Here is a 218,022-nt window from a genome sequence, read left to right as displayed (position 1 = left end):
CATATTTTCAAGTTTTGAAACAAGTAATAGTAGCTGAGAAAAATAACGTTTCCAATCAAATCATACGGTCAAAAAAAATCAGATAATATCATTTTTCGGTTAATAAAATGAAAGAGACAAACTTTTATTTGTTTGACTGTTGTTAGAATAAATTCTAAATTTTCTCATCAGCCTTATCAGAGCGACAGTTTTGTACTAGATTAAAAATATCATGTAACCTGTTTATTTAAAAAATGTTAATAAAAAAGAAACCACTAAACCTACAGTTTTGATTTTTTTTTTATTGGATTGAAATTATTATTACAACTTACAAAAAAAAATAATATTTTTATAGTTCTAATCAATAGTGATGAATTTATGAAACTTTTCCTGAAATCCTTCCATTATGGTTTTTATAGTGCTTTCTGTCACTTTGTTCGACCAGGTAGTCATTTCCGTTTAAAATCTACCACACTTTAGGACACCTTTTTTGTGCTCTTTAATTATCTTTTAACAAGAGCCCAATATCTCTTAGCTGGCTTTAGCTCCAAGCAGTTTGGAGGATTTGCCTCTCTTGGTACAAATACCACATTATGATTCTTGTCCCACTTTAGAACCTGCTTACCATAGTGGACACATTAAGAAGTCTTATGAATGGAAGCATCCACTTTTGTAAACATTCCTTAATGTAAATTTTGGTATTTATAGAGCCCTTTGTAACAAATGTTTGGCTTATTTTGCCGCAACTGTATATTACTTGTCACACCAAGAACTTTTTTGGAAAATTTTCTGCTTTTGGGTCCTAAACTTTTCTACAATATTCTCTCGGGCATCAGCAACATACAAATAATGACCATGAAGCTGCGAAAAATTTCCAGAACATACGTTTCCATTATACAGCAGGTGTATTTTTGTATAAAATTTTAATTCAATTTCCGTGGTCTGAGTTTGGCCTCCTGTCAGAAACTTTTTGAGCCTTGTATGTTTTAAAATCAGCATTGGCTTTAACTTTTCCTACCAAATAATCCGAGTACTGAGCTAACCGGACTGCTTTCCTACCGGATGTGTTGGGAGCTATTTTGAAAATGCTTTCTATTTATTGGCTTTAGAAACATCATGTGGACCATTCCTTCTACATGAACCAGGTTTTCTATCAACGGAAAAGTTGTCCCGACACTGTTTAAAAACATTGGAATCAGTTTGAGTTTTGTTGTAAATATTTAACAACAAATGAACATAATTGACATTAAACATAATAACTGAAATACTTTTCAAAGGATTAAATGTATTATACCTCCACATGTACCTTTATTTAAAACGTTTTTTCTCTGCCATTAATTTCCAGTTGAAAAGATGCATCATTTAAAGCAGCGAGATAGAATTCTACATACTACATTTCTTGGTGCAAATCACCACAGGTATTTCATCTTAGCATTTTGCATATTTTCGTTACCACCAACTAATTTATCGAAAAACCATATTGGAAAACAAAAAATTGGTTTTATTTTTTAAATTTATATTCAATTTTCCGTACGTTCGTCTTAAAACTCGCATTAGAATTTACTAACAATTATTTTCAAACTAAATTGACAAATAATTTTAAATTAAATAAAAAAATTTTGGTAAATTTTGAATAGTATATGCTAAAGAACGTATGTATATTATTTACTTTGCTGGATGTGTTAATATTTAATATTCATAATACAATCTTCGTTAAGAAATTAATAAAAAAAATAAGTTATACTACTGAATATTCCCCCTAAAAGTATGCTTTAACTTTCTAATATCATGCAGATTCAATTGAAACTCATTTAAATGCAGAGAAAACAATGTAATTAAAACATTCCTTAAATTTTTCATTTTCTTATTCGACTTTTACAGAAATATATCTTCAATATGCATAAGTAAATAAATTCAATAGGTATTGAATAAATTTTAGCTTCATTATCATCCTATTGGTTGTAACTCTCAATTACAGTCAGTAAATCACAAAGTCGCACAGAGTCCATACATACAGCTGTGGTCAAAATAATAGCGCCACGATATTAATATTGATACAAAGGAATATTATGTAAAAACTGTTAAATGGATTCAGAGCCAAAAACTGCTCATTTTTTGAGGCCAAGAACGAATATAGCCAACATCGGTTTCTCTGTTCCAAAGTTAAACGCATCCCAGAGAGAGCGTTCTGCATCGATCGAAACAAATAGTAGTCGGACGGGGCACGGTCTGAACTATAAAGCTGGTGAGGCAAAACTTTCCAACGACCTCATTCTAAATACATTTTAACATGTATTGCAAAATGAGGCCAGAGCGTTGTCATAATGGAATATTACGATTCCATGTCTGGCCGCATATTTTGAGCGTTTTTCGGCCAATGCTTGCTTCAAACACAGAAAAAACTATTTCTTAAACCGTTTCAATTCAAATATTTGTCACATATTGAACTGGCTTCAATTATTTCATAATTAAATCAAGTATTCATTTGCTCAAAAACAAAATTTCTTGATATTTTCTATCAAAGTATAACAAGTAGTCCAACTCTTTGACAACAGTACCTAACTCTATACATGTGTTAGTAAAAAAGTACCTAACTCTCTACATGTGTGAGTAACAAAATTACACATGTGTTGGTAACTTTTAAATTTTCTACTTTTAAATTTTTCTAAATATGAATTTGTATGAATTTTCAATACCAAAAATTGTAACTCTGTCCTATAGTTTAAATTCTACAATAACAAAAAATTACATGTCAAAATTTCCAAAAATATTTTTTTCTTGATTTGTGTAAAATAGAAACTTTTTAACAATGAAAGTGTGCTAAAAGTGTTTAAAAAAAATATAAAATTATATGTGTTAAAGTAATAATGTGTAATAGAACGTTATTTTGTCAAAAATTAAAAGTTAAAATTTCAAGACATTTCATTTGTTTACATTTCTCTGAGCTCACACGTTACCCGTATATGTGAGAGAGTAATTTGAAAAAATTGAGAGTTGGACTACTTGGTATACTTTGTTTTCTATTGTATATTCAATTGTCAAAATAATCAAATTCAAAACTCAAAATTCAATAGAAAATATCAAAAAATTTGGGATAAATGTTTGAATTGAAATATAATTTTTTCTGTGAACGAATGATTTGTTCAGTTTATATTGACTTCATGGATATTTGGCTTTAGTATCGATTCGGCTGTTTGGCCGGTTTTCACATACGATCTCTTACGCTTCGGGTTATCGTAATGGATCCATTTTTCATTGCAAGTAATGATATGGTTCAAAAATGATCTTCTTTTATAGCGTTCATGTATAACTTCGATCATGCAAAATCGTCATTTAAGGTCTATCGGCCTCAATTCGTATGGTACCCAATTTCCCTGCTTTTGGATGAATCCTGCTGCTTGTAAACCTTTTGAAGTTGCTGATTGAGTAGCTCCCAATGATTTTGCAAGCTCTTGTTGAGTTTGACAACAATCTTCATGGAGTAATGCCTCCAATTGTTGACATTCTAACGTTTTTGGCTGGCCTGGGCGATCTTTGTCTTCCGTGTCAAAATCCCCACTTCTTAACCGAACAAACCATCTCTTGCACGTTGAAACCGATGGAACACATTCACCATATCCTTTGGTGACCAATCGCTACTCTTTTTTATTCAAATTAAAGAAGTAAAGCAAAACTTCCCGCATATCAATATTCGTTGGTACAAAATTCGACATTTTCAAAGCAAACTAACTTTGTTGTTTACACTTAATCAGATAAGTGCCCTTCAAAAACCGCATTCTATTGTAAATCGCGCATTTTTAAGTCATATCCAAAATAAATGAAATGGAAATCAAAAACCAATTTAACATTATATTTAGTTAAAATTACTATAGAAATAAAAATGTATCTCATGTTAATTTGTTTAAGGTTCTGAGGTGCTATTAGTTTGACCGGCATTGTCGATACTTGTCTATATTTTATATAAGTATGTTCGTCTACTTATGGACTTAAGTCACTTTCATCTTTACGTTTTTTTTATGCATTGCTTTTGATACATATTTGTCTTTGTTATTTTTATTATTTCAATATAAATAATAATGAAATTTTAATTGATTTTAGTTTAAAAAAAAAGAAATAATGTAGAAAAAATTATAGCACATTTTTTTAATTTATAGAGGAAGTGAGTAAGGGGGCTTGGTTTCAGGTAAAATTATATACATACCATATATTCATATGTATATAATTATAGACCACTCTTCCAATAAAGATTTTTTTAAGCTTGAACAAATAAATGAATTACTTGAACGCCATCATCATCATTCTCATCATCGTTTTCATCTTGTTTAAGCTCAAGTATCTCACGTGTAATTATTCGAATATATGGGGCGTACATGGGTGAGACGTTGTTTTGCTACTGTATGCTTGTATATGCCAGAGTATGTCACTTATTTGTATCAATTAATGTTAATTGAATTGGATTTACAAATAAAATGACCTTCATATTATGCCAATTGTTTGTATTTTACTTTTTTTACTCAGTTTTACGTTCAATTGAAAGGGTAGAGAAAATTTAAACTAAAGAGAAATTGATTAGATACATTGTTTATCTGTTGCTTTTTGTTTATTTTATTATTATTATTTATTTTTCATTTTATTTAATGTTGTTTTTTATTTAGAAAGTAGTAAATTGTCGATAATCAAAGTGTGGGAGATTACATAGTTTAATCAATAATTTCTGGAATGGTGATATAGAAAACATGAACAACTAAAGAACATTTGAAGACAAAAAATTCCATTGATTCATTGTTAAAGAATGTCGCGACATGTCGGTGTTAGGGGTCTGTTAACAAGTTTATTTATGTTAAAGCTATTATATTGTAAAGGGTCTTTCATTAAGTGCTTCCTATTTTTAAATATCATTGAAATGTTCAATGCGTTTGAAAGGCCTATCGATGCCATTATGTGTGGAATAAAACAACGGCTTGCTGAGTCTCTCTGAAGTGTCCAATTTTCCATGACTCTGGCTCAAAAAGTTTCTGACAGGAACTCTGCTAAAAATTTAGAGGCTAAAGACGGAGAACGGAAATTGAAGTCAAATTTTATATAAAAAAATGCATAATGGATGACGGAAAAGTCTGGAAAATTTTTCGCAGCTTCCGAGTCAATATTTTTATGTTGCTGATGCTGGTGGAGGGAATGTTGTAGAAAAGTTTAGAACCAAAAAGTTCTTGGTATGGCAAGCAATATGCAGTTGCGGCCAAAGAAGCTAAACATTTGTTACAAAGGGCTCTATAAATACCGAAATTTAAATCAATAAATGTTTTCAAAAGAGGATGTTTGCATTCATAAGACATTGGGATAAAGATACATTCTCTGTTTAAACCTAAAGTTACAATTTACAAAAAAATTAAAGTATTGGCATATTTTTATGAAAAATTTTGAGGAATGCACATGGGATTTGATTGAAAAGCATGACAGTGCCAACAAAATTGAGAGTTCGTAATCCATTAGTGAGAAACACATTAATAAATTACTCCCATAACAAAATCATATAAAACTTTTAACGACATCTAATCAATTTCTTAAAATTCTCCAACACATCTGCTTTATTTTTAATAAATATAAATATGTTGACTTTATTTCTGTATTAAATATTGAAATATTAATGAAATGTTTTTGCTTTACTAAAGCCATAACATTTAGTAATTTTAAATCAAATATTGAAATATTAATGTTGTTTCACATTCAAAATAAAACCCATAAAATAATCCTTTAAAATATTTATGAGCTCAACTAATAATAAAACTCTTTCATAAAGCCATTAAAAATGTTCTCTAAAAACAATTAATTATATTTTGTAAATCAACCATGAATGGATTTATGATTAAACTTTGAAAAAACATTAAAAATTTAATTTGGATCCGTCCTTCTAACTAACTTTGGGAAATAATTGACTAATAGTCCATTGAACATGTATGTGACATAAAAAAAAAAAATCTAGAAATTTTTCAACTTCAAAGATTTTGACGCAAGACATGCACGCATGAGCGGCAGATGTACTAACTAGAATGTAGGGGATGGGAAGCAAAAACATTAAATTCTTAGCACATACTAAAAATTGTAATGATATGAAATTTAGTTCCCATACGAGGAGTATTAAAGAAACAAAGTGGGGAGTTTAGTACTCGTATAATAATGATCACTTTCCAAGTAACTAAAATAAGTGTGACAGTTTTTATCTCTCTCTCTCTCTCCCTTTCCATAACGGCAAGATGTTTCATTTTATTTTACTTGTTTATTAAGGATCTTTTCATTCATAACACGTTTCTGTTGTCTATGAGGGACTTGTATGTCTGGAATTTTAAACATGTTTAAGAAATTTAGTTTTCTTTGAGTTCTGTCTCTTTGACCTTTTCCGTTTCCTTGTAATGTTTGTTTTAGAAAAGATTTTGTTGATTTTGTAATTTAAATCTGATTTCATGTTCAAGTGTTTCCTTTTTCTTGATAATAAAATACTCACTTTAGTAGTACTTCAGTCCTTTTGTGTTAAATATTCTTTTCCCCCACTTTGGCTTACAAGTGTTTATTGATCTTGAGTTTGAGGGTGTTCTTTATTTTTCTGTTTTTATCATAAAGATCAGTATTCAAAACATGTTGTTTATATTTACAAATGTTGTTGTTTGTTTTTGGGAAAATAACTAAATGAATATGTTTTCCAAATGACTCTTATTTCCTTTCATATGATTTCAATTGAATTGAAATTTCATATGATTTCAATCAAAACCATATAAATTTTGATTTGTAGCTTTTCTGGTTCTTTATCTGTTTTGTGGTTTTGGTTCATTAGTTTTGAAAATAAATCAATTTTATTTACTTATCTAGAGTCTGGTATATTAATTGATCTAGGGGGATTTGCTAAATTTAAAGTATCTAATAGTTTTGAATCTTGACTGACAAGTGTATAAATCAAAGTTGATTTAAACAATTTCTAAATGTTGTTTATTTTAATGATGCAGAAACCATAAAGAATTCATCATGATTTTAAAGTAAATAAATAAATTTGGTTTGGAAACTTATTTTCTTTAAAATATCTTTATTGTAACAGAATACATATTTTGAAGGAGTGAGTCAAGAAAAACTTTGACTAAAATTAAATAAATAAGACCTTATAAATACATAAAAACCACCTCTCTATTGATATTTATGCATCATAGATCCATATTCCGTGAAGATATTTCAATGGGACCTAGGACAAATCATGAACCGATTCAGACCATTTTGAACACAAATTGTTCTTTTATAATTGGTATATCGTGTGCAATTTCGATACATCATCTTCAGACGGACAGACATATCTAGATCGTCTTAGAATTTTATAAGAACCCAGAATATATACTTTTGTGGGTCTGCGATGAATATTTCGATGTGTTGCAAACAGAATAGCATCTTTTCGTTGAAATGCTGTCATGTTATTGTCCAGGAATACCTGTGTTTGATATCGTAGTTACAACATAACTAGACATTGTGAAAATGGGGGTAAATGCATTGGGTGTCTGACTTCAAAATGCGGTATTTAAAATAGACAATTTACATAGTTATTGAACATTAAAGTGAAAACAACAATGTTTTCTTTTTGATTCGAAAATGCCGAATTGTATGCCATTTGAATTGTATGAAGTTTTGCTTTAATTCTTTAATTGGAAAAAAATTCCGCTGGAGCATACAGATTGCTTGCCGAAGCTTATGGTGAATGTGTTTCATAGGTTTCCACGTACAAGAGATGGTTTGAGCGGTTCAGAAGTTGTGATTTTGACACGGAAGACAAAGTTCGCCCAGGCCAGCCAAGAAATTTTGAAGAACAAGAATTGGAGGCATTACTCCATGATGATTGTTTTCAAACTTAACAAGAGCTTGCAAAATCATTGGAAGCAATTCATTCCGCAATTCAAAATGTTTTCAAGCAGCAGGATTCAAGTAGGGAAATTGAAGCTGTGATATAAGAAAATCAGTACTTGTGATGAAAATTTGGTCCATTATGATAACCCTAAGCGTAAGAGATTGTACGAGAAGCCCAGCCAACCAGCCGAATCGATAAATAGCCATGGCGATAAGGTAATGCTCTGTGTTTGGTGTGACGAAAAGTGTCCTATCAATTATGAGCTGCTGAAATCTGGCTAGATCATCACATAGAACCGAACGCAACTGATTCGTTTGAAGCGAGCACTGAACAGTGGGGGATTTGAAAAAAAAAGTGGAAATAAATCTGGAACTTCTAAACGAATAGCCCGATTTTAATAAAATTTCCCATGGCTATAGAGATGTTGATAAGTTTTAATTTTGAATTTGGGCTTATAACACCAAGGGGGGCCGAGCCACAATGCCCCAAAGTGGGGGACCTTGGGTATATCAAAAATTAAAAATGATGCCAAATTTTTGTTTGCTTATCTTATCAACACCTCCTCTATAGCCATTTTACAGATTTACAGTTCCAGATATATTTCCACATTTTTTTCTGATCCCCCACTGTGCATTGGCCGAAAAACGCCAAGAAAATGCGGCCAGATATGAAACAGTAATATTACATCATGACAACGCTAGGCCACATATTGCAATACCTGTTAAAAACTATTAAGAAGTGGTTGGGAAATTTTGCCTCACCCGCCTTATAGTCCAGACCTAACCCCTTCCGATACTCTTCACGTCAGAACAGAGTAAACGAAATTGGCTTGATTCGTTTTTGGCCTCAAAAGGTGAGCAGTTCTTTTGGCTCGGAATCCATATGTTACCAATACTATAAATAATTTTATATTGTACAAATGTTTCAAAATAAAAGCTAAAAATGTGAAAAAATACCGCATTTTTAAGTCATACACACAATAAAATACAGCGAAATTACTGGGAGTAATATGGATGTGACTAAAAATTTGTTATTTAACATATCGACAAATTTTGAACGTAGGTAGACTAAATAGGTAATTGATAAAAATTTAAAAAGTAATATTGAAAATAATCCCATAATCCTAAAATGTGAATTTTAGGATTTATGCCTATTCGTACTATATTCTCCACGAGGCTGGTAAAAGCTGTATATGGGATATTCAAAACATATCTGGATACATAAAACAAATAGGAATTATCCAAAATTTCGGCATAAAAAGGGTTAAAATTGGAAGGACCCCTATTAAAAGTTGGACACATTTTATATGTTGGAACAATATCTTATATATTTTGTTTAGCATTTTCTAAACAATAGATTTAATTCAATTAAATTAAAATCTTTGAAGTTGGACGATCAACAAATAATTCGAAAGCGTTTAAAAGTTCTGCATTTCATTTGAGAATGAAGGTTCTTTCTGGTGCTTCATAAACAAATAAACTCGAATATTTCTCTACTACACAAATTCGAAATTTCATGTCAATTGGATCAGACAGTTAGGAATTACAGATTTATTTCCAAAATATTTTGATTTTGCCCCACTGTGAGATCTGTGAGACATTTCCTTTATATTGTCACTCACTATATTAAAACACTTTAGAATTATGAAAATTTAATACGAATCTAATATTGCATTTACAACGTTTTAATTGCTAATAACGTGTGTTAAACTTTCTAATTTTTCAAAAATATTATGAGATTATTTCACAGCATTAAAACACCATTAAAACATCAAGCTAATGTAAAGGAAATTCAACACTTTTGAAATTCAAACGCCGAATAGCAAACCTCTTTCAAAGGAAACCCAAGAAATACAAAATAAAAATTCGGTTAAACATTTTGTTATTTAAATACTATTGAAACTTTAAGATTTGAATTCAATTCAAATACAAAGCCGAATTTAATATAAACAACCGAATCCATTCAATCTGGTGGCTGTGTTAAAAACGATTGCATGTATTAAAAAAAATGTTATAAAAAATTTAGATATTTGATGTCTACAAAAACTCACTAGTAATCGTACTTAATAATAATAAAAATGTAACAGGAAGTCTGCATAAATTGTGTTGCAAATAACAAGTATAGCTGAGTATTTAATACTTGTAGAAAATCTGATAAACAAAAAAAACAAATCACTAAACATGTAATAAATTAATTATGAAGATTATAAAATTAATATGTACAAACAAAACAAAATAAAGAAACTGGAAACTGCTGAGATTTGAGTAGTAAAATAAACTCGTACAGAGATCAATTATAAAATAACCAAGACTAAGTCAAATTTATAGATAGTAGTTGTTAAAAAATAAGATTATAGTTGATAATTTTAAATGATATGGGGTAAACATATTGGTTTTAAATAAAATGCATTCAATTTTGTTTAACATGGTGGTGTAGTATGTAAAAATTTTTATGAGTACGTGACCTTTGCCACTTCCTTTAAATATCAATCCAGTTAGTTAAATTTTTATTTTATGTTTCAACATAACACTAGACATCTAGTGAAATCACTTAAATCTCCAAAAAGATAGATAAATACAAAGATACTCTTATAAGTCCATAGTTTAGTTTAATTTTCTTCTACAAATCTTTTCATTCTTTGAGTCCATAGTGCAGAATAGCGAAATGACCACATGCACTCTGCAACACTTCCCAGAATAAAATGGCATTAAATACATTTTTTACAATAGTTTTTCTTTTGCTAAATTTATTTTATAAAACTGGTCTCCCACTACCATTTATGAGGCGCTTAAAATAATTTATGTTAGAATTTTTTCCAACAACAACAAACACATTTATAAATATTACAACTATATCCCTCTTTAATATCCCTTAAGTACAGTTAAGTGCGAAAAAAGAAGAGAGAGGGAACAAAAGTACTAAATAAAACTACTCCCGCATCTATATAAACAACAACATCAACAACAACAAAAATACTGTTTATTTTTTGTTGTTTTTTAAGAAGTAAAATAAACAATGAAATAAAAATGATGATCATGTTTGTTGATGATGATAACGTTAATGGTGATGAAGAAATTAGTCTTTTAGCGAGTTTTAGACTCTCCTGCTGTTTCAATACAATAACAATTGAAGTAAGTACGTATGTATGTAATGTTGGTAATGTATGTAAGTACGTGTAAGAGTACTATTTTTTTTAAACAATAAGTACACATGACGGGGACAATAATTTGAAGAATGTAACTTTTTGGTTCATAAATGTATCAAAATTTTGTTATCGAATTCCATTCCGATTGAAAGCAGATTATATACAATATTTTATTGGGTGTATGACTTAAAAATGTGGATTTTTTTCAAAGTTTTAGCTTTTATTTTGAATCATTTGTACAATATAAATTTAATCAAAGTATTGGCCATTGTTAGCTATGACCTTTTCCCATATTTCTGGCAACATATGGTTTCCTAGCCAAAAGAACAGCTCATCTTTTGAGGCCAAGAACGAATCAAGACAATTTCGGATACAATGTTCTGAAGTGAAGCGTATCCCAGAGAAAACGTTCTACAACGATCGAAACAAATAGTAGTGGACGGGGCAAGGTCTGGACTATAAGGCGGGTGAGGCAAAACTTCCCAACCATTTTTCGGCCAATGCTCGCTTCAAACGAATCTGTTGCGTTCGGTACAGGTTTCCTGTGATGGTCTGGCCAAATCTCAGTAGCTTATAGTAGATAGGACCCTTTTGGTCCCATCAAATACAGAGCATTACCATAGCCCCATGAATATTTGGCTTTGGTGTCGATTAGGCTGGTTGGCTGTGCATCACATACGATCTCTTCCGGTTATCATAATGGATCCATTTTTCATCGCAAGTTATAATTCGGTGCAAAATATATTTTCTTTTATAGCGTTCAAACGGACATGCCAAATCGAATTTCAAGGTCTCTTCGTATGGTACGAAATTTCCCAGCTTTTGGATGTATCCTACTGCTCGCAAACCTTTTGAAATTGCTGCTTAAGTAGCTCCCAATGATTTTGCAAGCTCTTGTTCTTCATGAAGTAATGCCTCCAATTCTAGGTATCCAAACTTTTTCGTTTGGCCTGAAGAATTCCCGACATATTGATGTATGAATCATGTATGTAAGTTATTTAGGGGCTACGGAAAGTTGATTTCAACATACAGACGGACAAGGCTATATCGACTTCGCTATCTATAACGATCCAGAATATACAGTGGTTGACAAAACAATGGAAACTTTACCAAATATTCCATATGTAGCCCAAAATTTTTTTTTTTGTATTTTACTTCTATAGTTTTATTTATTTAAATTAACTGAAAAACAGACAACATAAATAATTATATTCTGAAAAAAGGGAACAAAATTAAAAATATTCACTATTTCGCTACTGACAAAACAATAGAAACTTTTAAACTTCTGCAAGAAAGAAGTGTAAAACGAAAATAACATTTAAAAGAACGATGTAAAAAGCATCCTGTTTACAGTTATTTTATTTTATTTTTAAATTTTGGTAATTTTTCAGAATTTCTTTTTCTAAGTTTTTCGAATAATTGCTTTTTTTTCAAAGTTAACGAAAATGGCTAAAGTTAAGATTTGTGAAGACTTAAAAAATAAAATAATTCACGATTTTAAAGCTGGTTTAAAACAAAAAAGTATATGTTACAAATATTCAATAAATAAATAAATCAGCAGTTTCAAAAATTATAAAGAAATTTCGTGAGACCGGTTCTGTAAAAACTCAACATTTAGGAGGAAGACCTCGTAAGACTACTCCTAGACAAGATAATTTAATAGCGAGAGAGTTCAAGAAATTCCCAAAAATAACTCCTCGAGAGGTTGTTAATAGCCTAAAATTATAAATAAGTACCCGAACAGTTAGGGCAAGGTATGGGCCCAATTCATATTATAAAAGATACCATGACAGGTATAGGATACAGATCCATATTAAACGATGTTATGTATTCATACGCTGAGGAAAATATGCCTCTAGTTTGCAGATTCCAACACGACAACGACCCGAAACACATCCAACGAGGTACGTGTTTGAAGTGGCCTGCCCAATCGCCAGATCTCAATCCCATAGAAAATCTATGGGAAATTGTAGATCGTAAAATAAGGACCCAAAATTACACCAGGAAGGAAGATTTATCGGAGACGGGTATAAGGGAATGGCAAAATATTTCAAAGGAGACCATTGACTCTTTAATTGGTTCAATGCATCGTCGATGTGTAGCAGTTATAAAAAACAAGTAAGAGTGCTATATTCGGCTGTGCCGAATCTTATATACCCTTCACCAAATTATACTTAAAAATATTTTTTTTTTAAATAATTTTATTTAAACAAAATCAAAATTTTTTCAAAGAAGTTAAAAATTTTTTTTTAAACTTCTTTAACTAATTTTTTTGGAAAAAGAATTTATGATAAAAAAAAAATTTTTGATGAAAAAAAAATTCGGGTTAAAAAATATTTTTTTCCGATTTTGACCCATTGTATGTCCAACTACAATGGTCTTATATACGTCGTTGCAAAGGTCTTTGAAATATCTCTCATTAGATATACATATTGTCTATATTAATGACTTAGTAATCCAGATATAGGTCAAAAATGGGTCAAAAATCGAGGTTGTCCTAGTTTTTTCCTTATATCTCAGCCATTTGTGGACCGATTTTCTCGAGCCGAAGAATTTCGGAGATATTGATGTACGAATCGTGTATGTAAGTTATTTGGTGGCTTCGGAAAGTTGATTTCAACACACAGACGGGCATGGCTATATCGATTCCGCTATCTATAACGATCCACTTTATGGGGTCGCAAATGAAAAATGTGGAAATTACAAACGGAATGACAAACTTATATATACCCTTGCCACTCAAGGTGAAGGGTATAATAAGGGATACCCAACAAAATATTGAGTTATTGCAAAGTTTAGACCATATTTGTTAAAATAATACCTAAGTTTCCATTGTTTTGTCAATGCCGTAATAAAGAAATTTTTTAATTTTGTTTTCTCATTTTTAGAATTTAATTCCTTTGTTTTTTGTTAAATTATGTTAATAAAAAAGTATACAAATAAAATACTACAAAAATGTTAAAATTGTTTAAAAAATTATTTCAGATTTTAGGCCACTAATGAAATATTTGGAAAAGTTTCCATTGTTTTGTCAACCACTGTTTATACTTTGTGGGGTCGCAAATGAAAAATGTGACGATGGGTATAAAAAAAGAAAAGGGAAAAACTCCCGGGGAATTTTTATTCATAATTGGGCTGAATTTAATTACATCGTTAACTTTATTTTAGGGTTCGGTGTGACTGAAATTATTAGAATAAATAACCGGCCTTTTATGGTAGTTAGCGGTAATAGTACTGTATTTTGGAGTTGACGGTAGTCGAGCTCAAAAAGGATATTTTAGAGATAATACAGTCTACGATAAATCCCATTACTGGATCCTTTTCCTTTCCCTTTTTTATTAAAACCATGATAGTGTACAAATATACCATCAAATGCAGAAAGTATGCAATTTTCTCCCATTTTTTGTCGTCATAACAACTACTACAACTACAAGTTCCCACCTACATAAGTGTAGTTTGTAATAAAGTCATTGGAAAACTAAACACATCTGAAAATAAAGTAAATCCCAAGAAGTAGAAAGAGTCAACAGAGGTGTCAAATTTTATGTATTTTTATATGTTCCTTCCGTGGTTTGAATACTTATTAGTTGCTTAAATCATGTAGTACTTACATTCGGATACGTATGTAAGTATTTGTTGGTGTTTGTTTGTTTGTTGATTCAAAAATATGTTGAATGTGCGTCGGTCTCATAAACTTGTATCTTCATTATCAGGTTTAGTACATTTCAAAGGCGCCCTCGCTCGCAGTAGGTGTCTAATTTTCACTTGCATTTTTTCAAGTATCTTCTTTAGAAATTCATTGTTTTTTCTTTTTTTTTTTGTTCTTTTGGTGTCTTGCGTTGTGCATATGATTTTATGGCGTTTGTCTTTTCTCTGTGTATCTACTTATTATAAAGTCATATTTGATATTTGGCCCAGGGTGAGTGAGTTTAGGTTGTTTTTTTTTTGTTGCAGCCTTTTTAGTTTTGTTAAATGAATATTTAACGAGTTATTATGTTGTAACTTAATAGGTTCACATTTGTTGTTCTTAAATAGAGGGAGTTAGGGAGTTTTCTAGAAAATAAAATAAAATTGTTGTATGAGTTAGATTAGAAAAAAACGAATTGGCCGTTGGTTCATGCAAGCTGTTAATGATGGCGTTATAGTGTGTATTTTAATGAGTTGCCTTAATTGCGCTGAAGAGACATTAATTAATATTTATTAATTAATTTGTTTTGGCTTCTTGTTGCGTTGCAGACAAAGTTAATTAAGTTTTTTCTAATATTGAGCATATGTACATTATATATCAAAGATCATTCAATAAAGTGTCAACTTTAATTGTTTATGATACAGCGCAATTTATCTTAAAATAGTATAGCCCAAAAATAGATGTGAAATTTTCGGACATAAGGAACTTTTTTATAATTTTGAAGATCATCAAAAAGAGAATTGAGTGATCTAAGACATTTCAGTTTATTAAGGGTCTTCCAATAGGGAGTAACGAACTTTAACAGTTGTTAGCGGCCATATTGTTGAAGTTACATCTGTCGAATGGGCTGTCATTTATACAAGTAGTTTTGGCAAATCACCATGGCCGTATATAGCATTCAACAATACGTTCCAATGATACAATTGTTCTATAACAAGTAAGAATCAAATTTTATTAGTGAATAAAATATAGTTGAAAAAAACTTGTGTTTAAAAAATTTTTTGTTAAAAAAATCGGATTAAAAAATTGTAAGTCCGAATTACTATGGCATTATATATGTCAATGGAAAGGTCTTTGAAATATATATAATTAGAAATCCATATTGTCTATATTAATGACTTAGTAATCCAGATATAGATAAAAAAAATGGTATAAAATCGAGGTAGTCGTGGGTTTTGTTTATATCCCATTCATTTGTGGGCCAATTTTCTCGATTTTAAATAGCAACCGAACCGGGAATATAGCGGATATATTGATATATGTATGTATGTAAGTTACTTGAGAGCTATGAAAAGTTGATTTCAGCATACAGACGGATGGACGGACATGGTTATATCGACATCTATAACAACAAGTAAGAGAGCTATATTCAGCTGTGCCGAATCTTATATACCCTTCACCAAATTATACTTTAAAATAATTTTCTTTTATATTTTTAGGTAAATTTTTTTTTCGAAATTGTTTTTTAAAATTTTCTTAATGTTGGACCGATTTTGTCGATTTTAAATAGTAACCGAGACGGACAAATTCCCGATATATTGATGTATGAATCATATATGTAAGTTATTTGGGGGCTTCGGAAATTTGATTGATTGCGCCCACGACTATATCAACTCCACTATCTATAACTATCCCGAAGATATGTATTTTAAGGGGTCGCTAATGAAAAATGTAGAAAATACAAACCCTTGCCACTCATGGTGAAGGGTATAAAAATCAACTTCAGCGATGAGCCCCAACGACATGTAGTTTCGACAGGACGGTGCTACATGCCACACTGCTCATGTCACATCTCATGTGGAGTTGATTTCTCGCCATTATTATTTTTGAGACATTTTCTTAAGTCACATTAAGTATATGCGAATAAGCCAAACAATTAAAAAAATTTTCGAGTGGTCCAAATAAATATTTAAATAAAAATAATTCAGTAGAAAATAAAACAAAAAGTGCAAAGATATTTTTAACAGATGTCATATACATATAAACATTTTCTACTTGAGATTAAGAAGAAATTTACAAGAAAATTTAATGCATGTATGCATGAATGATTTTAAAAATAATTAAAACAATATGTTTTCATAAACCAAACAAATCTTGTTTAAGTAAATTGATTTATTAGTATAAGAATATTTAAGTAAATAAAACCTAAAAGTATGCTAGATGTGTGTATGAAATTCAACACCCTAAAAGTAGACATTAAGTATTGCTCTGTCAGCTGTAATTAAAATGTAAATAAAGTCTTCTTTGTTTACTGAAAATTTAATTAAATCGGTTAGATATCAAGCTGCTTTTAGGCTATTAAACAATTAAAATGACATTTTATAGCCAGACTTTGTGTCATCAAAATATCTTCAAATAAGAAAAGAAGTATTAAATAGAAAATTAAACTTGTATTTGAAATAAAAAAATATGAAATATAATATAAAAAGTACTTGCATGAATCTCCTAAACCATAATGGAATTCATGTGTCATTAGCTCACTGTATTTGTAACACGAATGTGGTGTATGACAATGATTGATAATCGTCTAACCCTCAAATTAATACGAATATGTATATTTAAATAAATTCCAAACAAAACTGGGTGTGCTAATTAAATGACTGCTGGCTGTGTGGTAATGAATTGAATTACCATGTATGTTCAATTCAATTTTTCTAAATAATACTCGAGATAAACATTTAACTTGTCTTTTGGTATTTGTTAGAAAATATAAAAACAAAAAGATGCATAAATTAGATATTGGTGTTGACACAATGGCAAATAGTACCTTAGGTCACGAAATAAGTTTAAACACTAAAAAAAATTATACATACACACAGTCTCAAAAGTTATTAAACACCAAAATTATTTGATTTTTTTTTTAATAAAGAAAATTCTAAAATCTATCCAGCGATAGAAAATGACTTTCATGATCTTATTTAACATAAATAACATAAATGTTTTTAATAACCACTTTTATAAAAAAATTAAAAACTTTCCGTTACTTACATTGTTATAATTGATAAATAATTTGTATTAGAAATTCGCTTACCTAAAAAAAGATAGAAAATAAAAACCATTAGTATAAAAATCATAAGAAAAATTACAAATTTATATATTTGTTTTGTTTTTTACATTTTGAATACCGATCTCTCTTAAGTTTAATCATAATCATTAGAATGAGGATTTTCACAAATTTTTAATTTTGAATCCATGCCAAAAAGAAACAATACAACAAGATGTATTTTCCAGCAATGAGTCTTTCGCACAACGTAGTCGTGGGTTTTTATTTCAGCAATTTATGATCCGATTTTCAATACTTGATCTCATTGTCAGGGTGAAACGGAAACCTATTTCAACCAACTAATATGTGAGTGAAGTTAACTACGCCAAGTTAAATATGTTTCGACGTAATTCGTTACGTCATTCATCATATTTGAGACATCATCATATTTGAGACATATTTAGCAAATATGTCTGCATTTGGGACGCACATGAAATTTTTTACCGGATTTTTTTATGTTGTGGCCCTACCAGAAAAGATTCCGGGACGTTACATAAATTTAAGGTAATTGAACCTGCTACCTGAATATTTAAACCTTATTTTGAAAATGTAAACTTTTCGATTTTTACAGATTTTTTGAAGTCACATACATATTGACATTTTTAATTTGTGGCCCTACCAGAAAAGAGTCCGAGATAAGACATACCTCAAAATAAAGGTAATTGAACCTGCTACCGGAATCATTAAAACTTATTTTGAAAATGTAATTTTTTCGATTTTTAATGATTTTTCGAAAAGTCACATATTGAAATTTTTTAATTTGTAGCCCTAACAGAAAAGAGTATGAGACGTGACATACCTCAAAATAAAGGTAATTGAACCTGCTACCGGAACATTTAAAACTTATTTCGAAAATGTAAATTTTTCGATTTTTTATGATTTTTCGAAAAGTCACATATTGAAATTTTTATTGAATTTTTTTTAATTTTTAGTCCTTCCCAAAAAGAGATCGAGACGGGACATACCTCAAATTAAAGGTAATTGAACCTGCTACCTGAATCTTTAAAACTTATTTTGAAAATGTAAATTTTTCGATTTTTTATGATTTTTCGAAAAGTCACATATTGAAATTTTTATTGAATTTTTTTTAATTTTTAGTCCTTCCCAAAAAGAGATCGAGACGGGACATACCTCAAATTAAAGGTAATTGAACCTGCTACCTGAATATTTAAAACTTATTTTGAAAATGTAAATTTTTCGATTTTTAATGATTTTTCGAAAAGTCACATATTGTCACTTTTACTGAACTTTTTAATTTGTAGACCTACCAGAAAAGAGTCCCCGACGGGACATACCTCAAACTAAAGGTAATTTAACCTGCAACTGGAGTCTTTAAAACTTATTTCGAAAATGTAAATTTTTCGATTTTTAATGATTTTTCGAAAAGTCACATATTGACATTTTTACTGAACATTTTAATTTGTAGCCCCCAGAAAAGTGTGCGAGATGGCACATACCTCAAATTAAAGATAACTGAACCTGCTACCGGAATATTTAAAACTTATTTCGAAAATGTAAATTTTTCGATTTTTCACATATTGACATTTTTACAGAATTCGAAAAATTTACAGGTTAAATTACCTGAGATTTTTATAGCTATTGGTAAAACTTTGGCTAAGAGAACTGTTTATATACTAGTGCTAATTTTTTTTTGGAATTTCTGCAAGTTCAAAATCCAGCTCATGCTTTTAAAGAAAGAATATAGGAGCTCTATTTTTCGGAAAATGATAGTACATAAAATACGGTATTCCAGAAATTTCGTTTTTATTAGTATTTTAATCCATTCAAATAAATTTAAACAACTTGCACGCTATTTAATTAATTTTATATTAAAATTGAACAAAATTTACAAAACTATTTTATTGCAAAAAAACCATGTTTTAAAACTTAGACCACATAGAAATGTTTATGATATTTAAAATATTTTTAAATTAGTTTAGTTTAAGAACAACTTTTTTTTTTAAATAAATTGCAATGCCACATACGAAAAACACATTAAAAGGACGCACTGCAGCACCATATTAAAACAAGTAAGAAAGTATGGTCGGTCAAGCCCGACCATATAATACCCTACACCAAGTAAATGAGTAAAAATATTTTTCTTTTAAAATATCAATAATTTATATTTTTGATTGATTTTTGGAAGTGGGCCTTATATGGGAGCTATGACCAATTATGGACCGATCACCATAAAATTAGGTCGTGTGATTTATGTCTATATTAAAGTTAACTATGTTGAATTTTGTGTGTATACCAACATTTTTAAGCGATTTATGCACGTTAAAGTGATTTTCGGAAGCGGGTCTTATATGGGAGGTATGACTAATTATGCACCGATCGTAATAAAATTTGGTGACATGAATTTCGTATGTATAAAAGTTATTTGGAGCGAAATTTGTGTAGATACATATATAAATAAACATTTATGACCGATAAAGTCCAATTTCGGGAGGACATTTGTATGGGGGCTATATGAAATAATGGACCGATTTCAGCCAGTTTCAATAGGGTTCGTCCTTGGGCCGAAAAAATTATATGTACCAAATTTTATCGAAATATATTCAAAATTGCGACCTGTACTTTGCGCACAAGGTTTACATGGACAGCCAGCCAGCCAACCAGACGGACGGACGGACGGACGGACGGACGGACATCGTTTAATCGACTCAGAAAGTGATTCTAAGTCGATCGGTATACTTTAAGGTGGGTGCTAGACTAATATTTTTGTACGTTACAAACATCTGCACAAACGCATAATACCCTCCCCACTATGGTGGTGTAGGGTATAAATAGTAATAACAACGAAAAAAAAAAGCAAAAATATTAATTGCGTAAATCATTCACTCCCTTCCAGCAGTCATAAATAATCATTACAATGCATTTACATTACATTACATTGCAGTGCAGTGCAGTGCAGAGCATTTGCACTTTTGTGTTGCATTGTGCGGTTTATTCGATCAAGGAGAAGTAATGACCTCCTACATGTAAATACTTTGGAGTCCTCAACAGCCCCATAAACTAAGAATATAATGATGATTAAACAGACTATTTGTACAAACAACAAAAACTAAGTACAAAGTACCTACAGCAAGAAGGCCAAGAAGGAGAGAGAAAAAAAAGGTACTTAAAGCCAGACAAATATAAACTCATCAATGTAAAAAACAAAATAAATAAACATTAAACAATACTCAACGTGGCTTTTTTTGTTTATTTTATTTATGTTTCTTTTTTAGCTCTTTTAGATTCAATTGTAAATTGAACAATATTTAGCTGATGTTTGGAGTAGTCCCCAGTTTAAAGTAGCTGGCTGGCAGCATTTAAAGGCACCACATAGTAGATAAAATATTTTGCTAAAAAAAAGCAAGAAAAACGCATGAAGAATAAGAAACAATTGCCATGAGAGTCCAGCCATGTGATGTTTCAAAGGTTTGTTTGCTACTCACATACGAGTAGAATTTTTTTTGTTAAATTAATGAAAATAAAGATGAAAAACTTTCAAATATTTAAAGAGGGCGGTGTCTGATGTTTGCTTTTACTAGTGCTGGTGCTGTAATAATGATAATAATTTACAAAACCGTAATGTAGCCGTTGGTCTGCGTCAATCTGATATTTAAGTAGAGTTCTGTATACACAATACGGTTTCAGTGTTTATTGTATTATATTTAAAAATGTAGAAGAGTGTAATCTTGTACTTGTAATAGAACTAAGGACTGAGATCGAAAAAACTTTAACACATGTTTTTCATTAAAATTTTTAACTCAAGTTTATTTGATTTTTTTTTTATTTTTTGCACGTGTTAAAATAACTAATCACGTAGCTAGTTATGTAACTCGCTGATAGGTAAAATCACTAGTTCGGGACAGTGTCCTAGAACTGCTAGGTATTGACTATATCACGTGTGGTCTTTGTGGGCCACCATACCGGATTTTCAGTTTCATTCCTGAATTTCTGAATTATTTTGCCGACATTTGTGCAGTATTACCAATCAAAAAATGAGTATGACAGCTGACAGTTTACAATGTTTTTTCAAAATTTTTTTAAAAAAAATTAAAATTTTTTTTTTATAATTTTTTTTTTTAAAAAAAATATAATTTGACAAAAAAATTGTTTGATGAAAAAAAATTCCGGTTAAAAAATATTTTTCCCGATTTTGACCCATTGTAGGTCCAACTTACTATAGCCTTATCTACATCGTTGCAATGGACTTTGAAATATCTATCATTAGATATCCATATTGTCTATATTAATGACTTAGTAATCCATATATAGATTAAAAATAGGTCAAAAATCCCGGTCCCGGTTTTTTGCTCGTATCTCCGTTATTTATGGACCGATTTTGCTGATTTTAAATAGCAAACTTCTCGAAAGCATGTCTGACAGAATTATTGAAGATTTGGATCCCAAAGATATCTGGGGTCTGCAGAAAATTGATTTCAACATACAGACGGACAGGCGGACATGACTTAATCGACTCCGCTATCTATAAGGATCCAGAATATATATACTTTATAGGGTCGGAAATGAAAATATAGAAGTTACAAACGGAATAACAAACTTATATATACATGAAGGTGAAGGGTATAAAAATGGAGCATTACAGGAGAGAAAACAATCACCCCTATCGCGAATAAATATTTCATCATGAAATATGTTCCCTTTTCCCATTTTTCGTTCATCAACTTTGTTCACGTGAAAAATTCCCCATATTTTGAAATTTTTAGATGGAATTTTGTAAACGATAAACAGCTGTTACTAACAAAAGCAACTATTGTGAATGAAAAGTTCATGTGAATATCACGATAGTAATTTTCCCTTCGAGGGAAATGGATATTTCATGGGAACAAAAATTTCACATGTTATTGCCGATAGGTGTGAATATTTCAAAAAAAAAAATAATAATAATAATGAAAGTTTGGAAGCCACAGTTCGAGCAAAATCATCCTAAGCGATAAAGTACATTTTCACATTGATTGCTTTGTTAATTGTCGAAATTATAGCATTTGGGATCCAGAGAAACCACAAGTGATTGTGGGATGCATCATTGGACCATAATTCTTCGTAAATAAGACTGTTTAAAGGAGACTCTTGTTCGATATCGCAACATCATAAAAAATCGCGTACTATCTCAATGCGGAGATCAGAATTACCCCCCTCAAACCGCCTCGTGGTTATCAGAAGTCAAAGGTTATTTCAAAAACCCAACAACCAGTTGTGCATAATATCATTTGGTTTCAACAAGACGGAGCCACTTCCCATACAGCCCGAGAAGTTGACCAAATTACTACATGAGACATATTATCCTGGTCGTGTTCTTTCTCGTTGCGGTGACCAGAATTGGTCGCCTTTTTAACTCCCCTCAGTGTTATTAGAAGTCAAAGGTGATGTCAAATTCAAATCCGATAATTACTGAATGAAATCTTTTAAATAACTGATATACATAGATTTAATGAACTGTAATGTAAGAGCAATCATTGCTCTACTAGTGAAATTACACGCAAAAAAAATAAAAGTCTAAGGTCTGTTTTTATCTTATTTTGATGAGTTCGTACGAGAAAATGAGCTAAAATGTTTCCTGATATCGTTAGCATTCTGAAAATCGTAGAACAGTAAAGGGATTAGGGCGAATTTTAAAACAGAATAAAACGTAAACAATTTTGTCAAATTCAAACTTGATAAATGAGCTGAATCATGCAGTTCTGAAGTATCAAATAATATAAAATTGTTAGAACATTAAAGTAATTTCGGATTAGCGCTATTAGATCCTATTTCATTTGCACAATATTATTTCTGTTTCTAGTTAATTTTTCTCCAAGTGTAAAATGTAAAAGTATTAACAATCATGACTTGCTGCTTATGTTGAATTCCTATGTCTGTGTGTCTCTAGCTGTGTGTGTTTGTACGTCTGTAGTTGTAAACACTTCCCATATTTCCTGCGTCAATTTTGCACTTTGTTCTCGGTTGTTTAGTGGGAGAGCTGTTTAGTCCCAGCAAAAAATGACAGCGCATACACAATAGCAAACCTCATGTAATCGAGTACATAGCAGTACATAGTTCCCTTGTCATTTTGTTGTTTTAAATTTTGCCTCTACTGTTTACTTCTGTGCAAATGGGGGGTATAAAAGTGTTCATATAAAGCATCCCTAAAGAACCCCCCAGCTCCCCTCTAATGTTTTGTTATTGTTGGCACAAGTCCCTGCGATATGCACAGAATGTTGGGAAACGACAGACTGGTAATTCTTTTCGTTTTTTTTTCGCCTTGAATAACTGAGTGACGCTAACATGATTGCGGCATCTATGCGTTTATTTTTTTTTTCTTTTTGTCTTCTATGGGGTTTCTCTTTAGTTAAGTTTATTTTATTATTATTATTTTTTCTCGTATTTTGTTCGTTTTCAATTTCGATTTGAAATAAGTTTTATTTTTTCTATTTGTTTGGTTTTGGTTTCTTACTGCTTTATCTACTGACCAGACTGTTGTATTGCTTTGGTATATTTTTTTATATATCTTTTGTATTAAGTTCGTGTATATATAAGCAAATGGAAATTGTAAAAGGCAAGTTATCTAATCAGGCAAGGGTCACGTTTGTTTAGTATAATTTACTTTTCATTTTTTTTATTTTATATTATTTTCCTTAATACTTATTTATTTTGGTATTAAAAATGAATAAAATTATAAAAATTTCATAAATGTAACTTAAACTATGCAATAGTTTTCTATTTTAAATTTATCCCTAAAATATGCATTGCTTTTTTGTGGGTATTTATTAAAAAGTTTTCAAGTTATATCTATCCTTAAGGTATGCAATATTTCTTTCTTATTAGCATATTGTTCATGGTATGTTTTTTATGTATAGAAATAAACAACAACAAAGCAAAGTAATTGCTTGAACTTTTTACCAGACACTCCCTTTCTTATTGTTATTCATACATTCTAAGCTGCTTAGTTTTGGTATGACTTAAAGAACGTTACATTAAATAAATAGATATATAGTCCGACGAAAACAGATTTTTCATGCTGAAGACAAACCGAGCCGATTTCAGTATTCAGGATGTCACCAGCAATAACGACTTCACGACATACAATTGAAGTTCTAATTAATCTTCATAAAGACCTACAATTGAGGCTTACCTTAAACCTCACATAGATTTCATAAAGACCTACGACTGAAGTTTGACTTAGGTAAAAATACTTATATTTGAAGCTAATTTTGTTGTTGTTGATGTAACTAGCAGCAGTGTTTGCTGAGTTGACAGCCCTTGGCCGAGTGAACTCGGGTCATTCCGGTGCGTAGAACCGGCTGTCGTGGGAATGAGCTAATTTTGTACTACCCTGCAGTTAAACCTCAACTTAGAATTCATAGTTATCTGCAAAACAAAATTAAGTTAGAATATGTAACGACCTATTATTTCAGCTTATCTTAGGCTTCATCAAACCTACAATGGAAGTTTAACGTGGACTACAAAAAAATAAAAACATTTGAAGTTTAACTTAGATAGAAAGACCTATTAGACTTAATACTTAAAGATCCTTGACTAAAGCTTAACACAGCCTATGTAACGACAAACGATTGCGGCACGATTTATACTTAATAAAGAACCACGATTAAAGCTTGACTCAGACTATGTAACGACCTCAGATTGCAGGACGATGTAGGCTTAATATAGACCCATGACTCAAGCGTAACTCAGACAATGTAACGACCTACGACAGCAGCACGATGTAGACTTAATAAAGACCCACGATTTAAGCTTTACTCAGCCTATGCAGTGACATAAGATTGCAGCCCAATTAAAACTTAATAAAGACCCATGATTTAAGCTTAACCCAGACCAGACCTATGATTGCAGCTCAATTAAGGCTTCATTAAGCCATACGATTGAAACTCAACTAGGACTTCATAAAGACCCGCGACTGAAGCCAAACTTTGACTATGTAATGAGTTAAGATAATTCTCAGCTAAGACGTCATAAAGACCTTTGATTAATTCGGCCTAATTTTGCTCAACTATTCGAATTAGGCCAATTTTTGGACTAATCCGCAATCAAAATCGAATATTCGGTCGGACTCCAACAAAATCTAATAAAATTAGCATGGTTAGTTTGTAAAGCAAAGCAAATGGAATTGGTATTTAAAAAAAAACAAATTTGAATTTAAGATCCAGCTACATTTTAAGAATACTTTATTGTAAATATCCAATCTAACATTCAATTATGAATAAATAAAATTAAATTTAATATTCTTTGTTATTTGATTCTCTGTAAATCGTAATACATAAACTTACACGACCACTGAATGGCGACTCTTATTGATTGTTAGTTTCTATAGAATAGAAATTTAATCTTTATTGGTTTCTATGGTTCAAAATCACACAAAAAATATTTAGTTGGCAAAAAAACTATAAACAAATGAAATGCTATTTAAAGACACTACAATCAAATTGAATTATGTTTAGTTGTTGGTAACATTCGCAACATATAATCGGAAAATAACTACTTTCTAAAGCGCAGTACATACAAAATTGTAAGTGACTACACTCTAGATTATTTAGACTCATTAAAGTGACAATTGACTTCATGCTAGGTTACCTAGGATATATAAAGGAGCCAATTGACTTCTCTTTGCATCACAAAAATATTTAAAATGGAGTCAGTCAAGTAATTAGACTCATTATTAACAATATTAAAAACAATATCGGGAGCGTGTATTTTAAATTCATATTGTATTTTCAAAAAATATTTACCTGATATCATTGGCATTTGTTCAATATGTGTGTTTATTCGACTATTTCTATTTGTTTTAAACTACTCATGTTATAAATACACTTTTGTTATTTTTATGAGCATTTCTTTTTTCATCAACATTTTTTAGATTATGTCACTTTTGCTTTTTTATAATTCTATTATACAATTAGTGCTGGTATATAGCGCTAATGAGCTAATAGAAAATTTTTGAGACATTTTAAAATAAAATAACACAAACATTGTTATAACAAAAAATAAACTTACCTAAACATTACTATAGTAATGTTTAGGTAAGTTTATTTTAAAAGCCACATAATGTGCCAGCAATTTCGCTTAGTTTGTTTGACAAAATTAGCTTAACTACTATATATTTTCATCTAACAATGAAGCAATCATCCTATAATATGGTATTTTTTATTTTTTGAAGGAATACATTCATAGGATGTCTCAAAATTCACGTAAGATTTGAATCTACCGCCATTCGTGCAGTAAAGTGTTGCCAACCAAAGCAAGAAAGTTTGAGGTCCCAAATGAAAAATATGGAAATTACAAACGGAATGACATACTTATATATACCACTCATGGTGTAGGGTATAAACAAATTTCGGATGATTTTTATACCCTTCGTTATGAGTGGCAAGGGTATATATAAGTTTGTCATTCCGTTTGTAATTTCTACATTTTTCATTTGCGACCCCACAAAGTATATATATTCTGGATCGTTATAGATAGCGATGTCGATATAGCCATGTCCGTCTGTCCGTCTGTATGTTGAAATTAACTTTCCGTAGCCCCTAAATAACTTACATACATGATTCATACATCAATATGTCGGGAATTCTTCTGGCTCGGTTGCTATTTAAAAATCGGTCCACTAATGGCTGAGATATAAGGATAAAACCGGGAAAACCTCGATTTTTGGCCTATTTTTGATCTATATCTGGATTACTAAGTCATTAATATAGACAATATGGATATCTAATGATAGATATTTTAAAGTCCATTGCAACGATGTATATAAAGCTATAGTAAGTTGGACCTACAATGGGTCAAAATCGGGAAAAATATTTTTTAACCCGAATTTTTTTTTTTCACCAACAATTTTTTTTGTCATAAATTATTTTTCCAAAAAAAAAAAATTAAACAAAATTTAAAAAAAAATTAAACAACATTTAAAAAAAACAATTTGGAAAAAACTTTTTGATAAAAAAAATTAGAAAACAATTTGGAAAAAAAATTTAAAAAAAATTAAATTTTGTTTACCTAAAAATAATGGTCGCAGGGTGTTCTGAATGTACAAGGCCGTGTCAATATGTCCGTCTCCTTATGAATGAACACACAGGTTTTGGATAAAAAATCATTTAATTTCTAAACATAGTCTCCTCCGTGCTCTATACAGTTTGTCCAACATTTCTCTAATTTGTTTATCCCTTGCAAAGAAATAAGATTTGTAGAGGTCATCTAAATAGGTGTTTATTTGTGAGAGAGGTTTGGAAACAAGAAATAGTCACTCGGCGCTAAATACGAAAACTGCACATATGTGTATCCTTGCACTATCCTGGTGGAAAATATATTTCTTTTTTTAAATCCTCAATAAATCGACCCAATAAGTTGGAATAATATTGGCTGACAAACCCACTTTGGACTTCTTTGGAGCCGATTCACTCCACAGTTCTGACTACTGGTTGGTCTCTGGTGTGTTGTGGTGGATCCACGTTAAGAAACGGCTCAAAAACATGTCGATATTGCAGTTGAACATACGCCAATCACTCCTGCGAAGATCTCACATGATTGCATTTGTTGTCTATTGTGAGCAAATGCTGCTTCCACAATCTCCGATCGGCCAACACCATATCGTAAATTTTTTCAATTATTTCGGGTATAAAGACCTCAACTGGGCGTCCAGAACAATGGGCATCTTCCATGCTAGTATGGTCATAACGAAATTCAGTAAATCACATTTTTACCATTAAAATTGATGGTGCAGAGTTCTAATGGTATTTATCAAGCTTAGCCTTGGTTTGAGTAATGGTTTTTTAAAAAAATAATGCTTAATGAGTACTTGAAATTCACTTTTTTTCTCCTCAAGTCACGAGGTAGTCTGCAATCAATGGCTGTCAAACACAAAATAAATGACGCAGCTTAAGTTTTGTCAGGAGTCAACTGATGCAATTTTCAGAACATTAAATTGTTAATTATTCCCAATAAGCACCAAGGCCCCAAAAATTCAAGCACTTGACTTGAATTAGTTTTAAACTTGAAAAATATTTAAAAAAAATTAAATATTTTTCAAACATATGGCTTGAATTTGTGTTGCCTTTTTACTGGAGAATGGCATTGAATTAAAGTGTAATTCAATTGTTTGACTGTAATTCAAGGCTTGAATTACACTTGCTTTCAACTTGCATTCCAGTAAAAATGTAATTCAAACCTTGAATTATAGTCAAGCAATTAAAACACACTTTATTTCAATAGCATTCTCCAGTAAAAAGGAAACATATGTTTTTTGTTTCAAAAATATTTAATTTTTCAAATATTTTTCAAGTTTAACACTACTTCAAGTCAACTGCTTGTATTTTTGGGGCTTTGGTGCTTATTGGGGAAGTTTAAAACATAATTACATTTGCATTCAAGTAAAATACCAACAAAATGTTCAAGTGCTTGAATTTTTTGGGGCTTTGGTGCTTATTGGGTTGGGTTCGTTTTTGAAAATCAATCGATTTACAGAACAGGAACCATAATTTATTTACATATTTAAAAAACTTTTCAATTCCTGCTATTATTTAATAATTTTACATATAAAGTGAAAGTACAAGTTCCTAATTAAATTGAAATCTATTAAATGTTCAATTTAAATACCATCATACACCACCAAAAAAACTAGCTGATTTATTACCAAATAATTTATTTCATTCATTATTTTCTGCATAAACTTCAAAATTGTGTAAATTTTTTGTCTAATTTCGACTCTATCATAAAGTATGTACAAAACAGGAGTCTATTTATCATGTGCTTTAACTGGCCACTTAACCACTTATCCATTCATTCATCCATCCATCGATCGATCTATTCAATCTATGTTTTTTGGTAAATCTGTTAACTACTCCTTAAAGCAATTTTAACACATGTTGGAATAAAAAAATAAAAAAAAAGTGTTTAAACCATAAAACCAACAACTTTAAACATATTCGCTTAGCGCGTACTTCCTAAATCAACAACTTAACTTTACTGACCGTAAATAGAGAGACAAAAATGCAAGTGGGAAAAAACCGCAGACGCATTATTGAAACATTTAACTAGAGATTTGTGCATTTTGCTTTAATGAAAATTTAATTGCATTTCTGCGTCTATTACGCATTATGCTGGTTTGTTGGTTGGTCCCTGAGTCTGGTGGTTGTGAGTTTTTCACTACCTGCACTGCTTGCATAGCAATGTTGCGGTTAATGTAAAAGAAAAACTAGTTGACTGTCAAATACTGCAGACTAGGTGAATTTCAATTTGTGCAAAAAACCGGAGCTGTCCAACGTATGTTGTAAATTTCAATATCAATATTTGCTTAATCTCATCTTAATTACTTTAAAGTCAAAATTTCCTGTCTAAGGAAATGATTTTCCATTAGTTTTAATATGTTAAAATCATTAGAGAATAGCATTGAAGGTTTTTAAGTAAATATTTTTAATCAATATTTCCCATTTCTCGTTCATCAACTTTGTTCACGTGAAAAATTCCCCATGTTGTGAAATTTTTAGATGGAATTTAGTAAACAATAAACAGCTGTTACGAACAAAATCTACTATTGTGAATGAAGAATTCATGGGAATATCCCGATAACAATTTCCATTTCGAGGGCGCATAAATTTCACATGTTATTGCTAACGCTTCAAATACAACAATTATGATCTCTTTCTGCAGTTTTGGCCCCCTTAATTTTTCCAAATTGCACAATTCTCCACCTTATTGCCAATTTGTCTTAAAATGTTTTGTCATTTAACAAACACTAAAACCGAGGAGGCGAACGAAAACCCGTCAACAGTCATAGCAGCAGCAAGTGCGTGTGTCCCAAAGACTACCATGCGTAAATTGTTAAATAATGTTTTATTTCATTTCATTACTTTTCCTCTTTACGATTTATTTTTCTATTATTTTTTGTCTTTTGGCAACAAAATAAACTTTAATACTTTACACCACTGAAGTTAAACGGAGTTTTAAATCAAATACCCTGTTTTCGAATATAAATGTTTTAAAGTTGGATGTGAACATGTAATAAATTATGTTGTTGTTTAATTTGATTATGGCCAATTTTTTTTTTATTTTTAACGAAGATACGGAAATTTTGACATGGCCAAGTTAAATTAACGAAAATGTTATCAAATATTAAATGCTTTAATTATTATGTAATTTTGAGAGGTAGAAAATTGCAACAAAAAAAAATTAATAATAAAATAAATAATTTACTTCCAGTTTTGAATTTAAGCTGACAAAGTTGTGTGCTTAATTGAAAGCATTTTAAAAATGCTTTAAAATACCAGTTGCAGCTGTCAAATTGTCATTTTTCATTATAAATTGACAGACGCATTGGTTTACAGCTCTTATTGTTTATGTAAGCGATAAAGCAAATTTGTTTAAACATAATATAGCGGAGGTGTCCTTAATATTGATAAAACTAAAATAAAACATCGTTTCAATACCCTGGCAAGTATGAACACTTCCTGCAAGTCATCTGACAAAGCACCCTTGGTGGTTCGACTATTAAGATGTACAGAACACAAATGTGGACGAAACACAAGAATTGAAGGTATTTATCCATGAAGATTGATGTCAAACTCAATAAGAGCTTGCAAAATCATTGGGAGCTACTCAATCAGCAATTTCAAAACGTTTACAAGCAGCAGGATTCAGCCAAAAGCAAGTAAATTGGGACCATACGCATTGAAACCGAGAGACCTTGAAAGACGATTTTCCATGTCCGAAATTATACTTGAACGCAATAAAAGAAAACCATATTTGCACCGAATCATTATTTGCGATGAAAAATGGATCCATTACGACAATCCGAAACGCAAGAGATCGTATGTGAGATCCGGACAGGCGCGGATCCAGGTCAGCCAATTGGCGGGTAGGGGAAATTAAAATATGTTCTGCATTATTGTTTTTTTTTTTTCTTTTTCGTATGAAAAGATTTCAGTTTTGGGGGGGGGGTAATTCCTATTTCACCCTCTCTGGATCCGCGCCTGAGCTAAGGTAATGCTCTGTATTTAGTGGGAGCAAAAGGATCCTATCTATTATGAGCTGCCGAATTTGACCAGACCATCACATGGAACCTGTACCGAATGCAACTGGTTCGGTTAAAGTGTACATTGATGGAAAAATGCCCTTAATATTGACAACGCTCGGCCACATGTTGCAATCTGTTTAAATGTATTTAGAATGAAGTGGTTGGGAGTTTTTGCCTCACCCGCCTTATAGTCCAGATCTTGCCCCGTCCACCAACTTGTCCGTTGATAGAAAACCTGGTTCTGGTAGAAGGAATGTTCCACATGATGTTTCTAAAGCAAATAAATAGAATACATTTTCAAAAGAGCTCCCAACACTTCCTGTAAGAAAGCAGTCCCGCTTATCTTAGTACTCGAACTATTTGGTACGAAAAGTTAAAGCCAATGCAGGTTTAAAAACATACAAGGCTCAAAAAGTTCCTGAGAGGAACTCTGCTAAAAATTTAAAGGCTAAAGAAACAGCACGGAAATTGAAGTCAAATTTTATAAAAAAAAATATATGCCTGCTGCATAATGGATGACGAAATGTAGGTATGGAGTTGCTGATGCTCGAGGGAATGTTGTTGAAAAGTTGTGGACCCAAAAGCAGAAAATTTTTCCAAAAAGTTCTTGGTATTGCGAGCAATATGAAGTTGCGGCAAAAAACCACAATGGAAGGGTTTCCGAAAAAGGTTCAAAATTTCACCGCTAGTGATTAGAACTATAATTTTTTAAATTTTAATAATAATTTCAATCAAATAAAAAAACTGTAAATTTATTGGTTTCATGTTTATTAACATATATGGACAATTCCATATCATCGTACGTGACATTTGTATGACTATGGAGTGGAATAGATTTTGCAAAAATAAGAGTATCTGAAAAATAATTTGGTCTTTATGTTCCATTCAGAGGGTACTATATTTTAAAATAATAAAAAGTTCTTTGGAAACATTGTTGTCCAAAATATTGAGCGAAATAAGGGTATATCGTACGTGACATAAAACGGAAGTAATTTTGAGGTACATGCAGAAATATACGAAAATTTTCGAGCGTGAGAGGCGTTATGTTTTCTTTTAATTTCTTAAAATCCGTCGTATTTAAAAAAACAAATCTTTGGATGATTTTATAATAAATAAAATTTAATATCATACGTGACATACCGTACGTGACAGATTTTTCTCTTATAATAAAACAATATATATGTATTCTGTAAATATATGTATACAAAAACTAAAAGAATTAATAGAAACTATACATTCGGTTTCAATAAACAATTTTATAATAGCAAATAAACAATCAGAGTCAAATTCATTTCACACTATATGTCGTGGCCCATATGTATGTTAAGAATTTTTCGATCTCAGTCCTTATTAGAAAAGCTATTCTTTCTGGTTTAAAATTACATTTTAATGATTTTGAACTAATACTTTTGGTTGTAATAACCGAATTTATTGCTAAAGGATTCAGTCTAAATGATCGAATTTTTCAGTTATGGCTGGAAAATTTCAGTTGGTATTACAAAAATTCGGTTATTTTAAGCGTAATTCTTCTGTGTCAGCATATTTTTTGCTGCTAGTATCTAACTATGGATATAATCGAATTATTCGATTGGCAACAAAACACAACGAATTTGTAACTATAAGAAAATAAATTTTCCGGGAATTCCAGACAAAATATTCCCGATTAAAAACTCAAGATGTTAGTTAGAGTTTCAACAAAAGTACTTATCTTTATGTGTTTTTATTCAATTAGTCCTCATAGTATTAAACCATTCTGTTGTTATTACATACATATAACGACAAACAAAACAATTTGTCATTATTAATTATTGATTTAAGATTTCAAAAGCCAATAAAACTAATTAAATAATCGTCTAAACAAAGCAGTCGAACAAAGTTTTTAATTTCAAAGCAATATTTACTTTGGCTTATCAAATAAATCATCGAAATCTTTTCTTACAAAATTTTTCATTTCATACTTCATACGTGCGTGCTTACCAACATTTTCAATATTCGAATTGTTTTCTTAAAAACAACTATAAATCATCTTTCGTTTTAGTTGCGCGTGCTGAAGGAGTCTTTGAAAAAGAAAACAACTTTTTTATTTTGGTAAGAAAAACAGAAAAGAAATATGCAGCATATTCCAGTTCTAACCAGAACTAATTATTTCAAAACTTGTAAATACAATCTGACGGACATGTCATGTTTAAATGCTTTGATGTTGTTTGTTTTGTTGTATGTTCTCTATTTGTATTTGAATAGTTGTTGCGTTTTCAGTTTGTTATTTGACACATTGAAATAAGAATTGAATAACAAACACACAGCCACACACATCCACCCATACAGCATCATTCTAATGCTGTCACATCTTGTCATTGTCATAAAGAACAACAACAAAAATAATATTTAAATAACAAAGTCAAGACAAGAACAAAATAAAAGTACCCACAAACAACACCAGTGTTGCCAAATATAGGAGAAATTTGTAATTTTGTAGGGATTTTTTGTATAAATTTTAAGTATAGGGAAAATGACCATGCCCTCAAATCGTATTGTAACCAAATGTCGTTTGTGTCCATATCATCCAAAAGAATTCAGTAATTATCGACCTATTTATTACTGAAGAATATGTACCGCCAGCCCAAAAACCACACCTAACAATGACTTTTTCGGAATGCAATGGACTCTCTTGGATCTCATGTTGATTGGTATCGTCCCAAATACATGACAGTTAATTCGACAGATGTAGCTTCTTCAGTGTGACCGCTATCAACTGTCAAAGTTAGGAAGTCCCTATTGGAAGGCATTTTATATTAAGGAAGAAAATACTATAAATAACATTAAAATTGGAACAAAAAATTTCAAATAAACAGCGTTATATCTGTTTTTATATAAAATTCATTTGTTAGGGAACTATAGTTGTAGTGAGGCAACCTTCAAATATAGTTTCATAACATATCGAGCCCTTAGCGCCAATACATTTTCTAATTTTTTTTATTACAGAAATTAAAATTTTATTGTTTTAGCGTTCTCAGAATATCAAAATTGTTAATAACTTCAAAATTATAGGGGGTAAGATTTTATCGAAAGTCAATGTTTACATTAGTTTACTGTAAGTAAACTAATTTTATCGTAAACGACACACAGTGGTATAGAAACAAAAGAGGGAAATAAATCTGTAACTTCTAAATGGTTAAATTGGTTTGAATGAAATTTCACAAAGAATAAGTGTCGAATTTAAGTTTTGAACGTGGACCTCATGGGCCCACCAGTGGCGCGACCAAGGGTCCTCAAAGTAGGACACCTCAGGTATGTTACATTTTTAAAATGACCCTATTTCTTTATTTGTGTACAAAAAAACCTCGTCGTAACTATCAATTGTCTCTTATAGCTTAGGAGATATTCGCATTTTTATTTAAATTTTCAAAATTTTTACCCACCCTACTCCAGTTTTTTGATAACAGCGTATCCGAATATTTCCCGATTTTCTCCAGTTTTCCTTTATTGGACTAACAACATATGTATGTATCAAATAGAAAAAGAATTGTTTAAAAATAAAAGTTAAAATCCAAAGTTATATGCATTTCAATTTAAAAAAGTTTTAAAAAGGCAATTTTTCGCTAATTTTTTTTGTGAAAAAATAACTTTTTTCTTTTTAAGTTATCGGAAAAAATTTCTAAGAGGATGTATAAGAAATTTATACTTTCTGAAAGCTAAGTTTTCGTAAAATATTGTAAATGAAAAAAATTGTAAAATTGTTGTTACCGAGGGGACCAGGTCCATTCAAAAACGCCTACTTTTTATGTAAAATTAAACTTTAGGGCATAACAAATTTGGCGCTAAGTGCTCGATATGCTGGTCACAAACACCCTGTGGAATCGATCGGAAGAAAAGTGGTAACAGATTTGTCTGTTCTAAACTACTGAACTACTTTTAAAGTTAAAATTCAAAATCTAAACTTAATTATACCTTTGTGAAGGGACATTTTTCATTTGCGTGGGGGAAAAAAGGGATTTTATTTAATCAGTGTAGGGAATTTTCAAACAAGTCTTCTGGCAACACTCACCCCCGCACACACCCAGCCAGCAACTTGTGACAGTGAGTACCGAAAGTGTAGGAGATTTAATACAATGAATTTGATTGGATGACTGGTTAGTTTCCTGAGTAGTTGGTTGGGTGTAAGGGATTTTTGTGTATTCAAAAAAAAACCTTGAAAAGACATTGCTGTCTTTTAGAATAGAATATGACTTTTACACATTTTGGACCTTAAAAAAGTGTGTAAATGTCAAATAAATATTATCTGATTCTTCGTTTTCCTTTGTGCCTATTGAAATGAAAACAATTTCTGTATTTTATTTTACTGACATTCTATGAAATGCATGGTGATTATTAATTTTTATTCGTACATATTTTTAATAAATTTTGTATTTATTTTAAATAAAAACATTTTTGTTTAAATGTTAACTAAATTGAAATTAATTTCAATGACTCTGCGCCTCTAGCCAAGCCTTTAATTATTGCAATCCCTGGATTGATAAAATAGTATATAACCGGTTTCCGATGACTTTTGTATGTCCGACGTTAAACCATAGAAATCTTCTATAGTTGAAGCCTCAATCTTATCCACCATGTCATCGTCGAACAGCAACCACAGGCCATGACTCTTAACAATGCTGATGTAGTGGCCACGATTTGGACCCGAACCACAGTGTATGACTACAGCCATTAGATCGTATAGACGATCGGGATTGACCGCATCGTCGGAGGTGTTAAAAAGTCTTAGCTCCAGCGGGAATACAACACGGTGAGACACTTTAATGTGACGATTAAATTGTTCCATGTATTTGAAACGTTTGAGATGCAGAGCCAAAATCATGGGTAACTTTTTGACGCGCATACGTTTTTGAGCCTCTTGATAACTGCAGCAATTGTCGCATTTGAATTTGTTGTCTGAGCATAAAGTTTCGGTGTTGCTAAAGCAGCGCAAGCAATGGGTGATGGAAGTATTCTGATCCACATCGACTTGTAAATCAAAGAAATGTTCATCTTTACTGCTGACCGTTTCGCAATTTAAACATCTGGTCTCTGAAGTCAAAGTGCCCTGGAATATCTCATGCACCCAGGTGGGTTCGGTGTTGGCGCTGTTGGTTTGTGTGGGCGTGGAGGCATCGGTTATGCCTATACCAATGCCATTGATGGAGCCTGTAGACTGGGAACATGTACCGTTGGTAGAGGAATTTGAAGCAGTGGTTGATGTTGAAGTTGTGGAGGTTGATTTAATAGCTGCCGTTCCTGCAGCAGAGCCATTTTTATTAGCATTTCTTTCGGCCAATATAATTTCATTGATATGATTGATGAGAAAATTCAAAAACTCATGAGCATCCTGTTGCATATAATTGTCAAACTCTTCCTTTTCCTTGCGCAAACGCGCTATAAACTTTTTGGGCGCTATAGAGCCCACTTTCTTCTTCTGTGTGGCTATATTGTAGAAAAGATCGGCCAAGCAGGACAGCAGAGTCTCCTTGGGTCTTTTGTTTTTGGCCTTGTATTCCAGCACCTTATCACGGAAAGGTTTACAAAAGTATAAAGCCTGTAGCACCGAGTTACTATAGCAGGTGTTGCCAAAATTCACCAAACCAAAGTAATGTTCATTGGGTGGAAATAAATCCGAGCCAATTTCCTTTTCCAATTGTGAGACATTTGCTCCCATAGTATAGCTTTTTGCTTTAACAATTAAATTTATTTGAGATTTGAGAGATTCTTTATTAACAACACCAAACACCACCACCAAATATTTTTATGTTAGTTTTCAAATTGTTTTAAAACATGTTCTTAAAATTTTCTTTAAATTTTTGTAGTAAGGGTCTGAAAATATATAAGAAAAAAAGTTGAAGAGGGGATATCAGTTCAAAAGAAGAAATTTCTTTTAAAATTTTTTTATAGCAAAAAAAAAACAAAAAAAAACTTGATAAAATATTTTATTTTTTATGGAAAAATAAATATTTTATTATTTGAAAATTAAAAAAAAAAACATAAAAATTATTAAATGTTAAACACATACACACTTTATTATCCCCTCTCCAAACAATTTCTTTTCGTATATTTTGCAGAAAATAACAAAAAAAAAGAAAAGAAAATTTCAAAAATCATTATAAAAATTTCATTATATTGCACAAAAATAATCTTTTTTACTATAATTTTTATTTATGTATTTACTTTTGAATAAATTAAATAAATTTCTTTAAAATACAAGAGTTTGAATAAATTTGAAATATAAACACATTTAATTGACACAAAATAAGGAGAAGGAAGAATAAAATTTTTTTCGTTTTTACAAAAATATTTTAATTAGTACACAAAATATTTATTAGTTTAAACAATAACAATTATTGTAATACATACAAACTTAGACTAATTTTAGTAAATATTATTTATAAACAAATAAGAGAGCTATATCTAGAGAAAAAATATAGTTGTACATATTTACGGTAACCATTTCAACATTTTTACAAGTTTTTATTAACAATATTATAGTCACAGTAATTATTTATATGATTGTGGTAATCATAATATGTTTAAATTTATCATTCACATGATTATCGCAATCATAATTGTGATTGTTTTATAAAATATATGTTTATGGATTATGATGCACTTGGATTATGATATCCATAAGCCGAGAACAGCATAATATTTTAAATCCTTCATTATAAAAATGGTTGTCACAAACATATACTTATTTACTGCACCATATATAGATTGCTAAAAACATGTGAATCGTAATTTTACCATATTATGGTTACCAAATAAATAAAGTGACAATAATATTGCTTAAAAACATGTAAAAATGTCGAAATGGTTACTGTTAACATGTACAACTATATTTTTTCTCAGCGTGTATATTTGACTGTATCCAATCTTAAAACATGTCCTTGGTCCAACAAATTATTATTTTTTTTAATCACATTAGCTTTCAAATATATGTCAGATATTGTATTATCTAAATCATTCTTTATTTAGGTCACCGCAAAAAAGTACGTGAAAAAATAATTAAAACTTTTCAAAAATCGTAAAAATAGAAAACAATTTTAAGGTTCACCGTCACCAGTATAAGATAGACATAAACATTGAAAGAAAATCTGGACCAGGAAGGAAAAATGGTCTAACAGAAAACATTTTTTTAAACAAATGTTCTGCTGTACTAGGGTTTTTATCCCGGGAATTCCCGGTACAAATTTCCCGGGAATTTTGCCATTTTTTCACTACCCGATTCCCGGGATTTTTAGTCGGGAATCCCGGGAATTAAAAACTGACGAAAATACATAGAAATCAAGTTAGAACTCTATTTTTCACCTAAAAACAGTGAAAAGTTTTTTGCTTATATCTTGTCATTAATAGACCGCTTATTATTACTATTTATTTGGGGTTTTTAGTATGAAAATTTAAAAAGAGAATTCATAATTTATAGAATTTATTTCTTCTTCAAATCCATAACAAAATAGCTTCAAAAATTTATTAAATTATTAAATTTTTCTTCAATTAAAATCTAGTACAAAAAGATTTAAGACAATTTTTCAATTAATTTTGTAAATGATTTGATTTAACAAAAATTTAATCATTCATAGTTTGAATAAATTTTGTTATTAATTAACTTTAAAATTAATTCAGGCTTTGGAATGAATCTAAAAAATTAAATATTAGGAAAGGATTTATGGAATGAAATGCTGACATTTTTTAATTACGGATTAAGATTTTAGTGAATTAAACTGAAATTTTATTAATTAATTGGAAGCTCTGATATTTAATAATTATAACACTAAGTTTTTATTTGAAATTTGGCTATAATATTCCTAATTTACAGTATCATTATATATTTCGGGAATAGCCGGGTACCAGGGAATGTAGAAAAAATTTACCGATTCCCGGGAATCAAAAAAGGTCGAGAAATTAAAAACCCTATGCTGTACACATAATAAAGAGTGAGTCAGAAAAAACCTGGATCATGAAGTAAAAAGTCAAACAGATATTGGTAAGGACAAGCAGTAGAACAACTCTTTCGAGAACCGAACACTTCTATAAGAAAAGCAGCTCGTAAAGTTAAATGCTCTGATTCTTTTGTGAGCAGATCCAAAGCTAATGCTGGCTTGAAGTCGTATAAAGTTCAGAAAGCTCCAGATCGCAATTCGTTGAAGAACTTTTAAGCAAAAGAACGAGCGGAAAAATTTAGGTCATATTTTTATTAAAAAAAATACAGCTTTTGTGTGATGGATGATGAAATTTATGTACTGGCAGACTTTTCACAACTTCCGAGTCAAGGTTTTTAATATTCAAGAATATTATGCTGGACAAAAAAAACGAAACGAAGAAGCCCTTGAGTGGTATTCAATCAATAATGCCAATTTTGTACCACGGGAGGCAAATTCACCCAATTGTCCAGAACATCGACCTGTAGAAAGGTATTGGGACTCTTGTAAAAAAAAGAATTAAAGAACACAGACAAGGTATCCCAGGACATGTATCATTTTAAGAGTAAGTGGACCACCTCGTTCAAAAAGTTTACGGAATATATTGTCAACCGATTATTATGTCAACCGATTAATATGTCAATATTTGAATGTTTAATAAATTTTTACAGGGTTGAACGGTTAAAGTTTTATTTAACTTAATACAAGTATAAGTTTTTTCTGGCATACGCTTTATTATTAATGACTTAGTAATCTATATCAAAAATCGAGGTAATGGGTCGATTTTCTCAAGACTACAGTGGATATATTTATGTATGAATCATGAATGTAAGTTTTTTGGTTATATCGACCCCGCTATCTATAAGGGAAACAAGGTTTACATAGAATGCCACCCAGTCAGTCAGCCAGACGGACGGACGGACTGACATCGTTTATTCGACTCAGAAATTCTCAGTCGATAAATTTTTGGGCGTTACAAATATCAACAGAAACGCATTATACCCACTATACCCTCCCCATTATGATGATGTAGGAAATAACAAACAAGTTATCCAATTTCGAAATTCAAGCCTAACATTCTAACACATAAACAACTAGAACTAAATTGACCCAGTAATTCAATACTAAAATAATTATGAGTTGAAGAGGAGTTTTTTGACGAACATAAAACACAATAATAATATGAACATCTTCTTAAAGGGTAGCCCAACTACAACAAATTTCGCACACTCCAAGATGTTAAACAAAAAAAATAATAAAAATTATGAACTTGTATTTCTGGATTAGATTAAATGTTTAAAATCATGAAATTTAGACAAAGTTGTTAAAAAGCCAATCAGTTGAATTTTAGAACAAGAATAGAAACAGTTAAAATGTATAAAGAATTAAAAGTAAATTTTAAATTAAAAAATTAAAGAAATTTGTGTTTTACTAATAGTTTTTAAATTTACAGTTGTTTTTATTCCTGTCAATTTTCTTTGTGGAATTTATATGGGTGTCTGCAGATACCCAAAAGTTGGCAAGAATAGGGTAAATGATTAATTTTATTTTATATAGTTTTAACAGAACTTTAAATTCATTTTATCATTATTTTTTCATTTCTTCAATTTAAGCATTCGCCTGGAAGATTCTGAACGCCATGCAGTCATATCATTGGATAATGATCAACAGCTGTTGGTTGATGGTTCATTTGTGCAACATTATGAAATAGCCAATGATCCCAAGAATAGATTAACTCTAACAGTGATTTATGTAGCTGACAAAGATGGCTATAAAGCCAAGTATGTTTTAGTGAAGAAGGAATTTCAAAGACCGGCCTATTTAAATCCCTCCACTTTAAAGTCCTCAGCTGGTTAAAAACAAACAAAAAATAATTGATTTAATATTGTAACATAGTTTCAAGATAACAATTTTATATGCAAACAACTTAATAATTAAAGAAATATTTTGATCTTGGAAAAACTCTGGAATTGAAAAAAAGAACATTTCAATATTTGTTTTTTAATTGCATCATTAAAAATTAATCTCTTATTTTTTTGGAGAAATTTGCAGATTTAACTTTATTACGAATTTTTAACATTGATTGTGTTTTAATGGTGAGAAGAGACAAGTGCTGTAAAAATAATGTCAATTATTCAAAATCATCAGAATTGAATTTAAATTGAGGTACATGTGAGCAGGCAGTTTCCAAACAGGTCACAAACATGTTTAAAATCTAGATATGCCGAGTTAAATCTGGGCGAATGTTGATCTCAGATCTCAAATTCACTAAAATCTTAATTCAGAATTAAAGAAGTAGACATTTATGTATCATAGAGCCATATTGTCTTGTGGACCAGGGACAAATGTTGCAGTATAATTTTTGAGTACCTACAACTATTTGTGCAAAATTTCATCAGGATTGTCGAATAATGAACATATTTGCGACTGTTCAAACATTATTCCGAGGGCACTTATCAACAGATAGTATTTGTGGAAAATTTCAGCCAGCTAGCTTTTTTCGTTGGGCCCTATCCTGTTTTAAACAGACAGTCGGACGGACAGACATAAATCGTCTTAGAATCTTATGAGGACTCCGAATGGTTTTGCGACAAATATTTTTTTGTGTTACAATCGGAATGACAATATCCAAATGGTGGGTATAAAAATATCAGGAGTTTATTCCATAAACCCATTCCCAACAAAACGAATTATTTAACATAATTTTAAGACTTTTATTTATTTTTATTTAAATAGAATTCATTCATTGTTCAATTAAATCCACACTGGAATTAATTCAAAACTGAATTCATTCATCATTTGAATGATTAAATTTGTTTAATTCAAATTAAAAGAAATAATTTTTTCTTCATTCAGTTTTGTTTTAATTTTGATCGTTTACAAAATGTATAGAATAATATTGTCTCAAGCCTTTTTGTAATAGATTTGAATTGAAGAGAAATTTAATCATTCAATAAATTCTATAAAGCTATTTTGTAATGGATTTGATTTAAAAAAAACTGGAATTATTTAATAAAGAATTAATTCTCAAAGGAATAAATTTAATACGATTGAAGTACTAAGGAATTGAGCCTATGAATTAATTCACAATGGAATAGTTAAGCAATAAAATTAAATTTGATGTTGAAAATTGAATTGGGAAATATTTAATTCTTTCGAGACTTTGGGGTTTATAATTCCAAAATGTGCCAGATATGAACGGAAAAGTTTTTAAATATAATATTGGGTGTATAACCTAAAAACTCAACAAGAGCTTGCAAAATCACCAGGATTCATTCAAAAGCAGGAAAATTGGGTACCATACGAATTGAAGAGGAGAGACCTTGAAAGACAAGCTGCTGAAATATGGCAAATGCAGATGAACCTTGCCGAATGCAGATGATTTGTTTGAATATGTTAAAATTTATTTAGAAAGATGTGTTATAGTGCAGGCCTTGCCCCGTTCGACTACTATTTGTTTCGATCGATGTAGAACGCTCTCTCTGGGATACGCTTCCCTTTGGAATAGAGTATCCGATACTGGCTTGATTAGTTCCTGGCCTCAAAAGATGAGCAGTTCTTTTGGCTGGGATTCCATATGTTGCCAGAAAGATGCGAAAAGGTCCAAGCTAACAATTGAATAAATTTATATTTAAAGAATTGTTTCAAAATAAATGCTAAACATTTGAAAAAATCCCACATTTTTAATTTATAAACCCTATATATTTTTTGAGAAACGAAACACAGATCTTGCAATTCAAAAAAAACACACTACCCTAAATTCGGAATCAGGAACCACGACCCAAACTGACATAAATACGTGAACTCAACGTGCATATTGTTTTAAAATTGATTCCTTCAACTTTGAAAATTGGAATAAATTGTGTAAAATATATTCAAACCCAATAAGCCTTTTTACTGGAATTCAAGTGGAAAGCAAGTGTAAATCAAGCCTTTAATTATAGTCAAGCAATTGAATTACACTTGCATTACACTTTATTTCAATAGCATTATCCAGAAAAAATTAAATATTTTTCAAACAAAAACATGTGGCTTGAATTTATAAACATAATTCAAGCCACATGTTTTTTGTTTGAAAAATATTTAATTTTTTCAAATATTTTTCAAGTTCAAATTCCAGCAATATGTTCAAGTGCTTGAATTTTTTATGCTTAAGTGCTTATTGGAAAATATTTGTGTATTTTGTAAACCCAATAAGCATCAAAGCCCTAAAAATTCAAGCACTTGAACATTTTGTTGAAATTTGACTTGAATGCAAATATAATTATGTTTTAAACTTGAAAAATATTTGAAAAAAAAATTAAATATTTTTCAAACAAAAAACATATCCCAATAAGCATTTTTACTGGAATTCAAGTTGAAAGCAACTGTAATTAAAGCCTTGAATTATAGTCAAGCAATTGAATTACAGTTGTATTACACTTTATTTCAATAGCATTCTCCAGTAAAAATGAAACATAAATTCAAGCCATATGTCTTTTGTTTGAAAAATAAATAAATTTTCAAATATAAAATGATAAAGTGCTTGAATTTTTGGGGCTTTGGTGCTTACTGGGATATCTTGAATTTGTGTTTCCTTTTCACTGGAGAATGCTATTGATATAAAGTGTAATACAACTATAATTTAATTGTTTGACTATAATTCAAGGCTTGAATTACACTTGCTTTAAACTTGAATTTCAGTAAAAATGCTTAATGGGAAAATTTTAACTCAGTGTTGTAATTTTGTATTTACAGTGTTGCAGTGGTATACTCAATTTGCTAAGAGCTATAATTGCTGACGAGGGTATCAATTTTTAACAACGCACTCCTTACTTTCAAAAATTTCAAAGTATAAAGAAATTTCATTAACTAATAATGACAACATGCATTTTTATAATGATTCTCTTGAATAACTTTTAATTAACGAGTTTCAAAACCGCAATTAAACCATAGATTTATAAACATACATAAATACCAGTATTTTTGCAGTATTTCTAGATATTTCAATAAAAAAAAACAATTCAAAGAATTTTTTGGGAAATTAACAAATCTAAACATCTTGCAAAATCAGTTATAAAAAAGAAGATCTAACAAAATGTTTAAACTAAATAAGGTAGATAAGCAAATATTCTCTCTATAAGATTTTTATTCATTAATAATAAAATTAATAATTTTATTGAAATATTTCATAGATAAAATTCATAATTTTAACATTAATCATCTTTGTTAATTTGGCTGAAGCTGAGGTTAAAATTTTACGAAAGTTTAGGTAAGTTATTTTATATGTACAACATTTCAAAATAATTTAATATAATTTCCAAATTTATAGCCTTTCTTGGAAGAATTTTTTACGCGATGAAACAATATCTTTAGACAATGAAAGCAATTTACTTGTGGAAGGCTACATTGTACAAAAATTTTACATTCCCAATGATCCCAATCATGTGCAAAAAGTAATTATTGAATTTATTGCTGACAAGGAGGGCTATAAACCGAAATATTCATTGGTGAAGGAAGATTATGCAGATACGCATCGTTTATCGGTTTCTACTTTAAAATCTGTTGCGGGTTAGATAAGGATTTATTGTAAATGAATTGTTGTTATCTCTGGTTTATTTTTAATATAATACATTTTCTTTAGTGAAAATATTTTTTTTTAATTTTTAACTTTCTTTATTTATTTTTGGTTTATAGGTTTAAGCCATAGAGAATAGACATAGAGCGGAAACTCTCCTGTCAAAGACCTAACTCAGTTGTAAAAAAACCTAAGTGGTGGGAATGTATTAGTAGAAAAATCTATGTGAAAACAAAAACAACAATCGTATGTATGATTATTTTGAGTAATTTTTTTGTTTGATTTATTTTCTAGTTTCCGCTCTTGTTTGTCTATGGTTTAAGCTGAGAACTTTTAAAATTTCATAAGCTATTTTACAAAATCTAGGTTTAAAACCTAATTAATTTAAGCCTAACTTACAAACTGTGGCCCTTTTGTAGTTTTATATTTAAGAGATTTGTTGTTTAGACAAACTACAACCAAAAGCACTCCGTTAATTGAATAAAACTGGCAAAATTGTTTAAGTTTGATTCATCAAAAATCCCAAACAAAAAAAAAACATCACCTTCCAGACTAGAAATTCAAGTTTTTTTTCGAGTGTTAGTTTCTTTGTTCTCTTTCAAATTAATAGAAACCTCAATGACCCAACAAGAATTTACTAATAACTTTCAACATAAAAATAGTTAACACACAAAAAAACCACAAAAAATTATTAACAAATTAGTAACTGTTAGTCAATAGAAGTTAAAACATCAAGCATCAAATATGAAAATCTGGGTAAGAATTTCTTGTATTCAGAAAATATAAAAATAATATTAAAATAAATAAAATTTTAGCCAATTTTGTCAATTGTATTAGCTGTATTAAGCCAAACCCAAGCCGATATCAAACTCTTACGTGAGGTCAAGTAAGTACTTGTGAAGTATTTTTATTAAACAATTTTTAAAAATATTGCAAATATTTAATTATAATTGTAGCATAATGGGTGATGACTCCTATCGCCATGAAACTTTCTCTTTGAAAAATGAAAACACTGCCGAAGAAGAGCTAGTTATAGAGGGTACCCATACACAAAACATACATCCGAAAGATAATAAGGCTTCTTCTGTATATCGCTTCGAAACCATTTATGTGGCCGATAAGGATGGTTATCGGGTGAAATACAAATTAGTGCGTCAACCTAATGTGCAGCTTTTCTTGAGTCCATCAACATTAAAATCTGTAACGGGTTAAAAGGGAACTATCTTTTAAATACCCGCCTACATTTCAAGAATAAACATCAGTTTCTCTGTTGCTGGAATAGTGGAAAATCTCGCCAGCATTATTTTATAAATAATTTTAAATTAACAAACTAAAGAATTTTTGTTCTCAGTAAGTGTTTTTAAATAAAAATCTACAATAATTAAAATTCTATATTAAGGAGTGAGATCGAAAAAACCTTAACACACGTTTTTCCTTAAAAGTTTTAACCCAAGTATGTATAATTTAATTTTTTTATTGATCAAGTTACCTTTGTAAAGCATGTCAGTTATTATGTTTAACCCTCTAACCGGCAAGTCTGCTTTTAGGCGGGGTATGTTAAATGTATGTAATGCTGCTTTATTTGCTTATTTTTCCAGTTATGTGTGTAAAGAGACAAATAATTTACTTATTTTGATAAACAAGAACGTGTACTTGTCCTTTGTTTTTTTTTAATTCCAACGTATTTTTTTTCAAACAATAATAGGGTTAATGTCAATTATGTTCATATGTTGTTAATCTGATCAAAATGAGAGACGAGAAAATACGTACTAAAATTATAAAATATTTTCAACAAAACCCAACTTGGTCCTTCAAAAAGTTGACCAAACAATCAAAGGTCTGCCGTCAAACTGATTCCAATGTCATTAAACAGTATCGGAAGAACTTGTCCGTTGATAGAAAAACTGTTTCAGATAGAAGGAATGGTCCACATGATTTTTCTAAAGCCAATAAATAGAAAGCATTTTCAAAAGATCTCTCAACAAATCCGGTAGGAAAGCAGTCCGGTTAACTCAGTACTCGGACTATTTGCTACGAAAAGTTAAAAAAATTTAGAGGCCAAAGACAGAACACGGAAATTGAAGACAAGTTATATAAAAAAATCGACGACGAAACGTATGTTCTGGAAATTTTTCGCATCTTCCAAATCAATATTTTTATGTTGCTGATGCTAGAGGGAATGTTGTAGAAAAGTTTTCTCCCAAAAAGTTATTGCCATGGCAAGCAATAAGCAGTTGTGGCAAAAGAAGCCAAACATTTGTTACAAAGGCTCTATAAATACCGAAATTTACATCAAGGAATGTTAACAAAAAATGATGCTTTTATTCATAAGACTTATTTTTGGCATGATTTGGCATCATGTCATTATGGTAAGCAAGGTCTTGAGTGGTACAAGAACAATAATGAGGTATTTGTACCAGGAGTGCCAAATCCTCCAAACTGCCTGGAACTAAGGCCAGCTGAGAGATATTGGGATCTTGTTAAAAGAGAATTAAATAGCACAGAAAAGTTGTCCAACAGTGTGGTAAATTTTAAACAGAGATAAACTACATGTTCGAACAAAGTGATCAGTTATATTCAATAATTAAACTATTAGTTTTTGTGACGATCAGTTCCAAATGAGATACATACATAGATATCAGCGCACAAAATTTCGCCTCTATAGCTATAGCTTATAGCTCCTATATAAGGTTCAAATCGCGCATAAATATCAACATTAATACAAAATTTAACATTGTTCCAACATTATCTATCTATATATATAAAAATGAAATGATCCATGTATGTAATGTCATCACGTGAGAACGGCTGGAGTGATTTGGCTGATTTTTATACCCTACACCACCATAGTGGGGAGGGTATTATGCGTTTGTGCAGATGTTTGTAACGCCCAAAAATATTAGTCCAACACCCACCTTAAAGTATACCGATCGACTTAGAATCATTTTATGAGTCGATTAAGCGATGTCCGTCCGTCCGTCTGGTCGGTTGGCTGGCTGTCCGTGTAAACCTTGTGCGCAGAGTACAGGTCGCAATTTTGAAGATATTTCGATGAAATTTGGTACATATTATTTTTTTTGGCTCAAGGACCAATCCTATTGAAACTGGCTGAAATCGGTCCATTATTTCACCTAGCCCTAGGACATTTGTATGGCCTCCCGAAATTGGACTTTATCGGTCATAAATGTTTAATTTATATATGTATCTCCACAAATTCCGCTCCAAATAAGTTTTATGTACACAAAATTCATGTCACCAAATTTTGTTACGATCGGTCCATAATTAGTCATAGCTTCCATATATACCCGCTTCCGAAAATCACTTTAACGTGCATAAATCGCTTAAAAATGTTGGTAAACTCACAAAATTCAACATAGTTAACTTTAATATAGACATAAATCACACGACCTAATTTCATGGTGATCGGTCCATAATTGGTCATAGCCCCCATATAAGGCCCACTTCCGAAAATCACTCAAAAATTTTTTTTTGCACTTTTACTTAGTGTAGGATATTATACTTTCTTACTTGTTTTTTATTCGATTCGAAATTTTCAGAAGATGGTTTGTAAAGAAAAAAATTCAAAAATTACGGCTAAAATCGGCTTTTTTGAGTCCAGTCAACTGTAATAAAAAATCCCTTAAAGTATGCAGTACAAATTTAGATATTTTATTTGAAAATAAATAAGAACAGGCAGGGTTGGAGAAACTTGCCGAACTAACATTAGTAAATGCTACCGGGCGAAGCCGGGCAGTCAACTAGTATATACATAATTATATATACACATCTGCTCAAAATAATAGATACACCAAAATTTATTTTTTAAAAACGAAAAAAATAATGGTATATTGTAAAATTATAAAAAAAATTCAGTCGATTTTTATTTATAGTTAAAAGGAGAGTAAAAAACAAAAACAAAATATTTCATAATTAATAATAAATATTATAAAGTAAATTAAATTTCTTAAATTTCGAAAAATTTGGTGCTCATAATAATAGATACATTTTTAAAAATTCTTATTAAACAAAAGCTAATAAATTTTATCTTAAAAAAATTAGTTTATTATTAAAGTAAAGCTAGTATCCAGTATATCCACCTTTGTTTTGTAAAACTTTCTCCACTCTTCTGGGCATACTGGATATCAAGTTCTGACACTTCTCCAATGGAATCTCGTACCATATTTTTTGCGTTTTCTCCCATAAATCGTCTTTATTTTTGAAAACTTCCTTCGAAAGCCTTATCTTTAATTCACTCCACAAGTTTTCTATTGGGTTTAAATCAGGGGATTGGCTGGGCCAGCTTAAAACAGGTACGTTATTCTCCAAGAACCAGTTTTTAACTAATCTTGAACTATGTTTTGGGTCGTTGTCCTGCTGGAATGTCCATATTAATGGCATATTTTCCGATGCATATGGAAGCATTACGTTTTCCAATATGTCTCTATACCCACTAGCATTCATGGTATCTTCTATTCGGAATATCGGACCAACACCATTCCATGAAAAGCAACCCCAAACCATTATGTTTCCCCCGCCATGTTTTACCGTCTTTTTTGTAAATTTAACGTGGAATTCTTTTCCTTTTGGTCGGCGTACATTTCTTTGGCAGTCGTTTCCAAACAAATTTATTTTTGTTTCGTCGCTCCATAAAATATTTCTCCATTTTTTTTCGCCTTCACACCCGGACCATTGTAAGTGCTCTTTAGCAAATTCTAATCTTGTCTTGATATTTTTTTGGCGCATTAGTGGCACTTTTCTGGCAATTCTTCCCGGCAATTTAGCTTGTAAAAGACGACGACGAACTGTTTGTGGACTGATTTCGTTACATAGCTCCGCAGAAATAGCTTTCGATGATATGAAAGGGTCTTTTTTAACCATAAGGACGATCCGCCTATCTGTTTCTGGACTGGTTTTCTTTGGTCTACCGCGAGTTTCTCTTTTTTGTTTTTTAGATAAAGCATTTTGGACAAAATGTAAAGATCTTCCTATGCTCTTTGCTATTTCCCGTAATGATTTTCCTTGATTTCTCATCGTTTGAACAATTTTTTTCTCATCTTCGGTACAATGATGATTTCGTCCCATTTTCTTCAAAAGAGTCCTATTTTTTATAAAATTGTTGCTAAAATTTAAATTATACTTACTGTTTCACGTAAATAGGAACAAAAAATTGCACAAAAAAAAAATTGTATATAAACAAATTACAAATTACTGATGTGTATCTATTTTTATGAGCAAATAATTTTTTGTAATTCAAATAAATTCGTTTTTAAAAATCAACATGAAAGCAAATAGTTGCCAGATTTTTGACTGACATGACATTGCCAGATAGAAATTTTAATAATATGATGTATTCTTAACGCTTGCGAGGAAATTTTCAATGTTACCGCCATTTAAATTTTTTCCAATTAGGTGTATCTATTATTTTGAGCAGATGTGTATATGTAACTCCTACATAAGGCCCACATCCGGAAAATACGTTATCGGTGCCAGTATTATATTGGTGGTAAGTAAATATATAAGATATTTTTGGTAAGTACGAGTATATATGGAATTATTTTTTTAATTAAGTGTTGTATTATGGGTTTTTCAATGTTGTGGTGGTACACAATTTCTGAAAGTGGCTTACTTTTGAATTTATTTGTTGTAGTGGTACACAATAATAGAAAAGTGTTTTGCTAACATCCGGAGCATTTCAAGATTTTGTTAAGTATAAACAAATTTCTTTAACTAATAATGACAACATGCATTTTTATAACGTTTCTCTTGAGTAACATTTAATTAACATGTTTCAAATCCGCACTTAAGTCATAGATTTACCATGCATAAACATTAAAACAGTATTTTTAAAATACCAGTATTTTAGCATTATTTCTAAAAAAAAAACATTCTAATAAATTTTTAGCAAAATTAACAAATTAAACATCATGCAGAATCAGTTATTAAAAAGAAGTTCTAACAAAATGTTTAAACTAAATAAGGTAGATAAGCAAATATTCTCTCATTAAGATTTTTATTCTTTAATAATAAAATTAATAATTTTATTGAAATATTTCATAGATAAAATTAATAATTTTAATATTCATCATCTTGGGCAATTTGGCTGCAGCTGAGGTTAAAATTTTACGAAAGTTTAGGTAAGTTATTTTATATATACAAAATTTGTAATTAACTTAATATAAATTCCAAATTTATAGCCTCTCTTGGAAGAATTTTTTACGCGATGAAACAATTTCATTAGACAATGAAGGCAATTTACTTGTGGAAGGCTACATTGTACAAAAATTCTCCATACCCAATGATTGCAAAAAATAATTATTGAATTTATTGCTGACAAGGAGGGCTATAAGCAGAAATATTTGTTGGTACAGGAAGACATTATAGATACAGATCGTTTATCGCCCTCTACATTAAAGTCAACAGCGGGTTAAATAATTTGAAAACAAATGATTAAATTCGTTGCAAAAAGTTAATAACAAACTATAACGAATCGAATGGGCTAAGCATTTTATAATTTTATAGGTTGTATATTTTTTCCTTCAGTATTTTTTGTATCATTTATTTATTTGACTTTGGTTTACAGATTTTAAATGTTAACTTTTTAATATAAATAATATTATTAATTATTAACAATTATTTCAAGCTTAACTTTTTGTAATAAAAACTCAACAAATAGTAGTTCCGTTTTTAGTTTTATATTTGAGAGATTTTCTTAACAAGTAAGAGTGTTATATTCGGCTGTGCCGAATCTTATATACCCACCACCAATATAATAATGACGTCGATTTTTTTATATTTTTAATTTCTTTCAGATTTTTTCTTATTTTCAATACCAAATTTTATAGATACCAGTATTATATAGACATTTATGTATCATAGAGCCATATTCCAGGCAGATCTTGGACCAATTCCTACCATTTGTTATTTTATAATAGAAATAATGTTTCAATGTATGCAGAAAACGTTTTGAAAAATATTAAATTTTTTTAAGGTTGTCCTACATTTTGGTTCATAACTCTAGTTTTACTTGATCGATTTTGTCCATTTATAATACCAAACATTTCTGAACAACAAAGAATATTTGGGGTAAATTTCATATCCCTAAGTTCTTCCTTGTAGGCCCTTTCGTGCCTTCAACAGATAGACAGAAGAACGGACATAGCTAGATCGTCTTAGAATTTCATTAGGACCCAGAATATATATATACTTTTGCGGTCTGTGATGTATTATGTGGATGTGTTACAAACGCAATGATAAAACCAATATACCCCCATATTTTTAGTGATGGGTATAAAAACAAAATTTGCATAAAAAAATGCAAAATTGTGTAAGTTTTTCTTACATCATTCAATATGTTTTTCTTTGTCAAATTCAAATTCAACCTCAATGATCGTCCAAGAATTTTTAATAATAACTTACAACCATAAAAATCTGTTAACACGCCTTCAAAAAATAATGACAAATTAGTAACTGTTGGACAAGCGAAGATAAAACATCAAAAATGAAAACCTGGGTAATAAATAAAATTAAATAGAAAATCAAATTAAATCTAAATTTTTGTTCACACTATTTAGCTATATCTAGCATTTGTATTAAACCTATTGAGCAACATACAAGGTGACACTAAAGTTATACGTGAGGTCAAGTAAGTATTTTAATAAAAAGTTGCTGAAAAATAGATATTAAATTTTACTTTCAGCATTTTGTTTGATGATACCTTTCGCCAAGAAACTTTCTCTTTGAAAAACGAAGAAGAATTGATTATAGCGGGTACACTTATGCAGAAAATATATCCCAAAGATAATATAGAGTTTGTATATCGCTTTGAAACAATTTATGTGGCCGATAAAAATGGTTATCGGGTGAAATTTAAATTAATACGTGAACCCAACGTACAAGTTGTTTTACAATTGAATCCTTCAACATTGAAATCAGCAGCGGGTTAAGTTGAATAAAAATATTTGAAATATTTGTGTAATAATATGTAAATAAAGTTGATTATAATAATTTCATTCATTCAGGGTTGTCAATTTAATACTAATATTATTTCATAATTTTTTTTATTATTCAATTAATAAATTAATTTTTAAAATTTCCTTCGTTATTCGAATGAATAACGGGTAATGTTATTCGAATAATTTCATAAAATATGTTTAAAATTAGACAATTTCTAACAATTTGTTTGTTAACAATGAATAGAAATACAAAAATTACACAGAGAAAACAGATTCGTAGTAAAGCCTTGTGACTACTAAAGACCTAGGAACTCTTTAAATAATGGTATTTTATATAATTAAATTGCTCAATAATTATTTACATCTACAGTAGCCCAAGGAAGTCTACATACAGGAAAAATTATTATGTTACTTTAATTTAAAGCAGTTTTTTTAGTTTTTTTTATGAGATATATAATAATACATGTCTTATGTCGATTTTAGAAAAAAAAATTCAAATAACGCCCAAAAGTTCACCGTTATTAGAGTTATTGATTCTGAGTAAAATAACGAAAAATTTATTTTCCCCCCGCCTACTTTTGGGTGGGCGGGGCTATTAAGTTTCATAATATTTTGAACATTAAAGCCCAAAAAAAAGTTTGTTATTTGACTCCGAATCAAAAAGTCTAATAAAGGAGAAATTTTGGACGTGATAGGAAATGTTGCTAAATCCGACTTAAGTGATGTTGTTTTAATTTTTTTTAGTGTGAATTTATTTTTTTAACAAATATATTTCATTAATTTTAACTTACAAATACTGCTTTCAACGAAAGAAATTTAATTTGAATTCCTGTATGTAGACTTTATTGGGCTACTGTATATATTATTACACTAAGAAATCAGATTCGTTGCAACAACCGAATTTGTTGTCAATCGAATGTTTCGTTAGCACACATATAATTTTTCGGTTCTATCAACAGAAAGTCAGTTCAACTTTGGTTACCCCATCTAAAATTTTGTAGCGACATCAATAAATTTCGGTCACTAAGGTAGAATCATTCGATTGACAATAAATTCGGTTGCTGCAACGAAATTTACAAAAAAAAATCAATATCTCAATTAGATTCAAAAATATGCCACTTTAAAACTCAGTACTTCAAAAATATTGCACTTTTTCATATCAAAAAATTTTGCATAAATTTTGTTAATGTTGTTGTATAAAATATTAAGAAAATTTATAAAAAAATTTAGTATGAAAAAGTGCAGTATTTTTAAAGGACGGAGTTGAACTTTATTTGATTAATCGCCAATTACACTATGCAACAAATGGAGACTTTTGGAAAAACACAAGATCATGACAGTATAGGTTCGACTCTACTACCAAAGGGTAGTACAACCCTATACTCAGTTTGCCCATTTTGGTGACCGATTTTTTTTTATGGGCCCCCAAAGTTTCTGAAAATCAGTGGGGCCTCTAAAAAAGGTGTCATCAGGTTTTGGTTAACAGCTAATTCAGACTTTGTGCTACGGCTTAACTTTATATGGCAATAATATAGCTAAGAGTCCGTCAAATAAATTTTGTTAAAATTTGTTTCCAAAAAATAGCTTTTTCGTGCACTTTTGTTGAAAAAATATAGGAAGAAAATTTTTTTTTTTTACTTTTTTTAGAATAACTTCCAGGGACTCCTAATTTTTCAATAACAATATCTCGCAAAGTTGTAGCTACGGTAAATTTGAATAACTCTTGTGAACATATCAATGCATTCTGAATGTGTCTAGTCACTCTACATAGCACATAAAGATCACTTTGTACCTTAACAATTTTCGTTTTTCCTATTTTTTGACGCTAAAACAAAGATTTTTTTGTAAAAATAGTATTATCAAGTCCACACTTCTATGTTGTGCTGTATTATTTACTCGGCTGAGGTGTTCGGAATGGGGATCAGTGGGTGGACCTTCAATGTCACACATTTATAAAAAAATTACCAAAAAGTCATTTATGATCCGAATGAGCTGCAATTTCAAATATAGATAGACCTTGAGAAGGTCTACAAAAAATATGATTTTATCTGTAGTTATCTCTTTTAGTTCAAGAGATATTTGGGTTTAATATTTTTTTAAATTTTACCCAATCTTTTTTTCGTATTTTAAATTTGATGGGCCTACGAAAGGTCGAAATTTGTTTTTTTATATATGACGTATATTTGCGATAAAATTCTAAAGAAAATAAAACAAATCTGATAACAATTATTTCGTCCCTATAAAAAGTTACACGCATCCAAAGTTGAAGCATCTTTTTATATATTTCAACTTTGTATGCCTGTGTTTTTTAAGTTTTTTCCCAAAAAAGTCCCCATATTTTTTCTTTTATAAAAAACTAATTTTCTTCGGGACTATATAAATTTTTTTATGATCTGGAAAGAGAACTTAATGCAAAAACATATAAGGTAAAATTTGACTAACTTAAGCGGACATTGTACCCCCCAGCCCTATCCAAACTTGGGCAATTTTGAAAAAAAAAAATTAGGTTTGAGTAAAAAATTCTAAAAACGCAAAACACCGACCCTCAAAAGCTCATCACATTTGTATAGCCCCATATGTTGTTTATATACATACAGAACGTTTTTACTATCATGCTGTAAATAACGTCAAAGTGGGCTATTTTCTAAAAAAAACTTAGTTTTTGGAACAAATTTTCGCCGTTTCAGGAATTTCGGTGTTTAAAAACAAAGAATGGCAACATTAGTGATGCCATTGACTTACGAATATTTAGGTCTATATTACTTCCAAATTTTATTGTGATGTCTGTAACTGTTCAAATTTTACATTAATTCAAAGTTTTTATTTTTCTTGATGGAAAATCACCATTTTAAAATATTATTAGTTTTTAAGGTAAATGACGTCACAAAATTATTCATTTCACTAAAATGTCAATCTTTAAGTCATAAGGTTTCCACCGATATCAAAAACTTATATAAAAAGCTTATATTTACACTTCAGAAGTTCCACAAACCTTGCCCACTTTCAAAAATTTTAAAGTTTTTTCATATCTTGCATCAAGCCGGTCTTGCATGATCAAGATTGGATAAAGTTATGCGCCCGGATCATACCGATAATGATTTGCCCATTCTTCGTTATTCCAGCACAATAGAGAATATACACTCGAACATACATTTTTAACAAAAAAATTATTGTTTTAGAGTCAAAAATTAGTAAAAAACTACATATTTTAAGCTACAAAGTGATTTTTGACAGCTATTTAGAATACCTAGGTATGTTCGGATTGCATTGATATGTTCACGAGAGTTATTCAAATTTACCGTAGCTACAACTTTGCGGGATATTGTTATTGAAAAATTAGGAGTCCCTGGAAGTTATTCTAAAAAAAGTAAAAAAAAAAAATTTTCTTCCTATATTTTTTCAACAAAAGTGCACGAAAAAGCTATTTTTTGGAAACAAATTTTAACAAAATTTATTTGGCGGACTCTTAGCTATATTATTGCCATATAAAGTTAAGCCGTAGCACAAAGTCTGAATTAGCTGTTAACCAAAACCTGATGACACCTTTTTTAGAGGCCCCACTGATTTTCAGAAACTTTGGGGGCCCATAAAAAAAAATCGGTCACCAAAATGGGCAAACTGAGTATAGGGTTTTACTACACTTTGGTAGTAGAGTCGAATCTATACTGTCATGATCGTGTGTTTTTTTCACTGTTGCACTGTGTTATTGATCGAATAATTTTTTATTCGAAATTGAAAAATTTCTATCTTTTATTCAAATAATGTTTATTTACATGACAACATATAATTATAATTAATAGTTAGCAGAAGATTTAAATAAAATATGTATAATAGTTAGTTAAAAAATAGTTAATTGATGGCAAAATAAAATTGTAGCCATTTATGACTGTCTGAAACAGCGATCGGTAGGAGATAATAAGTTTTTATAACAAGACACACCCATTTTACACAAAGTATTAACCTGTGGTTGACACCACAACCCGGCGGGAAAATACAGAGAATTGTTTTAAACCCACTTGTCTTGTGACTTATCAATTAAATTGGCAAATTGTGGTAAATAGGAGACAATTTAACTATACATTTAAAAAAATTTAATATTTAGTTCAACTGTGTGACCCTCTCTTGGGCCATTTTCCGGAGACAACCCTAAAAGTACCGGTCCCATAACTAGTTAGCAAGTTGTCTTGTCTCACACATATGGGTTAATTAAATAAAAATGTAATTTCATTAAAAATTTCAAAAATGTGTAATTTTTCATACGAAATCATTAACATTCAGACTACACCATTTCCAATTGTACTACATTGTAAAAATTTTCTGATTATATTTCGAAAAATTCCGTATTTAATTACATTTAAGAAATTTATAACTTATTTCAGAATTTTCTATTTGTAGTTCTGAATTTTCCAAATGTATTTCAGAAATTTCTTATAGAGAAATACGCATGAAAACAGAGCTTCGAATTAATTATGTAATTCACTGAAATCTTAATTTAGAATTAATAATTTCAACAAATCATTTTATAAAATCATTCCCAACATAAAAAATTCGTAAGCTGCATTCAAAGGTATTTGTATACACTTCACTATGTCCGTCTGTATGTTGAAATCAACTTTCCGTAGCCCCCAAATAACTTACAAACATGATTGGAACATCAATATATACAGTCCAATTATGCATAAAAAATTCCCCGGGAGTTTGTTCCCTGGGAGTTTTTTCCTGTTGAATTTGAATAGGAAAACTGAGAAAAGGGAAAAAAGGGAAAAAACTCCTGGGGAGTTTTTATTCATAATTGGGTTGATCGTGAATTCTTCCGACTCGGTTGCTATTTAAAATCGACAAAATCGACCCACAAATGGCTGAGATATAAGGAAAAATACCGGGACAACCTCGATTTTTGGCCTATTTTTTATCTATATCTGGATGACTAAGTAATTAATATAGACAATATGGATATCTAATGATAGATATTTCAAAGTCCATTGCAACGATGTATATAAGACTATATATGTACACACAGCGCCAGAAGTGAGTATACACCAGTGTTTTTTTTGATTTTTTAAGATCATACAAATCATTATATTCCGACTTAAATCTTTTTTTTTGGAGAACCGAATATATTATTAAACTCAATCTCCAACAAACCGAAACTTTTAAATTTGAATCGATGGATAGATCTTAGGATTTTCATTATCTTAAAAAAAATCAAATAATTTTTGTTGTTTACTCACTTTTGAGGCTCACTGTATGTATAGTAAGTTGGGTCAAAATCGGGAAAAATATTTTTTAACCCGAATTTTTTTTTTTTATAAAAAATTTTTTTGTCATAAATTGTTTTTCATAATAAATTTAAAAAAAAATTTGGGAAAAAAATTTAAAAAAAACAATTTCGAAAAAAAATTTGGATTTTTTTTTTAATTTTCTAAAACAATTTTGTAATTCTTTTTTTTTAATTTTGTATTTTAAAGTATAATTTGGTGAAGGGTATATAAGATTCAATTCTTTAATGGAATGATTAAGAGAAACATTTTAATTGATTTTGAAAATTGATTATTTCGAACCTTTGAATACAAATGCAAACATCTGTGATATATAATTAAAAATTTATGAAATACAATTGGAAATGTTGTAGAAATTCAAGTTTTATATGAAAAATTAGTTGTTTTCATCTTTAAATCCATAGATATATCAGTGAACGTCTAAGAATTTCTTAATGAAGAACAATTACTAAACGCGCATATAAAAAGGTTAAACAATGTTTTTTGCAAATTAGTAACTGCTGGACAATTAATGATAAAACTTTGAAGATGAAAACCAGTGTAATTATTAAATGTAAAATAATTTTATTAAGGAAATATTAAAATATAAACTTTTTTTTATAAAATTTAGCTATTTTTGGCCTTTCTATTATTAGCCGTTGTAAGCTACACTCTTGGTGATACCAAACTTCTACGCGAGGTCAAGTAAGTATTTTAATTAAAATTTTTGTAGAGTGACATTTTCTTTTCAAGTGAGAATTAGTTGTTACAGTATTTGGTTTAGAAAGCTAAAACTTCCTGAGAACTCTTAAATTTGCAATGCGATCCGATAAAGAATATATATTGTGAATCGTTATAGATAGCGAATTCCGTATATCCTTTTGTCCGTCTGTCCGTCTGTCCGTTGAAATCAACTTACTGTAGCACCTAAATAACATACATGATTCATACATCAATATATCGCCTACAGTTCCGGTTCAGTTGCTATTTTAAATCGAGAAAATCTGTCCACAAATGACTGAAATATAAGCAAAAAAAAAACACACGACTTCCTGGATTTTTGATGTAATGGTGTTTCGGCAATGCCTTGAGAATTATCATGACTCCAAATGCAGCAATTCTGTTTACTTAGCCAAATGAAATTGTGGGTCAATAGCGCTAGACGTGGCTACCACATGCCCGAAATCATATTTAGACAGTAATGCCATCAAAATACACAGTGCAACACGAAAAAAAAATAACCATACACGGACCCCACTACGTCATATAAGACCAAAAAAAAAGACCCAAAGTCATGCACTTTTTTTATGGGCCCCCAAAGATTTGGCGCCACGGTGTCATTTTTGCAAAAAAGTGATAATTTTCTCAGGCTCATATCTTGCAAACCGTTCGGAATTTTGATTTAATCTCTGAAGCAAAGTTGTGGCCCTTGTCATAAAGAACAAAAATTGTGAACATGTAAAATCAAAAAAACTTCATTTTCAAGATAAAAAACCGCCAAAAAAAAAATTAAAAACCGAGACCCCAAATCTTTGGGGCCCCATAAAAAAAGAGCATGACTTTGGGCAAAACTGGGAGACACTGGTCTTTTTTTTGGTGTTTTATCATGTAGTTGTGTCCGTATGTGGTTATATTTCCATGACTCAAAAAATTACACATAGTGTTATCTAATTAATAAAGCCAATAAGCCTGTACTATTTTAATTTAAAATTCTCCGCCTCTATAAACCTTTTATCTAAATATAATTTTTGTTTTTTTTACATTTTTTTTAATACTAAAATCTACTTTCAGCATTGAAGATTTTTACTACAAACTCCAAGAAACTATCTCTTTGAAAAATGATGACGAATTAGTTATAGCGGGTACACTTACACAAGATATATATCCCGGACTTAGGGGTAATCAATATCATATTGAAACGATTTATGTGGCCGATAATGATGGTTATCGGGTAATATATAAATTACATAGTAATCTGGTAATTAATTCAGCATCTGCTTCAACTTTAAAAACTCTCGCGGGTTAGGGATGAATAAAAAAATATTTTAAACATTTGTGTAATATATTCAAATATATACTTATATGTTAATAAAGTTGTATTATATATTAAACTAGATGATCGTATTTAAATATGAATTATTTTTAAGTTCTATTTAAATACGAAAATGAGTTTCTCAGTGCTTTTTTAAATGATACTTAAATGGCCAATGTTGGCCATTTAAATTCTATTTAAGTTTCATAAAGTACCATATGTTTTTGACAGCTGACTTTTGTTGTTTGGTTTTTTTTTCACTCTATTGTAGTGAAAAAAACCAAACAACAGCGTCTTGCAAAAACTACAATTCCGATGCGGGGCAATTGGAGCTTCTTTAATGCATTTTCCTACCAATAATTTTATTGTTTAATAAACTTTTATTTCTTATTAGGCAAAATGTATAAATTTTTGTTTTGGTTGAACAGCTGTTTTAAGCAAAACTATCGATAAATTTTTGATATTAGTAATGCTACCATACTTTTATCTTATTTAAATAAGAAAAATTATATAGCACTGAAAAACTCAAACTATATTTAAATACCACTTAAATTTAAGTAAAAATTAACTAAATACGTATTTAAATACGAAGTCAAAAACTGGGCATTAGATCGTCAAGTTTCTCCACCCCTACCTGTTCTTATTTATTTGCAAATAAAATATTTAAATTTGTACTGCATACTTTAGGGATTTTTTTATTACAGTTGACTGGACTCAAAATAGCCGGTTTTAGCCGTAAGTTTTCGGAGCAATGATAAATTAAGGACCGATCGCCATGAAATTGAGTGATTTATGTCTGTCTACATGAACTTATTTCTGTTGAATTATTTGTGGATAACAAAATATTTAAACGATTTATGCTCATTAAAGTGATTTTCGGAAGTTGGACTTATATCGGAGCTATGACTAATTATGGACCGATCCGTATATATAATGCAACCGATCTTTAGTTGCATTGCCAGAGTGAAGTTCGGTTGTCATCCATAATGGACCCATAATTTAGAGCGAAATTTGTGTAGATGCCTATATAAATTAAACATTTATGGTCAATAAAGTCCTATGTGAAAAATAATGGTCTGATTTCAGCAAGATTCAATAGGCTTGGGCCGAAAAATTTGGATGTGCCAAATTTGATAGAAATATCTTCAACATTGGGACACTTACTTTGTACACATGGGCAGTCAGCCAGCCAGACGCATACACAGATATCGTTTAATCAACCCAGAAAGTGATTCTGAGTCGATCGGTATTCTATACAAACATTAGCACAAACTCATAATACGCTCACCACTATGGAGTTGTAGGGTATACTATAATTTGATTAAAACCACAAAGTTGTGTAAGATTTCCATAACATAGAGATTAGCAATATTCCGACTAGATATTCAAGTTTTGTTTGAGCTTTAGTTTTTTTTCTCTTCTTCAAAGTCATAGAAATCTCAACTCAATGAACGCCAAAGAACTTAATAAAAAAATAAATAAATTGCAACAACCTTTTAAGAAATATTAGTAAATTACATAGTAACTGTTAGGCAATAGAAGATTAAACAACGAATATGAAAACCTGGGTAATACAATAAATTATAAATTAAAATTAAAATCTAAACTTTTTCATATAATTTAGCTATTTTTGGCATTTATATTAGCCTTTCTAAGCTACGCCCAAGCTGATACCAAAATCTTACATAAGATCAAGTAAGTATTTTAACAAAACGTTAGTAACTGTTTATTCTAATAACCTATTATAAATTATAAAAACCACTTTCAGCATATTGGGTGATAATTCCAATCGCCAAGAAACATTCTCTTTGAAAAATGAAAACACTGCCGAAGAGGAATTGATTATAGAAGGCATACATACCCTGCAAATATATCCCAAAGATAATTTGAATTTTGTTTATCGCATAGAAACTATTTATGTGGCCGATAAGGATGGTTATAGGGTAAAATATAAATTAATGCGTGAACCCACACGAATTGTTTTAAAATTGAGTCCTTCAACTTTGAAAACTGCAACGGGTTAAGTTGGAATAAAAAGTGTAAAATTTATATTTTTAAATATTTGTGTAATACATATGTATGTAAATAAAGTTGTCTATCAAATTGATTGTAAAAATTAACAAAAACTAATGATTAATTTTTATATCTCCATCATCAAGGTTCTAAAAATTACCAGGAATGACCCGTTTTTCTAGCATATATTTAGGATAGTATTTGAGAATAAGTTCTATGTCGTAAGCTGAAAACTTAGCTGACACCCGGCTATGTGTATATCGATGGCTTAATATAAAAAAGGCCTAACTCGATTTTTTGTTACTTTATAGGAGAAATAAAAAAAAAACTTAATAAAATCCATCAAATTTTAGACACAAAAAAAGTTTAAATGCAATTTTTAATGAATGTTACGAATTAGTTACGCCTTTTTTATATTAAGCCATCGATATACACCTCGAGTATCCTCGTCGAGCACTACAAAAAACCTCGTCGTAGCTATCAATTATCTCATATAGCTTAGAAGAAATTCGCCTTTGAAAATTAACATTTTCAACATTTTTACCCACCTTACCACCTCAGCTGATAAAAGCGGGTTGAAGTAATTCGCGATTTTCTCCATTTGTCCTTTATTCAACTAACAACAAATAAATGTGTCAAATAAAAAAAGAATTGTTTAAAAATAATGACTGAGTCCAAAGTTTTTATATTTATTTGATTTTTCGATTTCTCACCAGTTTTTGGGAAAAAGTATATTTTTGATTTTTGAATAAAATGTATTTTTTGTCATATTTTTCAAAAAAGTATTCCATGAATTTTTTTAATTGTCAAAAGCTATATACATTTTTGAAAAATAGATAAAATCCCCTATCCATTATGTATAACATAATGTTTATGTTTTTTACGAGGCAAATTAATTAGGGAAAACTTAACATCTTCAAAGTCAATTCTTGTAGCTTTGTCAGGGAAGTTTTTGCTTCTAAGGAAGTAGTCTGCTATCAATGGCTGTCAAACACAAACTGAATGACGCAGCTTGTTGAAATTTTGACAGGAGTCAACTGACAGATGCCTGTTGCCAGGAGCAGTGTTGCCCTTTCAGTTGAGAGCCGGGAAATCCAAAAGGTCGCGGACTTATTGACCCACAGTAGATATAATCGAATCATTCATCAAATCAGCCATCAAATAATAACGAATCGATTTCATCTGTGTAACTTTAAAATTGTAACTTTAAAAAGAAAACTTATAAAGACAATCTGGAAATGTTCCCGGAATACTAGCGAAAATTTACCCGATTGGAAACCCTACTGTTGATATATTAATGGAATTCAAAACTTAAAGTCTTAGGTAAAGCTTTAAGGAAAAATATATTGTGCATTGAATTTTGTAAAAACATAGAAAGAATTTCGAAAAGGCAGTTGCTTAAATATCTGACCACGTTAAGTTGTCCACCTCCTTTTAAAACATGTTTAAACATGATATTTATGTTTGGAGCACAAATCACGAGGGACAAATTTGTATTACATTAAATTAACAATGAGCAACAATAAAGCAACATGGTTTATCAAATATTTATAAAAAATAAAGTAAAAGATAAATGGATGCGTCTTGGAAGTGCTGTTGCTGTTGTGCTAAACAAGGATAATGAAAATGTGCCTTTCAGTCAAATTTTATTGTGTACAAAAAAGACTGGGAAAGACCCAATGAAAACAATATTATTTAAGGACGGTATGTAACAGTATTAATGTCCAACTCGTAAGTAGTAAAAATGTATAGAATGAAAAAACAAATTATTTAGCTGTACAGTGCGTCCTAGCTTTGTGCAACCCTCAATTCCATACATACTACTTTTGGAAATATACATTAAAAAAATGAATGACTTGGATATCAATTGTATTATATTAGTTACACAAAGCGAGGTAACACTGTATAGGTCTAATGAAAACATGTTGGTAGATACAAACATACTCGTACATAATAAAATTATGGCGGAAAATTAAAATGATGGCTAAAATATAATGTACCAAAATGTACTTAAATACGAGAACACAAAAAAATTCGTTATTTTAATGTCAGAAACGTGAAATGCCAAGACATTAGTAAAATATAAAGTAATTACTGTAATGGTCAAAAGAATTGCAACGTTTTCCTTCTTTTTTTTAAAGAAAATATTTAAATCTGTTCAGCAATTTTCTTAAATAATCTTAAAATACATAATAACAAATACTAAAAAAAAACAAATTCAACTTACCGTGTTCAAAATAATTCCTTTTTATCCGTAAATCAAAATAAAAAATTTTATTTTTTCACTTCAAAAGAAAACAACTCCAAAATTTGTAGACGTCAAAACTAATGAATTTCTATAATTTCTTTTTTTCATTTCATTTGCATGAAGGTGTTACGAAAATTCTATTTTTTTTCTGCTCAAAATGATGACAATACGTTGAACGTAAATTTTTGTTTCAAAAATTCATCAAAAGAAAAAATTAAAGAATATTTTGAAAATATTTTTTTGCTTATAGAAATCTTAGTTTATGGTTTCTTATTATTCGTTTACAAATTGGTTGAGGAAAATTGTATTTGCCTGAAAAGATACAAGAGTGGAAGGAGAGACGTTAAAAAACAAAATTAATTACAGTGTAATGTGTGGAGAGATTAAGTGTGTATATAGTAAATTGTGTGTAAATAATGGAAACCTTGAAATAAAATTAGAAATTTTATTTAAGAAAAACTAGGTTAAAACCTGTAAATTATTTACATATTAATAAGTATGTTTTTAGTGATGTCTTAATAAATTATGACAAGAATATAGATGATTTAAGGAAATGTTTTAGTCATATAAAATACTAGTCAAATAATGAATTAAGAAAAACTTTGTAAAATTATAATTGACAAATCGAAGTAAAATATCAAACGTCCATTAAATTTTATCTTGAAATACCGAAAAATATCACGAACTTAACGCCATCTACATTTTGAATAAGTATTTTGTACTGTTCTAAATCCTACAGAAGAAAACTTTAAAAACTAAAGCATAGAGAAACATGGAGCGGAAACTAGAAAAAAACTTAAACAAAAAAATTACTCAAAATAATCACACATACGAGTGTTGTTTTTGTTTTCACATATTTTTTTCTACTAATACATTCTTACCACATAGGTTTCTGATAACTGAGTTAGGTCTTTGACAGGAGAGTTTCCGCTCTATGTCTATTCTCTATGAACTGAAGTCAGTTCACTAGTTAACATTTTGAAGAAGAAATTCGTTTCCAAATCAAATTTTAGGTTAGATCGTTCTTGTGATTTAACGCCGCTGGAATTCTTTCTTTAGTGTCTAAACTATTTGAAAAGAGCCGAAGTCTGCCGATGTGCAGACTTCCATAATTCTACTTTATATTGCTATCAATAAAACTGAATTTGTAAAAACGGAAGATAAATATCGTCCAGCTCAGAATGAAGATCATGAATTGGAGTCATTAATCCATGAAGATTGTTGTCTAACTCAACAAAAGCTTGCAAAATCATTGGTAACTATTAAATCAGCAATTTCAAAATGTTTACAAGCAACTGGATTCTAATGAACGACGATTTTGTATATCTGAAATGCTACTTGAACGTTATAAAAGAAATCATTTTTGCTCCGAATTATTACTTGCGATGAAAAATGGAATGGAACGATTGGCGGAAGCAAAAGGGTCCTACCTATTATGATCAGACGAAATCTGGCCGGACCATCACCTCAACCGAACGCAACTGATTCGTTTGAAGCGAGCATTGACCGAAAAACGCCCAGACATGAAACCGCAATAATCCATCATGACAACAGTCGGCAACATTTTGCAATACCTGTTAAAAAGTATTAAGAAAGAAGTGGTTGGGAAGTTTTACCTGGATTCAGGCCCCCTCCCACTAGTATTTGTTTCGACCGATGCAGAACGCTCCCTCTGGGATACGCTTCCCCTTGGAATAGAGTATCCGATAGTGGCTTGACTCGTTCTTGGCCTCAAAAGATGAGCAGTTCTTTTGACTCGGAATCCAAATGTTGCCATAAAGATGGGAAATGTCGTAGCTTACAATGACCAATACTTTGAATAAATTTATATTGTACAAATGTTTCCAAATAAAAGCTAAACATTTGAAAAATCTTGCATTTTTAACCCCTTGTGGACCAAGGCTTTAAATCGTTGAAAATGTTAAATTTTTTTTATTAAATATTGAAAATAAGGACTATTTACAAAATTTTAACTTTGTGGAGGACCTGCAAGGATGCGAAAGGGACCTGCAAGGATCCGGAAGGGACGTGGTACCGTTACGTCAGCATCAGTCAAAAGATAAAAAAATTTTATTAATATATTCATTAGTTTTGTAAATTTTATAACATTTTCTATTAAAAGTCGATTTTATGGTATTTTACGAAACAGTATTTTATACCATTACAACATAAATGAACATCACAATGAGAACATGAAATAATTCACCGTTATTCTGGGTAAGCGAGTTTGCCAATATGCAAAAAAAAATATATTATTCCAAAGATGATAGTCAAAATATGTTTTGTTTTCATTTTGTAAGCTTATTATTATGGTACTTATAAGTACCGTCGGTCGACAAAGGGTTAAGTATACACCCAATTCCCGTTAAACTTATTTTCGGAAGTGGCACTTATATGGGAGCTGTGACTAATTATGAAGCGACCGTCATAAAATTTGATGCCATAATTTGTGTATATATTGTTACGAAATTGTACTTGAATTCAAATATAACGATTTTAACGGCTGATTTAAAGTTGCATAATGCTTTCAAATAGCAGTGCCCAAACTTTAACATATCTGTGGGCATTATTAACATTGAATAAAAGCTTTCAGTTGACCATTGATCGTAAGTTGGCAACGCTGTTTGCTGCGACCGTATATTCGAATTCGAATATTCAGTTAAAGAACATTGTAGAAAGTACACCACAGATAGCGTATGTATAGGTAAGATCTAGAATATTCGAGCTTTGACAGTTAAAGAGCAATCTAGAGTGCAGATGGCAGTGTTATAAATAGTGGCAGAGGTTGTAGTCGTTAGGGAGTTTATCAGAGACGCTTTTCGAAGAAAGATCAACTGAGTGCTGTGTTTTTCAAGTGAATTCGTGTACATTATCAAGTGTGTCTGTATTTCTGAGAATTTATAAACGTGTATAAAATAAAACATTGAGTGACTATTTAATTCTGTTGTTGTACATTTTAAATAAATAAAGAGTTGTTACAATTTGTAAACTACTAAACGGCTTTTATTTGCAATCAAAAGTATCCGGTTTATTTAAAGGAAATAAACAAACGTTTTGAAAAGGTTAAACCGTTATTCTTATTTCAGAGAATAAAATTTTTGAGATTGGTCATTATAAGGGAGCAATGCTAAATTATGGACCAATCGGTACTATTGTTTCGATTTCTATATAATTCAGATTTTTATTAGAGCTATACTATTTTCAAATATGGCAGTTGTATGGGGGCTAGGAGAAATATTGCACTGATTCTTACCAAATTCTTTGGGAAAATAAGAAAGCTTTTGTAAAATTTTGTCGAATTATCTTTGAAATTGCGAAAGTGATCCTGAGCAGATTGGTATACATTAAGGTGGGTGTTGTCAGGCCACTAAAAAGTAAATATTCAATTTATTTTTGGGAATTTTTGGGAACAAAAACCAGTTGTGCTACTTACTTCAGCAATGCTATTTTGTTTAAATATGTTTGTTATTAAACTGAACATGTATTTATTATTCATCATGTCCGTGTAAACATCTCTCGCAGCTTTTAATTGTTTAAATTAAATTAAATGAAATCATTTTGAGCATACAAATTAACCGAAACCAAAAAAACTAATATAAAATGTAAAGAACAATTGAATACTCTATACTCTACTACACACTATGTGATGATAAGTCGGTCGAGTAAAATATAGAATTGAAAAGTATAAATTAAAATTAGAATTTAGTCTTATTTTAAAACGGCAGCGATAAACATCGAAAACTGAAAACGGCGGAAAACAAAAATAAATAATACGATTATAAAAATAAAAAGAAATGATAACAATTTTCCAAATACTACTACTCTTAGGAGTATGTGGTATAATTTGTGAAGCCATACCAGTGACACAAAATTATACTCAAGATTTGTTGAGATTAGCCAAGTCTTCGGAAATTAAGGCCTATTTGAATGAGGAGAAGCCACCATGTGAAAATTTCTATAAATTTGCCTGTGGCAAATGGTCCAGACTGCATCCAGCTCCACCCAAAGGCAAGAGCAGTAATCTGGGTCAATTGAAAAATCTGTACTGGCGTAAATGTGCCGATATGTTGGCCAGTGATGGCAGAATCGATTCGGGTTTGGATATAAAACTGAAAAACTTTTATGAATCTTGTTTGGAAACGGCCAAAATCGATCGCATGGGTTTGGAGCACATAATGAATGAAGTTGATTTAAAGGGAGGCTGGCCGAAAGTGTTAAATGCCAAATGGTATGAGTCCGATTATGATTGGTTGAAGGTGGTGGCCAAGATGAGACGAAATTTGGGAGTGGACATAATGATTGGTCTTAAGGTGGTGCCCGACTTTAAGGAGAAGGATATGCATCGCATTATGGTGGGAGCTCCTGATTTGTATTTGTCTCAGCAGGCCTATTTATTAGAGGACGAAGACAATGAACGTTTGAGAACTGCCTACACCATGAGCATACAAATCCAATTACAGCGTTATTTCCCTGATATGTCCGAACAATGGTCTAATGAGGTGGCCCAACAAGTGGTTCAGGTGGAAAGACGTTTAGCCGCCGGTTTTGCTAGACCTGATTTGACGGTACAACAAAAATCTCGCCTAAGATATACGGCCGATTTAAAAGCAGCCTATGGCAGTTATGTGGATATTAATCGTTATTTAAATTTAATATTCAATTCTACCTTCTATGCCCAAGTTTACGAAAGTCCCATTGATTATTTCTCAAATTTAATGGATGTTATCAAGGAGACCCCGAAACTTACAATAGCCAATTATACAATGTGGAAGGTGTTGAATAAATTCGATTTGGAAAGAGCCCACTATGCCAAGAGTAGCAACTTTTGCGTCAACAAGGTCATGGAATATTTCCCCGAAGCTTTGGAGAATATGTTCGCTCGCAACTATCACACCATGCAAATGTCCAACGAGTTGCAGTCAGTTTGGTCTGATATTAAGAAAACTTTCCGTGAGGAATTACACTCTTCTCCCAAATTATCTTGGGTAGGCTCGGACACGAAACAGAAAATCGCCGAGAAATTAGATGCTATGGATTTTGAATTGTCCTCGGCAAATACAGCCTATGCTGAGCAAATGCAAAAGGTGTTGGTGAGAAAAACAAATTACTACCAAAATCTCATAAGCATTTGGCAATGGCAGAGCGCTCACAATTTGGCCAAACTCAATGAAAGACCTTCGGAGCCAGAGGAGAAAATCGATTTACCCCACTATTCCTATGAAAATAATAAAATATTAATTCCCATTACCTTCCTGCAATCACGTTTCCTATGGGATCCCTCCTATCCTCATGCTTTGCTGTACAGCACTATGGGTTATCTACTGGCCCAACAAATGTTCAAAGCCTTCGATTCTCAGGGACGTAAATACGATAAACATGGCAATCAAAATGCTTGGATGGACACCATAACCGAGTACAGTTTCGACGACAAGGCCAAGTGCTATGTGGAACAATACACCAATTATAAATTTCCCAATTGGGTGCGCAGAGATGAAAAGAAGCTGACCAACACCTATGTTTCGGACAATGCAGCTTTGAGTATTGCCTACAAAGCCTACACCCAATGGTGGGAGAATGTGGCCAACAATATATCAGCCGAACAAGAGTCCTTGCCGCTACTCGACAAATACTCCCGCACACAATTGTTTTTCATTGGTTTTGCTCAACTCTGGTGTGCCGACTATTCGCCCGATATTGAGGAGTTCGAAGAACTGCCCGAACGTTGGCGTGTTATTGGTGCTTTGGCCAATTTGAATGAATTTGCCCGGGTATATGAATGCGATTTGGGCAATAAAATGAATCCAGAACAAAAGTGTGTTTTGTATTAATCTCTAGTTATTATGTAAAGTAAATTCTTGTAAATTTTTGTAATACTCAATAAAAAATGTATTGAATTTCTTTAAACAAACAAAAAACTGTATTTAATTAAAAGTCTGTTCTACTTTAATTTAGTTGAAAACAACAAAAGCGAAAGCCTAGTTTTACAAATAGTGGAATTAGACGATAACCTTTGCTGACCGCTTGTGTATTTTTATAATTTCATTCAAAAATATTTAGTTAAAAAAAAAATACACATAATTATCAGTTTAGAATTAGTGCTGTTTATAAATAAGATCCGTTGGATGAGTAAGAAACGTGAGAGAGAGAAAACATTGTTGCCATGTAAAACAAGACAGTGCCACATCCGGCCAAACAATTCAGTTGTTCCATGACAAAGTTCCCGATGGTGTAATTTCTCGATGTCTCGCTCTTTAACACCGATTTATACAGAACATCTGAGAGATGAAATTCCCCGGTCCATTGGTCTACTTTCTCTGGAGCCATTTAAAGACTCGGTTTACGTAAAGAAACTACAAACAAGTGAAGCTCTGTAAGATGAAATTCGTCGCTGCATTGACAAGATAAGCGAAGCGTTTTCATAAAATGTGATTAAAAATTTTGTGAAAAGAGCGGACGTATGCCGACGTACTAGAGTAGGACATTTCCCCGACATCGAATTCCATTATTATTTCCCATATTTCTACTTTGCAATGGTATCAACAAAACTGAATTTGTCAAAAAAAAAAAAATAGTTTTTAAGAAAATTTAATTCCTAGCCCCAAATTAGCTCAACCTGTACTAAACAAGATCAATTGGACGACTCATTCTTGTGATTTAACGCCGCTGATCTATTTTCTCTGGGCCATTTGAAAGACCCGGTTTACGTAAAGAAACCGCAAACAACTGAAGCTCTGAAAGATGCAATTCAAAGCTGCGAATTTCTGTAAAATGTGATTCAGAAAAAAGTGCGTACTAAAATTCTTAAATATTTTCAACAATCATAGGTCTGCCGTCAAACTGATTCCAATGTTATTAAACAGAAACGGGAGAACTTGTCCGTTGATAGAAAACCTGATTCAGGTAGAAGGAATGGTCCACATGGTGTTTCTAAAGCCAAAAAAGCTGCTTTCCAAAACATAGGAAAACAGCCCGGTTAGCTCAGTGCTCGGAATATTTGGTACGAAAAGTTAAAGCTAATGCAGCTATAAAAACATACAAGGCTCTAAAAGTTCCTGAAAGCTAAAAATTTAGAGGCCAAAAACAGAAATTGAAGTTAAGTTTTATAAAATAATATTCCTGCTGCATAATGGATGACAAAACGTGCAGAGTTCTGGCAGAATTTTCGCAGCTTCCGGGTCAAAATGTTTATGTTCGAGGGAATGTTGAAGAAAAGTTTAGGACCCAAAAGCAGCCAAAATTTCCCAAAAAGTTCTTTGTATGGCAAGCAATATGCAGTTGCTGCAAAAACAGCCAAACATTTGTTAAAAGGGCTCTATAAATACCGAAATGTACATCAAGGAATATTTACAAAAGAAGATGCTTACATTCATAAGACTTCTTAATGTGTCACTTATTTTTGGCCTGATTTGGCATCTTGTCACTATGGCAAGCAAGGTCTTGAGTGGTACAAGAACAATAATGTGTTATTTTTACCAAGAGAGGCAAATCCTCCAAACTGTCTGGAGCTAAGGCCAGTGGAGAGATATTGGGCTCTTGCTAAAGAGAATTGAAAAGCACAAAAATGGTGTCCAAAAGTGTAGTAGATTTTAAACGGAAATGGACGGAAATGGTTCGAACAAAGTGAAAGAAAGCAATATTAAAACCATAATGGAAGGGTTTCCGAAAAAGGTTCAAAATTTCATCACTGTTGATTAAAAATAATTTTTTTTTTTGTAAATGGTAATAATAATTTCAATCAAATAAAAAAAATCAAAACTGTAAGTTTAGTGGTTTTATTTTTATTAACATATGTCTATGTTAAGAATTTTTCGATCTCAGTCCTTATTATTTAAAGAGTCCACTTTACAAATGACTCATTATTAAGGAAATGTTATGTTATGTTGGCATTGAGCCATCCACAATTAATAATTTAATTTATTTCAAGGTTGTCTGCCGATTCGAAACGATTTAAAGGTAACGGATATGTTCATATGCTAATTGCAGTTTCGGATTTTCAAATGATATTGAAAAGTTTGAATATTTTTTAGACGCTTGTAGTTGACCGCCCCGCCCCGGCTTCGGCCGGTAGCTATTTACTAATGTTAGTTCTTCAAGTTTCACCAACCCACATACACCAGCCTGTTCTTATTTATTTGCAAATAAAATATCTAAATTTGTACTGCATACTTTGGGGGGCTTTTTTTATTACAGTTGACTGGAATCAAAAAAAATAAATTCCGAGTTTTACCCGGAATTTTTTATTTTTTTTTTTTTCTTTGCAAACCATCTCCTGAAAATTTCGAATCGAATAAAAAAAATCAGCCAAATCGTTGCAGCCGTTCTCACGTGATGCCATTACATACATGGACCATTTCATTTTTATATATATAGATTAGATGAACACACTGACCGAAACAACTGAGCTACTTAACTCAGCAAGGCTATATTCTTTAAATATGTTTGTTATTAATGTACGTGTAAAAATTTCTCGCAACTTTTAATTGTTTAAATTAAATTTATTAAATCATTTTGAGCAATACACCAAAAGTAAATCCTTGTACTAGAATACATAGCTGTGGACTTTTAAAAGCTTTGTATAATTCTTTGAGACAAATAATTAAATTATTCAAGGACAAATAATAAAATAATTATTGATCAACAATTTTTATGCTCTCCTGAAAAATTTGAAAATTTCACTTAAGTTGTTTTGTCAAAAGTCCAGAGATATTTTGGTTTTCAAATAAAAAAAAATATATTTAGAAAAGAACCTAACACAAGGAAATTATAATTCCCCATTTACTGATTAACAATTCTTTTTTACTACAAACCCTTCTGGCAACTCTAGACATTTCCAATAAGAGATACTCTCAAATATTTAAGAGAATGTATACACAATCAATAAGTCAATTGAAAGACGTAAACAATAATAATATCTCTCTTTTTGTAACCAGCTTAATCTACATACAAAGCACCAGTTTAGTTCATAAGCTTTGATTGAATGAAGAAAATGCTTAGGAAAGCAATATTACTAAACCCCATCATAGTCATCCTGTTAATATGGCCGTATTCAAGGACTTTAGCACAAACTACCATATTTCCAATATTTAAACAAGATGAAGCCATACGTAATGCTAGAACCAGAGAAATACTTAATTACATGAAACTCTCCACAGATCCCTGTGTGGATTTCTATCAGTATGCCTGTGGAAATTGGCACAAATTCCATACGCCTGCCAACAAACAAGAAATTGAAACACCAAAATCTCTGCTGGATTCCAAAGTCAATAAGGATTTGCACAAACTATTGGATGAGAATGTAACCATAGACGATACTATGACGGCCAAGAAAGTGAAAACATTTTATAAATCTTGTTTGGAAGCCAAAAAGAATGAGTTGCAGCAACAGGTTTTCCTCAATGAATTTATCAAGAACAATGGAGGATTTCCAGCCATACCGGGCTCAAATTGGTTGATACATCATCACAACTATGATTGGCAGCATATAGTGGCGGGTTTGCGTTACAACTACGGCATGGATATTTTGATTGGCATGGAAATTGACATCAATTATCAGAGCATGCATGAGAATAGTATTTACTTAGGTGAGCCCTCTACAATTATACCCAAGCATTTGTGTAGTTATCGGGGCACTCAACGTATAGAGTTAACAGATGGGGAATATGTGCCCATAGAAACAGAGGTGTCAGACAATTTGCGCTTGTGGCTGTCGCTAAATAAGGAAGAAGCCTGGAAATTGGCTGCCGATATTTTGACATTTGAATATGATTTATGCACAGCCATGTATATTAATGAAGCTGAGGAGCAAGACTTCGTTGGCAGTGGTAGTCCCGAGGTGATGCATAAGAAATATGCTCGTAAAACTTTAATAGATTTTACACACCAGCTGCAGAATAAAATCGATTTGAATAGCATAGTAACGGAAAGTTTTGGTGTTCCGGTCTATAAGCCAGTCTTCATGAAAAGTCCCCAATATTTTGAACAACTTGTAAGAGTAATGGATGAGAATAATAGCACAACAGTGGCTAATTATATAATGTACAGAGCAATGTCTTACATTAGTCTGCCCATAAATGACACCCTTCCAACACGACCTTCCTATTGCCTGAAAATTGTCAAGAAATATTTTCCCAAAATCTTGGGCGACATGTATCATCGTAAATATGCCAATGTGGTGGATCAGGAGCAAGTAGACACCATATTTGAAAAGCTTAAAGATATGTTCGCTGCCAGCTTCCAGAAAGATTGGATAGAAAGTAGTACGGCAAGACTGGGTAAAAACAAGCTGGCTGAAATGAATTTATATTTTCCCACATACGATAAAACAGCTTTGAATTTGCAGTTTTCGCGCAGTGATTACTGGACTAATCTTAAGCTGATAATGGGTGAAGTAAGGGATCATGAGTTGAGTCGTGTATTTGCCACTGGTTTGCCCAGGCCAAAAGATGAGGTTGAGGCCTACGAAACTAGAATTGTTTACAGGCCTTATCACAAACGTATCGATATGGGTTGGGGCTTATTGCAAACTCCCTACTACCAGCCACAAATGCCCAATTCAATGCGTTTCGCTATTATGGGCCAAAAAGTAGCAGAAACTTTAGCCAGAGCTTTTGATGATTACGGTTGGACTACGGACATTACCGGTCACAATAATTGGGATCCCATTACAGCCGTAGAGTTCTACAAACGTGCCAATTGTCTACGTCAACAAGTTGGCAACTATTTAAACAATGATCCGGATAGTTTTCGCAATGCCACTAAAACAAGAGAACTTATAGCTAAAAGTGCTGCCCTAAATATTGCCTTCAATGCCTATCTAGACTGGTTGAACTATCAAAATCCCAACAATGATCATGGTGTTTTATCACGTGAAACCTTGCCTGAGCTCAACTTCACCAATACTCAATTATTTTTCATAGCATTTGCTCAAATGCACTGTGAGGCCAAGAAGAAACGATCGCAAAAGTCCAAAAGACCCTTGATTATTCTCAGCCCTTTGGATGAGCACACAATGACAAGGTACGAAGTCAATGGCCCATTGGGAAATTTTCAGGAATTTGCCCGTGAGTTTGGATGTGCAATTGGTTCGGAAATGAATGTAGCTGATAAGTGCATAATTTATTAATATGTTGACATGAGATTTTTTATAATTTTTTTCTTTAATAAAAACAAATAAATTATTAAGCAATGTTTTATTTTTGTATTTTCTATATTGATGACAAGGCCGTTTTTGAGTCTGAGTTATTTGATAAGAATTGAGCAAGATTGTTTATGAAGAGGAAATGAAAGAGTGCGAACGATGATGAATGAGAGTAACTAAATTTATAAGAACAATAAACAGAAATGTAACAATCAGGGATGGAAATTGAAATTTGTAATTATTTTCAAATACTGTTATACACAAAAGTTTCTATGAAATATTCGGTAAAAACCCGTTTTTGTAGAAACTGTTATACGCAGAGTTTTCTATTGAAAATACTGTTATTCTCACTGTTTTCTATAGAAGAAAACTGTTATACACAGTATTTTCCATTGAAAAAACTGTTATACACACTGTTTTCTGTAGTAAAACCTATATACACTGTTAGAAAAAACTGTTATACACGCTGTTTTCTATAGAGAAAACTGTTATACACAGGGTTTTCCATTGAAAAAACTGTTATACACACTGTTTTCTGTAGTAAAACCCATAATAAAAACGGTTATACACAAAACTTTCTATAGAATAAAATGGATATACACGAAATTTTCCATAGCTCAAACTGTTATACGCAAAATGTTCTTAGAAAAAACTGTTCTACACACTGTTTTATATAGAAAAAAAAACTTTTATACACTCAGTTTTCTATATAAAAAACAGTTTTCTATAGCAAACAGTAATACAGAACATTTTATACCGAAAATACTGTTATACACAAAATGTTCTGTAGAAAATACTGACTTTTTGAATTTCCTGACTCTGAACTGGAACAACACTGCTCCTGTCTGTTGACTGTAAAAATTTTAACAAGCTCCGTCATTTAGTTTGTGTTTGACAGCCATTGATAGCAGACTACCTCGTGACTAGAGGAGAAATTGGAAAAAATTAATTTCGTCTGATTATTAAGCATTATATTTTGCGGAAAAAACCATCACTCAAATAAGGGGCTCAGCTGGATAAATATTTTGGGAACTCTGCACCATCAATTTCAATGGGAAAAAAGTGCTATACTGAATTTCGTTTTAGCCGTAAAAGCACGGAAGATGCCGAACGTTCTGGACGCCCAATGGTGTTGGCCGATCGGAGATTGAAATTGTGAGAGATTGTGGATGCCATAGGCATCTCATTTCAATTTCAAAAATCCATAAATTAGGCAACGAAATTCCGCCATATTCCCCGAGTGACTATTTCTTGTTTCCAAACCAGAAGAAATGTCTCGGCGGAAAGAGATTTGACTCCACCGATTCAATCATCTCACAAAAAATACCTACTATTTTGATGACCTCGAAAAATTTAATTTTTTGTAAGTTATAAAAAAAGTTGGAGAAACGTTGGACAAAGGAGATTATGTTGGAAAATAAGATAATTTTTTACTCAAAGACCTGTGTTTCACTCAAAAAGGCACGTACTTTTTGACGCTCCTACTGAAAATTATTGGAAAGTATCAAATGAGTCACGAAAGTATCAAAGTAATGAGTATTACCGAAGTATGAGTTACCGAAAATAATACCCCTTTTCACATTGGTGGCACAAAACTTGAGGAGGTAGAATCCTTTTGCTACCTTGGAAGCATAATTGACAGGCTGGGCGGCTCCAGCGGAGATATCTCAGCACGGGTAAAGAAGGCAAGGCAAGCATTTGGAATGTTGACCAACGTTTGGAGATCGTCCAATATTTCTCAAGGAACGAAGCTCAAAATCTTTAACTCCAACGTGAAGTCAGTTCTACTATATGGGTGTGAAACATGGAATGCCGCCAGCTCCAATGTTCAATCTATGTAAATTTTTACCAACAACTGTCTTCGCAGACTTCTTAAAATATACTTCCAAAATACAATCTCCAACTCTCGTCTTTGGGAACGAAGCTCAAAATCTTTAACTCCAACGTGAAGTCAGTTCTACTATATGGGTGTGAAACATGGAATGCCGCCAGCTCCAATGTTCAATCTATGTAAATTTTTACCAACAACTGTCTTCGCAGACTTCTTAAAATATACTTCCAAAATACAATCTCCAACTCTCGTCTTTGGGAAACAACTCAACAAATTCCAATATAAACGGAAATATGTAAACGAAAATGGAAGTGGATAGGGCACACACTTCGTAAAGATGATAACGATATTGCCAAGCAGGCAATCGAATGGAATCCCCAGGAAAGCAGATGTAGAGGACGACCTGCTCATACATGGAAGCGGCAGATTGAGGAGGAATTGCCGAGAGTTCGTAAAGGCTGGAGGGAAATTGAAACCAGATCCGAATGGAATGAACTAGTTACGGCCCTATGCTCCATATAGGAACAACAGGAATTAATATATATATAAATGAGTCACGGGCGTGCTGCGGTACTTTTGAATATGAAAAAGTATCAAACTAAAATTCAATCAACTTTTCCATCCCTGATAACAATAAACTTAGAAATTTTAGTGATTCATTTAATCCATAGTAAAGAATTTATTTTTTGAAACTTTACATTCTTCGAACTCTGAACGATCTTGTCAGATATGTTAAGAGAAATGCTCTCTCGCTCAAATATATATTTGTAGTTATGAGGAAGATGCAGGCTTCCAAAGTAATTCAAATCGTAATCACAACAATCATCATATTATTCATTTTAAACTTGAACTAATTATTGAATTATCATGAGTGTTTTTATTTCTATTTTCCATTCTTATCGCTTTCATATAAACAAATTTGAAAACAAAACAAAAATTGCACGAGACGTCTCAATTCGCCAAAAGAGAGCAAAAGTTTGCTTTTATTAGTTCTATATTATTTAAAGCATAGTTAGTAGCAATTCTAAACTCTAACAGTAAAAATGTTACAAAATCGCAAAATTAAATTACTCTTAATATGTGTAATAATCGCCATCAATCACAGCGAACAAGGCCACCAAGGTCAAAGTCAAATACAAGTCCGTAAAAATCTCCCACCACAAAATCTCCAACAACAGCAACAGCATCAACAACCACAAATTAGACAACTAGACCAGAGAATTATTCAAGAACGAACGCATAAAGCCAGAGAAATGTTGAAATTTATGAATTTGGAAGGAGATGTCTGTAAAGATTTCTATGATTTTGCCTGCGGCAAATGGTTGCAGGAACAAAACACTGATAAGGCCCGTGAGGGTGATCTGATAAGTGTCCAAAGCGAAATGGAACAATTTGCCAATAAACAATTGCAGGTCATACTCAATGAACCAATTGCCTCACAAGAAGATATCAGTGTAAAAGTGGTAAAAGATTTCTATAGATCTTGTTTAAGAGTGCCAGCCACCTCACCGGCTCAAAAGAAATTTATGCAAAATATTGTTTTAAATCATGGCGGCTTGCCCGACATCAAACGTATCGGCTGGCAACCCAACTACAATTGGATACATGTTATAGCCGATTTGCGCAGAAAGTATGGCCTTGATATTTTAATAGGCCTCACAATTGAGCGAACTAATCCCAATCACAAAGCCATCTACATCGAGGAACCCCGAACTACTTTGCTGCCAGTGGAACTGTGCAGTTCTTTAGCAGCTCGTCAAATAGACGAAAAGGATCAAGTATTTGATAGAATACAGAATGAAATTAAAGATAATTTACGTAATATCTTTGAGTTGACCGAATCGAATGCTTTGCGTATAGCTGGATCTATATTGCGTTTCGAATTTGACTTGTGTAAGTATATGCGGATAGATCAAATGGCAACAACACCACTTGATGAGACCGGGAATGAGGCGTTAAATACCAACAGAAGAGGCCACCCAGCACGGATTGTGGAAAATAAAATGCATGGAGTTCGTCAAAGCACCTCCAATAACTTAAGAAGCTTGCGAAGCCTTTCAGATAATTATCAAATAGATTTTAAGGATTTCATTGAACGCAGTTTGGATACGACTACAGTATCTCAGGTTTATTTCCGTTCGGAAGAGTATTTTCAGCAATTAAGTAGTATAGCCAGGAAAGGTATACACGCTTCATTTGCCCACTACATCATGTATCGCGCACTATCGGAAATAAGTTTTCCTCTTAATGAGCGCAATGACCAAAGACCATTTAATTGTGCCAACCAGGTCATGCATTACTTGCCTCAGGTGTTGGGCAAACTTTACGCGGACAAATTCAATCATGAGCAATCGAGACAGGATATGAAAGATATGTTTAGTATTATCAAACAGTCTTTTAGTAAATACCTGCTAAGAGATGTCAACTGGATGGCCGACAATACAAAGAGAGCCATTAACCAAAAAGTAGCCACTTTGAAAATCACTTTTCCCACGTATCCTCCAAATGGGGATGTCTTAAGAGGCTTGCCGTTGCATGACGACCAAGATTATTGGCACAAATTGGAAACGATAATGATGTATAATGCCAATCAGACCATTCAGCAAGTCAGACTGACCAATGATCATTCCAATTTCATAGAGGCACCGGCTGTCACCATTCAACAAAAACCTTTAGCTTATGAATTAGTGGCCGGTTATGGCCTCTTACAAAAGCCGTTCTATTCCCCGGTCTATGCCAACTCTCTTAAATACTCCTCCATTGGAGTGGCCATGGCTAGAGAAATTATAAAAATTTTCGACTACCAAGGTCTACAGCAAAATCCCATGAACACTTTTCCCTGGGATCCGGCCACCATGGAAAGCTTTCCGCTCATTAGCGAATGCTTTCGTGCCCAAATAAGCAATTATTTTCACAATAATCCCAATGTTTATCGAAATGCCAGCAAATTACGTGATATTATGGTGGAGACAAGTGCCCTAAATATTGCCTTCAATGCCTACATACATTGGTTAGAACTACCGCATAGACAAAGAAGCGAATTGCAAATGGAGACTTTGCCCGATATGAATTTCACAAACACTCAATTATTTTTCATTAATTTTGCACAAACTCACTGTGCAGCCCACCACAAGGCTGAAATAGTGCCGGAATTTTTACCTTTATATCGTCGTACAATGGAACAGTATGATATCAATGGGCCTGTGAGTAATAATGTGGAGTTTAGCAGAGATTTTAGTTGTGAAGTTGGTGCGGATATGAATTTGGATGATAAGTGTTTGTTGTATTAGAGATTTGGGTGAACTTAATGTTAATGAAATTAAAAAAAAATAAAATGAGAGAATAATAAATATAATTGTGGACATTTATGGAGTTTTCTTTTCTAGCATAAATGTGGTCTTTAGTCTGCCTTTTCCCTTCTTTGTGTTCTTTTCTGAAAAAATGTGGTTTGGTAATCGTATAACAGTGTTCTTTTCAAATAATGTTGCCCTAAAACCCCGATAATATGCTACGTGGTTCATCCTCAATTTTATCAAAGGGTTATGGGTCGATTATGGATGGCAACCGAACTTCAGTTGCGTTGTCAATTACAGATGCAACTGGTTTTTTTCTGTTGCCAAATGGTAACCAATTTGTGGTTGCACTCTGGTTACGCAACTGAATTCGGTGGCCATCCATAATCGAAACATTAGAAAGACACCACTTTTAAACAGTTTTTCTTGTCATTGTTTTTGAAGTTCGTTTATGTTAATGAAATAGTTTTTGTGTTTTTTTGATTGAAAGTATTAAAATGGAATCAAAAAAGAAAATTACATAGATGACAATGATTTTTGTTCTATTTTGATCGCTAAAAATGTAAAACATTATGTAAATCATTCAATAAATTGTACAAAATATGTTGACAACATTTTGTGAACATATAAAAACAAAAAAACTTCATCTTCAAGATCAAAATCGCAAAAAAAAATTAAAAATTCGATTTTTTACTTTTATCCCCTGTTCAGATCCATAGGTAGCAAACCGTTCAAAATTCAAGGAAACAATCGACTACAAAAATGTACCTAAGATCTCAATAAACAACTTTCTAGAACATATGAACTTCCTAGGAATGATTCTTAACATCGTTTAAGTAGGTCAAAATTTAGTATGAAAAAACTAAAGGAATTGAAGTGTTTTGGGCCATAAACTATTAAATTATTATAAACTAAAGCATACTTTTAGGCAGCTTTAAACAAATTTATTTCGAATTTTTTTAAGTTTTTTTGCTATTTTGATATTGAAAATTAAGTTTTTTTGATTTTATATGTTCACAATTGTTGTTCTTTACGAATAGGTCTACAACTTTGCCTCACAGAGTAAATCAAAATTCCGAACTGTTTGCAAGATATGTAAATATGAGCCTGAGCAAATGATCACTTTTTTGCAAAAATTACACCGCGGCCCCAAATCTTTGGGGGCCCATACAAAAAGTGCATGACTGGCCAAAGTGGTGTCCGTACATGGTTATATTTCCATGACTCAAAAAATTACACACAGTGTAATTATATTACTTTCTTTAGAAAGGGTATAGGTTTTAGAAGGAAAGGTGGTGAAAAGAGTAGAAAAGCTTTCAGTTTGACAACTTTGTAATTGCGCATTATGTTTGTTATTAGTACAGGTTGCAGAGGCGGACCAGAGGCGCTATTTTATAGCCATTATTTATTTATTTCAATGCTATAATAACGTCTAAAACTCTTAATTGTTTGAATATGGATTGTAACCAAATTTCAAGTTTAGATTTCCTGTTTTCCATTTTAAATAAATTAAATTTTTAATCATTTTACAAATACAAGGCTAAAATCACTTATTTTTATTCAAATTTAAGAAAGTGTTTAATAAGTTTCCATAAATTTCAGTGTTTTGTTTCAAAAGTATTTAGATTCGATAACATACTGTTTCGAATGACTTACATACATACATTACATACTATTAAATACAACACTGCCATCACATCTAATATTTTAAATATTTTCAAAATAATTGCCTACTTTTAGGTCAAGTATAAATGTAAACAATACAAGTAAGTGTACATATGTAGAAACAAAAAATAAAATACGCTTTTTCGCTTTAAGATAATATCACAACAACATTGGTGGTGTAGTGTTGCAGATATTGTTGAAATATAAAAAACTAAAAACAAATATTTAAAGATTTGACTAAAACACGCAACGTTTAGTACTAAAAAGAATGTGTATATACAAGTATAACCATTATTTTCATTGTATATAACTTATTTGTATTTAAGTATGATTTTAGTATATTGTTTGGATTTTATGACTTGTTATTTCAACACTCTCTCGCTACTCTCTCATTCTCTAGCAATTCACTTCACAACAGTTTATGTTCAAACCATATAAAGTAGATTCCATATTCCCAAGTGTCAATGCAGAACAGTACGGAATCCAATATACAGTCTTGGTCTTCAGTCTAAACTCAAGGTTATGGTTATAAAAGAAAATTGGAAAAGCAAGAACGCAAAATTATATAAACTTTAATAATCGTTTATATAATAATTTAGATACATGTGCAAGTATGTATGTATGTATGTACAAATATGGTACTTGATAGAAGGTACTAAAAACCATAAGTAACAACATACCATGACTAGAAGTACTTACGTACGTACTCTTTGCCAGTGCTAATGTGTATTTGTTACATGATATTGTATAGCTACAAAACTATATTATACAAAAATATATATTACAGCCATAGTGGCGTTTATTTCAAGTATGGTTCTATGAGTAGACATTTAAAGAATGCAAGTGCTTTTGAATGTTTTTTGAAATGTGTGCAGAATTTTTTAAAACTAAAAATTTCTAATAGTGTAGAGAGAAAAACAAGTATTGAACTTTATCAAAGTCCATATACAATAAGGAAACATTTTACAGAAATAATTTCAACAAATTTATTTAAATCGTAAGAAATGTATATTTACTAATAATAAATTGAATTGTAATTGAGCAACTTGCCTTTTGAAACTAAACAAAGTTTAAGAATAACAAGTAAGAGAGCTATGTATTAGGGTGTGCCAAATCGTATATACACTTTACCGATGTAACAATTTGGGTGAACGAATTTTTTTATGAAAAAATAAAAATTTTGGTGAAATCAAGTTTTTCCAGATTTTTACCCATAGTCTGTCCGATTTCTAAGGCGTTATATACGTCTTTGGAAAGGTCTTTGAAATGTTTAACATATTACTCATTAATTCAGATATGTATACAGTGACTGACAGCTTATTTCATGCAGGTAAAATTATTTTAGAAAATCGAAAATTATTCAATGTTCATTCAATTTATCAAACAAATTTTATATAAAATGTAATGATATATGTCCTGTTATAATGCTGAGGAAGAAGAAATAACAAATATCAATCTAATTGAAGAAATATTAATGAAAAAAAGAATTTTCTCATTAAAATAAGCTCACAACTTATATGATGCAGTGTATTTTATACTTTCTCTGATAGTGATGTAGGGCATTTTTTCTCTTTAGGCGCTAAGCTACGGTCATTTTTAAAGAATTTTTATAAAACTAAGTTGAAAAGATATTAAATTTTAAAATGGGAAAACAAACTTCAGTTGAGAAAAGAAAAGACGCTATTCGTCATTTTAAACAGTGCAAAATCCAACGATAAATTTTTGAAATTGATGTAATTAGTTCCTAACTGTCCAGCACATTAAAGAAAAGTTTCGCCACGAAAATAGAATAGAAGATAAGGGTAGATCTGCGCCAAATAAAATATTTAATAATACAGATAAGAGATGGATTGTCCGTAAAGTTAAAGAAAAACCCAAGTTGAGTGCTCCAAAGTTGAAGAATGAAGTTGAAAAATATTTAGGTTTGACAGTTTCTGTGCGAGGCAAATTTTGATGGAAGGACTGTCAGAAATAAGCCGTTGATAAATACTGTTAATAGAAGACGAAGAATCGAGTTTTGTGACAACATTTGAACAAAGACATTTCATTGAGTAAGCTATAGCCCATGTTAGGCTGCTATTTAAAATCAAGAAAATCAATTGTTTAAAAGTCTATTTTAAAATAAAGTCGACTTTAACAAAAAAAATTAACTTTAAAATTTCTTTCATAGTTAGGGTGAATAATTTTAAATATTTTTAGGTAAACAAAATTATTTCTTTTTTCAAAACTGTTTTTCAAAATTTTTTTCAAAATTTTAAAATTGGTTTCTTATTAATTAAAACATGTAAGAGAGCTATATTCGGCTATGCCGAATATTATATACCCTTCACCAACTTATATTTAAAAATTATTTTTTTTTAAATATTTTTATTTAAACAAAATTAAATTTTTCTGTTTTTAAATTTTTAAAAAAAAAAACTTTTTTTTTAAATGTTTTCTTAATTTTTTTTAAAAAAGTTTAATTTTTAAAATATTTTTTTTAAATATTTTTATTTAAACAAAATTAAAATATTCTGTTTTTAAATTTAAAAAAAAAACGTTTTTTTTTCAAATTTTTTCTTAATTTTTTTTAAAAAGTTTTTTGAAATTTTTTTTTATTTAAAAAAAAAAATTTATTTATAAAAAACAAATTTTTTTGATGAAAAAAAAAAATCGGGTTAAAAATGTTTTTTCCCGATTTTGACCCATTGTAGGTCCATTTAAATGCTGCAATTGCTCAAAAAGAAGGACATACCACATATTAAATGCAATACATTTTAATATTGGGGTTCCTTGGATAACTGTACGGAGACTTTTTTGGTGATACTTTAGTTTGAATTATTGAATTTATGTAAATTTTTATGTTTTTAATAAAAATGTTTGTATTTTGTTATGTTTATTTCTAGTTTATAAAATTTGTTTATAAAATTAATTAAAAAAAATTTTAAAGTTTAAAGTATTTCTGTACGGAGACTTAATTGATTCAGTGTATATTCTGGATCGTTATAGATAGCGAAGTCGATATAGCCATGCCCGCCTGTCCGTCTGTATGTTGAAATCAACTTTCCGTAGTCCCCAAATAACTTACATGATTCATACATCAATATATCGAGAATTCTTCCGGCTCGGTTGCTATTTAAAATCGACAAAATCGGCCCACAAATGGCTGAGATATAAGGAAAAAACCTGGACAACCTCGACTTTAGGCCTATTTTTGACCTATATCAGGATTACTAAGTCATTAATACAGACAATATGGATGGGTATCTAATGATAGAAATTTCAAAGTTCATTGCAACGAATACAAATAGAAAATTCTCAAATACAAATGAAAAATTTTTTAAAAATTTTAAAAATTCTGAAATACAATATAATTCGAAATTTCTGAAATACGATTGGAAATGGTTCGTCATAGAATTTTATAAGGACCCAGGGTGTATAACCCTGTGTAATTATATAATTTAAAATTTATTGCCTGTTTATTACATTATTAGTTACATACAGATTAAATTAAATTATTAGCACACTCACGCATTTCCGGCAATCAATTTTATAAACAAAAAATTATGCCCTCCTCATGGTTTCAGTCAAACATTAATATCCAACACTCTCAGTAACAATAAATAAATCACTGGATTAAATTACCTGTAAAGAGAAAAAATAATAATTTATTATAAAAAAAATTCAGATTCAAATTCAAAACAAAGATTTATCATTAAAGCTCTTTCTTTAAATTAAAAAAAAAATATCTAAACTAGTAAACAAAAACAACTCAAGGTTATTGCAAAAAAAAACAATTACTTAATGTGGGATTTTAATATAAAAATATCGGGAGAATTATAAAATATGAAGTAAACAAAACAAATCTAATAATTTTTTAACTAATGATATGATTGACAAACAATTTCAATTTTATAATAAAATTGTTAACCTTTTCATTCATAAATAAATATGACAGACAGTTAGTTGTTAAAAATTTCGTTATAAAACTGTTTGGCTAACGAATTTTATTAAATTAATTACGAGTTTGGTTTATTTTGTTTGTATATATAATGTATTTTTGCGGATAAATAATTGGAATAACAGCTAATTTATTATTCTAAACGCATTATTCAATAATTTGTCATAATACTTTTTGTCACTGTTTCTCCTGCTATTTTTAGTGCTAACTAGTAGAACAAAAAGCGAGCGTGAATATTTAATTTGCATGACAATAATAAGCAAATTGTGACATTTCATAATTAACTGACAATGAGCTACAAATTTGGTTAAAAATTATTCGTATTGTGTTTTGTTTTTGTAATAAGGTACACCAAGAATTTACATCCAGAAGTGTTAGAGAATTTATTCGTTTCTATACCCTTCATTAAGCATTATTTTTGAGGAAAAATCTTGGGAAATCTGCACCATCGATTTCAATGGTGAAAAAGAGATTTTCGGAAGTTCGTTGTGGCCGTACAAGCACGGAAGATGCCGAACGTTCTGGACGTCCAGTTGAGATCTCTACACCCGAAATTGTGGAAGCCATAGGCATCTCACATGGCTCTGTGGTTTCAATTTTGAATGATCACTTGGATATGAAAAAACTTTCCGCAATATAGAAGCCGCGTTTGCTCACAATCGTTTGCACACCTGTGCAAAAATCCACACAAAAATCCATGAATTAGGCTACCAAATGCACCCTCTTCCGCCATATTCTCCGGATTGAGCCCCGAGTGACTATTTCTAATATTTTCATGTGTTTTTCTTCCAGTGTAAAAATATCACATGATTGCATTATAAGAAAAACCCAGTAGCATCAAGTTTCTTTTGTAACTTAATTTTATTTCTTAAAACGAAACAATGCCATCTTTGGTCAATGTTAAATACAATAGAAATAATACTAACAAGATGTAGGCGTAAGATATTTAACCTTAAAAATATAAAGTGCATATAACAATAACAATAATAAACAAATAATGAAAATAGATTATCTGTATTCAGAGAATTTGAAGCTATTTAAAGGATTAAATCGAATAATATATATTTTTATAACCACCTACAAAAAAAAACTTTTATCTTTCCGTTTGTAACACATCTAAATCGCTATACTTGAGCCTTTAGCGCCAAATTATCGTAAGCGACAAAACACAAATTTTACAGGAGGATGTTTTTTCGATTATTTTGAAATTTATAATATTTAAAATTTAAAATTGTTATTTATGAATAGTTTTTAATGAAATTTCACAGTTATGTAAAATTTTCTATTTAAAATGGAAAAATAAAAACGAATTTTGAAATTTATTATCAGCAATTCCCAAAAAAGTGTTGAAAAATTCCAAAAATGATAATTTTTAGTTTTTGTCGCTATAATATCCATACCAGGGTCGGAGTTATTGGAATCCTTTACAAAATAATTAAAAGCATATTGGGCCATCTAAAACGGGTTATTATATTTTGATATGTAATATGCGATTTGAGAATTTTTGCCCTAAAGTTTTATTTTACATAAAAAATAGGTGTTTTTTGAAAGGACCTGGTCCCCTCGGTAACAACAATTTTGAAATTTGTTTTGTTTGTTTCCTTTAAAATATTTTATGAAAACCTAGCTTTCAGAAAGTAGAAATTCCTTATACATCCTCTTAGAAATTTTTTTGCGATAACTTAAAAGGAAAAATAGTTATTTTTTCCCAAAAATTTGTAAAAAGTCACATTTTTAAATTTTTTTTTAATTCAAATGCATATAACTTTGGACTTAGTCAGTATTTTTAAACAGTTCATTTTCTATTTACTACATACATATGTTGTTAGTCCAATAAAGGAAAACTGGAGAAAATCGGGAAATATTTGGATACGCTGTTATCAAAAAACTGGAGTAGGGTTTGTAAAAATGTTGACAATTTAGTTTTCAAATGCGAATATCTCCTAAGCCATAATAGATAATTGATAGCTGCGAGGTTTTTTGTAGTGCTGGATGAGAAGATTATATATGTATAATTTTTTTGAAATCGGAATTAAAACCAAGAAATAATATCGTTTTAAAAATGTAACATACCCGAGGTGTTCTACTTTGAGGGCCCTTGGTCGCGCCCCTGGTGGGCCCATGAGGTCAATGTTCAAAACTTAAACTCGACAACACTTCTGCTTTGCGCATGTGAAATTTCATTCAAACCAATCTAACCATTTAGAAGTTACAGATTTATTTCCCTCTTTTTTTTCTATACCACTGTGTGTCGCTTACGATAAAATTTGTTTACTGTAAAATATAATAAACATTGACGTACGATAAAATTTTACCCCCTATATTTTTTATGTTATTAACAATTTTGATATTCTGAGAACGCTAAAACATCAGTCGGTCCATAAAATTTTAATTTCTGCAATAAAACAAAAATTTAAAAAATGTCGCTTACGATAATTTGGCGCTAAGGGCTCGATATATCGTCATCTAAAATGCAAAATAACTTATCATTTAATAAATTTTTAAAGTGATTGACAAAAAACCATTACAGCAAGAAAAGTTTCTGTGATTTAAACTCTCCGATTAACAAACACATTTCCGAATTATGAATTTTCTTTATTTTACTATTTTGGTAAGTATGTTATTATTCTGTAATAGCAAGACATTACCAAGTGTTTGCTGGATATAAGAATGAAATCAGTTAATTTTGGCGTTATTAAAAAATTACCTTATTTCGAAATTAAAGAATATTAATAATAAAATGTAGCCACTACGTGTGATCAAAATTTATAAATGTGTTATAACAGTGGCATAATAACCAAACAAAACTATTAATTAAAACCAAAAAAAAAGTATTAATATCCAATCAACAAATTTCAATTTAATCGTTAGATTTATTTAAAAAAAACACAATTTCAATTTCCAAAAACTTTACATATTAAACAAAACATACATATGTAATAATTAAATATTCAGTTTCCCATAAAAAGAAAAAGCAACCAGAACTAATTCTTTGGTTATAATTTGTTGACAACGCCTACATTTAGAACGTCACATTAATACCAGCATCATAAGAAGAAAGAAAAATAGAAAGACCTAAAGGCATCGTCGTTTTCAAAAACACACAAAAATAAGTTCCAGAAGAAAACAAGATGATGATAATGAAGATGATTCGCTGTAAATTTAAATATTATTACAAGAATAAATGAAGATGATCAACACACTTCAGTATTTTGTGGCGTAGGGTGTGGTCCTGTACAAAAAAATAAATAAAAAACTCTCTAAATAATGGGCAGACAGACAAACTGACTTAAATGTTTATGTTGGGGTATTATGTAGGGAATTATTGTAAAATGATGTGATATTGTTGCAACAGATGATCCTTTTCTTTGTGGACGTTACTTATTTTTTTTTTTTTGGTATGTAATTCTTAAGAATGACATGAAATTTACATAAATTGTTTAAATAATAAATTAGAATTTGAACAAGTTGTCAAAAAAAAATATCATTCATTACTTTGGGATAAATCTGACTAGAATAATACGTTTATAATTTGTTATTTATTGTCTTAATGATGAATGCTTTGTTTTTAAGAATCATGTACATTAATTTATGCTAAAATTTATATACAATACATTTCACAATAAAGTTATTAGTTGTCATTTTATTTATTTAAATTCATTTTAGAAAGTAAGCTTGTTAATTTCAATGTCTAAAGCCATCCAAAAATATGAATTTTATGGTCATCTTTGGAAAACAATGACCAAAAAATTAAATGCATTTTATAAATTCATTATTTATTGGTTGTCATAATTTTTGGAGTTGTTGCATTGTTAATGAAAACGAAATATTCAACTGCTAAATACAGTGAGAGAAAAGTATTTAATAATTCTTTAATTTAAATAAAAACAAGTAAGAGAGCTATATTCGGCTGTGTAGAATATTATACACCCTTCACCAAACCATACTTTAAAATGGTTTAAATTTGTTTAAATATTTTTAGTTAAACAAAATAACTTTTTTTTCGAAATTATTTTTTTAATTTTTTAAAAAAAAAAAGTTTTTTCCACATTTTTTTTTAATTTTAAAAAAACATTTTTTTTAGAAAAAGAATTTATGACAAAACAATTTTCTGATGAAAAAAAAACTTCGGGTTAAACAATTTTTTTCAAGATTTTGATCCATTGTAGGTCCAACTTACTATATATCGAGCCCTTAGTCCCAAATTATCGTAAACGACAAAATACAAATTTTACAGGAGATGGTTTTTTGGATTATTTTGAAATTTATACATAAAATTAAAAATGTTATGATGCGATGTAATATAATTTCGTTCAAGCTATTTGCCTATTTTTCAAAAATGTTTTTTATTGAATTTTTGCATAGATACAAATTTTTCGAATTGAAATAAAATTGTTATTTATGAATAGTTTTTAATGAAATTTCACAGTTATGTAAAATTTTCTATTTAATATGGAAAAATAAAAACGAATTTTGAAATTTATTATCATCAATCCCGCAATTCCCAAAAAAAATTTAAAAATCCCAAAAATGGAAATTTTTAGTTTTTTGGCAGTAATATCCATACCAGGATCGGAGTTATCGGAACCCTTTACAAAATAATTAAAAGCATATTGTTCCATCTAAAATCGGTTACTATATTTTGATATCGAATATGCGATTTGATAATTTTTGCCCTAAATTTTAATTTTACATAAAAAAATGGGTGTTTTTTGAATGGACCTGGTCCCCTCGGTAAGAAAAACTTTTAATTTTTTTTTTAATTAAAATATTTTATGAAAACTTAGCTTTCAGAAAGTATAAATTCCTTATACATCCTTTTAAAAAATTTTTGCGATAACTGAAAAAGTTCCTTTTTCCCAAAAAATTTGCGAAAAATCGAAACACAAACGAAGAAATAGGATCGTTTTAAAAATGTAACAAACCCGAGGTGTCCTACATTGAGGACCCTTGACCGCGCCCCTGGTGGGCAAATGAGGTCCACGTCCAGAACTTAAACTCGACAACACTTCTTCTTTGCGTATGTGAAATTTCATTCAAACCAATCTAACCATTAAGAAGTTACAGATTTATTTTCCTCTTTTTTTTCTATACCACTATGTGTCGCTTACGATAAAATTCGTTTACTGTAAAAGGTAAAAATTGACTTACGATAAAATCTTACCCCCTATAACTTTGAAGTTATTAACAATTTTGATATTCTGAGAACGCTAAAACATCAGTCAGTCCATAAAATTTTAATTTTTGCAATAAAAAAAATTTAGAAAATGTCGCTTACGATAATTTGGCGCTAAGGGCTCGATATAGTCTTATATACATCGTTGCAAATGAATTTGAAATATCTATTATTAGATATCCATCCATATTGTCTATATTAATGACTTAGTAATCCAGATATAGATCAAAAATAGGCCAAAAATCGAGGTTGTCCCGATTTTAGCCTTATATAGTCATTTGAGGGCCGATTTTGTCGATTTTAAATAGCAACCGAGCCGGAAGAATTCCCGATGTATTGATGTATGAATCATGTATGTATGTAAGTTATTTGGGGGCTACGGAAAATTGATTTCAACATACAGATATAGACATGGCTATATCGACTTCGCTTTCTATAACGATCCAGAATATATATACTTTGTGGGGTCGCAAATTAAAAATGTAGAAATTACAAACGGAATGACAAACTTATATATCCCTTGCCACTCATGGCGAAGGGTATAACAAAAATACAGCTAAAACATTTGTTTGAAAACTCATCATTTTGACTAAATTTTCTGAACAAAACAAACGAAATAGCTGTGTAGGTGAGACATTAAAGCGGCTCTTCCAATCGACAATTTTTTCACCATTTTTAAATCCACCACAGCAGTTTTTGGGTATATAAGTCACTAACAGAAGTATTGGCCAAATTTTATAGAGGTATGTCATCATCCGAATCAAAATCTACATTATATTTTGATTGGAGCCCCGAAGGTATGTCACCGAGCACCATCATTAGATCGATTTGCTCCTAATAATTATATTCTTTGTCGGGTTCAAGACTACAGACACATTCCCAATTTTAATTTAATGTTCATTGAGTACAAGAGGCATCCTTACAAAATAACATAAAACTATGTAGATAAATACATTTGGGGGATTCAAACGGTCTATTAGGTCGTATTGTCATAATGTCGTAAAATATTTTTTTAGTTTAAACAAATTCTTGTTGTGCTGCAAACAAATAAAGGGTTATTTTATGACAAACCAATAAACATAGTTCTAAAAGTCTTATTAGTTTATAACTTTTTTGTTTGAAACCCAACAAAAATTTATTTAAACTAAAAAAATATTTTATGACATTATGACAATACGACATAATAGGAGACAGTCTGAATCGCCCAATTATATAAAACCTATTTCAGTCAAAGTGGTTAGTAATCTAACCACTCTATTACTTAAAATATTACTTTGTTAGCACAAACCAACAAAACAAACACTAAATAACAAAGTAATGCAGAATTTGATGAGCAATAAACACTCTGACCTTATTTTATTGAATGCGGGAAAAACTCTTGCTATTTACAATATTTTCAAATTAATATATTAATCTAACCAGAGCAAGCTGACTGCAAAGTTTTGCCAATAAAAACTTAAACGATGACTTAAAAAGATTTAATTGTTTAGCAAAATGCCAATAGATGTCACTAAAAATTATTTAAAGACTTTAGAAAAGGTGGTTAGAAAAGTGACCACTAAACCCGAAAGAGTTTAATGCCTCGCATATTGTGCAATCTGTGCAAGAACTGTCAAAAATTGCATGGAAATTCATTTGCATAACTCTCATAAGTTTGCACGTCCTCTAAGACAGTGTTGGACTAATATTTTTTAACGTTATTATGGTGATGTAGGGTATAATGAAACATTCACATTAGCTGCAATTTATACTACTGCAAAAGTAAAAGTAGACGTTAAATGCAATACATAAATTATAATTCGAAAAATATAGAAATGTATATAAAATTTACCTAGATTATTTGTTTAAGTGTAACTGCATTTACTATAATGAATAAATAAAAGACGACTTAAATAAATTATGTCGCATAATTCATATTTTTCGTTTATATTTATATATATTTTTTTTATTATTATTTAAACATACATGTCATCGTCATCATGCAGTTTTGAAAACAAAACTTTACAACACCAACAACAAAACTCATTTATTATTATTACTACTATTGTTGTTGTTGTTGTTTTTGTAGATTCATATGGTTTTAACAAGGGCTCCAGTGTCTGTTAACCTGTCAGCTCGTGTGACAAGTTTAATACTTGATAAACCCCATAGAAATATACAAACAACAACAACAAAAAAACGCATAAATGTTGGTTTCATAATTTAAAATATTCAATTCAGTTTTATTTTCACAGAATAAATATTTTATGCAGTCATATTGTCATTGTTTAGTTAAGCCGAAAAATGTAGTTTTCTGTATTTAGAGGAATTTAGTTGGTACTAAATTAAATAAATACAATTTTGTAAGAGACTTAATTGGAATGAGACTTAAATACTGAATAGGGTGGTCCCGTTTGTATGGAGCAAAAAAAAATTCTCAATATTTTTGTCCTGGTGTCAGTATTTGCTGAGCTGCACGACAATGACCTCAAACACACATCTAGGGTTGCAACCGAGAGGTAAGGGGTTTGAAGTGGCCTGCCCAATCGCTAGGCTTTATATGCCATTTGGGCAATTCCATATCATTTTACGTGACATTTGTACGCCTATAGAGTGGAATAGATTTTGCAAAAATAAGAGTATCTGAAAAATAATTCGGTCTTTATGTTCCATTCAGAGGGTACTATATTTTAAAATAATAAAAAGTTCTTTCGAAATATTGTTGTCCAAAATATTGAGCGAAATAGGGCTATATCGTACGTGACATAAAACGGAACTCATTTTGAGGTACATGTAGAAATATGCGAAAATATTCGAATCGTGAGAGGCGTTATGTTTTCTTTTAATTTCTTACACAAAACCAAATATTTTTCCATTAAAATGAGTCATATTTAAATAAAAACAATCTTTGGATGATTTTATAATAAATAAAATTTAATATCGTACGTGACATACCGTACGTGACAGATTTTTCTCTTATAATAAAAAAAAATATATATATTCTGTAAATATATGTATACAAAAACTAAAAAAATGAATAGAAAATATACATTCGGTTTCAATAAACAATTTGACAATAGCAAAAAAACAATCAGAGTCAAATTCATTTCATACTACAAGCTAATTGGGAGCCTAGTTTTCGCCACAATTTTAGCCTAAAACATTACAAAATTAAATATAATCAGTTTAAACTATTATTTTTGTCTTTAAAATGTTGTAATACTTTCACATAGTAATATTTTATTATTTTCTTCTATTCAAATAATTTTGAAGAAAAGTCTCAAGGGATTTTGTTTTTTCAGTCGTGGTAGCGATTCTCGTGGAATAGCCCATTTACAAATTATAGGAAATTGTATATCGCAAATTTCGTACTGAAAATTATACCACGAAGGAAAATGTCGAATTTTGTGTTAACAAAGCCTCATATGCGGGAAGTTTTGCTTTACTTCTTTAATTTGAAAAAAGTGTAGCTGAAGCACAGCGATTGCTCACCAAAGCACAGGAAAGGTATCCCAAGACATGTCCGACTTTAAGCGTAAGTGGACCATCTCATCCAAAAAGGTAACGGAAGCAATTATAAAATCTTTAATGGAAGGATTTCCGGAAAATGTGGATAAATATATCGTCACCTAAAATTCAAAACAACGTATCATCAAAAAATTCGAAATTGGTTTTATTATTGATTACGATTCACTATATCATATTACATATGTGTACAAAATTTTAATCTTTTACTATCAAAAATAACCAAGTTATAACCAATATTGAAACTACATTATCATCAAGTACATGATTTTCTTAAACAAAATAACGTATACGCTTTGAGTAATTAATTAATAAATCGTTTTTTTACCTTATTTTTTTATTTTAATGAAGAACCTTTTTTAGTTTTAAAAAGTAGTTGTTAGTAATTAAAATAAAAAAAACATAATAAAATTAAAAAAGTATATATAAACTGTTTTTATTTTTTCATAAAATTTATATTGATGATACGTTTTTTTGTTTCAGAAAATAACAATTCAAAAAAACGTAAGCCACATATCTTAAAATGTGCTTTGAAAAAATAAGTTTTTTTTCATAAAATATATTTCTAGAGTCATTTTTTTTTTCAATATCAATTTTGTTTCAATATCCCAAGTAGTTTTCATTTTATATAGTTTTTTGTTTCTCCTATAAACTTATGAAAAGTGATGTTACGTTATTTTGCATTTTAGGTGACGATATGTATAAATGCCGAGTATTAAGCCAATATTTTAATGTTTAATGAATTTTTTATACAATTTTTTAATAAATTTACGTATTTTTGAGAATTTTTATATTAAACGGTTTAAGTTTTATTTAACACTAGTTGACCGCCACCGGCTTCGCCCGGTAGCATTTACTAATGTTAGTTCTTCAAGTTTCTCCAACCCACGCACACCACCCTGTTCTTATTTATTTGCAAATAAAAAATCTAAATTTGTACTGCATACTTTAGGGAGCTTTTTTTATTACAGTTGACTGGACTCACAAAAAAAAAAAAGAATTTCCGAGTTTTACCCGGAATTTTTGAATTTTTTTTCTTTAGAAACCATCTCCTGAAAATTTTTGAATTTTTTTTCTTTAGAAACCATCTCCTGAAAATTTCGAATCGAATAAAAAGAAATCTGCCAAATCGCTCCAGCCGTTCTCACGTGATGACATTACATACATGGACCATTTCATTTTTATATATATAGATAACACAAGTATAAGTTATTTTTTGGCTCACTCTTTAGATACTACCTTTTATATTGACGTATTCCACAATAGTTTTTATATGATGAAATAATTCCTCCCACAATTAAATCGTAATTGAGTAAATTTTATTTATTAATAGAAAATTGACGCTCCTTTTAAGAAGCTGTTAATAAAATTATTAAGTAATCTGCAAGATTAAAACAATAAAATAAAATTATAAATTACTTGCCTACACATTTAATAAAATACTTAAACAAATATATTTTTTAATTTGCGTTACTCGACACCTTTTATGGAGAAAAAATATACTGTACATGAACAAATAAATCTAAGCATACAAAATGAAAAGTAAGAAAAAAAACAAAGTAGTTTAGTGTTTAATAATAATATTTATCACTTAGTTAGGTTAAAATAATGATTAAATAAAAATAATAAAAAAAAAACAGGACATTATTAAATACCATAATCCATTAGTTTTCCGGTGCCTTATTACACCCAGCCCAGTTTTGTTATTAACTTTATTTCAAATATTTGTCATACATTTTTCAAATGTCTACAAGATAATTTCCTTTAATAAAAGTTAATTGCAGTATTTAAAATAACAAAAACAAAATAAACAGCAAATAAACATGCCTTAAGAAGTTTTTATTTGTTTGCAAATATAAACCAAAATATTTCAAATGCCAAACAACAATTTGAAAAAAGTTTAAGAAACCAGTTTAAAGAGATTGTGCAAAAATAATTTATATTTAAACATGTTTATTTTGTAGATTTCTTCTACGTGTGGATTTATTTCTTTAAACTTAGAAACATTTATGGGGGGGGAAAATACTTAAACGAATTGACAACATACAAAGTAAAATGTATGTTAACAGTTATTTTATCTATGGAGCACAATAAATACGACAATTTAGACAACTAGATTTTACACTCATGTAAATGTTTTGGAGGAAAACTCAGGCGCGATCAGTTTAAAAGTTTAACATTCACAATTGTTCCTTTTGAAATATTTTTTTAAATGTACGATTCTATTTAGTATAAAAATTTATTTTGGAAAACAAATTGAGCCCCTAAATTGGCAACGCTTCCTTCCACTTATTCCCCTTAGGATCTACTGAGACAAGTTTAACCCTCTAACCCGCAGGAGTGCCACAAGGCATGTATTACAAAACACCAATTATCTCAAAAAGTAATTATAATTTTTTTTTAAATTTTACTGTGACTTTAGTTACAGATTTGTTAACATTTCCCTCGAAGGTCGAAATGCGTTCTGAATTTTAGTTTTTGTTCTGTCACCTGTTTTGTGAGTAATGTCATAATTTTATTTTTTTTAATCAAAGTTTTACTAACTATTAGTCACCCAATCTATTCGAAATATTTTTTATTAGTTCTTTTTCATTAGTTTTTCAATAAAATCATATAATAATTATTGTTTTTTACACCTAAACCGGCAAAAATGCCCTGAGGCACTCTTCACCTTTTTGCACCTGGTTTCTAAACTTAATTTGCAAATTAGTTTCTGATGGCTGTTCTGAGTTTATTGGATCATAATTACATTTATTTCAACATTTATTTTTTAGCTTTTTAAAGTTTGCGTGTTAGAGGATTAAGTAAGATCAAACTATTTAGCAAAAGAACATTTAACCAACTCATTTTCCTAGGTGTAACAAAAATGATATTAACATTTTAGTTGTCTCAAATAGAAGTTTATTCATTTTGGTTAAATATGTTTTCTTAATTTTACGTGTACAGGTTTATGAGTATTTCTTTTTTGTATTTACACTTGTTTTGACAAATTACAAACCCTCATTGGCACAATATTATTATTGTAAACATTTATTATTTGGCTTTGATTATTTTTTTGTATCTACAAGTGTTATAAAAAACCAACTACCTCCAGTCAAATTACAATTACAAATTACATACATTTATTTGGATTTATTTTTATTTTTTGTATTTTTTGTTTATATCTTATAAAACTAATTATAGTCATCGTCAACATAGTCGTAGATCAAATTATGGTAAGTTTAGTTTTTGTGTGTCTATTATAGAAATAAGGAAAAAAAAACGACAAACCTACATTTCTTATTTATAAAGATAATGTTCGACATGTATTACTACTGGTTGTTGAAGAAATAAAACATTAACAAAAAAAAACAACTTTAATGTTGCACAGTGTTTTAAAAATATTAATAAATCATTAACACCAACAAAAACTGGCTACTGACATTTCCTTGCTGATTAACATACTTTGTAATGACTACAACATACTGTCGACATTACTTTGAGGTAAATTCGTAATGACAAGATAAAGAATAAGGAAACAGTGCTTTAAATCACTTCAACATTTTAAAATAAATGGATAATAGTTGGTACTAGTTGGTACTAGAAAATTCACCAAAAACTTTTCAAATAGTGACTTTTTAGTTAGCTCCCTTCTTGTTATATATTCGAGTCCATATTTTGCGATCTACAATTTCCCATAGATTGAGATCTAGCAATTGAACTGGCCACTTCAAATCTCGTATCTTATAACCCACCCATTCGAATAAAAATTATTCGAATAATCGAGGAAAATATTTGGTTCATTCCAAAGAATACATTTTTTCAATATAGAATAAAAAAATATTGGGTCAATTATTCGAATAAAATTATTTTCAGAAAACGAAACTCTTCTGACTGCTAAAGACCAATGAGAGGTTTAAGTATCTGCAAACGAGTTATTAATTTTTTATCCCTTCCAAAAAATATGATTTGTCGAAGTCATCAAAATAGGTATTTGTTTGTGAGATGATTTCATCGTTGGAGTCAAATCTCTTTCCGCCGAGCCATTTCTTCAAGGTTTGGAAATAAGAAATAGTCACTCGGGGCTAAATCCGGCGAATAGGATGGAGAAGGGAGCTTTTCATAGCCTGATTCATAGATTTTTGCCATAGAAATTGCACATATGTGTACCCTTTTGTGGCAGCCATCTTGTGGAAAACTTTCTCATACCCAAGTGATCATTCGAAATTGAAATCACTGAGCCATGTGAGATGCCAATGGCTTCCACAATCTCTTGCATTTTATATCGGCGATCAGGCAACAGCATATAATGATTTTTTTTCAATTGTTTCAGGTGTTGAAACCTCGACTGGGCGTCTAGAAATTTCAGCATTTTCCGTGATTTTACTGAGACTACGAAATGCAGTAAACCATTTTTTACCATTGAAATTGATGGTGCAGAGTTCCATTAGTATTTATCAAACTTAGCCTTTATTTGAATCATGGTTTTTTCAGCAAAAAATTATGCTTATAAGCAGACAAAATTAATTTATTTCCAATTTCTCCTCAAGTCACGAGGTAGTCTGCTATCAGTGGTAGTCAAACAAAAACTAAATGAAGCAGCTGGTTCAAATTTCGAGAGGCTTCAACTGACATCTGCCTGTTGACAGGAGCAGTGTTGCCTTTTAAGTTAAGAACCGGAAAATTCTAAAAGTCGCGGTTTTTTTAAATTGAACTCAATAATAACCTTAGTTAGAGTTGATTGTCGTGCTGGAATCTCCAAACTAAAGCCATATGTTTCTCATTGTATGGCCACATAACAACGTTTAAAATAGATAATAGTAGAAATAGATAAACAGTCTTGCACCATACTATCGCCACGCCAAACTTGACTGTCTTATTGAAGTACCTGGGTTTTAATTTCATTCCCTTCGGCCGCCTTACAAATGCTCTTCCATCACTGCCTCTCATATTATATATAGATCGATCCGAAAAGCACTAAATTGGAAACACAGCATGGAATGCAATTTCACATGTTCGGGTTTCGGAATGGATTTTAGAGTAAAGAGCGTTTTAAGCCATCGACAGTTTCATACAAGATTAAAGAAACAGGTTGCATTTTATCTTATACCATAAAATCATTCAAATTTCTCTCACACTTGTCCATTTTAAACAAATTTATTTTAAAAAAATCTAATTACTGAGATCGAAAAATTCTTAAAACACGTTTTTCATTAAAACTTTTATCCCAAGAATTATTCGATTTTTTTTGATGAAGTTACCTTTGTAAAGCATTTGTGTTATTATGTTTAAAGTCAATTATGTTCATTTATTGTTAATCTGATTAAAATAATATTTTCATCAAAACCCAACTTGGTCGTACAAAAGTTGGTCTGCAGTCAAACTGTTTCCAATGTTATTAAACAGTATCGGGAGAACTTGTCCGTTGATAGAAAACCTGGTTCAGGTAGAAGGAATGGTCCACATGATGTTTCTAAAGCCAATAAATAGAAAGCATTTTCAAAAGAGCTCCCAACTAGGGTTTCTAATTTCCCTGACTTTTTTCTTTCCCGGATAAATTTACAAGGGTTTTAAAAGAAGTATAAAATAACTATATTTGGTTGTACAATGTTTATAAGGATTTCTAATTTAATAATGGCGTTTTAAATCTATAAAACATGCGTAGTTAGAGAAATTTTTCACATCTATTCTTGTTATTATTTTCTCTAAATATGTATGAATAATATTCATTGAATATCCCTAAAAGTTGTAATGTTAGGCATCTTAATAATTCCTTTAAGAGCATAAACTTTAAATTAGATTCATTCTTAATAACCAAATTTTCCTGATGTGGCTTAAGTCGAGTAAAAAAAAAAATTAGGTTATTTCAACCGTAATACTTCTTTGCCAACTGACTATGTTGCTAAAGCCGTAAAAATCTATGGATATAATAGAATGATTCAATTAGCAACAAATTTGGCCATCGAAACGAAACTGAAAATTGTAACTTTTAGAAGAAAACTTATGAAGAAATTCCCGAAAATTCCCGACAAACATTTCCCGAAAAATAACAAAATAATATTCATTCCCACACATCCGGTAGGAAAGCAGTCCGGTTAGCTCAGCACTCGGACTATTTTTTACGAAAAGTTAAAGCCAATACAGGTTTAAAAACATACAAGGCTCAAAAAGTTCCGGTGAGCAACTCTCTTGTTAAAAGAGAATTGAAGAGCACAAAAAAGTGTCCAACAAAGTATTCGAAAAAAGTGACAGAAAGCTCAATAAAAAACTTATGGGTTTCCGGAAAAGGTTCATAAATCAATATTGATTAGAACCATAGAGAACATAGAGCGGAAACTCGAAAAAAACTCAAACAAAAAAATTACTCAAAGTTACACATACGAGTGTTGTTTTTGTTTTCACATAGTTTTTTTTACTAATACATTCTCACTACTTAAGTTTTTGACAACTGAGTTAGGTCTTTGACAGGAGAGTTTCCGTTCTATGTGTTTTCTCTATGATTAGAACTATAAAAATATTTTTTTGGAAATTGTAATAATAATTTCAATCAAATACAACTAGAACCGATTGCCACCCTCAAAGAACCAGTTACATAAGCAGTTCTTTGTCAGTTTCCTTTCCATCAGCTGTTACGTTAAATAAACCTAAACTTTCGTATTAAGAAAAATCCCAGTTTAACCACATTAAATAATACGTTTTCTCGCAGCAAATTTTAATTCAAGAAATAAAGTTTTTTGCTAGTTTTTGGTTTTTTAAATCTAAACCACTGTACTCTGGTTTTGGTCTCTAAATGTAGGTTTGGTGTTTAATTTTCTTCTTTTTTTTTTGCGTTGAGTTTTTCCTAGTTTCATAAATGGAATTTGTTTTGGTGCCTGATAACTTTTACTAAAATTGTGGTTTTACTTTTATTATGTTTATTTCGATGTAGTATGCAGTTGTTTAGCAACTGTGTAGACTTTTCCTAAAATGGACAATTTTTCTAACAATGTTTTCATGTTGCTGCTACAGTTGTTGCTGATATTTTATGACTTTCCTTAACGAATTTAATTACATTTTTTTATAAACTGCATACTTTCATGTAATCTATAAAATAAGAAAAATATGCACGGTAATAATACCTACTATAAGATTAATAAAAGTAATAAAAATTAAAAACAAATTAAAACAACTGATTTAGAAGAAAAATTAAAACTGCACCTGCAGTTTAATCTATAAAAAATGTTAATATTATTTATATATTTTAGAGATAAAGTCATAATATAATTTATTAATACTTTTTATAGCATTTTAATAAAATAAATTACAAAACTTGCATAAACTGTTTGACCTTAAAAACAAAATATCAATGTATATAAAACCAACATATTTATAAATAAAAAAATCCATTATTAAAGTTGAATTACCTCTAGAGTTTCTACATATCAGTGACTATTACTAAAGAAGCAATTAAAGCATACAACATTGTATATTTAGTTTGTGGTTAAGAAAAACACTACAATATAATTAACAACTAATTAAAATGTATGAGAACATAATAAACTAAATTATTAACAAGAAGCAAAAACAAAAGAATAATTAAAGTTAAGGACATTTGTATACAAAAACCATTTTTGTCTATGTAAGCAGAAAATTGTTTTATCCCCACCTCGACAAGTAAGTATTTATAAGATTCTTTTGGCTTTTTCTCAATTCAAAACAAAATTTCGTATTTATGTTATAAAACATTAATGTGGGCTTTAACGCCTTAAAAACAAACCCCTAAAACAGACTCCCTTTCAACCACAATCCAAGCAGTACAAACAACCCCCAAAACAAAGCCCATAACCAACCCAAACAAAACAAAACATAATGATTCATGCCAAAACATGTTGCTCATTTTTAATTTTATGTTTGGTGGCTCACAAGGAATTACTTTTATTTCTTTACAAATAAAAATTAATTTGTTTGTGCAAATATCTGTGTAGATTTTTAGCTCCTGCTCCTTAATAGAACACAAAAATGTTAAAATTACATTTGAAATAGAAAAAAACACCCTTTTAAATACTTAAGGCAGTTTGCAATTATAGATCCTGTAGTCCTGCTGCTGCGGTAGGGGATTCTATTAAATGGGGAATATTTGCTATTTGAGAGTATTATTGTTACCAAAGCTACAAATACAATTTTGAACATATTTTGTGGTACATACATGAAGTATTACTTTTAAATTTGTTGCCGAAAGTTCATTGAACTTTTCTTTGTGGGGAGTTATCAAGAGATGTTTGAAATAAAAATTTTATTGAGTGAGAATCCATCCCAAAACGGACAGAAAATTGCTATTTCAGATTTGTCATTTCCGATTACAATGAATCATAGTGTTCATCAATTCATTGCCAATTTGATTGGAGACCAGAAAGTGGTCTGGAGTCAAGATGTATTTCATTTGGTTTTACTCTTTAGTATTTTCTAATAACAAGTCCGCGACGTTTTGAATGAAACACATGTTTTTGGATAAAATATTATTTTTTTTCAACATAGTATCCTTTGAGCTCTATACATTTTGTCCAACGTTTCTACAATTTTTGTATCCCTTTAAACTAAAATATAACTTGTCTTGGTGAAAAATAACTTTTTTCTTGTCCAAAAGCGGTCGTTTTTTTCAAATCCTCATTAAATTAATCCAATAAGTTGGCATAATATTCTCTATTGATTGTTTTACCATGTTGAAGGTAGTGGATTATACCGCGAGATTCCCAAAAAATGGTCGCCTCGACTTTATTGGCTGACAAACCCACCATTTTTTTTTCCTTCTTGGACCAGCACTCAGGGGATGACTCTACACAAGCAAAGCATTGTGTTGTAATTGGGAAAATAGGTTATGGGAGGGAGGAAAGAGGGAGTAGTGTTTGTGGACATTCGATTTGAACTTTTCTACATTGAAAATGACAGGAAACACTTCAGCGGGAAGTTTGTTCTACATACGTACAGTTCGGCTAAATAACGAATTTTCCATGTAGTGTGTTGTGCAGTTCATCGACCGCAAAGAGATCTGCGCGTATCGGGAACAAGTTCCTCTAATTTGATCAGAATACATTCCATTGTAGTACCGATAGAACAGTGAAAACCTACTGTCACCAATAATCACCTCTCCTGTACGCGGTCGAGAAGCTCCAAAATTGACTTTGAAGCACTGGCCCATACATGGGAGTTTTATTACATTTTCGGTCCGATATAGGTGGCGGAAATAGTGAGGAGATCAGATGGAATGAAGTAATTCCTACAACGTTTCAGAAAACCGAGACACTTGTATGCTTCTTTCGACACTTGAAAAATGTGTCAGATAAATACAGATGATGCTGCACTGAGTCTTGCGAGCGTTGAAAGCGACCATATTCGCACGACCTCATTCAGAGATTGTCAGAAGGTCCCGATTCTGGGAATCATTCAAATTTTACCTCATTGTCCCAATCTCTAACAGGCTTGGTCTGTAACTGAATGAATATGAATAGCAAATGTTGCTGTCATCTGCATAAGAATAGATAGAGTTGGAAGTTTGATGAAGTAGGTCATTTAGAAAAATAAGAAATAGAGTAGAAGAAATAACGGAATCTTGCTATACTCCATTGCCTTCTTTGGCGCCGATTCACAGCGAGAAAGCCACGTTTTGTCCACTGTTTCGAAACGGCGCAAAAACTCAGTTGGACGCCAAACACTCCTGTGAAGTTGTCACACGATTGCGTTTGTGGTCGATTGCGAGCAACCGCGGCATCCATCTTGTGGAAATATTTCTCATACCCAAGTAATCATTCATAATTGAAACCACTGAGCCATGTGAGATGCCTATGGCTTCCACAATCTCCGATCGGTGTAGAGACCTCAACTGGGCGTCCAGAACGTTCGGCATCTTCCGTGCTTATACGGCCTCAACGAAATTCATTAAATCACTTTTTTACCATTGAAATTGATGGTGCAGAGTTTCCATAGTATTTATCAAGCTTAGTCAGGAGTCAACTAACAGATGACTGATAACAGGAGCAGTGTTGCCCTTTCAGTTAAGGTGCGGGAAATTCATAAAGTCACGGACTTATTGGTCCGCCCTCGTACAAATTCAATTAAAATATTTTTTCATCATTCAGTTTTGTTTTCGTTTTGCTTTTAATCATTTACAAAATAAATTGAATAAATTTTTTTAAGCCTTTTTGTAATAGATTTGAATTGAATCGCTCACAAAATTGTTAAAGGTATTTTGTAATTGATTTGAATTCAAGAACATTTGAATGATTCAGTAAGGAATTAATTACATAAAGAATGAATTCTCAAAGGAATGAATTCAAGACATTTGAAATACAAAGGAATTAAGCCTATGAATTCATTAAGGGAATGGTTAAGAGTTAAAATTCATTTTGGTTTTGAACTCAGTTGACAATTATATTAAGTCGAATTTAAATTCTAGTAATTACTGTGAATTTAGATACATATGCAGGCATTTGATAAATAAGTATTAAATTAATTAAGCAGATTTTAAGCCAGTCATTACTAAATTACTTCTACGTAAAGCAAACAGTGAATATTAGTCATTACAAAGTATGTAAATCAGTAATAGCACATCATTATCATGTTAATGCTGATTTTCGAGACTTCGATAAAATTATTTCCTGAAGAATTAACACCTTCTTTGTTTTCTATTGATCTTCCGATGAAATCGGAATCTATATTTTAGAACTTTCATACGGAATACTAAGAGTATAGCAAGAGATATTTTAGGGCAAAAAACTACAATTAAAGACAATAAACTTGAATACAAATTAAAATATTTATTATTACAAATCAATGATGTGGAAATAATAAAAACAAAAGTCTTAATCAAAAAATATAAGTAATTGCCGCTTATGAAACAAAGAACCCAACATATTTCGTTAATTTATTGTATTCAGAATTCCCCAAGATAATAATAATAAAACCACTCTAACTAATATTGTGAATTGTAATCAGGTTTCCATGGTTTTCTTTTTGTAAGTGTGTTTACGCATATGTTTATTTAATTACACACGTTTTCGTATAAAGTCAATAATGCTACGGAAAATACCTGCAATTAATCACCTTAACTCTCTCAACAAATGTTTATCTAAATATTGGTTTAGTTTGTTTGTTGGAAAAAAGCAGTTTCCTTGTTGTTTCTTGCTTACTTTAATATTTAATGAAAATAAAGTTGACCCACATTTGTGTGTTGAAAATGGGTATCAATCAAGGTGTCTATTTTGTATTTTTTTTTTTGCTTTTATAACAAGATAAACATTGGAAAATAAAAGAACATTGTAATATGAAAAATAAATAAATAAAAAGCTTCAGCATTTTGGGAAACTAGTTTCAAAAACACTTGGCGTACCAGGCTGAATGAAAAATACACCTTTTGGGATAAAATATTCTATTGAAAAAAAAAACTGTTATACACAAAAGTATCTATAGAAAATAATTTTATATACAAAATTGTCTTTACAAAAAAACTGTTATACACAAAATTTGTTATTTAAAAAACTGTTATACACAGAATTTTCCATAGAAAAAATTGTTTAAACAAAATTTCTTCAGAAACAACTGATATACACAAAACTGTCTATACAAAAAGTTGTTATACACAGAATTTTCCATAGAAAAAACTGTTATACAGAAAATTTCTTCAGAAACAATAGCAATACACAAAATTTTCTATAGAAAAAACTGTTACATACAGGTATGTTCTGTAATCCACGTGATTTCAAATCACATACCGTTTTAAAATCACACGTGTGATTTGTGCCTGTTCTGTAAATCACACTGTTATTGTATTTTTCGGTGTGATTTTAAATTTTCGAAAGCACAAGAAAACAGCTGATTCGTTTATTTCAAATGCTTGTTTTGCAAATAATTTTGTAGAAATATTAAAGTGAAAATAAAAAAATGCCTGGAGCTTCTGTTATATCTTTAATTGAATTAAAAAGAATGGAATTACATTTTATAAAAATTTTGCAAAAACTATGGCGCAAGCTCAACCACTATGTCAAAAAGAAAACAAAACAGCAAAGCTGCCACAGTACACAATTGCTTTTGGTTACCAATTGCTTCAACTTTGTTGCATTTTTTTTCCAATTAGCGCAAAAAACTTAACGCATATTGATAACTTATAATATAATCTAACAAATGTTATAAATTTTATGACGAATTCTATAATTAATTTAAAGATATTGAACATATTTTAGACAGACATTAAAAAATTTTAGTCTGGCAAGCTTCCATGTATTTTCGAAAATCATAAACAGCTGACAACTGAAAACAAACCTGAAACCACAAAAGAAATCACAAAAGCAAATAAACTTTTTACAGCAGAAAAGGTGTCTCTAGATTTTTATTAAATTTTAAGTGTTTTTTTAATAAAACAAGTAATTCTATAAGAAAATTAATAAAGGACATATTGTTTAATTTATTTAAATAATTTATTTTAATATTTTCCATGATATAGCCGCAGAAATAACCAAGTGATTTGAAAACATTAGTGACTTTGTTGAACGTTTTAAAATCACAAAATTATGTGCTCAGAACACCTTTTATGTGATTTCAAACCACTTTTATAAAATGTGATTTGCAGAACATACCTGATACAAACATTTCTATGGAAAAATCTGTTATACACAAAAGCTTCTTTTTTACATGAACATTTTTATAGAAAAAACTGTTATACACAAAATTGTCGATAGAAAAAACACTTTTATACAAAATTTGTTATTTTAGAAACAGAATTTTCCATTGAAAAAACTGTAATACACAAACATTCTTCAGAAACACCTCCTATCCACAATATTGCCTATAGAAAAAACTGTATACAAAATTTGTTACTTAAAAAACTGTTATATACAGAATTTTCCACAGAAAAAACTGTTATACAGAAAATTTCTTCAGAAACAACAGCAATACAGAAAATTGTCTATAGAAAAAACTGTTATATACAAAATTTGTTATTTAAAAAATTGTTGAACACAAAGGTTTTCAAAAACAACTCCTACACACAAAATTGTCTGTAGAATAAACTGTTATACACACAATTTTCTATAGAAAAAACTGTTATACACAAAATTCTATGTAGGAAAAACTGTTATACACAAAAATATATATGGAAAAACTATTCTATAGAAAAAACTGTTATACACAAAATTCTATATAGAAAAAATGTTTATATACAAATGTCTATGGTAAAAAACTGTTATACGCATCGAAAAAACTGTTATACACAGAATTTTCTATAGAGAAACTGTTATACAAAAACTTTCTATATAAAAAAAACTGTTATACAACAAATTTTCTATAGAGAAACTGTTATAGTCAGAGTTTTCTATGAAAAAAACAGTTATACATAAAATTTTCTATAGAAGAAACTGTCATATACAATTTTTTTTATAGAATAACTTATATACAAAATTGTCTATAGAAAAACTGTTATATAAACAATTTTCTGTGGAAAAAACTGTTATACACAAAAGTTTCTATAGAAAAAAAACTGTAAAATACTGTTATACACAAAATTTTCTATGATAAATACACAAAAATTATATTTCAAATTATTATTTTTCATACCTGATTCTGATTCTATAAGAACATTTAGTTTTTTCGGTTTTTAATTGAATATTATTTAAGTTCGATCGTATCAACTTTTCCAATCCTGATCGTTACCAAAAGTAGAGATTTCAATGTTTTAAGAAACGAAACAAAAAAAATATATTTATGCAAGTAATCTTTTGAATTATAGCGAACTTATTTGCCATAAAAATAACGTTTAACAGGTTTTCTTGTAATCTTGAGTTTTCCGCAATAGGAAAATTAAAATGCGAATTCAATTGGAAACAGTGTACTGCTATAAAAGACACTTGCTATGTGATGGCTCATAAGTATTCTCTAATAAATTTTAACATTATTTTAATACTTGTTTTTATGTATTTAGTTTTTTCAATACTTTTATTATAGCATTTAACAATGTGCGTGGTATTGTAAATAAATACAACGTTTGAGTGAGTACGAAGAGTATCTGTTTATTTACATTTGTAAAGATACAAATTAATTCACATACATAGGATACACACTTAAACAGTTACATTTTGTTAACCTACATTTCTTTATTTTTACACTCCAACACACAAAGTTAGTAAATATTTTCTTGTATCAATAAAAGCACAAGTGTTACAGTGAGTTTTATAAAAAAGTGAGGATATGATGAAAAATTATGAAAATCTGTTTAAAATTAGTTTATACGATCGATTTGCTACATGACGCAAGATCATGACAAAATAGTAGGACTTTCAACTTTATTATACTTCTACTTTTTAACATCTGCCTGCCAATTTATACAATATAGAAATTTTCAAATAATTTTTCATATAATTTTAACTTTTTTTATTTTGTTTCTTTTACAAGTTTCGAGTTTTTTATGTTTTATTCCAGTCTTTTTATTCTCATTTTAAACTACAATAGATACAAAGTTCTTTTTTTACATATCAAATAAGAATACATATAGTTTTTTGTTATACATTTTTGCATATAAAAATTAATAATTATATATTATATATTATTGCCCGATATACCTACATACACAATTGTATCACTAATTTTGTTTGTGGTCACATATTTATTTCCACGCTCTTCTCTTATTCTTTGGTATCTCTCATTTGAATATTTTTTTTGTTTTCATTTTAAAAATTCAGTTTTTTTTTGTTCAACAACTTATAATTTCACCAATTTCAAGCACAATTAGTTAATTTAATTAATATCTAATTAAAGAAATTTTATAAACAATTTATTACTTATTTACATGTTTATAAACCGATGAAAATTGAGATGAATATTTTTGCTAAACATTTTAACGGGGATATCATGTTTAAAAGTGTTATTGACTGCTAAATATGAGGTGACTTTGAAGGTGAGATGTTTTTCTCTTTTTTTTGTGTTCATAATTACAGTGTCAAGTATGTGTGTAATTAAATTATCGATTATGGATTGCATTAGAGGTTAAGTACAGTGAAATCTCTTAAAAGAGGGTAATTACTAAATAAAACTTTTGAATGTCTAATAAATAGCAGCCGCATTAATTAGAAATAGTCCATAATAACTCATTTAATTCACATTTGAAAAACATTTGAGAATTGTTTAGAGATCGATTTCCGATAAACTGTTGAAAATTTCAAAAAACCGTGGACAAACTTTCTATATTTGTTTTTAAATTGTTATGAATGAAATATTTATTTTGAAATAAATAATAAAATATTTGAGGAGAAAAAGTACCTTTTGTTCTGCGGCTCCTCATTTTATTTTATTTGCAATCCATATTTGAATAAGGTTTGAGAACGATTTTAGAAGATGGATTAGAACAAAAATATGCCATGTACAATATTTGGAATAATTTTGATAGCTCATTAAAAATGTGTCAGTTAGTTTCAGATTAAACCCGTATTAATGTGTTTCGTTAATTATCCAATTTCGATTACAAATTTTTGAATTTCGTAAGGTCTTTCAAAATTGTTTGATGTCCAGAAAACATCGAATCCAGATTGCAAGTTCGCCATGTGATTTATTGTGAAATTCTGGCATGTTTGGTTAACGTTCTTTCAAGACGTGTCAAATGTATAAATAGTTGTTCGCGAACGAAGTTGTTTAAATCAAATGGTTGCCTGTGTGTAGTAAATACGACAAATATAGGATTTTGGGGAACACCCGCACAATACTGCTATGGTGGAGGATCAGGGTAATCGAAATTCTAATTAATCTTGTTTTTTCATCCTGAATTGTAAAGTTCTTTTGATAGAACAGAAATATATTTTTTTTGTTCTATTAATTATATTCAAAATTTAAAATTCCATAATCTATGTTTTTCCTTTATTAAGTTTTCGGTATTCCGACAAATGTTGACCGAATTCTGGTATTAGGCCGATTTTTTGCCTAATCCGATACCGAATATTCGATCGGACTCTAAACATGAGTCAAGATTTGGACTATAAAGCGGGTGAGGCAAAACTTTCTAACCATGTCTTTCTAAATAGTTTTTAATATGCGGCCGTTGTCATTATGTTCGGTACAGGTTACCTGTAATGGTCTGATCAGATTTCAGCTGCTCATTTGGTCCCACCATATGCAGAGAATTACCTAAGCGTCATGGATATTTGGCTTTGGTGTCGATTCGGCTGGTTAGCCGAGCTTCAAATATGATCTCTTATGTTTCGGATTATCGTAAAGCATCCATTTTTCATCGCAAGTCAGCAGCATTTCAGACATACAAAATCGTCTTTCAAGCTCTCTTGGCATGGTACCCAATTTCCCTGCCTTTGGATGAATTGTGCTGCTCGCAAACGTTTTGAAATTGCTGCTTGACAACAATATTCATGGAGTAATGCCTCCAATTCTTGGCTTTCAAAACTTTTTTGGCTAGCCTGGGTGATCTTGAAACACATTCACCATAAGCTTTGGTGAGCAATCGTGTGCTTCAGCGACACTTTTTTCAAATTAAAGAAGTAAAGCAAAACTTCCTGCATATGACGCTTTGTTGGCACAAAATTCGACATTTTCGAAGCAAAAAAACGTTGTTGTAATATTCAATAACTAAGTGAGAATAAATGATAGATGTGTACTCTTCAAAATGATATTTAAGGTATTAAAAACAAAAATCGAGTTCAAAAGATACGCCATCTATTATAAATCCTGCATTTATAAGTAAAAACAAAAACATATCTGACAGTATTTTGATTTAGTAGAGGACATCCTAACTTTAAACTACCTAACTCAGCCATTTCCCTCCGATTTTTACCAATCTGTTTCTGTTTAAAAAATGAAACACATAAAAAAACAACTTTAAAATTATTTTCAAAATAACATATTTATGATGTTTTGAAGTTTTAACTTTAAAATACCGTTATTTCACTAAAACAAAGTGATAGAAAAATCCTATAAGTATTTTCGTACACTATGGAATCCAACTAAACAGAATAGCTACATGAGAAGAACCACTTTCGTTCTCTTCTGTATCACTGTGTAATTATCAATAAGTATAACAGCTAAGTTATGGCACATAAAACTAATTCCATTTTCCAAATAGTTTCCATTTCCTTAATATTTTTCCTAAAACAAAGAAACTAGAAAAAATGTAGTTAGTTCCTTTTACATGTCCAGCCCCCCTCCACTAAAACTGTAACAAACACATTTGGTTGTAGTGTATTTGTTTTTCCTCATTTACTAGTACAGACCAACCAACCAACTACTTCTTCTTCTTTTTTCTTTTTTTCAATGAAAACAAGAAAGAAAATCGATTTTTACCCCAGAGTCAAATTGTATTTGAGAGATGTGCATGCATGTTGTGTGTATATTAAATGGTTGCATGCAACAACACGAAATTAAGAAATTTCTAATCATGAATATTAAAAGAAAAACATTTATTTTTACACATACCTTTTTATACTTAGCGATGGAAACAAATAATCCTTAAAATAATGCTGATGATGATGATGAAAGTTCTTCCAAAATAAAAATCCTTATGCAAAATGTAGGAAGAAGAAGTAGAAAAATCACTGAGAGTATAAACCAGAGAGTTGAGTGAAATGAAGGTTATAAAAACAACACTTTGATAAAATTTTGTTGTAATTTTCTCTTACACAGGAAATAATTACGATTTGGTTGATTTTTCTTATATATTTATTATTTTTTCTATTTAAACTTTAGATAAACTTAAAAAAAACTGTAAGAAATAAATAAAATTTCTTTGAAATTAAGTAAAATATTATACATTTCATATATTTTTTACATTTTTCATGCTTTTTTTTCTGTCGTAATATGTATTAAACTTTTTTTATGTAATAAACAAATTTTCACTTTATTTAGATGGATAGGTTTTATTTATGCACTTTTTGGATTTCACATTTTATTATTAATTTAATAAAATTTCTCTTGTATTAATTTATTTAATTATTTTATTATTTTCTTATGGAACATTTGCACTAGTTGTTAAAATTTCAATGCACATTTTCTTTTTTTTTTGTATATTTTTGCGACCGAATTTGTGTGGTATTGTGTTAGAAAAAATAACGAGAACGAGAACAAGCATCTGTTCGAAGAGGGCGGTGTATAACTAACTGTGTAAATGGGAAAATTGTGTGGTGAGTTTGGTGGAAATTCATAAAGCACTTTTTGGTTTAGAGATTTTTTATCTTCTTACAAAATCGAAACAACTAATGAATGAATTATTGAAAAATATATATAAGTTGTATAGACAGACTCCAGCATGGAAATTACATTTCAACACCACTGACTGACTGGCAACACTTTAAAATACACGAAATTTAGTTTAAAAATAAATATTCTTTAAAATAAACTTTGTCTTTGTATTCTTTTCCGTTTAGATATTTAGGAACATCACAAAATCAGACACTCATACCCGAATAAAAAGCTACCGCATAGATACACAAATGTTTAACGATTAACAATCAACAACAAAAAAACAAACTCCACACTTTACATGTTGTACAAAAACAACAACAAATATAGAAGAGAGCCTGGAGTACCATAATGTTCTATATATATGTGTGTGCACAAGAGTTAAATGACTGGCCAAGTTTTCGTTGTACTTCAAGTACACCAGGGTTGTAAAGTGAAAATTGCAATTGGTACCAATGAAACTCAATGTTGGTACGTTTTTTCAACTATTTTCTTTAAAATAAAAATAATAATTTAAATAATTATAAATCAAAACATTACTTTGAAGCTAATTAAACAATTTTGGTACATATGCCAAACAGTGGGGTATATGGGGTTCCTAATCGCAAAAATGTTTCCCGGAATTCGTTGTGATGTGTTGCAAAATGAAAAGTCTGGTCAAATCATATGGATGTGTCAAAATCTAAAAGGCATAACTCCACTTTTCGAAAATTTCTCAATTTTGCTATATTACTATCTAATTAGTTGTGAACTCTTTGAAAATTATTTTGTTTTTCTATCTATCTTTATATATATAATTCTTCTGTACGTGTGTTAGTAACTGAACTCCTCCATAACGGCTGGGCCGATTTCGATGAAATTTTTTGTGTGTGTTTGAGTGGGTCCCTGGACCAATATAAGAACAATGGGCATGGCACCTCCCATACAAAGTAAACATTTATTATTGCATATACTATTATAGTGGGAGTCTTCAAACTTTGTGTGAGCTATGGCAGAACAACGTTTGTCGGGACAGCTAGTCTATGGCATCAAGTGAGAACGGCTGGAGCGATTTGGCTGATTTTTTTTTATTCGATTTTTTTATTAGGATATGGTTTGTAAAGAAAAAAATTCAAAAATTCGGAAATTTTAATTTTTAATATATTACTTCTTCTTCTTCTCAGTTTTCTTAAAGGAGGCATTTTTTGAAGAAACTTAAGGAACTAACATTAGTAAATAGCTACCGGTCGAAGCCCGTTTTTTTCCTTTTTATCATTTTCATAAATTTTTCAAACATCACTAATTTACTCTAATTTTTATTTTGTGGAGTTAGGCCTTTTAGCTTCTGACACATCCATATTATAAATCCCTAACAAACGTTGGACCAACAAATTGTAGACTTCTATTTTTAATTTTGTCAAGTGAACCAACTTTTGAAATCGATGTCTTCCGATCGGGATTAAATTTGCACCAAGGTTAGTTCTATTGGATAGTAATTCAGACACAATTGTCCAACAACATCGGTCGAGAACTCTCTGAGTTACCCCCATTTTCTCATATCTGGTTATCGTTTTTCGTAACAATAAACCTCCGATAAACTTTTTTTTTTGTATGAGAACTGTCACTTTATCGTCGCGATAAAAAATAACCAGAGATTGAGAAAATGGGGGTTAGAGGGTCAAAGTTTGACATTTTAGTCAAGCAGGTGTTTTTTCTTATCCATGTAACTTATTACCTATTGTTCTTAGCAAAATTTGTCCCAAATTGTTTAAATAGCTCTTCGAAAAAAAAATATTTAAAAAAAAAATAAAACATTTTTAATATTTTTTTTCCGAAATCAAAAACTTTTTTTCACTTGACAGATATCCCAACACTCGCATCCCACTATGCGACCAAATAGATCTTAAAGGTAAACATCTAACCTAAATGGCCTGAATCTAATAATATTTGAAACAGATTTATTACACAGAGAAAACAGATTCGTAATAGCAAACGAATTTGTTGCCAATCGAATGATTCTGCCTTAGTTACCGAATTTTATAATTGTGGCAACAATATTTTAGAAGTGGTTACATAAGTTTGGTTGCTTCTACCGAATTTCTTCATTATATTCTGATATTCTGTTGCTAGAACCGAAAAATTCTATGTGTGCAACTGAATCATACGATTGACAACAAATTCGGTTGCTTCTACGAATCTGTTTTCTCTGTGTATAGTTACTTATTCAGCCCAATTATGAAAAAATTCCCCGAGAGTTTTTTTCCGTTTTCTTTTTTTTAACATAGAATTTGAATAGGAAAAATGAGAAAAGGAAAAAAACTCCCGGGAATTTTTTTTTCTTAATTGGGCTGATTATGTATTACTGTCGCCTTATTTTTTTCCGCTTTAAAAAAGTACTATTTTGCAGTCACTTATTCATCCCAGTTTTACACACAGGCACTGCAGCACAATGAAATGTTGATTTTTATGCTTTAAATGTGAGGGCGCTTTTCATTGAAAATCGTAAGATGGAGAACCACAAAAACAGCAACAACAAAAAAATCTATGATACACTAACCAACCATATGGTTGTTGATATTCCAAACAAAACCAAACACAACAAACAAAAAACCAACATAAAATTATGCTAACAAAAGCTCTCTTTTTGCCATATTTGTGCTCTTTCTCCCAAATGCTCTCTATCACTTAAATAAAAAATATGTCAAATAAGTTTTAACAATAAATATATGGTGAATTTGTTAGTCGCGGTGGTGAGATTTACAATTTTACCTACATAAATTCTTCTTTTCTCCCCCAATGTGCTCATACAATCACAATTAAAGTTGCTGTCAACAAGGAGAGCAACAAAAAAAAAAAAAACAAATATTATTCAATATAAAAATCTCTCATTTAAAAAAAACACAATGAACTGCATCTCTGTATGACAAAAAGTGTCAAAATTTTGTTAACCCTTTTTTTAATTTTCGTTTTATTGTACATTAATTATTCTTTTTGTTGTTTTTTTGTTATTGAAACACACGCGTGCCATTATTTTTATATCGTTTGACTTGTTGTCGTCGGTCGTTGTTTGCAGCTCACGCGTTTTATTACAACTGTTCGCATATAGTATAGATTTATAACTGCTAAGCCTTAGTCAACAACAAAACAAAAGTTGACAATCGGATATAGGCAGTCAGTCAGTTTTCTTGGTTGGCTTAGAGCGATGAGGTTCTCAAACATCAGTTTTATTTGCAGCGAATACACAAAATTATATTTTTTGCAAACAGATTTATAGTTTCTAATAGCTTCATTTAACGATTTTTAATTATTTTTCAAATATTTCTACATGTGTTGGTTCAATCACAAAATAATGCTGAAGAAGATCATAACAGACCAGAGCTTAATTCCATTCTGATAATAAAGAATATTACCTTTTCAATATACAGTGGTTTAGCAAACAATAAAATATTAGGACAATTCGATAAATCGAAAAATTAAATACTACAATACGAGTACATACATATATCAAAAAAATCGATTTTTGTGACCTTTGACCTCCAACATTTCGGCTTGATTATTTTCTGAAGATACTAAACAATGGAGTAGCGAACTATAAAGTAAACTAAAAACTTTTGTTATTACTTCTTTGATTTGAAAAAATGTACCGCTGAAGCACACCGCAGCTTATGGTGAATGTGTTTCATCGGTTTCGAGAGAAAAGTATTCATGACAGGGGTAGAGTTGTCAAACCGGTTTTCGAATTATTCGAAAAACCGGGTTTTTTCCAATTTTCCGGTTTTTTAAACCGGTTTTTACAAAAGGACGGTTTTCGAGTTATTCGACAAACCGGTTTTTTTGTCTCGAATTATTCGACAAAATCGAATATTTTTTAAAATTTATTTTAAGATTTTATGCGATTATTTTTAATAATTTTAATACAACAAGTAAGAGAGCTATATTCGGCTGTGCCGAATCTTATATATCCTTCACCAAATTATACTTAAAAATAGTTTTTTATTTTTTTTAAAAAAAGTTTTTCCAATTTTTTTTTTAATTTTTTATTTTTAAAAAATCTTTTTTGGGGAAAAATAATTTCGGACAAAAAATTCAAAAAAATATTTTTCCGATTTTGACCCCTTGTAGGGTCCAACTTTTAGATATCTATTGTTTATATTAATGATTTAGTAATCCCGATATAGGTCAAAAACAGGTCAAAAATCGAGGTTGTCGAGAATTCCCGATATATTGATGTATGAATCACGTATGTAAGTTATTTGGGGGCCACGGAAAGTTGATTTCAACATAGTGGCGGACAGACGGACATGGAAATATCGACTTCGCTATCCAGAATCCAGAATATATATACTTTGTGGGGTCGCAAATGAAAAATGTAGAAATTACAAGCCAATTGACAAAAAAGGCTAAAAACCGGTTATTCGAACCGGTTTTTGATAGAAAAAACATAAAACCGGTTTTTAAAAATTATGCTTTTTCGAATTATTCGAAAACCGGTTTTTAGAACTCTAGACAGGGGTGAATATTTCTGATTGCATTTTTGATCATTTTAATGAGATACGGTCACAATCGTGTTATGTATATGTATTTGTATAGGAGATATACATAGTTCAGAGAAGTGAGATATATAGAGAAAAAACTAGTTCTGTCATTTCAATGAAAAAAAAAACATGTAAAACTCCATAATCAATAACCATTAAAAACCAAATATTTTAAATCATTAGTATTTAATAAAATTTTCAGACCCTCTGCTTGAGAGAATTTTACACTTATAGATAAAAAAATAAAAAATATATACATATATGAGTATGAGTATGACGATGAGCCAGAATTGCATTTCGTTTGCATTTTAAAAAGCAACGATACTATAACACGAAAAATATGCAATGCACACATATAAATAACAAAGACATTTTTTTATTACGAAAATATGTATATAAGTAGATGCGAGTATATTTATGCATATTATGTCTCTTTGTTGTTGGTTTTTATTGTAAGTACATACATAGTATATGTATATATTATACATACATACTTCTTTTATCTACTATACACAATACATAATAATAATAATAATAATATTCTCTTCATGTTCACACTTTATGGGAGTTATAGACACGAATGAACAAACGATCTTTGAATTACAATGATTTTCTGTCTATATAAAGACACAACTGGCTATATACTATTTACAATATTGCGTTAGTAGACAGTAAGTGAAAAGTATGATTTCTTTGGAAAATTATAAAATAAATTGTTGGGATCTAGTGTTATTGCAAAAAGGGGGTTTTCTGTAATTAAATACATTTAAATTTGTTACAAATTAATAAAAGCTTACCACAAGTATTTGTAATACAGTGTAACATTTTTATTTTGCCAAAGTAATTACCTGTAAATAAAAAAAAAAAAAAAATTATTAATATAATTATTTAACCAAAAATGCAATATTAAGAATTAAAATAATTTAATAATTTATGGGGTTCACACGGTATGTACTGCATGTGTATTGAGACATGTATTTAGACATTTTTTCATATGGTCAATTCCATATCATCGTACGTGACATTTGTACGCCTACAAAGTGGAATAGATTTTGCAAAAATAAGAGTATTTGAAAAATAATTTGGTCTTTATGTTCCATTCAGAGGTTACTATATTTTAAAATAATAAAAAGAAATAAGGGTGTATCGTACGTGACATAAAACGGAACTCATTTTGAGGGCATGTAGAAATATGCGAAAATATTCGAATCGTGAGAGGCGTTATGTTTTCTTTTAATTTCTTACACTAAAAGAAATATTTTTCCTTTACACACCGTCATATTTAAATAAAAACAATCTTTGGATGATTTTATAATAAATAAAATTTAATATCGTGCGTGACATACCGTACGTGACAGATTTTTCTCTTATAATAAAACAATATATATTCTGTAAATATATTTACACAAAAACTAAAAAGGTGAATAGAAAATATACATTCGGGTTCAATAAACAATTTGACAATAGCAAAAAAATAAACAGAGTCAAATTCATTTCACACTAAAAGCTAATTGGGAGCCTAGTTTTCTCCGCAATTTTAGACTAAAACATACCTAAAATATTAAAAAATTAAATATAATCATTGTAATATGATCTAAATACTTTCACATAGTAACAATTTATTATTTTATTCAAATCATCTTGAAAAAAAGTTTCAAAGGTTTTTGTGTTTTTAGTCGTGGTAGCGATTCTCGTGGAATTGCCCATATGTAAACATGAACATACAAATGTGTATGTCTTATGACATTTTTAGCAATTCGTGTGTTTAACTATTGGAGGATTCAAACGGTCTGCTATAGGTCTTTAAAAAACAACAATGTAAATGCAGTGTTTTTTTAAACCTCCTGGGAGCTGGATCATTGCATTTTTTTCTCAAAAAATCTCTATTTCAATGCTTTTAAAATATATTGAAAAATGTCTACATACATTTTCACTCATTTCGTTTGATATTTTTCTAAAAAATTGGACTGATTTTATATACCCTTCACCAAAGTATACTTCAAAATAAAAATTTTAAATATTTTTTGGATTTTTTGAAAAACAAATTTTTTCCAATAATTTTTTTAAATTTTAATTTTTTTTAATATTTTGCGAAAAAAAAACTTTTGGTGAAAAAAAAACTTGGTGAAAAAAAAAATTCGGGTTAAAAAATATTTTTTCCGATTTTGACCAACTTACTATGGTCTTATATGGTTGCAAAGGTCTTTTAAATATCTATCATTAGATATCCATATTGTCTATATTAATGACTTAGTAATCCAGATATAGGTAAAAAATAGGTCAAAAATCTAGGTTGTCCTCTCAGCCAAATAAATAGCAACCAAGCCGGATGAATTCCGGAGATATTGATGTATGAATCGTGTAAGTTATTTGGGGGCTTCGGAAAGTTGATTTCAACAGACAGACGAAGGTGAAGGGTATACTAACGTCAGTTTAGTGTGCAAACGTGATAAGTCCTTTTTTCACAGGACACATTAAAAACGTGCCAAAGTCATTTGTTTTAAATATAATTGAAATCTCACGGTTTGTTCGGTTCAAAAGTGGTGATTTTAACACGGAATACAAAGATCGATCGCCCAGGCCAGCCAAAAAAAAAAATTTGAAGACCAAGAAAGAGTTTGCAAAATCATTGAGAGCCAAACCATCACAGGGAACCTGCACCGAACGCAACTGATTCATATGAAGCGATCACGAACATGCGGCCATCATGACAACGCTCGGCCACATGTTTCAGTACCTGTTAAAAACTATTTAGAATGAAGTGGTTTGGAAGTTTTATCTCACTCGCTTTATAGTCCAGACCATGCCCCTTCCGACTACTATACATATGTATGTTTCGATCGATGCAGAACGCTCTCTCTGGGATATGGCTCACTTTGGAACAGAGTATCCGATATTTGCTTGATTCGTTCTATGAGCAGTTCTTTTGGCTCGAAATCCACATTTTGCCAGAAAGATGGGAAAAGGTCATTGCTAACAATGGCCAAAACATTAAATAAAGTTATATAGTACAAATGTTTCAAAATAAAAGTTGAAAAAATCCCACATTTTTAAGTCATACAACCAATAAAAATATGTTTATTTCATTCTTTCAATGTTACAATTAGAATAACCAACTAAATATAACTGCATCCTAGTTTATAGAGCACTTAAAGTAACTGAATAAGACGCCACTTAAAGAAAAAACGCATAAATAAATAAATAAAAATGTACAATATATTGTAAAGCGGGCATAAAGATGGCTGTCAGCTACAAAACTGCATGACAGGCCAGAAAATAAAATGACAAAAATCAGACTTTAAAATTCAAAACAACAAAAAATAAAGCAAGTTATGATAATTTTGGTGATCTTTACAGCCATGAGTAAGATTATCTTGTGGCCGCCTTTTATGTAAGGAAAAACTAATGTATTGAATTATGTAAACAATGATAAGCAAAAATGAAAGAAATCAATATTTGATTTTTGGAAAAGAAAAAAAAAATAATCATTAATTAGTGCTATCAAATTTTGTTAAAACAAAAGAGACAATAATAATCGGTTACTCTGTTAATTAAAATACTGAATTACTTAAGATCAGAGAGATCGTAGTGTTCAGGAAGCGTATGGGTTGCACGGGCTAATCAGAAAAGCTTTTCAAAAGTATGAGAGATGGTGAATTTAGTAAATTAAATGGTATTTGTAAACTCAGATCACTTTTTATACTTTTTTGAATATTCAATAGCTGCTTTGGAAATTCATATACATACATACAAACAAATTTAAACAAATTGAAATTTCTTAAACAAGTTTCATTGAACTGTAAAAACTATCATCAATCATAATATTTTATTGTATTTAAATTAAATCATTATTCCGCGCTATGTCGTCTTTGCTATATAATCTAAAACTAGAAAATTGTATATGTATATGCAACATTTTCCAAATGCCATGACTTTGTTTTAAAATAATTCTAATAATACAAATGCATTCATTAACAAAAAAAAAAAAACAATACATTTTCCACTTATTAAACTTTGTACAAAATATTTTGTTCTGGAACACACACATTAAACCATTTATGATGATGGCAAGTTTCAGATGATTATGAATGATTCCATAATTACATCTTTGTTTTCATTATATCATTGCGTGCATTTCTTTATTTTTTTTTCTAAACTTTATTATTGTTACAAAAGAAAAAGAAAAGAAACACCATCATTAATATTAACTGTTAAAATCAATTATATAATCATTATATTTATTTTACTATGCTGCTGCTAGTGTTGAAAATTATTCGATATGGATGGTTAATCGGTTAATGTTTTAAAGACATACATATATCATAGGGAATAGTTGTGGCAAAAGTAATCATTAGAGAAAGATCATGGCTGGTTTCAGTGTAAAGGAAGTTTATCCCTCTAACCCGAAAACTTTAAAAATCTAAAAAAAAAATAATAATTTTTTTCAGGGTAATTATGACCCAATAAACTCAGAACAGCCATCAGAAACTAATTTGCAAATTAAGTTTAGGAACTAGGTGCCAAAAGGTGAACAGTGCCTCAGGGCATTGTTGCCGGTTTAGGTGTAAAAAACAGTAAGATGTAAACATTAATTATGAAACGATTTTTTTGAAAAACTAATGAAAAATATACAAAAAATAAGAAAATATATTTGACTTTCAACGATGATACTCATAACAACAATCTTTGGCATTTGAGCAGCATAAATGAAGATCGCATTTTGAGCAAACATTTTGTTTCCAACATTTAGCATAGTTTGCACCATTTGTTTTCCCTAACATGATTTGAAAGTGATCGATATTGTCATAAGGGACGTCACTAACTGGATGTTTTGCTTTTTCGCCAACTTTTGATCTTCTTGTGGAGTACCAACTGATCATGAGTCAAAGCGGATAATTTGTGGTCTCTATCTGCCATACCCTATCATTATGAAATATAACACGCCGATAAATTTAGACGCAATCGGCAACAGTGCCCTGAGGCACCCCTGAGTTTTTGCGTTCTCAACACACTTTTTGTTAATTGTTTAATATTATTACGAAATTGTACTTGAGTTCAAATATAACGATTTTAACGACTGATTTAAAAGTAGGATAATGCTTTCAAATAGCAGTGCTGTAATAGCAAACTGTAACATATCTGTGGGCATTATTAACATTGAATAAAAGCTTTCAGTTGACCATTGATCGTAAGTATGGCAACGCTGTTTGCTGCGATCGTATATTCGAATTCGAATATTCAGTTAAAGAACATTGTAGAAAGTACACCACAGATGGTGTATGTATTAGAAAGCTCTAGACAGTTAAAAAGCAATCTAGAGTGTAGATGGCAGTGTTATAAATAGCGGCAGAGGTTGCAGTCGTTAGTGAGTTTATCAGAAACGCTTTTCGAATAAACATCAACTGAGTGCTTTAAAGTGTGCTGTATTTTGAAGTGAATTCGTGTACATTATAAAGTGTGTCTGTATTTTTGCGAATTTATAAACGTGTATAAAAAACATTGAGTGACTATTTAATTATGTTGTTGTACATTTTAAATAAATAAAGAGTTGTTACAATTTTCAAACTATTAAACGGCTTTTATTTGCAATCAAAAGTTTCCGGTTTATTTAAAGGAAATAAACAAACGTTTTGAAAAGGTTAAAACGTAACAATATTTACAAATTTATAGACTGAAAGAAGAATATCTTACCTTTAAAAAAAAAATATTTCGAATAGATCGGGCGACTAAAAGTTAGTAAAACTTTGATTAAAAAAAAATCATACAAAATTTCACTCACATAACAGCTGACAGAACAAAAACTAAAAGTCAGAATGTATTTCGACCTTCGAGGGAAATGTTAACAAATCTGTAACAAAAGTCAGCGTTAAATTAAAAAAAAAAAAAATTATAACACTCTTGCAGGTTAGAGGGTTAAACTTAAAACGGTAACGATATGGTTAACATTTTCTAAACTACAGTTTAACCTATACGTTAAACGAGGCATTAAAGCTTAAGTAAAACCAATCTCAAATGAAACAAGTTTCATTCAACTTCTGGTTTCTACTCCAGAGCTGTATAGTACTTTAATTTGTCTGCCAATCTAATTCCTATATTAATCTATCTGAAGATAGTCCCAATCGAACGATATTGCAACTTCAGCGGTTCTCCCTCTAGATAGACGATCTAAACTTGAAAGCTCTTTTTTCAATGGCTGAATGATTTGAGTGCCAGCAGTTCCACCAGACTGTTGATAAAGATAGCTTTAACATTTTGCTGTGCCGAGTCTACCACCAATATAATATTATCAGCTGCTGAAATCTGACCAGACCATCACTGCGAACCTGTACTGAAACGCCCAGAATATGCGGCCAGACATGAAAACGTCATGTCAACGCCCGGCCACATGTTGCAATACCTGTCAAAGAGTATTTAGAATGAAGTGGTTGGGAAGTTTTGCCTTACACGCCTTATAGTCCAAACCTTAACTCTTACTGGTTTCAATCGATCTGGGTCTAATTTTTTAACCGAATAACTTCCGTAATATCAATGAAAACCTCTTTTAAATTTTTACAAAAGTCGATTCGTTGCGCAAAAGATTTTTAATATAAAATGCAGCAAATTAGTCATTAAACTTTAATAACACATGTTGAAAACAATAAAAATGTAGTGTGAATTTTAAATTCACTCAAGCCGAAAATATTTACTTACAACTTAAAACAAGAAAAAGAACTCTTATATAAACATAATTTTTCCCATCTTTTAAATGGCAGACTTTAGTTTGGTTATTTTTAGTTCTCAAGACAATTTTACGTAAATATGTTAGCGAAAATGTGTTGTTACAAACACAGCATCACAATGCAATATTTAATAAGTATTAATTAATATTTTTAAACTAGAACGCCATATGTGGCAAAACATACATACAAGAAGACATAATTTAAATCATTAAAAAAAACTAACTAGCAGACAAAGAACTTAAGTCATAAATGAATCATATATTAAGAACCCTCTTGTTTTTAATTGCTTTTAAAATGATACATAAACCATAAAGTTTTTTCTTTTAAATTAAAGAACTTTTCAAGTAACAGAAACTAAAAGTTTTTAACAAAAAAAAATATAGGAAAAAATGAGCAACTGTCAAGTATTTTAAACGAAGATAACATACAATTTAACGAAAAGGACAACACCCACGAATCAAAGTAAATAAAAAAAATAAAAACAATATATAGAAAATGTCTTTATCCTTTGGCTGTTGCAAAAAGAAACTTTTATTTTTGGGAAACAAGTCACGTTTAAATGTCAATTGAAGCAATCAAGAAAAAAATGATGGCGTGCAAATAAAAAAGGATAAAAAAGTAATATAAATGAAACGCAAAAAAAAATGTCATAAAAAACCTAAACAAAACAAAAAAAAAAAAGAAAGCAAATTCAATAAGCTGGCAAATTTATAACATTAAATTTCTAGAACAAAAAACTCATCTTTAAAGAGTTTTCATCAATAGAGAAAACGGTAAACGTTCTTCCTGTAAAATGCAACAACATGTTATTGTTGTTGGTTGATGGGAAACGGGACACAAGTATCACAAGATAATATGCAACTCTGTATTTATTTATAGTGGTAATAAAATATTCACCACACTATTGCTACATACTCACCACCACTCACCATTTTGAATGGTAGGAAGGAAGTTAAGAGCATGCGCTTTTATAAATATTTTATTTGCGTGTTTAAATAACAAATAATAAAATGTATAAATTGTTATAACAAAAGAAGAAACAAATATTATATGTATATTGACATACAATATTTTATGGCCATACACGAGATGTATACGAGTTTGAATGGATAAAAATTAGAAGTATAAGTAGTGTAAGGTAAATTTAGCTGTTATTTAAGCACTTTCAAGAAAGCTTGCGTTTGTGAAATGTAATTTTACGCATTAATTCATAATCATTCTGGACTAATCAAAATGACAAATGCTATACTATATGCATTCCCACGACAGGCGGTTCTACGGACCGAAATGGGCCAACAGCTGTCAGCTCTGCAATCACGAATGGGCACTGTGGTGCAAAATCCAAATATATTGGAAATAAATCTGCCATTTCTAACTGGCTGATCGGATTGACATTCAAGACATTCAAAATAACGATGAAACAATTTTTAAATTTATCAAAGGTTTATAAAACAAAATTTGTTTTATAAACCTTTGACACATTTAAAAAACTGTTTATGCATAAATATGTAATTGTAGATAAGTAAATAGTTATTTTATAATTGTGACGATTTTCAACGGTTTATCACTTCATGAAGTTTAATGAAAAATGGGACGGGGCGGAAAAAATAAAATGGTGAGTCGCCTCCCATACAAAGTAAATAGTTATTTCTAAATATTTTGTGAAATATAATTGCAAGATTCTTCAAACTTAGTCTAAATGGCTCTTTTATAAATTTTCATAGTTTCGCTGAAATTGTTCGGGATTGGAATAGTGGGCGTGGCACACCCTATACAAATTTCGAATATCTGTAGAACTATAATTGTAAAAGTGTTTAAACTTTTAGCGAATTAATTTCTTATTACTGTGCGAAGTTTAGCTGAATATAGACGGAATTAGATTAGAGGGCATAGCAAATGGACAAAAATTTCCATTTTTGGAATTATGCGATTTTTTTAAAGTTTTTGCTTAATTTGTCTTAAGTTTTAATGAATTTTAATTTGATTTAAATTATATATTTAATATAAACTTTTGAAAAGGTTATATGTTGCGATTTCTGCGCCTAATCAATGTTGGCAACACTTCCAACAAGGAAGTAGTAGCTTGATAATATTTTCAAAATCCACTGGTAGAGTAAATAAAAAACAGCTTAATTATCCTTTTACCATTTATTATGGGGTGGTTTTTCTTTTATACAATTATTCTTCTTTAAAGCGCATATTTAATATGAGTATAACAAGTTCATATGTATGAAGTATGTATTATGATTCATTAGTTTGAGTTGGGTTAGGCCATGGGGCCTGGTGGCTGACTGGCTGTTGGCTAAGTTAAATATTAAATGCAAAAAAAAAATATAAGTACATATTTATATATAATAAATAATTATGAACTACTGCCAGTATCCGTATAAACACATACAAGTACATTATTCAAGGATATTCAAAGTATGTATATGGGCAAACACATTTTTATTTTAAAATCTAGGAAACCGACCATAATTGTTCATTATTTGTTAAGTGTTTATGATTTTGACAAAATAGCAAATAATTTGGTGTCAATGACGCTACGCAAGAAAACTGCAAAATTTCGGAATCCAAGGTCTATTTATTAGTTAAAGTTGTAAAATATAAAAAAAAAATAGTAAGAGAGCTATATTCGGCTGTGCCGAATCTTATATTTTATTTTTTTTCAAAAGTTGTTTTTTTTAATTTTTTAAATTTTTTTTTTAAATTTTTTTTTGATTTTTTTAATATTTAGAAAAAAAACTTTTGGTGAAAAAAAATTCGGGTTAAAAAATATTTTTCCCGATTTTGACCCATTGTAGGTCCAACTTACTATTGTCTTATATACGTCGTTGCAAAGGTCTTTGCAATATCTATCTATATTAATGACTTAGTAATCCAGATGTAGGTCAAAAATAGAGGTTGTCCTGTTTTTTATATATCTCAGCCATTTGTGGACCGATTTTAAATAGCAACCGAGCCGGATAAATTCCGGAGATTTCAACAGACAGACGGACATGGCTTAATCGACTCCGCTATCTATAAGGATCCAGAATACAGTGGTTGACAAAACAATGGAAACTTTTCCAAATATTTCATTAGTGGCCTAAAATCTGAAATTTTTTTTTAAAAAATTTTAACATTTTTGTAGTATTTTATTTGTATATGTACTTTTATTAACTTAATTTAACAAAAAACAAAGGATATAATTAAATAAATTCTAAAAATTAGAAAACAAAATTAAAGTATTTCTTTATTACGGCATTGACAAAACAATGGAAACTTAGGTATTATTTTAACAAATATGGTCTAAACTTTGCAATAACTCAATATTTTGTTGGGTATCCCTTATTTTTTATAACTGCTACACATCGACGATGCATTGAACCAATTAAAGAGTCAATGGTCTCTTTTGAAATATTTTGCCATTCCCTTATAACCGCCTTCCTGGTGTAATTTTGGGTCCTTATTTTACAATCTACAATTTCCCATAGATTTTCTATGGGATTGAGATCTGGCGATTGGGCAGGCCACTTCAAAACACGTACCTCGTTGGATTGTAACCACTCGGTTACAAACCTAGGGATGTGTTTCAGGTCGTTGTCGTGTTGGAATCTCCAAACTAGCGTCATATTTTCCTCAGCGTATGGATACATAACATCGTTTAATATGGTTCTGTATCCTATACCTGTCGTGGTAATATTTCCACCGCCAAACTTTACAGTCTTATTTGTGTACTTTGGATCTAATCTTTTTCCCTTTGGCCATCTTACAAATGTTCTCCCATCACTTCCTCTTAAATTGTATTTGGAATCTTCGGAAAAGAGGACAGTATTCTATTTCTGTATCGACCAGTTTAAATGATCCCTGGCATATTGTAGACGAGCAGAACGGTTCTTTTTAGAAATGAGTGTTTTTCACAGGGCGATAGCAACCAAGACCAGCCTCATTTGCCCTGCGACTAACTGTTCGGGTACTTATTTCTAATATTAGGCTATTAACAACCTCTCGAGGAGTTATTTTTGGGAATTTCTTCAACTCTCTCGCTATTAAATTATCTTGTCTAGGAGTAGTCTTACGAGGTCTTCCACCTAAATGTTATGTTTTTACAGAACCGGTCTCACGAAAGTTCTTTATAATTTTTGAAACTGCTGATTTATTTATTGAATATTTGACACAGATACTTTTTTGTTTTAAACCAGCTTTAAAATCGTTAATTATTTTATTTTTTAAGTCTTCACAAATCTTAACTTTAGCCATTTTCGTTAACTTTGAAAAAAGCAATTATGCGAAAAACTTGGAAAAAGAAATTTTGAAAAATTACCAGAATTTAAAAATAAAATAACTGTAAACAGGATGCTTTTTACATCGTTCTTTTAAATATTATTTTCGTTTTACACTTCTTTCTTGCAGAAGTTTAAAAGTTTCCATTGTTTTGTCAGTAGCGAAATAGTGAATATTTTTAATTTTGTTCCCTTTTTTCAGAAATAATTATATTGTTTGTTTTTCAGTTAATTTATATAAATAAAACTATACAAGTAAAATACTAAAAAAAAACAATTTTTATTTTAAAAAAAATATTTTAAATTTTGGGCTACATATTTTTAAAAGTTTCCACTGTTTTGTCAACCACTGTATATATACTTTATAGGGTCGGAAAATTATATTGTGGAAATTACAAACGGAATGACAAACTTATATATAGCCTTCTCACGAAGGTTACCCTTCACAAGTAAGAAAGTAAGTAAGTACAGCCAACCAGTCGGAGGGACGGACATCGCTTAATCGACTCAGAAAGTGATCGGTATACTTTAAATAAGGAGTAATAGCCAATATTTAAATGTAAAATAAATTTGTACAATATTTGAGTAAATTTACATATTATTGAACGGGCTCACTCTATAATAATGGGTTAAATGTGTTTATATAATTTTGGAAAATTTCTAGAAGATTTCAACACAAATATTATAAAAAAAAAACAAAAAAAAAACAATTTGTAAAAAAAATCAAAAAGTTCCTTTTGTTCTGCGGCTCCTCATATGTACATTCTGATTTGAAAAAGTTCGCTTCAAAAACAGAATTATCGTGAATTAAAAAAAAATACAATTTTTCTCGTGAAACATCAAAATTTCACAAAATTTTCATATTTTGTTCCACCGATTTTTTTTAGCAAAAAAAAATATGAATCTGGCCATGATATATAAACAAAATAATGTTTTTACCCATATATATCTGAGTATGTACTACTAAACAAATACAACAAACTGAGAAAAACACATGCAGGACAAAAATCAATAAAAACCATTTTTAAATTTCCACGAAATGTTCTAACTGCGAAATCATCATGTGTAGCAGACAGTATGACGCGATAAGTTTTGTTGTATTTGGCATGTGAAAAGCAGGAAGGTAATATTTTGAAGGGATACAATTAATGGCACCTACTTTCTATAATACCTATTTGTTTTGTTGTGTTTTTCTTTTTTTGTTTACAGGAAAAAGTTTAATGGACTTTTAGCGTCAAAATAAACCCACTATTGAAATGACGGCTGTTGCTAAATTATTCGCTTGTGAGTTTGGTTTTCGCCGTCAAAACATTATTTAATTTTATGTATTTGTACATGGACGATGTCATTGTTCTGTTTTGGCTGTTTATTTTTTATTCTATTCATACATATATTCTTTTTTATAGCTTTGCTCCAGTTTTGTAAATAAAATTTATGTCGTAATTATCAGCTACTAAGGAGAAATAGCGAAATTAGAAATGACAAAATTTGTATTCGCTTAAAACTTGTCTAATTGTTAAAACATGAACTGTTATGTTTTTTTTTTGAGAAAATGTTTAGTATACAACTGGAGCATGTGATGTGTAACCTAATTTTGGAGTTAGAAAACCATGTACATGCAGCTCTACATGGTTGGTAAGAAATAAAAAGAAACAAAGTTTTTTTTTCATTTCTTTTAAATGTTTTTAAATATCTTTTAGATTTAAAAACATCTTTTAAGATTAAAAAGTGTTTGTTTGCTAATGGTTTTTTTAATCTTTTGAAGCGTGTTTTTGAAATCCTTCTAGGAATTGATGAAACTAGAAAAATATAAAGAGTTGTATGTTTGCATAATTTGTTTAAGCGACTTTCTGGAAAGAATAAAGACGTTTCGATCCCAAATTAAAATGCTAGTATTTCTTTAAATTGGTATAATTTACTAACTACCAATGATTATTACATAAAGTAAATTGGTAGGAATGACAAAGCATTTTTAAAGTTTTTTTTCTTCAAGTTACCTTTGAAAAGTATGTCAGTTATGTTTAATGAGAAAAAAGTGCGTACTAAAATTATTAAATATTTTCAACAAAACCCAACTTGGTCCTACAAAAACTTGGCCAAACATTCAAAGGTCTGCCGCCAAACTGATTCAAATGTTATTAAACAGTATCGGGAGAACTTGTTTGTTGATAGAAAGCCTGGTTCAGGTAGAAGGAATGGTCCACATGATGTTTCTATAGCCATTAAATAGAAAGTATTTTCAAAAGAGCTCCCAACACATCCGGTTAGTTCAGTACTCGAACTATTTGGTACGAAAAAAAATAAAATATGCTGCCTAATGGATGACGAAAATGTTTAAAAGTAGTTAAATAATTAAATATATAATTTAAAATAATTGTAATTACAAAGAACAAAAAAAAATGTTGTCCCCCCCATAAATTTATATTTGACTTGGCTACAAAATAATGCATTCCGGAAGTAGTTAAATTGTAAGTGAAGTTTTTGCTGGCATGTAAATGATCTATCCTGGTGTATCCATATCATAAAACATAAGTAGTAGCCGTCGTAATAAATTTTTTTTTAAATTTTTATATCGATTTAACATTTCTTAACTTTAAATGTTGTACCTACATTGGTAATTTCTTAAAATATTTCAAACAAAAAGGTTTGGATTGTACTACTAAATTTTTCAAATTTTTACTTTTAAAATCAAAGAAAATAATGTTAAGTACATACTTATAAATTTTAATTTTCTTAGATTTCAAAACATCTAATTTAAATCTAAATAAATAATACATGCCTTAAAACATGTTCAGCATGCAAATTGTAAAAACCAAAAAATACGTTTGCATTCGCATAATAATACATTTCCCGTAAGTACTTTACTTCGCTGCTGAAAGGAAATCCGATTAATTGCTGTTGTTATTTAAAAAAAACAAATCGGTTAATCAACCACTCAGTAATTTGTAAATAAAGTAATCGTAATCAAGTCAATACACATTTGATTTAATTTGATCGTTTGTGAAATGTAAAATGGTTTTATCTTGTAATTTTTATTTTCGTGCTTAAACAATTGTCTATTTAGTTGGTTGTTGTCGTTGTATACTTCTTTATTTATTATTATTCATTGTGATTCAAACACAGCCACCTAAATTAACTTGTGATTCAACTTTTAATTTAAAACAAAACCAAAAACAAAAACTGAAACGTATTATTATTATTATTTTTTTCTGTTTGTTTCCTCTTGTTATTTGATGATTATTGTCTTTGTTTTTTCGTTTTCTGTTTAAAACAAAAGTTTTACTTACTTTTTAACTACTGCCAAAAAGTATTTTCATTAACAAAAAATAAGCGAACTTGTTTTTTTTTATTATTATCTTTTTTTGCAACAAATGATTTCATTCGTTGTTACTTTTTTGTATTTTTTCAGTTCACTTTGCTAAATTTATTTGTTATATTCGAGAGTCCAATACAAGTTTGTGGGTTTGTTGTTTAAATTAAATGTAAAAAAAAAGTAGAAACTGGTTTAAGCCAAAATACAATTTTAAGTATTTTAATATTTAAACAAAAACCAACAAATTCATAATTATTTGTTTTTAACCTAATAATACGTTTGGGGTACAAATTCTAATTTGTGATCTGTGAGTACTATTACTAGCAAAATAAATCTTAACCGCAAACATGTTGTAACTTTGTACTTTGTTCTAAATATTTTGTTTGCATATTTGATTAATAATTATTGAGCAATTTTATCATAATGTGTACGATTTATTAATTTAATAAATAAAAAAGTTTGAAGACCAAGAATTAGTTGAAGGCATTACTCGATGAAGATTGTAGTAAAAACGTTTGCGAGCAGCAGGATTCATTCAAAAGCAGGGAAATTGAGTACCATACGAATTGAAGCTGAGAGACCTTGAAAGACGATTTTGCAAATCCGAAATGATTACTTGCGATGAAAAATACATCCATTAAAATAACCCGAAGATCGTAAGTGAAGCCCGTCAACCAGCCGAATCGACACCAAAGCCCATTCCCACGACAGCCGGTTCTACGCACCGGAATGACCCGAGTTCATTCGGCCAAGGGCCATGGCGCTAAGGCAATGCTCTGTCTTTGGTGGAGTCAAAAGGCTGTTGGAATCTGGTTAAACCTTCACAGGGAACCTGTAACGAACACAACTGATTCGTTTGAAGAGAGCAGTGTCCGAAAATGCCCAAAATATATGCGGCCAGATATGAAACCGTAATATTCCATAATGACAACGCTACGCCACATGTTGCAATACCTGATCAAAAGTATTTAGAAAGAAGTGTTTGGGAAGATTTGCCTCACACGCTTTATAGTCCAGACCACTGCCCCATCCGACATATATTTGTTTCGATCGATGCAGATTGCTCTGGGATACTCTTCACTTTGGAACAGAGTATCCCATATATTGGCTTGATTCGTTCTTGGCCTCAAAATATGAGCAGTTCTTTTGGAACGTCATAGCTCACAATGGCCAATACTTTGATTAAATTTCTATTGTACAAATAATTCAAAATAAATGCTTACAATCTCCCATTTTTAAGTCATTCATCCAATAAAACTCAAACTAAAACTTTTGCTAAGTTCTTTATAAAATTATTAAATCAAATTTAGCATATTATAAAGTTGTTTAAGTTAAATCTGTTAGTTATTTATTAAATTTTTTCCACTAAACAATTATTTATATTGTGTTTACTGAATCGTGTCAAGATCGTTCGTTCATTCAAGATGATCTTCATAGTAATTTCGTATAAGTACACGAGTAAATACACGAAACGCGCGTGCTTACCATCATTTAGTAAGATGTTGTATTAAAGACAATTTACAATTTATTTTTATTACAAAATTCTTTTAACATATTTACGTTTCATTGAGTAGCATTTTTAATGATTTTTTAAATTTAATTATACTCGTACAACAATTACTAACATGTATTTAGATATTTTTAAAAATATCTTTAATAATATACTGCTACCATAGTCATCATTCTCTTAAGTTTTAAAGTCAGTAACACATTTGAATCACTTTGAAGTCATTAGCATTTTAAAATAAATGTGTATAAGAAGCGCTACTCACTCCTTAATAAATATTGACTTGTCTATAGTGAAAATGTCTTAAGAATTTTACGCTTGAATGGTTGGTTGGTTGACTGGGTGGCTGACTGGCTACTCATGTTTGATATATTGTGTTTTGTAATAATTTATTAATAACGTTTTTATTTGTGACCGGAAACCTTTGATTGTTTTTCTTCTTTTTTTTGTTATTTATTATTAGTAAAGGAATTGTTATTTATATATTTATGTATATATGTATATCGATCTTTGGGAAATAACCAAATATATGCTTAAACTTAACATACATAAAAAGAAAAATATCATTAAAAAAAATAAATGTAGTTTATGAAAAATGCTTATGTTTTGATTAATTTAATTAGGTCGACCTAATGTCAGAATTATAAAAATAACAATGGAAACTGTGAGCAAACATTTTTGCCTGTGGTCGTCTTAAGTTTTAAATAACTTTATGCTTCAAACAATCAAATTCAAGGAAAGTGCAAAATGATTTCATATCTAGATTACTCCCTTCACTCTAAACAAGATTTGTATAAAGAAAAATATACAAAAATATGTAAATTTTTTAAACTTGATTAAATTATAAATCAATTCCAAACCAATTAACCAATATTTAACAAAAGTTTCCGTATAAGAAATAAATGAATTATAATTAAAAAAACAAACTTAAAAATCATATACATATACTGATTAAAATTAACATAATTACATTTTTTTATAATCATTTATATGGATAATAGTACAAGTGCCAAAACCACTGGCACTGACAGCAGCTGAATTATAGTAAACAACAACTAAAATTGAAACTAATCAAGCCACAATAAAAACAAACGAAAAGAAATTTTACAAAGAGAAATTTATTCAAACAATCAAAAAAAGAAATGGGAATGTGAATGTGAAAAACTAATAAAATTCAAGTTAACAAGTTTAAATTTTTTTCATTTCAGTTTATTTTGCAGTTTGAAAAAGAAACAAATTACAAAATAAAGAGGAAGTAAAATATAAAGCAAAAATGTTTGATGGAAAAAGGGTAAAGAGATGACAAATTTTATTTAAACTTTTTTGTATAATTAATCACTGGAGCATTAATAAAAGACCTTTGAAGTATTTGTGTAAGGAATAATGAAATAAACAACAACAAAAACTAATAAACTAAATGAAAGCATACGAAATGGTATAAAATTGTTCTTCTCTGCCAGGATTATGAAAGTTCTAAATCATTTTTTACTACTCTATTTTTTCTATTCTTTTTAGTAAAAAGTTTCCCAAATATTTGTAATGCAAAAGTTTTGGAAATTTATAAGTTTCCTTATAAATAAATTGCATCTGTATATCAGACAATAATATAGAAAAAATTTAATCAATCTTAATGTCCAGATTTTTTTATAAAAGTTTTAGAGACTGGAAAAAAAATCATAATTTAGCATAATCCAAAGTAAACCGAAACGTGCTATTAATTTCTGAACAAAAATTGCAGCATCCACTTTTCATTGTGGACTCCATTAATCAAGTTTTTTCATTATGAACTGAAAAAAGTTTTTATTTTAAATAACTCATGTCATTTTGAAGGGTACATATCTGTCATTTATTCTCACTTAGTTTTTGAACATTATAGTGTAAACAACAAATTTTTTTTTTGCTTCGAAAATGACGAATTTTGTACCACCAAAGCGTCATACGCAGGAAGTTTAACTTTACTACTTTAATTTGAAAAAAAAAGTGCCACTGAAGAACACAGAAACATATGGTGAATGTGTTCCATCTGTCTCAACGTGCAAGAGATAGTTTGTGCGGTTCAGATGTTGTGATCTTGACACGAAAATTCACCCAGGACAGCCAAAAAAGTGTTAAGACCAAGAATTGGATGCATTACTCTATGAAGATTGTTGTAAAACTCAGCAGGAGCTTGCTAAATCATTGGGAGATACTCAAGCAGCAATTTTGAAGCAAGATTCATCCAAAAACAGGCGAATTGGGTAACATACGAATTGAAGCCGATTTTGCATGTCAGAAATGATACTAGCGATGAAAAATTAATCCATTACGATAACTCGAAAGAGATCGTATGTGAAGACTGGGCAACCAGCTGAATCGACACCAAAGCAAAATATCCATGGCGCTAAGGTAACTCTCTGTATTTGGTGTTAGCAAAAGGGTCCTACCTATTATGAGCTGCTGAAATCATCGCAGGGAACATGTACCCAATGCAACTGACAGACATGAAACCGTAATATTCCATCATGAAACTCTGGGCCACATGTGGCAATACCTGCTAAAAAGTATTTAGAATGAAGTGGTTGAAAGTTTTGCTTCACCTACAATTTGTTTCGATCGATGCAGAACGCTTTCTCTGGGATATGGCTCACTTTGGAACAGAGTATCCGAAATTGTATTGTTCTTTTGGCTCGAAATCCATATTTTGCCTGAAAGATGGGAAATGGAACAAATCAAGATCCTAGTAACAGTTTATATTTTTATAATTTTTATCTGTTAATATTCATATTTTCTGTATTGCAGGCCTTCGGCCGGACGAAGGGACTTTAAACTCTGGGATGTATCGAACACCGGCTTCGCTAAAATCACTTTTTCTGTATATCAAAATTTTCTGAAGTACTGTCATATAAATTCAAAAAAGGAATTTTTGTCTCACAATATTAATAAACATTACCATATTATATATCATATTAAAGGTATTTTGAAGCACTATTCAATGATACCCGTAACGATCAGATTATTTTCCAAATATATGAGTAATGTACTATTATATGTATTGACTTTAAATTCCTATAATTCTTAAACTAAGAGAGAGCAGGCAAAAATGTTAACGTTTTTGTGCTTCCAATTATGAGAGCTATCAACCCCAACAAAATTATAAAAATGCAAGCTGTTTCGCTAATCTTAATTTATGCCACATTTTTAACTGTTTACGTTTCAAAATAGGTTCTAAATTAAATTTTGAAGGAACATATCTCTTAAACTAAGTGAGAAAACAAAAATATTTACATTTGTTTAATCAGCTCATAGGTAATATGGACTTAAACCTAAATTTGGCTGCCAAATTTATTGGTTAATATAAAGCTATTTAATTTAAATACATTGAAACTTAAAAACACTTGACAATTTGACAATAGCATTATCAATACCTGATTCATTAGTTGTAATAACAAAAGCTTATGCAAGTAATAAAATCTGTCTAATCATAATAAATATAAAAGATACCTACTTAACATCAATTTTAATAAATTAAAATAAGTACCTTGATGACAAACGAATTTTGTATATAGGTTAAACAAATAATTTAAAAGTTTCACAACTTTTCAAAAACAAAGATAAAATACCAATCATCATTGTCACAATAAAATATTGTCGTAAGAACAATTGATAAATTGACAACACTTATTGTTGACACATTCTTTACTATGAACTTCATACAAGATCGCAACTTTACATTGCGAATAAAAGGAATAGCGAAAAAGGGAAAAATCAATATGTCGTACTTTATGGTAAAACAAAAAAGGGGAGCTTTTAATAACTGTAAATCACGTTTATTCCAAAATAAAAAATTATATGTAATTGCAAAAATAAAACTTACCTTTTTTATGATGAAATTTTTTAAATTAAACAAATACAATTTCATTTAATTGGCACTAAAAACATTCACACATACGAACAAACATACACTTTAAAATAATGGCAAGTTTCTTTTTGTTATTTTCGGTGTCCCCTCCGTTCGTTTCTTGTTTTATTTTTTTTTGTTATTTTATTACTGCTCTTGTTGTTGTATGGTGGTTATTTCTAATAATTTTCTTTCCAAAGTGCCACAATGATTTAGCCAAATTACGTATACTTAGTATTGTTGTTATTGCAAGTGCTCCTCTAATGTTGTTGTAAATTACCGTTTTAATTTTATAATTACACTACTTTTTTTTAATATTCGTTTAAGTTGATTTCTTTAACCACTGTTCGATAATTTACTTATTATTATGAATATTATTATGAATATTATTATGAATATTATTTGTTTTCGCTGTTTATTCCTTTTCTAGTAAATTATGACAATGGTGGGGGTAATTAATTAGATTTTATACGAATTTGCTTACGTTCAATATTTGTTAAAACAATTTTTTTAATTCTTATAGAACTCGATTATTTGTTTTCCTTAATATTGCTATAATTTGGCCTTTTTAAACTATTCTTTTTTAAAATTACACGGACTTTGTGGATTTTTACACAACTATCAACTAGAAATTTTTTGCCAGACCGTAATTCACGTCTGTCGTTTTTTCGTTCGTATTGGAAAATATGAAGAAACAATAAAGAAGAGACATGAAAATATCTTATAGATGACAACTCTGTTTTAGCTTACAATTGTTGCCAGATGATAAAAGGAAAAAAATGTGACACAAAAACGAAGAATTTCATAAATTAATTATTTTCTTTAATTCAGATCTATTACAAAATAGATTTAAGCTTTAGTAAATTTTTTTCAATTCATTTTGTATATGATTAGTATGAGAAATTACATTAGATTTAATTAACATAATTTTATGAATTATTTCCATTCTATTATGAATTCAACGATGTGTAAATTGTATTTAAATAAAATCTTTTGAATGAAGCTAAAGAATTAGATTTTGGGAATGGAATGAGTGGCTGAAATTTTTTTTAAGTTTTTAGTGAGTTAAGCTCAAATTAAATTAATTCAAACGTTTGCCTTCAAGTATACATTTTAGATGATCACTACATCGTTATTATCAAAATAGGGATTTGTAAAGAGTTTAAAAATAATATGTAAACAAACTTTTAATTTTTTTTCTACAAACATTTAATAAAAAACAATTTTTAAATCAGACTCTATTAAATACGTTTACATATACATATATGAATATTGATATAAAAATTGATTTCACTTTTTAAATTTTGCCTTAATTTCTATCATACTATTGTCCTCCTCAATCTTATATTTCAACATTTTTGCATAATTTTTCAATAATTTTCTCCAATAACATTCAATATCGTGCATTCTCAAATGATTTCTTATAAATTCATAACCATTATTAGCTATCTCTCTAGCTACATCGTCATGTTCTTCGAAAAACTCGAGTATATCTTCTATATCCTTTTCGGTAGGATATTTCTGAAGGGGTACATAATGTATCCAAGGCTTCATAGAGGGATAGAAAAATTCCAGCCATTCATCACCAACATGGAAAACCAAAGATTTACAGAGGAACAAATGCTTGAAACGGAAACTGGCCGCTACTCCTCTAAAATTAAAAAGGTATTTATAACGACAATGTTCTTCAAAAGAAACTTCCTTGGCAGGCTCCGCATTTAAGGTGTCTTTTGCGGATTTCCAAGCCTGATTTTTAGTATACTGAGCATTTACTAAGTTAGGTTTCCGCCTTGATAATAAAACCAGCGAGTCTCTTTCATCTGAAGTACGGGAACCTCTGAAAAAACCTTTGGATTCCTTGGAATTCCATTGTTGTTTCTCTGCAGCTTTGATAATTTTCTCTCTATGTAAATCCCATCTTCCTATGCCAGTAGGATGTAATGAAATCGCTGGTCCACCAGCCCAAAAAGTCCATGCTGGATACATTATGTCCAAGTAATCGTTTGTTTTGGAAAACGAAAATACTGGTCGCATTTGATTTCCAAATTTGGAATGTACTTGTGGATAGTCACGTGTATTTATAACAAAGTCCATGTCCGGCAGTTTAGGTAATAGTTTTGTTATAAAATGTTCCACGCCCTCACACCTTGAGGGGAACATACAATTGGATTCTCTATATAACTTATGTTTATAGATTTTATAACGTGTGCCATAATTTGCGGCTTCTTTCATCATTTGTTTGGTAATACCCTTGTCCTTAAAAGTTGCCAAGTCTTTGCGAATGACTTCCACATGGCACTCACAATTTAGATCATCAGTTTTGGGGGCACATGGACGATACTTTTTCTTAGCCTTATTTATATTGTGAAATATTACATTGTTTTCTTAAAAAGAAAATAGATGATTATAAGATTTTATGGATTTTGATCCATTGTTTACCTTTCATATATCTGTCGTTTACATTTGGAATGTTTTCGGTGCTCTGGCAATCACTTTTAGTTTCCAATGTACATTGTGTTTTATCCTCGTTTTCAGGATTATTTGTAGTTGCAGAATTGTTTGTAATTATTAAGAATATAGTTAAAATTAAATGCAAATAATACATTGTTCATAGATATTTTTATTTGTTTACGTTTTAATTGTCATAAATAATTGTTGTTACAAATTGTATGTGTGCCAAGATAACAACAAATAAATTAATTTGAGTGAATTGTTATGTTATTTGAGTGACAACAAAAACCAGCAACGACAATCTGACATTAATATGGTAACCATTTTACAAAATGCATATCTGTGTCTATAGGACTTCCAGGTTGGAAAGTTACATCGAAAATATTATGTGCTCAAAGGTTCAAGTATCCAAAAACAATTCAATATAAATAAGTTGAAACTTAAAAAGAAATCGGTCCATAATTGGCCATAGTTTCCATATTAGGCCGAATTCTAAAAATCCCTCATAAATATAAATTACATATTGAAATTTTAAAAGAAAAATGTTGTTGTTTACTCAGTGTAGGGTATTATGGGCTTCACCGACTATACTTTCTCAATATTTCCTTTATGAACTATAAATTTGTATTCTGTAGACCTACTACAAAAGTTTATTTCACACACAGAAAATAGTTTTGGTTGTGATAACCGAATTCATTGATAATCAAATGATTTACACTAAATGACCGAATTTTTCTGTTGGGCCTGAAAAATGTTTGTTGTGCTGACAAACATTCGGTTACTTAAATCGTAATTCTTCTATTTTATTTTGGTTACCCTATCAGGAACCCTAAACAGGACATAAAATGGAGTTTTGGGGATACAAAATCATTAATTAGGGACAACGACTGAAAAAGTACTGGCAGCACTGCTTCCAAGAAAATATCTTCAAAAGTTTTTTGACACATGAAAAATCATCAATGGTTTTTTTCTACTTATAATTTTTGTTTTTTACTTTGTTCTGCCTCAAAAAGATATAAAATATTCGGAAAAAAGTGAAATTTGTATAGAAACAAGTCTGATAAAAATCCAATTTAACTTCTAACAACTCTAAGTGAATATATAACACACAGAAAATGAGTGATTTTTTTAAATCTGCTATGGGTTATTTCAATAACCCAACATCATCAATCAGTACATCTAATCCGAATAGTGGTGGCTCCTCGAACAGTGGAGCCGTAAATGCCAACACATACAAAAGTTCAACAACAGCAGCGATACAAGACAATGAATTTTGTGGCCAAATCGTGGAGATAAATGGTCATAAGTTACGCATTAAAAGAGTTATAGCCGAAGGTTTGTACCATTGTTGCGAAAGCAAAGGAAAAAAATCAATATTAAATTTATATGATGAATTTTATATAGTGGGCGTCTGTATGTAACTTTTGTAAAAAAGTTCATTGTGTAGTTTGAGGAGTATCAGCTGTTAACAGTAATTCGTCATTGTGTTTTTGTTATATTTATATTTTATTATTTTTTTGTATTTTGCACTGCGGATGCTTGTTTAGATAATAATTATTATAAATGAAAATTATTAGTTTTGAGATTTAAGATGACATTTTCATACAGTGGAGGGTATAAAATGATTGTAAAGATTAACCTTGAATGAGTTTGTTTTGTTGTGTTCTTTTGTTCTCCTTTCCCCTTAAACCATCGTCTTAAAAATGTTTTATTGTATTAAGAGATAAGAAAACATCAAAATTTCATTTAAACTAAAAAAATGCATAATATTAAAGTCATAACTGTAAATTTTTAACATCTATGTATACTATATTGCGTATCGTTTTATGTTATATTGAAATTACCATATTGAAAAATATGTGACATGTAGAAAATCTAAATAATGTCAACTATATCATAAATTTCATCAAAGAACACACGAAAATACAAGTCTTTTACCTTGATTATTCCGATTTTTACCATCTTCGGTAAACACGTAAAACGTTGTTTAAATTTAAAAAATTCTTTAAGAATAAGACCTCTACTCTTTTGTACATACAAAAGAGTACATTTTAAAATATATATAAATGATCGAGAAATCGGATATTATTAATTTACAAAACCTTATAAAAATGCATTTTTCTTGAAAGTGCATTCATAATAGGTATAATTGCATTTTTCAAATGCATTTTATTTAATTTCTCCCAGGATTATTTTTGAATATGAAGAAATATTAAAAGTAGTAAAAAATTTTAATTGGAGAACATTTTCAATATTTTACAATTTTTTTTTTCAAATGAATCTTAAATTAATATAATCCGACATCAGCTTTATAAGATACGAATATTAAAAGTAACAATACCTATCACAATTAAAATCGCGAGTTTTTAGAAATTAAAAAAAAATGGAATTGTCCATATGACTCTTAACGAATATGATCAAAACCGGAAGCTCGAATATTATTTTTTTTTACCTATATGATTTTTACCTAAAGAGGATGGAAAAATTAAAAATGTTCCACATTTAATAATACGTCTGCTGAAATCAATATTCCGAAAACCCTTAATAAATTACAATTCATAAATATATCTCATAACTGATTTTGATATTGAAAATCAGTGTAAAAATTAACCTGATTCTTGTATGCGAACCGATTGACCACTCAGACGGTCGTAAAAAAGTAATATTTATTTTTATTTATTTATTTAATTTCAATACAAAGAAGATATCCACATTGTCTATATTAATAACTTAGTTATGTAAAAATAGGTCAAAAATCGAGATTGTCCTGGTATGTGTCTTTGCTAATTGTGGACAGATTTTCACGATTTTAAATAGCAACCGATCCGGGTCTATAGTGCATATATTGATGTATGAATTATATAACTTATTTGGGAGCTACGGAAAGTTGATTTCAACATACAGACGGACATGGCTATATCGACTCCGCTATCTATAAAAATGTAGAAATTGGAAACGGAATGATCAACTATATATACCCTTGCCACTCATGGTGAAGCGTATGAAATCATAAATCGTTCTCAATAAAATTCATATACTATATATGTAGTAATAATTATTTTGCCTTGTACAACAGCTGCATACGCATTTAATTAAATTTGTATCATTATTTGCAGGCGGCTTTGCATTCGTATATGTGGCTGAAGATATACAAACGGGCAAAGAATACGCCCTTAAACGTCTTATCGGGGCTGATAAAAAAGCATGTCAGTCTATCATTAATGAAATAAATACACACAAACAGTTAACAGGTCATCCAAATATTGTGGGTTTTGTTTCTGCCACATTTATTGATAAAACTAATGGACCGCAACAGAGGGCCGAATATTTGCTCTTAACTGAATTGTGTATAGGTAAGTTTAGCATACAAATCTCCACATCGTTAACGTTTGTACGTAGTTATAATATATATATATTTTAAGGTGGCTCTTTAATCGATTGTTTGGGTTCTAATTTGGATCCACCCTTAATATTGAGAATATTTTATCAGGCCACCAAAGCAGTGGCTCATATGCATGCACAAGTTCCAGCCATTGTGCATAGAGATATAAAAATTGAAAACTACTTGTTGGGAGACGATAAAAAATTAAAATTGTGCGACTTTGGTTCAGCCACTACCGAAATTTTTTCACCCACATTAGATTGGAATGCCCAGCAACGTAATTCTTTAGAAGATCAGGTAATTTCCAAATAAATATATAATTTAGTTGCATACATAAAATTTAATTTGTTTTTACAGTTGAGCAGTGTTACAACTCCCATGTATCGTGCACCTGAAATGCTTGATACTTGGTCTAATTATGAGGTGGGCCTAAAAGTAGATGTCTGGTCTTTGGGTTGTATTTTATATGTTTTATGCTTTCAAAAACATCCATTTGAGGATTCTGCAAAGTTGCGTATTGTTAATGGCAATTTTATAATACCAACTGATTCAAGATTTAGTTGTTTTCATGATGTTATTAAAGGTATTTGTTTATTTTTATTTACTTATATATGTCTATAAACTCTATAATTTTTTTTATTGAAAACTATACAAAGGTTGCTTAATGGTTAATCCCGCTCAGCGTTTTAATGTTTCTACGATTTTGGATCGTTTGGCTGCCATAGCGGAAACTATGAATTGGTCTTTAAAGGGACCTTTAGATTTGGCTGGCAAACCAATTATTACTACCACACCAGAACACTCATATGCACCAATTAATCCACCTTCGGCTGCAATGTCCACTAATCCGCGTACAACCGCTGGTAATTCTACATTTTATGATGATCCATCTTCAACCACCACCAATCGTTCGCAATCACATTCGCCTCATTCTCATGCTACTTCTGCTTCCACTCAAAGTTCCTCAGCAAATGCTTCGGCTGCTAATGGTAGTTTATTCTCATCATTGCGAGGTGGAGCTGGTAGTTTTTTGAAAAATCTTAAAGATACTTCCTCAAAAGTAATGCAAACCATGCAACAATCAATAGCTCGTACAGATTTAGACATCAGTTATATCACATCACGCGTGTTAGTTATGCCCTGTCCGTCGGAGGGTTTCGAGTCGGCCTATAAAACAAACAATATTGAAGATGTGCGTTTGTCGATAGAGAGTCGCTTCCCACCACAAAAAGTTAGTGTCTATAATTTTGGGCCTCGTTCCTGCCCACGCTTGTCTCCGCCTGTGCGCACTGTAGAGGCCGGTAGCATATATGGTTGTTCGTTGGCAAGGGCACCAAATTTACAGGTGAGTTTGGTTTTTTTTTTTTTAAATAAAATAATATCAACGGATTGTATATATTTAAGGGTCTCTTCTCTGTGGCTGAGGATATGTATGGTTTTCTAACAGCTGATCCCAAATCTATTGTCATTATACAGACAGGAGACGCTGGTGGTTGTACAGCTGCTACTCTGGTATGCGCACTATTAATGTATTCCGATCTCATATTGGAGCCAGAAGATGCTGTACAAGTTTTTGCCGTCAAAAGGCATCCGGTTAATTTAAGACCTTCCGAATTCCGTTGTCTCTACTATTTGGGTGATATACTACGTCCCACTCCCCTACTGCCGCATTATAAAAATATTAATTTGGTATCAATCAGTTGTCAACCAGTACCTCGCATGACAAAAACCAGAGATGGTTGTCGCATGTATATGGAAGTCTACAACAATGAACGTCTGCTAATGTCAACCATGCAGGATTATGAAAAAATGCGTTTATACATGGCTGGACCAGGAAAAATCACATTACCCATTAACTTAACTGTTTGTGGAGATCTTGTCGTGATTTTGTATCATGCTCGCAAGGGAATGGTTCGGCCTCAGGGTGTAAAAATTTGTCAATTTCAATTGCATACTGGTTTCATACCAGAACCGGAGACATTAATTACTTTCTGCACCCAAGATTTGGATGATTTGCCAGATCCTGAATGTGTACCAGCTAACTTTACCGTGTCTTTGTCGTTGTCAGTTACCGAACTGGAGACACCACCTGGTCGTAATCCACCTTGGATGCCCACAAAACCCAGACGTAATGCTTTTAACTTATTTAGTTCTCAATTGGAATATGAAGAAATGATTGATAATTTTGTGGCCAAACCCACTTCCAATGCATCTCCAGCTCCTCTAAGGCAAGCGCCCGCTGTACCACAACCACTGGCAAAAGACAAGCCCACAACTCCCCCACTCATGCCAGATATAACGGAAATGGCAACCGAAGCTTTTCATATACCACCAGAACCGACTCCCCCCATTGATTTGTTAAACTTAAACCAACCTTCGAGTCAACAGCAACCATCCCATGATCCACAGGCGTCTGCAATGCCCACAACCGATGCTAGTTTCGATTTGTTGGGTGCTTTTGGTGATGATGATTCTTCGGGTATTGGCACAGCACCCATACCCGATATTCTGGCCAATAATGCACAACCAAAGTCTGCTGCTGATTTAGATGATATCTTTGGTCCATTGAATTCCAATACAACGCCTTCCTTTAATTTAGATTTTAATGCATTTGCCACGCCGACACCTCAAGCCACACCATTTTCAAACACAAAAGTCACAACGGGTGCTTCAACTTCGACTTCGTTTGGTGCGCTGCCCACATTTACAACACAAACAGCTAGTAAAGAACCTTCGCCGCAACAGGTAAGTGTATGATTTTATTATGTTTAAAAAAAAAAATATTAAAAAAATCCATACTTTGTTTAAATTTTCCACACATATACCCTAGGAAGCCATTTTGACATTTCTATTTCTAATATTGAAATAATATCTACGATTTAATTCACGATTTTCGATTTTTAAAAATTTAGTCTTATTTTAAATATTTTTCGGGCAAAATATTGATTTACATACAAACCATTTTAGGAATATAAACATCCATATAAAAAAATTTATTTATAAACATATTTTTTTATTATATATTTAATCAAAAATGTATTCTAATTGCAGTCCAAAGACCCCTTTGCTGATATTGCCAATTTAGCCACAGGTTTAAATATAAACTTTACTCCAAATCCAACATTAGGCGGCAAGTCAGCCGGCCACACGCCAGTTGGCAGCAGTCCGTTTACCACACAATTTTCAAGTCCGACGCATAATCAGACTGCAACTAACAATATGCGTGTTCCTCCAGCACCAACACATACTTCAAATACAACGTCTCCAAATCACATGAAATCTCCAAATAATTCATCAACATTTGGCATGCCTTTCACTGCAACACAAAACTCTACACCATTTGCTGGTACAGCAACAACTGGACCAGCAAATGCAACTAATACAACGCAAAATCGTCCTGATTACAGTCGTTCCCACTTTGAGCCACCCAAGGGGGCATCATTTTCCAATACACAACAACAAGGAAAAAGTTCGGATATATTTGCTGATATTTTGGGAGAACAAGGCTATAAGTTCACCAGCAAAGGCAATCAAGGACCACGGTCCATAAATGAAATGCGCAAAGAGGATTTAATTAAAGATATGGATCCAAAGAAAGTTATAATCATGGAATGGGTATGTTTTATTCAACTTCAACCATTTTGTTTTCTTCTAAATAATTGAAAAAAAATATTATGTATTCCAGACGGAGGGCAAAAAGAATAATATACGTGCTTTATTATGTTCTATGCATACTGTGCTATGGTCGGATGCCAAATGGTCAAAATGTGAAATGTCTCAGTTAATAACACCAACCGATGTTAAGAAAGCGTATAGGAAAGCTTGTCTAGCTGTTCATCCAGATAAAGTAAGTTTGAAACAAGTAATAGCCAGATAGTTGGGAAATTTCATTTATTGTAACATTGAAATCAACATTTGGATATCAATACTAATAGTAAATATTACAGAGCTTAACAAATTATTTATGACTAGCTTGACCCGGTGCGCTTCGCTACCCCTGTCGTAGTAAAATAAAAAATATATATCCTATTGACGCTTCCCAGTATGGATCTATCTACGTTCCAAATTTCAATAAAATCGGTTCAGCCGTTTAGGCGTGAAGCTCAAACAAACCAACAAACAAACTTACAAAGACATTTATATATTTACATAGATTACAAAACATACTTTTGCGCCATTTTATCAATTTATGTTATTAAAAAATTCGGGTAAAAACTTATTTTTCCCATTATGACCAAGTAGCCTTATATACACCGTTGCAAAGGACTTTGAAATATCTATCATTATATATCAATATTGTCTATATTAATAACTTAGTAATCCAGATATTGATCAAAAATAGTCCCAAAAATCGAGGTTGTCCTGGTTTTTTCTCATCTCAGCCATTTCTGGGCCGTTTGTCTCTTATATAGCATCCGATTCTAGATAGTTCCCGATACATTGATGTATAAATCATGTATGTAAGTTATTTGGGGGATATGGCAAGTTGATTTCAACATACAGACGGTCAGACGGACATGGCTATATCGACTTACCTATCTATAACGATCCAGAATATAATGTAGAAATTACAAACGGAATGACAATCTTATATATATATATACCCTTGCCTTTCATGGTGAAGGGTATAATAAGCAGCTTATCATTTAAAAAGTTGAAAATATAGAACTACATATTAACAACATTTTTGGTTTTCAGCACAATGGTACTGATAATGAAGAAATTGCTAAAATGATCTTTATGGAACTTAATAACGCTTGGACTGATTTTGAAAATGATGCCACTCAACAGAATATGTTCAATTAATTATATAAAACAACTTTAAATCAAATATTAAATCTTTATTTTTTTCATTTTAAATATTAATATCGAAACAAACAAAACAAGAATGTAATATACATACACTCCCCTGATGATTATTCAAAAAATATTCTCTGATAAGTAAAATAAAAAATATATATAAATATATTGCTACTATTAATGCTTTAAGCTAATAATATTAAACACACTCCTCTTAGGACTTTATTTACTTAATTTTTATATTATTGAAATATTTTAATAGAAAAATATAAATTTATTAAAAAAGAGTTCTTTATGTAGATGAAATTAAACAAACTCAATATTCTTACTTTTAAATTACTTTTTTTAAAAAACTTTCTTCTTTATGTTAGCAACAAATGAAAAGATGTATGAAAAAGTATTAAATAAATAAAAATCACATAAATATTTAAAAATTTATTTTAAAATAAATTATAAGAAGAAACATTACATAGTTATTAAGTTTTTATTGTAAAAGAAATAAATTGTAGTTAAATTTTGTAAAAGTTTAACACACATACAATTAAATTAAAAATACAGAAAATATTAAAACAAATTTACTCAAAAATATTCAAAAAGAAACCAATTTATTAATTTTTTTTGTTTACAAAACATCTACAATAAAATTCATTCCAAAACTAAACATTTTCTTTTTTATTTGAGAATTAAAAAAAAATCTAATTGTCAAAAAGTTATATTTTTCCACATGTGTACAACTTTCACCTTTCGTTTAACGAATATACACCCTTCTTGACCTTTTTTCCAAAAAATGTACATAAAATAAAACAATTGAGTCCTAGAATAACAATTGGATCTTAGAATTTTATAAAAATAGCACATATTTATTTGTTCAAAAAATGTTTTTAGTCAAAAACTAAAAAACGCTCAAGTATGTTTCTCAATGATTTTTCCAATTATTTCTATAGTTAGGAATTGATTATTAAGCTTTGTGAGTAGAAGAAAAATAATTAAATATTATTTTTTGTCTATTTAACTACTTTTCATCTTTCTCAAAAGTGTACTTTCAAATTGGTTCTGTAAAAAATTAAACAAGAAAAACTAATTTTAAATTAATACAAATTATGAAATATTTTCGTGTCAATGTATATATTTATTAAGTAGTAAAGAAAAATCATAAAATTATACATTATTTAGTATGTAGTTGCTCTGGAAGGTATAAAAAAGTGAATAAAAATACATACAAATTAATTTAAATTGAGAAAAAAAAACAATTCATTGCCTTATTTACTTTATTTGTTTGCCAGCCACATACACCTTAACTATATTACGATCATCACCCACATAAATAAACTTTTGAACCATTTCTAACAGTTTAACTTCATCGGATTTTTTAGCATAATCTTCAGCATTATAAAGACCAAAGTTATGCAAAGGATATACACTGGTATCAACAATCAAAGCATCAAATTCTTTGCCCTTCACAAAATTACCACATACGGCATCGAGAGCCAAGGCTTCGGCACCACCCAGTGTGGCCAAATAAATAGCTTGCTTATAATCTAGAGGTGTATATTGAGCATTATCCGTATTAGCTGGTAACTTGCCACATCCCTTAATATCTTGTTTTTTAATAAATTCCAAATGATGTGAAACATCTAAAGCTCGTAAAATGGCGTCTTGTATAGAAATTGAATTGCCACCAGAAACATCTATTAAATGACAGTGTAAAAATTGAAATGTAAATATTGACAGCTGAAATAAATGTTAAAAAATTTTACCTGTTCCTAGACCAACTTTAATGCCATTTTTAATCAAACGTAAAACATCACAAAATCCCGAACTTAACATTGTATTAGAGGCAGGACAATGGGCTACAGATGTTCCAGTTTTTTTAAATAACAACATTTCCTCCTCTTCCAGATGGACAGCATGTGCCATTACGGTCTAATGTAATATTAATAGAAAATAAATTGTAAGTTCATATATTTTTAAAGAATCAAATTGGCCTTATAAATTCCTCAGTAGTTAAAAGCAAAGTTTCGAAAGAATTAATTCTTAATTCCATTTTCAAAATCAAAATAAATTTGATATCTTATCTCCGTTAATGAATACATTGTGAATTAATTCATAGGCTTAATTCCTTTGTGTTGCAAATGTATTAAATTCATTCCTTTAAGAATTCATTGTTTATAGAATTAATTCCTTATTTAATCATTAAAATTTTCTTGAATTCAAATCCATTACAAAATATCTTTAAAAAGTATTGAACTGAACATAGAGACTAGACATAAATAAATCATAGAGAATAGACAAATGCCAAAGTCAGAGAACATAGAGCGGAAACTCAAACAAAAAAATTACTCAAAATAATCACACATACGAGTGTTGTTTATGTTTTCACATAGTTTTTTTTACTAATACATTCTCACCACTTAGGTTTTTGACAACTGAGTTAGGTCTTTGTCAGGAGAGTTTCCGCTCTATGTGTTTTCTCTATGGCCAAAGTCCTAACTCTGTTGTCAGAAACGTAAGTGGTAAGAATGTATTAGTAGAAAATTATTATGTGTGATTATTTTGAGTAATTTTTATGTTTTTCTAGTTTTCGCTCTGTTTCTCTATGGACTTAACTCAGTTGTCAAAAACATAAGTAGTGACCAGCGTTGCCACTCATAAAATATTTTTCCTACCAAATTTTAGATTAAAAACTACCAAAACCTACCAAATTTTAAATATTTGTGAAATGCTATTTGGATTCCTTTCAAAATTAATAGTTAAATTAAAATTATATTATTGCTGCTATAGCATTACCCTGAGGATGAATATTATTTAATTACACTACAATCATAAATATGTCACATCTAAAAATTGTGTGTGAATCGTTTTATAATTGACCATAAGCCATATAAGGCCCATTTCTAAAACTTATTTTAAGGAGCATAAAACTCCTAAAAGTGTTGGTATCCCGACAAAATTCAACACAAATAAGTTTCATGGCGATCGGTACATAATTGGTCATATCTGCCCACTTCTGAAAATCACTCTCGAAAATAAATTTTGAAAGAAAAATGTTTTTGCTCACTACTTATTACTTTTTTTAACATGACTACAATTTAAATAATATGTGTTATAATTTTGAAATATTTAAAATGTGTAAATTAAATGTATAATACGTTAAAAGTTTTAGTATTGCAAGGCCTTTGGCATTTCTTGAACTGAACACTACTAAATATGTACACATTTACTTGACTAAACTAAAAATTTAAGATAATTCAGTCTTCATATTTTATAAATAATTTTATTTTTTTTTTTTGGATTAACATAGTTTTTTTTGTTAAGTTTTTTGTTAATTTGTTCTTAAAAATACATATTCAAAAAACCTACCAAAATGCGACAAAAATCGGAACAAACCAACCAAACTACCAAAAGTCAATTTGTTAACTTAAAACTACCAATGTTGGTCCAATTGGACCAAAGCGGCAACGCTGGTAGTGACATTGTATTTGTAAAAAAAAACTATGTCAAAACAAAAACAACACTCATATGTGTGATTATTTTGAGTAATTTTTTTGTTTGAGTTTTTTTTTCACAAATTTTTAGCTTTCTATTTGTAAAAATAACGCTTTATTGAAGAAATAAAATCATATTTGTAACCATAGAGAAATACACATAGAGCGGAAACTCTCCGTCAACTCAGTTGTCAAAAACCTAAGTGGTGAGAATGTATGAGTAAAAAAAACAATGTGAAAACAAAACTAGTATGTATAATTTTTTTGAGTAAAGATTTTGTTTGTTTCTAGTTTCCGCTCTATGTATATTTGCTCTATGTTTGTAACCACAAAACTTTAAATTTTATTATGCTTTTTGTCTCTCCTGTAAAATTTAAATAAGTGTTGATAGGCCCTTTACATTTTAGGTGACGATATATTCTCAACACATAGGTTTTTTACAACTATGTCTCGTCTCTGTTTCCGTATTCTTCTTACCTTATTTGTTAAAAGTCCAGCATTATCATAAACCTGAGCATAAGAACAAGTGAAAAGTTCTTTTACAAAATCAATTTCCGCCACACTTTCACTAATATGACTCTGAAAAGAAAATATAAATAAAATATTAAATTTTTTTTTCACTATTTTAACATAATTTTCGTTTCTTAACTTATTACTGCAACATTAAGCATAATTACAGACAATTATCTTACTCACTTGTATATGTAAATTATGGGTTTTTGCTAAATCACCCAAACTTTTCATTAACTCCATTGTACAACTTATAGCAAATCGTGGTGTAATTGTAGGTTTCACCAAATTCGAATTCAATTTATCCATATCATTAACAAATTCCTTGGTGGCATCTAAAGAATCTATCGTTTCTTCACTTTAATAGAAATTATAAATTTAATATTATTTTATTTTATTTCATAAAATGCATTTTGATGTCAACCAACTTACACATAGAAATCCGGGCTATTGCAGTTGGAACATACTTTTCCCACTAAGGCACGTTGTCCCTGTTCCACTGCCTCTTTGGCTAAAATTAATGTACTATCCTTGTTGTTGGTGCCAAAGTAGGAGGCTAAAGTTGTACCACTTTTGATAGTGGTTTCCTTAAAATATGAGTCAAATTACTTCATTATAATCCTTAATAAGATATTTAAAATGTTCGCTTATTTTGTTTATTTTTAGCTTAAACATGTTCAATTTATAATGAAAACTACATATTAAGCAAACCAACCTCATTGAGGTCATTAACGATAACAAATTATTTATTGCATTGATAAGATTTCTTAACTAAATTATTGATTAACTACAATTAAAATGTATACTTACTACAACTTTTTTATAAACTTTAGCAGCAAAGTCTTGATCCGTAAATTTTGCCTCCAAAGGGAATGTATAAGTATTTAGCCACTCCATTAGGGGCATGTCTAGGCCTAGACCAATTTGAGCCACTTGTGGCGCATGTATATGACAATCGATTAAACCTGGCATAAGAAATTGTTCCTTATTCAGGGTTATTACTTCAGCGTTTGGTGGATAATCGGGTTTATTAGAAAACCATAAGTTGTAATTTTCACCAACTCCAGCAATCTACAAAAAAATTGATGTTAGTTAAATTATACTGGTTCAAAACCTTGCTTCACACTACCTTGCCATTTTTATCAACTGCCACAAAACCGTTAGTGTACAAGACGAATTCTTTCAATGATTTAGTGTGTATAATTTGTCCGACGAAAACTTTAGCCATCGTAACTATAAATGTACTTTTATTTATTACTATTAGGCGATGAAGTAAAATTATAACATAGACCTAGCAAATAACAATGATCAGTTTGATTGCACACAAAAATGTATAAAGCTACAACCTACAAGCAGTGATGCCAACGTGTTACTAGAGTCAGATATTAAGTGGACCTTATATGTTGGAGCTATGACCAATTATGGACCGATGGTCATACAATTTTGTAGTGCAATTTTTAATTATAAGAAACTTAGTTGCGCCAAATTTAAATATTTTAACAGGTCTTTTTATGTTAGGTTCCATGGACAGTCACTCCTTAAGCAGCACACTTGGGTCCATTTAAATCTGATCCCATTGTGATACACAAGGGGTAAACACATCCGTTGTCTACAAGTTAAACCAACCAGATTCCCTGATGAAGGAGTAGATTCGTCAAATATTCATCCTTGATAGTTCATTCATGGATGATAGGAATGGAAAGCTCTGACAAATCTGCATTCCCTCAGGTTTGTCAGAGCTGGGCTTTGGCAGAAAAGCTGATACACAGTCTGTGTCCTAATAATACAGTGTCCTGTAATAAAGGATACAAATAGCCTTATTTGCTCACGATGGTATTCCATATACGGGCAAAGTCGACATCGTTGTAGCACAGTTACGACATACAACGATACAACGCTACAACACCAGTTGTGAATTGGGCAATTATGAAATAGTGGTGATGATAACTGATAGATTATATTGTTGTGAGGAAAAATGCTGAAGGTTGTGATGACCTATCCATATTCTGAAGTATGTATGTGTGAAAAATTTCAAAAAACTGACTGTATATCATATCGTTAGTGCTTTTGAGAATGTTATGTCCACCTATATTGACGAAACATTTATGGTTTAAAAGGTTCTAGATATGCACAATATACAAAATTGTTTCAATATTCTTTCCATAAAAGTGGTAAAAGGCGTTTTAAAATTTGTAGAATTTCGACCACAGAATAAATCACATCACATTGGCATAGTACAAAATGGACTTAGCACTTTTTCATATCACAGTAGGTATATCAACAAGAAAAAACTAAATGATGGGAAACTTTTTTGAGAAAACTGTGTATTTTTTCTTACACAAATATAAATTTTCCATAAGTATGAACATTTTTTAAATAACTTACATTTTATGTCCGGATGCCAATAAGAGCAATAATTAGTTATAACAACCTGGTGACAGTGTTCCAATAATTACTTTTCTATAAAATGATAATATAATGATGCGAAAATATGATAAGGACACCAACTCTTTCCTTCCATAGAGCTCTCTAGCGGATACAAGTCTTCAGCACCTCTAGTAGGTTTATGAATGCTCAAAATCTGAGAGTCCATTAAAACTTTTTTTCTAAAAATACAACCAAGATAATATATAAATAGCTTGGGAAGATGTTGGTTTAATATTGTGTATAAATATTGATGATTTTCCTTATTGAATTAAAAAATACAACTCTGAGAATATCGTGTAGTTACTTTTTTGGTATTGAGTACCGGGAAAACAGACAGTATTAAGTAACCAAATACTCAATACTTCTACACCACTATTATGCGTTGTAAGTTGTTTTTGTTTAATTATCTAAACACAAATAAATGTTTGCAAATTAAAATTTTAAAATGTTAAATAAAACAAATTTGTACATCAATTTAAACCACGAAAACATTTGCCATTTTATTCAATGTGATAACGTTAATTTGGCCTGAAAGCCTTTAGGATTAAATTATTAAAAACAGTGGTGACTAAATATGCCGGGAGAATCTTGGAAATGAATCAGTTAATTTAATTATCCTGATAAAGTGAACCATGCAAGCTGACAAAGATAAAATAAAGAAAAGAGAATCTATAATTTCAAAACAGAACCACATAATTGAGGAGATTTGCGAAGATGGAGCGATTCAATATAATTGTACAGCCTGTCGCAAATGTTTTCGCAGCCGTTCCCAAAAATATTATCACTTAAATTGTAATCAACTGCAAAACTTGATATACAAGTGTGAACATTGTGATAAGGTATTTTCTGTTTATTTATAAATTTAATTGAATTTTGTAATTTGCCAAATATGTTTCACATACCAACATAGAGTTTTGTCCGACATTCGCAATGGAAATATCACAACGAATCCCATCTATCACCCGTTAACGAGTGCAACAAGTGCCAGAAAATATTCTCTAATCCCTTAGCTTTAAAAAAACATGTGGCTTTACACAAGGTAGAACCAAAGTCGTGTCCACATTGTAACAAGACATTCAAAAAGAAAATCTCATTAGATCAACATGTTGCTGCACAACATCTAAACCAACTACAATATGGTTGTGCTCAATGCAGTAAGAAATATGCCTCAAAGTCTACACTACAACTACATCTCCAATCACATGAGAGTAAGTCATACATTATTCTCGACAAATTGGTATTTCCCTTATGACCGTAAATAAATTAAATTCTATGATTTGTTTTTAAGAAAAACGATTTGAGTGCTCATTTTGCGGAAAGCAATTCCAACGTAACTCAATTTTAAATCTGCATTTAAAACGCCACAACAATACAAATGTAATTTGTAACGTATGTCAGAAAGTATACAGTGAATCCGGAGCACTGGCAAGACATCGCAAAATACATGAAGGTAATTTATTAAACTACATAGCCATATTTTTACTTATCCTTACAATTAATAATTTTTTTAGAAAATGGTATACAATATCATTGCAAATTGTGTGATAAAATTATACTAAGAAAAGACAATATGACAAGACATTTAAATACCATACATCCAGATGAAAAGTTTGATAATATTGTCGAAGTAATAAGTCCACCGACAACAGACACTAATGTAGCGTTAAACCAAACAAATATGGAAAGTGATAATTATAAATTAAGAGAAAAACACTTAACGAAGCCCGAGAAAAATGTTGTAATTATTGAAAATAAACTGCTGCATAAACCTTTTGAACTGAAAGACTCTATAAATGATCTTCCAAATAAATTAACAAATAAAATTGAAACTGTTGAATATCCATTGATAAATCAAATAAATGTTATAACACCAGTTCCTACATACGAACAAATTATCGAAAATACATCACTCAATTGTATACAGCATTATAAAACCACAGATCATCAACAACAAGTAGAAGATAAGTTATTTGATCCTGTATTATTTTACAAAAATGATGCAAGTGGTCCAAACTGTGATCTAAATGTAATACAAAATGAATTTGTTGAAGAACTTGAAACTAATGCAGCATTGAATAATCATAATTCATCAAGTTTGAAGAAATCTCAAAATCAGACTTTACAACAAAATAAAATACAAGACACCTGCAATAATCAAGAATATATTCAACATCATATACTAGAAAAAGAACTAAATATTCAACATCAATCATCTCAAATTTATGAACCACCTAAAACACAAACTATTTCTTCAGTCATCAGATCCATTGGGAATGTTAAAAATTTGAGCTGCCCTATTGTTGCGATCACAAAACCAATAAATCAAACATGTACGGAATATAAGCATAAAAAATATTGCCGTAATAATTACAACATTGATTTATATCGAAAGATATTGGGCTGCGATGATGAGGACGATGAAGAAGAAGAAGAAGAGAAGGTACAACAAACTTTCATACAAACACCACAATCAGAGGAAAATTTGTGCGATAGTCATATGATGAAATTATCAACTCCAGTACATTGGCGTAAAAGTTTTAAAAATAATTATGAAACATGGTCATCATAAATTATGGTAAGTTTGTGTATATTAAAACGTATGTATTTACAAATATTTTATTAATTAATTTATATTTAAGACAAACATCTATTTATTTTTTTAATATACATACATACATGTTCATAGACCCATTGTCTGTCCGAATTTTTATGGCGTTATATACGTCGTTAGAAAGATCTTTGAAATATCTATCATTAGCTGTACATATTGTCTATATTATAGAGTGAAACATCGCGGAAGTCGTGTTTTTGTTTGCTTATTTCTCGAAATTAATTAGCAACCGAACTGTAGCGGTTATATTAATGTATCAATCAATATGTAAGTCATTTGGCATCTTCGGAAAAATATATTTAAGGTACATTTTTATACTTTTTCAGTTGTGTTTTCTTAATTATTAGCTCTTGACCTAATGATAATGATTTTTGTAAATTTCAAATATGGCTTTGTAAGTTTCCCATTAAATTAATGTGTAATTTTACATGGTTTTTTATTAAAACTAAAGACACATTTTGTTCTCCTAAAGAGTTTTAAAACAAATGTGGTTCCTATCATTATTTCATTCCAAAATAATGAAACTTTTAACTCAGCTCGCTTTGATAATGCATGAAGAGAATTTATCCTATAACCAAATTCCTGAAAAACAATTAGTTGTTTTGAAATTAATTCAATGTATTGAATTGTTCCCATCTTATAGTAGTTTATTGTCTATGCCTTTAATTAAAACAAAAATTTAGTTTTTTTCTGAGAAATATTATTGTAGAGCTAAAAGAACTGATTTATAATGTGTGATTAAGAAATTTAATATAAGCTTAATAAATATTTTATTCATTTTGAGAATAGTTACAATATACATACTAAATGTTAGTATAATATGTCTTTCACTAAAAGGAAATATATTTTGATAATTTGAACACTTATTACAAAATACGCTACAATTAAAGAGCATATGTTTGCACACACACAAAATAATTAACATAACACGCTAATCATTTAAATAATTTTGGCTTTGTGCCACTATTCAATTTAATATATTTATAAATTTGCCTGTGTTTCATGACAATGGCCGCTATCAAGAGCAACGATACATGACGTCATGGGAAACCATGTAAGCAGTAAAACAATTTTCTGCAGATTACAATTAGTTTTTATTCTCAATAATGTTAACGCCACCAAACGAGGAAGATGCTTTGGCAGAAATATATTATTTAACGCAGGAAACTACGAAAAATTGGCGAAAGCTATTAAAGTATGGTGAAACATTGGAAGTGGAAATAAAAAGAAAATTATTATGGTTGTGGCCAACGGAAAAGCACTTATGGCAAATCAATAAATTATTAAGAGTATACAATATTACAAATGTTTTAAGCATAGGCTGTGGTAATGGTTTATTTGAATGGTTGCTACAAGAGGCTCTTAGTAAGTGATATAACATTCATCTCAAAGCTTATATTAATTATTATTGTTTGTATTTTAAGATTTACAAGTTTATGGTTTGGAAGTAGATCGCCAGTGGTGGCTTAGTAATTATGCTATTAAATCATTCATACCTCTTAACTATATCGAGGATATGAGAAAAGACGATGTTCCTGGTAGTTTTCTGCAAAAGTGTTGTGTTTCAAATAGTTGGAATTTTGCTTTAATGTTTTGTTACTTTAATAATCGCTCGGCATTTTTGGAATATTTAAAACTTTATCAAGGCAATTATATTATAATTATCGGACCTTTAGAGAATACCGATATTTACACAGATCCTTTACCGTTAGAACCAAACTTTCCCGAAGATACAACTGTAAAATGGATTTTATTACAAACTCTACCCATAGAAAATAATATTTTAGTTTTATATGAGAAAAGTATACAAATACAAAACAATTGTGATAAAATATAATAAATACAAAGATTCCAATAATTAAAGTCCTAAAAAAAATTCAAGCACTCAAATATATTTGACTTGAATGCAAAAAATATAATTATGTTTTAAATTTTAAAAATATTTAAAAAAATTTAATATTTAAAAAAAACATGTTTGAATTTTTCTTTTTACTGTAGAATGCTGTTCACATAAAGTGAAATTTCGATGCCTTGAAACATATAATCCAATGAGGCTTAAGATATTTAATATTGTTTTAAAAAAATCTTATAAATATAAATGTTTTTAAAAATGCACGTACACAATTAATTATGTTTTAATCCTTTTTAATAAGATCATTCTTGTTTTACCAGGGGGCAAATTCGTGCATTTGTAATCGAAATAAATTTATCACGCTTCGAGTAAAAATTCGTCTGCTATCGATCACAATCATATGTAAATATCTATGGCCCCTATTATGAGTTGCATTCGACAAACGATATTCGTTGGCTATCGAATGTAAAATTCGTATTATAAGTTGGCATCGCTGTCGAAAATTTCGTTGTACATCGAATTTTTGAACGAACACAATTTTACTTTCGACACTGCAAATAAAATTAAAAAAATTTTTGAAAATGTAAGTATTTGTAATTTTATTTGTTTTTGGTGGACCAAATACCACTAACTGAAATATTTTCGTTAATTTTATGCAGGTCTAAGGTTGTAAGTAACGAATGTGCGTCATAATACAAATGACAATTCGTTCGATCAGCTATTTCGACTACAGTCGAAAATCGAATTTAGTTCATAATAGGCACCTATGCATTTTTTCGATATCGATTAAGAGTATCCCAAAAATAAAAAAACTCGCACATTCGAATAAGTATTCGCTCGTATACGAATGCGATAATTACCCCCCCGATTTTTGTTTTACACATACAATACAAGTTGTACAAAGAAAGTACAACATAATCGTACCTTGGAACAATGACATGCCAAGTGCACTTATGTATCAATTTATGTACTAGTGTTCGTAGCTAACTTTTATGCTTTAACAGCAAAATATTCGTATACAATGAAGTCTTAACAGTTTATCGTCTAGGCTGTTAACGTGTTTGATGGAAAACTCATGTTCCATGAACATATATACCAAAATAAATTCATTATTTTTTCCCTTTTAAAGTTATTATTATATTTTGTTTATTATTTATAAAATAGTTGTTTAATATTTAGTACTACTTTACCATTAATTTGCAATCAAGTAATACGCAGATAAATAGAACGATTTTTATTTTATTAAGTTCTACTAACTTCTATATGAAATTTACAAGCTGGAATTGATTGTACTTCTGCTGTAACAGTACTGTTAATACCAAGATTACTTAAAGCTCCTCTGACCAAACCACATGTAAATGCCACAAACTGAAATAAAAGTATATTAAAGACGGTTTTAATATATTAGAGAATACATTTTACAAACCTTAGGAGCATGCTCCAATTGTTTGGTACCCGGTGATATACGTGTTAAAAAACGAAATGCTTTATCTTGCACCACATACATTCCTTGATTATTGGTTCTTAAATTGTCCACTTGTTTTTTGTATATTATGGTCCAAAAATCTGTGCATATAAATTTAATTGTTTCCAATTCATCTTTAAATCGTGAGACATCACGCGTTAAACGTTCTATTAAACGAAAGCCAGTGGTAAAGCCTATGTATTCCAAAGTGGAAAAATCATTTTCCTAGAATCATAAAAGTCGGCAGTAATTAGTCATGTTTTTCAAATACTTTTTAATTATTTCATACCTTATTGTTTTCTAGACAATAATTTACTATTTCCGCATGTAAACAATCAAATACTATATCTTCGGACATTTCTATAAAGTACGATAAACAATATTATTTTTTTTTTTACAAATTTCCTAAAATTTAGTTTTTTCCAAGTAAACAAACTTTATGGATCAGCTGAGATGAAAAAAAAACTTGGCACCACTTATAGGGTTTCTGGTTTTTATACAGTAAATCATAGAATAAATACATAGAACGGAAGGAAGAAATGTCGATTTACTTTTTAAACAAAATTACTTTATTTTGTACAAGAAATGGATGATCGAAACTATTACAAATAAGAATTTGTTACCAAACATTTGCAGAAATTTAGTATTTTACCGAATATATGACTGTCATTTAGTACTCTATTCAGAAATTATTTCCTTTTTGGTGCTCGACGAATATATTTTTAGAAAAAAAAAGTTTTACTTATATTTTTTTTATTTTTCAGAGTTTGCTAACTTATAACTTCTGAATGAAAGTACTTAGAAAAATTATTGATATATTGCTCATATATTTTAATTTTTAGAAAATAAAACCTTTTATTTTTTTACTTTTCCAAAGTTTATTTATTTACTTTATTTATGTATTCATTTATGTAATTTAAGTTTAATAACATATAACTACATCAATTAATAGGTATTTTTGATCTCTAATCAGGAATAATGGCGCTCAACGAATATTTTAATTTATAGAAAAAAAAACTTTTTACTTATTTTTTTTTTAATTTACCAAAGATTGCGGTTATATAACTGAATGAAAGTATTTTGGATAATGATCGATTCAACAGTTCATATATATTTTTGTCCTCTATTAAGACATTATTTCCATATTGGTGTTCAACGAATATTTATTCCACAAATAAAGCAATATTTTTGTCATGCTTTTAGTTACTTTTGAATGACACGTGCTCACGCGTGTATACAAAATACTACCTCTTTATACAACTCTGAACAAATCAGACAAAGATAAAAAACTGTTTCAAGGCGAATTCATATAAGGTGACCTCATTAGCCCATTAGCAACCGAGCCGGAAGAATTACGGAGATATTGATGTATCATTCGTGTATGTAAGTTATTTGGGGGCTTCAGAAAGTTGATTTCAACACACAGACGGACATGACAATATCGACTCCGCTACCTATAACGATTCAGAATATATATATATCTACTTTGTGGGGTCGCAAATGAAAAATGTAGAAATTACAAACGGAATGACAAACCTATACAACCCTTGCCACTCATAAAAACAATACGAATTTTTTTTCCAAAAAATTAAAAAACTGAAAAACAAATGAAGGGTATATAAAATTCGGCACAGTCGAATATAGCTCCCTTACTTGTTTTTTTTCAATTTAAATTTTTTTTATTTTAGTTTAATTTTACGTTATACATACTCAGGAATTGTTACTTTGTAATATAAATTTCATATTTTTTTTCTGTTAATATTCACATTTTCTGTATTGCCGGCCTTCGGCCGTGTGAAGGGACTTTTAACTCTGGGGTGTATTGAACACCGGCTTTGCTAAAATCACTTTTTCTGTATATCAAAATTTTCTGAAGTACTGTCATATAAAATCAAAAAGGAATTTTAGGTTCACAATATTAATAAACTGTACCATATTATATATCATATTAAAGGTATTGTGAAGCACTATTCAATGATACCCATAACGATCAGTTTGTTTTCCAAATATATGAGAAATGTACTATTATATGTATTGACTTTAAATTCATATAACTCTTAAACTAAGAGAGAGCAGGGAAAAATATTAACGTTTTTGTGCTTCTAATTATGAGAGCTAACAACACCAAAGAAATTATAAAAATGCAAGCTGTTTCGCTGATCTTGATTTATACCAAAAATCCACCAAAAGTTGAATTTTTAACAAACTATAACCAAGTGTAAAAAAATCAGTATATTTTTCTTTTTTCCAACCATAAAAAAAATTTAAATGAATGCCCTTAATGTTTACATTTTTTTGTTTTGCTAATTTTGTTTGTGTTCATTGTAAAATAAAACAAACCGGCAAATGTTTTTTCTTTTAATTAAATAAATAAGAACATTTATGAAATCCAATTTAAATAATAAAGTTTTTTCAAAGAAATGCATACATATGTATATAAACATAACTAAAATATTGTTTTAATAAATGACCAATTTCTAAATTTGCGAGTTGGATGTGATATTTTTTTTTTTTAGAAATTCCAAGTGCAATTTTGAAAATACAAAAATATGAAGGAATTTCTTAATATAAATTACGTTAAATATAATAAAATACTCGAGTCCATATTTGCTCAAACCCTGCTGTTATGTTCCTTATGTTATTTGTGTTATGGCCATGCATTACATGGCAATTTGGTCTTTGATGATACAGTTGCAATTAAACGAAACAAAGCCATAAATCAGTTGCCCACTAATTTTACAGCCATTTTTACCAGTGACTTTTGGGGCTTAAGTATTACCGACGATGATTCACACAAATCTTACCGACCTCTTACCTCGTTGATGTTTCATCTGGAGTGGGTAAAGTGGAAATTTGATCCAGTTCATATGAAACTAGTAAACCTGTTTATACACACCATTAATACAATTTTAGTTTTATTATTGTTGAGAAAAATACGTTTTTCTTTATTTTCGCACAAAGAAGTGGCTTTATTGGCAGCCACATTATTTGCGGTACATCCTGTCCACACGGAAGCGGTGTCGGGTATAGTATCTAGGGCAGATCTGATGTTTTGTTTAATATACCTACTGACTTTACTATTATGTTGCTTAATGCATGAAAGATATGCATCTTGGTTACCGTGGTTGACAATATGTCTAACATGCCTGGGAGTTTTATTTAAAGAATCGGCCATAACGATACCTTTGTCGTGTGTACTTATGCATTATACCCTAAAACGTGTGCACAGATTGCACTGGCAACAACAATTAAGGGAAATGATAACAAAAACCAACATTTTTTACGCTTTATCTACAACTAGTATAGTCGCAATTCGCCTTTGGATAGCAGATTTCAAAAGTCCAAAATTTCGTAAAGCTGACAATCCCGTGGCCCATGCTGAAAGTTTTTTAACACGTGTGCTTTCACAAAATTATCTTTATGTGTATAATCTACAAACTCTTTTAAATCCTTTGTACCTGTGCTTTGACTGGGCCTTTGATTGCTTAAGACTTGTAGAAAATCTTCAAGATTTAAGAGTATTAACAATTCTCATTGTATATGTATTCATCTTCACCTGTCTCTATAAATATCAATATAATTTTGCTGGCGTTTTCGGTTTACTGCTGATCATCATACCATTTTTACCTGCATCGGGCATAATTAAGGTGGGATTTGTTATTGCCGAACGAGTTTTATATGTCCCATCTATAGGATACTGTTATTTGGTGTCGTATGGTTTTATGTGGTTGCATGAGACTTTAAGATTTCGTAAAACTTTATCTTTTGGTTTTATCATGCTGGTGTTAATTTTCATTGTACGTTGTCGACAACGTTCTGCGGAATGGCTAACGGAAGAAGAATTATTTACCTCAGCTTTGGATGTGTGTCCCAATAATGCAAAGGTAGGTTTAATTTTTGGTTCTCTAAAAAAATAAAACATAAATGTCGTTAGTTAGTTTAGTGTGCAAACGTGTTAAGTCCTATTTTTATAAACGTTGAAATTTTATTTCAAAAAGTTAGCGTAAGTATAGACTAGTATATACTGCTTGCTTAAAAAAGTTCACAATTATTTGGTTTTTTTCTCCATATAGTGACAATATAGACTATAAAATAATAAAATAAAAAAGGTTTATCGGAAAATGTCCACTAAAAAAAACAAAATAAGTAATGGAAAATGTTATACATAAGTTCTAAAAAAACGCACTTCCAAACTGCGATTATTTATCATTATAAATCTTACCAAATACATATGTATGTAATAAAACAGCATTAATAGATTTCAAAAATATTTAAAACAAAGGTTTCCTGCTAAATTTGCACGTTTGCACACTAAGCTAACGATATGCAGATAAACTTAAACAAAAAAAATATTTTTAATTGTAGGTTCATTACAACATTGCTCGCTTATCTACCGATATGAAGAATAATACCAAAGCCTTTGATCACTATCACAAAGCCATTGAACTTTATCCCGATTATGATTCTGCCCTTATGAATTTAGGTAATCTTTATCGTGCTACGGGTAATTTAAAAAAAGCCGAAAAATATCTACAAAAATCTCTTGAAGTAACTCCAGATTTGGCTGCTGCTTGGATGAACTTAGGAATAGTGCAAGCTGGCAGTAAACAATTTAAGGAATCCTTAATAAGCTATAAGAATGCCTTGAAGTATCGTAAAAACTATCCGAATTGTTACTATAACATGGGTAATTTATATTTAGAGCAAAATTTATACACTGAGGCGTTAAATCATTGGCAAAGTGCCGTTACCTTAAATCCACGTTTTCAAAAGGCCTGGACCAATATGCTGACAATGCTCGATTCGAAAAGTATGTTTGAAGATGCTCTGCGACTATCCGAACAAGCGCTTGTACATCTGCCCAATGAAAATTCAATATTATTTTTACGTGCCAATGTTTTTGGTAAATTGGGCCGTTATGTAGAAGCTGAACAATTGTATAAACTCGTTATAGCCAAGGAACCGTTAAATTACATGTTTCATACCAATTTAGCTGTACTCTATCATCGTTGGAATAGATTAAACGATGCCATTGATTCGTATCGAAAAGCCTTAGATGCTAATCCGCAAAAGGCATCCACAGCCAGAGATAATTTAGGTAAGCTAATAAAAAGATTGGCAAATGAAAAACTAGACAATTAATAGACTACTAATATAACTTAAGCAAAAAGTAGTGAATATGTATGTTTCTATTAAGTAAACTCACACCATCTAAGTAAATGTTTACAAATTTAAGGAAAATTTTTATCAAGATGATATTTATTCTTGTTTATAATAGTCCATATGTTATTCTTTGGTCCATATTGATTTAGACCATATGTCACATACAAAAACATACAATGCATATGTCGCATAGCTAAATGTTATAATAAGTTTATAAATTATCATTTAATATGTGTAAATATTTACCCTCTATTGATTTTATTTACATACTGATATTTGTACATTTTATTATTTGTATGAAAACAAAAAATGAACTGATTGTAGTCACGTCTTAACACAAAAATATTTTGTATTTCGCACCTCGTCATACTCGTAGTTAAGTTAATTTATTACATAAATAATTTATATATACATTTAAATTTTTTCATATGATCATTTGCGTAGGAATTTTAAACGTTTGAATCTTTTTTTTTTTGAATCAAAACAAATTTATAATTTGTTTTACGGTTTTTTAATATTTATGGCGTTGATAAATTCTATTTGTGTATGTATTTCTAAAACAATAATGTAATATAATAAATTCTAAATTAAGATCATAAATCAGAAGTTGTATTAGATGGACTATTCGAACGATTATTTTATTATTATTTCTACAATATTAATTTTGCGACCTAATAAGGTTTATTTTTATTTATATTCTGGATCTTGATAGGAGAGTCGATTTAACGATCAACGACCGTGTTAAAATCAATTTTCCGAAGACATCCAAATAACTTTATAACTTTAATAATAAATTTATGAAATAATTAATAATTCTGCGAATTTAGATATTTAAGAAAACTTTTCATAAATAGCTGAATTTTTATCAAACAGGCAAAGGACTTTCAACTTAGCCACCACTACTGCTACAACGACGACGACCGTTATTTCAATATTTATTTTGGTAATTTTTTTGCACAATAAGTTTTTTAGTCAACCGGTTCAAAAATTGTAAGAAAAATAGTAAGGTCTTTATATGTAAAAGTTAAAAAAAAAATACACAGAAAAAACTATTTCTTAAACCGTTTTAATTCAAATATTTGTCACATATTGAACTGGTTTCAATTATTTCATAATTAAACCAAGTATTCATTTGCTTAAAAACAAAATTTCTTGATATTTTCTATTGAATTTTGAGTTTTGAATTTGATTATTTTGAAAATTGAATATACAATTTTCGTTATTGGTTGAATTTCAAATACAAAAATTATTGAATAGATAATTTTCGTAATTGAAAACACATTTTTGTTATTTTTTTGTGTTTCAATTACGAAAATTATCTATTCAATAATTTTTGCAAGGCGAATTTACTTTACAGGTGGCGTTAACAGCACAGCTGATCTACTTTTTTTTCTTCGCCTTGGGGGTCGACTTGTCAAAAGTTGTATATAGGCGAATTTATTTTATGTCAAAAGTTGTTTTGTTTACCTTTTCGATTTAAAAAAAAGTTAATTAAATTGTTTGAAATTTATTTTTGTGTAATAAAATGAAATTAATAATTGCTACATATGCAAAAAAACAAAAACCGGGAAACGGTAGTTTCTTATGCGTTCCAGGTGATGCCCGCCGGCTTAAGTGGAGCAAAATTTGAAGTCTGGACTTCTTCCGACAAGCTCTAGTTTGCTCGGACCACTTTTCGTTTCGCAGACCTTAGGCACATCCTCTTTGGAGGTACATATGTTCTTGTTGGAGTTGTCCGCCTTGGAGTTCTCTTGTTTTGCACCGCAAAACATTTTAAAAATATGTAAAGGCTTATTTACTTTTTTGTTTTTTTATTAAATTTATTATTTTTGTTAGTTTTCACAAATTTTTTATTATTATTTTCGTTTTTTTCACAATTTTTTGTTTGTTTGATACATTTTGCTTTTGACACATTTGCCCCCCAAGCAACAATAAAACACAATGTTGTTTTTGCAATGTTGTACTTGTTGTAATATCAACGCCACCTGTACAATAAATTCGCCTTGAATTTTTGTATTTGAAATTCAACCAATAACGAAAATTGTATATTCAATTTTCAAAATAATCAAATTCAAAACTCAAAATTCAATAGAAAATATCAAGAAATTTAGTTTTTGAGCAAATGAATACTTGATTTAATTATGAAATAATTGAAACCAGTTCAATATGGGATAAATGTTTGAATTGAAATATAATTTTTTCTGTGTATATTGAAACCAATAGCAAATCTCGTGATTTTCAGAACATGCTGAAATGCGTTTTTCAAACCGTTAGCGATTTGAAAACGCTTCATTTTCCAGAACATGGACGTTCCTCTATTTTAGAAAATATTTTTTGATTTATCTCGAATACTAAGTCCCTATGCATATGTAAACAATACATATGCGAAAATATCTCAACCAACTATATGCATATTCGATTTTAGTTTTTTATGCAAATCGTTTACAAGATCTATTGAAGTTTCATAGGTGTACCAAGTAATGCTGCAATTTTAATCCAATAATAAAGTAATAAATACAATTATTTAATATACCATGAAATTTAAAACCACCGTAATATTTTTGAAAATTATTTAATATTTATTTCAATATCATTAAATGTAAATGGATTCATGTTAAGTTAATAAATGAAGATATATTCTTAAACACAATACAAATGAAATTTCTGTACGTACTTAAAAATTGTAAATAAAATGGTGTGTGGCATTAACGTAACGGCAAAAAAGGCTTAAAATGTAATTATTAAAAGTAGAAAAAAAACATTTATCAACGTTTTTTATAAATAAAAATTTTTTGTCAGTTATAAATTAGATAATAAGGTACGAGTACGTAATTTAAAAATGATATCATATATAAATATTTTGAATGTTTTTTTTTTTTGTTGGTTTGTTTCCATTATATTGTATGCTGGTTGGTTGGTTGTTTTGTGATTTTAATATTTGCACCTTAACAAATAAATAAAAGACAAATTAAATAGATACCACCAAACGACTGATATAAATAAATCATTATTTTCTATACACTACGCTACTATAGTAGAGTAAACTTAAAACTACAAATAAATTAAAATAAACTTTTTTTTATATATGTATGTATAAATATAGTATGTATGTATATGTGTACGTATTTCCGATAAGAATAAAATAAGTCAAATAAAATGTATAAAAGATGATAAACAATGCGAATAAAATAAAATGTATGAATAATAATACACAAATAAACTAAACATATGAATATTGCATTGTTCCAAAAAAGGATTGATTGAAGAAAATTAATAAATAAGTCTTACAATTTTGAGATACATATGTAACACAAAAAAATAAATTTTCTTTTTGTATTGTATATAGTATAATATAATGACATGAGATATTTTTGAACTATTCCAGAAGTTGATCTTACTTTTTCACCTTTTAAAGAACACAGGGGTTTCTTTTAAACAATAGCCCCAAACAAATTTCCATTAATTTATTTTGGGAGCATAACCTAACTGACGTCTTTATGGTTTCAAGTGAAGCTCTTTTACGTAGAATAGTGCTGATAGAGAATATGTAGTATTTTTTTGTTTGTTTTGTGATAAGCAGGCACGTAATACCAGCTTGTTAAAAATTAATAATATTAGTGATTTAAAGTAAAACAAATTCTTCTGTTTCACTATCATCATCATTGCTTGCTGCTGTCAACGAATCATTGTTGATTTGTTGTAGTTGTCTTTGCAAAGGTTTATATAGAGAATCACTCATTTCATTATGGGTCTCATGTTGCAAACAACGTCCTCTTGAAAATGAAAATAAGGGATAATTCATTTCGGCATATTGTGATGATGATGATGTTTCCGTAAAACTATTGGTCAAACTTGAAGGCATTTGTTGTTGTTGTGTGTTGACGGGAAGCTGTTTTTCCAAAGAGCCCGAAGCACAGCGCATAGGATGAAGATACTAATTATAAAAAAAATAGTCAATGATAAAATTTTAATACTTAGTAATAAAATTGTTAATTCTTCACCATGAGTGGTGCTGGTAATTTCAATATTTTGGATTTGCGACCCCATAAAGAATATATATTCTGGATCGTTATATATATAACCATGTCTGCCTTTATGTGGAAATAAACTTTCCGAAGTCCCCGGCTATTAAAATACACTAAGTCATTAAAATACTCAGATAGACATTTCAAAAACATTTTTTCTAACGTATAGAAATTTGTACCGACAACGGGTAAAAATCGGGAAAAATATTTTTTTGTAACCAAATTTGTTTTTAAATTACTAACATACATCAATATATCCGCTATAGTCAAACTTAGGTTTTCTATTCAAAATCGAGAAAATCAGCCCACAAATAGCTGAGATATAAAGCGAGTACCTCGATTTTCAGCTATTTTTCACCAAAAATTGTTTTTAATTTTTATCTTAATGTACACTTTGGTGAAGAGTATATAAGATTCGACAATGCCGAATTAATCTCTCTTACTTTTGTTTTTAAAAAAAAAAATAATTTGATATACCACATTTTTGTAAACTTGTTGCACTTCACTTACCATTTGCACGGATTCTACAAAATTATCAAAATCAGTTTTTGTTTGACAGTAGAAGCCTATACAGCAACTTGGATCCATTTTATTAGTTTTAAGCTTTCTGGGTGACTTGCAGTGGAATGAGTGTAAGGGAAAATTCTCCTGATTAACATCCACCATTTCCTGGCAGTAATGCGGGTCTAAATGTATTAATTTATCCTCTGCAAACAACAAAACAATAAAGTTTAAAGTGATTAAATTCTTTTGTATTACTAAAATTACTATGTTTAACTTACCCTGAAATCCTACAAAATACAATGAGTGTTTTGGACGACCTCCAATAATGCCTATACAATATTCAGTGCTGAGCAATAATTTCAAACAGTGAGCATATACCGGATTCAATTTTTCTGTACCCAAACGTAATGGTATTAATACAATCAATGATTTCCAATTTTGTTTAGCCTCTAAAGACTTGGGTGTTTCCGGTTTACGCCAAGGTACATGAGGTTTGGGTGTGGGTTCGGGTATGCAACATTCTGACTCGATATCACCGATATAAACTGTCAAATAAATAAATTTTAAAATATTATTTTCAATAAGCTAACGCAAACCACTTACTTGTACAATCCTTGGCCACATATATAACCAGATTATCAAAATCAGCATTTTCTTGAGCAGCATTTTTTAAGGCTTGTCTATATTTGTTTAAAATTCAAAAGAAAAAATAACAGTTGACATGTTGCATATTCGTTAAACTTTAACAAGTACAACATACCGTAATAAATATGATACTGATGCTGGACCATACCAATCACCAGGTTTTTTACCCATTTTTTCACCCAAACCGACTAAGGTGTGTATAGAAAACGGTGAACTTTTCGATGAACTATCACCAAACCATTTAATGATCTTTTTATGCATATTATCCTCATAGGTCGAATGCAATTGAGATTCTGAATCATAACGCCAGGCTTGTGAGAAATTATCATCATAAGAAATGTAATTCGAAATTAAGCACAGATTTACTTACTGCGTCCCAAAAAGTGACAAATTAATGCTTGGGCTAATAACATTTGACCACTGCGCAGCATACAGCCCCAACCACAGTCTGAAGTGTAATTTGAGCCATTCATCAAGGGGAACTCTCGACGATATGTCATCCATATACGGCTGTAGAAATCACGTTTAAACCCTTCAATACCCTCCTCCCAGGGATTATCGCCCACCTGATTCTCTGTAGCATCCGTAGCCAATTCCTGTGGCACAACTATCTCCTCTACCTGTTGAGGATTTAAGATGGGATACAATGGAGCCGTGTTACTATTTGGTGTCATTATGTTTTCGGAGTTGACTTGTTGTATTGTGTCATAAGCACTCGATATTATACCATTGTCTTGACACGGATTATTACTCAATTCTGCTGATGTTTCCATAGAAGAGGATGGTGTTGCCTTACGATGATAGCATCTTCCCAACAACCAGACGGGTTGTTCTTTAGAAAAATTTGATTTCAATTTTCCACTCCAGCCGTATTTAACATTATGCCACATGGTAAGCAACTTTGACTCCATGCCTTTTGTGGGAGTTCTACCAGCAGCCGGTGTTGATGTCGAAGTCGATGATGCGGTGTTGCCATCGTTGTCATCACTTTCTACTGCATTATTAACACAGGAACCACTTGAAGTGGTGTATAGCTGTTGAAAAGCATTGATAAAACGTGAAGATGTAGATATTTTTCTTTGAGGTGTTGAAACTTCTGATTTACTGGTATTTGCCGACGCTCCAGTAGGAGGTCTTTTAACACATTGTATAGTAGCTGCCTGTTCCTCCTCGATGGCTCCCTCCTCTACAGGTATTATATTAGCAGCGGTTGTTGTCGCCACCGTTGATCTCCCTTGAAACAATGTCAATTTCTCATCCGTTAACTGCGTCAATAGACCATCATAGTTCATCTGCGAATGTGTATTGCAATAAGGAAATTTCTTTAAACACGGATACATTGTTATTGAACTCATTACAACGATTACTACGTTATTGTCTCCCTGCCTGCCAACTACAACTACTACTTATGTACCATATATCGATCGGTAACAAGAAAATAAAATTATTTATGTGCGAATGACTAAATTGTTTATCACTTAATCACGGTCTCTACATGACTGTTCTTGGGAAACCTCAATTCACACGTTCAAGTAAAATATCTATCTATCAGGTAGTAAGTATTTCGCCAAGTAGTATTATAGCACTTTGTTACTTACCATTTATGTTGATAAGTTTTTTTTTCTTTCTATTTTATAGCGTATCTGAAAATGTTTAATGTTCTCCTTATCTTCTTATTATTTACGATTGCGTTTAGTGTTTTGTTTATATAGATAGATATTTTTTATTGGTTTTGTTTTTATTCCTAATTTCGCGTTTGATAATTATTTATTTATATTTATTAGAATTTTCTTAATTGCTCAACAAAATAATAATGAATGCAAGCAGCAAGTGTTAAGTGAGAAAAAAAATAATATTGCACATATAGAACGTAAATTTTTCTAGTTTCTCTTTGTTCTTGACGTTTGTTTGATTACTCAATTTTGCATAAGATTTTGTGAAAGTGAAGAATCAAAATAAAAACAAAAGCAGTTGCATATGATGTTATGAACAAAAGCTAATCGGAATAAAAAAATATTCGGTTATTCGAATGATTTTTATTTTACAATAAATAAAGTGTAATTTAATATGTTGGTATTATATATAATAAATAAAATAGATAAATAAATTAAATACAAAATTGTGGTTAAAGGTTGAAACTAGATAACAACGGCTTGATTAATATCGAGGGATTATATTCAAAACCCTCTATCTTAGAAAACTCAAGTATTCAGGAGAGCATAATACTTTAATTCGATAATTTATATGAAATTTCGTATTTTTTCTTTATTGGCATTATTGGCAAATTTATTAAAGAGTGTTCTATTCATATTATACATATAATACATACAACAAATCAATAGGTAGATACGTAATATCAATATCAAATAATTAACATACTAAAATAATGGTTTTAAATTGTTAATAGAAAAAATGGTATTCTAGGGGTGTAATGCTCTTAAAATCGTGTAAATGCTTCTATTTATTTGTATTCAATATGTATCAGGATATAAGGGTTTCGGTCCAATTTGACTTATAAATGGTTTAATTCGAAAAAGTAGCTCAATCTTTATCAAACATTATTTTATACTTTACGCAACCACTTGGAAGATGTAAAGGTGACCTTTATTTTAATTTAGATGTTTATAAAATCAACTTTATGGTGAAAAGCGTCGTCGTTTCAAGCAATCCACAGTTTCGTACAAGATTTAAGATAAATTATTCAAAAGGTAGAAGGTTTTGCCTTCTGAAATATAATTTTTTTAGATAGATTGTATTTGCTTTGAAATTGGCAACAAAAACTCATTTTCATGAAAATCTTAGATAATGGGTATACAACTTATGTACTGGCATTTATCTCATAAAAAAAATATATGTACTGTTATACATATATATAACAATAATATTAATACAAACAAAACTGGTAATGAATTTGATTTTAATTTCATAACAAATTTACGATAATTTAAACAAAAAAAAATTACACACCCCTGTCAATTTAATTTACTAATATGATTGTAGTTATATATAAGTACAGCTCCAATAAAAATAACCGATTAATATTGTAGTACTAATATATGCAACTGAGTCGCATGGAATACAACTATGTTGCCAAAACATAAAGCCCAATAACAACGTTGCAAAATGAGCGGCGCTCGAAGAACAAATTGCATTTTTTTATCGCAGAAATTTGGAAATTTTATTAAAAAGTTTACAATAATTGTGCCTAAAACTTAAAAGTAAAAATATCAAATCTCTTTACAAATAATTATCCTCGTTAAAGCAATTATAATGTAATTAAATATTTACAAAACATTTAAGATAAAAGTTAAAATTAAAGAAAATTTTCAAGAAAAAAATTTGCTGGAAAAAATACACACGTCGTTTTCGCTTTTTTCAATGGTGGCTTTGAAAAAAATGTGAAAAAGCTTGAAGAATAGCTAAAGTTGCATTTTGTTACAAGAACATGAGTTTATCAAAAGAAAATAGAATAAACGAAGTAGTGATCTAATTGAAAATAAAAGATCTAGAAAGAAAATTATAAATTAAATAATTGTTTATTGAAAGGAAAATTTGTTTTTATTTTGTAAAAAATATTTTTTTTGTTAAAAAATTGTGTTGAAAGAGAATTTGTAAAACAAGAGGGTGCTCTGACCTCACGAATCAAAATCAAAAAGAGAAAACGTGTAATTGAAAGCAAAATAAAAAAATAAAAACGGTTGTTTGATTTTACGAGAGGAAGGCGGAAAGTAAACAATGTTTATGTTTTGATTAGTAGTGGTCCACTAAATAATCAACCTACGTGTAAACATTACAAAATATAACAAGTAATTAAATATTATGACAGAGGCAAAACGTGTAACACTAACTACTATTAGTAGTACGGTTAGCTCCTCCTTAATGACGGCTGGTTCGTCAAACCCATCACGATTCGGTGCAGATTTCTTAGCCCAAACAGAAAAGCCTACGACAGGCACTACTTCATCAGCGGCGGCAAAGGGTTCAACAAAAACGATACGTTTAAATGTTGAACTTTTTCAAACGGACTCTAGTAAATATCCAGAGTTTAATTATGCTAAATTGTTACATTTGGAAAAGGTAAGTGGAATATTACTTTTATTTTGTGTATACAACAAAATAGTTGTAATTTCGTAACATTTCTATACATTTTAAGGGGAAATATCGAATGTCATGTTTGTAAAGTGGAATATAGAATTATAAGTCATTATTTTTATTTTATCTTTTAAGAGCACGTGCTTTCTTTCGTCTTTAAAAATTCTATTTAAATCTTATTGGAAAAATTTAAATTGTGTTTACCTTTATACATATTTATTTGGAAATGTTTTAAAATATGAAATTCATGATGAAATCTACACTAAAAGTTAATGAAAAACTACAAAGTTTCCAAATTATTGAAAGTAAATTTACAATGCATTCATTACTACAACAAATACCATATTCCGACCAAACTAATTTTTAATATAGGAAAATTTTCTAAAAATAAAAAATTATGCATATGGGTATTTCCACCGATACTAATCGCCTTTAAAGTGAAATAGGTTTTGTCGATTAGTTGTTTCTAATATATAAGCAATAAGCATGGTATCCCGAACTTTACAAAACATCGAACTCGTTTTCGGCTGCCTCACAGTGGACCTTTCTGTGGAAATGCCCATATGCTACTCCCGCGTTATATATTCGATCCATAATAACCCCAAAAAAGTATTTTTGTTTCCCATAAATATTAGGAATTTTTTTTAGTGAGCATATTTTGTTCTAATAACTCTTTTATTTTTAATAATTTTCTGCTAATTAAATTCATAGAAAAAACTTAAAAAGTTGAAACAAAAATCGAATGGATACTCCGATCCTTTTGAAGACAACGACGATGATGTAGCACGCATTGCCAAGGAACTCGAAAAGAAATATGGTAATACGTATAGCAGTGGTCGTGGTAAAAATAAAAGAGATGATGTCGACATTGGAATGGGTTATGATGAATCTGATTCATTTATCGACAATACAGAAGCGGTAATTGCAATTGAATATAAAATTAATGATCAATAGTAAAAATCGTAATTTCTCAAATTTGAATAAACTTTATTTTAGTATGATGAATTGATACCCGATGAAGTTGAAACCATTGAAGGGGGTTTTTATATAAACTGCGGAGCTTTAGAATTTAAAAAGTTGCACACCGAGTCGTACACTACTAAAACTGACGAAATTATCAAAATGCCCAATCGTCCGAAAAAGCGGGTAATTTCTTCATCATCAGAAGATTCTTCCTCTTCGGGTGACGACGATGAAGATGATGACGATGATTCTGAAGACGATGATGATGATGAGACGTCGGTGGAAACGAGTAAATCAAAATCATCAGCCAGCACCAGTGATAAAAAATCAAAACCATCAACTGCAACAACATCCAATCCTGCCAAAAAGAAACCAGTTGCTCCTGAAAATGGGGGACCGGCTAAGAAAAATAAGGAAAAGAGTCTAACCAGTGGCCTCTCATGTTCTGCTTCAAGTTCCCCCAAAATACCAGCAGAAGAAAGAGCCTCCGACGTAGAAAGGAATGCAAAGAAAGTGGAAAAAACCACCACTGTAAAAGATATGCTTAAGGCCCAAAGGGATAATTTCTTAAAATCACAAACCACATCATCAAATGGCGAAGGCAAAGGTAACTCATCTGCCGAGGATGATGATGATTCTTCTAGCGACGATTCCGAAGATGATGATGATGAAGAGGGCGAATCAGATGATAATAGTGATTCAAATCAAAGTGCAACTCAAGCATCTAAGGATAAAAAACAGGCATCTGGCACAGAAGATCAAGGCAACGAAAGTATGTACATATTTTGTTTAATAGAAAAATACATATTTTTTTTTTTTTGGTAAACATTGTTATTTTAATTATAGAACTGAGAACAAGTGATACCAACCTTCCTGAAATGGAGTCAGATGTTTTAACCAGCATAATTGAATTTAGAGATGGCGCCAAGTCGCAGAATTTGATTGGCAAAAAGTTTCAATTCGATGATAAATTATCTGAAAACTTTCTCAAGTAATTGTTAAAATTTTCTTTATCAATAGGTTCTTTTTATTGTAATTATTATTATTCCATTTAGAATTGATGACTCTCTGTTGTGCATTGACAAGGCTCAACGAAATATGGTGTTTGCTCATTTGGAATTTCATCTTTCCCTGCCGAAGTACTTTTTTCTAAGGAAAGCCAAACAATTGCGTATTAAAGAAGAAAAGCTAAAGAGCAAACGTTCATTTAATAAGCTGCATAAGGCTATAACAGAAACAATGTCCGCAGTTACAGCCAGTTATGAAGCAGAGCTCCGAAGATATTCTGAACTATTGTATGTTTTTATTATCATCATTTGGTAAACAAAAAAAACTTTAATCCGTTTTTTATTTCAATTGTTAGAGCGTCCAATACTAATGCGGAACAACCTCCCAAAATGCCAAAGAAAAAATTTCCCTGGAATACAAATTTAAGGTATTATTTCTTTTTTATTTCTTCCAAATGGTCTTATGGTTAACTTATTTTTACGCTAGAAATCTTTTGTACGATGTCTACCAAGGACGTTGGACCTCATATCCCGTTTTGGGGACACGCAAAGAAACTCTCGAAGATTTCATTACCAACTATATGCGTGAAAAAGTTGTAGAGATATGGCCTAAAGGTTGGATGCGCTATGAAGAACTACAAAAAGAAATCGAAAAACGTAAAACGGCAGCTAAAAAGGCTAAAGAGAAGAAAAAGATCGCTTCAGCCACAACCTCAGGACAATCATCACCCAATCCCAATGTTTCGAACAATCCATTGACATCAATACAAATTGCATCTGTATCCTCATTAGCTGGAGCAACTACAACCACCGGTCTTCCCAATGCAACATCAACTACAGCGACAGCACAACCTGTCTCTTACTTGAAACAGTTTGAAGATTTCGCACGCTCTAATGCCAACTCAGACACAGATTCTGTAGCCAGCAGCAGTACATCATCGACATTGAAGCGTAAAAACCCAGATGCTACCCGCAATAAACCTATGAAACCTAAAACGGCAAAATTGAATGGGGACCAAACGAAATCCATAAATAATGGCAGTAACAACAATAAAAATGCACCGCCTACCATATCGGTTGATTTGGTGTCGCCAAGCAAAAGAACTGATCACAGCATTAATCATATAATGTCACCTACAGAGGGATCTGCTGCGACTACTTCTACGGCTTCATCAATTTTTAGTGCCACCACAGCAGCTGTGTCACAGCCTTCAAAACATTCCACTAGTACACATGTCATTGATCTCGATAACTATAAGAGTGTGGGTGATATACTGCAAACATCAAAACAAATACAAGCGGCCGCAAATGCGGCAACTTCATTACTAACTACGGTTTCAAGACGTGAAAGCAGTGGCGATTCGGAAATTGAAATTGTTGGTGTTTTTCCGGCCAAGCAGCAAAACAAAAAACTGAAAGTTAATAATCGTAGTGCAGCGTCAAATTCCAATTACAATTTTAATACTGAAAAGACTTCAACATCTAGTTCCCACCATCATCACAATAACAGTAATAATCGCAAAAAGGGTGGAGGCAACTCAGGCTTAACAAATCTACCGGTAATGGATGTAAATAAAATGGTTAATACTCTTATGGAATTGGGAGATGTAAGTTGATTGTAATAATTTTTTAGTAATTAATGTATAATATTCGATTCAATTTGATTAATTTATTTGAAGAAGTTTTGTTGAATATCTTATGAGCAGTTAAAAATAGTATTTATTATTTATTTTCCAGCCATTTTAATTCAAGGCTAAATGAAATCACTAGAAGTTCTTCAAAATAGTATACTGGCTAAAAACGCTCATTAATAGTTATAAAATTATAGAAATTTATTTTTTTTGGAGTATTGAAATTAAATTTTTTTTTATAAATAAACGTTTCTTTTTTGGAAAAAAAAATATTTTTTTGTGGTAAATTTAGCTATGAGTGAAATATTGCAATATGCCGATAGGTTCTAAATTTTAAAGCCAACATATATTGGTGATTTTAATTTTTTTTATTTGTTTTACCAGTGTAAAAAGGCCGCTTATATAGCAACTTATGTTGCTATAAAAATTCGGAAAAAACGGCACACAAATTGCTGAGATATAAGCAAAACACCACGACTATCTGTATTTTTTAATAATTTTTTATCTATATCTGGATTACAATCCTTAAAAATAGACAATATGAATAATACGTAGTTCAAAGACCTTTCCAACGACGTATAAACGCCATAGAAAACCAACCATGGATTAAAATCGGGAAAGATATTTTTCACCGAACTTTTGTTTTTCGACAATTTTTTTGTTTTTTTTTTGTAATGAGCAGTTTAATGACTACAAAATTAGTGTTTTTTGTGAACTCAATGTTTTTTTTTTATCAATTACATAGTGTTTTTGAGAAATTAGCGTAGTAACGTTTAAAAACAGATAATATGTAGATAAAATTAAGTTTTCGGTTTAAATTTATAACACCATCAAAAATGTCTTCAATATACAAACTATGCATATATTGCAGGAATTACAGATTAAACCAATTTTAACATCGACTGCTCAACAAAAGACACAGTCATCATCCTCATCAACCCAAATGTCACAGGGTCCTGGGTCGCATCAATGACCCACAACACCATTGTTAAATCTCGCAACGAGTGGTTTTTTAGCATCTATCCCCTCAACTTCTATGGCAACAAACTCATTTTATAATCATGAACAAACTGTAGCAGCGGCCTTAGTATTATCCTCAATGTGTGGTAATACCTCAACAGCAACTACCACCGGAACCAAGTCAACTATGTCACTGCCAACGATTGTGGCTAATGCTGCGAGAATACCACAATATTCAACAGCAACAACAACAACAACACCAGCAACACTATTACCACCCAATACTGATAATTTACATTTTAATAATTTAGCAACACTGCCTTTATTTTTAACACCACCGCCACCCCCTTCTTCATCCTCATCTCCCATTGGTGTAAATATGAAATCGCTTTTACCACCATCGTCAAGTCATTCACCCTCATCATCTTCGCCACTCAATATGTCACCATCAACAAACACGGGATTCTTAACACCAAATCCTTTCTTAATTTCCAACTCCCCCTCACCGCCCTCTAGATACGATCGTCGGTCTAAATCACCAGCAGTATCAACATCGTCATCACAGCCGTACAATCATCTTTCCCATCACCAGCACGTACAGAAATAATACTAATCGTATTGAAATTTGTTTGAATAAAATGTCCTTGTACTTGTTGCATGATTTTTATTGATACTATTGAGTTTTTATATAAAAATCAATTAAAAGTAGTGTGTTTTCCTTATGATTTATATATTTTTTTGTTATAGAATTATTAATTATTTTTTGTAATGTGTTTTATTTTTAATTTAATTTTAATCAGTATAAATATTACTTACTATATTAAAAATTTGTTCTTTAAGAAATTGTATCGTATTACTAATAATTTTTTCTAAAAAAAAAAAATAAAACAAATCATAATTAATAAAGTCAATGATTTCTTATCAATAATTGTTATAATTTTTTTTTTAATTTTCACACTTTTAACCCCTTGTGGACCAAGGCTTTAATTCGTTGCAAAAGTTATATTTTTTATGAAATATTGAATATAAGTACTTCAGAAAGTTATTTACAAAATTTCAACTTTGTGGAGGGCCAGCAAGGTACCGAAAGGGACCTGGTACCGTTGGGTCAGCATCAGCCAAAAGATAAAAAAACTCATCGATTTTTGTTTACATTTTATTTATATATTGATTAGTTTTGTAACTTTTATAAAATTTTCTATTACAAGTCTATTTTATGGTATTTTACGAAACAGTATCTTTTGTCATTACAACGTAAATAAACACCACAATGAGAACATGAAATAATTCACCGTTATTCTGGATAAGCGTGTTTGCCAATAGGCAAAAAAAATACATTCACCCTTATCGTGGTTGGCGTAAACGTCATACGTCTTCGACAGTTTCGTACTAGATTAAAGAAACAGTTTGCATGTTATCTGTTGCTTTTTAGAACTCAAGACATTTGCTGTGTTGCCAACTTTTGCATTTTAGAACGTATCAGATGCAGCGCAGTGATGCATTTCCGAAAAGGCCCATTTTTGGACTTCCCTAGCTGTAGATGGGAATTAGATGCCATTCGCAAATATGAACAATTTTGCAAAAGTAATTAGTTCATATTATCGCGAGTGCACTGTACATTTATTCTAAGGCCAACCGTACTTGATGTATATGCCAGGTCATTTAACTTATCCTGCATGTCACATGGGAGAGTTCATATTTATCACCAGCGCTGTCTAATGACTCAAGACGGTCTTTAGGTCTGGACGGTTAATGCGTAACTCAAACGGAAAACGAAATGTAAACGAATTACAAATACATTGTAATTCGAAAAGATTTCCTTTCGAATGGAATTAGCGAGTAACACCCCTGGTTGGATTCCACACGATACCTAGAGATTAGTTTTCGTTAGCACGCTTGAAAACTACATATATTACGATCAGAAACAGTAGAGACAATAAAAGGCAACCTTGACGTACTCTAGATATGGTGTTGAACGGTTCTGATATTTAGCCTTCATGCAGTACTGAACATTTAAATTCATCGTAACTTCTACGTATAATGGAGATGATCCTTTCTGGCACACCAAAATTTCGCTGTTCGGCCCATATACACTCTATGTATCGAATCAAATTGTTTTTTTTTTGTAATCTGTAAACAGTAAATATAGCAGAGAGCGCATCGCTACTGCTTGTTCAATAATTATCCTAAGCATGTTGATATGATCAACAAAGGATCTATTGCCTCGAAAACCGGCTTGTTCAGGTCGCAGTCTATTGTCAACATGGGTGATCATTCTCTCATGTATGATTTTCATGATAACGCAGAAAATGGTAATGCCCCTCCAATTGTTGTAGCCAGTTGCATGACCTTTTTGGTGCAGTTTTACTATGAAACAAATAACCATGCAAACAATCATTAGGAAAACATTCCGAATTCCATATTGGTTCAAAGAGGGGTTGTACTATTGTTGAGAATAATCCAAGGTAATATGGTGGGGTTATTTGTTATTGCGATTCCTTCGCGTTGGACATTTAATACACTCATAAAATGTTGTTTCCATTTTCTCAGTTGGTAGTCTATGTTGGTAAGTAATTATCCTTGAAGGTTCTAAACGGGAACGGTTCTCCTAGTTCGTGAACCAGAAATCTTCTTGTTTATATTAAAATTAAGCTTGTTGGTTCCCTTGTTTATCCGTCCGTTTAATACAACTGATACATCAATATATCCACTGTAGTACAACTTAGGTTGCTATTTAAATTCAGGAAAGTCGGCCCACAAAAAACTATTACGAATTATAAATTTTCACACAAAAATTTTAAATTTGTATTGAAAAACTGGAAAATTTATAAACAATTTGTGATAATTCGAAATAGTTTTTTGTTATTGAGCAGACCATATCTAATGATAGACTTTTCATTCTGACATTCCATTCACAACAATTGTTACTCACTCCTTGAATGTGTCAGATTACAATTATTTTCAGCCAGTAAATTGTTATGCATAAAATTAAAACTCATCTTTTTTATTATTTAGAAAATGTTATTTATAATTTATTTTAAAATTAGAAATTCATTTATAACTTGTTGTGTTTAATTTTCTAAAATGATGTCAATTTCTCTTTAGTTTTTATTTTTTATAATTATTATATCTTTTTTGGATAGTCTACATTTACCATTAAATTGATTTATATTTTGTTTGTTAAATTACATACTTAAATAATGCAAATATATCTAATATCATCGAATTAAAGCACATCCATAAATCAATCAAAATCTGCAAATCGGTGAAAGTGCATAGAAAATGTAATGGCATACCATATTTATTAAAACTACTGTAATTCGTAAAAAGAAATGAAACATTGTATATATATATATATATATATTTGTATATTACAATGTTCACTTCATTTTTTATGTAATAAGATCAAATTTTATATTATTTAATGTATGTAGAATATGTACACTTGAATAGCGCCTTACGGGAAAGCAAGTGGCAATTATTTGTTATACAATAGACTTTATAAAAAATATTTAATAAAATAAAATCATTTAAAACGTACATACACATATATTTTTTTTTTAATTTCTCCAACTTTATTTCTTATTGCAGACATGACACAAATTAAGTTCGTAAAGTTTTAAATAAATATTACATTTACTAGTTAAGTAATGTTTTAAATGGTCATGTCATTGAGATGAAGTGCATTGCCATATTAACTAAATAAATATGCATGTTTTAAAGCGTGGAATTTCAAAAATAATAAATTCTTTGAAAAAAAATATGTAAAAGTTTCTTAAAAAAAAAGAATTGGAAAAATCCAAGTAAATATTTGAAATACATATAAGATATAAGCAAAACTAAATATAGTACATATGTAAATAGTTATGAATGATTGTGTTTCGGTACCAGTTTTTCGATTTAAATTTAAAAAAAAAAACATCACAGTCAAGTAAGAATCCTTTCATTTTCTGTTTGAGTGAAGAGGCAAAAATGAAAAAGAAAAGCGAACAAAAAAATATTTAAAAATTGAATTGATTTTACTTGATCCAACGCAATATAGATGTTAAACGATTGGCCGCCGATGTCATTAGTCCCTCGGCAATGGTGGATTGTTGTTGTGGCCCAGTTGCTGTGGGCATTAAATTTGTATTGATAAGTTCCTGTTGGGTTGGTAAGCTGGGCACTGACTCCCAATCCAAACGTAAGGAATTTTCATCTAAAGCAAAAGTAACGATAAAAAACTTATTCTATTGATTAAGTATTAAATAAAGAAAACCTACCTTCTGATTCTGATTCTGTGGCCGTTTCAATGCCAATAAGTAGTGAATCTACAGATTTCATTAATGGTGCATTTGCCACTTCTTGAAAACCATGACGTCCCAAATCACTCTTTTCTGGATCCAATATAATAAGCATATTTTCCAATGTATGATTCTCATTGAGAGAGCGCAATTTAACCTGTTGTGTATAGGCTAAATACATAATATTTGAATTAAGCCTAGATACTTTGCGTAAAAATTGTTCCTCATTTAATTTTTTACAAAAATCTCTGAAAATAGACAATAAAGAAATTACATTAAAAAATCTACCATAAAATCGTTATAAAAAATTTGTTTCCCTTGACAAGTTTTCATTTTTTGTCTATAATTTCTGTTGAATAAAGGGCCAAATTCCAAATACATTGAAGTTTAGTATATACTATTTTTAAATTAAAAAAGAGATAGTTTATTTATTTCAATAATATTAAATACATACTTAAAAAATAACTTATTTTTTTAATTAAAAACAAAACGTATGTATATACACAACTACAATGCATTTGAGAACTTTTTTCACGAGCTATTTGTATACAAGGACTACCAAAAAAAATACATTTTAAATATTTATAACAATATAACTTACCCATAAACTACTTTATAAGGTAATCTCACATTTAAATAATAACAAATCAATTGCAATAATTGTGTTGTATACGTCAAAGCACCCACAATACGAAAGCCATTAACGCGACTCGGCACTATTTCGTTAGCTGTCGTCTTGGGCACATCGTCTTTGTTGTCTTTCAACCAATCCAGGTACGCTGAATAGTCACCATTTGCCGGCAATGATGGTGCCACAATACGATATTGCATCTCACTTATGCCACTCCCATGAAAAATCCATTTACCACGTATATACGATGTGTTCTTAGCATCGGCCAAAGCGGCTATAGTTTCTGTATCATCTGATAGGGATGTAGGCAATTTTGGTTTGTTAGGAGGACGTTCATCCTTGAGCACAATTTCCGATATGGGAAATATATATTCTACCAATTGTCTAATACCGCGACGGGTAACATCTTTAAGTTTGTCTAAGTGCGAATAATGACGTTCGCGTAATTTTCCTATTTTCTCTATGCGATCCAACACATAGTCTTCCAGTTCTTTAACCTTAATTGGATACTTTGGCAACGTTTTACGTTTATCCGAATTGGCTTTACACAATTCGTTGCGTTGTTCAGTGAGTGTTTGCAAATTGGTTTTCTTCTCGACAATTAGCTGTTGCAATAAATCCACTTGTTCTCGATGACGCTTGATTTCAAACATAAGATTCTCACTCGATCGCTTTTCTTTTATCAAACGTTCATAGCGTTGGCTGAAGATTTTCAGGCCTGCTTGTATATTTAAATATTTCTGTTGTTTTTCCGATAAACTAAAACACAAAAATAATCTACATGTTAAAAGTTCTTCCCCCTCGCACAAATGTACAAATTACTCACCATTCGCCATGGGGCAGACCCTTGCGTGTTATGTATCCGGATTTAACACAATCACGGCAGTGAAATCTATGTTGCTGTGTAAAACATATTAAACATTTTATGGATGGTGCCGTAGCACTATCCAAACCTCCGACACCAGATTTCAATTTTCTTTTTAATCTCTTTGAGGGTTTGCCTTTCAATTCTACAACTTCGTCATCATCTTCATCGTTCGAGGTGCTAGAAACTTGAAAGTTTTCAGGGGCTTTTGAACTTTCGTCACTACTACTTGAAGCCATAACATAATTAGGTGAATATTTTCAATGTTTTCTATAAATTTTAAACTACAATAATTAAATTTCAAATATGATATCCACAAATTTTACGTATTTTTTTCCATACACAATACTAATAAAGGAAAACAACAACAGAGTGTATATAGTAAAAAAAATTATTGATAAATGTCAAAGCTGCTTCTTCCTGTTGTGCAGAACACAAAAAAAAACAAATCACAATAACGCAAACAGCTGTCACAAGGTTGATAAAAAAAGTAGTATAATTAGTACTAAATTGAGAAAGTATCGTTAAAAAGCGTTTAATTAAAATATTTAGTAAACTCAATTAAATATTGGCAACAAATTAAGAGTTTAATATATTTTTTTTATTTGATTTTATTAAAACCTTTTATAACAATTTAAAAATATACGTTGTTTTTCAAATGAAACCAATTATATACATAAACAAGAAAATAAATAGAACTGAACGATTTGTTTCAAAACAAAAAAAATTTGTTGTGGAGATCTCACTTTAAATTTTTAAACAAGAAAATAAATAGAACTGAACGATTTGTTTCAAAACAATAAAAATTTGTTGTGGAGATCTCACTTTAAATTTTGAGAAGTTTTATTAACTGTTAGCTTATAAGCTTGTTTTAAATAAATATTCTTGAAGATTATTAAATTTTTTTAAAATTATACGTGTTTATAAAAAAACAATTTTTAAGTTTAGTAAAATCGGAAATTTTTATCAATAACAAATTCACACAATTTCATAATGGGTATTTTTGTTCCATAAGTTTTGTTTCTTGTATATTTCGTTATATTTATCAATATGTCTTATTTTTTATTTGATGATTTGAAGATTGACTACTAAATTTATTTAGTTACAAGTTTTCTAAAGTAGATGGCGGTGTTAAAATTGCTAGTACAATCGTGTACAAAAGTGGTGGAGTGCGATGTTATGAGTGATTGATTATTTTTTGCCTCCTAAAATTTTAGTTGCAGCTTCAATGACATCTTTAGCTTGGGGCAGTGCATTGGCTTCTAACGATTTGGCATATGGCATGGGTACATCAACACCACACACACGCCACACAGGTGCATCCAAGTGGAAGAAAGTCTCGTCTTCCATTACGCGAGCACAAATTTCGGAACCGACACCTAAAAAATTTTGAAAATTCAAATATCATCAGTGTGTATTCTTTAAAATTAAAAATAGTTTAAACGAATTATCGCTATAACTCAAAATTAATGACTTTAGTATATATGTATATAACAAATGACAGTTTTCTAAAAAGTAATATCGAATCGCATGGTTATTTTGATGTTCTACAACCACTTTTCAATGGTTGTGGCTTGCAGAGCGAGAGAAAATATACAATTTTCAATAGGCAACGAGTGTGATATATATTTGTCCTTCTTTCCAAACCATAATCATTTGTTTTGTTTTCTATTGCTGATTCATATCAGTGTAGTCTGTGCTATATATTATTTGTCCCTTTTTCAAACTACAACCAATTTGACATTTTCTTTTGTTTGTTTTCTATTTCCATATTACGAAAACCGGCGGATTTATATCTATATATATTATATGTGGATAATAGTAGTACATATACAGTTCATATAAAAAACCTGTTTCAAAAATATTTCGAAAATGTTATTAAATCCAAACTATAAGTTTTACAAAAAGCTGTCTTTTTGAGTTATATAGATCTTCAGGCAAATGAGCTATTCTTTGCTTTTAACTTACCACTTTGAGGCCAGCCCTGTTCTACTGTAATTAAGTGATGAGTCTTTCTAACGGAATTGAAAATAGTTTCAACATCCAAGGGACGAATTGAACGCAAGTTAATAACTTCGGCATCAATACCTTAGAAAATATTAAACACAATTTTTAAAAACAAATTTCGTATAAACTCTATCATTCATTACTCACCCTTCTTTGCCAATTCGGCTGCAGCGGTAAGACTGGTTTCTACAGCTCTGGAATGGGCCACAATTGTTACATGTTTGCCGGGTTTCATGATTTTTGCCTTGCCAATTGGCAACAGGAAATCTTTATCCAAAACCTTTGGGTCGATGGGATAAGCATTGCCATACAAAACTTCATTTTCCAAAAATACAACTGGATCGGGATCACGAATGGCAGCTTTAAGAAGACCTCTGGCATCTTCGGCATCATATGGGGATATGACCTTTAGGCCGGGACAATGAGCATACCAAGCGGCAAAACATTGTGAATGTTGAGCACCAACACCCATGGCAGCACCGTTAGGGCCACGGAACACTATGGGCACATTGACTTTACCGGCAGACATGTAAAAGGTTTTGGCAGCTGAGTTGATGACCTTAATAAATGCATTTAAATGTTTCATAAATTTATATTTATAAAAGATACCTATTGTAAAAGACACCCTTTACAGGACGCAGGAAATGCCAACAATTGTGTTTGTTACAAATTCATTGAATTTATGTTACTTTTTATTAAACAAACTTTCTTTTATAAACATTTATAAACTAATAAGTTAAATTTACTTTGAAATTGAAATTCTAACTTCATTTCAAACCCAATTTCTCCTTGATAATAAAAGCAGGCAAACGACGACCCTTCCAGTAGCGCGGCAGTGGAGTTTCCTTAGCTTGATGTAGTTTGTCCGCAACATATTTTTCAGCATTAAATGCTTCAGCATCTTTTATTTGTGCTATCAGTTTAGCTTGGAATGCCTTCTCCTTGCGCATTTCACGCCTTTGACGTACCTTGGCCCATTCAAATTTCATCTTGCGGCGCAATTTCTTCAACTTGTGTTTCTTCATTTTACGACGTCTTACCACTATCATACGAGCCGCTTCCATTTTATCGTTTTTACCCGCCGTTGGTGCACGTATTTGATTGATTTCATTTAGTATATCACCAATTTCATCTAACCAATTCGCCTTAGTGGGATCTCCAATTTGTTTTTGATTTAACACATCTCCTATAGGTGTGTGATTAATTTGTGGTCTGACGACTGCATAAATGGGTATGGTGGTGGCATCGGGCCGGGTAAGACCATTGTAAGTATGCAGTGCACGTAAAGAAGTTGAGTTGTTTAGCGTAGGTTTCAAAAGAGATCCCTGTTGTATACATGTAATATAATTGGATAATATGGGTCAATTGTAGTGAAAATAATTTAGTTTTTTTTTCGAAAATAATTTAATTTAAGAATTGAATTTTGAAAAAAACAATTGTTATCTAAGAGTAGTTGTATTGTGATTTAAAATATTAATAAATTTTAAATCAGTATTACGACTCATTCTTTTATTTTTTGATAAAGACTTAACCCATATTATCCCATTATGGTTTTACTTTACTTGGTAAACAAATGTTGAGGAGTTTAGTTTTGTATAATTTACATATACATATGTATGTATTTAAAACAGGTACGTTTGTTGGTATTTCCGTTCCGTTAAAGGGTTAATCTTTTTTTAACAAATGTAATATTAATTTAAAATACTTAATGACTTGTTGCTGAGATAATATGAGTTAAATTTCTACTTAAAATCTTAATAAAATAATAGTGTATTTCTTAACATGATTTTCTTAGTAAATATCTGATTATAATTTACATGATGAATATACTAAAGGGGTAATTTTGTAAAACGCTTCACCTTACTTTTAAAATACGTACATAAAATCTATATCATAGATAATATGGATATCTAATTATAGACATTTCAAGGACCTTTCCAACGACGCATATAACGATATAGAAATACGGACCGGACACATTTCACCCAAAAATGTTTTGTATATAAGATTTGGCACAATATTCTCTTAATTGTTTTATCTAAACTATACTGTATTATATTACAAAAATACATAGGTATAATTTCCATAAAAAGTTTTAAGAAATTAACGTCGCCTTTTTTTACCATTGCGAAAATACGAACTGTCTCATAATAACAACCTACATATTATTTATATTGTTGTTGTGATTGTGAAACGGTGATGTAAATTACCTTTATAGGTACATTTTTTGTTGAAATAGATTTCTAAACTACATAAATTTTTGCTCAAAATAGTTAACAGCAAGCTAACGAAAAGCTTTACTAGATATGCCAATTACATTAATATATATTGTTTATCTATAACATCATGATTATTTTTTTATTATACATACATATATTTAAAAGGATTAACAAACTTCTACAAATACCTACAAATCTACTGGCATGTTGATAAATATTTGTGCTGGTCAGTTAATTATGCTAACTTAATATTAACCTATTTTATTAATTAGTAGTATATATTTTTTTTGAACTTACTTGATCAATAGCTTGCATGGAGAAATTGAATGTCATGAACTCGCAAACGGGACGTAAACCGGCCATAGCAGCACCAACAGCAATACCGGCAAAACCCATTTCAGTAATTGGAGTATCGATCACACGTTTGTCACCATATTTTTTCCACAAGCCACGGGATACCTTTAAAATACAACAATTAAAAAGAAATACTACAATGTAAACAACTTATAAAATCGAATTCACTGTGACGTCACAGTTTTCATACATATTTGCTATTGCATGCAATCTTTGTTTTTTGTTGTTGTTCGAATGACCTTAAAAAATCTCATACTTGTAGAAAATCCCCCCTTGTAACATATTTATGACATTTTATTATCACAAATAGTAAAATATTTCACTAAACGAGTTAAAACCCTCAACCACAACTCTCTACCCCACTTTGTGGTCCGTAGACTAGATTATTATCACCAACTCTTGTTCTTCATCATAGTCGTTCCACAAATAAAATAGAGCCTAACAAACCATATGAATGCATTTTGTGTACATACACATACGTTTGTTTGATTGTCTCCTCTTGACTACATATGTGTATTCTAACCGTAAGTTTACGTAACCATTTCATTTATTTGCATTACACTTTAATAAAAATTCACCTTATAAGCACCATCGTATTGAGCCACTTCCTCGCCCAATATGAAGACACGTTCGTCACGTGCCATCTCTTCATCCAGAGCAGTGTTCAAGGCATCTCTGACGGTCATTTGTTGTGCAGCCAACGATCTGGATGCGGTGGTCGATAAACCACGACGAGCAACGCTCATAACCATTTTCATAGGCTTCATCATTTTGTTGAACAAAATAATGCTTCGTTCGTGTATGTGGAAAAAGAGTAACTGCAAGTAAAAAACCGCCTTTTTTATTACAACTAATTAATTTCAAATGTAATTGTGTAATTTTTTCGCAATTAACTAAAAATTTTCTATTTTGTGCAAATCTTCACACTACCGTACCGTTGTCGTTCCTAAAGAGATGTCAATGAATGTCGAAATGACATTTGGCAAATTAGAGTTGATTTCAATATTAAATAAGGATGCCAGATGTAAATGGTGTCTCCACGTGCAATAAACTTGGAAATAATTATGTACTCAACTATTAAATTTGTTCATGTGAGACCGACAGACAAAATCATTTGCAAATATTTTGCGAAATAACCGATTCAAAATGCTAATTTGGATTATTTCTGTAACGGTATTTTGGTTTATTTTGGAAACAGTAATTTAGCGGAATCTTATCTAATAAATCGTCCTACGTGTTCTAAAGTGAGTCTGTATTATGCGACCAACAATTTCCCGTTGGTTTTCTATGGGATTGTGATCTGGACACTTGAAAACACGTACCTCATTGGATTGTAATCAATCGGTTACAGACTATGATATGTGTTTGGGATTATTGTCGTTCTCAAATCTCCAAACTCAGTGCAGATACGTAACATATTTAAAAAAAGATCTTTATCCGATTGCAGTTGCAGCATTCCATTTCTGTCTCGATCATTTTAAATGTTCTTTAGCTAATTGTATACGTTTTTTTTTTACAAATAAGAGACGATAGCAACTAAGACCACCAGCCTCTTTTGCCCTGTGGCCATTCGTTCGAGAACTAATATCCAATTTTAGATTATTGATAATCTCTCGGGGTTTAACGCAAAGATTTACTATATTTTAATAGAAAACCTAGTAAATTTATATTTATCTTAGAAATATGTATACTTTTATATCCGGTAAATAATAAAAAATATATTTTTCAAAAAAAGAATCGATTATATTGTCACTCACTCCCATTGTATATGCTAAAAAAATCTATTTGACTTTGAAAAATTTGAAAAAGAAAGAATAGTATGAATTACATTTCTATATAAGTGATAAATTCATTTTCTGTATCAGAAAGCCATTGTTGAACAATTTATTTTTTTTATTAATTAATTTTGTAAAATTATTCTGTTTTAATTAACAACATAATAAGGAATTAAATTCAATTTAAATAAAAAACTACGTATACATATTCACATATACAAAATTTTTATCATGTTTATTTATTATTCCAACCACATAATTTGTATTTTTTTAAAAATACCGTTATCACAAATTGTCTTATCAGAATGAAATTTCCCTCATGTCAGCTGTTGTGGGATATTTTTCTAGTATAAATATGGCAGCTCTGAATTTATGTAATTTTGTTTGTTTTGATAGTCATACGTCGTGATATTTTTTTACAATCCTTGTTTTTCACGGTAAATTCGATAGGAAAAGTTAATTTTTCTTTTTGCAAGTGATAAACGCGTGATATAAAATAAAATATTTTTAAAATAGACTGTTGCAATTGGTAATATTAAATATCATTTGAGAAAATTAAGCAAATTTTGGAAAAATATGGACAAAATTACGAAAATATGGGTTGGACCTTTGCCAAAGGACTCGCCGTATGTTAAACCATTCCGTTTTTATTATGTACAAAATGGCCAGGAGAAAAATTGGGATCTAATGAAAGTACACGATAGTGTGTCTATTATCCTATTCAATACATCGAGACAAAAGTTGATCTTTGTTAAACAATTTCGTCCGGCTGTATTTCATGGTATTGTTACCACGGATGGTGGTGATATCAGTAATGTTGACCTGGCAAAATACCCACCTTCGTTGGGTGTCACCATGGAGCTGTGCGCTGGCATAGTGGACAAGGACAAAAGTTGGCAAGAAATAGCTCGAGAGGAAATCTTGGAAGAGTGTGGTTATGATGTACCTGTCGAGCGGGTACAGGAAGTTATGACCTATAGGTATTGTTATGCATAGTATAAAATAATATTGATTTATAACATAACATATTTTAGATCTGGTGTGGGTTCCCAAGGTTCCAAACAAAAAATGTATTATTGTGAGGTCACCGATGCCGATAAGTGTTCCAGTGGTGGTGGCGTCGATGATGAACTTATCGACGTAGTTGAGTGTTCCATCGAAGAGGCACGCAAAATGGTACAACAAGGTTCAGAAAATAACAGTCCACCTAGTTGTTTGCTGGGTGTAATGTGGTTTTTAACTAATAAAGCTCCCAACAATTAAAATTGTATTAAAAGTGAGCTTTTACCAAAGTTATTTGAAAAGCACCAAACATTTAATTTGTTTACAATGAGGCAAGCATAATTGATTTTTTATCTTTATTTTGAGTATTGATCACAGCCTATTTATCCACTTCCATATATTGAAAGCTTTGAATTTATTCCACTTTATTGTGATTTTAATAATAAAAATTCTTAAATTTTAACACATAAATTATTTTTATTTCCAGATTAGTGCCACGAGTATCAGTTTTTGTTAGCAATAAATTTTCAAAGTCTCATAATCCATCTCATCATTATTATTTATTAACAACATTTTTTATTTTAAACATCATTTTCAATATCTACATAATTCATTTTTGGTAAGTCCATCATATATGTATATTTATTATATAGATCAGTTACGGTAGTCATATAGCCCTATGGGGCCAAACTTTGTAACACAGGCAAACATCACTAAATCAATGAAGTTCGTAAAAATTATCAATTATCAAAAAAAACATATAATAATGTAAAATTGGTCAAAATACAACATTACATTATTATATGTTATTAAACTCCAAGTTCCGTACTTTCTTAATGCCGACCACTGATGAACATGATGTAAATATTTATTATAGTCTGAACTGGTAAATGATTTCCTAAAATATCCGCTTTTATGTTACTGTTTTTTTTATTGTCCAAAATTCGAAATTTATTTTTGACTGATTCCATAAAAATAAACGTCTAGAAAATACTTAAGAGAGCTATATTAAGCTGTGCCGAATCTTAAACAAAATATACTTTAAAATAAAAATTAAAAACAAATTTTGGTGAAATAAAAAAAATGTATTTTTGCGAAACATTTTTTATTTTTTAAATTAGTTTGGTGAAAAAAATATATTTCTCCCGATTTTGACCGAATTTCTATGGCGTTATATATGTCGTTGGAAAGGTCTTTGAAATTTCTATTATTTGTCTATGTTAATGACTTACTAATTTAAAAATTCTTAAATGCAATACATATGTATGTAATTGAAAATTTATGAAATATAATTTTCGGAAAATAAATTTTCAGACAATCATCAATTTAAAAAATATGAATTTTTTTTATATTAAAATTGTTTCGAAAATATTGCACAATATCTTTACTTGTTAATAGACAATCTCGAGGTAAAACGTACTGGTTTCTTTTATCAAATCTTTCTGTCATCAATTATATTACAAAAATTGATTCTTGACTGATTGTTCACGATTCCTATTCATTAAAGAACTTTTTAATTTGAATACAAAAATAAACATATGTATATTCTCCTGCGCCTTAATGATGATTTACATTTCCTGCCAAAAGTTATTAAAATTTTCTCACGAAAGGTTCAACGTTCTTTTTTTTTTAAAAAAAAAAAAATATATTTCTAAAACAACTGCGCAGATTAAAAAATGTTTTAGTCTTACTTAAATGTAATTTTAATGCGGAATTTCAGTTTTTTTTTAGTTTATTCAATAAGTTTTTAGAGTTACGCGTATATGTATATAACTAATTTTGGCGAAATTTTTGGCATACCACCACGTGATGGCCAATGTTGTATAAGTAATGAAAATCATTTTTGTTGGTCATTTGGAATCAAAAACATCACGCACCAACACCAATTTCTAAAATAAACCAAACTTTTTTTCTCTGAAAAATTATATACATAAATAATTTCATAATTGTTTTTGCAAGTGTGAGGGATACTTCCCTTATTTAAGAATTATCTCTTGAAGTATATCCGCAGTTATTATTAAAATAAAATATATTGTATTTCAAAATAATTGAAAATATTTAATGCAAAACTTTAGTGCGTGAACTTTTTTAACAACCGCGAAAAAATAATACATTGGTTTTTTTTATTTTTTAATGCTCTATTCGACGATGCTATGCCAAATTGCATATTTGCTAAAATTGTCAATAGTTATATCCCTAATGTATATGCTGTACAACCTCCACCATTTAGGAAATAACGGTATATCTCGAAAACAAGAGCTAACCTAAAAAAAAAACGGTTAGCACCACTGTATTCAGCGCACTCGAATTAGTTTAACCCACCGGGTGTCCCGCTTTACAGTTTTTTCAACTAGCACACTGTTATTTAACTAATCGCGCTCGAATTGGTGCTTTTGCTTTAATCATAGATTAAAAAGGGGTCACCTTTTTAAATTTTTTCGTTATATCTTTGCCATTTACAGTCCTATCTTAAAGTAGTTTTAGTCTCGAGAAGACCAATATTTTGCTCTAAGGGCTATTGAAATCAAGTATCCCGTTTTAGTATTTATCCACCAGATCTGTGTTCCTACCACTCGAATGTACACCCTGATATCTGAAAATTAAAGCTTGCAAGAAATCATTAAAAAAACGAGTGTTTTTAAAACTCTTTAAAAATATTTAGTTTTACCGTTAGCGGTTTTACTAGTAAGGATTTATCTCTACACTTTTTCAATGATGAATAAATAGGTAGTTAGATAAACCCTAAAGTAATATCAAATAAATAAAGTAATTTCTAACTTGACGAAAATCGGACAACATTTGTCCCCGGTCCTCGTACAAGGTTCTCATCAGAGAATAACTTGAACATTCATAATCTATCTTCTATATAAATAAAAATCAAATGTCGTACGTTGGTAATTGCATCAGTAGAGAACGGCCGGACCGATTTAGACAATTTTTTTTAAATGTTGGTCATAGCCCAACTTTGGTTTTTACGGAATGAAAAATTTACCACGCCTACTTTTATGCCCACTTTTTTCGATTTATCTAAAATCGGAAAACGGCTACGATTTGTCTAATTTTTTGTTTAAATGATCATAGTAATCCAATTTAAGTTTTTACTGAAAGAAAAACGCAGGACGCCTGGACCGATTTAACTAATTTTATGTTCGCAATACATAGTCGGCAAAAGTTTTTACATAAATACAAACTGTCCACGTCCACTAAATACATCTGCAAAATACATCGGTCTGTGATCAATCATATTCAGACCAAAATTCGATTACTTATATAAAAAATCACAATAGCTTAAATCGATAATAACTTGGCCAATAAGCGTTTAATCAAGAAAAAGAGCTCGATCTGTGATCACTCAAATTTTTTACCAAAATTCGATTTGTTTATATAAAAACTCAAAATATCTAAATTCGCTAATAACTTGGCCAATAAGCGTTTAATCAAGAAATGGAGCTCGATCTGTGATTACTCATATTTCTGACCAAAAATCGATTAATCAAGAAAAGAAGCTATATCTGTGATCACTTATATTTCTGACCAAAAATCGATTTGTTTATATAAAAACTCAAAATATCTAAATTCGCCAATAACTTGGCCACTAAGCGTTTAATCAAGAAAAGGAGCTCGATCTGTGATCACTCATATTTCTGAAGAAAAATCGATTTTTTATATAAAAACTCAAAATATCTAAAATCGCTAATAACTTGGACAGGACAACGTCTGTCGGGTCAGCTAATTGTCTTATAATAATTAATGATGAAGTTATGTCCAACACAGTTTTATATGAACCTAAATCTTTCTACCTACATTTGTGAGTTAGGTCCATATCAAATCAAATTCTGTACAACTGTTTCAAGTCCCCATAGAAGTCTAAAATTACATATTGGACATCATATTTGATTCCTTCTACTATGTGTCATCATCGATGTTAATTTACAAAAAATTATTCAATATTTAGTTCATTTGATTAAATCAAATAAATCATTTGTTAGTAATTATGGTTTTGGGGAGGCTGCTTTTAAGCTATGCGTGTGAAATGCTGTTTTCAATTGACAAAGTTCGTTATTTTTTTTTTCAAGTCTTTTGTTTTGCATGACAATCATTTTGTTGCAGCAGCATACTTTCTTTGAATTCACATAAAAATGCAATAAATAACAGATGATTGTACAAATAAGACTAAAACAGCCATAACAACAACTACTGACGTTTACTGCACAACAACAATCAGTGTAGTATTTAATGTTTGTTGTTGCTGTGGTGGTTTTGCATAAAAAGATAATAAAACAAGAAACAATTTTATTAGAACACGACACAAATGGTAAAAATTACTTTAACAAGATAAACTAAACTAAACAAACAAACACATCCATTTCGAAATAATAAATAGTATAATATGGAGAGAATAAAAGAAGACGTGTGTCATTAAATGTGTACAAAATGCCACTGTATATCGAAAGATTCGAGATGCTAAATTGACTTTAACAAAATGTGGTAGTAAATGATGATATTGTGGGATTTTTAAAATGTACTAAACTTGAAGTAGTTTGAATTTACTTGTACACAAAACATTATAGACAAAATACTTACAAATCACTCATTTGCAACTAGAGGATCATAACTCAATATATGAGTACTACAGACGTAAATTAAATGTTATTTTGAGAAAGTATACATAATAATAATGAGTGGTCATTACTAAAATATGTCATAAATTTTAGGGAAAAAAAACGAATTTAATTTGAAAAATTCCCTTATTTGTCTCATAGTTTATTTGTTAATTGCAATTTCTACTTCAGAGAAACGTGTCTTTTAAAAATGATTGGTAACACTTAAATCCCCTTAATTTCCACAAATTCATCCCTGTATTAAATTTATTACTTTACATTTAAAAAGATCAACTTAAGATGAGTGTTTGTAAATTTTTTTTCACATTTAGCAATCAAATAAAATAAAGAAAACGAGAGAGAGCGAGATAAACAGCAAGAAAATTATAGAAATATTTTCCTAAAATAGATCTTAAACAACTCTTGTACGTTTTCAATGGCTCAGCTCAATTTCAATGTAATAAAACAACTTACTGCACAGGATATATCCATATAAACTTACATATATGTATTTGCTACTTTGATGATACTTTGCTCTGGTGTTGCATGTATTTGTACTTACTCGTATGGATATTTTTGGAGGCTGATATGTTGCAGTTTTTTTTATTTTTTTTGCAAATCGAAACAAGAAAAACTATTATCAATTCTACATGGCTAATTGGTTTTGAATTTATGGACCTGTGTTAAATATTTATGTATGTCGTCTTTCGACAACATCCAAATACCACAATTTTAAAATTGTCTAAACGAAATTACTTATCCCGCTGTTGTGGGGCGCTGCCAGGGGTAGAATGAATAAACGTAATATGTACAACAAACATGATCACCATATGGATTGGATTGTACCTACATACATACTACATACATATATGTTTTTAAGATGATATTGTAACTACAATATCAGTAAACAGCAGCAATAACAGATCAGCGATTGTTTCTGTTGTACGTTTTTTTTTCTCCTTCTTTCTCTTCTTTGTTATTATTTTTATGTTTCTTTTTTTATATTTTTTGGGAGGCTTTGGTGGAGCTCTAGTATGTACGGTTTATTATACGTTCGGTAATATATAACAGAATGCAGCAATTTTGTATTTTAAGCAGAGTGGGGCTTTGAGAAGAGCTTGAAAGGGGTGGTTTTTTTTTTATTACTTTGCTCAACGTTTGAATGAAACAAGGGGAAAATTGTAGGCTCGATTTTTATTTACAAGGAGAGCTATAGTGTGTCAATATTTATCACATGTACGGGGAAAATCATCGGCGGTAGATCTATTTGGCATAATTAATATCAACTTGTGACATAATAAAACAGCAAATTTAGTAAAGAAGTTGGCTAATTGTTGTTTACCGATCGGTCTCTCTATAATCCTTTATATTTACATGCTTTTATTCATATTCATTGAGCAACCAGAATGAGGCCCCGCGAAATAAAGTGTATTTTGTAAATTATACAAGTAAGAGTATATTTTACATTTTTCTACATTTTGTATAAAAACATTTATTTTTATCAGATTTTCAATACAAAGTTTTGCATGGATTGGAGCCTTATTCCTGAAAGAAATATCTTGCAGGGTGCTAGGAGAAGTCATCATGTTTTTTTTTTTTTTCAATAATGTGTTCAAAATTTTAATATATTTTTCGCAATAACTTAAGAAAATTGCAAAAGTTTTAAAAAATATCAACTTTTTTGGAGACTATCTCGCATTTTGGTCTACTGGACCGATTTCCCATTTTCAATACCAAACATTTTTGGACAATAAATACTATTCATCCCCCTAAGTCTTTTCCTAAAGGCCCTATCGTGTTTTCAACAGACACACGCAGGAAATGCGGGAGAGATATGAATAACTTGTCATCTGTTGTGAATAACTTGGAGGATATACTCCTCCCCCTAGTTGACACGACACCAGAATGAATTCCCTAAATACACAATACCTCCACCGCCATAGCTCTCAGATCACAAAATGCTTAATGTTTCGGTCCAATGAGGTCACCATCATTGAATGACATCCAAAAGTTAAATTTTCAAAGTTGTGAAGTCTTAAGAACGACACAGGATACTTTTAAAGAACTTCTAAACACCTGATCAGTAAAGAATATTCATCCTCTAAGTCCTTCTCTGAAGGACCTATCGTGCTTTCAACAGCCACACCAAGGAAAGGCGAGAGAGGTTGGGTGCCCCGATAGACCAGTCGATAGTGTGTTGAACTATTATTCTGAGGGTTGCAGGTTCAATTCCCATCACAGCCACACCTAGGGAAGGTGAGAGAGATATAGATAAGAGTCTATATATCAATAGTCATCTGCAGCGAAGAACTTGGAGGATATACTCCATGTTCACGACACCAGCATGAATTCCCTAAATATACAATACCTCCATCGTCACAAAATGCTAAATGTGTCGGATCAATTAGGTCACCATTGTAGCATGACATCCAACAGTATAATTTTCAAAACTATGAAGTCTTAAGGACGTCACAGGCCATTTAAGAACTTATAAACACAATAAATGCTGTAAATACGCATAAAGCACGTCACAGGCTATATTTAAACAAAAGTTCATATTAATGCAAGCAGTCTCAAGGAGTCATTCAAACTTCGACATCACACAGTTGAACATGTCAATTTAATCTTAGTTCATATTTGTCAGCTTTATATAAAGTACATTCTTAGAGATGGCATGAAGTCGACTGAATTTCATACTTGAAGGCCGCCATCCGCTATAGCAGACGCCGAGCTGTCTTACGGTGAAAACAAATAGCTACGACACACGATGGAGCAACATTCATAATGACATCTGATCGAGCATAGTTCGTACTGTCTCCGAATTATGATCAGCATATGATCAGGGTAGCCTTGAGTTCTATATATTTAACTATCCATCAAACTTACTTCGCAGCTGCTCAACTTCTTAGAGTTGACCTTCCCGCAGAAATCACAGATTGAAATTTTTATAGTTCCAGTTGATATAACAACAAAGCCTTCATGAATCATTTCGACAGTAGCTAAATGTTTATTTATTAAAGAGTTTATGAAACCAAATCGAATAAGGAAAAATTTACGACTTTTATATAAGTAAATTTGAAATTGTTGTTTAGAGTGTAAATACCGAATTTCAATGCATTCGTTGGCGGCGCGATGTAAAGATTAAGCTCCATATTCATAAAAAGTTTTTTTTTAATTTATCAAAGGTTTCAAAAAACAAATATTGAGTGGACATTTTGGGGTAATTCGTCGAACAGTACGAACTATAAATTAAGATTCATCAGGTTGCTATTTTACTTTTTTTTTTTAAAACAAACACAAACTGCGAAGCGTTTTGCTTGTCTGCATATTCACCATTTTCGAATATCCACCCATGTTTTCCCAACCCCGAAATAGCTACGTCTTTGTAAACAGTTTATATTTACTATTATTTTACATAGACATAGCTGCATAATTGGCATTCAATTTGCAGCAAATTGTTGCAAAAGCCACGACTACAGCATAACCAAGCAATAATAGCAACAACAACAGCAATCAAACTTAGTTATTGTTTTTGTTGGTTTCTTAGCAGGCGTATTTAGATTACAAGAGGATAAACATCCAATTTTTTTCCTAAACTTTTTTCGTTTTGTTTTGTTATTGTTGTAGGTATCATACACATTTCTGTGTTGTGTTGTTTAAGACCAATAATACTGTTGTTATTGTTTTGTGGCAGCAACATCATTCGTATCAACAAAATTGTTGCTAGTTGGATGCACTCGTCGTATCCATACAAACAAATAAATTGTAGACAAAGTCAAAGACGACGGACGACTGTGGTGGCTGAGAATGATGGTGATATGCAATCGATATTTTATTATTTGTACAAAAGAAATTTAAGTAAATTTTTTGTTTTTCATTCGTTTGACTTGGTTTTTATCACTGATGATTTTTTTTGCCATGTTGTTAGTGCAACAACAAATATTGTTTTTTTGTTTTTTTTTTTGTGAGAGTTGTATTGAACGATTGAAAAAATGTATTTCATACATTTAATTTGATATAAATTGGGAAAAAATAGTTTTGTTAACAATAACATATTTTCCACTTTGAATAGTGGAGTAATTTATCTTCCACAACACCACCACCATCACCACCGGCAAACATCATTATCATCCTTATGATGATCACCAAAACATCGTCAGTTAACAATTTTAAGCTACAAGTATCTCACATCACACTCTTTGCCAACAGCTAACTAAACGCACTGTTTTTTGTTACAACTGAAAATATTTCTACAACATTTGACACGCACTTTACCACAGATTATTTATTTTACTTTTTTTCACATAATTTATAACTTTGTTTCTTATTTTTGGAGAATTGCTGAGGAAAAACAACGCAAATCGGCTTAAATGCAATGTATTAGGGTGGTGCTTGTTGTTGGAAGTAGATTTTATAGAGTTTAAACTTAAAATTCATCCTAATAACGTATATAGTTCAAGATCGCTTGATATCGTAGAACCAGTAAACAAATCGTTCAGTATTCTCAAAATGCCTAATAGTGGTTAATTTTGAAAGTTTATTTAATAATAACAAACCATCTTTTGTTTTGAATTGACCAATTCCTTCCGGTTTCTTTTTATTCCCTGAATATATTGTCGATTCCACATTTAATAGTCCCATGTTGTATTTGGAATGTTAAATAAGTAATACGAATCCATTTTCGGGTAGTTCATTCACCTGTCTTTATCATAATTGTCTCTGGACATCTCTTATTTAAAATTGACATATTGGTTTAAATTCTATCCCATTTTTTGTGGCTCTGTTAACTTTGTTTTGCTGTTTAAAAGACTTGCGGAGAGAATAATTTATTCCAACATGGATACTATCCAGTAGTTGATATTTAGAAAGTTGGATTAAAAAAGCTATATTGTTATTGATAGCAATTTTAATCCAACCAATGTAAGGTCGTACCTGTTAATGCGAGTTCATCAATATTACGTTTCGATGGACGTTCAAGTGTCTTGAATTAACATGAATCTCGCCTAGAGATGAGTGGCTTCTTTCCTCTGGACTTGATAAAGTGAATATTTATTGCAAAAAGATAAAACTTTTTATTGCCAACCCATATCCATTTTCCCTAACAAACCCAAAGGCAACAAATTAATGCAAAAATCTCCAGTAGTACATACTGAAACCAATCTTTATTGTCCATTGTAGGAGTCTCAAGGTCTTACTTATATTTTAATTTATTACTCTTCAATGCAGCAAACGACTTAAGGATCGTCCAAATACCTAAAAAAGTTTCGGAAAATCAAATCTCCCCTTAAAAAGAAATTCAGAATATTCCGGATTCTGTTCTTAAAAATTTCATTGGATATCGTATATTATATATACAGTCAGACCTTGATTTTCCGTAATGGTCGGGACCGGGAGCATTCTGGATAATCAATTTTCACGGTTAATTGAGTACCAATTTTGAGTAGTTTTTTAATACATATAGTTTGTGAATACTATGTTGCTTTTTTTATTTTTGAGTGGAATATTTTAGCCTTTCATTCACTGTTAATCCAGAAAATGGAGTTCTTTTAAATCGTTCCTTCTGCGACCATTCATAGTTGTTCGGTTTCGAAAGCCAATAACATAATCACTTTGTTTTTTATAATGTCTAACACCAACAATCCGCACTTCTCAAATTTCTAAATTAAACACGTGTAATTATGTATAATGCCGGATAATAGAGGTAATTACGGTTAATCGATGCCAAAAAATTTTAATCGATCCAAAAATATTTTCTTTTTCATTCACGGATAATTAATGTTGCCGGTTAATCGAATCACGGATAATCGAGGCCTCATTGTATAACACACACATTTTGAAATATTTCTACAATATAAATTTATTCAAAGTATGTATTCCCATCATTCTGGCAATATATGTATGTATACCGTGCCATACTCATCTTTTGAGGCCAAGAACAAATCAAGCCAATTTCGGATACTCTGATATTAAGATCGAAACAAAAAGTAAAGCGGGTGAGGCAAAACTTTCCAACCACTTCATTTTAAATAGTTTTTAACAGGTATTGCATAATGTGACCGAGCGTTGTCCTGATGGAATATTACGGTTTCATGTTTGGCCGCATATTCTGGGTATTTTTCGGAAAATGCTCGCTTCAAATGAATCAGTTGTGTTCGTTACAGGTTCCCTGTGATGGTCTGGCCAGATTTCTGCAGCTCACAATATATAGTACCCTTTTGGTCCCACCAAACCTTAGCGCCATGAATATTTGCCGTTGGTGTTGATTCGGCTGGTTGGCCGGGCTTCACATGTGATCTCATACGCTTCGGGTTATCGTATTGGATCCATTTTTCATCGCAAGTAATGATTCGGTGCAATAATTATTTTTTTTATAACGTTCAAGCAGCATTTCAGACCTTGAAAGAGTTTCAAGGTCTCTCAGCTATAATTCGTATGGTACCCAATTTCCCTGCTTTTGCCTGAATCCTGCTACTTGCAAACGTTTTGAAATTGCTGATTGATTAGCTGCAAATGATTTTGCAAGCTCTTGTTGTGTTTGAAAACAATCTTCATGGAGTATTTCCTCCAATTCTTGGTCTTCAAACTTTTTTTGGCTGGCCTGGACGATCTTTGTCTTCCGAGTCAAAATTACCACTTCTGTAATGTAATTTCTCTGCTTTTGGCTGAATCCTGCTGCTCGGAAACGTTTTGAAATTGCTGATTGAGTAGTTCCCAATGATTTTGCAAGCTCTTGTTGAGTTTGAAAACAATCTTCATGGAGTATTTCCTCCAATGCTTGGCCTCGGCGATCTTTGTCTTCCGTGTCAAAATCACCACTTCTGAACCGGTCCAAGCATCTCTCGCACGTTGAAACCGATGTAATTTTCCTGCTCGGAAACGTTTTGAAATTGTTGCTTGAGTAGCTCCTAATGATTTTGCAAGCTCTTGTTGAGTTTGAAAACAATCTTCATGGAGTATTTCCTCCAATTCTTGGTCTTCAAACCTTTTTTGACTGGCCTGGGCGATCTTTGTCTTTCGTGTCAAAATCACCACTACTGAACCAGACCAAGCATCTCTCGCCTGTTGAAACCGATGCTACACTTTCAAAATAAGGTGAGCAATCGGTGTGCTTCAGCGTCACTTTTTTTCAAATTAAAGAAGTACAGTAAAACTTCCCGCATACAAAATTCGACATTACTGTTAAATACCTAAGCGAGAATAAATGACAGATATGTATCCTTCAAAATGACATATAAGTTATTAAAAATCAAAACCGCGTTCAAAAGATACGCCATCTATTCTAAATCACGCATTTTTAAGTCATACACCCAATATTTTGAAATCTATCTCACATCGCAAATTTAACAAATTGCCACATCCCTAATACTACACTTGTTATGTTGCATGTTGTTGTTTCGTTTTAGTGTTTCTGTTTTTTTGAAGCATGATATTTTCGAATTTTTTTCTTTATAGTCTTCTTCTTCTGTAAATAAAATCGAAATTAAAAACTCTGTTATATAGATTGTTACTAAAAGTATCTGAACGAGCGAGTACATATGCCAGTGAAATAGTATGTTTAATGTTGTTGTAATAGGAAAAATACCATTAAAAATTGAATTATGTTAAACGTGATCATACATGTTGTTACTAGTCGTCGTATTTCTACTCTATTCCAATCCATTCCATTCCACACTTACTACCCGTAACCAATATGAGTGAGTGAATGAGTGAGTGTGTGTGTTATTTAGTGATTCCTTTGGATGATGGTGGTTAATGATTGGTGGTGATGCTGGTTGGTGTAACTGTTGGCAGTTACTTTCTTACTCGTATGATATACAATCTCAAAGTAATTGGTTTTTTCTTCCCTATAGTAGTTATGGTCCACATAACTGTTGGAAATCCTATAAAATCTAAAGATTTATTGATTTTCTTCCGTAACTTTTTATATGTTTTATTTACGTTTTCCATCGTTCGTTTATGCATGTATGCTTAAATCAACTACTATTTTATTATATTTGTTAAAGGTCTTCTTTTAATTGTTATATTCTCATTTAAGAGGAGCTTGTACTAAAAAATGTTAGCGAAATTTGTTAGCTAAAATCATAAAAAATATAACAGGACATTTACAATGTAACAGGATGTAGATGCCCTAAGACGATCAGAATCAATCAAGGAAAAGTGTATTCTTAAGTTTTTTTTTGAGGGCTTAAAAGTCCTTTAATTTATATTTTTGGAGCCATTTTATTTAAGATTCTTTATTAGAGTTCTTTAAAATGAAGAGACTAAGATTTACGCGTATCGGGTTTCATTCCCAACTCGTATCGAACATTGCTTCTAATAATATCTTCAAAGCCACTTAATATTAACATTATTCAAGTATATGCCCTTACAGCCGATTAAGATGATAACGTAGTGGAACGTTTGTGAGAGCCAAATAGAATTTATTTTATAGTGGTTCTACATATGCTAGATCGCAATGAAAGGGTAGAATTTTAAATGAACACAACATGCTAAACGCTAGTATGTGCTTTAAGGTTCCACATAGACGCCTCTATACATGAAGATCTCCACAGGGCAACAGTCAGTTGACAGTTCTTACGTTGACTTCATCCTGATAAATAATGTATACGGTTATTCACTATGAAAACCATCACCATACCCTGGTGCAGATGTACCATCCGAACACAACTTTCTAATGGCCAAAATATCTATTAAACTAACATCCAAACAAGAACTGCTACGGGCCTAGATTAACTTTCTTTCAAGTTACTGAAATAGCTTAATGATGATTTTAATCTGCACAAGAAACCCGAAGATAGTTCTGGTATCTACAGAAACAATTTTAGCTCTATCATGGTTAATGACAACATCGATATTGTGTTCGAAAAATTTATATAAAAAAACATTAATGGACACTATCCGGTCACTATTTTGTAATCTTCAACCATTGGACCCAACGGGATGTTCAATATCTAGAGGATAAGTTGGAAAGGCCATCAATTCGGCAAAAGATAATAGGACTACGGGAACAGATGAACTTCCTTCCGAGTTACTGAAATTGCTAGATGATAACAACACCCAGTACTGTATAATATCCTGTTGATGGGCTTAATCTTCCTAAATCTTAAATATACTTTAAATCTAACTCTCCCTACAAAATTAGGCCAACTTTAGCTTTAATCCATAATAGAATAGTTAATCCATAACATCGGTCATCTACTATCAGCAGCTAAAGACATAAAAAACTAGAAGGTAACGATCAATAACATAATTATTGCATTTGTATAATTGCTAACAATCGGAGAAGGAATAAAAAGTCCTCAACTTCCTTTATTCTCCACACGAGATGGCAGTTTAACATTAGAATCATTAGAGTTCTGGGATAGCAAAAATTCTATAGAGAATAAAAGAGCGGGTGAGTTTGCTAGAGCAAATATTAGGGATCTTCGCTCCTTTGTAACTCATCTAACTTTATAATCTACACGAGATGGCTAAGCAGTTCAGCAATAAAATCCTCCGAGTTCTGGTACAGCAAAACATTCAGAGAAAGAGCGGGTGAGTTTGCTAGAGCAAACATTAGGGATCTTCGCTCCTTCGCAACTCAACTACCTTTATTTTCTATACGAAATGGCTAAGTAGTTCAACATTAGAATTATTGGAGTTCGGGGACACGAAACATCCGGAGAGAATGAAAGAGGATGTGAGTTTGCTAGAGCAAATATTAAGGATCTTCGCTCCTACGATCTCTCAGATTATTGCTTGAGTGCAAGATAAACTGTCGACAACAATAGAACTCTTAGAATCACCTTTGTTAACCTAAATTAAAATGTGTTCAAATATTCGTTCATTAAAACAATAACACTCAATTACCATTTTTCAACATAAAAATTCTTTGAGTTTCGAGTTCTCAGGAAAATCCAGAGAAAATCTCTTAACGAAAGAGTTCGTCCCATGACAAATGGCTATTCGCTCCTGAACAATCCTAGTCTCACTAGTCTAAAGATTCTCAACTCAGAGTCAGGATGTAACAGTCAGGAGCTTGTCTGGGGTAAGACAAGAACTCTCGACAGTTCAGCAGATTTTTTGCAACAAACTTTCTAATCCATTTCATTGATAATATCTGAGATTATGGACACTTTCTGGTTTGGGTCTCGAACATTACGATTTCTGCACGGTTGTACGGTGCGAATAGAGGTTCTGTTTGCTCTCTTCTCTGATATTGTAATGAACGAAGGTGTGTAAGACAATGCCTTCACCACATCTCTACCTATCTTACTTGTTATTAATGTAATAATATTTAATCCACAATTATACCTTTATTGCAACATTTCTTGTATAAATATCCTATTTCCATTTGAGATATCGTAGTGGTCCTGTTGAACTCAGTGTGAGTGAGAGAGAATCTTACTTTTTGTTAGCTTTAAATGAGTTGGGTTTGAATATTATTTAAATCATTGAATATTATTAAATCATAAGATATCGAATGACATAATCTCGAATAAGAAAAATACGATCAGTTTTACTCGTTATCGAATGCGGTAATTCGCCCCCTGGTTGAATATTGGAATTTTGATTCGAAAATTTCTCACAAGATACAGAATATGGCTGTGTGTTGGATACAAAATGGGATTACAGTTATCTAATTAATAAATTAAAAACTTATTTACATTGAACACATGAACACATTTAAGTGCCCTTTGGTAACTAGTCATGTGACTAGTACGTTTTGAACGATATACACAAATTTATCGCAGGGGAGTTTATCGTTTTCCACACTAATTTAAAATGCCTGATATGACTTATCTTAACATTATAAAATCGAAAGTTCTTTTTAAAACTAAATTTATACGATTATCACAATGATGTTTAATTTCTTATTTCTATAAAGTTTCTCACAGAGCAGTTAAAAGGGAAATTCTTAAAATTTTTAAATAAATACTTATCGAAAGTCTTGATTTGATTTGCATTCATAAAACAGTCTGAGAAGTGTCTGTAAAACGAAGAAGATGAACGAACACCACCACAACCGCCACCACCACTGCCATCATCATCGTCAATACCGCGTACATTGTCATCATTTGCAGCAGACTCAACAGTACAATGTTGTAGCTGTTGGCTGGCTGTCTGTTTGTGTCCATCTTTCTCTGACTGTCGGTATCTGTAAACATTTTGTAGCGTCTAAATGGTCATACAACAACTGTTTTGTTTATAGTGTGCGCTACAAAAGTGCATTAAATATACATATTTATTAGATTGTTGGAAAATACTAGCTCCCATTATGGAAAGGGAAGAGCTGTTCATCCTAATTGGCCAATATTTGTAAATATGACTAGCACAGGTATTAATTTAATAAAGTATTTAACAAATTTTCAATTAAAAAAAGGTTTGTTCCAAAATACACTTCTCTTAAGAGTTCTTAGGAGTAGATCCATTTCATTCAAAATTGTCTGGAATTACTAGCATTCAGGAGTTTTATTTCTGATGTTTTTGCATTCATTTAAAATGTAGCTTTTTCTTTGAAAGTCATGTGATGATGGCAACATTTTTATACCAGAGATTTTTTTCCATTTCAATTGTAGGATTCCACACAGTCGATCCTATCCAATCTTTAATTTTTTTATTACGTCGGAATACTTTGTTTTATTCTCGAACACAACGCCAGTATTTTCGATTTTAAAGTTTTTGCTGAACGAATAACAAAATGAAAACAAAGATTGCGCTAATTAAAAATCCACGAAGATTTTTGTTGTTTTATAAATTGTTACTTTTGTGTTTTATTTGCTCTTCTTCGGCTTTAAACTCCACAGTCTGGTTAAAATTCCAGCAGCGCAAGCAACAAGCACAGTTGCATTTTATGTCCAACCCATCCATCTATCCAACGATTCGTCCATCTGTAGAGAGAGTGTTTTTTTTCGTATTTGTACTAAAGAAAAAATGTATTTTTTTTCTTTTGGCTGTATGAGAGTTTTGTATGTGTTGAAATGTTTTTAGTTTCAACTTTAATCCTTTATAACATTAACTGCACGTTACAAATTGGAGAAGTATATCCGGTTGGATTGTTGGTTGAAAGAGAAATTTTATTATATCGAGTCATTTTTTTGACTGTTTGTAAAAAACGAAAATCGAATATATTGTTAAGATATTTTCACTGTTAGGGCTCGATATTTCTTTGAAGACGGAAGGAAGCTAGAAGGGAAATATAGATTCCGCGGAGATTTGGAAACTTCCACGGAGGCATCACGTCTACGGAAAGTACTATTCAAAGATCATGGTACTCCAGGATTCCAGAAGGAACCAGATGGTAACTCTACTGAAAGTATTACCGAAACTTTAGAACTGCTTCTGGAAACATACATTCCAGATGGAAATGAGAGCTTTGGTTCAGAGCTCTTTGCAGTTTCTCAAATCTACATAGGTGAATTAGTAAGTTCCATTGTTACCGAAAATAAAAACGTTATCAGGGCCAGATGTCATATTCCCAGCCCAACTCCAGCAATCGATATTCTCAATTTTGGGGAGGGGATTTCCTTTACCCAAACCAACCCTGGTTCCACGCATACCAGGAAGGGAAGTTCGAAGAGATGGTCTTCCATGATTATGTCAGTACAATTGAGAGCACTCTTGACAGGAAGGTGGCATGTTTCTTGGATGTGGAGGGTGTTTTTAATAACGTGAATATATCCTGAATGATTGATCAGCGGATCAATGGGGGGTTGATCAATCAAAGACCGAATTGATTATTTTTACCAGAATATATAAAATACCGGAATTCAGACCATTACGGTTGGATGGTACTATTCTGAAAGTTTGGAGAGAAGCCAAATACCTTTGTGTAATTCCAGACTCTAAGCCCGTATGGAAATGTAAAGCTGAGAGTCGAATGGGAAACGAATGTAAGATAATCTTTGGGAAGAGATCAGAGAAGATATCCTGACCTATAGCGCTATTGTCTGGTGGAGAGCGGTGGAAGTTAAAACACACTCTGGAAATGCTAGATATACCTTCCATCGATATCTATATCAAATGTAATTCTATTAAGTCTGATCCAATGCTCAAAGGGTCAGGCGGGCTGAAACATGACCGTGCTATTCACTGCTCTATCCAACAAAAGAAAGGCAACGAACGGACTATAAAGTATTTACAACGAATTGTAATAGGAACTTTAGGATAAGAATACCGAAATGGGATGACTGGACCTCAAACTCTGTTCTTCTGGGCGTCGCGATCTGAATCTACACTGACGGCTGAAACACGAAAATGGGCACTGGTTCGTAACAGACCTTCATCAATCAAGACTCTCACCGGCCCAGCATAGACAACACTTTGTCGAGCTAATACGGTATTGCTCCAGGTCAAGAATGCATTGGGGAAATGAAATTGTAGATGAGTGCGCAACAAATGCAAACGCCTTGCGCAAAGGAACGTTCACGTTGGTTGTGATATAGAGTTTGATATACAAATAGACATTGTAAGAACTGAAACACAGTTGGCGTACAATTACCATTTGTAGCCGTCTCTGGTCAGGGAAACTACCAAAACTCTCTTGACTCGATTAGGATTCTTATGGGTATAATTATTGTACATTGTATTATTGCACATATATCGGAATGTGTGCCTCTCTATGGAAGCGTAGACTAAGATAAGACAAATTTACTGAAGAATTTGATCAAATTTGTCAGAAGTACCTGTTGATTCTCACGGGGATAACAGGAATTAAGAAGTCGTTCGGACACATGGGCCAATTAATGTCTTAATAAGCAAACTAAGAAATACCTAAGTTTCAGTTCCACTACTCCTCCAAATGCTACTGCCCTAGTTTTTCTGCTGCGGCTACTTCCCATTTCAAAATTTATTTCGTAAATTTCCTTGTATACTTATATGATGCTCTGATTTTTTTGTTGTTGTTGTTTAATTTTGCATTAAAAATATTATCGGTATGCAACCCAAAAATAACACCACTGACTGCCTGCCACATTCACAGGCACATACAGCCATCCACACATAGCGAAACCATGATTTCAGATTCTTCATATTGTTTGACTGTAAGTCAGACACGAGAAGAAGATGAAGGTGTTTTATTGAGTTTAAAAGTTTTGTGAATCTGTGTTTTATTTTTTCTATATTTCATTTGTGGAAATTTAACTTCAGTGGATATTTTTTTTCCGGCGAGGATTTGAATTGTTTGTTATTTATCAATTGTATGCCGTCAGTTCTCCTGTTATGAAGTGTCAGTTGGTGGTGGTGGTGGTAGTAGTTGAGATGGTTGCTGTTGTTAGTGCAGGCTTCTGAATGCTTCTGGCCAAGAAACAAAATCAAAAGAAAAATGTTTATTTCAAGTCGTTTTTTGTTTGCTTTCAAAAGTTATTCAAACAAATATATTGCACTCGTAGTCGTATTTTATATTGTGAGAAGAAATGTTTGGTGTTTAAGATTTAAGGTGAACACAAATAAATCGCATGTTCATCATAAGCTCATCTTGAAGATTGTTTTTTTGTTTGTTTTTTTTTTCTGGTTTAATGTTTAGTATACCTACTTACTTATAAATATGTATAACCATAGACACATAGAGAGAAAATAATGAAATGTTAAAGAAAGAAATGTATCTAAATAGCGCAACAAAAGCAACTGTAAAAGTTAAAAGGATTTCAAAAAGAAAAAAATCAGTTTTAATATAAGAAACAGTAGAAACTTAGAAAAATGGAAGAAGAAAACTATTTGTATTTAGTCGTAATAATAACAATGAAGTTCGTATTGTAAAAGTGTAATTCACTTTTAACTAAATCAATATCTGAGATTAAGAAGATGTAAGGGAATAATGACTAAGAAGTGACTCCAATTTATGTGTAAAGAATACCGATTGCTCTCCAAACCTTATGTTGAACGCGTTCCATCGGTTTCAACGTGCGAGAGATGTTTTGTGGGGTAAAAAAATGGTGATTTTGAATGGGAAGACAGAGATCGCCCAGGCCAGCCCAAAAGTTTGAATACCAAGAATTGGAGGCATTACTATATGAAGATTGTTGTCAAGCTCAACAAGAGATTGCAAAATCATTGGGAGCTACTCCAGCAGCAATTTCAAAACGTGTACGAGTAACAGGATTAATCAAAAACAGCGAAATTGGATACCAAACGAATTGAAGCCGAGAGACCTTGAAAGATTGTTTTTTGTATGTCCGAAATGATGCTTGACGCTATAAAAGAGAATAGTTTTTGCATCGAATCATTACTTGCGATGAAAAATGGATCCATTAAGATAACCCGAAGCATAAGAGATCGTATGTGAAGCCCGGCCATCCGGCCGAATATGCATAGTGCTAAGGTAATTCTCTTTATTTGGAAGGAGCAAAAGTGTCCTACCTATTATGAGCTGCTGGAAACTGACAAGACCATCACAGGGAACTTGTACCGAACGCATAGCGAGTATTGACCGAAAAACGCCCAGAATATGAGGCCACATATGAAACCGTAATATTCCATCATGAAAACGATCGGCCACATGTTCTAATACCTGTTAAAAAGTATTTAGAATGAAGTGGTTGGGAAGTTTTGTCTCATCCGCCTCATAGTCCAGACCATGCCCCGTCCGGCTACTATTTGCTTCGATCGGTGCAGAATGCTTCACTTCAGAACAGAGTATCTGATATTGGCTTGATTCGTTTTTGGCCTCAAAAGAAAAAATCATGCAGTTTTAAGTCATACACCCAATAAATAAGTTTAAAATATAAAGATTTTATATTTTTATAGTTTTTTCAAAATTTGCAAAATTAAGGTTTTGAGGTTTGAAAAGCGGGATAAAGAATGTAGGCGGTATGCAGGCTTCAAAAAGGGGGTCAATCCTGACAAATGGGGATGTATGGTCACATTATCTATGTCCCACTACAGCTTACTTTACTTGTCTACTTTTTAAACAACTGAAACACACTCTAAACACAACAAATAAAAAAAAGAAACAAAATCAGATTTAGTAGATTTTTCCAAAACCGTGTCTGGGGTTTCGCATTTCTTTATAGTTGCTGTTTAATAGTTTTTTAAAATCTCTTCAATCGTTTTTTCTTTTATATTCGTTCATGGAGAGCATTTGCTTTTTTTCCTTTTTTTTTTTTGCTATAGTTGCGTTTAACTTTAACTGTTTGTTTGTTTGTCCTTCTGTATGTCAGAGTGCTTTCATATTTATTTTTTGTAAAGCGATTTTCTTTTCTATGTTTTTTTTTGTTTAATATTTCGAAAAGATGTTGCGTTGATTTGAGTTTATTATGATCATGAAAATGCTCCTGCTGCTGCAGGTATGTAGTGGAATATTGCATGTTCCTAAAAACTACGAGTATGAATTGTCTGCTTCATAACTACAAAAAAACTATTCTCAAGAGTCTTCCAGTATATTCAATTGAATATTTGTTATTTGTTGTATATGGTGGCTGGCTCACTATTGGTTCAGTTCAATCAGTCAGTCAGTCCATATGGAGTTCAAAAGTCACGGTGAATGGTTTATAAAAAGGTTTATCTATAAATGCCTGCCTACATGTGTGTTTAGAAAAAAAAAATATATTGGTTGCAATAGAAAGCGGAAATTCATTTTTCTTACATTTTCTTTTCTTCTCTTTTCATTTTTTTCTTTGTTTAGTCATTGTTGCTGTTGCAAGAATGAAAATTGTATTAGATTGCTGTGTTATGCTGTGTTATGCTCTAATATTGTTTAAAGTTTTCAAAATTACATATGTGTTGCATGATTTTGCATAATTTCATTCATATTAAATGTTGTTTGTTCATTCTTTTTGTATTAATTTCTTTTTAGACAATTCGTTTCGTTGCATTGTTGTTCTCATGTGTGTTTGTATATGAGTTTGTGTCCTAATTCTTTCGTTTCCTGGTTTATTAATTAAATAATTGAATTGAATTGATTTTCCTTATACTTGTGTCATATGTTATATCATTTGTGATTTTCCATTTTCTTAATTTAACTAATTATTATTAATGGTTCGACAATAGTGATTTAATAGATTTCATATGAAATACAAGTTATCACAGATCGTGCTGCTTTTCTTGATTAAACGCTTATTTGCAAAGATATTAAGGAATTAAGATTTAAAGATAAAATTAAACGCTTATTTACAAAGATATTAAGGATTTAAGATTTTTGAGTTTTTTCATATGAAAAATCGATTGCTTAGGAATATGAGTGATCACAGATCGAGCTGCTTTTCTTGATTAAACGCTTATTTACAAAGATATTAAGGATTTTAGATTTTTGAGTTTTTTCATATGAAAAATCGATTTTTGGTTAGAAATATGAGTGATCACAGACCGAGCTGCTTTTCTTGATTAAACGCTTATTTACAAAGATATTAAGGATTTTAGATTTTTGAGTTTTTTCATATGAAAAATCGATTTTTGGTAAGAAATATGAGTGATCACAGATCGAGCTGCTTTTCTTGATTAAACGCTTATTTACAGAGATATTAAGGATTTTAGATTCTTGAGTTTTTTCATATGAAAAATCGATTTTTGGTTAGAAATATCAGTGATCACAGATCGAGCTGCTTTTCTTAATTAAACGCTTATTTACAAAGATATTAAGGATTTTAGATTTTTGAGTTTTTTTCATATGAAAAATCGATTTTTGGTTAGAAATATGAGTGATCACAGATCGAGCTGCTTTTCTTGATTAAACGCTTATTTACAAAGATATTAAGGAATTTAGATTTTAGAGTTTTTTCATATGAAAAATCGATTGCTTAGGAATATGAGTGATCACAGAACGAGCTGTTTTTCTTGATTAAAAGCTTATTTACAAAGATATTAAGGATTTAAGATTTTTGAGTTTTTTCATATGAAAAATCGATTGCTTAGGAATATGAGTGATCACAGATCGAGCTGCTTTTCTTGATTAAACGCTTATTTACAAAGATATTAAGGATTTAAGATTTTTGAGTTTTTTCATATGAAAAATCGATTGCTTAGTAATATGAGTGATCACAGATCGAGCTGCTTTTCTTAATTAAACGCTTATTTACAAAGATATTAAGGATTTTAGATTTTTGAGTTTTTTCATATGAAAAATAGATTTTTGCTTAGTAATATCAGTGATCACAGATCGAGCTGCTTTTCTTGATTAAACGCTTATTTACATAGATATTAAGGATTTTAGTTTTTTGAGTTTTTTCATATGAAAAATAGGTTTTTGCTTAGTAATATGAGTGATCACAGATCGAGCTGCTTTTCTTGATTAAACGCTTATTTACATAGATATTAAGGATTTTAGTTTTTTGAGTTTTTTCATATGAAAAATAGGTTTTTGCTTAGTAATATGAGTGATCACAGATCGAGCTGCTTTTCTTGATTAAACGCTTATTTACAGAGATATTAAGGATTTTAGATTTTTGAGTTTTTTCATATGAAAAATCGATTTTTGGTTAGAAAAATGAGTGATCACAGATCAAGCTGCTTTTGAGTTTTTCCATATGAAAAATCGATTTTGGTTAGAAATATGAGTGATTACAGATCGAGCTGCTTTTCTTGATTAAACGCTTATTTACAAAGATATTAAGGATTTTAGATTTTTGAGTTTTTCCATATGAAAAATCGATTTTTGGATACAAATATGAGTGATCACAGATGGAGCTGCTTTTCTTGATTAAACGCTTATTTACAAAGATATTAAGGATTTTAGATTTTTCAGTTTTTTCATATGAAAAATCGATTTTTGGTTAGAATATCAGTGATCACAGATCGAGCTGCTTTTCTTGATTAAACGCTTATTTACAAAGATATGAAGGATTTTAGATTTTTGAGTTTTTCCATATGAAAAATCGATTTTTGGTTAGAAATATGAGTGATCACAGATCGAGCTGCTTTTCTTGATTAAACGCTTATTTACAAAGATATTAAGGATTTTAAATTTTTGAGTTTTTTCATATGAAAAATCGATTTTTGCTTAGTAATTTGAGTAATCACAGATCGAGCTGCTTTTCTTGATTAAACGCTTATTTACAAAGATATTAAGGATTTTAAATTTTTGAGTTTTTTCATATATAAAATCGATTTTTGGTTAGAAATATGAGTGATCACAGATCGAGCTGCTTTTCTTTAAGGATTTTAGATTTTTGAGTTTTTCCATATGAAAAATCGATTTTGGTTAGAAATATGAGTGATTACAGATCGAGCTGCTTTTCTTGATTAAACGCTTATTTACAAAGATATTAAGGATTTTAGATTTTTGAGTTTTTCCATATGAAAAATCGATTTTTGGATACAAATATGAGTGATCACAGATGGAGCTGCTTTTCTTGATTAAACGCTTATTTACAAAGATATTAAGGATTTTAGATTTTTCAGTTTTTTCATATGAAAAATCGATTTTTGGTTAGAATATCAGTGATCACAGATCGAGCTGCTTTTCTGGATTAAACGCTTATTTACATAGATATTAAGGATTTTAGATTTTTGAGTTTTTTCATATGAAAAATCGATTTTTGCTTAGGAATATGAGTGATCACAGATCGAGCTGCTTTTCTTGATTAAACGCTTATTTACAGAGATATTAAGGATTTTAGATTTTTGAGTTTTTTCATATGAAACATCGATTTTTGGTTAGAAATATGAGTGATCACAGATCGAGCTGCTTTTCTTGATTAAACGCTTATTTACATAGATATTAAGGATTTTAGAGTTTTTTCATATGAAAAATCGATTTTTGGTTAGAAATATGAGTGATCACAAATCGAGCTGCTTTTCTTAATTAAACGCTTATTTACAAAGATATTAACGATTTTAGATTTTTGAGTTTTTCCATATGAAAAATCGATTTTTGGTTAGAAATATGAGTGATCACAGATCGAGCTGCTTTTCTTAATTAAACGCTTATTTACAAAGATATTAACGATTTTAGATTTTTGAGTTTTTTCATATGAAACATCGATTTTTGGTTAGAAATATGAGTGATCACAGATCGAGCTGCTTTTCTTAATTAAACGCTTATTTACAAAGATATTAACGATTTTAGATTTTTGAGTTTTTTCATATGAAAAATCGATTGCTTAGGAATATGGGTGATCAGAGATCGAGCTGCTTTTCTTGATTAAACGCTTATTTACAAAGATCGATAAGGATTTTAGATTTTTGAGTTATTTCATATGAAAAATCGATTTTTGGTTAGAAATATGAGTGATCACAGATCGAGCTGCTTTTCTTGATTAAACGCTTATTTACAGAGATATTAAGGATTTTAGATTTTTGAGTTTTTTCATATAAAAAATCGATTTTTGCTTAGGAATATGAGTGATCACAGATCGAGCTGCTTTTCTTGATTAAACGCTTATTTACAAAGATATGAAGGATTTTAGAATTTGAGTTTTTTCATATGAAAAATCGATTGCTTAGGAATATGAGTGATCACAGATCGAGCTGCTTTTCTTGATTAAACGCTTATTTACGAAGATATTAAGGATTTTAGATTCTTGAGTTTTTTCATATGAAAAATCGATTGCTTAGGAATATGGGATCGAGCTGCTTTTCTTGATTAAACGCTTATTTACAAAGCTATTAAGGATTTTAGATTTTTGAGTTTTTTCATATGAAAAATCGATTTTTGGTTAGAAATATCAGTGATCACAGATCGAGCTGCTTTTCTTGATTAAACGCTTATTTACAGAGATATTAAGGATTTTAGATTTT

General features: G+C 30.5%; 17 protein-coding genes across 20 annotated transcripts; 10 read left to right on the top strand and 7 right to left on the bottom strand.

Moving 5' to 3' along the window:
• Window positions 1-36,066: 36,066 nt before the first annotated feature.
• Window positions 36,067-138,363, bottom strand: Usp12-46 (Ubiquitin-specific protease 12/46). The gene is made up of 3 exons (XM_065516178.1): window positions 137,640-138,363; window positions 64,728-65,060; window positions 36,067-37,589 (listed from the first exon to the last, which is right to left on the bottom strand). The coding sequence occupies exon 3, from the start codon at window positions 37,432-37,434 to the stop codon at window positions 36,235-36,237; it is 1,200 nt and encodes a 399-aa protein (XP_065372250.1). The 5' UTR covers window positions 37,435-37,589; window positions 64,728-65,060; window positions 137,640-138,363; the 3' UTR covers window positions 36,067-36,234.
• LOC135953493 (uncharacterized) lies at window positions 45,990-46,457 on the top strand. The gene is made up of 3 exons (XM_065503424.1): window positions 45,990-46,001; window positions 46,061-46,131; window positions 46,202-46,457. Exons 1-3 carry the CDS (start codon window positions 45,990-45,992, stop codon window positions 46,455-46,457), a joined length of 339 nt encoding a protein of 112 aa, XP_065359496.1.
• LOC135953482 (uncharacterized) lies at window positions 52,744-53,188 on the top strand. The gene is made up of 3 exons (XM_065503412.1): window positions 52,744-52,755; window positions 52,817-52,887; window positions 52,942-53,188. Exons 1-3 carry the CDS (start codon window positions 52,744-52,746, stop codon window positions 53,186-53,188), a joined length of 330 nt encoding a protein of 109 aa, XP_065359484.1.
• Window positions 68,443-75,878, top strand: Nepl15 (Neprilysin-like 15). The gene is made up of 2 exons (XM_065503400.1): window positions 68,443-70,573; window positions 73,732-75,878. The coding sequence occupies exons 1-2, from the start codon at window positions 68,543-68,545 to the stop codon at window positions 75,868-75,870; spliced, it is 4,170 nt and encodes a 1,389-aa protein (XP_065359472.1). The 5' UTR covers window positions 68,443-68,542; the 3' UTR covers window positions 75,871-75,878.
• Nepl13 (Neprilysin-like 13) lies at window positions 78,745-81,071 on the top strand. The gene has a single exon (XM_065516172.1). The coding sequence runs from the start codon at window positions 78,760-78,762 to the stop codon at window positions 81,004-81,006; it is 2,247 nt and encodes a 748-aa protein (XP_065372244.1). The 5' UTR covers window positions 78,745-78,759; the 3' UTR covers window positions 81,007-81,071.
• A 485-nt stretch (window positions 138,364-138,848) lies between the features above and the next one.
• LOC135959134 (O-glucosyltransferase rumi homolog) lies at window positions 138,849-140,294 on the bottom strand. The gene is made up of 2 exons (XM_065510172.1): window positions 140,103-140,294; window positions 138,849-140,047 (listed from the first exon to the last, which is right to left on the bottom strand). The coding sequence occupies exons 1-2, from the start codon at window positions 140,266-140,268 to the stop codon at window positions 138,954-138,956; spliced, it is 1,260 nt and encodes a 419-aa protein (XP_065366244.1). The 5' UTR covers window positions 140,269-140,294; the 3' UTR covers window positions 138,849-138,953.
• Window positions 140,295-141,076: 782 nt separating this feature from the next.
• aux (cyclin-G-associated kinase) lies at window positions 141,077-148,957 on the top strand. Its single transcript, XM_065516170.1, has 9 exons — window positions 141,077-141,449; window positions 143,231-143,467; window positions 143,537-143,793; window positions 143,854-144,079; window positions 144,153-144,841; window positions 144,901-146,241; window positions 146,548-147,111; window positions 147,182-147,343; window positions 148,195-148,957. Exons 1-9 carry the CDS (start codon window positions 141,230-141,232, stop codon window positions 148,300-148,302), a joined length of 3,804 nt encoding a protein of 1,267 aa, XP_065372242.1. The 5' UTR covers window positions 141,077-141,229; the 3' UTR covers window positions 148,303-148,957.
• Window positions 148,958-149,404: 447 nt separating this feature from the next.
• Window positions 149,405-153,575, bottom strand: DhpD (guanine deaminase). The gene is made up of 8 exons (XM_065516171.1): window positions 153,421-153,575; window positions 153,102-153,362; window positions 152,724-152,878; window positions 152,478-152,649; window positions 152,259-152,360; window positions 150,054-150,219; window positions 149,564-149,984; window positions 149,405-149,481 (listed from the first exon to the last, which is right to left on the bottom strand). Exons 1-8 carry the CDS (start codon window positions 153,517-153,519, stop codon window positions 149,466-149,468), a joined length of 1,392 nt encoding a protein of 463 aa, XP_065372243.1. The 5' UTR covers window positions 153,520-153,575; the 3' UTR covers window positions 149,405-149,465.
• A 1,544-nt stretch (window positions 153,576-155,119) lies between these two features.
• On the top strand, window positions 155,120-158,137 carry LOC135959126 (MDS1 and EVI1 complex locus protein EVI1-A). The gene is made up of 4 exons (XM_065510161.1): window positions 155,120-155,557; window positions 155,629-155,926; window positions 156,007-156,168; window positions 156,230-158,137. Exons 1-4 carry the CDS (start codon window positions 155,351-155,353, stop codon window positions 157,285-157,287), a joined length of 1,725 nt encoding a protein of 574 aa, XP_065366233.1. The 5' UTR covers window positions 155,120-155,350; the 3' UTR covers window positions 157,288-158,137.
• Window positions 158,138-158,337: 200 nt separating this feature from the next.
• LOC135959118 (uncharacterized) lies at window positions 158,338-159,176 on the top strand. The gene is made up of 2 exons (XM_065510149.1): window positions 158,338-158,694; window positions 158,754-159,176. Exons 1-2 carry the CDS (start codon window positions 158,436-158,438, stop codon window positions 159,164-159,166), a joined length of 672 nt encoding a protein of 223 aa, XP_065366221.1. The 5' UTR covers window positions 158,338-158,435; the 3' UTR covers window positions 159,167-159,176.
• Window positions 159,177-160,404: 1,228 nt separating this feature from the next.
• On the bottom strand, window positions 160,405-161,061 carry Trs33 (trafficking protein particle complex subunit Trs33). The gene is made up of 3 exons (XM_065510137.1): window positions 160,936-161,061; window positions 160,608-160,871; window positions 160,405-160,549 (listed from the first exon to the last, which is right to left on the bottom strand). Exons 1-3 carry the CDS (start codon window positions 161,002-161,004, stop codon window positions 160,424-160,426), a joined length of 459 nt encoding a protein of 152 aa, XP_065366209.1. The 5' UTR covers window positions 161,005-161,061; the 3' UTR covers window positions 160,405-160,423.
• Window positions 161,062-163,195: 2,134 nt separating this feature from the next.
• On the top strand, window positions 163,196-165,788 carry Tmtc4 (Transmembrane O-mannosyltransferase targeting cadherins 4). Its single transcript, XM_065503384.1, has 2 exons — window positions 163,196-164,530; window positions 165,012-165,788. Exons 1-2 carry the CDS (start codon window positions 163,196-163,198, stop codon window positions 165,786-165,788), a joined length of 2,112 nt encoding a protein of 703 aa, XP_065359456.1.
• A 2,577-nt stretch (window positions 165,789-168,365) lies between these two features.
• Atg4b (Autophagy-related 4b) lies at window positions 168,366-172,839 on the bottom strand. 2 transcript variants are annotated; one of them, XM_065516169.1, is made up of 7 exons: window positions 172,582-172,839; window positions 171,354-172,275; window positions 171,099-171,294; window positions 170,942-171,018; window positions 170,617-170,883; window positions 170,345-170,541; window positions 168,366-169,743 (listed from the first exon to the last, which is right to left on the bottom strand). In XM_065516169.1, exons 1-7 carry the CDS (start codon window positions 172,582-172,584, stop codon window positions 169,432-169,434), a joined length of 1,974 nt encoding a protein of 657 aa, XP_065372241.1. In that variant the 5' UTR covers window positions 172,585-172,839; the 3' UTR covers window positions 168,366-169,431. The 2 variants fall into 2 exon arrangements, with proteins under 2 accessions (XP_065372241.1, XP_065372240.1); XM_065516168.1 differs by lacking the exon at window positions 172,582-172,839 and having other exon boundaries at window positions 171,354-172,556.
• Window positions 172,840-174,095: 1,256 nt separating this feature from the next.
• yem (yemanuclein) lies at window positions 174,096-180,564 on the top strand. The gene is made up of 8 exons (XM_065516167.1): window positions 174,096-175,060; window positions 175,787-175,993; window positions 176,072-176,810; window positions 176,885-177,029; window positions 177,094-177,333; window positions 177,402-177,473; window positions 177,533-178,652; window positions 179,548-180,564. Exons 1-8 carry the CDS (start codon window positions 174,803-174,805, stop codon window positions 179,647-179,649), a joined length of 2,883 nt encoding a protein of 960 aa, XP_065372239.1. The 5' UTR covers window positions 174,096-174,802; the 3' UTR covers window positions 179,650-180,564.
• Window positions 180,565-182,900: 2,336 nt separating this feature from the next.
• Atg14 (autophagy related protein 14) lies at window positions 182,901-185,806 on the bottom strand. Its single transcript, XM_065516166.1, has 5 exons — window positions 185,377-185,806; window positions 184,521-185,309; window positions 183,899-184,167; window positions 183,660-183,834; window positions 182,901-183,586 (listed from the first exon to the last, which is right to left on the bottom strand). Exons 1-5 carry the CDS (start codon window positions 185,652-185,654, stop codon window positions 183,580-183,582), a joined length of 1,518 nt encoding a protein of 505 aa, XP_065372238.1. The 5' UTR covers window positions 185,655-185,806; the 3' UTR covers window positions 182,901-183,579.
• Window positions 185,807-186,401: 595 nt separating this feature from the next.
• Window positions 186,402-191,020, bottom strand: Pdhb (Pyruvate dehydrogenase E1 beta subunit). Of its 3 annotated transcripts, XM_065516164.1 has the most exons (6): window positions 190,931-191,020; window positions 190,574-190,813; window positions 189,939-190,100; window positions 187,570-187,981; window positions 187,384-187,503; window positions 186,402-186,794 (listed from the first exon to the last, which is right to left on the bottom strand). In XM_065516164.1, exons 2-6 carry the CDS (start codon window positions 190,763-190,765, stop codon window positions 186,607-186,609), a joined length of 1,074 nt encoding a protein of 357 aa, XP_065372236.1. In that variant the 5' UTR covers window positions 190,766-190,813; window positions 190,931-191,020; the 3' UTR covers window positions 186,402-186,606. The 3 variants fall into 3 exon arrangements, with proteins under 3 accessions (XP_065372236.1, XP_065372235.1, XP_065372237.1); XM_065516163.1 differs by lacking the exon at window positions 190,931-191,020 and having other exon boundaries at window positions 190,574-190,924; XM_065516165.1 differs by lacking the exons at window positions 186,402-186,794; window positions 187,384-187,503; window positions 187,570-187,981; window positions 190,931-191,020 and adding an exon at window positions 188,077-188,747 and having other exon boundaries at window positions 190,574-190,924.
• A 1,146-nt stretch (window positions 191,021-192,166) lies between these two features.
• Window positions 192,167-193,243, top strand: LOC135959099 (uridine diphosphate glucose pyrophosphatase NUDT14-like). Its single transcript, XM_065510126.1, has 2 exons — window positions 192,167-192,750; window positions 192,805-193,243. Exons 1-2 carry the CDS (start codon window positions 192,347-192,349, stop codon window positions 193,031-193,033), a joined length of 633 nt encoding a protein of 210 aa, XP_065366198.1. The 5' UTR covers window positions 192,167-192,346; the 3' UTR covers window positions 193,034-193,243.
• Window positions 193,244-218,022: the final 24,779 nt, after the last annotated feature.

The sequence above is a fragment of the Calliphora vicina genome, chromosome 1 (genome assembly GCF_958450345.1).
Source record: "Calliphora vicina chromosome 1, idCalVici1.1, whole genome shotgun sequence".
Classification (NCBI taxonomy): domain Eukaryota; kingdom Metazoa; phylum Arthropoda; class Insecta; order Diptera; family Calliphoridae; genus Calliphora; species Calliphora vicina.
Note: the sequence above shows the minus strand (reverse complement) of the source record. Positions and strands in the feature narration are given on the sequence as shown.

What these genes read in the sequence shown, in the direction of transcription:
- Usp12-46 (XM_065516178.1), bottom strand. Translation starts at nt 37,434, where the DNA reads ATGGGAGCAAATGTCTCACAATTGGAAAAGGAAATTGGCTCGGATTTA.
- LOC135953493 (XM_065503424.1), top strand. An exon ending in AAACTCTTACGTGAGGTCAA is followed by an intron (nt 46,132 to 46,201) that starts GTAAGTACTTGT and finishes TTATAATTGTAG; the next exon opens with CATAATGGGTGATGACTCCT.
- LOC135953482 (XM_065503412.1), top strand. An exon ending in AAAGTTATACGTGAGGTCAA is followed by an intron (nt 52,888 to 52,941) that starts GTAAGTATTTTA and finishes TTTTACTTTCAG; the next exon opens with CATTTTGTTTGATGATACCT.
- Nepl15 (XM_065503400.1), top strand. Translation starts at nt 68,543, where the DNA reads ATGATAACAATTTTCCAAATACTACTACTCTTAGGAGTATGTGGTATA. An exon ending in AACAAAAGTGTGTTTTGTAT is followed by an intron (nt 70,574 to 73,731) that starts TAATCTCTAGTT and finishes GATTGAATGAAG; the next exon opens with AAAATGCTTAGGAAAGCAAT.
- Nepl13 (XM_065516172.1), top strand. Translation starts at nt 78,760, where the DNA reads ATGTTACAAAATCGCAAAATTAAATTACTCTTAATATGTGTAATAATC.
- LOC135959134 (XM_065510172.1), bottom strand. Translation starts at nt 140,268, where the DNA reads ATGTATTATTTGCATTTAATTTTAACTATATTCTTAATAATTACAAAC. An exon ending in AAACGACAGATATATGAAAG is followed by an intron (nt 140,048 to 140,102) that starts GTAAACAATGGA and finishes TTTCTTTTTAAG; the next exon opens with AAAACAATGTAATATTTCAC.
- aux (XM_065516170.1), top strand. Translation starts at nt 141,230, where the DNA reads ATGAGTGATTTTTTTAAATCTGCTATGGGTTATTTCAATAACCCAACA. An exon ending in AAGTTATAATCATGGAATGG is followed by an intron (nt 147,112 to 147,181) that starts GTATGTTTTATT and finishes TATGTATTCCAG; the next exon opens with ACGGAGGGCAAAAAGAATAA. An exon ending in TAGCTGTTCATCCAGATAAA is followed by an intron (nt 147,344 to 148,194) that starts GTAAGTTTGAAA and finishes TTTGGTTTTCAG; the next exon opens with CACAATGGTACTGATAATGA.
- DhpD (XM_065516171.1), bottom strand. Translation starts at nt 153,519, where the DNA reads ATGGCTAAAGTTTTCGTCGGACAAATTATACACACTAAATCATTGAAA. An exon ending in AAGTTTATAAAAAAGTTGTA is followed by an intron (nt 152,879 to 153,101) that starts GTAAGTATACAT and finishes TCATATTTTAAG; the next exon opens with GAAACCACTATCAAAAGTGG. An exon ending in CTGGACTTTTAACAAATAAG is followed by an intron (nt 150,220 to 152,258) that starts GTAAGAAGAATA and finishes ATATTACATTAG; the next exon opens with ACCGTAATGGCACATGCTGT.
- LOC135959126 (XM_065510161.1), top strand. Translation starts at nt 155,351, where the DNA reads ATGCAAGCTGACAAAGATAAAATAAAGAAAAGAGAATCTATAATTTCA. An exon ending in AGTGTGAACATTGTGATAAG is followed by an intron (nt 155,558 to 155,628) that starts GTATTTTCTGTT and finishes ATACCAACATAG; the next exon opens with AGTTTTGTCCGACATTCGCA. An exon ending in ACATCGCAAAATACATGAAG is followed by an intron (nt 156,169 to 156,229) that starts GTAATTTATTAA and finishes TAATTTTTTTAG; the next exon opens with AAAATGGTATACAATATCAT.
- LOC135959118 (XM_065510149.1), top strand. Translation starts at nt 158,436, where the DNA reads ATGTTAACGCCACCAAACGAGGAAGATGCTTTGGCAGAAATATATTAT. An exon ending in GTTGCTACAAGAGGCTCTTA is followed by an intron (nt 158,695 to 158,753) that starts GTAAGTGATATA and finishes TTGTATTTTAAG; the next exon opens with ATTTACAAGTTTATGGTTTG.
- Trs33 (XM_065510137.1), bottom strand. Translation starts at nt 161,004, where the DNA reads ATGTCCGAAGATATAGTATTTGATTGTTTACATGCGGAAATAGTAAAT. An exon ending in ATTGTCTAGAAAACAATAAG is followed by an intron (nt 160,872 to 160,935) that starts GTATGAAATAAT and finishes TTATGATTCTAG; the next exon opens with GAAAATGATTTTTCCACTTT. An exon ending in AATTGGAGCATGCTCCTAAG is followed by an intron (nt 160,550 to 160,607) that starts GTTTGTAAAATG and finishes CTTTTATTTCAG; the next exon opens with TTTGTGGCATTTACATGTGG.
- Tmtc4 (XM_065503384.1), top strand. Translation starts at nt 163,196, where the DNA reads ATGAAGGAATTTCTTAATATAAATTACGTTAAATATAATAAAATACTC. An exon ending in TGTGTCCCAATAATGCAAAG is followed by an intron (nt 164,531 to 165,011) that starts GTAGGTTTAATT and finishes TTTTAATTGTAG; the next exon opens with GTTCATTACAACATTGCTCG.
- Atg4b (XM_065516168.1), bottom strand. Translation starts at nt 172,338, where the DNA reads ATGAGTTCAATAACAATGTATCCGTGTTTAAAGAAATTTCCTTATTGC. An exon ending in TCAGTATCATATTTATTACG is followed by an intron (nt 171,019 to 171,098) that starts GTATGTTGTACT and finishes AAACAAATATAG; the next exon opens with ACAAGCCTTAAAAAATGCTG. An exon ending in TGTGGCCAAGGATTGTACAA is followed by an intron (nt 170,884 to 170,941) that starts GTAAGTGGTTTG and finishes TTTATTTGACAG; the next exon opens with TTTATATCGGTGATATCGAG.
- yem (XM_065516167.1), top strand. Translation starts at nt 174,803, where the DNA reads ATGACAGAGGCAAAACGTGTAACACTAACTACTATTAGTAGTACGGTT. An exon ending in TTATCGACAATACAGAAGCG is followed by an intron (nt 175,994 to 176,071) that starts GTAATTGCAATT and finishes ACTTTATTTTAG; the next exon opens with TATGATGAATTGATACCCGA. An exon ending in CCCTGGAATACAAATTTAAG is followed by an intron (nt 177,474 to 177,532) that starts GTATTATTTCTT and finishes TTTTTACGCTAG; the next exon opens with AAATCTTTTGTACGATGTCT.
- Atg14 (XM_065516166.1), bottom strand. Translation starts at nt 185,654, where the DNA reads ATGGCTTCAAGTAGTAGTGACGAAAGTTCAAAAGCCCCTGAAAACTTT. An exon ending in GGTCTGCCCCATGGCGAATG is followed by an intron (nt 185,310 to 185,376) that starts GTGAGTAATTTG and finishes TTTGTGTTTTAG; the next exon opens with TTTATCGGAAAAACAACAGA. An exon ending in CACAGAATCAGAATCAGAAG is followed by an intron (nt 183,835 to 183,898) that starts GTAGGTTTTCTT and finishes CTTTTGCTTTAG; the next exon opens with ATGAAAATTCCTTACGTTTG.
- Pdhb (XM_065516164.1), bottom strand. Translation starts at nt 190,765, where the DNA reads ATGATGAAGCCTATGAAAATGGTTATGAGCGTTGCTCGTCGTGGTTTA. An exon ending in AGCCGAATTGGCAAAGAAGG is followed by an intron (nt 187,504 to 187,569) that starts GTGAGTAATGAA and finishes ATATTTTCTAAG; the next exon opens with GTATTGATGCCGAAGTTATT. An exon ending in ACAGGGCTGGCCTCAAAGTG is followed by an intron (nt 186,795 to 187,383) that starts GTAAGTTAAAAG and finishes AAAATTTTTTAG; the next exon opens with GTGTCGGTTCCGAAATTTGT.
- LOC135959099 (XM_065510126.1), top strand. Translation starts at nt 192,347, where the DNA reads ATGGACAAAATTACGAAAATATGGGTTGGACCTTTGCCAAAGGACTCG. An exon ending in CAGGAAGTTATGACCTATAG is followed by an intron (nt 192,751 to 192,804) that starts GTATTGTTATGC and finishes AACATATTTTAG; the next exon opens with ATCTGGTGTGGGTTCCCAAG.